This window comes from Ranitomeya imitator, chromosome 4 (assembly GCF_032444005.1).
Source record: "Ranitomeya imitator isolate aRanImi1 chromosome 4, aRanImi1.pri, whole genome shotgun sequence".
NCBI classification, from domain to species: domain Eukaryota; kingdom Metazoa; phylum Chordata; class Amphibia; order Anura; family Dendrobatidae; genus Ranitomeya; species Ranitomeya imitator.
In genome coordinates, this window is record NC_091285.1 from 508,727,186 (window position 1) to 508,939,113 (window position 211,928).

General features: G+C 45.6%; 3 protein-coding genes and 1 long non-coding RNA gene across 6 annotated transcripts in view; 2 read left to right on the top strand and 2 right to left on the bottom strand.

Moving 5' to 3' along the window:
- Positions 1 to 14,620: 14,620 nt before the first annotated feature.
- LOC138676595 (uncharacterized) lies at positions 14,621 to 20,156 on the bottom strand. Its single transcript, XR_011320798.1, has 2 exons — positions 20,061 to 20,156; positions 14,621 to 15,799 (listed from the first exon to the last, which is right to left on the bottom strand). It is a non-coding gene; the product is annotated as an uncharacterized lncRNA (long non-coding RNA).
- Positions 20,157 to 20,216: 60 nt separating this feature from the next.
- Positions 20,217 to 26,511, top strand: BLOC1S6 (biogenesis of lysosomal organelles complex 1 subunit 6). Its single transcript, XM_069766058.1, has 5 exons — positions 20,217 to 20,536; positions 23,007 to 23,151; positions 24,148 to 24,235; positions 25,205 to 25,291; positions 26,130 to 26,511. The coding sequence occupies exons 1-5, from the start codon at positions 20,482 to 20,484 to the stop codon at positions 26,247 to 26,249; spliced, it is 495 nt and encodes a 164-aa protein (XP_069622159.1). The 5' UTR covers positions 20,217 to 20,481; the 3' UTR covers positions 26,250 to 26,511.
- Positions 26,512 to 80,887: 54,376 nt separating this feature from the next.
- Positions 80,888 to 193,187, top strand: SQOR (sulfide quinone oxidoreductase). 3 transcript variants are annotated; one of them, XM_069766059.1, is made up of 10 exons: positions 80,888 to 80,967; positions 153,707 to 153,956; positions 154,048 to 154,218; positions 160,723 to 160,776; positions 169,992 to 170,186; positions 171,150 to 171,359; positions 172,365 to 172,548; positions 188,775 to 188,842; positions 189,284 to 189,462; positions 192,883 to 193,187. In XM_069766059.1, the coding sequence occupies exons 2-10, from the start codon at positions 153,723 to 153,725 to the stop codon at positions 192,938 to 192,940; spliced, it is 1,353 nt and encodes a 450-aa protein (XP_069622160.1). In that variant the 5' UTR covers positions 80,888 to 80,967; positions 153,707 to 153,722; the 3' UTR covers positions 192,941 to 193,187. The 3 variants fall into 3 exon arrangements, with proteins under 3 accessions (XP_069622160.1, XP_069622163.1, XP_069622161.1); XM_069766060.1 differs by lacking the exon at positions 80,888 to 80,967 and adding an exon at positions 93,803 to 94,075; XM_069766062.1 differs by lacking the exon at positions 154,048 to 154,218.
- Positions 193,188 to 207,799: 14,612 nt separating this feature from the next.
- The window catches only part of LOC138676597 (nicotinamide riboside kinase 2-like), a 25,059-nt gene continuing 20,930 nt past the window's right edge, over positions 207,800 to 211,928 (bottom strand). Inside the window, exon 8 of the mRNA XM_069766063.1 lies at positions 207,800 to 207,986. Within this exon, the coding sequence (XP_069622164.1) occupies positions 207,981 to 207,986 (6 nt within the window). The 3' untranslated portion in view covers positions 207,800 to 207,980. The remainder of the gene's footprint in view (positions 207,987 to 211,928) is intronic.

Genomic DNA, 211,928 nt, shown 5'->3' on the forward strand with positions numbered 1-211,928 from the left:
ATGTGCTCCTTCAAGGTATAAATTATTAAAACCAGCAGAATATATGGGCTCCTGCCAGGTCCTGACTGCAGCCCATACAGTCTAGTCAGCTCACTGGTGAAGACACTAGACTGTATGGGCTCCTGTCAGGTATATAGTATGGTAGATACAGACTGTACGGGCTCCTGTCAGGTATATATTATTGTAGATATAGACTGTACGGGCTCCTGTCAGGTATATACTATGGTAGATACAGACTGTACGGGCTCCTGTCAGGTATATATTATTGTAGATATAGACTGTACGGGCTCCTGTCAGGTATATATTATTGTAGATATAGACTGTACGGGCTCCTGTCAGGTATATATTATTGTAGATACAGACTGTACGGACTCCTGTCAGGTATATATTATTGTAGATATAGACTGTACGGACTCCTGTCAGGTATATATTATTGTAGATACAGACTGTACGGACTCCTGTCAGGTATATATTATTGTAGATATAGACTGTACGGACTCCTGTCAGGTATGTATTATTGTAGATACAGACTGTACGGACTCCTGTCAGGTATATATTATTGTAGATATAGACTGTACGGGCTCCTGTCAGGTATATACTATGGTAGATACAGACTGTACGGGCTCCTGTCAGGTATATATTATTGTAGATATAGACTGTACGGGCTCCTGTCAGGTATATATTATTGTAGATATAGACTGTACGGGCTCCTGTCAGGTATATAGTATGGTAGATACAGACTGTACGGGCTCCTGTCAGGTATATATTATTGTAGATATAGACTGTACGGGCTCCTGTCAGGTATATACTATGGTAGATACAGACTGTACGGGCTCCTGTCAGGTATATATTATTGTAGATACAGACTACGGGCTCCTGTCAGGTATATATTATTGTAGATATAGACTGTACGGACTCCTGTCAGGTGTATATTATTGTAGATATAGACTGTACGGGCTCCTGTCAGGTATATATTATTGTAGATATAGACTGTACGGGCTCCTGTCAGGTATATAGTATGGTAGATACAGACTGTACGGGCTCCTGTCAGGTATATATTATTGTAGATATAGACTGTACGGGCTCCTGTCAGGTATATACTATGGTAGATACAGACTGTACGGGCTCCTGTCAGGTATATATTATTGTAGATATAGACTGTACGGGCTCCTGTCAGGTATATATTATTGTAGATACAGACTGTACGGACTCCTGTCAGGTATATATTATTGTAGATATAGACTGTACGGACTCCTGTCAGGTATGTATTATTGTAGATACAGACTGTACGGACTCCTGTCAGGTATATATTATTGTAGATATAGACTGTACGGGCTCCTGTCAGGTATATACTATGGTAGATACAGACTGTACGGGCTCCTGTCAGGTATATATTATTGTAGATATAGACTGTACGGGCTCCTGTCAGGTATATATTATTGTAGATACAGACTGTACGGACTCCTGTCAGGTATATATTATTGTAGATATAGACTGTACGGACTCCTGTCAGGTATGTATTATTGTAGATACAGACTGTACGGACTCCTGTCAGGTATATATTATTGTAGATATAGACTGTACGGGCTCCTGTCAGGTATATACTATGGTAGATACAGACTGTACGGGCTCCTGTCAGGTATATATTATTGTAGATATAGACTGTACGGGCTCCTGTCAGGTATATATTATTGTAGATATAGACTGTACGGGCTCCTGTCAGGTATATAGTATGGTAGATACAGACTGTACGGGCTCCTGTCAGGTATATATTATTGTAGATATAGACTGTACGGGCTCCTGTCAGGTATATACTATGGTAGATACAGACTGTACGGGCTCCTGTCAGGTATATATTATTGTAGATACAGACTACGGGCTCCTGTCAGGTATATATTATTGTAGATATAGACTGTACGGACTCCTGTCAGGTGTATATTATTGTAGATATAGACTGTACGGGCTCCTGTCAGGTATATATTATTGTAGATATAGACTGTACGGGCTCCTGTCAGGTATATAGTATGGTAGATACAGACTGTACGGGCTCCTGTCAGGTATATATTATTGTAGATATAGACTGTACGGGCTCCTGTCAGGTATATACTATGGTAGATACAGACTGTACGGGCTCCTGTCAGGTATATATTATTGTAGATATAGACTGTACGGGCTCCTGTCAGGTATATATTATTGTAGATACAGACTGTACGGACTCCTGTCAGGTATATATTATTGTAGATATAGACTGTACGGACTCCTGTCAGGTATGTATTATTGTAGATACAGACTGTACGGACTCCTGTCAGGTATATATTATTGTAGATATAGACTGTACGGGCTCCTGTCAGGTATATACTATGGTAGATACAGACTGTACGGGCTCCTGTCAGGTATATATTATTGTAGATATAGACTGTACGGGCTCCTGTCAGGTATATATTATTGTAGATATAGACTGTACGGGCTCCTGTCAGGTATATAGTATGGTAGATACAGACTGTACGGGCTCCTGTCAGGTATATATTATTGTAGATATAGACTGTACGGGCTCCTGTCAGGTATATACTATGGTAGATACAGACTGTACGGGCTCCTGTCAGGTATATATTATTGTAGATACAGACTACGGGCTCCTGTCAGGTATATATTATTGTAGATATAGACTGTACGGACTCCTGTCAGGTGTATATTATTGTAGATATAGACTGTACGGGCTCCTGTCAGGTATATATTATTGTAGATATAGACTGTACGGGCTCCTGTCAGGTATATAGTATGGTAGATACAGACTGTACGGGCTCCTGTCAGGTATATATTATTGTAGATATAGACTGTACGGGCTCCTGTCAGGTATATACTATGGTAGATACAGACTGTACGGGCTCCTGTCAGGTATATATTATTGTAGATATAGACTGTACGGGCTCCTGTCAGGTATATATTATTGTAGATACAGACTGTACGGACTCCTGTCAGGTATATATTATTGTAGATATAGACTGTACGGACTCCTGTCAGGTATGTATTATTGTAGATACAGACTGTACGGACTCCTGTCAGGTATATATTATTGTAGATATAGACTGTACGGGCTCCTGTCAGGTATATACTATGGTAGATGCAGACTGTACGGGCTCCTGTCAGGTATATATTATTGTAGATATAGACTGTACGGGCTCCTGTCAGGTATATATTATTGTAGATATAGACTGTACGGGCTCCTGTCAGGTATATAGTATGGTAGATACAGACTGTACGGGCTCCTGTCAGGTATATATTATTGTAGATATAGACTGTACGGGCTCCTGTCAGGTATATACTATGGTAGATACAGACTGTACGGGCTCCTGTCAGGTATATATTATTGTAGATACAGACTACGGGCTCCTGTCAGGTATATATTATTGTAGATATAGACTGTACGGACTCCTGTCAGGTGTATATTATTGTAGATATAGACTGTACGGGCTCCTGTCAGGTATATATTATTGTAGATATAGACTGTATGGGCTCCTGTCAGGTATATATAATTGTAGATATAGACTGTACGGGCTCCTGTCAGGTATATATTATTGTAGATATAGACTGTACGGGCTCCTGTCAGGTATATATTATTGTAGATATAGACTGTACGGGCTCCTGTCAGGTATGTATTATTGTAGATATCGACTGTACGGGCTCCTGTCAGGTATATATTATTGTAGATATGGACTGTACGGACTCCTGTCAGGTATATATTATTGTAGATACAGACTGTACGGACTCCTGTCAGGTATGTATTATTGTAGATATAGACTGTACGGACTCCTGTCAGGTATGTATTATTGTAGATATAGACTGTACGGGCTCCTGTCAGGTATGTATTATTGTAGATATCGACTGTACGGGCTCCTGTCAGGTATATATTATTGTAGATATAGACTGTACGGGCTCCTGTCAGGTATATATTATTGTAGATATAGACTGTACGGGCTCCTGTCAGGTATGTATTATTGTAAATATAGACTGTACGGGCTCCTGTCAGGTATGTATTATTGTAGATATCGACTGTACGGGCTCCTGTCAGGTATATATTATTGTAGATATGGACTGTACGGACTCCTGTCAGGTATATATTATTGTAGATACAGACTGTACGGACTCCTGTCAGGTATGTATTATTGTAGATATAGACTGTACGGGCTCCTGTCAGGTATATACTATGGTAGATACAGACTGTACGGGCTCCTGTCAGGTATATATTATTGTAGATATGGACTGTACGGACTCCTGTCAGGTATATATTATTGTAGATACAGACTGTACGGACTCCTGTCAGGTATATATTATTGTAGATATAGACTGTACGGGCTCCTGTCAGGTATATACTATGGTAGATACAGACTGTACGGGCTCCTGTCAGGTATATATTATTGTAGATATAGACTGTACGGGCTCCTGTCAGGTATATATTATTGTAGATATAGACTGTACGGGCTCCTGTCAGGTATATAGTATGGTAGATACAGACTGTACGGGCTCCTGTCAGGTATATATTATTGTAGATATAGACTGTACGGGCTCCTGTCAGGTATATATTATTGTAGATACAGACTACGGGCTCCTGTCAGGTATATATTATTGTAGATATAGACTGTACGGACTCCTGTCAGGTGTATATTATTGTAGATATAGACTGTACGGGCTCCTGTCAGGTATATATTATTGTAGATATAGACTGTATGGGCTCCTGTCAGGTATATATAATTGTAGATATAGACTGTACGGGCTCCTGTCAGGTATATATTATTGTAGATATAGACTGTACGGGCTCCTGTCAGGTATATATTATTGTAGATATAGACTGTACGGGCTCCTGTCAGGTATGTATTATTGTAGATATCGACTGTACGGGCTCCTGTCAGGTATATATTATTGTAGATATGGACTGTACGGACTCCTGTCAGGTATATATTATTGTAGATACAGACTGTACGGACTCCTGTCAGGTATGTATTATTGTAGATATAGACTGTACGGACTCCTGTCAGGTATGTATTATTGTAGATATAGACTGTACGGGCTCCTGTCAGGTATGTATTATTGTAGATATCGACTGTACGGGCTCCTGTCAGGTATATATTATTGTAGATATAGACTGTACGGGCTCCTGTCAGGTATATATTATTGTAGATATAGACTGTACGGGCTCCTGTCAGGTATGTATTATTGTAAATATAGACTGTACGGGCTCCTGTCAGGTATGTATTATTGTAGATATCGACTGTACGGGCTCCTGTCAGGTATATATTATTGTAGATATGGACTGTACGGACTCCTGTCAGGTATATATTATTGTAGATACAGACTGTACGGACTCCTGTCAGGTATGTATTATTGTAGATATAGACTGTACGGGCTCCTGTCAGGTATGTATTATTGTAGATATCGACTGTACGGGCTCCTGTCAGGTGTATATTATTGTAGATATAGACTGTACGGGCTCCTGTCAGGTGTATATTATTGTAGATATAGACTGTACGGGCTCCTGTCAGGTATGTATTATTGTAGATATAGACTGTACGGGCTCCTGTCAGGTATGTATTATTGTAGATCTCGACTGTACGGGCTCCTGTCAGGTATATATTATTGTAGATATGGACTGTACGGACTCCTGTCAGGTATATATTATTGTAGATACAGACTGTACGGACTCCTGTCAGGTATGTATTATTGTAGATATAGACTGTACGGGCTCCTGTCAGGTATGTATTATTGTAGATATCGACTGTACGGGCTCCTGTCAGGTGTATATTATTGTAGATATAGACTGTACGGGCTCCTGTCAGGTGTATATTATTGTAGATATAGACTGTACGGGCTCCTGTCAGGTGTATAGTATTGTAGATATAGACTGTACGGGCTCCTGTCAGGTATATATTATTGTAGATATAGACTGTACGGACTCCTGTCAGGTATATATTATTGTAGATATAGACTGTACGGGCTCCTGTCAGGTGTATAGTATTGTAGATATAGACTGTACGGGCTCCTGTCAGGTATGTATTATTGTAGATATAGACTGTACGGACTCCTGTCAGGTATGTATTATTGTAGCTATAGACTGTACGGGCTCCTGTCAGGTATATATTATTGTAGATATGGACTGTACGGGCTCCTGTCAGGTATATATTATTGTAGATACAGACTGTATGGGCTCCTGTCAGGTATATAGTATGGTAGATACAGACTGTACGGGCTCCTGTCAGGTATATATTATTGTAGATACAGACTGTACGGACTCCTGTCAGGTATATATTATTGTAGATATAGACTGTACGGGCTCCTGTCACGTGTATATTATTGATGTCAGAATGTATGGGCCCCTGTCAGGTATATATTAGTGATGGTATCAGAATGTATGGGCCCATCAGGTATATATTAATGATGGTATCAGAATGTATGGGCCCATCAGGTATATATTAATGATGGTATCAGAATGTATGGGCTCCTGTCAGGTATATATTAGTGATGGTATCAGAATGTATGGGCTCCTGTCAGGTATATATATTATTGATGGTATCAGAATGTATGGGCCCCTGTCAGGTATATATTATTATTGATATCAGAATGTACGGGCCCCTGTCAGGTATATGTTATTGATGATATCAGAATGTATGGGCCCCTATCAGGTATATATTATTGATATCAGAATGTATGGGCTCCTGTCAGGTATATATTAGTGATGATATCAGAATGTATGGGCCCCTGTCAGGTATATATTAGTGATGGTATCAGAATGTATGGGCTCCTGTCAGGTATATATTAATGATGGTATCAGAATGTATGGGCTCCTGTCAGGTATATATTACTGATGGTATCAGAATGTACGGGCCCCTGTCAGGTATATGTTACTGATGATATCAGAATGTATGGGCCCCTATCAGGTATATATTATTGATATCAGAATGTATGGGCTCCTGTCAGGTATATATTAGTGATGATATCAGAATGTATGGGCCCCTGTCAGGTATATATTACTGATGATATCAGAATGTATGGGCCCCTGTCAGGTATATATTAGTGATGGTATCAGAATGTATGGGCTCCTGTCAGGTATATATTAATGATGGTATCAGAATGTATGGGCTCCTGTCAGGTATATATTACTGATGATATCAGAATGTATGGGCCCCTGTCAGGTATATATTACTGATGATATCAGAATGTACGGGCTCCTGTCAGGTATATATTACTGATGATATCAGAATGTATGGGCCCCTATCAGGTATATATTATTGATATCAGAATGTACGGGCTCCTGTCAGGTATATATTAGTGATGATATCAGAATGTATGGGCTCCTGTCAGGTATATATTAGTGATGATATCAGAATGTATGGGCCCCTGTCAGGTATATATTACTGATGATATCAGAATGTATGGGCCCCTGTCAGGTATATATTAGTGATGGTATCAGAATGTATGGGCCCCTGTCAGGTATATATTACTGATGATATCAGAATGTACGGGCTCCTGTCAGGTATATATTACTGATGATATCAGAATGTACGGGCTCCTGTCAGGTATATATTACTGATGATATCAGAATGTATGGGCCCCTATCAGGTATATATTATTGATATCAGAATGTACGGGCTCCTGTCAGGTATATATTAGTGATGATATCAGAATGTATGGGCTCCTGTCAGGTATATATTAGTGATGATATCAGAATGTATGGGCCCCTGTCAGGTATATATTACTGATGATATCAGAATGTATGGGCCCCTGTCAGGTATATATTAGTGATGGTATCAGAATGTATGGGCTCCTGTCAGGTATATATTACTGATGATATCAGAATGTATGGGCTCCTGTCAGGTATATATTATTGATGGTATCAGAATGTATGGGCCCCTGTCAGGTATATATTACTGATGATATCAGAATGTATGGGCCCCTGTCAGGTATATATTACTGATGATATCAGAATGTACGGGCCCCTGTCAGGTATATGTTATTGATGATATCAGAATGTATAGGCCCCTATCAGGTATATATTATTGATATCAGAATGTATGGGCTCCTGTCAGGTATATATTACTGATGATATCAGAATGTATGGGCCCCTGTCAGGTATATATTACTGATGATATCAGAATGTACGGGCCCCTGTCAGGTATATGTTATTGATGATATCAGAATGTATAGGCCCCTATCAGGTATATATTATTGATATCAGAATGTATGGGCCCCTGTCAGGTATATATTAGTGATGATATCAGAATGTATGGGCCCCTGTCAGGTATATATTACTGATGATATCAGAATGTACGGGCCCCTGTCAGGTATATATTAATGATGGTATCAGAATGTATGGGCCCCTGTCAGGTATATATTAATGATGGTATCAGAATGTACGGGCTCCTGTCAGGTATATATTACTGATGATATCAGAATGTACGGGCCCCTGTCAGGTATATATTAATGATGGTATCAGAATGTATGGGCCCCTGTCAGGTATATATTAATGATGGTATCAGAATGTACGGGCTCCTGTCAGGTATATATTAATGATGATATCAGAATGTACGGGCCCCTGTCAGGTATATATTAATGATGGTATCAGAATGTATGGGCCCCTGTCAGGTATATATTACTGATGGTATCAGAATGTATGGGCCCCTGTCAGGTATATATTACTGATATCAGAATGTATGGGCCCCTATCAGGTATATATTATTGATGTCAGAATGTACGGGCCCCTGTCAGGTATATATTAATGATGGTATCAGAATGTATGGGCCCCTGTCAGGTATATATTAGTGATGATATCAGAATGTATGGGCCCCTGTCAGGTATATATTAGTGATGATATCAGAATGTATGGGCCCCTGTCAGGTATATATTAGTGATGGTATCAGAATGTATGGGCTCCTGTCAGGTATATATTAATGATGGTATCAGAATGTATGGGCTCCTGTCAGGTATATATTACTGATGATATCAGAATGTATGGGCCCCTGTCAGGTATATATTACTGATGATATCAGAATGTACGGGCTCCTGTCAGGTATATATTACTGATGATATCAGAATGTACGGGCTCCTGTCAGGTATATATTACTGATGATATCAGAATGTATGGGCCCCTATCAGGTATATATTATTGATATCAGAATGTACGGGCTCCTGTCAGGTATATATTAGTGATGATATCAGAATGTATGGGCTCCTGTCAGGTATATATTAGTGATGATATCAGAATGTATGGGCCCCTGTCAGGTATATATTACTGATGATATCAGAATGTATGGGCCCCTGTCAGGTATATATTAGTGATGGTATCAGAATGTATGGGCTCCTGTCAGGTATATATTACTGATGATATCAGAATGTATGGGCTCCTGTCAGGTATATATTATTGATGGTATCAGAATGTATGGGCCCCTGTCAGGTATATATTACTGATGATATCAGAATGTATGGGCCCCTGTCAGGTATATATTACTGATGATATCAGAATGTACGGGCCCCTGTCAGGTATATGTTATTGATGATATCAGAATGTATAGGCCCCTATCAGGTATATATTATTGATATCAGAATGTATGGGCTCCTGTCAGGTATATATTAGTGATGATATCAGAATGTATGGGCCCCTGTCAGGTATATATTACTGATGATATCAGAATGTACGGGCCCCTGTCAGGTATATATTAATGATGGTATCAGAATGTATGGGCCCCTGTCAGGTATATATTAATGATGGTATCAGAATGTACGGGCTCCTGTCAGGTATATATTACTGATGATATCAGAATGTACGGGCCCCTGTCAGGTATATATTAATGATGGTATCAGAATGTATGGGCCCCTGTCAGGTATATATTAATGATGGTATCAGAATGTACGGGCTCCTGTCAGGTATATATTAATGATGATATCAGAATGTACGGGCCCCTGTCAGGTATATATTAATGATGGTATCAGAATGTATGGGCCCCTGTCAGGTATATATTACTGATATCAGAATGTACGGGCCCCTGTCAGGTATATATTACTGATGATATCAGAATGTACGGGCCCCTGTCAGGTATATATTAGTGATGATATCAGAATGTACGGGCCCCTGTCAGGTATATATTAGTGATGATATCAGAATGTATGGGCCCCTGTCAGGTATATATTAGTGATGATATCAGAATGTATGGGCCCCTGTCAGGTATATATTACTGATGATATCAGAATGTATGGGCCCCTGTCAGGTATATATGCTGCGATTGTTCTCGTATGCCGATTCGGCATGAAAAAATAATCACAGATGTGATCTGCCCCATAGATTAACACTGGTCCGAGTGCCATGCGATGTTTTCTCACATAGCGCTCGTCCGTATTCTACGCTAGTGTGACCCCGGCCTTAAACTTATGAAGAGACACAGACCACCTGCAGCTCAGCCTTCATCAATATTTAAATTACAAGTTTTTCACCATCCAAAAAATGCTATTTTTTACCTAGTTCCATAGGTTTCTTAAAGGGAACCTGTCACCAGGTTTTCCCCATATATTGTACCACCAGAACCTATATGCCCTTATACACACCCTTCTACAGTGCTGTACCGTACATACCGTATATACTCGAGCATAAGCTGAGATTTTCAGCCCACTTTTTTGGGCTGAAAGTGACCCTCTCGGCTTATACTCAAGTCATTGTCGGCGGGGGAGGGGGAGCGGCGGCTGTCACATACTCACCTGCTCCCGGCGCGGTCCCTGCATGTCCGATGGTCTCCGGGCAGCTCTTCCTTTGTTCAACGGTCACGTGGAACCGCTCATTAATGAATATGGATGCATATTCATTACTTTAATGAGCTGTCCGTGACAGCTGAACATAGGAAGACGCTGCCGACTCCCGGAGACCATCTGACAGTGAGAAGCTGCCAGGGACCGCGTCGGGGGCAGGTGAGTATGACTGGGGAAGGTGAGCATTGCGCGATATTCACCTCTCCCCTTTCCACCGCTGCGGGCCGCTCTGTCCTCTGGCTGTGACTGTTTAGGTCAGAGGGCACGATGACGTAGTTAGTGTGCGCGCTGCCCTCTGCCTGAACAGTCAGTGCAGAGGATGGAAGACAGAGCAGCGCGCAGCAGTGGAAAGTGCCGGGGGCCTGAGCGAAGAGAGGCGAGTATGTGTTTTTTTTTTTATTTTATTCGCAGCAACAGCAAATGGGGCATAATGTGTGGAGCATCTCATGGGGCATAATGTGTGGAGCATCTCATGGGGCATAATCTATGGAGTAAAATCTATGGAACATCTTATGGGGCCATCAACCTTTATGCAGCATTGTATGGGGCAAAAGTTTCTATGAAGCATCTTATGGGGCCATTATTAACATTTGTGCAGCATTATATGGGGCATATTTTAATATGGAGCATCTTATGGGGCCATCATAAACTTTATGGAGCATTATATGGGGCTCCTCATTCAATATGGATATTCAAAAACACTTAACCTACTGATGTCTCAATTAATTTTACTTTTATTGGTATCTATTTTTATTTTTGACATTTACCAGTAGCTGCTGCATTTTCCACCCTAAGGCTTATACTCGAGTCATTAAGTTTTCCCAGTTTTTTGTGGCAAAACTAGGGGGGGAGGGTGGTCAGCTTCTACTCGAGTATATACGGTATGTCCCTAAGCCAATGTGCATAATGTAAATAACTTCTTATACTCACCTACGGGGCGGTCCGGTGTTATGTTTGGCGCTGGTCTTCATCCGGCACAGTCCTTCCCGTGGATGATGTGTTCTACATCATCCACACAACCTCCCTCATCACGCTTCTGTGCAGGAACACTTCTCTGCCGAGCACAAAGCAAAGTACTGCAACGGGCAGAAAGAAGTGCGATGCACAGGAGCACGATGGAAGACACCGTGTGGATGACATAGGACGCGTCATCGACTCAAAGAAAGAAGGACGGTGATAGAAGAGGAGAAGGCCCCGGATTAAGACTAGCAAAGCCCATTGTATGGGGCTAGGCAAGTCTTAAGGGCATACAGATAGTGGTTGTGCTTTATAAAATGCTGTATATAAGGGTATACAGGCAGTGGGCCTACTATATATACACAGCATTCTAGAATGCTGTATATAAAGGCATATAGATAGTGGTCGTACTTTATGTGGGGGGGGGGGGGGGCGGCGCAGAAACAATGTTTGAATACCCTGTAGTAAGTGAACGGCTACAGTGCAAGAAAATAAAGGGTACTTAGTTAACACTTTTTTGGGGGCCTGAGAAAGGAGTCAGAAAAGAGCATCGGGGCGGACGCGCTGCTGTGAATGTCAGTGTCTATATCTAGCACGTCATAATTTTCATAACCAGCAGAGGGAAAGCTGACAGCTGATGTTAATATTCTGGAAAGGAGCCAATAACCATAAAGGTTCCCAGGCTATTAATATCAGCTCACAGCTGTTTGCTTAGCCTTTACTGGCTATTTTACAGTGGGACACAAAATATTGACATGGGGTCCCCCTATAAAAGCTGTAGGCTGATATTAATAGTCTGTGAAGAGGCCATGGATATTGGCAGCCCCAGAGGCTAAAAACCATCAGCTCTCAGCCATCCCAGAAATGGCGCATCTTATAGATCTGCCAATTCTGGTACTTAGCCTCGCTCTTCCCACTTGCCCTGTAGCAGTGGGGCTCAGATTTGTGGGGTTGATGTCACCATTTTATTGTCAAGTAACATCAAGCCCACAGGTAAGTAATGGAGAGGCATCTATCAGACACCTCTCCATAAGTAAGCTGGCCTACTGTCACCTTACAATACAAAAGGTGACATTAACCCCTTATTACCCCATATGCCACCGCTACAGGGCAGTGAGAACAGAGGCTGAGTGCCAGAATTGGCGCATCTTACAGATGCACCTTTTCTGGGGTGGCAATAACCATGGTCCCTCTCTAGGCTATAATATCTGTCCTCAGTCACTGACTTTCCCTCAGAAAATTGTGTGGGAGCCCACGCCAGTTTTTTCAGTGAAAACATTTTTATTAAATGCATACAGGTCCCAAATTTTACACACACACATACTACTAACCGTATTAGTCACTGACCTATATAAATCTAACCGTTCTGCAATGGTTTACTGTATGTAAACCATGTCTCCTATCCTGCAATGATTTGACAGAAGCCGACAAATTAACTATTTGTAAATATTATAAGCTGTCAGTGTGATTTTACTGTACACTGCACCTGAATTGCAAGCCTTTAAAAGGACACCATTGCGTATTTCTCGCAAGTCAAACTGATGGCCCGTGTGGTATGAGTTTTTCTTGCATAAACAGACTTTCATTGGGGATTCTCGGCTGATATACGGTGCAAATCGCAGCATAGTGCAATTTCACTCGCACATATAATACGGCCGTGAAAAAAAAAAAAAGTGATGGGAGCTGCCCAACAGATTAACATTGGTCCGAGTGCTATGCAATTTTTTTTTCTCGCATAGCACTCGTCCGTATTCCTCTCTAGTGTGACTCCGGCCTTAAAGGGAAAATCATTCAAAATTTGAAAATTTCAATTTTTTAAAATTTCTGATATTTTTACAAAATAAAGCAAAACATTAACCCAAGTTTATCATTAGCCCAAGTTTACCATTATCATAAAGTCTAATATGTCAGGAAAAAAAACAACCTCAAAATCAATGGAATATGTTGAAGCATTCCAGAGTTATTACTACATAAAGTGACACTGGTCAGATTTTAAAAAATTGGCCCCGTCACTGAGGGGTTAAATGCTTGTACAAGTGAACATTGTTTCAAAAGTGGTTTACCTGTCTAAGACTGGTTTCACACCAGCGTTCGGCAGCCTTCTTCCTCCGTTAAGCCCCACCCACTGCTACACCTCTTTCAGCTCCGCCTACGTCTGCATGCATCCCCCATCATTAACATTGGGTACACAGGCACGTGTCGTTTTGACGATGCACTGAACTGCGTCGAACGCAACATGTTGCATTTTGTTGCGGTCGGTGCAGCATTAAAACAACGCATGCAGAGGCATCCGCTTGGCCTGCGTACCCAATGTTAAAGATAGGGTATGCAGGACGCATGCAGATGCAGGACGCATGCAGACGTAGGCGGAACTGAAGGAAGAGGTGCGGCATTGGGCGGGGCTTAACGGAGGAAGAAGGCTGCCATCCGCAGCCCTGCCGAATGCTGGTGTTAAACCAGCCCAAGGCTGTTATTATAACACCTTACGTCTTGCGCTAGGTTCACATTGCGTTAGTGCAATCCGTTAAGCGCATAGCGCTAGCGGATTGCGCTAACGCAATGTTTCTAGAGGGTCGGCGTTCACCCTCCCCGCTAGCGCAGATCCCTGATCTGCGGTAGCGAGGAACGGGCCTCAAAAGAACGGCACATCGCTAGCGCGTGCCGAAAATGGCATGCGCTAGTGATGCGCTTCAGCTAAAAGTAACATTGCTGTCCATGGGTGCGCTAATGGACCCGTTGCACGGCGTTAATTTCGACATTTTCGCCGTGCAACGCAGTCCGTTAGCGTTAACCCATTAACGCAATGTGAACCTAGCTTTACACATACATCATGGGCTTGTCCTGCCCTACGCATGAAATGAAAGACAAATACAATGTGGAGACTTAATCAGAGCAATGTTTTATTTACATTCAGAACTGGTTTAAGAGGTAAACAATTACCATTTCTCACAGAAATCTCAGACTTTTACTTATAGAAATACTGGATAAATATCATTTTAACAATAGATATAGAAATATTTCTAATTTTATAAAACTGCCTTTTTTTGCATAGAAAAACTTTATGCCTTTCCTTGTTTCATTTTATGCCTTTGCTTGTTTCATTTTATGCATTTCTAAAGTATTGTAAAAATGTAATATGCTGTTGGTGCATGCGGGCAGGACTGTCGGTAGGGTATGCGGCTCTGAAGCCCCCCCCCCCTCAGGCCTGCCTCCGGTGTCTGAGATTTCGGTGTCCCGGACCTGAGATCATAATACCGGCCTTGAATTGTGAAGGACACGGCAGCCGATCCTGAGAAACATCCAAGGTGGGAATGCCCCATCATGTCGAAGAGAGTCTGCTAGATCCAGGCCTAGCAGACCAGTACTGGTGGGTTCATGGATGCCAGGAGGGAGCTGGCCTAAAGGAAGGTCTCATCTTTTCCTGGCGGGTCAGGAAGTTGTCCCGTCGTTTTTTTTTTTTTGGACAGAACATTTCCAAAACAACCAAATTTGAACAGATCTCTTGGGAGGCAGACTTTAGTCCTCTGTTGCAGAAGCGAAGTACTCTTAAACTGATAGGCGCAGAGTAGGACGCACTAGAAAGTTGGCGTGCATGATTGTTCAGGGCGCTGGCGGTGTGGACCGGCCACCAGAGAAGGCCTAGACCAAAGCCTGGATATTTTAAGAGCAAGGTCACTGGAGCCTCTGGAAAATGTGGAGGCTGCATGAATAGGAAGGTTTCCTCAGGAGACGTCCACATTGCTCAGGGGAAAACTAGGACATATTTGTCCTGTGTTTTTTTTTTTTTAAAGTAGCCCCCTTACTGCCTCGTAGGATATACCAGTCCTTAAGATCACAAATCCTTTTTCGCAGAGCGATGATGAAGACGGGCATGGAATAACCTGGACGCAGAGAGGCGAGAGGGTAGGGCGATTCGTGGCATGAACGGTCCTCCGGGGAACCCCAAACACTCTTGATGTGTTAGGGCCTTGCCTCGTAGACCACAGATGATATGGTAGTGACAATTCTAGGTGGGAGATTAGAGTGACAATTCCACTGTCGCCCTCAAAAGCCATATCTGGGAAGAAAAAAAAAAATTAAAAAGAAAAATCGTTAATAAAAAAACCTCCCAAAACCTAAGGCCTAAACTGGGCTGGGCGGTCCAGACCCATGTCTTCCTCCTACTGACATTAAGTTAAAACAGATTAGCTTCGTGCTAGTTGGTGGTGTACCCTCCTCTACAGGAAATACCTAAATTTTTTTTTTTGCATAGCATAAGCAGCATACACCCATTTTTTTTTTGTGTACCCCAATGAAGCATTAGCTCCCCCACATCAACCAGAAGGCCACACAGCATAACCTCACTCCTCCAGTCAGAAACCTCCACCTCACATTAACCAGCGGACCCCACAGGATAAACCAAAAGGCCACCAGACATTCCCTCCCACAAGCGTAAATCCCCATATGACGCCCCCTGCCCCCAACCATAAATCCCATCAGACACCCCCCCAATCGGATGCCACCCCAGCTTAACCCCTCAGCATAAACCCCCATCGGACGTCCACCCCTCCTCCAAGCATTACTCCCATCGCACACCACGCCCACCCAATAATAAACCCCCACCGGACGGCCAAACCCCCACAGATGTGGACCCCCCCATCCAGCACACACCCCCATCAGATGCGGACACCCCACCTAGCACAAACCCCCCCCATCGGACGTCCACCCCCGACCCAGCCTAAACTCTTATCGGACGTCCACTCCACCCAGCCTAAGCCCTCATCAGCCCCCCAAACCCAACCCATAAGCAGGTCGCCCCCCAATAAAGGGGATCCCTCCGTAAGCGACAGGTCGCCTCCCCACGTCCCACCACAGGCAGGTCGCCTCCCCACGTCCCACCACAGGCAGGTCGCCTCCCCACGTCCCACCACAGGCAGGTCGCCTCCCCACGTCCCACCACAGGCAGGTCGCCTCCCCACGTCCCACCACAGGCAGGTCGCCTCCCCACGTCCCACCACAGGCAGGTCGCCTCCCCACGTCCCACCACAGGCAGGTCGCCTCCCCACGTCCCACCACAGGCAGGTCGCCTCCCCACGTCCCACCACAGGCAGGTCGCCTCCCCACGTCCCACCACAGGCAGGTCGCCTCCCCACGTCCCACCACAGGCAGGTCGCCTCCCCACGTCCCACCACAGGCAGGTCGCCTCCCCACGTCCCACCACAGGCAGGTCGCCTCCCCACGTCCCACCACAGGGGTCCCCCAATAGCCTGCAGCAGGTCTCCCCCCACATCCCACAAGCAGATAGCCCTCAAATCCCACAACAGGGGTCCCCCACTAAAAGGGGTCCACCCCGTAAGTAGGTCACCTCCAAACCCCACCACAGGGGTCCCCCCCAACAGCCAGCAGGTGCCCCCCAAAATCCACCACAGGGGTCCCCCACAATAGTCAGTAGCAGCAGGTGCCCCCCAAAATCCCACCACAGGGGTCCCACCACAATAGCCAGCAGCAGCAGGTGCCCCCCACAACAGCCAGCAGCAGTAGGTGCCCCCCCAAATCTCACCACAGGGGTCCCCCCACAACATTCCACCACAGGGGTCCCCCCACAACATCCAGCAGCAGCGGTGCCCCCCCAAAAAGCCCACGACGGGGGTCCCCCACAACAGCCAGCAGCAGCGGTGCCCCCCCAAGAGCCCACCACGGGGATCCCCCACAACAGCAGCGGTGCCCCCCCCACAAAGCCTACCACAGAGGTCCCCCACAGCAGCAGCGGTGCCCCCCCCACAAAGCCCACCACAGGGGTCCCCCACAGCAGCAGCAGTGCCCCCCCCACAAAGCCCACCACGGGGGTCCCCCACAGCAGCAGCGGTGCCCCCCCACAAAGCCCACCACGGGGGTCCCCCACAGCAGCGGTGCCCCCCCCACAAAGCCCACCACAGGGGTCCCCCACAGCAGCAGAGGTGGCCCCCCCACAACAGCCGGCCGGCAGCAGCGGTGCCCCCCCCCACAAAGGCCACCACAAGGGTCCCCCACAGCAGCAGCGGTGCCCCCTTCCCACAAAGCCCACCACGGGGGTCCCCCGCAACAGCCGGCAGCAGCGGTGCCCCCCCCCACAAAGCCCACCACAGGGGTCCCCCACAGCAGCAGCAGTGCCCCCCCCACAAAGCCCACCACGGGGGTCCCCCACAGCAGCAGCGGTGCCCCCCCACAAAGCCCACCACGGGGGTCCCCCACAGCAGCGGTGCCCCCCCCACAAAGCCCACCACAGGGGTCCCCCACAGCAGCAGAGGTGGCCCCCCCACAACAGCCGGCCGGCAGCAGCGGTGCCCCCCCCCCACAAAGGCCACCACAAGGGTCCCCCACAGCAGCAGCGGTGCCCCCTTCCCACAAAGCCCACCACGGGGGTCCCCCACAGCAGCAGCGGTGCCCCCCCCCACAAAGCCCACCACGGGGGTCCCCCACAGCAGCAGAGGTGGCCCCCCCACAACAGCCGGCCGGCAGCAGCGGTGCCCGACCCCCCCCCCCCCCACAAAGCCCACCACAGGAGTCACCCAAAGCAGCAGCGGTGCCCCCCCCCACAAAGCCCACCACGGGGGCCCCCACAGCAGCAGCGGTGCCCCCCCCCCCCCACAAAGCCCACCACGGGGGTCCCCCACAGCAGCAGCGGTGCCCCCCCCCCACAAAGCCCACCACGGGGGTCCCCCACAGCAGCAGCGGTGCCCCCCCCCCACAAAGCCCACCACGGGGGTCCCCCACAGCAGCAGCGGTGCCCCCCCCCCCACAAAGCCCACCACAGGAGTCCCCCACAGCAGCAGAGGTGGCCCCCCCAACAACAGCCGGCCGGCAGCAGCGATGCCCCCCCCCACAAAGCCCACCACAGGGGTCCCCCACAGCAGCAGCGGTGCCCCCCCCCTACAAAGCCCACCACGGGGGTCCCCCACAGCAGCAGCGGTGCCCCCCCACCACGGGGGTCCCCCACAGCAGCAGCGGTGCCCCCCTACAAAGTCCACAACGGGGGTCCCCCATGGTGGTCCCCCACAGCAGCAGCGGTGCCCCCCCACAAAGCCTACCACGGGGGTCCCCCACAGCAGCAGAGGTGGCCCCCCCAACAACAGCCGGCCGGCAGCAGCGATGCCCCCCCCCACAAAGCCCACCACAGGGGTCCCCCACAGCAGCAGCGGTGCCCCCCCCCCTACAAAGCCCACCACGGGGGTCCCCCACAGCAGCAGCGGTGCCCCCCCACCACGGGGGTCCCCCACAGCAGCAGCGGTGCCCCCCTACAAAGTCCACAACGGGGGTCCCCCATGGTGGTCCCCCACAGCAGCAGCGGTGCCCCCCCACAAAGCCTACCACGGGGGTCCCCCACAGCAGCAGCGGTGCCCCCCACCACCACGGGGGTCCCCCACAGCAGCAGCGGCGCCCCCCCCCACCACGGGGGTCCCCCACAGCAGCAGCGGCGCCCCCCACCACCACGGGGGTCCCCCACAGCAGCAGCGGCGCCCCCCACCACCACGGGGGTCCCCCACAGCAGCAGCGGCGCCCCCCACCACCACGGGGGTCCCCCACAGCAGCAGCGGCGCCCCCCACCACCACGGGGGTCCCCCACAGCAGCAGCGGCGCCCCCCACCACCACGGGGGTCCCCCACAGCAGCAGCGGCGCCCCCCACCACCACGGGGGTCCCCCACAGCAGCAGCGGCGCCCCCCACCACCACGGGGGTCCCCCACAGCAGCAGCGGCGCCCCCCACCACCACGGGGGTCCCCCACAGCAGCAGCGGCGCCCCCCACCACCACGGGGGTCCCCCACAGCAGCAGCGGCGCCCCCCACCACCACGGGGGTCCCCCACAGCAGCAGCGGCGCCCCCCACCACCACGGGGGTCCCCCACAGCAGCAGCGGCGCCCCCCACCACCACGGGGGTCCCCCACAGCAGCAGCGGCGCCCCCCACCACCACGGGGGTCCCCCACAGCAGCAGCGGCGCCCCCCACCACCACGGGGGTCCCCCACAGCAGCAGCGGCGCCCCCCACCACCACGAGGGTCCCCCACAGCAGCAGCGGTGCCCCCCACCACCACGGGGGTCCCCCACAACAGCCGGCAGCAGCGGTGCCCCCCCACAAAGCCCACCACAGGGGTCCCCCACAGCAGCAGCGGTGCCCCCCCACAAAGCCCACCACGGGGGTTCCCCACAGCAGCAGCGGTGCCCCCCCCCCCACAAAGCCCACCACGGGGGTCCCCCACAGCAGCAGCGGTGCCCCCCCACACAGACAAGCAGGTCGCCCACCACAAAGCCTCCCCCCAATAGCGAGCAGCAAGTAGCATTTTTTCACCCTGAAACCACTAACCTCCATGTGCCATGGCGTCCACAAGCTAGAATCATGCTGCTTTGCTTTGCCGCCTTCATGATGTGACTGAAAACACGCCCCTTCCCAATAGGACACGCCCCCCGGAATGACGTCACACCTGGAAGGAGCCCATACACTCTAGCATTTACCGTGACGGATGGCTCTGAGTAGTTGCCTGAGACTTGTAGTGCCGTGAGAGCCGGGCAGCCTGGTCCTCTCACATTCTATGCAGCAGTAGAGCGCTCTACTGGTGGATGCGTGTTATAGTTTGTGTTTTTTTTCTTTCAAGCTTTATTGAAAGCAGCTTTTCAAGAGCAATAACCTTAGTAGTAAGTAAACGCGCTATTTCCGGGTCCTGGGATCACGTGTCGCAGGGTGAGCAGCTGTATGTGTCCTCCCCGAGGCTGCAGGGCTGGATTCCATGGAGGAAGGAGGGAAGAGCGACGAGGAGGCGCTAGAGGGCAGCACAGCAGCAGGTAGGAGTGAGGGCTCGGCTCCTGTGCACACTACATGGCTGGGCTGAGAACCGCAGGTCACACACATCGTGCCTTATCCAGGCATCAGCTGCCCCATTGTCAGGACATCGAAACCTCAGAGGACCTCCATCATTGCCTGACACCTGCGCAATGTAAAGGCATAATGGGAGTTACAGTTTTGCAAAAGCTGTAGAACCAGAGGCTGGAAACCATTGCAGTAGGTGATTGCCAGGTATACCATGGGGCCCGCCCCCGCTGCCCCGTGGCGATGGGGACCGACCCGCACTTCCCCGTGGCGATGGGGACCGACCCGCGCTTCCCCGTGGCGATGGGGACCGACCCGCGCTTCCCCGTGGCGATGGGGACCGACCCGCGCTTCCCCGTGGCGATGGGGACCGACCCGCGCTTCCCCGTGGCGATGGGGACCGACCCGCGCTTCCCCGTGGCGATGGGGACCGACCCGCGCTTCCCCGTGGCGATGGGGACCGACCCGCGCTTCCCCGTGGCGATGGGGACCGACCCGCGCTTCCCCGTGGCGATGGGGACCGACCCGCGCTTCCCCGTGGCGATGGGGACCGACCCGCGCTTCCCCGTGGCGATGGGGACCGACCCGCGCTTCCCCGTGGCGATGGGGACCGACCCCCGCTTCCCCGTGGCGATGGGGACCGACCCCTACTGCCCCCTGTTATGGAGACCGACCCCGCTGCTCCCTTGAAGGGGACCGACCCCGCTGCTCCTGTGATGGGGCCCACCCCCCTTTCCCCCCCCCTCCCCTTGATGGGGACCGGCCCCCGCTGCCTCTCGTGATGGAGCCCCCCTCCGTAATGGGGCCCACCCCCCACTACTATGCGAGCTGGCACACTGTAATGACGTGGATATGTCTGCACTGCTGTCACATGGATGAGCGGTGTATGATACACTGTGCTGTGTTTTCTCACACAATCGACCTTTTGTGACTATGGAAGAGGATTCATTTCACTGCAGTAGGGAATCGGTGCACAATTGAAGTCTGTTAAAGCAGATCTGTCCACAGATTTCTTAACCAAACTTTATAGTTCTGGGTTCAAACCCCACCAAGGACAACATCTGCAAGGAGTTTGTATGTTCTCTCCATGTTTGCGTGGGTTTCCTCCAGGTTCTCCGGTTTCCTCTCACATTCCAAAGACATACTGATAGGGAATTTAGATTGTGAGCTCCATTGGGGACAGCAATGATAATGTATGCAAATTGTAAAGCGCTGCGGAATATGTTAGCGCTATATAAAAATAAAGATGATTATTATTATATAGTTCTTTTAGACCTGATGAGCCTAGTGTCATTAATTGTATAATCCGAATATCACATAATGAAATGGCTCAAGAGTCTTCAGTGTATTAATTTGCGAAGCTGTCAATTGGGCTAAATATTCATAAATTTGAACCCCCAGAAAGGATTATGCAGCCATTCTGACACATTGCCAACATAAGTACACCAGCCACATCAGATCCAAGAGGTCTGTTTAATAATGTGCGTAGTGTGTATTGCACAATTTGTAGATCAATCTGATTTAAAGATTGGAAAAACTCATAAACTGCTGTAGTCCCTCAAGTAAGATGATAAAGTGATACTCTTCCCCCCAACCCCCCCAGTAATGATGGCGTTGAGTCTGGACACTGCTATGTCACCTGAGTGGCCATTAATGGCCTGCAGCGCTGACTCCTCCCCCAAATATCCAAGGGTTGTGTGACGCGGCCTAGTAGTGGCTGCCGCTGTCCCGTCACACAGTAATCTCATACTGGGAGGGAGGATAAGATGTTTTTTCTTTTACTTTAGGTCCCTAAACTTCCATGTGACAGCTGCTAGACCAACCCCGCTTGTTATCCCAGAGCCCTCGCAGCATCACCAAGGTCTACACAAACTTATTCTACAGGGGTCTCAACACACAGACCAAAGTGATGTCTGCAGAAGTGATCCATGCTTTCTGTAATAATATCTCGGTTTTCGTTTTTTGGCTTCCCAAACTCACAACCTGAAAATCAGTGTAAAAGGAAACAATTATATTACTAAATATCAGTGCAGCTATAGACAGGACTGTGCAGCATATGATCCCTTCAATGCACCTCACCCACAGCTAGGGGGCGCCTCACAGTTTGAGAAGCTCTCGTTTAATACTAATAATGGAGCCTCTTAGAATTACCGTAATATGTTTATTTAGTAGAGTTTCACTTTAAATAAATTATTTTTTATTAAGTTCTAAATGAGAATCTCCAATAAAAGCTTCTTCTACAGTTCTGCTAATAGTGGTTAGATTTATGTTCCTTTCTTACTGCTGGTCACTGTTTTTCCTCATTTTGTGGTACATAATAGAAAATAACAGTACACATCTGAGCAATATTCCCATTTATCAGTGCGGTCTGGTGTGTGGTATTGGTGCATGGTGTGCACCACAGGATTGATGGCCGCTGATGTGCTCTTGTCTCAATTCCTGCAGGAGAAAGTCCTGAGGTTGTTGATGAAGGATTACCAGACGATCTGTCTTCTCTGGACTCGAGCGCTGTGGAGCAGCTAAGCGAAGGGCTCATCTCCCACTACTTGCCCAATCTTCAGAACTCAAAGCTTGCCTTACAGGAACTCACGTATGTAGGACGGAGTCTGCGGTAGTCGTCTTAGGGGGGGAAGAACTACAGACTAGTTCACTTTTGAATGTAGTGGTCTGCAGCCCAATAATGCAGATCGCCTTAGGCCTGTCTAGGACTTCTGCTGGTAACCACTCACAGGAGAAGTCACTTGGCTGCATGAGTCTACCTACAAGGCCGGGTTCACGCGACCATTTTCTCCACCTCCGAGAAAAAGGCTTCTATTATTCTGGTTAGACTTTGAAGGTGGCATCAGTTTTTCTCAGACTTGCTGATGAATTAAAAAAGTTCTTCATCCTCTCCTTTCTGGCAGTTCGTGAAAATCAGATCAAACTCGGATGTAATGGTTTTCACGCACCCATAGACTTGCATTGCCGCTTTGGATCTGACACGTATCCGATTTAATTTTTTCTCAGGCCACTGAGTTTGGAGGAAAAACTTGGATATGTGCACAGCCCCATAGAACATCTTGGGTACGAGTGCAATCTGTGAAAACCACAGCTAGCACTCATCCGAGATAATCGGTCATGTGCACGAGCCCTAAGGGAGATGTTCATTGCTCTACTTGTCATATGCAGCTTTTTCACAAACTGCACAAATAAGAGGAAGGTGGAAGAGTTTCTGCATATAGGTTGCCAGCAGAAGTGTTAGCCATCAAATAGGTTATGGACTTATTCCTGCCATAAATTTAGGTGTCCAGAGTTGGATTATTATCCACAGGTTAGATAAATTATTGATCGGTGGGGGTCCGTCTGCTGAGACCCGCACTGATAGGCAGAACAGTTCAATTTTTTTTGCTGTTAGGATGGAGAGGCAGTGCGCATATGGGGCTGCCGAGCGCTGCACTTGGCTTTTTATAGCTGCCCCATAGACAATTATTGGGTAATTAACACATCATCACTGAAACCAACCTTATGTAAAGTTTAGAATTGGCTCTGAATCTTACAATATTCCATGATTTCAGTATTTAACAATGATTTATATATTTTATTTCAGCCAAAATCAAGTGGTTTTATTGGACACCCTGGAGCAAGAAATTTCCAAATTTCGAGAATGTAATTCAATTCTTGATATCAATACTTTGGTAAGTTTCATCACAGCACATGTAGGAATGTAGATACTGTCTGAGATACGGTCCAGCAATACCCTGCACAGAGGTTTTCTTCTGATTTTAAAGACCAGTAAGTCCTCTTTTTTTTTTTTTTTCCATTTCATGTAGATTTCAGTGTAAAAGCAAAGTCTGTAGCTATTTTATTGTGGTCAGAACCACAGAACCCAAGATGGAAACCTGTGGAATACATGGTAGATATGTCATACAGGTCAACTTGTCATACCACCCATAAGAACAGCCTTGATGGTAGTGTGAACAGGACCTAAAGAATTTATTACTGCAGTTGGTCTCGCATGGATACCTCACGCATTACATACATCTTTTTTGCATGTTTTATCCAGGGTGCAGGCCTGGCCCTTCATTGTTGGCGGTACCGTAATTTGGGGTGTCTGGCCTGTAGGTGCACATGTGGTATTGGCGTCCCACCTGATTTAATAGTAGGGGTGTTGGTAATAGGTTGTTTTAGGGACAGAGGTGCATCTCGCGTGGTGGTGTGACTGGCCCTATTATCCTATACAAACCTGTGTGCAGTCTGAATACTAGGCAGCCTCACCTCAGATGTCTGTGGGTTAGTAAGTGGGTATTCTATTAGTATTTTGCACCTGTGCTGCCCCCAACTTTTATCGTGGGGGCTGCTGCATCCTGTTGTAATACAAGTATGGCTGCTGTTTTCTTCTGTGACGTCTTTTATTGATTTTTGTCCTTTTTTTTTTCAGTGAATTGTGAATCTATTTTCACTGATTACAGATTTTACCCATTAATTGAGAGTGAAAGATCAGTCCAGGAGGAGATTTCTCTGAGAAGATATATTATGCAAAGTTTCTTATTTTCATGTGTACTATTGATTTATGAAACAAAATGAAAACATGGTTACTCTTTAACCTGTTCCATGTTCTCAGTGTTTGCCGGAATAAGTTTAGTTTTCCTATATGTTTTGCTTAGTTTTCAGAAGCAAAGTATTACCACAACAAGTTGGTGAATATTAGGAAAGAAATGATTTTGCTGCATGAAAAGACCTCCAAATTAAAAGTAAGTCTTACATTGTAAAAATTTCTTTCCTAAAATCTATATAACCAAATCCCCCATTAGCGTTTTCATAAACCCAAGTTCTGGGCAGAAGAACCAAGGCATCCTTGTTCCTGGTACACTCGATGCATCGGCCTGCCAATAATAAATTGTAGACGTTCTTAAATGTTTTGTAATAGGAATTATTTTGGACCACCTTCGAAAAGGGGTTGTCTAACCCCAGATATCACTCTTTCTTAATTTGGGTGAACCGATTTTAGGGAACCCACAAGTTGGCAAATATTTCCACTGCAGTTATCTGCTTGGGGAATGTAATATTACTCGGTGGCCTATTAGATACATAAACGGCTGAAGTCCGCCAGTGCCGGAGCTCATTTTACAGATTGGCTTCTCATTTTGGCTCATGAAGAGGTGTCCTAAATGGAGCATATGGAAAAGGGTTGTCATCCTGCACAACCACCTTATAGGCAACCTGTCACGTTGTGCATGCCGAGAGGAGCTAAGCAGAATGATTTATAGGTTTGTCGGAAAAGATTCAGTGTAACTTAATTTATTCATTGAAATCTCTGGAGTTTGAAGGAATATGAGTCCAGTGGGTGGTCCTACTTAGTGATTGACAGCTGTCTGTGCAGGCACAGTCCTACAGGGAAGACTGTCAATCACTGAATAGGACCACCCACTAGACTAATCGAGGATTTCAGTAAATGAAATGTTTATTGAAGCTTTACCCACAAAACTGTCTATGAATGTGATCATCTCCTCCTGCTCTATAACATCCTGCTTGCAGCTTAGACGCCATTTTCAGGGTCATGATGCTGATGATGATCATACTTTATTACAGAAGCGAGCTCTGAAGCTCCAGCAGAAAAAGCAGGAGGAAAACCTAAAACAAGAACAGCAGAGAGAACGGGAACTGGAAAGAGAGAAACAGTTAACTGCTAAACCAGCAAAAAGGACATAACATATAGGATATGCTTCAGTGTGTTCATCCACATCTCTTCAACTTCAGGAGACTCCACCGACTCTCCAGGAGTAGGAAAAGTTCTTCTATTATGCTACGTCGCTTTTACAGATGAAGAGTAGAAGATTTTAGATTTTTTTTTGTTTTCTTTTACCGTGTCATTTTTTTCCTTGCTTACCTAGGCTGCACGGCATAGAGGCCAGGTAGATTGTCCTCTATCATAGGACTACAATCTGTATTATAAAGTTCTTTAAGAAAAGTCTATTTTTGCAGTTGCATGTTCTTCAGAATATAATTTTCCACAAGGTATAAGCAAGTTTTACGAGACTGTCTGCATGTGCCTGTGCTCATGTCTTTTCTGAGCCATAGACTACTTTTCAGATATCTGCTTATCACCTTGTCATTTGCAGCTTTATACTGAGGTGAAATCATGTCGTGGTACATAGTACACAGTTACATAAAGGAATGAAAATGTCTCACAAAAAACATGCTTCACATCTTATTTATGCAACTAAGTTGAAGCCTCCTGGCCAGGGGCGTAATTGCAGCGGTCGCCATTGCGACCGGGCCCGTCTGGTCAGGGGCCCGGAAGGTCCGAGGCACCCGACATCATGTTGCAGTGCAGGAGATTTCTCCCTCACGGCAACAGTCCGAGGCGTATCTAGGGGGAGGGGTCAGCCAGGGCATGTGAGAGAAAGGAAGCAGCTCCGATCAGCACGGTGAGACTGAGACAGCTTCTCCTGAGCTCTGCAGCCTCGGGACAGAAGGCAGGGGGGAGGTGCGGGACAGGCAGAGCTTCTGTAAGCAGGAGATACTGAGGAGCTGCACATTTATATCAGCCTCCCCTTTGTGTGTGTGATCTGTAGTGTGTACGTGTATGTGTGTGATCTGTAGTGTGTGTGTGTGATCTGTAGTGTGTGTGATCTGTAGTGTGTGTGATCTGTAGTGTGTGTGTGTGTGATCTGTAGTGTGTGTGTGTGATCTGTAGTGTGTGTGTGTGATCTGTAGTGTGTGTGTGTGATCTGTAGTGTGTGTGTGTGATCTGTAGTGTGTGTGTGTGATCTGTAGTGTGTGTGTGTGATCTGTAGTGTGTGTGTGTGATCTGTAGTGTGTGTGTGTGATCTGTAGTGTGTGTGTGTGTGATCTGTAGTGTGTGTGTGTGTGATCTGTAGTGTGTGTGTGTGTGTGTGTGATCTGTAGTGTGTGTGATCTGTAGTGTGTGTGATCTGTAGTGTGTGTGTGTGTGTGATCTGTAGTGTGTGTGTGTGTGATCTGTAGTGTGTGTGTGTGGCAGGGGAGTAACTACCACGGTCGCAGTGGTCGCCGTTGCAACTGGGCCTGGCAGGTCAGGGGCCCGGCAGGTCAAAGGCACCCGACTCCCCACGCCGCCGCATTGAACTATACTGGCATCTATGACGCCGATACAGTTCAAAGCATTCCCCTCTGCCTCTGACACTGTGGGTGCGTGATGACATCACTTCATCGTGCAGCGGCTCTCTGCAGGACCCAGGCAGTGCAGCATCTGCACAGGTGATGGCGGCCACCATATTGGCAGAGCCTGTGGTGGCTGCTGGGTCCGAGGAACATTCGGCTCCGGATCTGGCGGGGGGCACGTGGACCGATCCGCCTAGGAGGGGCATGCCACAGCCGCTCAGCCATGTGGAGGATCCAGGGATGAACATGGAGGTGTACGGGATCGGCACCAGTGAGGTGTGTCTGCTGCCCGGGTGTCGCCGTCTTCGGCCCCCAGCATCCCCGGCCTCCTGTGACACCAGCCCCGTTTCCTCCATGCTCTCCCGTGCCTCATGTCCTTGTAGAACCCCAGGTTCAGGTCATTGTGCTCCTCCAGGTCCCGTATGCTCCTTGTCACTCCTCCCCATGCATTCCCAGCCCCTTGTCCCCATGTGACCCGTCTGCCCTTCTCTCAAGTCTCCCCTGTCCCCTTTCTCACCGTGTGTTCCCCATCTACCCTGTCCTCGTAATCCCTGTGCCCCCTTCTTCCCTGCTCCCAAGTCTCCCCCTGTCCCCTTGCAACTCCGTCTACTTGCGTCCCTATCTACTCTGCCCTCGGAGTCCCCTTGTGTCCTCTTGTGCCTGTCTCCCTTGCCCCCTAGTCCCCGTGTGTCCCCTTGTGCCCTTCTCCTCTTCTTCCTGGTCCCCATAAGTCCCCTTGTCCTTGTGTCCCTTGTTCCCGTGTGTAGCCTTGTGTCAGTCTCCCTTGCCCACTAGTCCCTGTTTGTCCCCGTGTGCCTGTCTCCTTTGTCCCCTTGCGCTTGAGTCCCTTGTCCCTGTGTGTCCCCTTGTGTCAGTCTCCCTTGTGCCCTTCTCCCCTGCCTCCTAGCCCGCATGTGTCCCCTTGTGCCTGTTTTCGTTGCTCCCTAGCCCCCGTGTCACCATTGTGCCTATCTCCCTTAGCCCCCTTGTGTCCTTCTCCCCTGCCCCATATTCACCATTTGCCCGTGTCTTTCTCACTGCACCTGTATGGAGGGGCTGCATTATATTCTATGGGGGTTACATTATATTGTATGGTGGGGCTGCATTATACTTTTGTGGGGTGGCTGCATTAAACTCTGTGGGGTGGCTGCATTATACTATATGTGGGCTGCGTTATACTGTATCGAGGACTATGGGGAATACATTATACTATATGAAATACTATGGGGTGCATTATAGTATGAGAAATGAATTGTACGACTTGGATGACGATGGCGGTGCATTATACTATATGGAGCACTATGAGGAGTGTATTATACTATATGGAGGACTGAGCAGTGTATTTTAATATATGGAGCACTATGAGGAGTGTAATACTATATGGAGGACTGAGGAGTGTATTATACTATATGAAGGACTATGAGGGGTGCATTATACTATATGGAGCACTATGAGCAGTGTAGTATACTATATGGAGGACTGAGGAGTGTAGTTTACTATATGGAGGACTGAGCAGTGTATTACACTATATGGAGCACTATGAGGAGTGTATTTTAATATATGGAGGACTATGAGGAGTGTATAATACTATATGGAGGACTATGGGGAGTGTATTATACTATTGTACTATATGGAGGACTAAGGAGAGTATTATACTATATGTATGACTATGGAGAGTGTATTATACTATATGGATGACTATGAACTTTGCAGTATATTATATAGAGGACTATGGGGGTGCATTATACTTCTTATATGGATCCCCATGACTTCTATGTAAGCCCCTGATGAGTATAATGGTTTATTTTCTTTTATAAATTACATAACAAGGGCAGTACGGGGGACCGATATATACCAGGATGGGGCACAGGATAGTTACGCCACTGAGGTCACACTATACAACTTTTTTTTTTTTAAATTCGTTTATTTATTAATCACAATAAAATACAGTATAAACGTTTGTCTTTGTGATTGACTTGCACGGTTACATTCGCAAGATAGAAAAAAGACATTAGAGCATACATATGTATCAATCATTTGTATTTATATGGAATAAGACATATACGTGAAATCATGGAACTGTCAGTATGCAGAGTTCCTAAACTATAATCAAACCAAACTAAACTAAACTAGACTAAACTAAGCCTTCAAAGCTATTACTACGCCGCCTTTTAGCAGTAACATTACACTTTCCATTGCGCAACATCTGCAGAACAAGAGATCATATAGACTGTATCTTTATCAATCAGTTAATTCACAAAGTGAGATGGGAGGCATTCCACCCGTCCCAGATTTTATTGAATTTGCCCGGGCAACCCCTATTCTGGTAGAGTGTGCGTTCATATGAGACAGTTGTGTTCACCAGCTCAACCCAGGACCTAAGTGTAGGGGGTGACCTTCCCATCCATCGTAACGCCAACATCTTTCGTGCCAAAAATAGTACCTCTCGTAAAAAAATCCCAACATAATGTTCCCAAACCTCCGCATCCCAAACTCCAAACAGACAGACCAGGGGTTCAAGAGGGACCGGGACTGACAAAAGTGAGGTCAATAACGACGTTACCTCTCTCCAATATTGAAAAATAATTGGGCACTGCCATATCATGTGTATGAAGTCAGCATCCGATGAGTGGCAACGCAGGCACTCCGACGTCGAGTATCGACCCATCCGAAAAAGTCTCACTGGGGTCAAATATGACTGATGGATTATATATAATTGGGTCATCTTGTTATTAATTGACGGGGATACTTTAAGGGGAGAGTCAAGAACGTCCTCCCACGCTTCACTCTGCATATCGGGGATAAGTCCCTCCCACTTGCCCCTAACCAAGTCTATAGCCGAGTTCGCTCCCATTGACAACAGATATGTGTATAAGGATGAAATAAGACCCTGAGGTCCCTGTGATTTAAGAATGCCTATCAGTGGCAAAGATGAGATGTTGCGGTTTGCTCCCACATTTCTGGTATATGACTGAATAGCTGTTCTAAGTTGTAAATAACGGAAAAATTGAGATCTTGGAAAGGCATATTTAGCTTGCAGCTGTTCGAAAGACATAAAGACCCCTTGATCATATAAATCCCCCACCGAAAGAACCCCGTAAGAGATCCAAAAACCTGCAGATGGGTGATCCATCAGCATGGGGAAATAACCATTGTCCCATAAAGGCATTTCAGCAACAATATCCTCAAATCCAATAGCTTTTTTAATCTGCCTCCAGGTTGATCGTGCCAGTCGGAGCATGGGTAGCATGCGGGGAGCGCTTATTTTCCCCGACTCCAAAAGGCCTAATGGACATTTAGCGCTAACGGAACTAACCAGATGACTCTCAGAATTAGGGAGGTTATTGTGAGGCATCCATTTACTCAGTGCCCTCGCCTGTCCCGCCAAATAATATAAAAAAAAATCAGGCAATGCCGCTCCTCCCCCCTGCTTAGATCTCTGCAGAGTAGTTAATTTAAGCTTAGGCCTACTTTTTCCCCATATGAATGAAGCAACCTGAGAGTTTAAATTGGTAAAGAAAAACTTCGGTACAGTTACTGCGCTGTGTTGAAGACAATAGTTAAATTTAGGGAGCAATATCATTTTAATGAGGTTAATACGACCTGCTACAGACAATGGAATCTTGCTCCAAGATGTAAATTTCAGTTTAGCGTAATCCAGCAGAGGAAAAATATTGAGGTGTAAGTCTGACCCACTATATTTAGACATATATATACCTAAGTACTTAAAGTTAGATACTATAGGCAATGAGGAAAGGGCACTGAGATTAGACGCTGGGGTCTGAGAGAGAGGCAATAAAGCAGATTTATCCCAGTTAATATATAGGCCTGAGAACCCACTAAATCTATCTATGGTGGCAATCACCCTCGGTAACGTCTCTTCCGTGTTATCCATGAATACTATCATGTCATCGGCGTATAAACCAATGGTATCAGTGCGATCCGCTATTTTTATACCCTCAATACCGGGGGAGGATCGAAGACGTATTGCCAATGCCTCTATTGCTAGAGCAAATAGGGCTGGGGAAAGGGGACACCCTTGACGGGTTCCCCTATATAGTAGAAAAGGCTCAGAGATGGAACCATTTACTATTATGCGGGCCTTTGGTTTCATGTATAATATATTAATCCAATTCAGGAATTTGGCTCCAAAACCATATTTCTGTAGGCAAGCGGACAAGAAGGGCCATTCAAGAGAGTCAAACGCCTTAGCTGCGTCCAACGACGCCAACGCCCAGTTATTATCAGGTAGTAAAGAACTGTATTGGATTATCGATTGAACCCGCCTGATATTTATAGAGGTACTCTTACCAGGCATAAAGCCAGTTTGATCCGGGTGTATAATGTCCAGTATAATAGAGTTCAGCCTAGTGGCTAAAATTTTAGTAAAAATCTTATAGTCTACGTTTACTAACGATATGGGGCGATAGGACCCGCACTCCAATGGATCCTTCCCCTCTTTTCTGAGTACAATAATATGTGCCTCATAAAAAGTATCGGGCAGGCATCCCCCTCTCCATATCTCTCTGAATACTTGTAATAAAAGTGGAGCTAGTGCTTCTCGGTATTTCCTATACAATTCGACCGGGAAGCCATCCGGCCCAGGGGCCTTCCCAGAGGCCATATCCGTTATAGCTTGCTCTATTTCCTCTAGGGTAAATTCAGCGTCCATAAAAGCCTGCTGTGTGGAATTCAGTGTAGGGAATTCTATATCGGATAAATATTCTAAACAATCTGAAACACTGAAATCACTCTTGGACTCATATAACCCCTTATAATAATTATAAAAGCACTGAAGTATTTCCTCGGTGGTGGTGTTCAACGAGCCGCCTGGCGAACGAATTTGTATTACCATATTAGACGTATTGTGTTGACGTACCAGGAAAGCCAAAAATTTCCCCGCCTGATTTCCCATTTCAAAATATGATTGTCGCGTAAAAAACAGCTTACGTTTGGATTTAGTGTCCAGGTGCTGGGCATATAATCTTTGCAGGGTTAACCACTCAACCTTATTGTTATTAGTCTGACTGGCTGTATATGCGGTCTCAGCATCTTTCAAGCGTTGCTCAATCTCATCGTCGTCTCTCGATGTCACCCTTTTAACATAAGAAATCGTAGAGGACAAACAGCCCCTTAGGTACGCCTTAAGGGCGTCCCAGAATAAATTAATATCCTGAGGTTCTGGGTGAGATCGAGTATAACAATTCAACTGATCAACTGTTCTATCATTTGAGTCTATTAGTTTAAGCCAAAAGGGGTTTAACTTCCATATTCTACCATTAGTCAGTTTCCCAAATGTAAGCGTGAGAACAACTGGACTGTGGTCTGAGATTCCTCTATTGCCATGCTCTATACCGCTTACCCATTGCACCAAACCGCCAGACCCAAAAATATAGTCTATACGGGACAGGGAACTCTTAGTAGATGAGTGGCAGGTGTATCCTTTTTCCCCAGGGTGATGTATCCTCCATAGATCCACCCAGCCACTATTTTCTATGAACAGTGCCAGCTGAGTCGGGGGCAATGAAGACGGCAAGGACTGAGGCTCCCCAGATGACCCATCTCCCAGTCTCAACCTATCTAGACAGCTATCCATGACCAGATTAAAGTCACCCATACAGATGACATGTGCGTCTGGATAATTTAACGCAAAACTCATTGCCATTCTAAGTATTGAAATATTAGCTGGAGGGGGGTTGTAAATGCACAATATAACATATTCACGAGAATTAATTAATGCATGAACAAAAACAAAACGTCCCTCTGTGTCCCGCCGAGTCGTCCTGGCCTCCCACCGAACATCTCTATGTATCAACAATGATACTCCTCTCGAGTAGCTGGTGTGGAACGCATGAACATGCCACTGTACCCAGGGTTTCTGTACACTTCTGGCTGTATCTCTAGTTAAATGTGTTTCTACCAAGGCCACAATATGAGGATGATACCGCCTGATCTGGGAGAACACCTTAATTTTCTTCCGGGGTGATTTAATACCCCGTATGTTCCAGGTCATACATATCAATTTAGACTCCATATTCATTCCTTGACCTATGGTGTACAATGGTGGTCGAAATAGATCTACAGACTATGCACAAATAATTATAACAGCTCCTAAGGCGGCTTTTACCTAAATGCTTATTAATGCTAGTTAAACTTGACAAAAAAAAGAGAAAACTTAACAAGAACTGAACAATCTCGGAGCATTGTTTATCGCTCCCATCATCAAATAAACCTGGGGATACCCCCGCTGACTCCAGCGTCCGGTATTGTTGGTATTTGAACGCTCCCAGAGAGAGCCCCAATTTCAAAATTTAAAAGAAGCATTAGTTGGTCGGAAACTTATCAGGGTTCTGTTGCATTAGACCTCCCACGGGATCGCAGCCAGTCCTCTGCCTCCGATGGGTCAGTGAAGAACAAGGAGGAACCATTGCAGACCACCCGGAGACGTGCTGGATAGATCATGGAGTAGATGATACTCCTGTCTCTGAGTTGTTTTTTGACATCCATAAATTTTGCCCGCTGTTTCTGAAGTCCAACGGAGAAGTCTGGGAAAATCGAGATTGTAGCGCTATTAAACTTGATGGGACTCTTTTGTCGTGCCAGTCGCAGAATAGCATCTCTGTCCTTGCAATTAAGAATGCGTGCCAGGAACGGTCTGGGTGGGGCTCCAGGAGGAAGGGATCTTGTAGGGACTCTGTGGGCTCTCTCCACCGAGAATAATGGGGAGAATATATCTCCCAAGGAGGATTTGAGCCAATCTTCCAGGAATTTTTCAGGTTGTTGGCCTTCTGAGTGCTCCGGCAGACCAATAATGCGAATATTGTTTCGACGCATCCTGTTTTCCAAATCGTCTGCCTTTTGTTTCCAGGCATTTATAGACCCGGCAACTTTCGCTAGTTTGGCCTCCATAGGTTTGATAGTGTCCTCCACCTGAGATACCCTTGTTTCAACTTCTGTTATGCGTCCCTTCATGGTTTGCATGTCTTGCCTTAGGCGCCCCACTTCCGTATGTACATCCTCTATTTTTTCGGAAAGAGACGTCCTAGTTAGAGATATGGCTTGCATTAATTGTTCAGATGCTTGCTTAAGAGTCAAATCATCTTGCTCGCTCTCATCAACACTATCAGAGAGACGGTTTTTCCCACGCTGAACTTGTGAGGAACTATTTCTAAGAGATCTTGCACCATCTGAAGTGTCACTTCTAGCGAATTCCTTTAGTTTATCAGCTGCAGTTGTGTTCTTTGGACGATGCATGGTTAATAATTGTGTGGCCCAACAAGGTGATTAAATTAGGTCCGTAGATTTATCACACGATCACACCAGGGCTGTGTATGAACTCGGCTGGGCACCCCTATAGTCAGGAGGTATATTGGTGTATAGTCAGGAGGCACAGGCTGCCAATATGGCGGAGACCCCTGTTACAGGGAAAGCTCTTTGTAGCGATGGCAGCAGGGGGGAGGCCCAGTAAAAGTGCAGCCGGCCAGGACGTGGTTAATAGGGGAGCGTGGGGCTCAATCTTCCAGAGCACTCACCACGATTCCCCGTAATATGTGCAGAGCAAGTTAAGTGCTCACCTCCCAGTCACGCTGCGGTGATAATGAGCCGCACCGCGCCTCCTACTGCAGGAGCGCGCGCCTCGGTGATGGCTGCCGCCCGCACAGCCGCCGCCGCCAATGTGAGTCTCTTTGTCTCTCCGCCTGGCCCGGATCCCGCAGCTCTCACCTGCGGGTTTAAGGTACCGTCCGGTGACCAAGGGGGGCTTCAGCCGCAGCCACAGACAGCCTCGCGCCGCCTGCCCGCAGGCTGTCTTCCTAGAAAGATGGCCGCCGCTACACGTGGAGCTCACCGCTCCGCAAGATAAGTCCTCTCCTCCGGTTTCCTCCAGTCACAGCTATGGTCTTTTCCAGGGGGTCGGCAGCCTCCAGGCTCCCAGAGACCCCAGCAGAAGCAATTGAGTGCTTAAAAAGGGGGTCCTTTATGCAGGATATATGCAGGATTTTTAGGAGCTCTCACTGTATGCGTCCTTCCTCGCTCAGTCCATAGCCACGCCCCCACACTATACAACTTTGCAATAAAGCTATAGTGTGCGAAATGAATAGGGAAAATCTGAATTTGGGTGGAAAATATTTTTGCATGGTTGGGGGGGCCCCATTTGAAAGTTCGCATCGGGGCCCATAACTTTCTAGTTACGGAACTGCTCCTGGCAATTACCTTCTCTGGTGATATCAAGAACACAAACGTAGCTTCATGTGTGATTTGTGCCCAGTACAGAAGCGCATTGTGGTGGCTACAGGGACACGTTTTGCTCCAATTGAATACTAGGCGGCACACTTTTCCTACAAACTTACCCCTGGGTGCAGTAGCGATATCCTTCTGTGTATACCAACATTCCTTCTGTATGTTTTGAAAAGTTTATGTGAAATACAGGATTGTAGCTTTCCCAATTTCTGAAAGGGGTTGGCTAGTTGCACCATATTGATGACCTGTTATTGTAAGATAAGTACCGTAATTATTATGAGATCCGGCATCACAACATATCGGCCATTATTGCTCTGGCATCGACCACTATACATTGCATGGAGCTACACTTTGCTGCTTTAATCCATCTACAATCTGCCAGAGCCTATAACAACTGTGGTGGATATCAGGAGTCAGACCCCACCAATCTGATACGGATGACCTATCCTGTTAGGTCGAGTAATGTGTTGTTACCGAGCAACCCCTTTTAAATGTAGTAGTAAAATTGTTAGTTTGCCCAGGATAGATTTAGAATATTTATTTTTCTTTTTATTGTGAAGCAAACAACAAATAGGACAAAATAACTGACAACTTCAGTGTGTATAACTTTTCACCCCCCTAAAGTCAGTACTTTGTAGAGCCTTCTTTTGCAGCAATTACAGCTGCAAGACTCTTTGGATAAGTCTTTATGAGCTTTCCACATCCTGCCACAGGGATTTTTGCCGATTCCTCAAGGCATAACTGTTCCAGCTCTCTCAACGTAGATGATTTCCTCTGGCGAACGGCAATCTTCACCAGTGACCACAGATTCTCAATTGGATTGGACTTTGACTAGGCCTCTCCACAACATTTACACGTTTCCTCTTGCATCCCTCGAGTGTGGCTTTAGCAGTATGTTTTGGGTCATTGTATTGTTGGAAGGTGAACCTCGGTCACAGTCTCAAATCACTGACAGACTGAAACAGTTTGCTCAAGAATATCCCTGTATTTCACACCATCCATCTTCCCCTCAACTCAGACCATTTTCCCTGTCCCTGCTGCTGAAAAACATCACTACAGCATGATGCTGCCACCACCATGTTTCACTGTTGGAATGGTGCTCTTGGGGTGATAAGCTATGTTGGTTTGACGTCAGATATAGCGTTTACTTTGGTGGCCAAAAAGCTTAATTGCATCTTCCTCCATACTTTTGGGAAGTCTCCCACGTCTTTTGACAAACTCAAAATGGGCCTTACAATTTTTGTGTGTAAGTAAAGGCTTTTTTCTGCCCACTCTTCCAAAATTCCACCTCTGTGGAGTGTATGGCTTATTGTGGCTGTGAGGATAGATACTCCCAATCTCTGCTTGGAAACTCTGCAGCTCCTCCAGAGCTACCTTTGGTCACTTTGCTGCCTCTCTGATTAATGCCCTCCTTGCCGTAGCTGAGAGTTTTGGTGGGCGTCCCTGACTTGGCAGATTAGTTGTGGTACCCTGTCCTTTCCATTTGATGATAATGGATTTGATGGTGCTCCAGGAAATCATCAGAGATTGGATTTTTTTTTTTTTTTTTTTTTTTAGAACCCAACTCTGACTTGTCTTTTTCAACAACTTTGTCCCTGACTTGTTTGGAGATCTCCTTGGTCTTCATGGTGTTGTTAGGTTAGTGGTGCCTCTTAATGGTGTTGCAGCCTCTGTGGCCTTTCAGAAAAGGTAAAGTGTATACACTGACAGACCATGTGACACTCAGGTTGCACACAGATGGACTTCCTTTCACTAAGCATGTGAAGGTAATTGCTTGCACCAAAAATTTGTAGGGGCTTCATTGCAAAAGGGTGAATTTTGCACCAAAAATTTGTAGGGGCTTCATTGCAAAAGGGTGAATTTTGCACCAAAAATTTGTAGGGGCTTCATTGCAAAAGGGTGAATACATTTGCACATGTCAACTTTCAGTTATTTGATCCCATAAATTTAATCCCATATTTTTCTCTCTTCACTAACTTACTCTAGTGCTGATGCATCACGCATGAATCTGATTACACAAATATTTAAACACTGGTTGTAATGTAACAAAATAGGTAACAAGCCAGGGGAGGGTGGGGGTGAATGATTTTGCAAGTCACGGTAGTTCTGTTTTTTTTAGTATCGCTAAATACAAAGAGCATGAACAAATATTATGTGCAATCAGTCAAGAGTGGTGCACTGAAAAAGAAATGGTGCCCGAAGAAAAATATATAGCACTACAGACAAGAAATGGTAATCTTTGGCACTCAAAAAAATTCATAAGTTCATCTCCTATTCTGTTTAATGTACAGCCGATATAGGAAAATATAGACATCAATCCATCCAACATTGCGGCATGTCTGCCTTTATCAAGGAGGTCTATAAATATATGGATACATAAATAAAAATAAAATAAATGATAATGCATGTAAACAAACTAACCATACATGATTCTTGTATCATATACAAATCAAAAGATGGCTCTATCGTGACCACGGGTCACACAAATTAATCAAAAAGTGATAATCAAAACTGGCTGCAGGTATAGAATTATAACAGTGAGAGTATATTACTATATATATATTAAAGGGAACCTGTCACCCCCAAAAATCGTATATGAGCTAAGCATTCTGTATTGCTGTAGATACAGTGGGGCAAAAAAGTATTTAGTCAGCAATAGTGCAAGTTCCACCACTTAAAAAGATGAGAGGCGTCTGTAATTTACATCATAGGTAGACCTCAACTATGGGAGACAAACTGAGAAAAAAAAATCCAGAAAATCACATTGTCTGTGTTTTTAACATTTTATTTGCATATTATGGTGGAAAATAAGTATTTGGTCAGAAACAAACAATCAAGATTTCTGGCTCTCACAGACCTGTAACTTCTTCTTTAAGAGTCTCCTCTTTCCTCCACTCATTACCTGTAGTAATGGCACCTGTTTAAACTTGTTATCAGTATAAAAAGACACCTGTGCACACCCTCAAACAGTCTGACTCCAAACTCCACTATGGTGAAGACCAAAGAGCTGTCAAAGGACACCAGAAACAAAATTGTAGCCCTGCACCAGGCTGGGAAGACTGAATCTGCAATAGCCAACCAGCTTGGAGTGAAGAAATCAACAGTGGGAGCAATAATTAGAAAATGGAAGACATACAAGACCACTGATAATCTCCCTCGATCTGGGGCTCCACGCAAAATCCCACCCCGTGGGGTCAGAATGATCAGAAGAACGGTGAGCAAAAATCCCAGAACCACGCGGGGGGACCTAGTGAATGAACTGCAGAGAGCTGGGACCAATGTAACAAGGCCTACCATAAGTAACACACTACGCCACCATGGACTCAGATCCTGCAGTGCCAGACGTGTCCCACTGCTTAAGCCAGTACATGTCCGGGCCCGTCTGAAGTTTGCTAGAGAGCATTTGGATGATCCAGAGGAGTTTTGGGAGAATGTCCTATGGTCTGATGAAACCAAACTGGAACTGTTTGGTAGAAACACAACTTGTCGTGTTTGGAGGAAAAAGAATACTGAGTTGCATCCATCAAACACCATACCTACTGTAAAGCATGGTGGTGGAAACATCATGCTTTGGGGCTGTTTCTCTGCAAAGGGGCCAGGACGACTGATCCGGGTACATGAAAGAATTAATGGGGCCATGTATCGTGAGATTTTGAGTGCAAACCTCCTTCCATCAGCAAGGGCATTGAAGATGAAACGTGGCTGGGTCTTTCAAAAATGACAATGATCCAAAGCACACCGCCAGGGCAACGAAGGAGTGGCTTCGTAAGAAGCATTTCAAGGTCCTGGAGTGGCCTAGCCAGTCTCCAGATCTCAACCCTATAGAAAACATTTGGAGGGAGTTGAAAGTCCGTGTTGCCAAGCTAAAAGCCAAAAACATCACTGCTCTAGAGGAGATCTGCTTGGAGGAATGGGCCAACATACCAACAACAGTGTGTGGCAACCTTGTGAAGACTTACAGAAAATGTTTGACCTCTGTCATTGCCAACAAAGGATATATTACAAAGTATTGAGATTAAATTTTGTTTCTGACCAAATACTTATTTTCCACCATAATATGCAAATAAAATGTTAAAAAAAAAAACCAGACAATGTGATTTTCTGGATTTTTTTTCTCAGTTTGTCTCCCATAGTTGAGGTCTACTTATGATGTAAATTACAGACGCCTCTCATCTTTTTAAGTGGTGGAACTTGCACTATTGCTGACTGACTAAATACTTTTTTGCCCCACTGTAATCCCCTGATGTATCGTGAAATGTAAGAAAAACAGATTAAATTATACTCACTGTTACGTACGCTGCGCATACTTACCCGGCTTCTCCCGTCCCTCGGCGCACTCGCGATCCTGTCCAGTGCCGCTCTGCTTCCTCCTTCGCCGGCTCACGGCGTCCGGTCCCTCTGCGCATGCGCGGTCGCGTCTCCTCCATCGCAGAGCCTTCTGGGAGGTCGCGACCCGGTGGCTCCGCCCCAACATGGCGGCGCCCATCGGCTATTTCTTCCCGGCGTCTCCCTAGGTAAGACGCCTTTGCTTTGTAGGTGCACTGTCTGCCGTCAGTGTCCCTATGCCCTAGGCTCCCCTGCACCAGTGTCTTCTCTCAGCCCAGTCTTTACTTTGTCTTAGTGTCCTGCCAGCCCGTGTTCCTGCTGTGTCTTGCCTGTCCGTGTTCCTGCTGTGTCCTGCCTGTCCGTGTTCCTGCTGTATCCTGCCAGTCCGTGTTCCTGCTGTGTCCTGCCTGTCCGTGTTCCTGCTGTATCCTGCCAGTCCGTGTTCCTGCTGTATCCTGCCAGTCCGTGTTCCTGTTGTATACTGCCAGTCCGTGTTCCTGCTGTATCCTGCCAGTCCGTGTTCCTGCTGTATCCTGCCAGTCCGTGTTCCTGCTGTATCCTGCCAGTCCGTGTTCCTGCTGTATCCTGCTAGTCCGTGTTCCTGCTGTGTTCTGCCAGCCCGTGTTCCTGCTGAGTCCTTCCGGTCCGTGTTCCTGCTGAGTCCTGCCAGTCCGTGTTCCTGCTGTGTTCTGCCGTTCCGTGTTCCAGTCATTTTGTTCCAAGTCTTGTTTTCCTATTATTCCCTGCCATCCTTATAGCCTTTGGTTTCCTTCTTTATCTTGGGTCGCCCCTTTGGCTCTAGCTGTTGTGTCTCCATTCCCCCGAGGTCCTGCTCCGGGGGCTCTAGAGTCACGACCCAGAGGGTCCACTCTCGGATTTCTGCCCGAGTACTTACACTCACCCAGGGGCGGTCCCGCTGCGGTCCGCATCTGGCGCCTCCTATCTTCATACAATGACGTCCTCTTCTTATAGTCACGCTGCGGCTCCGGCGCGGGCATAGTTTATCTGCCCTGTTGAGGGCAGAACAAAGTACTGCAGTGCGCAGGCGCCGGGAAAGGTCAGAGAGTCCCTGCGCACTGCTGCATAGGCAGCATCAATAGTAAAAATAGAGAGCGAGAGAGAATTTCCCTGACTGGAAATTCTTCCACAAAAGATGGCATCTGTCGCTGGATTCCTACTTTTGACAGTCAGCGACAGATCCTGCGTCCATAGGCTTCCATTATAGCCAATCACGGACAGCACAGGATCCGTCGCTGAGCGATTTTCCGACTTACACAAAAAACGTTTCTATGTGCATTGTCTCCGCCTGACGGACAGCAATTTTACGACGGATCCAGCGCACGACAGATGAAACGGAAGGCCATCCGTCACATCTGCTAATACAAGTCTATGAGAAAAAACGGATCCAGCAGAAACATTTGCTGGATCCATTTTTTTCACAAAACGACGCATTGTGATGGAAAAAGAAAAACGGAAGTGTGAAAGAGGCCTAAGCCGACTGCCATAGCTCCAAACCTTCACAAGGGAAAATGTGAATATCACCAGCGACTCCCTGAAGCAGACTGGGATCTATGAACACCCAGGTCCAGGTTTGTCAATTAGAGTCGGAGGAAGGTTGCCACTGGGTCCAAAACTCAGAAGGATTAAGAAGGCTTCTGCAATGCCAAACACAGACCTTTTGCAGCCAGATGCAGAGCGACTGTAGTGTCTGTCACACCCATGAAACCTATATACAGTATGAGCCTCACATAGTCTCCTATATACAACAAAAGACCCACATAGAATCCCTACAGAGCGTGAGCTCCAACATAGCCCCCTATATAAAGTATGAGCCTCCATATAACCTCTCTACCTACAATATGAGCCCTCACATAGCCTTCTATACACCGTATGAGCCACCACATAGTCTACATTCAGTATGAGCCCTGCATAGCCTTGTACATTCAGTATGAGCTCCCACATAGCCTCCATGCATACAGTGTGAGCTTAAGGTAGCCTTCTATATACAGTGTGAGTCCCACATAGCCTCCTATATACAGTATGAGCCCCCATAAAGCCTCTTACATTCAGTGTGAGCCCCCTCATAGCCTTCTGTATACAGTATGAGCCCTCTAATAGCCTCATACATAGTGTTTGCCCACCATAGCCTCCTATATACAGTGAAAGCTCCACACAGCCTCCTATATACAGTACGAGCCACTGTCACGGATTTGTCAGAGGCTGCAGGCGGTCGCACTGACTCTGACTGCAGAAGGTCTCAGAAGGTTGCTTCTTCCCGATCCTTCTGACTCTAGGTCCCAGTGGCAACCTTCCTTCTACTCTAATGGACACCTTTCTGCTGGAAGTTGCCAGTGATATTACCAGCTTTTTCCAAATGGCATTTTATTTAGATCAGATATGTTTCTATCTTTTTTATGTTTTTTTTTTTTAAGTCCTAAAAACAAACTTGTGGGAAAACACATGAAAGAAACGCCACACTTTTGACTTGTCAAAAAAATCACCTAAAGTGAACTGTCACACAATAAAAAAGCCTGATGTTTGTAGTTCACTTAATATTTACCTGTTGTCTTTTAGGCGACAGATGAAAAATTGCAGAAAAAAAGATACACAAAAACCTTGCTGGTTGCTGTGTGCTATGCTGATAGAACACTGGCACAGCGTGGGTTACAAGTAGAGATGAGCGAACATCGTCGACTTCCTCCTTATTCGGCAAGCTATAGCGCTTACAGAAGAACCTGCATCGGGAACCCGGATACCTGGAGCGTTTCTGATGATCAGCTGTTCAGCGCTGCAGCTTCATGTGTCGCGGATGTGTGACAGTCACAACAAACAGGCTCTCCATGCATGTGTTGTGACTGTCACACAGGTGCGACACATGCAGCTGCGGCGCTGAACAGCTGATCATCGGGAATGATCCAGGAAGCCGGTTTCCTGATGCAGGCTCTTCGGTAAGCGCTATAGCTTGCTGAATAAGGAGGAAGCCGACGATGTTCGCTAATCTCTAGTTACAAGCACCCAGGACAAGTTGGAAAATTGCTAAATTTTCAACATTTTTGCCAAATTTCCATTCTTTTCAAACATAAATGCAAGTCATATCAAAGAAATTTTACCACTGTCATGAAGTACAATATGTCACGAGAAAACAATGTCAGAATAATTGGGACCCGTTGAAGTGTTCCAGAGTTATAGTTGTGTTTTTATCTCATTTTTTTCTGCTTCTTGCTGAAATCAAATTTAAAAAAATATAAAACATTATACAATATTACATTTGTTTGCTTTTTATTTTCTTATTGCATTTTTTACATAGCAATGTAATTACCCTAGCTGTATCTAATCCTATCCTAAGTCGCTGCCTTAGGGTATGTGCACAGGTCCGGATTTCTTGCAGAAATTTCCTGAAGAAAACCGGAAATTTTCTGCAAGAAATCCGCATTTTTTTTTTTGCGTTTTTTTCGCGTTTTTCTTAGCATTTTGCAAGCGAAATTAGCTTGCAGAATGCTAAAGTTTTCCAAGCGATCTGTAGCATCGCTTGGAAAACTGACTGACAGGTTGGTCACACTTGTCAAACATAGTGTTTGACAAATGTGACCAACTTTTTACTATAGATGCTGCCTATGCCGCATCTATAGTAAAAAATAGAATGTTTAAAAATAATTAAAAAATTAAAAAAATGGTTCTACTCACCCTGCAGACAGCCGATCTCCTCAGCAGCGTCCATTCCTATAGATGTGTGTGTGCAGGACCTTCGATGACGTCGCGGTCACGTGAGCGGTCACGTGACCAATCACAGGACCGCGACGTCATCGTAGGTCCTTCACACAGACCATCTATAGGAACAGAAGCGGCAGCATGCAGCGCAGAGAGGCGGGAAGACACCGGGGCCATCAGAGGGTAAGTATATGACTATTTTTTATTTTAATTCTTTTTTTTTTTTTACTAATTATATGGTGCCCAGTCCTTGGAGGAGAGTCTCCTCTCCTCCACCCTGGGTACCAACCGCACATAATCTGCTTACTTCCCGCATGGTGTGCACAGCCCCATGCGGAAAGTAAGCAGATCAATGCACTCCTAGGTTTGCGGAATCCCCGCAATTCCGCATTTTTAATGAACATGTTGCTTTTTTTTCCGCAATGCGATTTTTTTCGCGAAACAAAAGCAACATTTGCACTAGAAATGCGGAATACACTGTAAATAATAGGAGGCATATGTAAGCGTTTTTTTTGCGTTTTTATCACTTTTTTATAGCGAAAAAAACGCGAAAAATCCTGAACGTGTGCACATGGCCTTAAGGTACCGTCACACTAAGCGACGCTGCAGCGATACCAACAACGATGTCGATCGCTGCAGCGTCGCTGTTTGGTCGCTGGAGATCTGTCACACAGACAGCTCTCCAGCGACCAACGATCCTGAAGTCCCCGGGTAACCAGGGTAAACCGGGTTACTAAGCGCAGGGCCGCGCTTAGTAACCCGATGTTTACCCTGGTTACCGTTGTAAATGTAAAAAAACAAACACTACATACTTACATTCCCGGTGTCTGGTCAGGTCCCTCGCCTTCAGCTTCCAGCACTGACTGAGCGCCGGCCGTAAAGTACAGCGGTCTGCTTTACAGCTGGCCGGCGCTCTCCAGTCAGTGCGGGAAGCTGAAGGCGAGGGACATGACCAGACACCGGGAATGTAAGTTTGTAGTGTTTGTTTTTTTACATTTACAACGGTAACCAGGGTAAACATCGGGTTACTAAGCGCGGCCCTGCGCTTAGTAACCCGATGTTTACCCTGGTTACCAGTGACGACATCGCTGACTCGGCGTCACACACGCCGATTCAGCGATGTCAGCGGGAGATCCAGCGACAAAATAAAGTGCTGGACTTTCCCCAGCGACCAATGATCTCCCAGCAGGGGCCTGATCGTTGGTCGCTGTCACACATAACGATTTAGTTAACGATATCGTTGCTACGTCACAAAAAGCAACGATATCGTTAACGATATCGTTATGTGTGACGGTACCCTTAGAAGAACACAACAGCCAATGGCAAACTCATCTCCAGTACCTCACTATACATAGGCAGAGACTGAGACAACCGGAAATTAGTACCTAATCAATGAACACTGGTTATATTCACTGCACATAACACTGGTCAACACAAAAAAAATAAAAAGTAATATGTCTGTTTTATGGAGTTAGATGTGCTGATTCCAAAAAAATGCTTAGTTTTGCTCTATGACATAAAGTTTCTGAGAAGTATTTTTGTTATTACGTTATTTCTGCATTTTCAATGTACAGTGGGGCAAAAAAGTATTTAGTCAGTCAGCAATAGTGCAAGTTCCACCACTTAAAAAGATGAGAGGCGTCTGTAATTTACATCATAGGTAGACCTCAACTATGGGAGACAAACTGAGAAAAAAAAATCCAGAAAATCACATTGTCTGTTTTTTTAACATTTTATTTGCATATTATGGTGGAAAATAAGTATTTGGTCAGAAACAAAATTTCATCTCAATACTTTGTAATATATCCTTTGTTGGCAATGACAGAGGTCAAACGTTTTCTGTAAGTCTAAACAAGGTTGCCACACACTGTTGTTGGTATGTTGGCCCATTCCTCCATGCAGATCTCCTCTAGAGCAGTGATGTTTTTGGCTTTTCGCTTGGCAACACGGACTTTCAACTCCCTCCAAAGGTTTTCTATAGGGTTGAGATCTGGAGACTGGCTAGGCCACTCCAGGACCTTGAAATGCTTCTTACGAAGCCACTCCTTCGTTGCCCTGGCGGTGTGCTTTGGATCATTGTCATGTTGAAAGACCCAGCCACGTTTCATCTTCAATGCCCTTGCTGATGGAAGGAGGTTTGCACTCAAAATCTCACGATACATGGCCCCATTCATTCTTTCATGTACCCGGATCAGTCGTCCTGGCCCCTTTGCAGAGAAACAGCCCCAAAGCATGATGTTTCCACCACCATGCTTTACAGTAGGTATGGTGTTTGATGGATGCAACTCAGTATTCTTTTTCCTCCAAACACGACAAGTTGTGTTTCTACCAAACAGTTCCAGTTTGGTTTCATCAGACCATAGGACATTCTCCCAAAACTCCTCTGGATCATCCAAATGCTCTCTAGCAAACTTCAGACGGGCCCGGACATGTACTGGCTTAAGTATTAAAACAAACGCAATGCACCAATAAATATCCAACAAATTATATTTAATATATATGTATGTAATTAATAGACCCCTACTGGTGCACTGTGAAAGAAAGAATTAGTGACTGAACACTGAGATCAGAGAACCAACCACAACTGCAACTCGGACAGCCAGAAAAGTGCACCCACACAGCAAGATCAATTAACAAATAGCCTTTATTAATAGTGGCAAATGACACATAAAAATTTAGTATGCGAGTATAACAGGACACTTTAAAAAAATATAATATTCAAATCAAAATTGGATATAAATAGGTAACCCCAGAGAGTAAATATTAATAGATATACACTTCATGTATTGAGGGCCAGAAAAAAATAAATTATATTTTATATAGTAGAAAAATAATAATCAATTGATATAAAGAATAATATATATATATATATATATATATATATATATATATATATATATATATATATATATATATAAATTATGGCAATAAAACCAGAAGAAAGTGCACAAAAGAATGATAATGAACAAGTGAAAAGAATATAAAAAGAAAAATATACAAAATGAGTGACAAAAATATATGTGCTACCGCACAAAAATCACACATATGAGGAGTAAGGAGAATTATACTAAAGTGCAAGAGTGCTAAGCAGAGCCACTGTATTAGGGTATCTGTAGGGCAAACAATGTGCAAGCAATATCAAAGAAAGTGCAAAGTGCTAAAAAACGAGAATACAGGAGTAGATATTACTCTACAATATACCGCACAGTAAATCTCAAATATGCGGAGTAGAGTTAATTACGCTGTAGTTAAAGAGTGCTAAGCAAAGCCACTAAGCAGAGTATCTATAAGACATATAATGTGCAAGCAGCAAAAGAAAGTGCAATGTGCTGCAGACTGGCCATCCAACACAAGGGTTAATATCACTCCACAATTTACCTTATAAGGGGGGGTCACCAAAAGTCCCGCTATCGCGCACCCCATGTCTTATAGATATTCTGCATCTGCGTAGCATCAATTCCTCTCAATGGAATAGGATACTGCAAGGGCTCCAAGAAAAAACCACAGCGCCTAGCAAAATCCAAGTCCATCAAATTCAGGGCAGCGCCTGAATCCACAAATGCCATAACAGAATAGGATGACAAAGAGCAAATCAGAGTAACGGACAAAAGAAATTTCGACTGTACCGTACCAATGGTAGCAGACCTAGCGAAACGCTTAGTGCGCTTAGGACAATCGGAGATAGCATGAGTGGAATCACCACAGTAAAAACACAGCCCATTCCGACGTCTGTGTTCTTGCCGTTCAGCTCTGGTCAAAGTCCTATCACATTGCATAGGCTCAGGTCTATGCTCAGATAATACCGCCAAATGGTGCACAGCTTTACGCTCACGCAAGCGTCGATCGATCTGAATGGCCAAAGACATAGACTCATTCAGACCAGCAGGCATGGGAAATCCCACCATGACATCCTTAAGGGCTTCAGAGAGACCCTTTCTGAAAATTGCTGCCAGGGCACATTCATTCCACTGAGTGAGTACAGACCACTTCCTAAACTTCTGACAATATATTTCTACCTCATCCTGACCCTGACACAGAGCCAGCAAGATTTTCTCTGCCTGATCCACTGAATTAGGTTCATCATAAAGCAATCCGAGCGCCAGAAAAAACGATCCAGGAGAGAACTAGACCAATACTGGAACATTGACAGGTGGCATGGAGCAATGATCTAAGTGGAGTTAAATAGAGCAGCCAGCTAACGAATTAACCTCGTCATCTGTGGAAGGAAACTCAGAAGCCGCAGCTCCAATCACAACCACCAGAGGAAGCCCATGGACAGAACCAGCCAAAGTACCATTTATGACCACAGGAGGGAGCTTGACAACAGAATTCACAACAATAGTCATCGCATTTTTTTTTAGTTTTGTCACCACCATTGAACTGAACATACTCTACTGTTTATCTGATTTAAAGGGCCACTGTCACCCCCTCCAGCCGTTATAAACTAAAAGAGCCACCTTGTGCAGCAGTAATGCTGCATTCTAACAAGGTGGCTCTTTTAGTTTTAGGTTCAAGTATACCCCAAATAAAGCGTTTTTATACTTAGCCACAATTCCTGTCTCTAGCCAGGGAGGCAGGTCCTCACTCCCCAGCTTTAACCGCTCCTCTACCGTCACTCCAATCTTCCTGCGCTTTCGGCGCCGCCCCCTCAGCGCTGTGTACGTTTCAAAACCGGCGCCTGCACAGTGTACTGCTGTGCTGCGCAGACGCAGTAAGCTCTGGCCATCTGACGTCCCAGCCAGGCTTGCAGACTGCGCCTGCGCGGGCATTGCGGCCAGCCACCTTTGGAATCCCCGCCCCGCACTGTTATGCATTAATCCTGCACTGTTTTACTATTGATGCTGCATATGCAGCATCAATAATAATGTTAAAAATAATAAAAATAATGATATACTCACACTCTGATGTCCCGATCTCCTCGGGGCTGCACGCGGCGGTCCGGTTCCAAAGATGCTGTGTGAGAAGGACCTTCGTGACGTCACAGTCATGTGACCGTGACGTCACCGCAGGTCCTGCTCGCATAGCAACCCTGCGACCGGACGGCCGCGTGCAGCGCTGAGACTTCAGAGGGTGAGTATATCATTATTTTTTATTTTAATTCTTTTTTTTTTACACAAATATGGTTCCCAGGGCCTGGTGTAGAGTCTCCTCTCCTTCACCCCGGGTACCATCTGCACATTATCCGCATTACTTCCCGCATGGTGGGCACAGCCCCATGCGGGAAGTAAGCAGATCAATGCATTCCTATGGGTGCAGAATCGCTGTGATTCTGCACAAAGAAGTGACATGCTGCGGATTGTAAACCGCTGCGTTCCCGCGTGGTTTTTCCCACAGCATGTGCACAGCGGTTTGCGGTTTCCACAGGGTTTACATGTTACTGTAAACGCAATGGAAACTGCAGCGGACCCGCAAAGTGTGAACATGGCCTAACACAATTTTTCACAGTTGATGGGCCAATGGTGTACTGTAACGATGTGAATGGCCTCTTTGAAGAACTGAATCAAGAGTATTTTGTTGCAGATTGGCGACTGTTTATTTACTCATCCCAGAGAAGTTTGAAAGCAGTGTTGCTTCACAATGGAAATATGAAACAATCAATCCCTATTGCTCATTCATGTCATCTAAAGGAAAGTTATGAAAATCTGCCAGTTGTTTGGATGCTATACAATATAAGCATCATCAGTGGAATATCTGTGATTTGAAAGTGATTGGTCTGATAATGGGAATGCAAGGCGTTTTCACAAAATATTGCTGCTGCTTGTATTTATGGGACTGTAGAAATACATTAGAGCATTGTTTGTCGTGATTGGTGACAAAGAAACGTCTATGCTCCAGGTAGAGACAATGTTCAGCATAATTTTTTAGTTGCTCCAACATAAATCTTTCTTCCTCCACTATATATAAAGTTGGGATTGATTAAACACTTTGTGAAAGCCATGGCTGTCACGCTCGCGCGCTGACTGGTGGGCGTGAGCTTGGGGGGCTTGTGGCCCCACTGTGCCACGAACCAGACTACCCTGGAAGAGGCGTGACTATGACAGCTGCCTTGGTCTTCACTGGAGCCTCTGATGGTGAGGTCAGGCTTGTGCGGCAGGTAGCTGCCAGGTGCTACTCCAGGGTGGTGTCTGGCTGTGGCTGCTGATCCTACTTGGAGAACAGGAACACTAGGACAGGTGCGGGCATCAGGCAGGACTAGCAAATGAGCACGGATGAAACTCAGACGAGTAGGCTGGCATGGCTGGGACACAGGGCTGGCAGAGACACAGGGCTGGCAGGAATGGTAGAGACACAGGGCTGGCAGGAACAGCAGACACAGGGCTGGCAGGCACAGCAGAGACACAGGGCTGGCAGGCACGGCAGAGACACAGGGCTGGTTGCTGTGTATGAAGGAACATGTAGGGACCTGTGCACACAGGATGTGCAGGTACATATATGTAGTATGAAGGAACAGGTAAAGACCTGTTCACACTGGAGGTGCAGGTACGGATACAGTGGGGCAAAAAAGTATTTAGTCAGTCAGCAATAGTGCAAGTTCCACCACTTAAAAAGATGAGAGGCGTCTGTAATTTACATCATAGGTAGACCTCAACTATGGGAGACAAACTGAGAAAAAAAAATCCAGAAAATCACATTGTCTGTTTTTTTATCATTTTATTTGCATATTATGGTGGAAAATAAGTATTTGGTCAGAAACAAACAATCAAGATTTCTAGCTCTCACAGACCTGTAACAACTTCTTTAAGAGTCTCCTCTTTCCTCCACTCATTACCTGTAGTAATGGCACCTGTTTAAACTTGTTATCAGTATAAAAAGACACCTGTGCACACCCTCAAACAGTCTGACTCCAAACTCCACTATGGTGAAGACCAAAGAGCTGTCAAAGGACAACAGAAACAAAATTGTAGCCCTGCACCAGGCTGGGAAGACTGAATCTGCAATAGCCAACCAGCTTGGAGTGAAGAAATCGACAGTGGGAGCAATAATTAGAAAATGGAAGACATACAAGACCACTGATAATCTCCCTCGATCTGGGGCTCCACGCAAAATCCCACCCCGTGGGGTCAGAATGATCACAAGAACGGTGAGCAAAAATCCCAGAACCACGCGGGGGGACCTAGTGAATGAACTGCAGAGAGCTGGGACCAATGTAACAAGGCCTACCATAAGTAACACACTACGCCACCATGGACTCAGATCCTGCAGTGCCAGATGTGTCCCACTGCTTAAGCCAGTACATGTCCGGGCCCGTCTGAAATTTGCTAGAGAGCATTTGGATGATCCAGAGGAGTTTTGGGAGAATGTCCTATGGTCTGATGAAACCAAACTGGAACTGTTTGGTAGAAACACAACTTGTCGTGTTTGGAGGAAAAAGAATACTGAGTTGCATCCATCAAACACCATACCTACTGTAAAGCATGGTGGTGGAAACATCATGCTTTGGGGCTGTTTCTCTGCAAAGGGGCCAGGACGACTGATCCAGGTACATGAAAGAATGAATGGGGCCATGTGTCGTGAGATTTTGAGTGCAAACCTCCTTCCATCAGCAAGGGCATTGAAGATGAAACGTGGCTGGGTCTTTCAACATGACAATGATCCAAAGCACACCACCAGGGCAACGAAGGAGTGGCTTCGTAAGAAGCATTTCAAGGTCCTGGAGTGGCCTAGCCAGTCTCCAGATCTCAACCCTATAGAAAACCTTTGGAGGGAGTTGAAAATCCGTGTTGCCAAGCGAAAAGCCAAAAACATCACTGCTCTAGAGGAGATCTGCATGGAGGAATGGGCCAACATACCAACAACAGTGTGTGGCAACCTTGTGAAGACTTACAGAAAACGTTTGACCTCTGTCATTGCCAACAAAGGATATATTACAAAGTATTAAGATGAAATTTTGTTTCTGACCAAATACTTATTTTCCACCATAATATGCAAATAAAATGTTAAAAAAACAGACAATGTGATTTTCTGGATTTTTTTTTCTCAGTTTGTCTCCCATAGTTGAGGTCTACCTATGATGTAAATTACAGACGCCTCTCATCTTTTTAAGTGGTGGAACTTGCACTATTGCTGACTGACTAAATACTTTTTTGCCCCACTGTATGTAGTATGAAGGAACAGGTAGGGACCTGTTCACACTGGAGCTGCAGGTACGGATATGTAGTATGAAAGAACAGGTAGGGTCCTGTTCACACAGGAGGTGCAGGTACAGAAACAAGCTAGAAGGAAAGGAGAATGAAGGAACAGGTTTGGACCTGTTAACACAGAAAGAGAACCGCAAGGCTGCGGATAGGAACGGTAGAACAGCAAGAGATAGCACAGCAACAGAAGCTAAGCAGAGCGGAACCGCAAGGAATGCGGAGAGGAGCTGCAGCAAGAGATTTCTGCAGCAGCAGATTAAAACTAGCAGATCCGCAGGAGTGTGGAGCAGTGGTAAAGCTGCAAGAGAGTGGAGCACAGGCAAAGCCACAAGAGCCGTAAGAGTGCGGAGCATAAGCAAACCGAGGACACAGGGAAAGACACAGCAGGAAAAGAAGCCACAGACAAGGAGACAGAGGTAGGACAAAGTTCAGACAAGGTAATGAAACAAGACCAGGTACAAGAACAAAGACACGGACCAGGATATTCTGCCTCCTGGAGAGCGGACAGACCAAAACAAGGCAAAGCAAGGACACAGACACTGAGACCAGGATATACAGCCTCCTGGAAGGCAGATCAAGAAGAACAAGGCAAATCTAAGGAGTAGAGCCTCCAGAGAAGGAGAAACACAGAGCAAGGCCTGGCAGATCAGAAGCAAAACACTAACTGAGTTAACACATTGCACAGGCCTAGTCCACTGGGTGGAGCTGCACTAAATACTGGAGGCCTCTTGGTAATTGGTCAGGAACAGATTAGACAGGTGCACCTGATTCCTATAAGAACCAGAGAGTTCAGGCGCTGCCCCCCTATGCACACAGCCAGGAAGCATGCAGAGAGCAGAGGCACAGAATATGGAGCTGGCAAGAAACAAACCACAACATGACCTGGAGCAGTGGGTAAGATAGTGTGAGAGATGAGAGGCCATGCCGTGATGCCAGCTGAGTTGATGCAATGGCAAAGACAAATTCACAAGGGTTCCAGTTCCAGTACATTTCACAGAAATTCTCCAGCATTTCACCAGCAAAACTGAAGGAAGGGGTATTTGTTGGTCTTCAGATCAGAGAGCTTATGAGAGATGATGTGTTTGAAGGAACTGCAAATGATATGGAATTGAGATCTTGGAAAAGCTTCAAGTGGATCTGTAAAAACTTCTTTGGAAAACAACAATCTCTAGAACAGTGTTCCCCAACTCCGGTCCTCAAGAACCATCAATAGGTCATGTTTTCAGGATTTCCTTAGTATTGCGCAGGTGATTGAATGCTTGCCTGTCCAGGTGATGCAATTATCACCTGTGCAATACTAAGGAAATCCTGAAAACATGATCTGTTGATGGCTCTTGAGGACCGGAGTTTGGGAACACTGCTCTAGAATATGTTGAAGGTGTCGAGGAACTGCTAAACGCATACCAGTGTCTTGGATGTCGCATGTCTCTGAAAATGCACTTTTTGATTTCATATTTAGATTTCTTCCCTCAAAATCTTGGGGATGTAGGCGATAAACAAGGCAAGCGGTTTCACCAGGACATTATCGTAATAGAACACCACTACCAGGGTTTTTGGAATGACTCAATGATGGCAGATTACTGTTGGATGTTATATAGGGACTACCCTGAAAAATCGTATCAATGACAGTCTAATGTCAAGTACTTTTAATTTCTGCTCATATTTTGGCTTCTATTTTGCATGTGAAATTATTTTGGTTCAATAAAAACGGTTTTGTAAGGTGAAGCATTTTTTCTGATATGTAGATTACTGTTTTCTTAATGTTGCCAGTATATTTCCTATACCTTATAATGATGCTGCTCCATGGAAACTATACGTGCTACAGAAAAACTATATACATTTTGAAAATCAGGACAAAAAGATGAATCAGAAAACTACAATCACTTGCAATGATTACAAAAAAATATTTTTTGTAGACCTGTGTAATTAGCTGCTCATTTTCTGTCATCTTGGTCACTGCTTATACATAGCACTGAAGTCCAAATGAGTTTGTCATAGACTTCTGCACTTTGCAAAGGCAGCAATCAAAACAAACATTATTATACTTAAATACTTAGCTTTTTTAAAATTATATGTGAGATAATACTGAAGTGATGGAAAATGGAAAAGATAAAGTGTAAATCAACTAACTAAAAACAGTGGAACAGATTTAATTTTATTACAACCTTTATATCAAACTGATAGAGTCCAATACTTACACTGCAGAATATACCCAGGGATCTTATTGGTCAGTTATTGATCACATGACCAGTGCCATCCAGGTGCCCATGCGCTCAGTTGACAGTTGAAGAAAGTGACAGTTGGAGTTGACGGGAGGTGAAGAAGCTGTCTGTGGACTAAAAACAATAATATGGAGAAAGAAGGCTGAAAGGAGGAAGACAGTGAGGAAAATAAGACACTTGGACTCATCGGCAGATGATAAGTCTTCAAACGAAAAACCAAAAAAAAGGGGAAGAAAGAATAAAAAAACAGACTTAGGATGGAAGATGTCTCCTATCCCACAGATGGAGCGACTGGATGAGAACGTTATTGCCCAGAGTGAAGGACTGAAGAAGAGAAGACACTTGGACTCATCGGTTGATGACATGCCTTCAATCAAAAAGCCCAAAAGAATGGGAAAAAAAGAGGAGGAAACCAAAGTCAGGAAGGAAGCCTGCTTACATCCGGGATTTTACGCCCAGTGACAGCCATTCAGAGAATTTAGTGGCTTTCATTGGGGTGCCGGTTCCCATCATTCACAGCAGGGAGCCAGCTCTTTGTGTTGGATCGTTCGCGAACGACACATCACTAATTCCAACGATGTTGGCACTGAATCTCTTGGTAAATATGAAGCGTTCTTACTTTATTTTGGACATTGGAGGACTTCAGTAGGGGTTGACCAGTAGTGGACAACCCCTTAAATGACTTTCTCTGCAGAAAACGGTCCAAGAATTGCCAAATTTGTGCAAATGCTATTATGTTGCAATCTCCTCTGCTCCCCTCTTACCTCCCCTTCCCACAATCACATACAAGTCTTCTGCCGAGCATCCCCTCCCCCCCACTCTAGAACTCTCTACCCCAGCATATCAGTCTCTCACCTACTGTGGAAACCTTCAAAAGGAACCTGAAGACCCACCTCTTCCGACCAGCCTACAACCTGCAGTAACCAACGATCCACCATACCGCTGCACGACCAGCGCTGCCCTCCCCTACTGTATCCTCACCCACCCCTGTAGACTGTGAGCCCTCGGGGGCAGGGACCTCGCTCCTCCTGTACCAGTCGGTGACTCGTATTGGTCAGGATTATTGTACCTGTTATTATTATTCTTCTCACATGTAAAGCGCCATGGAGTAAATGGCGCTATAATAATAATCCTAGTGATACTTGTACAGGATTGTCCTTCTCTTAGGAGGTTATTTCATGAGCATTGTGGTTGCTTCTCAGCACCATACGCCGTACATGTAGAAATCCTTGTGTTTGCCTTGTGTGTACCTGGTGTAGCGGAGGTGCCATGTCTGTGGTATCTCCATACGGAGCTCTTCTATTACATGGCTCCTGTAATGTAGAGTACATTCCCCATATTGCTGAATTCTCCTCAGTTGTCCTTGTTCCCATTTCCTGACGGCAGTGGTAGATCAGTGACATGGAGCTCCTGTCCCTTGATGTGTAATTCTCATTTATCAAAACTGTTCAGTACATTGTCATTGTTGCCCATAGCAACCAACCAGAGCTCAGCTTTCATTTCTCAAACTGCTTTGGTAAAATGACAGCTGATTTCTGATTGGTTGTTATGGGCAAAGCAGACAGTCCTACTGTAAAGTTTGTCACAAAACGTGAAACATTTCCAGATGCCACAAAGGTGAATGAGAATCCTGAAGTCTCATGCACACATTACTTATTTGTGACTTGCAGATTTGATGCAGATTTAAATCTTCAGCATGTCAAGTCTTTCAGCATTTTTCCTGCAGATTTCACCCCTACTAATGAGTCGGGAAAATCTGCAAGTAAAAATGCAACAAAAATGCGCTTTATTGCCACAGTGTTTTTCCTGCCAAGAGATGCAGACATTTCTGCACCAAATACCTATTGTGTGCACAGACCCTTAGGCTCCTTTCACACATCAGTTTTTTGCCACCAGTCACAATCCGTTGGCTCTACGGATCCATCGATTGTGAAAAACTGATGCGACGGATTCGTTTTTTCAACGGATCCGACTAGCGGATCTGGCTAATTGGATAGGAGCATGCTCAGTTAAAAAAAAAACGGAATCCGTCACCGGATTCCGTCATTTGACGGATCCGGCACCCATAGGCTTCCATTCAAGCAAATGACGGACGTCAACCGATCGGTTGCTCTCCGATTTCTCAACGTACACAAAAAACGTTACTTTGTCCATTGTCTCCGGCCGCCGGACAAACAATTTTCAACGGATACGGCGAATGTTGGATGAAACGTGAGGCCATCCGTCGCTAACACAAGTCTATGAGACAAAAAAAAAAACGGATCCGGCGGCATCAGTCGCCGGATTCGTGTTTTTCAACATTCAACGGATTGCGACTGATAGCAAAAAACTCATGTGTGAAAGGGGCCTAATGTGATCAGCATCAGCCGCTCTCCCCTACTATGTTACTGATCACTTATAGAAACTAAATGAAAGCTGCGCTGATTGGCTGCTATGGCAGCAGAGACAGGATTTCTTTTTGACAAATCTTTAAACACTTCTTTATCTGCATGGGAGGACGTACAGAGTGACAAGGAGGCTGAGGATCTATAGGTGAGGAGGCCATCTTACAGGTCACATGGCATCAAAGACTGACTTCCTGTCAACACAGTAGTACATGTACTGGAATAGTTGTCAGACTGGAGATCACATGACCCAATTCCCTGTAATGAAGGGGGATGTGTAGATGTAACCATGGTGGGATGTAATAATAAAGCTCCTCTGGACGACCCACAAATTATACATTTCTGGGCACTCCACTCATTACTCTGCACTGGAGTGTAAGCAGCTTGCACAAGATGATGGGGTGGGGAGCAGACTGTCATACACAGCCAGACTGCCCAGACAGAAGATAAAGCATGACCATACTTACTATCTCCGCGGCTGTATACACATAGATCAACCAGCACTTTTGTATACAGAAGAGATTAGGAAGCACTGACAATGCTGCCTCCCCTAGGTCCAGGAAATGTGATCACTAGGAGTAGGGGAACAGGAGCTGATTGGCTGCAGGAGATCAAGTCAGCTCTGCCATGCAGGCGGTAGGCAGAAATTCTGTAACTGGGGCTAATATTCCCGCCTCAATGTCCCCCAAAGGTTTTGTATGGCCTTATGGGGGGCATAGTGTGGAAAACATATGAAACAATAAATGAAAAAAGTGAAAATAAAGTAGAAAAAAAATGTATAAACAAAAAAACTAAACTAAAAAAGGAGGCCCACTGAAAAAAAAATGTTCAATATCTAAAAATCATTTCTATGAAAAGGGGAATGCAATTTAAAAATGTTTAACTGGTCCTTTCTGGGGAAAAACTGACAAATAGACAAATATTTCCCATTTATATTTACACCCCCTCCCCCCATATCAACAAGAAAAAAGGAAAATAAAAATACGGATTTTTGTGTACTCACCGTAAAATCCTTTTTTCCGAGCCAATCATTGGGGGACACAGGATCATGGATGTTATGCTTCCACTAGGAGGACACTAAGTTAACACAAAGATTAGCTCCTCCCCTGCAGTATACACCCTCCTGCTGGCTCTAAGTGAACCAGTTCGCTAACAAAGCAGTAGGAGCTTAACATTTAACAAGAATGAACTATGTCAAAACCAAGTCAACACAGAAAAATCAAAGCCAATAGGCTAACAGGGTGGGTGCTGTGTCCCCAATGATTGGCTCGCAGAAAAGGATTTTACGGTGAGTAGACAAAAATCCCTATTTCTCCTACGCCTCATTGAGGGACACAGGACCATGGGACATCCTAAAGCAGTCCTTGGGTGGGAAACAATCCACTGCAATTGCTCCATGTACCCACAGGTTACAGATGCGGCACTGCCGCCTGCAAAATTCATCTGTCGACGGACGCATCTGCCGAGGCCTGAGAATGGACATGGTAATGTTTCGTAAATGCATGCAGGCTGGACCAAGTCACAGCTCTGCAGACTTGTGCTGCCGATGCTTGGTGCCGGATGGCCCAAGACGGCCTTCTCGGTGCGATGTACTGATGCCGGGCAAAGTGAAGGCAAGACAATTTCCTCATTGAGGTGGAAAGATGAGACAACTTTCGGTAGAAAAGATGGGGGATGTTCTCAAAACCACCTTATCTTGATGAAAAATGAGGAAAGGAACTTGGCAAGACAAAGCCGCCAGTTCTGAGACTCGTCGGATGGACGTGACCGCAACCAGGAAGGCAACTTTCCATGACAGAAGACAGGGAAACGTCCTGCAGAGGTTCAAAAGGAGCCTCCTGCAAGACTCCGAGGACCAAATTAAGGTCCCATGGTTCCAACGGCATCTTATAAGGCGGCACCACATGGGAGAGTCCCTGAATGAACGTCTTCACCTGTAATCTGTTGGCAATTTTACGTTGGAACAGGACTGACAAGGCTGAAATCTGCCCTTTGAGAGAACTAAGGGCGAGACCTAAGTCCAAACCCGACTGAAGGAATTCGAGGATGGAAGGAATGGAAAATTAAGAGGAGAGCGTCCTCGGTCCTTGCACCATGAGAAGGTCTTCCAAATGCGATGATATATACGCATAGACGTAGGCTTTCTAGCACTGATCATGGTAGAAATGACTTTATGAGAGAAGCCTGCCTGTGTCAGCACCCAGGACTCAACGGCCATGCCGTCAAACACAGGGCCTCGGAGTTCTGGTGGTAAATGGGGCCCTGGGATAACAGGTCTGTGTGATTTGGTAATCGCCAGGGGACATCGGTGACTAGTTGGACTAGTTCGGCGTACCAGGCCCTGCGCAGCCAATCTGGCGCTATCAGGATTATTGGTATCCCCTCGGCTCTGATCTTCTTGATGACTCTTGGCAGCAAGGGAAGCGGAGGAAATATGTACGGAAGCTGGAACTGATGCCACAAGTGAACGAGTGCATCTGCCCCGATGGCTGCCGGATCATGGGACCGAGCTATGAAGTTGGGAACCTTTGAATTTAGCCGTGAGGCCATCACATCCACATCCGGGGTTCCCCAACGACAGATCTGGTGGAAGATCTCCGGATGGAGAGACCACTCTCCAGAGTCAAGACCTTGACGGCTGAGGAAATCTGCCTCCCAATTTTCCACTCCCGGGATGTGAACCGCTGATATCATTGAGCGGTTTTCCTCTCCCCAACGAAGAATGTGGCCTACCTCGGTCATGGCTGCCTTGCTGCGTGTTCCCCCCTGCCGGTTGATGTATGCCACTGCCGTGGCATTGTCTGACTGAATCCTGATGGGATGACCCGTCAAGAAGGGGTGGAATTGAAGAAGAGCCAACTTGATTGGCCGCATTTCCAGGATGTTGATGGGCAGGCGAGCTTCATAAAGAGACCAGCGGCCCTGAGCAGTGTGATGGTGGAACACTGCTCCCCAGCCCAAAGACTGGCATCTGTTGTCACAACTAGCCAATGTACTGGGAGAAAGGACTTGCCTTGATTCAGGGAGGACTTCAAAGTCCACCACCTGAGAGACTGTCTGACTCGCTGGGGAAGGAGGAAATGACAATCGAGAGATAGCGGGTTCCTGTCCCACACAGCCAGGAGAGCATGTTGTAAGGGGCGGAGGTGTAGTTGAGCGAATGGGACCACCTCCATAGCTGCTACCATCCTGCCGAGGACTCTCATACTGAAACGTAGAGAGTGAGAAAGAGGTTGGGAGAGCTTCTGAGCTTCCCGCTGCAAGACTGAGATCTTTTCCGGGGGAAGAAGTACTAACCCCTGGGATGAGTCCAGTATCATTCCTAGAAAGGAAATTCGCTGACCCGATACTGGGTAAGATTTTTTGCCGTTTATCTTCCAACCCAGGCAAGAAAGAGTTTTGTGATGTTCACGGCCTCCTTGCAGGTGCGGAAAGAGGGGCCTTTGATGAGGATATCGTCTAGATACGGTAACACCACCACACTTCGGGCATGAAGGATGGCCACGGCGGCCGCCATGACCTTGGTGAATACCCTGGGAGCGGTGGCGAGGACGAAGGGCAGAGAAGCAAATTGAAAGTGATCTTCCTGAACTGCAAAGCGAAGGGACCTTTGGTGAGAAGGTAAAATGGGAATGTGGAGGTACGTGTCCTGGATGTCTATGGATGCCAGGAACTCGCCTTTTTCCATGGAGGCGATGATAGAACGAAGCTATTCCATCCGGGACCGTCACACCCTGACAAACTTGTTCAGCAGTTTTAGGTCCAGTATGGACCGTACTGTACCGTCCTTCTTTGGAACAATGAACAGGTTTGAATAAAAACCTTTCGCTTTGAGGAACCGGGATAATAACCCTGTCCTCATTTAGAGAGCTTATCTCCTGGAAGAACCCTGATGCCTTTGCCCTGGGAGGAGAAGACAGGAAAAAGCGATTTGGTGGAAGAGAGGAATATTCTATCTTGTATCTGGAGGACACTAGATCGCAGAGGACCGAGAGCCATGCGTCACTGAAGAAAAGCAGGCGGCCGCCTACTTTGAGGGTGTCCTCCGGATACTGCAGGGAGTCATTGTGTGGGAGACCTGCCCGTCTGGACCCTCGGGACCCTGACTGCCTAGGCCTGCCTCTCCAAGAAGGGGAAGGTTTGTAAGAGGTCTGAGGACCTCTATCCCTACGTTGTGCCCGGCCAGGTCCAGAAGATGTGGAAGTAGAGGACCAATTTGAGTTGAAGCGGGAAAAAAAAAAAAATCGGGACCGAGCCTGCTGCTGCTGGTTCTGAAAGGGCCTCTCTTGTGGAAGAAATTTACTCTTCCCTCCAGTGGCGTTGGAAATTAATTGATTGAGCTTTTCGCCAAAAAGGCGACTGCTCTGATATGGAAGAGAAGTCAATGACTTTTTGGAAGCCAAATCCGCACGCCAGTCCCTGAGCCATAAGGACCTCCGGATGGTGATGGCGTTTGCTGCTGCTTGCGAAGCACAGTTAGCAGCGTCCAGGGACGCGGTAACTACAAAATCTCCAGCTCTGGCTGAGTAGCGAGGTCTACTATCTCGGGAGGGAGATCAGTATCCAGCACCACTGCAGACAAGACCTCAGCCCAGTGGGTCATAGCCTTAGCCACCCACGTAGCAGCAAAAGATTGGAAGAGTGCGGCTGCTGAGGCTTCAAAGGCTGAACGCGCCATATTGTCGATCTGACGATCGGTTGGGTTATTAATAGAGGCGCCCTCCGAAGAGGATAAAATAGATTTAGTAGCCAGGCGTGATACCGGAGAATCTACCGAGGAAGATTGAGACCAATCTTTTCTCAGATCCTGGGCAAAGAGATATTATGATTCCATGGGCTTCTGCCCTGTGAATCGTTTATCGGGACGGATCCTGTGAGATTCAACGATTTCCTTAAATTCAGGATGAGTAGTGAATACCTTGTGAGCTCGCTTGGTCCTCTTAAAGGACACGGCATGATCCGTTTGAGATAAAGGTTCCTCCTCAAATTCAAAGCCTTTGTCACGATTCCCCTGACCGCTGTCACCAATTGGTCAGGATTCACACCGTGACCGTCACCCCTACGTCACGGATTGAGGTGACTTTAGGCCAACAGACGGCTATCACATGTGCAGGGGGGGCTTATCTTAGTTATCCCTCCACTCCACGATGTGATGAGAAAACACACACAAGGCTATTGACCTCTTAGTTTACAGCAGGGGCTTATTCTAGGTATCCCACTGCTTTCAATATACCACAAACTGCAGGGATTTATGTATATCCCGCTTACAGTTCCACTTAACACTTGCAGCTCTCTGGCGCCCCCTTACTCTCAGGTCAGATTAGGTACTGCACCCTGGGTAAGTAGTTGCCAGAAAGGCTGCCTGCTATGTACTGGCTATTGGGCGCGCTGCAGCGACGCGATAACTACTCCCACTCAGGCAGAAACAATAATTATTAACGCCGCAGCCGCTACAACATAACCCAAAAGTCTGCACACTTCTCGCTGACACCAGCTTCGATTAAACGGGTCCGAAGCTAACCCAACACAGTAGCGTAATTCTCTTCAAGAGACTTAGGGTACGGTTTAGAACAGGAGAATGAACTAACATATAATAGTATATCCCATTAAAAAATTAGGCAGTGCTTTATCAAAAATATTTTATAAAGATGTTACAAATGAGACAATTGCAAATATGTACAAGGGTAATTATAACATAAAGGGAATAAATGAGAAAAGATAACACTCACATGTTCAAAACATTGCAGGCAACCAGGCTAGTGGAGTTTTCCATATGTCCCAGCTCATTAGGACGTGCTGCTGGCTTCAGGAGAAGACAAGAAGTCCAGAAGAAGAAATCAAGCAGAGAGACTGAGCTGGGGATGTGTGCAGACAGTTATAACTTCAAGGCTGTGACATCACAGAAAGGCTGGCTTATCCAGACCCTCCTCTCTCTACCTTCTGAGCAAACTTTAAACTATTTTCTCTGATTTCTATAACTTCACTACAAAACATGTCAGAGTCCTAACAAACTCATAATTCATCTCGGATTAACGTGAGCATTCTAATGAGATCAAATATGTCCTATCTGGGATACATATTTACAGAGAAAACCCTACTTCTTTACCAGACGGAGTTAGAAGCCCGAGTTTCAAGGGATGGGTACCTACACCGAGTGGGAATATGAATATATATTTTCGTATGTCTAGCTTAAATCGTTTGCCTAACATCTAACCAAAACCAAACAAAGAATCTTTCATGAATCTTGGGGCCATTTTTCCTGTTCTAGCTGGTGGAAGATTCTAACCTGGTCGTAAATACCGTTCGGCCATAAAACTCCCCCACACTCTCAGAGAAGGAAAGCCAGGAATTGGCAGCTACAAACTGTTACTCCAAGAAGGGGGGCTTAGCCCACGCAGGCTAGCAAGAGAACTACTTATGATATTTCATACCATATCGTGACACCTCCCCCTTTTGGTGTGCGCTAGGGAGGTAGGACCCGACGGTATGCCTCCATGGGCACCTCAGTAGGTTCACCCTGGCGGGAGAGTCCATCTGCATTCCCATGCTCCCTGCCCGTTTTGTGTTCAATGGTGAAGTCAAACTGCTGAAGGGCAAGGCTCCAGCGTAGCAACCTGCCGTTGGTTCCACACATGGCGTTTAGCCAGCGCAGAGGGTCATGGTCGGTCACCACAGTGAAGGGGTGACCGTACAAGTAGGGCTGCAAGCGCTGCAGGGCCCAGACTATGGCCAGGCACTCCTTCTCGATGGTGGAGTAGGCCACTTCCCTCGGCAAAAGTTTCCGGCTCAGGTATAACACGGGGTGCTCTTGGTCCTCCGAGTCAACCTGGCTGAGTACAGCACCAAGGCCAAACTCGCTGGCGTCGGTCTGCACCAAGAACGGTCGACTGCTGTCGACTGCTTTCAACACAGGGGCGTTGCACAGTGCGGTTTTCAACGCCTGGAAGGCCCCCTCACAGCCATCTGTCCAGTTGACAATGTGAGGTAGCTTCTTCCTGGTGAGGTCCGTCAAAGGTTTTGCCAGGCTACTATAGTGCTTTACGAAGCGCCTATAGTACCCTGCAGTGCCCAAGAAGGACATCACTTGTTTCTTGGTCACGGGAGTGGGCCAGTTTACGATCACTCCCACTTTGTCAGGCTCTGGCTTCAGGATGTTCCCGCCTACCCGGTGCCCCAGGTAGTGAACCTCCCTCATGCCCATCTGACACTTTCCCGGCTTGATAGTCAGTCCTGCTTGGTGAATTCGCCTGAGCACCTCCTCGAGATGCTGCAGGCGTTCCTCCCAGGAGAGACTGAAGATGGCAATGTCATCCAAGTACGCCACGGCGTACTTCTCCAGTCCCTGAAGCAGGAGGTTGACCATCCGCTGGAAAGTGGCAGGGGCATTCTTCATGCCGAAGGGCATGACCGTGGACTCGTACAGTCCAAAGGGTGTGATAAAGGCGGACTTCTCCTGCGCCTCGGGGCTCAGGGGAATCTGCCAGTATCCTCGACTCAGATCCATTATTGTTAGGTAATTTGCGCCAGCTAACTTCTCAAGCAGCTCCTCGATGCGCGGCATTGGGTGCGCATCCGAGGCTGTGATGGCGTTGAGCCCCCTGTAGTCCACGCAGAACCGGGTGGTCTGGTCCTTCTTTGGCACGAGAACTACAGGTGAGGCCCACGCACTCTTTGACCGTCGAATCACCCCCAGCTGTAACATCTCATTGATCTCTTGGCGCATAATCTGCTGCACCTGGTCAGAGATTCGATAGGGTGTTCGCCGTAGTGGGGCGTGATTCCCGGTGTCCACCTCGTGGACTGCTAACTCAGTCCTCCCAGGTCGGTTGGAGAACACGACCCGGAAGGGTTCCAGTGTGGTTTGCAACTGCACCCGCTGGGGTTCAGTTAACAAGGCGCTTACCTCCATATCCTCGATGGACCCATTGGCCTTGGCTTGGGCCAGCAAGTCCAGGAGGGTGTCTTCCTCACCGTCTTCGGGCAAGCTGCAGACCGGTAGGACGAAAGGTTCACGTTCGTGATGAGCATTCATCATGTTGACGTGAAAGGCCTTTCGCCTACCCCGAGCGTGGTCAAGCGTGACCACGTAAGTGACCGGGTTGAGCTGTTGGTGGACGACGTACGGGCCCTCCCAGGCTGCCTGAAGCTTATCCGTTGGTACGGGGACCAGCACCCACACCTTTTGACCCATGTGGTAGGTCCGCTCCCGGGCGTTCTGGTCGTACCAGTGCTTCTGATCAGCCTGAGCCTGCGTCATGTTGTCATGCACCAACTGCGTCAAGGTCTGCATCTTGTCACGGAAGCGCATGACATACTCCACTATGGACACTTCAGAAGGGTTCGGCTCCTCTTCCCAGGATTCTCTTACCAACCCAAGGGGTCCCCGGACTTGCCTGCCGTACAGGAGCTCGAAGGGGGAGAACCCCGTCGAGGCCTGCGGAACCTCTCGGTAAGCGAACAGCAGGTGTGGGAGGTACCGGTCCCAGTCGCTCCCTTGGGTCTCAACCAGCATGCGTAGCATCTGTTTGAGGGTACCATTGAAGCGTTCACACAAGCCATTGGTCTGTGGGTGATACGCACTCGATACCAGGTGCTTCACCTGCATTCTCTTACAGAGAGCCTCCATTAGGCGAGACATAAATTGGGTCCCTTGATCAGTAAGCATTTCCCTGGGAAATCCTACACGTGAAAAAATAGCCAACAGGGCATCCGCCACCTTATCTGCCCTAGTTGACGACAGAGCTACTGCCTCTGGGTACCGGGTAGCGTAGTCTACCACAGTAAGGATGTATTGCTTTCCAGAGCTGCTGGGGACGGCCAGCGGGCCCACAATGTCCACCGCGATCCTCTGGAAAGGCTCCTCTATCACTGGCAAAGGGATCAGGGGAGCCTTAAGAGCAGGCCCCGCCTTCCCCACTCTTTAACAAGTGATACAGGAGCGGCAGTAGTTTGACACATCTGTCCCCATCTTAGGCCAATAGAAGTGTTGAGACAGCCGGGCCTTAGTTTTGCTGATCCCCAAGTGTCCAGCTAGCGGGATCTCATGGGCAATCCGCAACAACTCACCCCGGAATTGCTGCGGGACGACCAGCTGTCTTTCCCTCAACCACTCCTTTTGTGATTCTCCGGGTACTGTCTCCCGGTACAACCTTCCTCGTTCCCAGAACACCTTCTCCTTATCAGTCTCAGAGAAGAGCGTCCCGGCAAGTTGTCTCAAACTCTCTAGGCTCGCATCTGTGTGCAGAACGGCCTGAAACTCCTGGCTAGGGGAAGCCAAAAGCGACGTCAGGGCCCCTTCCCCACGGGAACCCTCTTGGACCTGCTCTGGGTCCACCTCTGGTTCAGTCACAGTAATGACTGAGGAGGGTCCGGAAGCTAGTTATCTGCGTTCCGGGCACTCTGACTGCGGGTGACAGGAGCTACGTAGGCTGTCTCCCCGGGGGTTTCTACAGACCCATCAGCCGGCGCTGCTATGGGCTCTACCTCCCCATCCACCCCCAACACTCCAGGGGCAGTGCTAATTATGGGCCAGTTACCTTCCTCGGTGGCACTGGTCACCTTCATGGCGTCACCTTGCTCACGGTTCCCATGCATCTCCCCATTTCCTGTAGCACCGACACTTGCCCCTGTTAGGGGTTCCTCAGCCGTCTCACTCCGCAGAGCGACGTGGCTGGGCACACCTGTACCTATGGACACATTAACCTTCACAGAAAAATCATTATCAGGTTCAGCTGGCACAGGTACAACATTTTCACCATCAAGCCTAGGGAAAAAATGGTTATTAGATGCATCATTACAAGATAAAGCATGGTCAGGTAACACATGCGATTTCCCATCATCACCATCATCATCATCAGGGTTAACGTTACCCTCATTAGTAGATTGGGGAGGGGTGTCAGGGACGTAGTGTGCAACCAACCTCCCCAAATCAGTCCCCAACAAAACATCAGTGGGCAAATTATCAGACAGCCCCACTTCCTTCACCCCGCTCCCAGCACCCCAATCAATAAAAACCCGGGCCATCGATAAGGGACAGCTGATGCCCCCAATCCCAGTGACAGTTAGGGTTTTCCCCGGAATGATTTCTTCAGGGGCCGCCAGTTCGGGTCGGATGAGGGTTCGTTCAGCCCCGGTGTCTTTGAGGCCTGTAGCAACATGGCCTCCCACAGTGACGTGCTGTACATTGTCACACACCCTCCCAACCACACCACCCACCAAAAGAACTGCTGCATTAGGCCCTGGGGCCTTGGCTGGGGTGTTCTTCTGCTTGGTTGGGCAGGAGGGACTGATATGACCAGTCTGGCAGGTGAAACACGTGCGAGGTTCGGTGGTAGGTCTGGTGCTGTTGGCTACGGGGACAGGACCTCTGGTGTGCTGGCTGGCAGGGGTACCAGCGTTGGTTGCAGGCTTACCCCCTCTCCAGCTGGTGGTGACTGGCTTCCGCACTTACGATCTACGGTTGGCCTCATAGGCATCGGCAATCTGCGCTGCTTTCGTCACGTCTTTGGGTTCTCTGTCCATCACGAACTGTCGCACCTCAGCTGGGCAAAGATGTAAGAACTGGTCTTTGATCATCAGGTCTCGCAGCTGTGCAAAGGTGTTCACTGACAGTCCTTGGGTCCACTGGTCAAAGTGGGTCCCCAGTCCATGCACCACATCAGTGTAACTGTCGTGTGGGCCACGTTGAAGGGTCCGGAACTTTCTACGGTACACCTCGGGTGTAAGCTGGTACTTGGCTATCAGAGCCTGCTTGATGGCCTCATAGTCACCATCTTGTTCTTGAGGGAGGGCAGCAAACGCCTCCAGAGCTTTGCCTCTCAGCCCTGGTGTCAGGTATCGGGCCCATTCTTCTGTAGGCAGCCGGTACTGTCTGCAGGCTTTCTCAAAGGCCCGCAGAAAAGTGTCCAAGTCTCCGTCCTTCTCCATAACAGGAAAGTGATCGGGCCGGGGCTTACGTATCTGAGCGCTGCTGGGCTCACGTCTCTGGGCGGTGGAGGGCATCCCCCCCTGCCGGAGCATCTCCAGTTCATGTTCTCGCTGGGCTTGGCGCTCGGCTCTCTCAGCCTCTCGCTGGGCCTCTCGTTCGGCTCGGGCCTCCTGCCGATACTGCTGAATCAGCCGTAGGCGTCCCTCATGGTCATCAGTGGGGAGTTCTTCCAAGGCCGCCTGCAGGTGGGGGTCCAATTCGCCCGGATTGCTAACAGGGCCAGCATTCAGTGGTTGGACCTCTGCTGCAGCACCATGTTCGCTTGTGCTGGCTGCTGCGGCCTCTGAGCTCTGAGATTGGTCTCGAGCGGCTTCCCATTGCACCAGAACTGCGACCAGTTGGGCTTTGTTTTTGCCCGCAAAGTCAATGTGCTGTGACTTGCATAAGGCGACAAGGGTGTCTCTGGTCTGCTGCTCATAGAAGGTTTCTCCCAGCACAACCATGGTTGCCAAATAAAAGATAGGATAGAAAAACGAAGAGAAAGGGAGGGGATAATTACCCGTAGGCAATTGTCTCAAGACTAATAAAACACTGAGTTCGTTCTCCAAACTTATTTGCGCAGAGTCCTCGCAAGAACTTTCTGCAAGTTTTTAGTGAGAGGAATGATTACTCAAACCAAATCACTAATGCTCTAAGATATCCCACCGCTGCCACCAATTGTCACGATTCCCCTGACCGCTGTCACCAATTGGTCAGGATTCACACCGTGACCGTCACCCCTACGTCACGGATTGAGGTGACTTTAGGCCAACAGACGGCTATCACATGTGCAGGGGGGGCTTATCTTAGTTATCCCTCCACTCCATGATGTGATGAGAAAACACACACAAGGCTATTGACCTCTTAGTTTACAGCAGGGGCTTATTCTAGGTATCCCACTGCTTTCAATATACCACAAACTGCAGGGATTTATGTATATCCCGCTTACAGTTCCACTTAACACTTGCAGCTCTCTGGCGCCCCCTTACTCTCAGGTCAGATTAGGTACTGCACCCTGGGTAAGTAGTCGCCAGAAAGGCTGCCTGCTATGTACTGGCTATTGGGCGCGCTGCAGCAACGCGATAACTACTCCCACTCAGGCAGGAATAATAATTATTAACGCCGCAGCCGCTACAACATAACCCAAAAGTCTGCACACTTCTCGCTGCCACCAGCTTCAATTAAACGGGTCCGAAGCTAACCCAACACAGTAGCGTAATTCTCTTCAAGAGACTTAGGGTACGGTTTAGAAGAGGAGAATGAACTAACATATAATAGTATATCCCATTAAAAAATTAGGCAGTGCTTTATCAAAAATATTTTATAAAGATGTTACAAATGAGACAATTGCAAATATGTACAAGGGTAATTATAACATAAAGGGAATAAATGAGAAAAGATAACACTCACATGTTCAAAACATTGCAGGCAACCAGGCTAGTGGAGTTTTCCATATGTCCCAGCTCATTAGGACGTGCTGCTGGCTTCAGGAGAAGACAAGAAGTCCAGAAGAAGAAATCAAGCAGAGAGACTGAGCTGGGGATGTGTGCAGACAGTTATAACTTCAAGGCTGTGACATCACAGAAAGGCTGGCTTATCCAGACCCTCCTCTCTCTACCTTCTGAGCCACCCTAAGGTGGCTAGCATATATGTATCGCTTGCTCACCGAGCCCCACTCCATACAGCCAACCAATTCAAGCCCTGTGCTGATGAGGGCCTAAAGCCCGAAACACGTGTCCACAGGTAGGAATTGGTTGGCTGTGTAAATTTAGAAACTAATCCGCAGCATTGCAAGCTTGGCGGTTCCAAGTGCTGTGGATTAGACAGGGGTGGAAAGAGATGATTTGCATAGCTCCGCCTACTGCAAAGGATTCTGGGTAAACCTGCTATTCTTTGTATTATGCTGCTTGCAAGTACTTTCCGTTTCAGGAAAGCATCCACTATGTATTTCCTTTAAGTAGAGGGCTTTTCGGTCTCTTTCGTCCCGCTACATTTAGCCCAACTTGGGTCTCTCCCTAAGGTGGCTAGCATATATGTATCACTTGCTCACCGAGCCCCACTCCATACAGCCAACCAATTCCAGCCCTGTGCTGATGAGGGCCTAAAGCCCGAAACACGTGTCCACAGGTAGGAATTGGTTGGCTGTGTAAATTTAGAAACTAATCCGCAGCATTGCACGTTTGGCAGTTCCAAGCGCTGTGGATTAGACAGGGGTGGAAGGAGATGATTTGCATAGCTCCGCCTACTGCAAAGGATTCTGGGTAAACCTGCTATTCTTTGTATTATGCTGCTTGCAAGTACTTTCCGTTTCAGGAAAGCATCCACTATGTATTACCTTCTGAGCAAACTTTAAACTATTTTCTCTGATTTCTATAACTTCACTACAAAACATGTCAGAGTCCTAACAAACTCATAATTCATCTCGGATTAACGTGAGCATTCTAATGAGATCAAATATGTCCTATCTGGGATACATATTTACAGAGAAAACCCTACTTCTTTACCAGACGGAGTTAGAAGCCCGAGTTTCAAGGGATGGGTACCTACACCGAGTGGGAATACGAATATATATTTTCGTATGTCTAGCTTAAATCGTTTGCCTAATATCTAACCAAAACCAAACAAAGAATCTTTCATGAATCTTGGAGCCATTTTTCCTGTTCTAGCTGGTGGAAGATTCTAACCTGGTCGTAAATACCGTTCGGCCATAAAACTCCCCCACACTCTCTGAGAAGGAAAGCCAGGAATTGGCAGCTACAAACTGTTACTCCAAGAAGGGGGGCTTAACCCACGCAGGCTAGCAAGAGAACTACTTATGATATTTCATACCATATCGTGACAGCCTTATTCACTGACTCAGAGAGTCGAGAGTCTCCTGATCGTGATGAAATTCCTGATCTAGGGACGTGTCAGAATCGTCCTCTGAAACAGGTGCTCTGCTAGCCCAAATGGAAGGGGAGCGAGAAATGGAGCTCTCAGAACCCGAATCCCGGTGATGGTCTGGGGATATGGCATGAGTCCTTTTTCTGGAAGGGCGAGAGCCCCTTGGCAAGGTACGACCCCTAGAGTACGAGGGGGTTTTGAGGATCAGAAGCGTCGTCCATAAGAGTGCCCTGGTTAGAGGTGGGGTCTTGGAACAATTCTAATGCTTTTACCAGGGATGCCATAGACCGGTAACGGAGGTAGCCCACTCAGGGGGATCAGGCTCACTAGGTTCGGTATCAGCAACAGGTGGTTCCTGAACAGTCACTGGTTCACAAGCTGTGCACAATGCAGTATTGTGACCCCGGGGTAATGAGACCTTACAAGAGATACATGCAGCGAAAAATACAGTGTGGGTTTTCCCAGACTTTTTGTGAGGCCTTGATTGAGACATAATAGCGTTGAGGAGAGCGCTTAGGCCGGGTTCACACTGCGTTAGCAGCAGCCCGTTCAGCACATATGCTAACGGGCTGCTGTAATTAAAGTGCTGACGTTTGCATCGCGCTAGTGCAGATAGACCGTCTGCTAGCTCTATCTGCGCTAGCAGTGATGGACCCGGAAACACTGCAGCCAGCGTCTCAGGGTCCATCACTCAATGACGGCACGTCCCTAGCGCACGCCCATTGTGGGCGTGCGCTAGCAATGCGTCCGACATTGCTTTCAATGGCGGCGTTAACGGACTACGTTACACCATGCTATGTCACGGTGTAACGTAGTCCGTTTAACGGACCACCATAATGCAGTGTGAACCTAGCCTTACTAGCAGGGGAAGGGTTAAGCTACAGTTAGGGCCAGAAATATTTGGACAGTGACACAATTTTCGCGAGTTAGGCTCTGCATGCCACCACATTGGATTTGAAATGAAACCTCTACAACAGAATTCAAGTGCAGATTGTAACGTTTAATTTGAAGGGTTGAACAAAAATATCTGATAGAAAATGTAGGAATTGTACACATTTCTTTAAAAACACTCCACATTTTAGGAGGTCAAAAGTAATTGGACAAATAAACATAACCCAAACAAAATATTTTTATTTTCAATATTTTGTTGCAAATCCTTTGGAGGCAATCACTGCCTTAAGTCTGGAACCCATGGACATCACCAAACGCTGGGTTTCCTCCTTCTTAATGCTTTGCCAGGCCTTTACAGCCGCAGCCTTCAGGTCTTGCTTGTTTGTGGGTCTTTCCGTCTTAAGTCTGGATTTGAGCAAGTGAAATGCATGCTCAATTGGGTTTAGATCTGGAGATTGACTTGGCCATTGCAGAATGTTCCACTTTTTGGCACTCATGAACTCCTGGGTAGCTTTGGCTGTATGCTTGGGGTCATTGTCCATCTGTACTATGAAGCGCCGTCCACTCAACTTTGCAGCATTTGGCTGAATCTGGGCTGAAAGTATATCCCGGTACACTTCAGAATTCATCCGGCTACTCTTGTCTGCTCTTATGTCATCAATAAACACAAGTGACCCAGTGCCATTGAAAGCCATGCATGCCCATGCCATCACGTTGCCTCCACCATGTTTTACAGAGGATGTGGCGTGCCTTGGATCATGTGCCGTTCCCTTTCTTCTCCAAACTTTTTTCTTCCCATCATTCTGGTACAGGTTGATCTTTATCTCATCTGTCCATAGAATACTTTTCCAGAACTGAGCTGGCTTCTTGAGGTGTTTTTCTGCAAATTTAACTCTGGCCTGTCTATTTTTGGTATTGATGAATGGTTTGCATCTAGATGTGAACCCTTTGTATTTACTGTCATGGAGTCTTCTCTTTACTGTTGACTTAGAGACAGATACACCTACTTCACTGAGAGTGTTCTGGACTTCAGTTGATGTTGTGAACGGGTTCTTCTTCACCAAATTAAGTATGCGGCGATCATCCACCACTGTTGTCATCCGTGGACGCCCAGGCCTTTTTGAGTTCCCAAGCTCACCAGTCAATTCCTTTTTTCTAAGAATGTACCCAACTGTTGATTTTGCTACTCCAAGCATGTCTGCTATCTCTCTGATGGATTTTTTCTTTTTTTTCAGCCTCAGGATGTTCTGCTTCACCTCAATTGAGAGTTCCTTTGACCGCATGTTGTCTGCTCACAGCAACAGCTTCCAAATGCAAAACCACACACCTGGAATCCACCCCTGACCTTTTAACTACTTCATTGATTACAGGTTAACGAGGGAGACGCCTTCAGAGTTAATTGCAGCCCTTAGAGTCCATTGTCCAATTACTTTTGGTCCCTTGAAAAAGAGGACGCTATGCATTACAGAGCTATGATTCCTAAACCCTTTCTCCGATTTGGATGTGGAAACTATCATATTGCAGCTGGGAGTGTGCACTTTCAGCCCATATTATATATATAATTGTATTTCTGAACATGTTTTTGTAAACAGCTAAAATAACAAAACTTGTGTCACTGTCCAAATATTTCTGGCCCTAACTGTATGTGTCTGCAGCTTACCCAGATCCTGTCTTGAGTCCCCAGGGGAGGTCCACAATGTATGGTCCTGAATCGAGCACCGCTGATAAGGAAAGCTGGAGCAGCACTGCAGCATCAGCGCTGTGGATGTCCCAAGATTGCCGCCGAGATTTTTGAGAGCACTTCGAGAAGCGAACAAGAAGTGCTAGAAAAGGTGGGCGGTGATAATTGCGGTGAGCGTGGCCAAGAATTCCGGCCTGTATGCAGGAAAAAGCCGGGGACTACATTTTTAAAGCTTGGGGTTGTGGCCTGCGGCGTCGGGACCGCTATTAGCGCCATCCTGAGCGGCGCTCCGTTATAGAAAACACCACCCTGCTGACCACCCACGGACCCGGGCTTTATGCCCTAGAGGTGCGGACCTTCTATAACCCGGGAACCTCGCAGTGTACTCACGGTAGATACAGTGTGCCGGTGCTCAATCCACCGTTGCCATAGTCACGGAGGGGGTGGAGAGCTTCTGCCACCTTGCGTCATCCGCTATATCAGTGGTGATGCAGTGGGGGACTGCACAGACGCCATACATATGTCCGGCTATGCACCTGGAGCGCCTCCAGACACAGGGCCACGAGTTTTCGGTACTGGGCCTCTCTGATTCGGTTCTGAGGCTGTCACGGTGGCTAGACCCGGTCCGTGACCCTGCTAAGGGGCGTCCAATAAAAGGTGACGGGAGTCTGTCAAGGTTTCGTGACACCACCTGTGGTGTTCGGTCAGGGGGACCGACGCTGCTGTGGGGTCCGCTGGGTTGATGGAATGGCAGCTGGATGGTATACCTTCCCACAGGTGAAGTATGTCCCCAGGGCTTCCCAGTAAGGTAGATGGTGATGGTGTGAGGTGCAGGCAATAATGAGGACACAAGGTTGCAGTCTCTTTACCTCTTTACTGAAGAATTCAGGATCCGCAATCCAGAGCACGTTTAACAGGGCTATCAGAGACCGGCCGGTCCGATGGGCACTTCCAGAGTTCCCTTTGCAGGTGGAAATCATTGCCTACCACTAGCGCCTGTGTGTTGTAGTGCTACCCTGCTGAGCATTCGGAATAGTCCTCACAACTGCTGTTCTCGTTCGTTCGATCTAATTCTCTCTCGCTTGTTCCAGATGTTACTAGTTTCTCGTCCCCCAGTATGTTATGTCTAGGACGCACCCGTATGACGGGAAGGCTCGGAGCTCTTCCGGGACCCTAGAGACGCCCTTCTCCACGCGTTGCCCCCTATGTCTTCGTAGGAAATTTAAGGTAGACAGCCAACCTATAATTAACTGTCCTGCGGAGTTCGAAGTAAGGCCTAGAGTCAGTTACTCCCGCGGTGTTCCGGCCACGCGCCTCAGTAGGATGTTGCCTCGGTCTCACGGCACGACTCCTACTGGTTCTCCTTTGTGCTTGATCTCGTTTCTGCACTGTGTGCAGGCGCGGTTCCGTTCCGTTCTGCTCTGTTCGCTAGGCACCTGCCAGGTTCCCACGCCTGACAGGGACCCCCCTGTGTCTTCTCCCTGCAACACCCCCTGCCACGGGATGTTGCCTGAATCCAACCCAGTCAGCTTCTGACTAACTTCCTATCCAACCCCTAGTTTTACCAGTGTGAGGAGTGGTCCAATAAATAAAGCCTTTTTCTCCCCCTAGTGGCCGGAGTGTGAAGTGTAATGTGTGCTTGGTGATACCTGGTCAGTAGAATTCCTTCAGTGCCATCAGACTTACCATCACTCCCCTTAGTGGCAGAGTGTCATACTGCAACGACCAGATCTCTGGGGCGCTGCACACCTGGCTCCAGTAGTTTACAGAGTAGTTGATGTGGTAGTCTTGTTTGAAGAGATGGGTTTTTAACCCCTTTCTGACATTAGACGTACTATCCCGTCGAGGTGGGGTGGGCCCGTATGCCTACCGACGGGATAGTATGTCATATGCGATCGGCCACGCTCCCCCCAGCTGACATCCGGCAATATGTGCCAGGAGCGGTCACGGACCGCTCCCGGCACATTAACCCGCGGCACACCGCGATCAAACATGATCGCGGTGTGCCGGCGGTGCAGGGAAGCATCGCGCAGGGAGGGGGCTCCCTGCGGGCTTCCCTGAGACCCCCGCAGCAACGCGATGTGATCGCGTTGCTGCGAGGGTCTCCTTACCTCCCTCTCTGCAGCAGGCCCGGATCCAAGATGGCCGCGGCATCCGGGTCCTGCAGGGAGGGAGTTGGCTTACCAAGTGCCTGCTCAGAGCAGGGCTTGGTAAGCCTGCATAGCTCTCAGACAGATCGGTGATCTGACAGAGTGCTGTGCAAACTGTCAGATCACTGATCTGTGATGTCCCCCCCCCCCCCCCCCCGGGGCAAAGTAAAAAAGTAAAAAAAAAATTTTCTAAATGTGTAAAAAAAATAAAAAAAATAATTCCTAAATAATGAAAAAATATATATATATATTATTCCCATAAATACATTTCTTTATCTAAAAAAAATAAAAATAAAACATATTTAGTATCGCCGCGTCCGTAACGGCCCGACCTATAAAACTGGCCCACTAGTTAACCCCTTCAGTAAACACCGTAAGAAAAAAAAAAAACGAAGCAAAAAACGCTTTATTATCATACCGCCGAACAAAAAGTGGAATAACACGCGATCAAAAAGACAGATATAAATAACCATGTACTGCTGAAAACGTCTACTTACATTCCCGGTGTCTGGTCATGTCCCTCGCCGTCAGCTTCCCGCACTGACTGGTGAGCGCCGGCCAGCCGTAAAGCAAAGCACAGCTGTGACGTCACCGCTGTACTTTCCAGCCGGCGCTCAGTCAGTGCTGGAAGCTGAAGGCGAGGGAAATGACCAGACACCGGGAATGTAAGTATGTAGTGTTTGTTTTTTTACATTTACAACGGTAACCAGGGTAAACATCGGGTTACTAAGCGCGGCCCTGCGCTTAGTAACCCGATGTCTACCCTGGTTACCCGGGGACGTCGGGATCGTTGGTCGCTGGAGAGCTGTCTGTGTGACAGCTCTCCAGCGACCAAACAGCGACGCTGCAGCGATCGACATCGTTGTGGTCGGTATCGCTGCAGCGTCGCTTAGTGTGACGGTACTTTAGGGTTGAGGCTAAATTTAGGGTTAGGGTTGGGGCTAAAGTTAGGGTTAGGGTTTAGATTACATTTACAGTTGGGAATAGGGTTGGGATTAGGATTAGGGGTGTGTCAGGGTTAGAGGTGTGGTTAGGGTTACTGTTGGGATTAGGGTTAGGGGTGTGTTTGGATTAGGGTTTCAGTTATAATTGGGGGGTTTCCACTGTTTAGGCACATCAGGGGCTCTCTAAACGCGACATGGCGTCCGATCTCAATTCCAGCCAATTCTGCGTTGAAAAAGTAAAACAGTGCTCCTTCCCTTCCGAGCTCTCCCGTGTGCCCAAACAGGGGTTTACCCCAACATATGGGGTATCAGCGTACTCAGGACAAATAGGACAACAACTTTTGGGGTCCAATTTCTCCTGTTACCCTTGGGAAAATACAAAACTGGGGGCTAAAAAATAATTTTTGTGGGAAAAAAGATTTTTTATTTTTACGGCTCTGCGTTATAAACTGTAGTGAAACACTTGGGGGTTCAAGGTTCTCACAACACATCTAGATAAGTTCCTTGGGTGGTCTAGTTTCCAATATGGGGTTCACTTGTGGGGGGGTTTCTACTTTTTAGGTACATTAGGGGTTCTGCAAACGCAATGTGACGCCTGCAGACCATTCCATCTAAGTCTGCATTCCAAATGGCGCTCCTTCCCTTCCGAGCCCTCCCATGCGCCCAAACGGTGGTTCCCCCCACACACATGGGGTATCAACGTACTCAGGACAAATTGGACAACAACTTTTGGGGTCGAATTTCTCCTCTTACCCTCGGGAAAATACAAAACTGGGGGCTAAAAAATAATTTTTTGGGGAAAGTTTTTTTTTTTTATTTTCACAGCTCTGTGTTACAAACTGTAGTGAAACACTTGGGGGTTCAAAGCTCTCAAAACACATCTAGATAAGTTCCTTAGGGGGTCTACTTTCCAAAATGGTGTCACTTGTGGGGGGTTTCAATGTTTAGGCACATCAGTGGCTCTCCAAACGCAACATGGCGTCCCATCTCAATTCCTGTCAATTTTGCATTGAAAAGTCAAACGGCGCTCCTTCCCTTCCGAGCTCTTCCATGCGCCCAAACAGTGGTTTACCCCCACATATGGGGTATCAGCGTACTCAGGACAAATTGTACAACAACTTTTGGGGTCCAAATTCTTCTCTTACCCTTGGGAAAATAAAAAATTGGGGGCGAAAAGATAATTTTTGTGAAAAAATATGATTTTTTATTTTTACGGTTCTGCATTATAAACTTCTGTGAAGCACTTGGTGGGTGAAAGTGCTCACCACACCTCTAGATAAGTTCCTTAGGGGGTCTACTTTCCAAAATGGTGTCACTTGTGGGGGGTTTCAATGTTTAGGCACATCAGGGGCTCTCCTTTCTTTCAACTTTCTTTTTATTAATGAAAATGTATAATACAGGAAGGGAAAAATATACAGATTACACAAATCCATTGTACGACAAATCAGGGGCTCTCCTAACGCAACATGGTATCCCATCTCGATTCCAGTCAATTTTGCATTGAAAAGTCAAATGGCGCTCCTTCGCTTCCAAGCTCTGTCATGCGCCCAAACAGTGGTTTACCCCCACATATGGGGTATCGGTGTACTCAGGACAAATTGTACAACAACTTTTGGGGTCCATTTTGTCCTATTACCCTTGGGAAAATAAAACAAATTGGAGCTGTAGTAATTTTTTTGTGAAAAAAAGTTAAATGTTCATTTTTAGTTAAACATTCCAAAAATTCCTGTGAAGCACCAGAAGGGTTAATAAACTTTTTGAATATGGTTTTGAGCACCTTGAGGGGTGCAGTTTTTAGAATGGTGTCACACTTGGGTATTTTCTATCATATAGACACCTCAAAATTACTTCAAATGAGATGTAGTCCCTAAAAAAAAATGGTGTTGTAAAAATGAGAAATTGCTGGTCAACTTTTAACCCTTAACTCCCTAACAAAAAAAACTTTTGGTTCCAAAATTGTGCTGATGTAAAGTAGACATGTGGGAAATGTTACTTATTAAGTATTTTGTGTGACATATCTCTGTGATTTAATTGCATAAAAATTCAAAGTTGAAAAATTGCGAAATTTTCAAAATTTTCGCCAAATTTCCATTTTTTCACAAATAAACGCAGGTACTATCAAAGAATTTTTACCACTATCATGAAGTACAATATGTCATGAGAAAACCATGTCAGAATCACTGGGATCCGTTGATGCGTTCCAGAGTTATAACCTCATAAAGGGACAGTGGTCAGAATTGTAAAAATTGGCCTGGTCATTAACGTGCAAACCACCCTTGGGGGTAAGGGGGTTAAAGCGCGCTTGAATAGGTCGGGGCTAGGTATCAGTCTGATTGTCTGGGGAAGTGCATTCCAGAGAGCTTGCGCAGCTTGAGAGAAGTCTTGGAGACAGAGGTGCGAGGTTCGGTCAAGTCCGTCTTTCTGTCTGTCTATCACGGAAATCCCAAGTCGCTGATTAGTCGCGGCCAAACAGCCACAACCAATCAGCGACGGGTACAGTCTGGCAGCGAAATGGCCGCTCCATACTCCCCTCCAGTCAGCGCTCACACAGGGTTAATAGCAGCGTTAACAGACCGTGTTATGCCGTGCTGTAACGCACTCCGTTAACGCTGCTACTAACCCTTTGTGACCAACTTTTTACTATTGATGCTGCCTATGCAGCATCAATAGTAAAAAGATCTAATGTTAAAAATAATTAAAACAAATTAAGAATCATTATATTCTCACCTTTCGGCTCCTTTCCCGCTCCTCACGAAGCTCCGGTCTATGCATTGCGGTCTCGCGAGATGATGACGTAGCGGTCTTGCGAGACCGCTACGTCATCATCTCGCGAGACCGCAATGCATTCTTGAGACCGGAGTGTCGCGAGGAGCATCGCTGAATGCCTGGGCTGTATCCGGGGGCCGTCTGAGGGTGAGAATATAATGATGTTTTATATTAATTCTTTTTTAACAGTGATATGGTGCCCACATTGCTATATACTACGTGGGCTGTGCAATATACTACGTGGCTGTGCAACATAGTATATTGCACAGCCACGTAGTATGTGCCTGTGTAATATATTACGTGGCTGTGCTATATACTACGTGGCCGGGCCGCGAACAATCAGCGACAGGCGCAGTCCGGCTGCAAATTGGCCTGGGATTTGAACCTTGCTTCGCTAATTGGTCGCGCCCAGCCAGCCGAATCCTGTGTATTGATTGTATTATTCTAAAATCTTCATAAATAAACTACATACATATTCTAGAATATCCGATGCGTTAGAATCGGGCCACCATCTAGTATTAAATAATTAGTAAATCAGCTAGAATTGAGTTGTTAAAATGAGATCCTCAAAATCTAATCCAATGTTGTAAATTACAAGGACTCTGTTGCTTCGCTCTGTTAGGCTGCGTGTCCACGATTAGGATGGCCGGCGGTATCGTCGGAGCGGCTTTGCCGCTCTGTGCTAAGCCCCGCCCCCTTCTGGGACGCGATGATGCCGGATGTGTTCACAGCACACATCCGGCATCATCGCACCCATCGCATAGGGCCCCGTGCTATATCTTGCGGCGACGCAGCGTCGCCGCAAGATATACGGACATGCTGCGATCTGAAAAGACGCGCAGCATGTCTGGAGTCGCAGGGCCGCCGCGTGCGTGTTACCACGCATAGTGGAGACGGGATTTCATTAAATCCCCTCCACTATGCTGTAACATCTGGACGCTGCGTGTCTGACGCTGCGGCTCTATGCAGCGTCAGACACGCAGCGTTTCCTGCACGTGGAAACATACCCTAATGTTTCTCCCTGTGAAGCTCCACTCACTCTTTGAAAAACTCGATTCCAGTCACCTCAGCCCCAAACTGTCATGACTGGAGGCTACAGGGAGGTCCTCAAAAAATCCACTCCGATCTACATGCTTGATTAATGAATCAGCTAGAATGGAGTTGCTAAAATGAAGTCCTCAAAAAACCCACTCCGATCCAATGTTGCAAATTACGAGGACTCTGTTGATGCGCTGTTACGTTTTTCCCTGTGAGGCTCCGTCCACTCTTCCAATGTCGATGCTGCGGCTAGGACTGGTAATACAGCAAAAGGAAAATTCAGGCAAAAATCAACAATCCGTGCTATGTGTAATTATGTATATTATAAAAAGCAGTAATAAAATGCAAGTTTGATTAACCATGAAAAAATTTTTTATTTGAGGGACCTCACTGTAGAAACTGAACTGTCTAGAATGGAGAAGCTGCAGAGATCATCAAAAAATCAACTCCGATCCAGTCACCTCACCAGTGAACCGACTACAGTGGAGAGGATGGAATGAGGACCACAGAACATCCACTCCGATCTAGTCACTTCAGTAGTGAATCCGCTACAAATGGAGAGGATGGAATGAGGCCTCAAAAAATCCACTCCGATCTAGACGGCTCACTAGTGAATCCGCTACAATGGAGTTGAGTGTTTGAGAACCACAAAAAATCAACTCCGAACTAGACGCAACCCAACTTTGAACCTTAGCTGCTCCACGCTGCTCCCTGCTGGGAGGCTCCGCCCATTCCGGTGACATCATTACCTCAAAAATCAACTCCATTCTAACCGCACGCTCCCCTGCCCTCTGTGTATTATGTACAGCGTTTATAGCCCCGCCCAGCACCGCAGCCAATCACTGCAGGTAACAGGAGGAGCTTGAGGCAGACGTTTTGACTTGTGGGCGGAGCTCCAATGTGGCTCACTGCCCTCCGCACTGCCAGCCTGTGTGCACCGCAGAGCCCTGAGGTAAGTCTCTGCTGGCCGCACTCGCGGACCTCCGCTGCACAGCATGTGTCCATAGGCTATTCACAGGCATATTGCATCTATATGGGGGGTGACGTCCCTGCAGCGGTGCCCCCTGAAGAGTTGTCAGACATTTGTATTCTGTGCCAGTCACTAGAGCTGTGAGTGTGACAGGGGCATGTCTCTGCAGGGGGATTAGCTAGTCTGTAGTGGTTGGCATGCTGGTAGTTGTAGTGGTTGGAATGCTGGTAGTTGTAGTGGTTGGATGCTGGTAGTTGTAGTGGTTGGAATGCTGGTAGTTGTAGTGGTTGGAATGCTGGTAGTTGTAGTGGTTGGAATGCTGGTAGTTGTAGTGGTTGGAATGCTGGTAGTTGTAGTGGTTGGAATGCTGGTAGTTGTAGTGGTTGGAATGCTGGTAGTTGTAGTGGTTGGAATGCTGGTAGTTGTAGTGGTTGGAATGCTGGTAGTTGTAGTGGTTGGAATGCTGGTAGTTGTAGTGGTTGGAATGCTGGTAGTTGTAGTGGTTGGAATGCTGGTAGTTGTAGTGGTTGGAATGCTGGTAGTTGTAGTGGTTGGAATGCTGGTAGTTGTAGTGGTTGGATGCTGGTAGTTGTAGTGGTTGGATGCTGGTAGTTGTAGTGGTTGGAATGCTGGTAGTTGTAGTGGTTGGAATGCTGGTAGTTGTAGTGGTTGGAATGCTGGTAGTTGTAGTGGTTGGCTGGAATGCTGGTAGTTGTAGTGGTTGGCTGGAATGCTGGTAGTTGTAGTGGTTGGAATGCTGGTAGTTGTAGTGGTTGGCTGGAATGCTGGTAGTTGTAGTGGTTGGCTGGAATGCTGGTAGTTGTAGTGGTTGGTTGGAATGCTGGTAGTTGTAGTTCCCCAATACCAGGTAAGTTCTAACTGCTCAGACTGTCATACAGCAATGAAAGCCTAATGATGAGATGTAGGAGCCCAGTGATCGTCCTCTGCTATGTCCCCTCGCTCTGGCATAGTACAGACGTGTCTGCCAGTCAGTGGTGGCAGCGGTAATTCTAGGGGCATGACCACACTGGTGAGATGTGCAGCAGATTTGTGTATTGTACCTGATTTATGAAACCACATGCTGCAGAGAGTAAAGTGACGGGTGCTGCCAACCTGATGCCCGGAGGTGGCAAATTCCGGTGATATTCTCTGTGGATTTGACCCTGTGCCATACAAGGACACGTTACCACAATGCGCTTCCGGTCAGTTTATGATTCTGCAGATTTTCTGCACCTATTAAGTAAAATATATTACTTGCATTTAAAAAAAAAAATGCAAATGTAAAAATAACTCACAATGGGAACGTAGGCTAAAAAATTATCTGCATTATATCCAGAGCAGGGACATCTGCGCGGTGAGGTCCAGATATTGTGGAATTTCTGCTGGTTTTTGTAGTCCTTCTCATAGGGGAGAGCCACAGCAGAGCCGATGACATGGGCAATAGACACTGTTTTTTTTTTTTTTTGTATTTACGAGCCACAGGCTCCATCTGCCGCTGACTGACAGCTTTCCCTTTTCTCCCAGTAAGAGGTGCCGCCGCTCATGGATATGAGGATCCCTGAATCACAGAGCTCGACCCCTGCTGCATGTGATATAATCTACATTATATGGAGAACTAAATCCCACCCCAGTATAACCTGGTGGTTGTCACCAAGTCTTTACGGACCGTGATGTGCGGACTGGCTGCAGGTCTCCCGCCGTGAACTCCACAGTCTCATTGTGTCTCTGTGTCCGTGGCCAGTCTGCATCATGGTCTGTATGTACTCGGCCCATGTTTCACGGATCTCTGGTGAGGCCTGAGCTTGCCTCATGACCACATACTTACACGAATTACGTTCCTCTAACTATAAAGCTATTACAGCAATATCCCAGTGGCGCAATAAGTCCTCGTACATTAAACTTCCTCATTGAGCTAAGAAGACCCCCATGTACAACCTAATGTAAGACGACACAGCGTACCCCGGGATCTAGGGCTTGTGTCACACTGGAGTATTTTCTCTTTTTCCAATCACACTCTGATCAAACTATTTTCTCACATGAGGAGAAGATGGAAAAGAATGACATTTCTCCATCTTCTACATTCTATTCGTCTGTGATAATTGGACTGCACTCAGCTGTCATCTGAGTGAGGTCTGATTTTTTTATTTTTATTTTTTTCCCATGGATTCATTAACTTGCATGGCTGAGTGCGATCTGAATATCGAATGCAAATCATGCATGCTGCAATTTTTTTTCCTTAGACTAAATTTGGACATGTGCACAGCCCATAGGATAATGTTGGCCTGAGTGTGATCCGGTGTTTTGTCAAATCGCACTGGGGCAGAAAAATAAAAAGTTTGAAAAGGAGAATGGACAGCACGTCCAAAAATCATACATTATCTAAAGCCACCAGGAAAAAATATATATAACTGAACATGAGGATCTTAGCTTAATATTCTGATCAGACTGTGTGAAGCCCACTGCCACGTCATGGTGAACCTCTTAGGCTATGTGCACACGTTGCGGATTCGTGTGCAGATTTTTCCTCACCGTTTTTAAAAAATCCGCAGGTAAAATGCACTGTATTTTACCTGCGGATTACCTGCAGATTTCCTGCGTTTTTTTTTTTTTGTGCGGATTCCACCTGCGTTTTTACACCTGCGGATTCCTATTGAGGAGCAGGTGTAAAACGCTGCGGAATCCGTGCAAAGAATTGACATGCTGCGGAATATACAACGCAGCTTTTCCTCTCGGTATTTTCCGCACCATAGGCACTGCGGATTTGGTTTTCCATAGGTTTACATGGTACTGTAAACCTGATGGAAAACTGCTGCGAATCCTCAAGACAAATCCGCAACGTGTGCACATATCCTTAGGGTATCCCTATCGCCCTAATGGAGCGGAGCCGTGCGCTGACCACCGCCACAGCAGCAATGCATCGGCAGGATGGACCGCCTGGTGCCTCATAGCGCCCATGCTGCAAGACTGAGTCCCCATGACCCCAGACCTCAAAGCAGGAATGCAGGAGACTGCAAAGAAAGGGATCTAGCCCGTTTCTGCTCTCATTGGAGAGCTTGAGAAAGGTGAGATTCAATGTTCCTTTTTCATCATATTGCAGAAAATAAAGCTGTCTGCACGAGCCCTTAACGATGTCATTTCTTGCTTCCGATACAATCAGCAGTTGTGAAGTTTAGCATGGATCTTGGCGTGTATGAGACTGACTAACTCACTGGCTGACCTCTAAGTGATCTTCTAGTGAGAAAAACGATCATTGCAGTGATTTGCGCTTAGGTCCGCTTTATGAACTTATCAGCAGATTTTGCCGCTATAAGATGCTGCCACCACCTTTCAAGGCTTATCTACAGCATTCTATAATGCTATACAGTCATGGCCAAAAGTTTTGAGAATGACACCAAAATTATATTTTCACATGATCTGCTGCCCTCTGGTTTTTATTTATTTTTATACCAATAGGTTATATTGACAGTTAGAATGAGTTAATGCAACAAGTCAATATTTGCAGTGTTGACCCTTCTTCTTCAAGACCTCTGCAATTCTCCCTGGCATGTTATCAATCAACTTCTGGACCAAATCCTGATTGATAGCTGTCCATTCTTGCATAATCAATGCTTGCATTTTGCCAGAATTTGTTGGTTTTTGTTTGTCCACCCGTCTCTTGATGATTGACCACAAGTTCTCAATGGGATTAAGATCTGGGGAGTTTCCAGGCCATGGACCCAAAATCTCTATGTTTTGTTCCATGAGCCATTTAGTTAACACCTTTGCTCTATGGCAAGGTGCTCCATCATGCTGGAAAAGGCATTGTTGGGCGCCAAACTGCTCTTGGACGGTTGGGAGAAGTTGCTCTTGGAGGACATTCTGGTACCATTCTTTATTCATGGCTGTGTTTTTAGGCAAGACTGTGAGTGAGCCGATTCCCTTGGCTGAGAAGCAACCCCACACATGAATGGTTTCAGGATGCTTTACAGTTGGCATGAGACAAGACTGGTGGGAGCACTCACCTCTTCTTCTCTGAATAAGCTGTTTTCCAGATGTCCTAAACAATTGAAAATGGAATTCATCAGAGAAAATGACTTTGCCCCAGTCCTCAGCAGTCCACTCCCTGTACCTTTTGCAGAATATCAGTCGGTCCCTGATGTTTTTTCTGGAGAGAAGTGGCTTCTTTGCTGCCCTCCTTGAAACCAGGCCTTGCTCAAAGAGTCTCCGCCTCACAGTGCGTGCAGAAGCACTCACACCAGCCTGCTGCCATTCCTGAGCAAGCTCGGCACTGCTGGTAGTCCGATCCCGCAGCTGAAATAGTTTTAAGATATGGTCCTGGCGCTTTCTGGTCTTTCTTGGGCACCCTGGAGCCTTTTTGACAACAATGGAAGCTCTCTCCTTGAAGTTCTTGATGATGCGATAGATTGTTGACTGAGGTGCAATCTTTGTAGCTGCGATACTCTTCCCTGTTAGGCCATTTTTGTGCAGTGCAATGATGGCTGCACGTGTTTCTTTAGAGATAACCATGGTTAACTGAAGAGAAACAATGATACCAAGCGCCAGCCTCCTTTTAAAGTGTCCAGTGATGTCATTCTTACTTAATCATGGCCCTGCCCTCATCAACACCCACACCTGTGTTAATGGATCAATCACTAAAACGATGTTAGCTGCTCCTTTTAAGGCAGGACTGCAATGATGTTGAAATGTGTTTTGGGGGTTAAAGTTCATTTTTGGGCAAATATTGACTTTGCAAGTACAGTAATTGCTGTTAAGCTGATCACTCTGACATTCAGGAGAATATGCAAATTGCCATTAGAAAAAATGAAGCAGCAGACTTTGGAAAAATTAATATTTGTCTCATTCTCAAAACTTTTGGCCATGACTGTAGATAAGCCTCTGGTCCAACCTGCAAGTGAAGAAAAATGAGTTATATTATACTCACCTGGGGGGGATATCCGGTCCGATGGGTGTCGCAGGTCCAGGTCCTCCCATCTTCATACGATGTCGTCCTGTTCTTTGCTTCTTGCCGCGGCTCCTGCGCAGGTGTACTGATTTGCCCTGTTAAAGGGAACCTGTCACCCCGAAAATCGCGGGTGAGGTAAGCCCACCGGCATCAGGGGCTTATCTGCAGCATTCTGTAATGCTGTAGATAAGCCCCCGATATTACCTGAAAAAGGAGAAAAAGACGTTATATTATACTCACCCAGGGGCGGTCCCGCTGCTGGTCAGGTCGGATGGGCGTCTCCGGTCCGCTGCGGCGCCTCCCATCATCATTACAAGACGTCCTCTTCTGATCTTCAGCCACGGCTCCGGCGCAGGCGTACTTTGGTCTGCCCTGTTGAGGGCAGACAAAGTACTGCAGTGCGCAGGCGCTGGGCCTCTGACCTTTCCGGCGCCTGCGCACTGCAGTACTATCCTCTGCCCTCAAGAGGGCAGAGCAAAGTACGCCTGCGCCGGAGCCGTGGCTGAAGATCAGAAGAGGACGTCTTGTAATGAAGATGGGAGGCGCTGCAGCGGACCGGAGACGCCCATCCGACCTGACCAGCAGCGGGACCGCCCCTGGGTGAGTATAATCTAACGTCTTTTTCTCCTTTTTCAGGTAACATCGGGGGCTTATCTACAGCATTACAGAATGCTGCAGATAAGCCCCTGATGCTGGTGGGCTTACCTCACCCGCGATTTTCGGGGTGACAGGTTCCCTTTAAGGGCAGAGTAAAGTACTGCAGTGCACAGGCGCTGGGCCTCTCTGACCTTTCCCGGCGCCTGCGCACTGCAGTACTTTACTCTGCCCTCAGCAGGGCAGAGAAGTATACCTGCGCAGGAGCGCCGATGCCGGGGAGCGATGAACAAGCAGGAGGGCAACATCACAAGAAGATGGGAGGACCCGGACCTGCAACACCCATCAGACCGGACTGCACAGGACCTCTTCCCCCGGGTGAGTATAATATAACTCATTTTTCTTCACTTGCAGATCGGACCGGGGGCTTATCTACAGCATTATAGAATGCTGTAGATAAGCCCTGAAAGGCAGTGGCCGCACCTTATAGCGGCAAAATCTGCTGACAGGATCCCTTTAATATCTTTTACTAATTTCTGGTGGATGTGAGACTATATAGAAGCCAGAAAATTAAACACGCTGCTGTGACCATCATTTTTTAAATCTGACAAGTTCTGAACAAAAGTTGCCATTTTTGAAGAAACTTGATTTGGGTCTTTTTAAGCCAAACACTGTAAACTGCCTAATAAATGCATTCCATAGTGTACCATAAATAAATCTCCACATATGTCTAACTTTGTACAGTCAGCAGTTGTAAACTATGAGCAGACTGCAGTTGTCAGACTTGTTCTTCCTTTATGAGTCTGTTCCAGACTTGGAGCAGATAATGGTGTCATACTCTGAGCTGTTGCTCATATGTCCGGTCAGACTAGGTGGAGATTCTTGCATCAGACTTAAGTTAGTTAATATTCCCATACTTCAGATTTGTTGCAAAAATGATGCAGCTATAAAAAGTCCATATATCGCAGTGGGATTTGTAAGAATCACATGCACTTTCTGTTGAAACAATTGCATTCAGGTCTAAGGAAGTGACTTTTCAGAAAATGTCTGCAGTGATTCTCCCGCACAAGTTATAATTAGCATAAAATGAGGCCATCTTATGACCTGTACTAGTCCCAGCTACTAGTGGATGTTATCCAGGCTGCAATATGTTACCTATACATAGATATCACATTTCACAGGATGGTCACTGCCAACATGATGTACTTCATTTCTATTTAAAGTACTACTCCTGTTCCTTTTATTAAAGAAGCATTCCTACTCCTCCTCCCATCAGATTTCTTATGCTCTTAATATATTGCAGTCATCATATTATATATCACTGTGCACATACAATTGCTCATTTTGCCCTTCTATCCAGCTAATTATTCTGTTTCCTTAAGTTCATTATTGGTTATGACATCACTTGATTAAAAGCTGACTAAGGCTACATTCACACTAGCTTCGTACGATGCACGTCACAATGCGTTGTTTTGGAGAAATAACGCATCCTGCAAAGTTGTCTGCAGGATGCGTTTTTTCCCCATAGACTAACATTAGCGATGCATTGCCACACGACGCAACCGTCGTGCGACGGTTGCGTCGTGTTGTAGCAGACCATCGGAACAAAAAAAAACGTTGCCTGCAACGTTTTTTTGGGCGTTGTGTCTTCCATTTCCGACCGCGCATGCGCGGCCGGAACTCCACCCCCTCCTCCCCGCAACTCACAATGGGGCAGCGGATGCGTTGTAATAATGCATCCGCTGCCCCCGTTGTGCTGCGTTGTCACAGGATGCGTCGGTACGTCGGCCTGACGCACTGCGACGGACCGACGCTAGTGTGAAAGTAGCCTAAGCTCTATGTAGAAACAGGAGGTCAATTCTGTCTGCACAAGTCATGTGTCACTGCAAAAGTCTATGGTGGGGGGGAGGATGAGCAGATGGTGAGAAGTTGAAGAGGGGAATGATAAATGCAGGAATAAGAGACTTCCTGTTTCTACGCAGAAAAAACAGACTAATCAACTGGGTAGAAAAGCAAAATGAGCAATTGTAAGTACACATTGCTATATAATTGGAGGATAACAAATTTGATGGGAGGAGTGCTTCTTTAAAAGAGCTATCCACTACTAGGACAACCCCTTCTCGGTCTAAATGTTTCCTCCCCGATAAAATAAAAAAGCTTATACTCTCCTGCCATGCTGGCGCATTCATCACTCGCTCTCCCCGGGGCTCCCTTATAGTTATGACACGTGAGCCTGGCCATCAGTCAGTGCTGGCGTCACTGTCCCTGCATTCATACAAATTGAACATGAAGAGGACGTGAGAGAGCAGCCGTAGCCCGGATTTCCTCTTCATGTTCAATTCGTACGATGGCGGGCACTATGACGCCTGTGCTGATTGTTGGCCAGGCTCACATGTCATAACAACCACACGAGAGCCCTGGGAACGCAAATGCTGACACCGCCGTATGGGCGCTGGCACAGGAGGAGAGTATTAGCTTTTTTATTTTATCGCGCCCAAACTTTTATAGATCAAGAAGGGGTTGTCCTAATAGTGGACAACCCCGTTAATTTCATTATCTGTTCGCTATTATAATGTATGTTCAGTGCTCATATACTTACTTGCGTAACACTTACCAGTCTCTGTTTTGTCGTTTTCATTACCAGTCCTCATCTGGACCGCTTGACTGCAGCTGTAACAAGTCGGCGCACGGCAACTTTTTCTGTGTGTCCAAAAGTAATTTTGTCAATGTAAGACGCAGAATCAGGCCCCCCATAGACTTATATTAAAGCACCACGCCAGCAGTTTCTTTTTCACCGCTGGGGTGGTGCTTTAAGCGTAAGTCCCCTGCCCCAGTCATATACTCACCCTCTGGTGTCTTCACTGTTTTTTGGTGCTGGTCTGATCCCACAGCACCATCTTGTGAGCGCAGCTTCTCAGTGGCCGGTCTCAGAAGCTACATCACAAGCTCTCAATGCAAGTCTATGAGGGCCAGAATGATGCTTCCATAGACTTACATTGATTAGAGAACTCCAACTCACCCCATGAAACAATGGAGCAGCCGGCAGGTCACAAACTGCAGGAGACGGATCGGAGCAGCGGTGAAAACGTGAAGGAAGGTGAGTATCACAGGGGGCAGGGAACTTGTATTTTAAGCACCACTCCAGCGATGAAATAAAAGAAAAATGCTGGAGTGGTGCACTAAGTGCTCGCTCACACTGGTGTAGATTCTCTCATGTGAGAGAATCGGACAGATTATGCTAATGACACACCTCAAACTCTGTAAGAGTTTCATCCAAGTGTGATCTGATTGTCTTGCATGAGAGATGTGCAGCACAGGTGTGGAGAAGATGGAAAACTTAATTTCTGCATCTTCTCTATTGTCTCTGTTCAAGATAATCCGACTGCACTCAGATAACATCCCAGTGCAGTTGGATGTTTCACACGCACCCATAAACCTGTATGGATGCACATAATCCAAATATTGGAGTCACTCGCAGCATGCTACAATTGCAGGTGAAAATAATCGCAGATCTGCACTGCCCCATAGTACTGCTCACTGATAGAATATTGGATAGCTTCATCCATGTTATATTCCAGTGTAAGTGAACCCTAAGGCTCAAGTAGAATGGTCCACTGCGGATTTTTCCGATGCGGATTTGATAAATCTGCAGGGCAAAAACGCTGCTTTTTTGCTGCAGGTTTATCGCGGATTTACAGCAGTTTTTCTGCGGATTTCACTGCGGTTTTACAACTGTAGGAGCAGCTGTAATACCGCTGCGGAATCCGCAGAAAGAAGTGACATGCTGCGGAATGTAAACCGCTGCGTTTCCGCGCGGTTTTTTCCGCAGCATGTGCACAGCGTTTTTTGTTTCCCATAGGTTTACATTGTAATGTAAGCTCATGGTAAACTGCTGCGGATCCGCAGCGTTTTGCGCATCGTATGCACATGCCCTAATAGGGTGATCTGGGATTTTAACAATGATTACCTATTCTTAGGATAGGTCATCAATATCTGATCAATGGGGGTGTGAGACCTGGTGTGCTCACCGATCATCTGCTCCTGGTGCTGGCGGCGAAAGTGCTACAGTAGCCGCAGCGGAGTACTGCACATCCTCCCTTATTTTTAATCAATAGGTGGGTGGATGTGAAGTACTCGGCCTTGACCTGTATACCATCAATGGAGCTCCTCAGTATCCAGTCTATGCAGATCCCCAGCTGAATGCTTCCACCCAGCACCAGCTGATTTGCGGGGTGCTGAGTGTCGTACCCCCACAGATCAGATATTGATGGTCTAACCATCAGTGGAAAAGTCCCAGACAACCCTTTTAAGTGAAGAAGCAACGTATGGTGGTGAGATCTTGTAAGAAAGATTTGCGGTCATATGCGAGAGATGACTGGAGTGGGTTTGGAAAAACAGTGACCGGTTGGTATTTTAATGCACATACATACATACATTAGTAACAGCAAATGGATAGGAAAATAAAAACAAAAAACAGAATGGTACTTTAAGCTAGAGCAAAAGAAAATAGTGGATTTTGTCTGAATCCGTCACACAAACAGGTTGCAACCTGTAGTAGAAGCATATATACAGGTCCTTCTCAAAAAATTAGCATATAGTGTTAAATTTCATTATTTACCATAATGTAATGATTACAATTAAACTTTCATATATTATAGATTCATTATCCACCAACTGAAATTTGTCAGGTCTTTTATTGTTTTAATACTGATGATTTTGGCATACAACTCCTGATAACCCAAAAAACCTGTCTCAATAAATTAGCATATTTCACCCATCCAATCAAATAAAAGTGTTTTTTAATAACAAACAAAAAAACCAACAAATAATAATGTTCAGTTATGCACTCAATACTTGGTCGGGAATCCTTTGGCAGAAATGACTGCTTCAATGCGGCGTGGCATGGAGGCAATCAGCCTGTGACACTGCTGAGATGTATGGAGGCCCAGGATGCTTCAATAGCGGCCTTAAGCTCATCCAGAGTGTTGGGTCTTGCGTCTCTCAACTTTCTCTTCACAATATCCCACAGATTCTCTATGGGGTTCAGGTCAGGAGAGTTGGCAGGCCAATTGAGCACAGTAATACCATGGTCAGTAAACCATTTACCAGTGGTTTTGGCACTGTGAGCAGGTGCCAGGTCGTGCTGAAAAATGAAATCTTCATCTCCATAAAGCATTTCAGCCGATGGAAGCATGAAGTGCTCCAAAATCTCCTGATAGCTAGCTGCATTGACCCTGCCCTTGATGAAACACAGTGGACCAACACCAGCAGCTGACATGGCACCCCACACCATCACTGACTGTGGGTACTTGACACTGGACTTCAGGCATTTTGGCATTTCCTTCTCCCCAGTCTTCCTCCAGACTCTGGCACCTTGATTTCCGAATGACATGCAAAATTTGCTTTCATCAGAAAAAAGTACTTGGGACCACTTGGCAACAGTCCAGTGCTGCTTCTCTGTAGCTCAAAAGTGGCTTTACCTGGGGAATGCGGCACCTGTAGCCCATTTCCTGCACACGCCTGTGCACGGTGGCTCTGGATGTTTCCACACCAGACTCAGTCCACTGCTTCCTCAGGTTCCCCAAGGTCTGGAATCGGTCCTTCTCCACAATCTTCCTCAGGGTCCGGTCTCCTCTTCTCGTTGTACAGCGTTTTCTGCCACATTGTTTCCTTCCAACAGACTTACCATTGAGGTGCCTTGATACAGCACTCTGGGAACAGCCTATTTGTTGAGAAATTTCTTTCTGGGTCTTACCCTCTTGCTTGAGGGTGTCAATGATGGCCTTCTTGACATCTGTCAGGTCGCTAGTCTTACCCATGATGGGGGTTTTGAGTAATGAACCAGGCAGGGAGTTTATAAAAGCCTCAGGTATCTTTTGCATGTGTTTAGAGTTAATTAGTTGATTCAGAAGATTAGGGTAATAGGTCGTTTAGAGAACCTTTTCTTGATATGCTAATTTATTGAGACAGGTTTTTTGGGTTATCAGGAGTTGTATGCCAAAATCATCAGTATTAAAACAATAAAAGACCTGACAAATTTCAGTTGGTGGATAATGAATCTATAATATATGAAAGTTTAATTGTAATCATTACATTATGGTAAATAATGAAATTTAACACTATATGCTAATTTTTTGAGAAGGACCTGTACTACTAGATGGAGGCCTGATGCTATCGCATTGGGAGGGCGGTAATGTCACGATGGGGCCATGTGCTCACCCTCCTAACCACTCTCTTTCCCCATGTGCTCGCTTCTCCCATCTGTGCTCTCTTCTTTGACCAGTCTACCTCATGTGGTATGCGCTCCTCCTGTACAAAGATGGCGGCAGTCAGTGAATCATTCGGCTGATCCCGGAGGTGGCATGTTCGCGACGGTGTTCCGCTGGTGGTACCGCACAAGAGGCTGTGTACGGCGTATATAGTGTGAGTGTGGTGCAACGGTGTTCCGCTGGTGGTACCGCACAAGAGGCTACATACGGCGTATACAGAGTGTGTGTGTGGTGCGTACGGTGTATACAGTGTGTGTGGTGCGACAGTGTTCTGGTGGTGGTATCACGCTAGAGGCTGGTACCACCAGCAGTTTCCATATTGAGACACCCATCACTTGGGTGTCCTAGTATGGCGGTCAGTGAACTTCCGCCGCTTAGAATTCTGGGATCCAGACACATTTGCACGGAACAGGATGTGAAAACATTACAAGATAAGTATATATTAAGATTTTTTTATTTATTCATTTTTCTATTCATATTAAAGGAAACTTGTCACCTGATTTATACTTCCCAAACCACGGACAGCATGAATCAGAGCCTGGCATTACTATTGTAGCCAGGGAAAACCTAGATTGCAGAGCAGTCTCCCCGCACCATTCTAGGGGAGTGAGTGTGTGTGTACATAGCCATAGATGTGTCAGTGAAGTTCTTCCCTGGAATGTCGGGGCGTTTCAGAGAATAAGTCACCTGGCTGCTGCTGCCTGTGGTGTGGGCTGCATGAATCCAGTGACAGATTCCCTTGATATCTGGCCTAATCCCATAGATGTAATGCCTACAACATTTATGGAAGTTCAGCAAGAATATATTAATGTTTGGACATTTCAGCAAGAAGCATTTGTCACTGTCGGAGCTGTCACCGCGGCAGTTCACGGCGACCTTGACCTTGATGCAGATGTCATGCCTACTATGTTCTCTGAGGAGTGAACTCTGCATACCTCTGCACGCTACTCTAATTTTGGCTATAAGCCGAAGCCTGTACAGACTTCTGACGGATGCTTGAGGAAAAGTGTCTAGTCATTGTGAGCTGGCTTTAGCTCGCTGTGCAGAAAATTTAGCTACAACCCTATACCATAACACTGGAGAGAAATACACCCAAATTACCAAGAATCCCTTAATGACCGCCAATACAACTTTCTAAGGCGCATGCACATGGTTCCTAGCAATAACTATACAGGGAGCAAGTGGGGAAAGCCTTATGGGCGAGCACGCCTGAGGTCACTGGATCGGAGGTCGTCAGCTCTGCGCAGAAGATCCCTGAATGCAGCGCCACCGAAGGGAGGAAGAAGTACGTATTCCTGAGGGAGTGCAGGGTGCGGGATTCCGGGGGCCACAACTGACATGCATGGGCGGGGGTAGTATTGTAATGAGACATGTCTGCAGACATGGGGATGATCTGCAGCTTAATAGTGTTACTAATGCAGAGCTAGTGTCAGTCCGTGTGGGGCACAGTGACTGAACCTGCACCAGCGTCGCCCCCGTGACTGAAACTTGAACGCTGCTGGGGAAAATATATTTTCATTTTATCCCTGCATCATTCGGCAGGTTAATATTGCTATTAACCTACAGATTAACCCAATATCTGCAAGTTAATAGCGTTTTCTGGTGACAGGTTCACTTTAAGGGCTCATGCAAATGACCTCACCACTTGCACGCTTGACCCGCTTTCGTCCTACCTCATCCCTAACCTCGCCACAGTCTTCATCCCAACCCTAACACACCTCTTCAACCTTTCACTTACTAATGGAGTCTTCCCCCTCATCCTTCAAGCATGCCTCGATCACACTCATCCTCAAAAAGCCTTCCCTCGACCCATCCTCTGTATCTAGCTATCGCCTGATATCTCTTCTCCCTTATGCCTCAAAACTACTGGAACAGCATGTCCATCTTGAACTGTCCTCCCACCTCTCCTCCTGCTCCCTCTTTGACCCGTTACAATCTGGCTTCCAACCGCATCACTCAACTGAAACTGCCCTAACTAATGTCACCAATTACCTACTAACTGCCAAGCGCTAGCGACACTACTCTGTCCTCCTTCTCCTGGACCTGACTTCTGCGTTCGACACTGTGGACCATTCCCTCCTGCTACAGACCCTCTCATCCCTTGGCATCACAGACTTGGCCCTATCCAGCATCTCATCATATCTAACAGACCGAACATTCAGTGTCTCCCACTCCTACACCACCTCCTCACCTCGCCCCTTGTCTGTCGGTGTTCCCCAAGGCTCAGTTCTGGGACCCCTACGCTTCTCCATCTACACCTTTGGCCTGGGACAGCTCATATAATCCCACGGTTTGCAGTATCATCTCTATGCTGATGACACGCAGATCAACCTATCTGGACCTGACCTCACCTCCTTACTCACCAAAATCCCACATTGGACAAAATAGAATTCATCATCTTTCCCCCATCACATTCTACCTCTCCACCAGACCTATCCATCAATGTCAATGGCTGCTCACTTTCCCCAGTCCCACACGCTCGTTGCCTCGGGGTGATCCTCGACTCTGCCCTCTCTTTCAAACCACATATCCAAGCCCTTGCCTCCTACTACTGACTGAAACTCAAAAATACAGATGCATCTCACAAAATTAGAATAGCATCAAAAAGTTAATTTTATTTCAGTTCTTCAATACAAAAAATGAAACTCGTATATAGTTATTACAGACTGATCTATTTCAAGTGTTTATTTCTGTTAATTTGATGATTATGGCTTACAGCCAATGAAAACTCAAGTCATTATCTCAGTAAATTAGAATACTTTATAACACCAGCTTGACATGATTTTAAAATCTGAAATGTTGGTAATTCAGTAAATGCACTCAATACTTGTTTGGGGTTCCTTATGCATCTATTATTATTTATAATTATAGCGCCATTTATTCCATGGCGCTTTACATGTGAGGAGGGGTATACATAATAAAAACGGGTACAATAATCTTGAACAATACAAGTCGCAGCTGGTACAGGAGGAGAGAGGACCCTGCCCTCTAGGGCTCACAGTCTACAAGGGATGGGTGAGGATACAGTAGGAGAGGGCAGAGCCGGTTGAGCAGCGGTTTGGTCGATCGGTGGTTACTGCAGGTTGTAGGCATGCCGGAAGAGGTAGGTCTTCAGGTTCTTTTTGAAGGTTTCGATGGTAGGTGAGAGTCTGATATGTTATGGTAGAGAGTTCCAGAGTAGGGGTGATGCGTGAGAAAAATCTTGTATGCGATTGTGGGAAGAGGGGAGTAGAGAAGGAGATCTTGTGAGGATCGGAGGTTGCGTGCAGGAACGTACCGGGAGACGAGGTCACAGATGTATGGAGACAGGTTGTGGATGGCTTTGTATGTCATGGTTAGGGTTTTGTACTGGAGTCTCTGGGTAATGGGGAGCCGGTGAAGGGATTGACAGAGGGGAGAGGCCGGGGAATAGCGGTGTAATAATTATAGGGGATAACTCTGGAGACTCTTTGCGTGGAACAAGACAAGTAAAGGACACGACACAGTTTTATAAGTGGTAAAGTCTATATTATCACACGGTGATTTAAACAGGTGCAGAGAGAAACTCAAGTCCACAACACTTGGTGTAAATATTAAACGCAGCTTAGCAGTCAATAGGGAACGTCAGAGGAAAATGCAATCAAGCAGAAAGTCTATGAAGCACAGTTATTCTTGAGAATACTTGACACGAATAAGTCCTAGTTTAGTCCAAACACAGATAGCTATGCTTATAAGGCAGTTCAAATAATATCTTAGCTCAACCAGGGAGGCCTAGGTAATAGTCTCAGGTTTTTGCAAAGCAGCAACAGCTTACATGTCCAATAAATGCAGATGGAAGTAAACACAAGTAGCAGATGAAGGAGGATTACTGGAAACCGTTGTATGCAGCAGGAACTCAGAGCAGAGTAGCAGGATAACCACACAGGTTCACAGGAGCAGGTACAAAGCTAGGAAGCCACCAGAGTCAGAAGCTGGATGCAAGGCAGAATACTCTAGCACAGACTGAAGGCTGGGGTGGAGTTATATAGCAGGAAGACAGTGCACATGAGACCAAAGACGCCATCTTGGAAAAGGGCAGTAATGCACAAAAGGTAATCAAAAAAATGTTCAGAGTCCTGACAAGCGGGGGGACAGGTGGATTAGTCGGGCAGCTGAGTTTAGAATAGATTGGAGGGGTGAGAGAGTGTTAGAGGGGAGGCCACAGAGCAGGAGGTTACAGTAGTCGAGGCGGGAGATAATGAGGGCATGGAAATAGGGTTTTTGAAGATTCTTGGTTTAGGAATGTACGGATCCGTGAAATATTTTTGAGTTGAAGGGAGCAGGAAGTGGAAAGGGCTTGGATATGCAGTTTGAAGGAGAGATCAGTGTCAAGGATTACCCCGAGACAGCGAGCTTGTGGGACTGGGAAGAGTGGGCAGCCATTTACTGTAATGGATAGGTTCGTTGGGGGGGTGGGGTCGCGTTAGATGGGGGAAAGTCAATGAATTCTGTTTTGTCCATGTTAAGTTTTAGAAATCTAGCGGAGAAGGATGAAATAGTGGACAGACATTGAGGGATTCTGGTTAGTAGGGAGGTGATATCTGGTCCAGAGATGTAGATCTGCGTGTCATCAGCATAGAGATGATACTGAAAACCGTCAGATTCTATGAGCTGTCCCAGGCCAAAAGTGTAAATGGAGAAGAGCAGGGGCCCTAGAGCTGAACCTTGTGGGACTCCGACAGATAGGGGGCGAGGTGAGGAGGTGGTGTGTGAATGGGAGACGCTGAATGTTTGGTCAGTTAGGTATGATGAGATCCAGGATGGGGCCAAGTCTGTGATGCCAAGGGATGAGAGGGTCTGTAGTAATAGGGAATGGTCCACTGTGTCAAAGGCAGAGGACAGGTCCAGGATGAGGAGAACAGAGTAGTGTCGCTTGCTCTTGGCGGTTAAGAGGTCATTGGTGACCTTAGTTAGGGCAGTTTCAGTGGAATGGTGTGACCGGAAGCCTGATTGCAGCCGTCGAAAAGGGAGCAGGAAGATAGATGGGAGGACAGTTCAAGATGGACGTGTTGTTCCAGTAGTTTTGAGGCATAAGGGAGAAGTGATATAGGGCGATAGCTAGATACAGAGGATGGGTTAAGAGAGGGCTTTTAGAGGATAGGTGTGATTGAGGCATGTTTAAAGCTTTAGGGGAAAACACCAGTTGTTAGTGATAGGTTGAAGAGATGGGTTAGAGTTGGGATGAAGACTGTGGCGAGGTTTGGGATGAAGTGGGAAGGGATCGGGTCAAGTGCACAGGTGGTGAGATGCGATCTTGAGAGTAGAATTACTGCATCTATGCGGCGTGGCATGGAGGTGATCAGCCTGTGGCACTGCTGAGGTGTTATGGAAGCCCAGGTGGCTTTTATAGCAGCCTTCAGCTTGTCTAATTGTCAGAAACTCCCATCCAAGCAGGGCCATATTTGCCACTAGGCACGCGAGGGCACGTGCCTAGGGCGGCGACATTGCGGGGGGCGGCACCTGAGCAAGGTGTTGTTTGGTTCTTTTTTTGTTTTTTTTTTTAATAAGTCCCGGCCGGGTCAAAAACGCGACCGACGGCGCCGCCTCCGAGTCCTCCCCACCTCCGAGTCCCCCCACCTCCAAGTCTCCCCACCTCCAAGTCTCCGAGTCCCCCCGCCTCTGAGTCCCACCCACCCTCCTTGAAGACGATACTCACCTGCTCCAGCGATGCCTGGTCTCAGCGTCTGTAGCGCGTCCTGAGTGAGCGGTCACGTGGTACCGATAATTAAGGTCATGAATATGCGCATATTCATGACCTTAATTAGCGGTACCACATGACCGCTCACTCAGGAAGAAGGCGCTGCGTCGGGACAGAGCCGGAGCCAGAGGGATGTCGGCGCGGCGTGTGGGACAGACAGCTGACAGGTGAGTATGAGGGACGGGGGGCGGGGGGAGGATGGTAAGCCACCCGCGCCATGCAAGATGGCTCGGGAGAAGGGGAGGGGGTGGAGAGATGAGCCATGCAGAGGGAGGGATAGGGAGGGGGGGGGTAATTATGAGCCATCAGCCATGCATAGGGAGGGAGGGAGGGGGGGGGTAATTATGAGCCATCAGCCATGCATAGGGAGGGAGGGGGGGAATTATGAGACATCAGCCATGCATAGGGAGGGAGGGCGGGGGAATTATGAGCCATCAGCCATGCATACGGGGGGGGGGAATTATGAGCCATCAGCCATGCATACGGGGGAGGGGGGGAATTATGAGCCATCAGCCATGCATACAGGGGGGGGGGAATTATGAGCCATAAGCCATGCATACAGGGGGGGGGATTATGAGCCATCAGCCATGCATACAGGTGGGGGGAATTATGAGCCATCAGCCATGCATACAGGGGGGGGGGGAATTATGAGCCATGCATACAGGAGGAGGGGGGGATATGAGCCATGGCCATTATACAATATGGAGCATCATGTGTGGCCATTATAAAGTATGGAGCATCATGTGAGGTCATTATACAGTATTGAGCATCATGTGCGGTCATTATACAGTATGGAGCATCATGTGCGGTCATTATACAGTATGGAGCATCATGTGCGGTCATTATACAGTATTGAGCATCATGTGAGGTCATTATACAGTATTGAGCATCATGTGAGGTCATTATACAGTATGGAGCATCATGTGAGGTCATTATACAGTATGGAGCATCATGTGAGGTCATTATACAGTATGGAGCATCATGTGAGGTCATTATACAGTATGGAGCATCATGTGAGGCCATTATACAGTATGGAGCATCATGTGCGGCCATTATACAGTATGGAGCATCATGTGCGGCCATTATACAGTATTGAGCATCATGTGCGGCCATTATACAGTATGGAGCATCATGTGCGGCCATTATACAGTATTGAGCATCATGTGTGGCCATTATACAGTATGGAGCATCATGTAGGGCCATTATACAGTATGTGGAGCACTGCGTAGCCATTATACAGTATGGAGCACTGTGTGGCCATATTTTTTTGGTTTTAATTATTGTATATGAAACCGTGTGATCAGCAGTGCTAAATGGGTGTGGTTGGGACTTGGATATGGGTGTGATTAGTTGTGAAATGGGTGTGGTCAGAGGCGTGGCCTAAAATTTGCCGCGGCACACTACGTGCGCCGCAACCTTTACTCCTTTTTCCCTTCTTCAAAAGTTGGGAGGTATGGTACCGCATTTCCCAGATCACAGCAAGTGCCACAAATCCCATAGGGAATGAATGAAACCAAACGCAGTGTTGCCGTAAGTGATCCTTACGTGGCAGATGCAGAAAAACTGCCCGGATCTGCTGCAAAAGGCGACTTTCACAACAGCGATTTCTTGCCAAAGTCACTGCGGATAGTGTCATACTCACCAATGGGGGAGGCAGCACTAAGAGTGCCTAGGGCAGCAGAAACTCTAAATACGGCCCTGCATCCAAGATCATAATTCATAATGTACTGTGATCTGCCATGATTGCAAAGTGCAAAATTCCATTTCAGCAGGGAAGGACATACAATTGGTGCAATTTGTGCAGACACACAGGGGCTCAAGAGGTAAAGGGGCGACTACCATCTCCAAAACCGGTGGAAATGTGCATTATGATGAGTTATTGGGACCCTCCTCTGTCTGTCTTCTCCTAAGTTCTTAGTGGCTCCATTTCATTTGTGGGACTCCAGATAATTTGTGTCATTTCTTGTACCAGTGGTTTGTTTTCTTTCCCTTTCACACTGTGCCTTTGATCCCTGTTATACAGATCAGTTAGGCATAATAACCCCCATTTACTAATAATAGGGTATTTCAAAGTGGAGCTGGTATCTGATAAAAATTAGTTTAATTTGTTAGATTGGAAAAGGCACTAATTTACTATCTATACAGAATGATAAATGCAGGTCATTGATGAATGAATAAGCTTGTGCGTCCCATGGCAGGTCCCATAAAAGGGGTCCAGCATACACCCCTGCTGATTGTCAGTACTCAGGTTTTATGGGAGTCATATGACCTGCCTGTTTTATGGATGTGAACGTGCAGGAAATCACTGCTGACAAACAGGAGGAGGGCAATATACAGCCTGAGGATCTGCCAGAGTCATGTTACATGGGACTTGTATGAACATCATATCCTTGCATGACTTGCAAAGAAACATTCTGTTCCTACTCTGCATGCACACAATGTACTGCGATCACAATGTTTTTGCCACAATTTCTTTACAATCTCGGCAAACAGTGCGTTTTTTTTTTTGTCATGCAGAAAAAATTCCTACACACGCCAACTACAATGCGTCAATGCATCCTTAGGAGAGTTTTTTTTTTTTCCCCCATTAGTGAAATAGAAGTACCGTAATTACTTGAAATTTGAATAAAAGTCTTTATGCAGGAAGACTATAATGGCAGCACAGAACTTCTTTACTGCTGTGTGCCCACGTTGCGGTTTTTTTTTTTTGCGTTTCTGCCACGTTTTGTGCCGCAGCAGAAACGCATAAAAAAATGTTTAAAAACCGCAATATTATGGGATTCCGCAGTTGCTGTGCTCATGCTGTGGAATCACATAGCGGTAAAATCCGCAGCATGTTCATTATTTCATTAATCATTGCGATTCCGCAGCCATAGAATTGCATTGAAACGCTCACTTTACGCATGTGGCTATGCCCACATGCGTAAAGTGAGCGCTTCATGTGCGGATGTTACCTGGGTCTGGAGAAGAGGAGACTCTCCTGCAGGTCCTGGGTATAATATTCCTGTAAAAAAAAACTGTTAAAATAAAAAATAGGGATATACTTACCTTCTGATGGCCCCCGGAGTCCTCCCGCCTCTCAGCGGTGCATGTGGTGGCTTCCGTTCCCAGGGATGCATTGCGCGATGGACCTGGGATTACATCGTGGTCACGTGACCGCGACGTCACAAAGGTCCTTTGCGCAAAGCATCCCTGGAAATGGAACGTACCGGGAGCGCTGCTGAGGAGATCGGGGGCCGTCGGAAGGTGAGAATAACCATATTTTTTTGTATTATTTTTAACATTCTATCTTTTACTATTTATGCTGCATAGGCAGCATCAATAGTAAAAAGTTGGTCACACTTGTCAAGACATTTCCGCAGCATTTCTGCAATGTGAGCACATAGACTACATGTTCTGGGGTAAAACTTGGAAAAACACGTTGTCAAGACAGCAGGGCAGGTTTTAGACTAAGTGGGTCCCTGGGCAAAAGGAGGTCCTTAATTGTTAATAAAAAAAGAAACAAAACACCTCCGCACTGCTGTAATCTTTTAGACCCTGATACCTCTAACCCTTCTTTGCTGTGTTAGCCGTAATAATTTTTCCCCATGTACATCCTGGGTGCTGCATCCAAAAAAAGAGATCCACAACAGTATGAAAAAAGAGTAAAAAAGTGGAGCGCACTCACCGGAGTAGAAGTGTCATACTTTTATTCGGACATACAATGTTGCAGCAGGGACCCGTTGAAGTGTGCACGAAACGGCCGTCATCCGTTTGTTTCCACATCCCTCCCTGCTGCAACATTGTATGTCCGAATAAAAGTATGACACTTCTACTCCGGTGAGTGCGCTCCACTTTTTTACTCTTTTTTTTTTTTCCTTAATTGTTAATATTGCACCATCACACAGAATTTTTTCAGTTGCATCTATATTCACTGAGTTCAGGCTGTTAAACTAGTGCAATCGACAATCCTGAATTGGTTGGGCACTTATTTCCTGGCCTCTTTTCACAGGTTGACAAAGAATGATGGGCACAGAACGATCTCTAGTAGATCAATCTGTCCCCATACAGTATCATGTTATCAGCAGCAGATCTGCAGTTTACTGCCCATACATTCTAATGTCTTCAGTTCACTAATATATACCACCAGGAGCCCATACATTCTAATGTCTTCAGTTCACTAATATATACCACCAGGATTCCATACATTCTAATGTCTTCACTAATATATACCAGGAGCCCATACATTCTAATATCTTCAATAATATACCACCAGGAGCCCACACATTCTAATGTCTTCACTAATATATACCACCCGAGCCCATGCATTCTAATGTCTTCACTAATTAGACCACCAGGAGCCCATACATTCTGATGTCTTCACTAATATATACCACCAGGAGCCCATACATTCTAATGTCTTCACCAATATATACCACCAGGAGCCCATACATTCTGATGTCTTCACCAATATATACCTCCAGGAGCCCATACATTCTGATGTCTTCACTAATATATACCACCAGGAGCCCATACATTCTGATGTCTTCACTAATGTATACCACCAGGAGCCCATACATTCTGATGTCTTCACTAATGTATACCACCAGGAGCCCATACATTCTGATGTCTTCACTAATGTATACCACCAGGAGCCCATACATTCTGATGTCTTCACCAATATATACCACCAGGAGCCCATACATTCTGATGTCTTCACTAATATATACCACCAGGAGCCCATACATTCTGATGTCTTCACTAATATATACCACCAGGAGCCCATACATTCTGATGTCTTCACTAATGTATACCACCAGGAGCCCATACATTCTGATCTCTTCACTAATGTATACCACCAGGAGCCCATACATTCTGATGTCTTCACTAATATATACCACCAGGAGCCCATACATTCTGATGCCTTCACTATTTAGACCACCAGGAGCCCATACATTCTGATGTCTTCACTAATATCACCAGGAGCACATACATTCTAGGCTCAACCACACACGGATAGATACAAAATACATACACTAACAATAAAATATGTACCACTAGTCTATCTCCTCTTCAGTTCTTCTGACCTCCGCAGACTACAAGACCTGTAGTGACATCATGGTCACATAACCGTGATGTCACCAAAGGTCCTGAAGCAGTCTCCACATCGGAAGTTACTGATAATGCAATTTCCCAGTTTTCCTCTCCTAATGCCAGCCCTACCAGAAGATCCAGCATTTGTCTGGTCAGGCCGGGCTTATTCACCCAATCGTATTCACAATCCGTATCACAAGGTTCCTGACTACAATGCTTTGCTGGGATACTTTTGTACATGCACAGTCTACAGTCATGGCCAGAAGTTTTGAATGACACAAAAAATTATATTTTCACATGATCTGCTGCCCTCTGGTTTTTATTAGTGTTTGTCTGATGTTTATATCACATACAGAAATATAATTGCAATCATATTATGAGTACCAATAGGTTATATTGACAGTTAGAATGAGTTAATGCAGCAAGTCAATATCTGCAGTGTTCACCCTTCTTCTTCAAGACCTCTGCAATTCTCCCTGGCATGCTCTCAATCAACTTCTGGACCAAATCCTGACTGATGGCAGTCCATTCTTGCATAATCAATGCTTGCATTTTGCCAGAATTTGTTGGTTTTTGTTTGTCCGCCCGTCTCTTGATGATTGACCACAAGTTCTCAATGGGATTAAGATCTGGGGAGTTTCCAGGCCATGGACCCAAAATCTCTGTTTTGTTCCATGAGCCATTTAGTTATCACCTTTGCTTTATGGCAAGGTGCTCCATCATGCTGGAAAAGGCATTGTTGGGCGCCAAACTGCTCTTGGACGGTTGGGAGAAGTTGCTCTTGGAGGACATTCTGGTACCATTCTTTATTCATGGCTGTGTTTTTAGGCAAGACTGTGAGTGAGCCGATTCCCTTGGCTGAGAAGCAACCCCACACATGAATGGTTTCAGGATGCTTTACAGTTGGCATGAGACATGACTGGTGGTAGCGCTCACCTCTTCTTCTCCGAATAAGCTGTTTTCCAGATGTCCCAAACAATCGAAAAGGGGATTCATCAGAGAAAATGACTTTGCCCCAGTCCTCAGCAGTCCACTCCCTGTACCTTTTGCAGAATATCAGTCGGTCCCTGATGTTTTTTCTGGAGAGAAGTGGCTTCTTTGCTGCCCTCCTTGAAACCAGGCCTTGCTCAAAGAGTCTCCGCCTCACAGTGTGTGCAGAAGCACTCACACCAGCCTGCTGCCATTCCTGAGCAAGCTCAGCACTGCTGGTAGTCCGATCCCGCAGCTGAAACCGTTTTAAGATACGGTCCTGGCGCTTGCTGGTCTTTCTTGGGCGCCCTGGAGCAGGGTGGATTTGATTTAAATCTAACTGATTTAAATCACGATTTAAATCACGATTTAAATCACTAGTCAGTAAGGCTTGATTTAAATCAGTGATTTAAATCAAAGTTTCTACCTAAACTAGTTCTTGCTACTTTAACATGCAAGTAGATGAAGATTTTTAGAATCACTTTTTATATTACTTTTTTCTCCCCAGTTTAATGGGTTAATCATTTATATTTGGACACCACTGTTCTGTTGTACTTAGGAAGGAGAAAAATAATCCTGACCTTAATAACAATTTAAATAGATTTATTCAACTGAAACAATAACAATATTCCCAAACTGGGTCTCTTTTACGGCCTGCTGCCATTATAAGGAAAGAATGTAATAAACCTCAGATCGTACGCACAAACAGATCCAGACTTGTCTGTCTGTGGCTATGCTGCAGTATTGTGCTCAAAGTTTCACTTTCATTTTCTTGTCTGCTTGCCCTTCCTCCTCCTCACACTTAGATTCACATTCTTCTTGTGTTGTGCAGATCTATTCCACTCCAAACAATCAGAAACATATCGTCTAACTTCTTGGACTTGGCACTGAAGGGGTTGATTCTGTATTCATAGGTTTGTAGAACAATAGGATTAAGGTCTTTTTTCTCAACTCTGTTCATGTTGTAACATTTTTTTTTTTTAAATTCGTTTATTAATTACAGGACAGATCATACACACATTTGCTTGTATACATCATTATCCATTAGTTAGTTACAGAAAATTACCATACATAGCCGTGTATAAAATATTATAAAGATAATAAACTGTGTATGTTAATCAGTAACATCTTATTTGAACCTTAACTACATTAACTTCTAATAAAGCTTCTAAAACTAACATAACATAGTGCCTCTTGCAGGAGAGTTCTAAATAGACTCCGCCCTGTGAGTAAATAGTGTCCGCATAATCATACACCCTTTTTATGCTTATACTGAGTTATTTTGATCTAAACAGTATGGCCGGATGAGTTCCATCTTCCCCATATCTTTTCAAATTTGGCTGGACAACCCCTGTTGTGATATAGCGTCCGCTCATATGGAATAATTGAGTTCACTAAGTCAATCCATGCCCTAAGAGATGGACAGGAACCTCCCATCCAACGCATTGCTAACACCTTTCGTGCCATAAATAGCGATTCTCTCAGAAAGATTCCCGTGTGGTGATCCCATGTCTCTGCCTCCCATACCCCAAACAGGCATACCAGTGGCTCAAGTGGAACAGGGATCGACACCAAGGATGTCAATAGTACCGTTACCTCTTTCCAAAATTGAAAAACAACAGGACATTTCCAGATCATATGAATGAAATCTGCGTCACTGGAATGACACCTCAAGCAGTCTGATGAATGAAGATGGCCCATTTTAAATAGACGAGTCGGGGTCAAATAGGATTGATATATAATATACAGTTGGGTCATCCTATTATTGATTGATGGGGAGACCCTAGTCGGGGATTCCAAGATTTCATCCCATTCTTCTCCTAGTGTATCTGGAAGTAGCCTCCCCCATTTTCCCTTAATTAAATCTAAGGTGGATTCTTCGCCTATGGATAACATATAGGTATATAAAGAGGAGATGAGTCCCTGAGGCCCTTGTGATTTGAGAATTCCTATTAATGGTAAAGTTGAAATAGTTCTACCTGCACCCGCATGCCGTACATATGATTGGAAAGCAGATCTTAATTGTAAATAACGGAAAAATTGAGATCTCGGTATATTGTGAGTATTTTGTAATTGTTCAAAAGAAACAAAAATTCCTTGGCTATGTATATCACTCACTGTGAGGACACCATACGATATCCAAAATTCAGTAGATGGATGGCCTAATAATCCCGGGAAATAGCTATTGTTCCACAATGGCATTTCGGCTGCTATATCAACAGATTTTGTAACTTTTTTAATTTGCCTCCATATCGAACGGGCCAATCGGAGCAAAGGAAGCAAACGAGGGACAGTAATTTTCTCCATTTCCAAAAAGCCCAGCGGGCAATCAATCTGAGCTGAATGTAATACATGGCTTTCAGAGTTGGGAAGAGACTCCCCGGGCATCCACTTATTTATCATTTTTGCCTGCCCAGCAAGGTAGTACAGATAGAAGTCCGGCAAGGCAGCCCCACCCCCCTGTTTGGGTCTCTGTAGAATGGATAATTTAAGTCTAGGCCTAGCTTTCCCCCATATGAAGGATGTGGTAAGGGAATTCAGGGTTGCAAAGAAAGATTTAGGTATTAAAACGGCACTATGTTGAAGACAATAGCTCAATTTTGGGAGTAATATCATTTTGATCAGGTTAATACGACCAGCCACAGATAGCGGGAGCTTGTCCCAGGTAGCAAATTTAGATTTAACCACGTCCAATAGTGGATATATATTGAGATGCAAATCTTGGTGACTGTATTGAGACATATGTATTCCAAGGTATTTAAAATTGGAGACAATGGGCAGCAGCGAGAGGGTTTCAAGGCATGGCATTGGGGTATGGGAGAGAGGCATCAAAGCAGATTTATCCCAATTTATATATAGACCAGAAAATGTACTAAATTTATCAATCATCGTTATTACTTTTGGCAATGTATCTTCTGTCTGGTCCATAAACACCACCATATCGTCTGCATAAAGACCAATAATGTCCACCCGGTCAGCAATATGTATCCCTTTAATGTCTACAGAGGACCTCATCCGTATTGCCAGGGCTTCTATAGCCAAGGCAAATAGAGCTGGGGAGAGAGGGCATCCCTGGCGAGTTCCCCTATGTAAGGAAAATGGTGCAGATACAGAACCGTTTACCACCATACGTGCCCCAGGTTTCGCATATAGTGTACCTATCCCTCTTAGAAATTTATTCCCAAACCCATATTTCCGTAAGCATGCAGTTAAAAAGGACCACTCAAGGGAATCAAAAGCCTTAGCTGCATCCAACGAAGCTAATGCCCACTTATTGTCTGGCTCTAATGAACTATATTGAATGACCGATTGCACTCTTCTAATATTAATAGAGGTATTTTTCCCGGGCATAAAGCCAGTTTGATCTGGGTGTATGAGATCTAATATGATCGCATTCAATCTAGTAGCCAGAATTTTAGTGAAAATTTTGTAGTCCACATTCACTAAAGAAATTGGTCTATATGATCCACAATCCAGAGGATCCTTCCCCTCCTTCCTAAGCACGATAATATTAGCATCATAAAACGATTCGGGTACCGATTCTCCCTCCCATACTCCCCTTAGTACCTTCAGCAATATAGGTGCTAATTTATCACGATATTTTCTATAAAATTCAATGGGAAATCCATCAGGTCCCGGGGCCTTCCCGGTGGCCATATCTGCTATAGCATGTTCTACCTCTTCCAGAGTAAATTCAGCCTCCATAAGAGCTCGTTGGGATGGACTCAGCGAGGGGAATGTTATATCCGATAGATAATCCAGGCATTCATCGACATCTAAACCACTCTTAGACTTATACAACGAAGTATAATAATCATAAAAGCCCTGAAGTATTCCATCAGTAGAGGACACCAATGAGCCATCGGACACCCGGATCTGCAATATTGTGTTGGAGGTGCTATGCTGGCGCACCAAGAAGGCCAGGAGTGTGCTGGCTTGATTCCCTAGCTCAAAGTAGGACTGACGTGTAAAAAATAATTTGCGCTTTGACTTAGCATCTGTATGTTGGGTATACAATCTCTGGGAAGTAAGCCACTCAATTCTATTACTGCTGGACTGATTAGCTATATAAGTGGCCTCTGAGTCTTTTAATCTTTGCTCTATCTCCTCGTCCTCCCTCGCCGTCACTCTCTTAATATAGGAAATGGTAGAAGACAAGCATCCCCTCAAGTATGCCTTCAGGGTATCCCAAAATAGACCAAGGTTTTGGATTTCCGAATGTGTCAGCACAAAGCTATTCAACTGATCAACCGTCCTATCACTAGAGTCTATCAATTTTAACCAAAAGGGATTTAATTTCCAGGACCTGTTACTATTATCGGATTGCCCATATTTAAGTTTAAGAATGATCGGGCTATGATCTGAGATCCCCCGGTTACCATGTTCGATGCTATCCACCCATAGCGCCAAGCCACCCGACCCAAATATATAGTCTATTCGAGACAAAGACTGCCTAGTAGACGAGTGGCAGGTGTACCCCTTAACTTCTGGATGGTTTATTCTCCATAAATCTAGCCACCCACTCCCTTCCATAAATAGTGCTAATTGTGAGGGGTGCTGAGGCACAACTTCCCCTGAGTCCACATCGTCCAATCTCAATCTATCCATGGACTGATTCATTATTAAATTAAAGTCTCCCATACAAATAACATTGGCTTCCGGATATTTTAAGGAGAAGCCCAGAGCCATACGTAGGATTGACATGTTAGCGGGAGGGGGGTTATAGATACACAACAATACATACTCTCGTGAGTTAATAAATGCATGCACAAAGACGAAACGACCCTCCGGATCACGTCTCGCCTCTTTAGCCTCCCATCTGACCTCTTTGTGTATCAGCAGGGAGACCCCTCTTGAATAGCTAGTGTGGAATGCGTGTAGGGACCACTGTACCCATGGCTTTTGTATACATCGAGCCGTGTCTCTTGTCAGATGTGTCTCTATCAGAGCTACGACTTGAGGGTGATATCTTTTAATCTGCGAAAACACCTTAATTTTCTTTCGAGGAGTTTTTATACCTCGTATGTTCCAGGTCATACATATAAGTTCAGCCCCCATATTTACTCTTAAAGGGAGCATTGATATATATCATTATCATTCGGGTGCAGTCTAACGGCACCGCACAGAGCAAAGAATTAGCATTAGAGGCAGCCATGCTTAATAAACATCCAAAACTAGTATATAAAACCAAACTAAACAAAACTTGAACAGTAGGGGAGCATATTTCCATACTCCCACAGTCAAATTGAATAGGGGATACCCTCACTGGACTCAGTGTCCGGTATTGTTAATATTTTCCGCATCCAGGCAGAAAGCTCTATCTATGTTGCCATTAATCAGGGAGCTCAAGTTAGGAGTCTTCCGCATTCGACCCCCCGCGAGACCGCAACCACTCAGTCGCCTCCGCTGGATCCGTGAAGAATAAGGAGGAGCCCTTATAAACGATGCGAAGCCGGGCCGGATAAAGCATGGAGTAAACGATGTTCTTATCTCTAAGTTGTTTCTTGATATCCATAAATCGTGCTCGCTGCTTTTGAAGTTCCATAGAAAAATCTGGAAAAATCGATATGGTAGCATTATCGAATTTGATGAGGCCCTTCTGCCGTGCTAAGCGGAGGATGATATCTCTGTCTCTACAATTAAGGAGACGTGCCAGGAAAGGCCGCGGCGGGGCTCCAGGAGGAAGAGGCCTGGTCGGGACCCTATGGGCCCTTTCCACCGCGAATGTCGAGGAGAATCCATCTCCCAGTGATGACTTGAGCCATTCCTCCAGAAACTGTTCAGGCTGCTGACCCTCCGACCGCTCCGGGAGACCTATAATTCGGATATTATTGCGGCGCAGTCTATTTTCCAAGTCGTCTGCCTTTTGCTTCCAGGCATTTACGGATCCGGCAGCTTTGGTCAGTTTAGCCTCCATAGGGGCGATAGTGTCTTCAATATGAGACACCCTCGTTTCAACCTCCGTGATGCGCCCTCTCATAGTTTGCATGTCATGACGCAGGCGTCCCACCTCAGTATGCACATCTTCTATTTTCTCCGTAAGAGCTGATCTAGTGAGGGAGATAGCCTGCATCAACTGCTCTGATGCCTGTTTAAGAGTCAGTTCATCCTCTCCTCCCTCCTCATTGCTGTCGGAGGGGCGTCCTTTACGTTGAGACGGTGTAGGATTATTTCTAAGATTGCGCACATTATCATGAGGATCATCTTTGGCATATTTTTTTTTAATTTTTCAGCAGCCGATGCTCCTCTAGGGTGCTGCATGATGGATATTCACAAGGGGATTTCACAAAGCGACCCAAGGAGTAATTATGGACAAGCTGTATTCCGATTTTGAGACTTGTATTATGGAGCCCGAGGTTATAAGACAGGAGTCCACTGGGCAGGCAGTTTAGGGTATCCGGTATATAGAGATAGCCGCTGTAACACTCAAGCCGTGCAATTCCACAGTTATCGTAAGGGGAGCAGCTGAAAAGGGGTTAATCCCTGTAATGTTATGGCGTTAGCAGGGAAAATGTCCACCCGACAGGGGGGCGCAGGTCCCACTTTCTCAGGGCACACACTGCACCACCCCTACTTCTTCAGGCGCACACTCACCGCCCAGCGCCGCTAATAAGATTAGAAGCGCACTTCCCTAACTGTCAGGGTGTGCGCTGATATGATGGCCGCTACCCCCGGCATGTACCGCCACTTGCATCAGTCCTCACGGCTTACCAGTAGTATCCACCGCCACCGCCTCCAAGATGAGGGGGACCCGGCTCCAGCAGAGAGCAGCACCGCGTTCTTTCCTGCTCCCTCTTGCAGGTCCCTCGTCGCGCCCACCAGTGCGGTCAGTCACCGCTGCCTCCGAGATAGTGGGGGGTCCAGCTCCGGCAATGAACAGCGCGGTGTCTTGTGCTCCCTAGCGCGCGCTCCCAAGATGGCCGCCGCTGCACATGGGGCTCTCCTGCCTGTTTTAGCTTCTGCAGCTCCCGGCTCCGCAAATCTCCACAGCGGTCTCCCAGAAGGTCCACCAGACTCTCCGGTGCATGGGGTCCCGATCCGGGCTAGTACCGCTCGGTCACGCACAATATTTATAGCAAAATCAGCTCAGGATGTATGGAGCTCTCCTAGGATGCCTCCTTCTTCTTCAGCTACATAGCCACGCCCCATGTTGTAACATTTTTGCCGTGAAGAAGAGGCTGGGACCTCTGCGGAGTCAAATTCAGTTTTTGGTTTTTTTTTTGTTTTTTTTTTAAACATTGATTTTTATCCACCCTGCCCTGGAGCCATTTTGACAACAATGGAAGCTCTCTCCTTGAAGTTCTTGATGATGCAATAGATTGTTGACTGAGGTGCAATCTTTGTAGCTGCGATACTCTTCCCTGTTAGGCCATTTTTGTGCAGTGCAATGATGGCTGCACGTGTTTCTTTAGAGATAACCATGGTTACCTGAAGAGAAACAATGATACCAAGCACCAGCCTCCTTTTAAAGTGTCCAGTGATGTCATTCTTACTTAATCATGACTGATTGATCGCCAGCCCTGTCCTCATCAACACCCACACCTGTGTTAATGGATCAATTACTAAAACGATGTTAGCTGCTCCTTTTAAGGCTATGTTCACACATTGTGGTTTTTACCGCGGAACCGCGGCGATTTTGCAGCTGCGGGTCCGCAGCAGTTTCCATAGCGTTTACAGTAACATGTAAACCCTATGGAAACCGCAAACTGCTGTGCACATGCTGCGGGAAAAACCGCGCGGGAACGCAGCGTTTACAACTCGCAGCATGTCACTTCTTTGTGCAGAATCGCAGCGATTCTGCACCCATAGAAATGCATTGATCCGCTTACTTCCCGCATGGGGCTGTGCCCACCATGCGGGAAGTAAGCGGATAATGTGCGGGTGGTACCCGGGGTGGAGGAGAGGAGACTCTCCTCCAGGCCCCGGGAACCATATTTGAGTAAAAAAAAAAAAAAAAAAGAATTAAAATAAAAAATCATGATATACTCACCTCTGAAGTCTCAGCGCTGCACGCGGCCGTCCGGTCTCAGGTTTGCTATGCGACCAGGACCTGCGGTGATGTCGCGGTCACATGACCGTGACGTCACGAAGGTCCTTCTCGCACAGCATCTTTGGAATCGGACTGCCGCCTGCAGCGCCGAGGAGATCGGGACGTCAGAGGGTGAGTATATAATTATTTTTTTATTTTTAACATTACTATTGATGCTGCATATGCAGCATCAATAGTAGGGGTAAAATCCCGCAGCGGAACCCGCAGGACAAACCGCGGTAAATCTGCAGGGATAACCGCAGCGGGTTTGCCCTGCAGATTTATCAAATCCGCTGCGGGAGAACCCGCAGGGACAGGACGCTATGTGTGAACATAGCCTAAGGCAGGACTGCAATGATGTTGAAATGTGTTTTGGGGGTTAAAGTTCATTTTCTGGGCAAATATTGACTTTGCAAGTACAGTAATTGCTGTTAAGCTGATCACTCTGACATTCAGGAGTATATGCAAATTGCCATTAGAAAAAATGAAGCAGTAGACTTTGGAAAAATTAATATTTGTCTCATTCTCAAAACTTTTGGCCATGACTGTATATGAATCTAGTAAGGCCAAGTTTACACGACTGTACTTTCAGTTTAAGTATGGTTCATGAAAAAATTGACCGCACTCACACCAATATTATACAACGGAGCTGTTCACATGACCTTTTTGTTTTGTTATATCGAATTTGCAGCTGAAAAAAATTACGGCATGCATTAGTTTCTTTTGTGTGTCGGATGAGACTCGACCATTCAAGTCTATGGATGCTCAAAAAATAAATTGCAGTCCATATGGAGCTGTAAGATATCAAGCAGGATGCAGTGACGGACGGGAGGCAGAGCAAGGGTTAACAGGTTTATTTACAGGGGAGATACTCCACACAGGGAGGTAAAGAGTTAACGGTATTAAAGGGACTCTGTCACCTGAATTTGGCGGGACTGGTTTTGGGTCATATGGGCGGAGTTTTTGGGTGTTTGATTCACCCTTTCCTTACCCGTTGGCTGCATGCTGGCTGCAATATTGGATTGAAGTTCATTCTCTGTCCTCCGTAGTACATGCCTGCACAAGGTACAATCTTGCCTTGTGCAGGCGTGTACTATGGAGGACAGAGAATGAACTTAAATCCAATATTGCAGCCAGCATGCAGCCAGCGGGTAAGGAAAGGGTGAATCAAACACCCAAAAACTCCGCCCATATGACCCAAAACCAGTCCCGCCAAATTCAGGTGACAGGTTCCCTTTAAAGGCATGGTAAAATGCAGCAGTTCAAACACAACAATTAGGAACTAAGGGGACAACGATGTCGATCGCTGCAGCGTCGCTGTTTGGTCGCTGGAGAGCTGTCACACAGACAGCTCTCCAGCGACCAACGATCCCGAGGTCCCCGGTAACCAGGGTAAACATTGGGTTACTAAGCGCAGGGCCGTGCTTAGTAACCCGATGTTTACCCTGGTTACCAGCGTAAACGTTAAAAAAACAAACACTACATACTTACCTTCAGCTGTCTGTCCTCCGGCGCTCTGCTTTCCTCTGCACTGTCAGCGCCGGTCAGCCGGAAAGCAGAGCGGTGACGTCACCGCTGTGCTTTCCGGCTGGCCGGCGCTGACACAGGATGCAGGAGGAGTGCAGAGAAGCAGAGCGCCGGGGACAGACACGGAAGGTAAGTATGTAGTGTTTGTTTTTTTTAACGTTTACACTGGTAACCAGGGTAAACATCGGGTTACTAAGCGCGGCCCTGCGCTTAGTAACCCGATGTTTACCCTGGTTACCAGTGAAGACATCGCTGGATCGGCGTCACACATGCCGATCCAGCGATGTCAGCGGGAAGTCCAGCGACGAAATAAAGTTCTGGACTTTCCTCAGCGACCAACGATCTCCCAGCAGGGGCCTGATCGTTGGTCGCTGTCGCACATAACGATTTCCTTAACGATATCGTTGCTACGTCACAAAAAGCAACGATATCGTTATCGATATCGTTGTGTGACGGTACCTTAAGAGTATATGGAAGTTCTCACATGCAGCTCCTGCTGGTCACTAAATAGCAACGGCGGGCGCAGCGCCTCCTCCTGGAGGGTACTGTAGTCGCTGATTCAGTCTTCTGGCGGGATTGGTCGGTCTCCGGCACTTTCCACTGGGCCTAGTCCATATACTAATGTGGCTATTAAAGGCACTGGCCACAGTCCAGTGCGAGCCCAACGTGGCTCATTAACTATCTGAAATGGGGTAGTCAGATAACAGATGGTCAGGACAACTATTCTCTTTCCCCCGTCAGGGTGCAAATCTCAGTCCTGTGTGTCATCTCTTGGGGGCAGCGAGTGTGCGGTACTCACGGTCACGTCGTGTCCAGCACCTGGTACTCTCTGGCTATCACTAGGCACACACCGCACGTTCTGCTCTCCCTGGTCCCCGCTAATGGCGGCAGGCGACACCGGTCTCTTTGGTGCTGATGCTCCCGACCGGAGCACTTCTTTCTATGTGTGCTGCGGCGCTCGGCTCCGCTCTGTGTGCACGGCTCTGCACACCTCTGTCTCGCACGTCTCTGCTCCACTCTGCACGGCTCTGCAGGGCTACCTCGCTCGGGAGTGCTGCTGGGCACACTCGGCTCTGCAGGTGACGGGGTCCCTCTGTGCGGCCTGCTACAGCGCCAGTACTCTCCAAGGACAAGGGAGTCCGAGCGCGCTGCTCTGGCCTGCAACTCACCTCTTGCGCGTTCTTTCTCTTCACTAGCTGCACTCGCTTTTCTGGCTCTCCCCACCTCTCTGGGTCTGCAGGAAGGTCCCTCCCACTCAGGCTTCCCTCAGGCTGCAGGGGAAGGTCCGCCTCCTCAAAGCTGTCCCCCAGGAACAGAGGATGCAGCTTTTCTAGTTCCGGACCCGGCATGCAGGTACCCAAGATCCGGTCTGTCTTCCTACAGAGCCACCATACAGCATTCCATTTTTACTGATACATTGCAATTCTTTAACAAAGGAAACTGTAGTTGTTCTTTTACATTTTTAATAACTACTGCGATATAAAAACGGATTGCATATGCATGACAAATGAGTAAAAAAACACTGATATTATTATATGTCATTAAAAATACAGTGGCATGTAAAAGTTTGGGCACCCCGGGTCAAAATTACTGTTATTGTAAGTTGAAGATGAAATGATTTCTACAAGGGCTAAAGTTAGAGATTACACATTTACTTTGTATTTTAGGCAGAAAATGCCATTTTTTTTAAATTTTAAAATTTTCAAAAAAGGAAAATGGGCTGATGGAAAGGTATAGGCACCCGAATGGTTAGTATCTCGTACCACCCCCTTTCGAAAGTATGACAGCTTGTAAATGCTTTTTGTAGCCAGTCGCAAGTCTTTCCTTTCTTGTTTGAGATATTTTCTTACATTCTTCCTTGGAAGATTCTTCCAGTTCTGTGAGATTCCTGGGTCGTCTTGCATGCACTGCTATTTTGAGGTCTAGCCACAGATTTTTATATAGGGGCTGCGCGGACACCAAGGTTACCGCTACTTCACTGCAGTAAATCTATTCTTTACATCATGTGCCGTCTTTGCGGTTAGGTATTTTGTATACCACCACTGATTCATTATTCTGTACTATCGCTGTGATCAATCTACAAGCACATTGCACTGTATACAGCAGTTTACTCATGTATTACAATAGTTAATCTAGCACTTTTCTCTTGTGCCTCCATCATGGTTAAATATTTACCATCTTTGGTCCCATAAGGTGCACTGCCTTTTTGAATTAGTGTATGCACATTGCACTTTTCTTCAACCAGTATACCGTACTCTATGCACTGTCACTTTCATAATAATAATATAATTTATTTATATAGAACCAACATATTCCACAGCACTTTACATTATAGAGGGGATTTGTACATACAATAGACATTATAGCATAACCATAAACAAAGATCAAAATGGATACCAAGAGGAGTGAGGGCCCTGCTCGCAAGCTTACAAACTATGAGGAAAAGGGGAGACACGAGAGGTGGATGGTAACAGAACATGATGCGAGGAACCTGATTTTGGTTTAAGTTTTTTGAATGGGCCACAGAGGGATAGTTAGGTTAATACGTTGAGGTGGTAGGCCAGTCTGAACAAATGTGTTTTTTAGGGCACGCTTAAAACTGTGGGGATTAATCGTTTTACCCTGGGTAGTGCATTCCAAAGAATTGGCGCAGCATGTGAAAAGTCTTGGAGATGGGAGTTGGAGGTTCTGATTAATGAGGATGTTAACCTGAGGTCATTAGCAGAACGGAGGGCACGGGTAGGGTGGTAGACAGAGACCAGGGAGGAGATGTAGGGTGGTGCTGAGCCATGGAGAGCTTTGTGAATAAGGGTAATGGTTTTGTACTGGATTCTGGAGTGGATGGGTAACCAGTATAATGACTGGTACAAGGTACAGGCACCGGTATAATGATTGGTGAGTAATATGATCCTCGCTGCAGCATTCAGGACAGATTGGAGAGGGGAGAGTTTGGTAAGGGGGAGGCCGATTTTCATTATTGTTCATATGCACTGTCACTTTTATTTATATCATTGATCATATTTGTGGGATCTACAGGTCCTTCTCAAAAAATTAGCATATAGTGTTAAATTTCATTATTTACCATAATGTAATGATTACAATTAAACTTTCATATATTATAGATTCATTATCCACCAACTGAAATTTGTCAAGTCTTTTATTGTTTTAATACTGATGATTTTGGCATACAACTCCTGATAACCCAAAAAACCTGTCTCAATAAATTAGCATATTTCACCCATCCAATCAAATAAAAGTGTTTTTTAATAACAAACAAAAAAACCATCAAATAATAATGTTCAGTTATGCACTCAATACTTGGTCGGGAATCCTTTGGCAGAAATGACTGCTTCAATGCGGCGTGGCATGGAGGCAATCAGCCTGTGACACTGCTGAGATGTTATGGAGGCCCAGGATGCTTCAATAGCGGCCTTAAGCTCATCCAGAGTGTTGGGTCTTGCGTCTCTCAACTTTCTCTTCACAATATCCCACAGATTCTCTATGGGGTTCAGGTCAGGAGAGTTGGCAGGCCAATTGAGCACAGTAATACCATGGTCAGTAAACCATTTACCAGTGGTTTTGGCACTGTGAGCAGGTGCCAGGTCGTGCTGAAAAATGAAATCTTCATCTCCATAAAGCATTTCAGCCGAAGGAAGCATGAAGTGCTCCAAAATCTCCTGATAGCTAGCTGCATTGACCCTGCCCTTGATGAAACACAGTGGACCAACACCAGCAGCTGACATGGCACCCCACACCATCACTGACTGTGGGTACTTGACACTGGACTTCAGGCATTTTGGCATTTTCTTCTCCCCAGTCTTCCTCCAGACTCTGGCACATTGATTTCCGAATGACATGCAAAATTTGCTTTCATCAGAAAAAAGTACTTGGGACCACTTAGCAACAGTCCAGTGCTGCTTCTCTGTAGCTCAAAAGTGGCTTTACCTGGGGAATGCGGCACCTGTAGCCCATTTCCTGCACACGCCTGTGCACGGTGGCTCTGGATGTTTCCACACCAGACTCAGTCCACTGCTTCCTCAGGTTCCCCAAGGTCTGGAATCGGTCCTTCTCCACAATCTTCCTCAGGGTCCGGTCTCCTCTTCTCGTTGTACAGCGTTTTCTGCCACATTGTTTCCTTCCAACAGACTTACCATTGAGGTGCCTTGATACAGCACTCTGGGAACAGCCTATTTGTTGAGAAATTTCTTTCTGGGTCTTACCCTCTTGCTTGAGGGTGTCAATGATGGCCTTCTTGACATCTGTCAGGTCGCTAGTCTTACCCATGATGGGGGTTTTGAGTAATGAACCAGGCAGGGAGTTTATAAAAGCCTCAGGTATCTTTTGCATGTGTTTAGAGTTAATTAGTTGATTCAGAAGATTAGGGTAATAGGTCGTTTAGAGAACCTTTTCTTGATATGCTAATTTATTGAGACAGGTTTTTTGGGTTATCAGGAGTTGTATGCCAAAATCATCAGTATTAAAACAATAAAAAACCTGACAAATTTCAGTTGGTGGATAATGAATCTATAATATATGAAAGTTTAATTGTAATCATTACATTATGGTAAATAATGAAATTTAACACTATATGCTAATTTTTTGAGAAGGACCTGTATACTAATGCACTTTATTCTTTGCAATGTTTACATAGATTAACTGTTACAGCAATACATACTTTCTTGTTGAATATCTGTGCATATATTTTGCACTCCATATGGTAACTTCGGCTCCACAATTTGGTGTCTAGCAGTCCTTTTTGATCAATCCTCTATATGTAATATGTGTTTAAATAAAGAGTGAATTCTTTGGATTATACTCTGGTGATGGTTAATTCCCCTGATCGTAGTGTTAGCTATATACATGAGTTTTTGTCCTCAATTACTTGGCGCCCGTGTCACATGACCACGGGTCACCGATGAGTTGACATGACAACCTGGGGTTTGCGGGAGACCCCTGGGGTTGTCAGTGCCGGATTGCTATGAGTCCCGCCCAGCGGGCAGCGCTCATAGCAAGTGAGCATTTCTGCTACACACAGGTCATCGCCTGTGTGTAGTAGAGGCGATCAAACAACTGCAGCTTCTAGACTCTCAAAGAGACCCGCAGCTATTAACCAGTTAAATGCCGCTGTCAAACGCTGACATTTAACATGCACTTCCGGCAGTCGTACCGGAAATCCGCCCACTGGTGACTCCCGTCACGTTTTCGCGGGTCACCGATGGGTTAGCATGACAACCAGAGGTCTCCTTTAGACCTCTATGGTTGTCACTGCCAGATTGCTGTGAGCACCACCCAGCACAACTCAGCAATTCTACTACATAGAGGCAATCTGATCATCGCCTCTACGTAGCAGAGCCGATCGAATTGTGCCAGCTTCTGATCTCCTAGAGACTATTGAAGCATGGCAAAAATTAAAAAAAAGAGTTAAAATCACTCCCTTTTGCCCCATACAAAATCAAACACATATTCATTATCGCTGCGTTTAGAATCGCCTGATCGATAAAAAAAAAAGGATTAACCTGATCGCTAAATGGCGTAGCAAGAAAAGTCAAAATGCCAGAATTACATTTTTTTGGTCGCCGTGACCTTGCATTAAAATGCAATAACGGGCAATCAAAAGATCTGTCCCAAAATGGTATCATTAAAAACGTCAGCTTGGCACGCCAAAAATAAGCCCTCACCCAACCTGAAATCACAAAAAAATGGAGACGCTACGGGTATAGGAAACACAATTGGCACAATTTTTGTTTTTTAAACAAAGTTTGGAATTTTTTTCACCACTTAGATAAGAGAACCTAGACATGTTTGGTGTCTATGAACTCGTAATATAAAGGCACAGATGATTGGCCTCGGGGAGACCAAAACATCCAACACTGCGGAGACACCATCACGTGTTTCTCAACGCAGTGATTCCAGAACACTGCCCCCATCCCTTATGGGAAATATGCAGATGCATGTAAAGAAGCTGCGGAGACACCATCACGTGTTTCTCGATGCAAGCAGTGTGTTATCTGTGCCTTTATAGCCTTTTTACTAGGCACTGCTCCTAATAGCCAGATTCCTACTCCACACTGATGAGGGGCAAAAACCCCGAAACAGCTGTCTGTGGATGGATACCATGCTTGGCATAGGTGGCTTTCCTTCATAGGATGCTGCCCTTCCCGTGGTTGTTCCTTCCCGGGGAAAGGCCTGGCTATTCACTGCTTGCGTCGAGAAACACGTGATGGTGTCTCCGCAGCTTCTTTACATGCATATGAACTCGTAATGACCTGGAGAATCATAATGGCAGGTCAGTTTTAGCATTTATTGAACCTAGTAAAAAAGCAGAACAAAAAACCAATGTGGGATTGCATTGTAAAACCAATGGTGTCGTTCAAAAGTACAACTCGTCCCACAAAAAAACAAGCCCTCACATGGCCATTTTGACCAAAAAATAAAAAAGTTATGGCTCTGGGAAGAAGGGGAACAAAAAATGAAAATGCAAAACCAAAAATGCCTCTGGTTGTTAAGGGGATAAACACATATTTTCACTGATGTTCGGATCGGGGGACTGTGAGGGCCATTGTAAAACCTTCAACTTGCACCTTTTCAGGTAGTCTATTGTGCACAATAACAGTAATTTTGACCAGAGATGCCCAAACCTTTACATGCCACTGTACCTATCTTTATTAAAAAAAAATAATTTTAGAAATAAAATTTGTCATCATGGATCACACATTTGCAGGATCCTAAAATGCTGATACGTACTTAAAGGGGAACTATACTTTCAAGTAACTTTTCAGAGTCCGCTGTCCTGTTACATGATTATTAATTTTATCTGGCCATTACATGACTTTTATTCTGCATTCCACCAGTTTTGCCCTCTACAGGCTCTATATCTTGATTTGCAATTGACTCTGATCAAGTGGGTTAAGACTAGCAGCTTTGCTCTCTAATATGCACAGCACCGCACATAGGTAGGAATTCCTGCTCTTCATCCCTTTGTTAGAGCCCACTTAGGAGCAGCACAGAAGGCATTGTACTGTTGTACTTAACAGGATAGTTCAGCACAATCTTCATGTCTCCCTCCCTGTTTATTTTTCTCACTCTGCTCCCCTCTTCTCCTCCTCTACAAAGAGTACACTAGGAGCTGTAATCTCACTATTTATCTTGTCTTGAGCAAAATGGAATTTAGTTTTTTTTCCGCATGGAAAATAAGTTCAGGAGGCAGTGGTTGGGAAGAAGTGTCTGTAAAGGTACTGTCACACTAAGCGACGCTGCAGCGATATAGACAACGATGTCGATCGCTGCAGCGTCGCTGTTTGGTCGCTGGAGAGCTGTCACACAGACGGCTCTCCAGCGACCAACGATCCTGGACATTTTGTGACGTAGCAACGATCTCATTAACGAAATCATTGTGTGACCGCGACCAATGATCAGGCCCCTGCTGGGAGATCGTTGGTCGCTGGGGAAAGATCAGAACTTTATTTCGTCGCTGAATCGGCGTGTGTGACGCCGATTCAGCGATTATCCAACAAATGTGTTAGACCGCACCCAATACTGACACTGTCTCCATTGACATCAGGGCGCTCGTCCACACCAGGGGGTCCGTCGCAGCAAGAGAGTCCACAATCGAAGTATAAAAAGGACAGCGCCACACCAGGAAGTGACAGACAGTAACCTTCTTTATTCTGCCTCCTGTGGCGACGTTTCGGTCCATGGACCTTTTTCAAGCACAGTGCAATCCCAATTCAACCACCATTTTATACCATTAGACACACCCACATGGTTAACCCACAACCAATGGGAGTGCCCTGACATCGTAGAAAAAACAACAATATTACAAACATTCTACAAAACAATAAAAACAGTATACAATGCGAAACAACCCGTAACCAACCTCCCCATACACAGGAAAATCCCCCTTGATCGCTCTCCATATCATTAAACACTCCATAGATCACATATAAACACTCCCGGCTACATTGATGTAAACATACCACCCCATCCAATAGAAGACATGCATCGGTGGTTGCCATGACTCCATAGGTGTGCCCAGGGTAAGCTCTGCTCAATTAGAAAACAGCGCCGGCCACATGTGACCGCACCGTACCTGACATGCAGCGCCCATCCCCGCACAGACTCATGGGCCCCCGCCACCATTGCGCATGTCCTAACGGCAGATCCGCCCACCAATATCCCACTCCAGGGCTTCTGTGTGCATCAACGGAGCCCACTTATGAGCGCTATATTCCCAACGCCCAGTACTGCGCAGGTCCGGGTAACCTCCCCCACTGCGCATGACCGTACATGGCAGCCGCACAGCATAGTCTCCAATAGGCACTTCAGTGCGCATGTCCGCGGCGTAACCGCTATAGTCCAGCTGTATATATAAAAAAAAAAAAATTCTCTCCATGTCTCTTCAGGATATAGTAGTGCACATATCATAGCGCGTCCATGTAAGGTCCATAATCCATGTGCAATTGCAGAGGAGTAACGCCACCAGGACCATATGTAAATGCCGACCATAAATGTCAAATGGATAGAGTAGGCATGTTGCCGGATATACTAATAAACAAGGTACTCAAAGGCATCCTCTTAATGCTTGGACCCTGTAGGGTCCATAGAGAGGTCATAGAGAGTTTACATTTGAACAGGGGACAATTAGTACCAGGGATTCCCAGCCCGTCTCCCATACTGGTACTAGCCCAGCCTCAAGTTGCTTAACATTTGCAATCTGCCGAGGGCAGGCACATTCAGCCTAGAGTGGCCATTTGCACATATTCACAATAGCATACCTCTTATCAGGGCTGCCACCAGAAATTTCGGGGCCCCATACTGGCAAAATTTTCGGGGCCCCCTTGAAACTCCGCCCAGGCTCCACCCCAGCCCCGCCTCCAGGCTCCACCCCACGAACTGTCCACAGTCCCACCGCTCTCTCTTGGAAAATCTCCACTTCTCACCTATCACACATTAACAGTTCCCATCACCAGATCACACATATAGCCGGCAGCTTTTGTTTTGGCCAAAAGATTTTTTAAGCCGCCACCATAACACGGTAGACATTTTTGGCCGGGCCCTACTCTACTGTAACCTACTAAATATTTGTTAAAATATGCAATACAATTTAGGTATATTTTTATTTATTTTTCAATTTTTAAAATGACCTATAATACTACATACAAGGAACAAATACCACAGCACTATGACCAGATGACATATTACCACCACAGTGATCGAATAATATAAAATACAAGGAACAAATACCGCTACACCATGACCAGACCGCATATTACCACAAATGACTGAATACTACAATACTGATCAGTAATAAAAAAAAAAAAACCCACAATACTATCACCAGCAGTGCCATTATGCACAGGAGATCTGTAATTAGTAAGCAGTGTCTGTGTACAGGTAATACAGTGATCACTGGTGACATTACACACAGGAGCTCTGTATATAATGTATAGTTAATACAGTGATCACTGGTGACATTGTACACAGGACCTCTGTATATAGTATACAGTGTATAGTGTCAGTGTATAGGTAACACTGACTCACCAGTGACGTCTCTAGGTGAAGTCCTTCATCTTTCATCCAGCACAGACCGCCATCACTTCATCCAGCCAGGACTCGTCTCTGCAGGAAATAAAACAGTTATCTCGAGTTCCGCTTGTAGAACACATTACTTAATTTTCCCAACTTCTACATTACACCACATGAAGAAGGCAACATAGTATCACTCTACACAGTAACATTACCGCTCCCCCATTTAAAACAGTATACTCAAAAAATAAAATAAATACATCACTGCAATAATAATATCCCTTAATTAGCCCTTATGGTAATATTCGCCATCCTAGCCCCCGTGTGTCTCATTCCAGGCTCCAGCCATATGTTCTCCCATCCTGCCCTCATGAGTATCCATTCTGCCCCATATGATCTCCCCATCCTGCCCCATCTGTCTCCATCGTATCCATCCTGCCCCATCTGTCTCCAATCTTGCCCCATCTGTCTCCATTCTGCCCCATCTGTTTCCAATCCTGCTCCATCTGTGTCCAGCACTCTGCCCCATCTGTGTCCAGCACTCTGCCCCATCTGTGTCCAGCACTCTGCCCCATCTGTGTCCAGCACTCTGCCCCATCTGTGTCCAGCACTCTGCCCCATCTGTGTCCAGCACTCTGCCCCATCTGTGTCCAGCACTCTGCCCCATCTGTGTCCAGCACTCTGCCCCATCTGTGTCCAGCACTCTGCCCCATCTGTGTCCAGCACTCTGCCCCATCTGTGTCCAGCACTCTGCCCCATCTGTGTCCAGCACTCTGCCCCATCTGTGTCCAGCTTTCTGCCCCCCCCCGTGTCCAGCTTTCTGCCCCCCCCCCCGTGTCCAGCTTTCTGCCCCCCCCCGTGTCCAGCTTTCTGCCCCCCCCCGTGTCCAGCTTTCTGCCCCCCCCCCCCCCCCGTGTCCAGCTTTACTGCCCTGGAGCCCCCCCTTCCCCCCGGATCGCTGCTCTCAATAAAAAAAAAAAAGTTCTGCTTACCTGCCACGCTCCTGCTCTCTCCACGCAGCTGCACCGTGCATTCGCCGGCGACTGACAATGACGTCAGACGCCGGCGACCTGCACGCTGCGGCTGTTAACTATTGACGTGCGGGCGCGGGCCCGCACGTCAATAGCATTAAACAGCTGTAGCGCCGGCCGCCGCTAAGGGCCCGGTTCAGCCTGCGGCTGCCGATGCGGGCCCCCTCTGCTCACCGGGCCCCATACGCCAGTCACGGCTGTAATGCCCTGATGGCGGCCCTGCCTCTTGTCATAGAGAGGTGTGGGCATACCCGCTACCACATATAGTATGGGGAGATGGAGAAATGCAGTTATGGGAAATATTGAATCACATATCGCATACAATAGTAAAAACAGTGGTTAAAAACAATACACCTATGAGGAACCACAATTAACCCAAAGGATTCTAGAGAAAAATACTCTGCTGGTACTCAATATTCATGCCCCTCGGAGATAACGTATCGAGTTCAAATATCCATTTTAACTCTCTTTTTCAAGAGAGAAACCCGATCCCCACCACGTCTGAGCACAGGAACATCATCTATAATTCTATATCTAAGCTGATTGACCGAGTGTCCCATATCATGGAAGTGCCTAGGTACCGGAAGTTACAGTGGTGCTTGCCGGCTCCGATATGGCTCCAGAGTGTGTGCGGTTCGCCCTGGCGCTGCTGGAGTTCATCCTTGGGAGGAATTTTTTTCTCTTTGGGGATGAGTTCTATTTGCAGCATTGCGGGACAGCCATGGGGTCCATGTGGCCCCTACGTATGCTAATATCTATATGGCTGTCCTGGAGGGTGAACATGTGTACAGCTCGCCACTGCGGGGCCGGGTTAGGGGCTGGTGGCGCTACATCGACGATATTTTCCTGATATGGGATGGTGATCGAAATGAACTTGAACAGTTCCATTGCTATTTGAATAGTATATACCCTGGGTTGGGCTTCACTATGGACTGTTCACAGTCCAAGATGCAATTTCTGGACACTTGTGTCTATAAGTCTGATGGTCTCCTACATACCGATTTATTTGTTAAAAAAAAAGGACAGGAATAATTTATTGCACTTCTCCAGTGAACATCCACGCCGTATGGTGGAGTCCCTGCCGTGAAGCCAGTTACTTCGGGTGAGAAGAATTGTTTCAAATGATACTCTAGTGGATAAAAGACTGGATGAGATGTGCCTCATATGCCCACACCTCTCTATGATAAGAGGTATGCTATTGTGAATATGTGCAAATGGCCACTCTAGGCTGAATGTGCCTGCCCTCGGCAGATTGCAAATGCTAAGCAACTTGAGGCTGGGCTAGTACCAGTATGGGAGATGGGCTGGGAATCCCTGGTACTAATTGTCCCCTGTTCAAATGTAAACTCTCTATGACCCTTTGGGGTGAGTTAGTGTTTTTTGTTAGAATAGGAGTTTAATTAAATATTTTGTATGCACTATACCTATGGTCAATTGTAATAGGCTTCGCTGTCCATATGGTGACCCATAGCGCTGTATATGTGAGGACTATGCACATTATGCGATCGGAACAGGTCTCTCTTTTCTAATCTATCATTACAGGGTCCAAGGATTAAGAGGATGCCTTTGAGTACCTTGTTTGTTAGTATATCCGGCAACATGCCTACTCTATCCATTTGACATTTATGGTCGGCATTTACATATGGTCCTGGTGGCGTTACTCCTCTGCAATTGCACATGGATTATGGACCTTACATGGACGCGCTATGATATGTGCACTACTATATCCTGAAGAGACATGGAGAGAATTTTTTTTTTTAATATACAGCTGGACTATAGCGGTTACGCCGCGGACATGCGCACTGAAGTGCCTATTGGAGACTATGCTGTGCGGCTGCCATGTACGGTCATGCGCAGTGGGGGAGGTTACCCGGACCTGCGCAGTACTGGGCGTTGGGAATATAGCGCTCATAAGTGGGCTCCGTTGATGCACACAGAAGCCCTGGAGTGGGATGTTGGTGGGCGGATCTGCCATTAGGACATGCGCAATGGTGGCGGGGGCCCGTGAGTCTGTGCGGGGATGGGCGCTGCATGTCAGGTACGGTGCGGTCACATGTGGCCGGCGCTGTTTTCTGATTGAGCAGAGCTTACCCTGGGCACACCTATGGAGCCATGGCAACCACCGATGCATGTCTTCTATTGGATGGGGTGGTATGTTTACATCTATGTAGCCGGGAGTGTTTATATGTGATCTATGGAGTGTTTAATGATATGGGGAGCGATCAAGGGGGATTTTCCTGTGTATGGGGAGGTTGGTTACGGGTTGTTTCGCATTGTATACTGTTTTTATTGTTTTGTAGAATGTTTGTAATATTGTTGTTTTTTCTACGATGTCAGGGCACTCCCATTGGTTGTGGGTTAACCATGTGGGTGTGTCTAATGGTATAAAATGGTGGTTGAATTGGGATTGTACTGTGCTTGAAAAAGGTCCACGGACCGAAACGTCGCCGCAGGAGGCAGAATAAAGAAGGTTACTGTCTCACTTCCTGGTGTGGCGCTGTCCTTTTTATACTTCGATTGCCGATTCAGCGATGTCTTCACTGGTAACCAGGGTAAACATCGGGTCACTAAGCGCAGAGCCGCGCTTAGTAACCCGATGTTTACCCTGGTTACCGTTGTAAATGTAAAAAAAAAAAAAAAAACCAGTACATACTTACATTCCGGTGTCTGGTCACGTCCCTCGCCTTCAGCTTCCCGCACTGACTGAGCGCTGGCCGTAAAGCACAGCGGTGACGTCACTGCTGTGCTGTGCTTTACGGCCGGCCGGCGCTCACCAGTCAGTGCGGGAAGCTGAAGGCGAGGGACATGACCAGACACCGGAATGTAAGTATGTACTGTTTTTTTTTTTTTTTTTTTTTTTACATTTACAACGGTAACCAGGGTAAACATTGGGTTACTAAGCGCGGCCCTGCACTTAGTAACCCGATGTTTACCCTGGTTACCAGTGAAGACATCGCTGAATCGGCGTCGCACACGCCGATTCAGTGATATCAGCGACGAAATAAAGTTCTGATCTTTCCCCAGCGACCAACGATCTCCCAGCAGGAGCCTGATTGTTGGTCGCTGTCACACATAACGATTTTGTTAACGATATCGTTGCTACGTCACAAAAAGCAACGATATCGTTATGTGTGACGGTACCATAAGGCTACGTTCACATTTGCGGTGTTGGGCGCAGCGTCGGCGACGCAACCAACAACGCATGTACACAGCGCAGCGTTTTGCGACGCATGCGTTGTCATAAGATCGTACAGAGCAGGAATTTCGGCGCAGGGAAAACGCTACAAGTAGCGTCCTCTGCGCCCTATCTGTGCGTCAATATGACGCATGCGTCGTAAAACGCAATACAACGCATACCGGCGCATGTCCATGGGCCCCCCATGTTAAAGATAGGGGCGCATGACGCATGCTTTGACGACGCTGCGCCCAACACCGCAAATGTGAACGTAGACATAAGTGTGTAAAGAAGCACACTTTTCTGATAAGTTATACTACAAGGTTTCTTGTATTCACTTTGACTGTTGATTAATTCAAACTTTGTTAAAAGTACAGTTCACACTTAACGTTGTTAATTATCTTTTATTAGGTATAATTTATTATGCTGTATAATAATTATTGTTTCGAGGAGTAACTGTCAGATACAGGTCACCTAATCCATCCTTCCTGTACTTAGCTGCATTGTACACCGTTCCCAGTCCACTTCTAACACCTATTCTAGATGCTAACTGCCTCACAGAATACATGGATGTAGTACATGGTTGCATAGGATGGATGCATAGGGGTTAAAATGGATAGGGAGCTGTGTACAGCATAGATAAGTACAGGAAAAAGGGATTAGGTGACCTAAGGCTGACATTTGTGCCTTTAAAACAGTACCTGGATGTATGATTATACTTTACAAATTAATGTAAAAGATAATTAACATGGTTAAAAATTAGCAGTTTAAAGTACTACAATTGTAATTCATCATATAATTGAGTTAACCCCTTCCCAAACTGGGACATAGAACATACCCAATACGCCATGGTTGGGCAGTACTTCCCGACCTATCATGTACTGGATTCGTAATGTTATCTGTGCACGCACGATAGCAGCCGGCTGTTCAGCTGATATCACAGCGGACGCCCGGCTCTGACTACTAGGAGCGGTGCCCACACCGTTCCTGGCAGTTTAACTTTTAATGTGACATCCGCAAAACCTAAAATACTATATAAATCTTGTATCACTGTAATCTCACCGACCCGAAGAATAAAGTCATCTAATCACTTATACCGCATGAGGAATGGTTTATAAAAATCAAAACAATTCTTCACATGCTGTAGATTTTTTTTTTTTCTTCATTCTGCCTCACAAAGATCACAGTAAGGCTCAGCGCACATTTATCCTGCTCACTGCGCTGAGCACTTACACCGGAGTTTACGTGTAAATCTCTGAAATATGTGATTCAGACTAAATCCCCCAGCAGAATATTCCTTACAATGAGTCAGATGAAGGCCTATGATGTGGCTGTGTCAATCTTTTTAGGCGTGCATAAAAGCATGGTACGCTTGGTATGGTTTTGTGCATTTCTGAAAAGATGGACAACACTGAATAGAGCCAAGATGATGTCCAGAGAAACTCTGCTGCCTCATTATAGTGAGTGGCTCCATTGGAGTTTCATCTGAATTGCATCACTCTGAGATTTAGATGGAAACCTGATATAAGTGATCAGCATAGAGCGCTGAATGTAAAATGTTGTCAGCAAATCTTTTAAATCCATCCGCAAAAAAAGCAAGTACCACTCTGTTCCGTCATCTGTGAACTGGAAGTTAGAGCTTCCACGTTACTGGTAGTACAAAGACTCTGGAAAAGCGAAATTGGTCCTCTCCCCCAAAAGAAATTCAGCAAATTCTGCGCTCCCAAGACCAAATGCCCCCCCCCCCCTTCTGAGCTCCATTGTGCCTAAATCACATTTAGCATCCACATGTTTGACATTTCTGTAGGGATGAGAGCCTGCCTAATTTACAGGTGCGTGTCTCCAGAAGCATGAGCTGAGCACTACCATGTACTGGGCAATACAATGTACTAGTTACTACAATGTACTGGGCACTATAGTGGCAGTTTTGTTTTCCAAAAACAAGCAGCAGTGAATGTTTCTGAGTAAAAATTGCACCCGTATAGTCAAAATCATCACTATACCTTATATAAATTCTCAAAGTGGTATAATTTCTAAAATGGGGCAACTTCAGGGCGGATTCTGCTCTTCTAGCCCTTAGGGGCTCTGTATATGAAGTCCGCAAATTATTCTAGGAAAATCTGCAATTGATTATGCAAATAGCACTCTGTCCCTCTCAAGTCTCGCCGTACAGCTAAGGCTTCTTTCACACTTCTGTCTTGAGACGGTCGTCATAATGCGTCAGCGTGACACATCTACGGACGTTCTAAAAAGATTGGCAAACGGATGTAACGCATCCAGTAAAGTGACGAATCCGTCGAATTCAGTAGTAGCTGAATTTTAATGCATAAAATTCGAGATAGAGAGATATTCCAGGCATGCTCAGAATGAAAAAACGGGATACATCGCTGGATTCCTGTGTGTGACAATCAGCGACGGATCCTGCGTCCATAGGCTTCCATTATAGCCAACGATGGATCGATTTTCCGACGCGCAAAAAAAAAGTTCTTCTGAATGTTTTTTCCGCCCGACGGACCGCTATTTTCCGACGGATCCAGTGCACAACGGATGGCCATCCGTCACAATGCATTACTAATACAAGTCTATGGGAAAAAGCAGAAAAATTTGCAGGATCCTGTTTTTTCAAAAATTGACGGATTTCAACGGGAAAAAGACGGAAGTGTGAAAGAGGCCTAAGCAGTACTGTACAGCCACATGTGAGGTATTTATACATTCAGTAGAACTTGTGTAACAAAATTTGGTGCCTTTTTTACCCTTTTCCCTTTGTGAAAATGTAAAATCTGGGGCTTAAACAAAAATTTTGTGGTAAAAATGTCATTGTTTCTTCACTGCCCAATAGTATAGCATCGCATAGCACTTGGCCAAGTGTTACTCTATGGGGCAGCACACATCTGTGATTATTTTTTCATGCCAAATCGACATTATTATTATTTATTATTATTGCGTCATTTATTCCATGGCGCTTTACATGTGAAGAGGGGTATACATAATAAAAACAGGTACAATAATCTTGAACAATACAAGTCACAACTGGTACAGGAGGAGAGGTCCCTGCCCGCGAGGGCTCACAATCTACAAGGGATGGGTGTGGATACAGTAGGTAAGGATAGAGCTGGTCGATCGGTGATTACTGCAGGTTGTAGGCTTGCCGGAAGAGGTAGGTATTCAGGTTCTTTTTGAAGGTTTTGATGGTAGGTGAGAGTCTGATATGTTGTGGTAGAGAGTTCCAGAGTAGGGATGATGCGCGAGAGAAATCTTGTATGTGATTGTGGGAAGAGGAGATAAGAGGGGAGTAGAGAAGGAGATCTTGTGAGGATCGGAGGTTTCGTGCAGGAAAGTACCGGGAGACGAGGTCACAGATGTATGGAGGAGACAGGTTGTGGATGGCTTTGTATGTCATGGTTAGGCTTTTGTACTGGAGTCTCTGGGTAATGGAGAGCCAGTGAAGGGATTGAGAGAGGGGAGAGGCCGGGGAATAGTGGGGGGGGACCAGGGCTGTGGAGGTGGAGTCGGAGTTAGTTTTGGTTGGAGTCGGTAGAAATGTACCGACTCCAGCTTTAAAAAAAAAAATGTATTAATATTTCATAATTGAACTTTCATATGAATTTTATAAATTATCTTCAAATATATATGTTCTATCAAACTATGAACAACAGTGATAAGCAGTTCTGCTGGAGATAGACATTTCTTACTTCTTGTGTGTCACTATTCTCCACTGCCCTTACCTAATCTTATACTTGGTTAACCTCATGCTGCCCAAGCCCCCTACTTAAAATGTATGAAACTGAAAGTGAAAATGTGTTGCAAATTCTTAGTAGTAAAGCTCTTCCTCTAGACTAGATGTTTGGTGTGCGTCTTCCAAGCATCTCACAGCTGCTACTCAGAAGAAGAAGACTGTAAGAAGTATTATGCTTTCAACAAATTTTGCATCAGTTAACACATGAGGAATAACAGTATTACTGATCACTATATCAGTTGTACGACCTGGCAATAATTTTGTACAATTGTTTTTAGGAAAAACAATTGTCATTTGGATTGTGAATGCACAATTAAAAACCTGAGAATGCCAAAGAAGCGTCACATTAAATCAGCTGTATTTGAACATTTCACCATCACTCAAGATAGAAAACATTATGTATGTCAGTGTATGACAAATGATCCAGACGAAAACAAATGCTGTGAAGCCAAGATCAGTGCATATTCAGGCAAAGATAAAAATGCTCCTACCAGAGCTTCTAATCTAAAGAGACATTTACAGCGCTTTCATCCAGAAGTACTGAAAGCAGTGGATGAGAAAGACTGCATCCAAACCAATGAACCAGTGCCCAGCTCTTCCAGCCAAACAAAGGAGCAGAGAACTTTGCAGCCATCAGTTGCAAGATATTTTGTCAGTGACAAAGTTACTGTGACAATGACAGTAGATACATTTAAAAACCAGATCATAGAGCTTGTTGTAAAGGATAGTGTGCCTATTTCATTATTTTCACGACCAGCTTTTATGTGTCTGAATGGGGAAATGGTCCGCAAGCTTGGTGTTTCTCTGGAGAGAGAGAGAGTATTAGAAAATTAGTAATCGAAGAAGCTTTTAAACAAAAGGAAGAACTTAAAAAAAACTCAAGGGATGCTTTCTGTTTCTTAAAATGGATGCCTGCACACGTCGCAGAGTGAACTATTTTGCCATCAATGTCCGATTTGTTTGTGACAAAAATGAAATAGTTACCAAGACATTGGCAGTAAAAGACACCAAAGCTCATCACACCAGTGAGTTTCTCCAGGTCTTGGTGGAAAAGTTTCTGCAAGACTATGAACTTAAAAAAGAGCAAGTTCTTTCTGTCGTAACTGACAATGCTTCAAATATGATAAGTACTATTAAGCTAATGAATGAGAGTAAAGATGGTGACCAGCAGCTAGAAGAACATTCTGGGTCCACAGACACAGAAATGTTTGAAATAGAGGAACACAGTATTGTAACTGAGGAGCAAACTGAAGTTGCTTCAGATGAACAGCAACATGATAGTTTAGATGATCTTGTGTCAATACGTTCTTTCATTCATCACATGCGCTGTGTTGTGCATACGCTACAGCTGGCTATAAGAGACAGTCTGCAAGAAGGACATGCTGCTGCACTGATTGGCAAGCTGAGAAAATTGGCTACTGTTGCCAGAACCCCTAAAGTTGACTCAATTTTGAAGAGACGTGCTGGAAAAGGGGCAATTATTGATCAAGCCACACGATGGGGCAGTACTTACTTAATGATTCAGCGCTTGGTTGAACTGAAAACCTTTCTTGTAGACATGGCTAACCCTCAACTGACGCTAAATGAAAGTCAGTGGAATCAGGTGCCTGAGCTGGAAAAATTGCTAGAGCACCCATTTACAGTGACTAAAAAATTACAAGCAGAGGACATAACTCCAGGTATTTTCTTAAAGGAGTGGAAGAACCTGATGTTTCGCCTGTCCCAAAGAGGAGGGTTAATTGCAAGTGGCATTGCTACATCAATGAAACGGAGAGAGGAGCTACTATTACAAAATAACATTCTTTTGGCAGCTGTTTATGTAGACCCAATGCATCAGATTCTTCTAGATGATCAACAGCTAACTAAAGGAAAATAAGCTCTGTTTGAAATAGCAGCAAGGATGAAAGGGTTGCAGAACAGTCAGGAGGAACAAGAAGAATTTGGTCGTCCTGCCACATCTTCACCCTCATCAACTGATGAATTTAATCTCGAAAAATATTTGGATCACAAGGACCGTGCAAAGCGTTCTTGCATAGAAGAGTCATCCCCATCAAAGAACACAGCCAGTACATTTCAGCAGAATTTTTCATGTGCACTAAAAGAAATTGAGAAATTTGACCGTTCATCAAAAATAAGTGCAACAAGCGATTCCGCTGTATCCTGACATTGTCAGTGATGTTTCCCAAGTGGTTACTGCTTTGCCACCAATCCAAGTTAGTGTAGAAAGGTGGTTCTCTGCTCTCAAAATAATTAGATCAGATTTGAGGGCATCCATGAAGTAGGATCTGACAGAGGCAATACTTTTTCTGAGGACAAATTTATAGATTTCTTCTTACTAACTGCATAACAGTGTTTATTGCATATTTACTTATAAAAGTTATTTGCTATATTCTAATTGTATTCTAATAGTTTTTGCTCTAAGTGGTCTCATTACTTATATGATGGTGAGAAACTGAATAAGCACAATGTTAATATTTGACAACAGTAAATTTATTGTTACGAATTGGCCATTTATGAAGGAGTCGGAACCTGATAAAATCCAGGAGTTGGAGTCGCAACTGTGGCTTACTGACTCCACAGCCCGGGGGACAGGTGGATTAGTTGGGCAGCAGAGTTTAGAATAGATTGGAAGGGTGCGAGAGTGTTAGAGGGGAGGCCACAGAGCAGGAGGTTACAGTAGTTGAGGCGGGAGATGATGAGGGCATGGACTAGGGTTTTTGCAGATTTTTGGTTTTGGAATGTACGGATCCGTGAAATATTTTTGAGTTGAAGGCGGCAGGAAGTGGAAAGGGCTTGGATATGCGGTTTGAATGAGAGATCAGTGTCCAGGATTACCTCGAGACAGCGAGCTTGTGGGACTGGGGAGAGTGGGCAGCTGTTTACTGTAATGGATAGGTTCGTTGGGGAGGGGGGTCACGTGAGATGGGGGAAAGACAATGAATTCTGTTTTGTCCATGTTAAGTTTTAGAAATCTAGCGGAGAAGGATGAAATAGCGGATAGACATTGAGGGATTCTGTTTGGTAGGGTTGTGATATCTGGTCCAGAGATGTAGATCTGTGTGTCATCAGCAAGAACATGCTGCGATTGGCCCCGGGGCTCTGCTCACTCGCACCCATATAAGTCTGAGTGCGAGTGACACAACGTACAACACTTGGATATCACCCGAGTGCGGTGCTATGTACGCTGACACCAGCAGTAGAGATGTGTGAGGATCGGAGCACAGTACAACCACCTGATGAAGATGGTGTTATACTATCGAAACGCGGTGTGGAGATAAAGTGATAATAAAGGTTTGTTAACCAGATTGCTGTCCCTACAATTTGCTGTAGGACAGATTGCTGTCCCTTATCTCAGCGCTCCACGGACCGCTACAATTTTTTCTCTTTCATTAGGACGCTAATTTGGCAGCTGCTCTGAAAAGGCGAAAGCAGAGCCCAATGTAGCGACAACATGCTGGTGGTCAAGTACAAGGACAGGAGGGATGTCATTTTCTTGACCACCATACATTGTTATGGCAGCACTGTATAAGGTACCTCTACACAGGTCCACAAACCACACTGTGTACTGGGGTACGACAAGAACATTGGTGGAGTTGATCTCTCTGATCAAGCCCTCCAGCCGTACAGTCCCATGAGAAAAGCCAAGGGGTGGAACAAGAAGCTGGTCGTGCACACATCGTATAGATGGCAATGTACAACGCCTTTGTACTATCATGATGTGCAGGCCAGACTGGGACATTCCTTCAGTTCCAGGAAGTAGTGATCAAGGCCCTAATATTTAGCAGTCAGGAAGTACCCGTGTTATACCAGGCCAACATTTCCCCGGTAAGATACCTCAAACTGCAAAGAGAGGAAGGACGCAAAAAAGTGCAAAGTGTGTTACAGAAGGGGGATACGAAAGAACACTATTATTTATTTAGCACCATTGATTCCATGGTGCTGTACATGAGAAGGGTTTACATCAAAATACAAATATCACTTACAGTAAACAAACTAACAATGACAGACTGGTACAGAGGGAAGAGGACCCTGCCCTTGCGGGCTTACATTCTACAGGATTATGGGGAAGGAGACAGTAGGTTGAGGGTTGCAGTAGCTCCGATGGTGTTGAGGTGGCCGTGTGGTCATTACAGGTTGTAAGCTTTCTTGAAGAGGTGGGTTTTCAGGTTTCTATTGAAGGATCCAAATGTGGATAACCGGATGTGTTGAGGCACAGAATTCCAGAGGATGGGGGGTGCTCTGGAGAAGTCTTGGAGGCCATTGGGTGAGGAGCGAATAAGCTTGGAGGAGAGAAGGAGGTCTTGGGAGGACCAGAGATTACATGAGGGAAGATATTGAGAGATTCGTTCAGAAATATACGGAGGAGAAAGGTTATGGATGGCTTAGGCTACTTTCACATTTGCGTCGACTGATACCGACGCATGCGTCATGCGCTTCTATCTTTTAACATGGGGGGTGCATGCGTTGTAATGTGTTTTACGACGCATGCGTCATTTTGACACACAAGACAGGGCGCAGACGATGCTACTTGTAGCGTTTTCCCTGTGCCGAATTTCCTGATCTTTACTATCTTATGACAACGCATGCGTCACAAAACGCTGCGTTGTGTATATGCGTTGTGGGTTGCGTCGCCGACGCAGCGCCCAACAACGCAAATGTGAATGTAGCCTTAGTAGGTCCGTGTAAGGCTACTTTCACACATCAGTTTTTTTGCCATGACCTTCCCTGACGAAGCCTTGCTTGTTGGGGTGATATGCGTGGGACATAGTCCTTCTCACCAGGATCTACATTTAGGAGGATTACTGTTGTGAATTCTGTGGTCACAAGTGGTACTGCAGCTTCTGAGCTTCCTCCCTCAGGTGTTCTGGTGAGCTCGTTAACTGCTTCATTACTTAACTCCGCCTGATGCTGCTATCCTTGCTCCTTGTCAATGTTTCAGTGTTGGATCTGAGCTTCTCCTGATTGTTCCTGTGACCTGCTGCTCTGTATAGCTAAGTGCTTTTTGCTTTTTTGTTGCTTTTTTTCTGTCCAGCTTGTCTTTTGTTTTGCTGGAAGCTCTGAGACGCAAAGGGTGTACCGCCGTGCCGTTAGTTCGGCACGGTGGGTTTTTTTTTGCCCCCTTTGCGTGGTTTTGCTTTAGGGTTTTTTGTAGACTGCAAAGTTCGCTATTTCATCTAATCTATTTCATCCCTACGTTTTGTCTTTTCATCTTACTCACAGTCATTATGTGGGGGGCTGCCTTTTCCTTTGGGGAATTTCTCTGGGGCAAGTCAGGCCTATTTTTCTATCTTCAGGCTAGCTAGTTTCTTAGGCTGTGCCGAGTTGCCTAGGTAGTTGTTAGGCGCAATCCACAGCCGCTTTTAGTTGTGTTTAGGATCGAATCAGGTGTGCAGTCTACAGAGTTTCCACGTCTCAGAGCTCGTTCTTGTATTTTTGGGTATTTGTCAGATCACTGTGTGCGCTCTGATCGCTAAGCACACTGTGTTTCTGGATTGCCTTCATAACACCTGTCATTAGCAAACATAACAGTACAAGGAGCCAAACTAATGATTCTCAATAGAGGGAAAGAAAAAGTTCTGACATCATTTTTTTTTTTTTTCTGCTCTGTGTTCACTTTTTTTTTTCCCCTAGACATTTGGGTGATTCTGGACACAGGTGTGGACATGGATATTCAGGGTCTGTGCTCTTCAATGGATAATCTCGTTATAAATGTACAAAAAATTCAAGATACTATTGATCAGAAATCTGTTAGAACCAAGAATTCCTATTCCTGATTTGTTTTTTGGAGATAGAACTAAGTTTCTAAGTTTCAAAAATAATTGTAAGCTATTTCTGGCCTTGAAACCTCATTCTTCTGGTAATCCTATTCAACAGGTTTTGATTATTATTTCTTTTTTGTGCGGCGACCCTCAAGACTGGGCATTTTCTCTTGCGCCAGGAGACCCTGCATTGAGTAGTGTCGATGCGTTTTTCCTGGCGCTCGGATTGCTGTACGATGAGCCTAATTCAGTGGATCAGGCTGAGAAAAATTTGCTGGCTTTGTGCCAGGGTCAGGATGATATAGAAGTATATTGTCAGAAATTTAGGAAATGGTCAGTACTCACTCAGTGGAATGAATCTGCGCTGGCAGCTTTGTTCAGAAAGGGTCTCTCTGAGGCTCTTAAGGATGTCATGGTGGGATTTCCTATGCCTGCTGGTTTGAATGAGTCTTTGTCTTTGGCCATTCAGATCGGTCGACGCTTGCGCGAGCGTAAATCTGTGCACCATTTGGCGGTACTGCCTGAGGTTAAACCTGAGCCTATGCAGTGCGATAGGAGTATGACTAGAGTTGAACGGCAGGAATACAGACGTCTGAATGGTCTGTGTTTCTACTGTGGTGATTCCACTCATGCTATTTCTGATTGTCCTAAGCGCACTAAGCGGTCCGCTAGGTCTGCCGTCATTGGTACTGTACAGTCCAAATTTCTTCTGTCCATTACCTTGATATGCTCTTTGTCGTCGTTTTCTGTCATGGCGTTTGTGGATTCGGGCGCTGCCCTGAATCTGATGGATTTAGATTATGCTAAACGTTGTGGGTTTTTCTTGGAGCCTTTGCGGTGTCCTATTCCATTGAGAGGAATTGATGCTACACCTTTGGCCAAGAATAAACCTCAATACTGGGCCCAGCTGACCATGTGCATGGCTCCTGCACATCAGGAAGTTATTCGCTTTCTGGTGTTGCATAATCTGCATGATGTGGTCGTGTTGGGGTTGCCATGGCTACAAACCCATAATCCAGTATTGGATTGGAATTCCATGTCGGTATCCAGCTGGGGTTGTCAGGGGGTACATGGTGATGTTCCATTTTTGTCGATTTCGTCATCCACCCCTTCTGAGGTCCCAGAGTTCTTGTCTGATTATCAGGATGTATTTGAAGAGCCCAAGTCCGATGCTCTACCTCCGCATAGGGATTGTGATTGTGCTATCAATTTGATTCCTGGTAGTAAATTCCCTAAAGGTCGATTATTTAATTTATCCGTGCCCGAACACGCCGCTATGCGCAGTTATGTGAAGGAATCCCTGGAGAAGGGACATATTCGCCCATCGTCATCACCACTGGGAGCAGAGTTTTTCTTTGTAGCCAAGAAGGATGGTTCGCTGAGACCGTGTATTGATTACCGCCTTCTTAATAAGATCACTGTTAAATTTCAGTATCCCTTGCCATTGTTATCTGACTTGTTTGCTCGGATTAAGGGGGCTAGTTGGTTCACTAAGATAGATCTTCGTGGTGCGTATAATCTGGTGAGAATCAGGCAAGGAGATGAATAGAAAACTGCATTCAATACGCCCGAGGGTCATTTTGAGTATCTAGTGATGCCGTTCGGACTTGCCAATGCTCCATCTGTGTTTCAGTCTTTTATGCATGACATCTTCCGTGAGTATCTGGATAAATTCCTGATTGTTTACTTGGATGACATTTTGATCTTCTCAGATGATTGGGAGTCTCATGTGAAGCAGGTCAGAATGGTTTTTCAGGTCCTGCGTGCTAACTCTTTGTTTGTGAAGGGATCAAAGTGTCTCTTCGGTGTGCAGAAAGTTTCATTTTTGGGGTTCATCTTTACCCCTTCTACTATCGAGATGGATCCAGTTAAGGTCCAAGCCATCCAGGATTGGATTCAGCCGACATCTCTGAAAAGTCTGCAAAAGTTCCTGGGCTTTGCTAATTTTTATCGTCGCTTCAGCTGTAATTTTTCTAGCATTGCCAAACCATTGACCGATTTGACCAAGAAGGGTGCTGATTTGGTTAATTGGTCTTCTGCTGCTGTGGAAGCTTTTCAGGAGTTGAAGCGTCGTTTTTGTTCTGCCCCTGTGTTGTGTCAGCCAGATGTTTCTCTTCCGTTCCAGGTCGAGGTTGATGCTTCTGAGATTGGAGCAGGGGCGGTTTTGTCACAGAGAGGTTCTGATTGCTCAGTGATGAAACCATGTGCTTTCTTTTCCAGGAAGTTTTCGCCCGCTGAGCGTAATTATGATGTGGGCAATCGAGAGTTGCTGGCCATGAAGTGGGCATTCGAGGAGTGGCGTCATTGGCTTGAAGGAGCTAAGCATCGCGTGGTGGTATTGACTGATCATAAGAACTTGACTTATCTCGAGTCTGCCAAGCGCTTGAATCCTAGACAGGCCCGTTGGTCGTTATTTTTTGCCCGCTTCGACTTTGTGATTTCGTACCTTCCGGGCTCTAAAAATGTGAAGGCGGATGCTCTGTCTAGGAGTTTTGTGCCCGACTCTCCGGGGTTATCTGAGCCAGCGGGTATCCTCAAGGAAGGAGTCATTGTGTCTGCCATCTCCCCTGATTTGCGGCGGGTGCTGCAAAAATTTCAGGCGAATAAACCTGATCGTTGTCCAGCAGAGAAACTGTTCGTCCCTGATAGGTGGACTAATAAACTTATCTCTGAACTTCATTGTTCGGTGTTGGCTGGTCATCCTGGAATCTTTGGTACCAGAGAGTTAGTGGCTAGATCCTTCTGGTGGCCATCTCTGTCACGGGATGTACGTACTTTTGTGCAGTCCTGTGGGATTTGTGCTAGGGCTAAGCCCTGCTGTTCTCGTGCCAGTGGGTTGCTTTTGCCCTTGCCGGTCCCAAAGAGGCCTTGGACACATATTTCGATGGATTTCATTTCTGACCTTCCCGTTTCTCAAAAGATGTCAGTCATTTGGGTGGTCTGTGATCGCTTTTCTAAAATGGTCCATCTGGTGCCCTTGGCTAAATTGCCTTCCTCCTCTGATTTGGTACCTTTGTTCTTTCAGCATGTGGTTCGGTTGCATGGCATTCCTGAGAATATTGTTTCTGACAGAGGTTCCCAGTTTGTTTCAAGGTTTTGGCGAGCTTTTTGTGGTAGGATGGGCATTGACCTATCCTTTTCCTCGGCTTTCCATCCTCAGACTAATGGCCAGACCGAACGAACCAATCAGACCTTGGAAACATATCTGAGATGTTTTGTTTCTGCAGACCAGGATGATTGGGTGTCCTTTTTGCCGTTGGCTGAGTTCGCCCTTAATAATCGGGCCAGCTCGGCTACCTTGGTTTCTCCATTTTTTTTTGCAATTCTGGGTTCCATCCTCGTTTCTCTTCAGGACAGGTTGAGTCTTCGGACTGTCCTGGTGTGGATTCTGTGGTGGATAGGTTGCAGCAGATCTGGACTCAGGTAGTGGACAATTTGATCTTGTCCCAGGAGAAAGCTCAACTTTTCGCTAATCGCAGACGCCGTGTGGGTCCCCGACTTCGTGTTGGGGATCTGGTTTGGTTATCTTCTCGTCATATTCCTATGAAGGTTTCCTCTCCTAAATTTAAACCTCGTTTTATTGGTCCGTATAGGATTTCTGAGGTTCTCAATCCTGTGTCTTTTCGTTTGACCCTCCCAGACTCCTTTTCCATACATAATGTATTCCATAGGTCGTTGTTGCGGAGATACGTGGCACCTATGGTTCCATCTGTTGAGCCTCCTGCCCCGGTTTTGGTGGAGGGGGAATTGGAGTATATTGTGGAGAAGATTTTGGATTCTCGTTTTTCTAGACGGAAACTCCAGTATCTGGTTAAATGGAAGGGTTATGCTCAGGAAGATAATTCCTGGGTTTTTGCCTCTGATGTTCATGCTTCCGATCTTGTTCGTGCCTTTCATGCGGCTCATCCTGGTCGGCCTGGGGGCTCTGGTGAGGGTTCGGTGACCCCTCCTCAAGGGGGGGGTACTGTTGTGAATTCTGTGGCTGAATTCACTCCTGTGGTCACAAGTGGTACTGCAGCTTCTGAGCTTCCTCCCTCAGGTGTTCTGGTGAGCTCGTTAACTGCTTCATTACTTAACTCCGCCTGATGCTGCTATCCTTGCTCCTTGTCAATGTTTCAGTGTTGGATCTGAGCTTCTCCTGATTGTTCCTGTGACCTGCTGCTCTGTATAGCTAAGTGCTTTTTGCTTTTTTGTTGCTTTTTTTCTGTCCAGCTTGTCTTTTGTTTTGCTGGAAGCTCTGAGACGCAAAGGGTGTACCGCCGTGCCGTTAGTTCGGCACGGTGGGGTTTTTTTTGCCCCCTTTGCGTGGTTTTGCTTTAGGGTTTTTTGTAGACTGCAAAGTTCGCTTTACTGTCCTCGCTCTGTCCTAGAATATCGGGCCCCACTTTGCTGAATCTATTTCATCCCTACGTTTTGTCTTTTCATCTTACTCACAGTCATTATATGTGGGGGGCTGCCTTTTCCTTTGGGGAATTTCTCTGGGGCAAGTCAGGCCTATTTTTCTATCTTCAGGCTAGCTAGTTTCTTAGGCTGTGCCGAGTTGCCTAGGTAGTTGTTAGGCGCAATCCACAGCCGCTTTTAGTTGTGTTTAGGATAGGATCAGGTGTGCAGTCTACAGAGTTTCCACGTCTCAGAGCTCGTTCTTGTATTTTTGGGTATTTGTCAGATCACTGTGTGCGCTCTGATCGCTAAGCACACTGTGTTTCTGGATTGCCTTCATAACACCTGTCATTAGCAAACATAACAGATTACCTCCTTTTTATATGTACCATATCGTGGTAATTTAACCCTTGTTTACCTCTAAACCTTATGACTGTGGTTTTCTCTCATGGTGGTTGCTTTGGGCAGGAATTCACGTTTCCTTTCCCCTGATGGGGTTTTGCTCATGACTACATGTTACACGTTACCCATGTTTTTTTCTTTTTAGGGCTTTATATTGCCTCATGAGCCAGTATGCTTAGTATAGGATATTGGTGAAACAACCTTGTGCACCAAATTATGTACATAATTCCTGAGTGATATATGGTCTTTGTTTTTTGGATTTTAATTGTGTTTTAATCTGTCTGTGGTGTCACAAACATATCGAACGTTGATAGCAAAATAATTCACTCTGTGACGTGTGCAGGCATCCATTTTAAGAAATACAAAGAGTCTCTTGAGAGTCTTTTTAAGATCTTCCTTTTGGTTCAGGGCTTCTTCAATCACTAATGTTCTAATACTTTATCTTTCCAGAGAAACACCAAGTTTGTGATCCATTCCTCCATTAAGAGCTGTTAAAGCTGGTCGTGCAAATAATGATAATGGTACACAGTCCTTCACAACAAGGTCGATGAGCTGTCTTTGTTACAGTACTTTGTCACTTACAAAATATCTTGTAGCTAACGTTTGAGACGCTCTTTCCTACTCATTTGCCTGGTGGGAAGTGCTGTTCTTTGGTTTCTTGGTGCTGCTGTGATCTTTTTCAGTCACAGCTTTGTAAACTGGGTGGCAGCGTTGTATATGTCTTTTTAGATTGGAAGCCCTTGAAGGAGCATTTTTACCACTGCCTGAGTATGCACTGATTTTGGCTTCACAGCATTTGTTTTCATCAGTTCATTATGGCCCCATAAGATGCTCCATACAAAATAGGCCCCATATAATGTTCCATACAGTTCATTATGGCCCCATAAGATGCTCCATATACAAATATGCCCATAAGATGCTCCATATACAAATATGCCCCATATAATGCTCCATGCAGTTCTTTATGGCCCCATATATGCTCCATATAATGCTCCATGCAGTTCTTTATGGCCCCATGTAATGCTCCATATAATGCTCCATGCAGTTCATTATGACCCCATAGATGCCCCATATAATGCTCCATGCAGTTATGGCCCCATAGATGCTCCATATAATGCTCCATGCAGTTCTTTATGGCCTCATATAATACCCCATATAATGCTCCATGCAGTTATGGCCCCATAGATGCTCCATATAATGTTCCATGCAGTTCTTTATGGCCCCATATAATGCTCCATATAATGCTCCATGCAGTTATGGCCCCATAGATGCTCCATATAATGCTCCATGCAGTTCTTTATGGCCCCATATAATGCTCCATGCAGTTATGGTCCCATAAATGCCCATATAATGCTCCATGCAGTTCTTTATGGCCCCATATAATGCTCCATATAATGCTCCATCCAGTTATGGCCCCATATAATGCCCCATATAATCCTACATGCAGTTCTTTATGGCCCCATAAAATGCTCCATGAATGCCCCATATAATGCTCCATGCAGTTATGGCCCCATAGATGCTCCATGCAGTTCTTTATGGCCCCATATAATGCTTCATGCAGTTATGGCCCCATAGATGCCTCCTATAATGCTCCATGCAGTTATTTATGGCCCCATGTAATGCTCCATATAATGCTCCATGCAGTTCATTATGACCCCATAGATGCCCCATATAATGCTCCATGCAGTTATGGCCCCATATAATGCCCCATATAATGCTCCATGCAGTTCTTTATGGCCCCATATAATGCTCCATGCAGTTCTTTATGGCCCCATAGAATGCTCCATATAATGCTCCATGCAGTTATGGCCCCATATAATGCTCCATGCAGTTCTTTATGGCCCAATATAATGATCCATGCAGTTATGGCCCCATAGGTGCCCCATATAAAGCTCCGTGCAGTTCTTTATGGCCCCATATAATGCTCCATATAATGCTCCATCCAGTTATGGCCCCATATAATGCCCCATATAATGCTATATGCAGTTCTTTATGGCCCCATAAAATGCTCCATAAATGCCCCATATAATGCTCCATGCAGTTATGGCCCCATAGATGCTCCATGCAGTTCTTTATGGCCCCATATAATGCTTCATGCAGTTATGGCCCCATAGATGCCTCCTATAATGCTCCATGCAGTTCTTTATGGCCCCGTATAATGCTCCATGCAGTTATGGCCCCATATAATGCCCCATATAATGCTCCATGCAGTTCTTTATGGCCCCATATAATGCTCCATGCAGTTATTGCCCCATAGATGCTCCATATAATGCTCCATGCAGTTCTTTATGGCACAATATAATGCTCCATGCAGTTATGGCCCCATAGATGCCCCATATAATGCTCCATGCAGTTCTTTATGGCCCCATAGAATGCTCCATATAATGCTCCATGCAGTTTTGGCCCCATATAATGCTCCATGCAGTTCTTTATGGCCCAATATAATGCTCCATGCAGTTATGGCCCCATAGATGCCCAATATAATGCTCCATGCAGTTATGGCCCCATAGATGCCCCATATAATGCTCCATGCAGTTCTTTATGGCCCCATAGACGCTCCATATAGCCACATTTAATGTTGCTGCTGCTGCACAAAAAAAAAATAAAATAAAATGACATACTCGCCACTCGTCGCTGCCCGCTGCTCCTCAGCGTCCCGTCTCTCCGCACTGACTGTTCAGGCAGAGGGCGGCGTGCACACTAATACGTCATCGCGCCCTCTAACCTCAACAGGCAGTGCAGACGACGCGGAAGACGAGGCGGCGGTGGAACGCGGAAAAGTGAATATGACATACTCACCTTTTCCTGACGCGGTCCCCACATGTCCCACGTCTCCGGGAGCGGCAGCTTCTTCCTGTAGCGAGCGGTCACGTGGCACCGCTCATTACAGTAATGAATATGCGGCTCCACCTGTTATGACCTGGTGGTTAGGAGCACCCGAAATGACCAGATAATTAAACCTCATACAGGACGAGCTCTGGGATGTGGGAGCTCTGCTGACCGCAAGCCCTTAACTATCACACACACTAGAAATAGCCGTGGAGCGCTCCTGACCAGACCTAGGCGCCTCGTCACAGCCTAAGAACTATCTAGCCCTAGAGATAGAAAATAAATCCTACCTTGCCTCAGAGAAATTCCCCAAAGGTAAAGGAAGCCCCCCACATATATTGACTGTGAGTAAAGATGAAAGTCACAAACGCAGAAATGAAACATGTTTCAGCAAAAGGGAGGCCAGACTTACTAAATAGACAGAGGATAGGAAAGGTAACTTTGCGATCAGCACAAAAACCTACAAAGACCACGCAGAGTGTGCAAAAAAAGACCAGAGGCCACTCTGCATCCCAGAGCTTCCAGCTAGCAAGACAAAATCATGAAAACCAGCTAGACAAGAAAACAGAACAAAATAAGACTATAAGGAACTTAGCTTCTGCAGGAGAAGGCAGGTCACCAGAGAGATCCAGGAGCGAACTGAACGAATGCAAAAACATTGACAGCTGGCATGGAGTAACGATCTGAGAGGAGTTAAATAGAGCAGCCAACCAAAGGATAAACCACATCACCTGTGTAAGGAACCTCAGAAGCAGCAGATTCACTCAAAGCCACCAGAGGGAGCCCATAGACAGAACTCGCCGAAGTACCATTCACGACCACAGGAGGGAGTTCGACAACAGAATTCACAACATCCACCCCTACGGGAGTGAAGTCCATATTCATTACTTTAATGAGCGGTACCAGTGACAGCTGAACAGGGGAAGAAGCTGCAGGCGCCCGAAGACCATGGAACATGCAGTGACCACGTCAGGAGAGCTGGGAGCAGGTGAGTATTTGATAGGTGTCGCTCCCCCTCAGCCCCCGACTCCGCCCCCCCCCCCCTTTTCTGCCTTCCATAACTCGAGTATAAGCCGAGCGGGGCACTTTCAGCCCATTTTTTTGGGCTGAAAATCTTTTTTTTGGTGCTCACAGCAGGCCAGCATCAGTAACCATAGAGGTCTCAAGGACTTCTATGGTTACCATTCTGAAGCATCCCTGACCCCCGATCATGTGACGGGGATCAGCGATGCGTTCATTTCCGGCCGGAAGCGCCGGTTAAATGCCACTGTCAGCGTTTGATAGCGGCATTTAACTAGTTAATAGCGGCGGGTGAATCGCGATTTCACCCGCCACTATTGCGGGCACATGTCAGCTGTTCAAAACAGCTGACATGTCCCGGCTTTGATACGGGCTCACCGCCGGAGCCCACATCAAAGCGGGGGTTCTGACCTCGGACGTACTATCCCGTCCTAGGTCAGAAAGGGGTTAATAGATGTTATACCTTGGGAGTGCCATTGGTAGAAGACTGGGTGAGAGTGTCCATCCTGAATGTGGGGTTACCAATAAGTGAAAGAAGAAGAGACGTCCAGGGAGAGAGCTGGAAGTGTTGATGTAATTTCTGCCATGCCCTCCATGTAAGACATTAGAAGTGGGTTACCTCACACCTCAGTCGGCAATTCAGTATAAGGGAGATGTAGGAGGGCAGTGAGAGCAAGTCCTGGGGTAAGACAGCATTCCAGGTCATATTGGGCATAATAAGACATTCCTCTCAGCCAGTCCATTTTTCCTCATTTTTACATGTCATTATATCACTTTTGTTATTTTGGCAATTTAACATCACATGTGATACAAAGCTCATTAAAGGGTTATTGCTAATAATTCAAGTTATCACCTATTCACAAGCCAATATTTCCCAATGTGTTGAACTGTCTGTCATTAATCACAAATCACACATGACTCACTTGCCATAGACTTCAATGCAAGTTTCACTGATGGTTTGCATCGCACTGAACATGTCACCAAGTAGCCAAAGCCTTTAGGGAATAATTACTGGATGGAAATGAGTAAGTGCTACAAAAAATGGCCCTTTACCTAGAAAGAACAGTGTGAAGTGACCGACAGCCATAGGAACCACACCTTGTGTACATACCGTCTTTTCGCCTGTGAATAGCTTACGTGCAGGAGATGTCTGCCAGCCCGTGTTCTTATTACGCTTGTATGCAAGGAAAAGTTCCCCACATACACCTGCTTCATTGGATCTGTGACTTACCCCACTGTTTGAGCATACACCATGGCTTCCATGGAACAGATGGGTTTACTGGACTCATGGCGTATTGTATTAATTGTATGGATGCCCTGTAGCTGCTGGCCCTCAGTACTGCTAAAGCAACGATGAAAGCTAGCATTCCCAGAAGAGCTACTGTAGATCTGAAGCCTCTGTCAATCCAGATCTAGTTCCTGCTCAGCACCGCCTCCTGCTTGACTGACAGCTCCTCTGCCTGAAGTCATAGAGGCTATTGGTCAAGCAGGAGGCAGTGGCACTGGGTGGGAAATGGAGCTGGAGCGACAGAGGCTTCAAATCTACAAATAGTTCTTAAGCCTCATTTACAGATCAATTCAAACGCTGATTTCTCAGTAGTGGAGGAAGGGACTGACCATGTAAAGGTATTGCTGGACTTTGAAAGAGATACATGTGCATATAAATAGTTTTGGGGTGAAATCCTGCTGACAGATTCCCTTTAAAAGACAAACCCTGTTTATTTTTTAGGACCACACTTTGCAGAGTTAACAATTTTTATTCAGTCGCCATGACAGCACAACGAGAGAGGGGATCCGCCCTTCAGGGACAGGAAACCTACAGACATAAAAAGGGCGGCACCTCTCTCCCACGTCAGTTTGGTTTCCTGTCCCTGACAGCGGAACCTCTTGCAGACAGGCCCTGACAAGAGGGTCGAAATAAGAAAATTCCCCACTCCTGGCGGCCCGGTACAGGTAGCGGGGGTCCCCTACCTCGGCCCGTCCAGGAGGCAGGAAGCACCACACGGCAGGGGCACTGCGCGGTGTAGGTGTCAGCAGGAGGAAGCAGCCTCTGACTTAAGGCTAGCTTCTCGGGTGTCCGCAGCGCAGAGGTACCTATGAAGAGGTGCTTGGCTACTTGGGGTCCCGGGAGTCACGCTGGTCCGAGCGGGGACGCGGCATTGGTCCGGAGAGGGGTCTGCTGGCGTCCTGGTCCGCGTGTCGGCTTGGCGCCGCCGCCGCGTCCTGAAGGGGGCGGGTCCGGATGACGCGGCGAGCGGCGCGGCCGGATGACGCGGCTGGGCATGCGCGGTAGCGTCATCTCCGGCTAATGGCGGCGCCCAGCTGCGGGAACGGTCGGGGCTTTAGGGAAGGGTAGCGCAGCACAGCGGCGGACGATTATTGACCACCTGGGATTCCCTGCTGGCCCCCATCCGGGGGCGGTACCTTGGGGGTATTTAATGCGGCAAGCTGAGTTGATCAGAGTTCCTCACCCATTCCATAATGGAGTCGCCAGAAGGAACTATCAGCCCGCAGCAGCAGCAGGAGCCGCAGCAGCAGCCAGATAAGCCTCGTAGAAGCTCCCAGCGTCGGTCTAGTGGCAGTAGCCGCGCTGGTGGAGCTAAGGAGGCACGGATCTCTGTTCCAAAATCCTCAGCCCGTAAAGATTTGCCGGCTTCGAAGGATCCCCCATCTACGGTACCACTCATTACTGGACGGGGTAAGTGAGCTTCGTGAAAGTCCACTTAGTGATGGTTGTGTTCCCCTTGTCTTTTTCCTCTATCAGGGGAGGAAAAGTTTGTCCAAAGCCAAACATAGGCAGTGTGCCGAATGTGCAGAGCCACTTCCAGATGGACATTTGAGGAAGTTATGTAAAATGTGTATTCAACGTTTACTGGAGGAGGAGGCGCCTGATCTAACCTCTACAATAAGAGAGATGGTGAGACAGGAAATTAAAGGTGCAGAGAGATCCCGATCCCGGGGGACAGAAGCTAAAAGGTCATCCCCTTTATCTAAGGTAGATTCGGATTCGGGTGAGCTGAGCTCAGGGTCTCTTCCGTCCACTTCCTCCTCTGAGGATCAGGAGTCTGCTCGAGCCTGTTTGTCCCTAGAAAGGGTTAACCATCTGGTCAAAGCAGTAAACAACACAATGGGGATAGAAGATACCCAATCGGAATGTTCCATTCAGGATGTTATGTTCAGGGGTATTGAGCGGAAATCCCGGAGAGCCTTTCCAGTGATTGACAAGATCAAATCGCTAATCTCAAAAGAATGGAAGAAACCGGAAAGGAAGGGGTCGCTTCCGCCAGCCTTTAAAAGACGGTATCCCTTTGAAGAAACGGCTTCGTCCTCATGGGATAAAGTCCCGAAGTTGGATGCAGCAGTCGCTAAGGCATGCAAAAAGTCGTCTCTCCCCTTCGACGACTTGGGAAATTTGAAAGACCCATTAGATAGGAAAGCCGACATTTTCCTTAAAGGGGCTTGGGAAACTTCAGCGGGGTCTCTGAGGCCAGCCATTGCAGCCACTTGTACCGCTCGATCCTTGATGGTTTGGTTAGGTCACCTCGAAGATCAACTCAGAGATAAAGTCCCTAGGTCGGAGATATTGTCCTCTATGTCCACAATCCAGGATGCCGCAGCCTTCCTCTCAGATGCTTCAGCAGATTCGGTCAGGTTAGCCGCCAGGTCCTCGGCATTATCCAATGCAGCCAGGAGAGCACTATGGATAAAATGCTGGCCAGGGGACTTACAGGCTAGAACAAAATTATGTAGCATTCCTTGTGAAGGGGCTCACTTGTTCGGACCGGTCCTAGACGAGCTATTGGAAAAAGCAGGGGATAGTAAAAAACGCTTTCCCTTCCTTGGAAGACCCTTCTACAGACGGGACTATAATAGAGGATGGTCCAACCGCAGAAGGCCGTATAGAGACTCCAACAGAGAATCTACTAGATATGACAACAGCAGGAGAAGGGGTAGAGGTTTTATGTTTAACCCTTCACGAGAAGTTAAGAAACCACAATGACTGGCGGACCAGGTGGGGGGTAGGCTTTTGGCCTTCTACCCAGCCTGGGTACAGATTACAAACAACCCATGGATTCTAGGCATTGTGGAGAAAGGCCTAACCTTAGACTTCCACCATACTCCTCGGGACAAATTTATGTTAACACCTGTTCGTTCCTCCTCTACAGAGCAGTTGGCACTAGAGTCTGAGGTCCGGGAACTCCAACAGAAGAATGTTCTGGTCAGAGTCCCTGCAGGCGAAGAAGGTAGGGGGTTTTATTCCCCTCTGTTCCTGGTCAAAAAACCTGATGGTTCTTATCGCACCATTATTAATTTAAAAGGCCTGAATAATTTTCTGTTCATACCCTCCTTCAAAATGGAGTCGGTCAAGACGGCAATAAAGCTACTCTTTCACCACTGTTTTATGGTTGTCTTAGATCTCAAAGACGCCTATTATCATGTACCAATTCACATTGATCATCAGAGATTTCTTAGGGTGGCGGTCTCACTAGCTGGCACAGTAGAACACTTCCAATATCAGGCACTTCCGTTCGGAGTCGCAGTTGCACCCAGGGTGTTCACAAAAATCATGGTGGAGGTTATGGCACACTTGCATGAACAGGATATATTAATAGTCCCGTACCTGGATGATTTGCTAATTGTGGGTCATTCTGAGTCGCATTGCTCAGACCAACTACAGAAAGTTATGGATGCGTTACACAAATTGGGCTGGATGATCAATATCAAAAAATCACGGCTTCAACCCCTTAAAATACAAGAATTCCTAGGATATATTATTGACTCTAGTCAGCAGGAATGTCGCCTGCCGGACACAAAAGTTGCTAAGATTAAGCATTTGGTCACCAGGGCAATAAATAATCCCTTAATATCAGTCAGGTGTGCGATGTCAATCTTGGGCTCTCTTACGTCCTGCATCCCGGCAGTTCTCTGGGCACAGTTCCACACGAGGGCTTTACAGTGGGACGTGTTACACAATTCCTGTCGCCTAAATGCTCACCTCGACAGTAAATTCACACTTTCTGCGGAGACTGTACATTCACTTGATTGGTGGACTCACACTTCGAATTTACACAGGGGGGTCCCTTGGATAAATCACATATCTAGGGTGCTGACTACGGACGCTAGCCCCAAAGGGTGGGGGGCTCACTTAGGGGAGGATTGGGTTCAGGGACTATGGTCTCTGTCTGAACAGGACTCTTCCTCCAACATGAAAGAACTATTGGCAGTAAAACATGCCTTAAATAGATTCCTTGTACCCCTACAGGGTCGACACGTCAGGCTTTTGTCAGACAATCGGGTAACTGTGGCCTACATTAATCATCAAGGTGGCACGCGATCCAGTACATTGATGGAGGTCGCAAATCATATCTTTCAGGTGGCCGAAGTACATCTTCTCTCCCTGACGGCACTTCATATAAAAGGAAGTATCAACACCAAAGCCGACTATCTAAGCCGCAACATGCTCAGACAGGGGGAGTGGTCGTTAAATCCAGCCATTTTCAGTCAGATCATCCAGTTATGGGGTTGTCCGGAGATAGACCTTTTTGCCAACAGAGGGAACAAAAAATTACATCTATTCTGCTCCCTAAATCCAAAAGACAACCCATACGCTGTGGACGCTCTGCTGATATCTTGGCACTTCAGGCTCGCGTATGCTTTTCCCCCTCTAAATCTGATTCCCCTAGTCCTGAGGAAGATTCGGGAGGACAAGGCCCGGGTAATCTTGGTAGCTCCATTTTGGCCCAAGAGAGCTTGGTTTCCTTGGCTGAGAAAAATGTCTGTCTGCCAACCATGGGTTCTTCCAGAGCTACCAGATCTGCTCTCCCAGGGACCAATCCTCCATCCTCAAGTAGCCAACTTACACCTAGCGGCATGGAACTTGAGAGGTCCTTACTGAGGGGGAAAGGATTCTCTCAGAATCTGGTTAATACTCTCCTTAAAAGTAGAAAACCATCCACAACGGGCATTTATGTGAGAGTATGGAGAAAATTTTTATCTTTTTCAGGGGCTCAAATTGACCAAGAACCATGTATTAACCAGGTTCTTGAATTTTTACAAAAAGGCCTGGAAATGGGCTTGGCCACAAGTACTCTTAGAGTTCAGGTGTCAGCACTGGGAGCGTTATATAATCTTAATTTAGCCAGTAATCACTGGATTGCTAGATTCTTTAAAGCAGTCACCAGGTCTAGACCAATTATTAAGCAAAGGTTAGTCCCATGGGACCTGAATTTGGTACTCTCAGCCCTGACGCAAGCCCCATTCGAGCCCATTGATACTATTCCTGAGAAGATCCTGTCAATCAAAACAGCCCTGCTAGTTGCTCTCACATCTGCTAGGAGGGTTAGTGATCTGCAGGCACTCTCCAGACATCCACCATACATGCAAGTTAGGGAGGATAGGGTCATATTGAAACCCGATCCCCTATATCTGCCTAAAGTTGCGTCTAAATTTCACAGGGTTCAGGAGGTAGTCCTTCCCTCCTTTTGCTCCAATCCTACTAACGATAAAGAACGTAAATTCCATTGCTTAGATGTGAGGAGATGCCTCCTTAGATATATTACAGTTTCAAATTCCTGGAAAAAAGATAACTCTTTATTTGTAGCCTATCAAGGGGTAAGAAAAGGTCTTAGAGTATCTAAAAACACTCTAGCCAGATGGATTAGGGAGGCAATCTCTCTCGCTTATACCGCAGGTGGCAACGAAGTTCCAGATGGTATAAAGGCACACTCCACGCGAGCCATGGCATCTTCCTGGGCGGAGAGGTCAGAAGTGTCAATCGAAGACATATGTAAGGCGGCCACATGGTCTTCCCCTTCTACCTTTCTTAGACATTACAGATTAGATCTGGGTAGTTCCTCAGACCTTACGTTTGGGAGAAGAGTGCTAGAGGCTATTATCCCCCCCTAAAATCTTTCGTCTCTGAAAGTCTCTCGTTGTGCTGTCATGGCGACTGAATAAATACGTACGCTACTCACCTGGTAGCAGTGTTTTTTCAGGAGCCATGACAGCACCCTTAGATTCCCTACCCTATGTTTTGAATAATTCAACAACCTGTTAATCTTGAGTTAAAGTTTATGTTCACTTGCATAATAAAAAATATTTATGTGTATACTGCATCTGTGTTACTAACCAAGGTGGTCCTCTCATGCTCTGGAAACAACTGACGTGGGAGAGAGGTGCCGCCCTTTTTATGTCTGTAGGTTTCCTGTCCCTGAAGGGCGGATCCCCTCTCTCGTTGTGCTGTCATGGCTCCTGAAAAAACACTGCTACCAGGTGAGTAGCGTACGTATATCAAGGTGAGAACAGTATCTTTAAAGCTAATAAATAAGTAATGTAAAAACAATTTGTATCAATTAAGGAAATTTCCATGGGCTGTGAACAAAAAAAAAAAGCCAGATATTCTAATAAAGCCAATTAAAAAGTGTTAAAATAAACTGTCCCACGGTCGAGATGTAAGCCACCAATACAGCCCTCGACTTTCTCTAGCAGTCCTGTAGAGAATGAATGGAGCAGGGGTCGAGCACTTCCACTTTGTTCATACAGGGTACATAAGTGCCTCATTCTGGCAATTGGTGTGACAGTGATCGAATCCCCACGGACCTAGTATGTTTCACCTGTTCTGTGAAAAGTGACAACTTGTTGTTACCAGAATACCACTTTAAGTATTGTAATAATAATAGTAATAATGACGACATTTGTGTATGGTGCATGTTCACATTAGTGATTGTTAATTCTTTGTTTTGTAGATAACTATACTTGGAGATGGCTTTCTTTGGAGTGGTAGCCTCTGGTGCCCATGTCCAGCAGTGTGCTCACTTACTCAGATCTGGAATGCAGAGTAGCTCCTGTCGTAGCCTACACATGACCACCAGATATGCTGCCAAGGAGTACTATGATGTAGTTGTCGTTGGAGGAGGTGCTGGCGGGATCACCATGAGTGCTCGTATGAAGAGAAAAGTTGGAGCTGGAAAAGTTGCTGTCATTGAACCAAGTGAGGTATTGGAACTCTGTGCTAATTCAGTACAGGCTTTTATTTCTGCCATGAAGCAGAATGATGTGCACAATTACTCAGTTTTACCTTGTTTAGGTTCACTACTATCAGCCCATATGGACGCTTGTTGGTGGTGGAGCAAAGCAGCTGGCCAGCTCGGCAAGATCTACTTCAAGCTTAATCCCAACTGGTGTCAAATGGATCAAATCAGAAGTCAAAGGGTTCGATCCTGACAAAAACTGTATCCGTATCGATGACGGAAAAGAGGTGAATATAATGTTCTGAACAAAGAATGAATTTACCACCTTTGTGGACATTTTTTTTTTTAAATTTAAATGCATGTATTTTGGGCCAAAAATTATTTCCGCAATTAGGGTTCATGAAAACAGTTTCACCATTTGGCTTTTACATACTTTTTGTTTCCTGCACATTCAACTTTAATCTAGGTTGTGGTTATAAATCAGCTGAAAGGTGCTCAGAAAAAGACAGATAAAGGACAGTTACAAACTCTTCATAGCAAACTGACCGACGGCGTCTCAGTTAACTCAGGGAATAGCCTGGAGACTTATTCTTCCCTCCACATTTGATCCCATCACAGAAGAAGTTTCCAGGCTCCTCTCTTCTTCTTGTCCGACTACATGCACTATTGACCCCATTCACTCACATCTCCTCCAGTCTTTCTACAGTCGTCACTACTCACCTAACTACAATCTTTAATCTCTCCCTCCTCTGGCATTTTCCCCTCCTCCTTCAAACACTCTATCATTACTCCATTATTAAAAAAAAAACCTTTTGATCCATCCTGCACAAATAACTACAGACCAGTCTCCAATCTCCCCTTCATCTCTAAACTCTTGGTGCGCCTGGTCTACTCCCGCCTTACTCGTTACCTCTCCACTCATTCCCTCCTAGATCCTTCACAGTCCGGCTTCCGCCCCCTACATTCAACAGAAACTGCACTCATCAAGGTGACTAATGACCTTCTGACAGCAAAATGTAATGGTGACCACTTTCTGCTCATTCTTCTCGACCTCTGCAGCTTTTGACACTGTTGACCACCATCTCCTACTCTCTTTGCTCCAGTCAATAGGCATAAAGGACGCTGCCCTCTCGTGGTTCTCTTCCTATCTTTCTGACCGCTACTTCAGTGTTCTGTTTGCTGGCTCTACTTCGTCTCCTCTTCCTCTCACTGTTGGGGTCCCTCAGGGCTCAGTCCTTGACCCCCTTCTCGTCTCTCTCTACACAGCCTCCATTGGAAAGACCATCAGATTTGGCGTTCAGTACCATCTGTATGCTGATAACACACAACTATACACGTCACCCCCTGACCTTACCCCCGCTGTACTACAGAACACCAGTGGCTGTCTGTCTGCAGTCTCCAACATCATGTCCGCTCTCTATCTGAAACTCAACCTCTCCAAAACTGAACTTCTTCTGCTCCCGTTGTCTACTAACCTCCCTAAATCTGACATCTCCCTCTCCATAGGTGTCACCAAAATAATGCCACGGCAGCAGGTGCGCTGTCTGGGTGTTCTGTTTGACACAAATCTTTTCTTCTCCTGCCATATACAATCTCTTGCCTGTTCTTGCCGCTTACACCTAAAGAACATCTCTAGAATCCACCCATTTCTCACCATGGAAGCAACAAAAACCCTCACTGTCGCCCTGATCCACTCCCGCCTGGACTACTGCAATGCTCTATTAGTTGGCCTCCCCCTCACTTGACTTTCCCCTCTCCGGTCCATTCTTAATGCAGCAGCCAGGGTTGTCCATCTGGCTAATCGGTACCAGGACGCGTCCGCTCATTACCAATCATTGCACTGGCTGCCCATTCATTATAGGATTCAATTCCAGCTGCTTGTTCTCACCTACAAAGCTTTCCACAGTGCGGCACCCCCGTCATCTCCTCCCTCATTTCTGTTTATCAGCTTATCTGCTCGTTACGTTCTGCAAGCTACTTTCGACTAACCTCTGCACTAATCCGTACCTCCTGCTCCAAGACTTCTCCCGCGTTGCGCCAATCCTCTGGAATGTTCTACCCCAAGAAATTAGAACTATCCACAGCTTGCACAGTTGTAGGCGCTTCCTCAAAACACATTTGTTCAGAGCGGCCTATCACGTTCCCTAATCAAAGTCATTTTATGTGTTTGTGTGTGTGGCCCATTCACTATCTGAGAATAACCCTCCATCAAACTCCACCTCACCCAACCCCACCATAAATACTGGCTGGTGACAGCTCATGCAGCCTTTATCCCCCACTCCCTCAAGATGGCTAGACCATCATGGTAAATACGCACCTGTACTTTGTGTCTCCCTCCACCTCATTGTAGATTGTTAAACTCTCACGAGCAGGGTCGTCTTCTTACTTTAATTATTGTATTTCACGTTGTTACTTATGACTGTTGTGTATGAACTGTTAAACTGTAAAGTGCTGCAGAATATATTGGCGCTATATAAAAATTATTATTATTATTAATAATCTGCAGCCAGCAATAGACAGTAAAATACAGAGGGTACAGAAGGCAAATGATGCAAAATTTTTACTGAAATCAAAGTTGTAAAAATTATTTTTAGCCCAAAATAAGTGTATAAAAGTTTAAAAAAAAACAATAGTTGTCCCCCAAAGGTGGACAACCCTTGAACATTACCAAAACTGTGTGAATGAATTTTGTTAATACTGGAGAGGAAGAAACCTTGTAAAACTGGTGATATACATTAATTTCCTTAGTTGTATGAGTGTAACGAGTCATTGTGTTGGTCAGACAAGTCCCTGCTCATTTATAGTAGCTCATTCTGCCTGGTGACATAGTAAAAGAAAGGGCTGCAACAAAATATTTACTTATGTCCGGATAGCTAGTACTTCACTGACCTACTGACATTTATGTCCTAATAGGAGTGTGGCCTAATTTTCTGGTGATTGGGTTAAAGCAGGGGTCCCCAACCTGTGGTTTGCAGGCCTCACAGCTTTCTCCCAGGTTGGATGGGATAATTGGAACCATCATAAGCTGGGGAATGGGATAATGCTGCCACTTAGTGAGGTTCAATGATGAGATGTGTGCTTGATGTGAGAATACCAAATGTGGGTAAAGTGGGAACCCATAGCTATAAGTATACTGCCTACAAGGGAGGGGTGTACAATGTCTTGAAATGTCTGGTATGGGGAATCTTTGGCTAGGGGGCTCTGTTCGTCAATATGATGGGGTGCTTTGTTGATGTATCTTGAAACCATCTACTGTATCAGAGCTAAATGTGACTCGAAAGGTTGTGGACCACAGGATTAGTGGTAAGCCATTATTCGTTGCAGTGTCTGATAACAGATCTTTTTACCAAAACTTTGTTACATTATAATTGGCAAATACTGTATTGTATGTTTCTTCCCATTCTACACATACATGGACATACAAAGTCTACACACCCCTGACAAAGTACCATTTTTTTGGCCATGTAAAAAAATCATACTAAGAAAAATAATTTCAGAATTTTTTTCCACCTTAATGTTGCCCATAATGTATACAGATCCATTGATAAATAAACTGAAATCATTTTGAGGGGGGTAATTAAAAATAATAATGAACACCCTCCTATAATTGAGGATTGGGTTGTGTTCAGAATTGGCCAATTACATTTAAACTCATGTTAGATAGTGGTCAGTGTGCAGCTGCCATCATTTACAGTGATTTTGATTAACCTTCTATGAAGTTTAGCTGTTCTAGTAGGATTTTCCTGACCGTTCCTTAGTTGCATTGTACAGCAAAAGCCATGATCCGTAAACAGCTTACAACAGAGCAAAGGGATCTCATTGTTAAGATTTAAAAAAAACATCCCTTAACCTGAACTGCACTGCTAACTACAGACTATCTTCATCTCTTATCTCCTGGAATGCTTGCTCCAACTCTCGTCTAATCCGTTATCTCTCAGATGACGCTCTTCTTGACTCTTTTCCGCTCTTTACACTTTACTGAAACTGCCCTCACTAAGGTCTCTAATATCCATTAACAGCTAAATCTAATGGTCACTACTCCATGCTGATTCTCCTGGATCTCTCTGCTGCATTCGATACTGTGGATCACCAGCTCCTCCTCACTATGCTCCGCTCCATCGGCCTCAAGGACACAGCCCTCTCCTGGTTCTCCTCCTATCTCTCTGACTGCTCCTCCACTGTATCTTTTGCCAGCTCTTACTCCTCTCCTCATCCCCTTACTATCAGGGTTCCAGTACCATCTTTATGCTGATGACACGCAATTATACACTTCTTCCCCTGACATCATCCCCACCCTAATAAAAAATACCAAGGATTGTTTGTCCGCTGTCTCTTAACATCATGTCCTCCCTCTATCTGAAAGTGACCTTCATGTGTTTCTCCCCCCTACTATCCTAACTCTACCTAACATTGAAGTTACCTTGGAGGGTTCAACCATAACTCCCAAGAAGCATGGGAACCGCAGCTGTCTGACCGGCTGTAATGAATTTACCGCTGATAAGAAGCCATATTTACCGCGCCGACATGCACCTGACATTGTGGCAAACACTGGATGTTCGGGCTCCACAATCAAATGAGTGGGTTCTGGGTTCTATTCTAGTACCAGAACCTGAACTTTTTGTTTAACTGTTCGGCCACACTCAGAGTCTGACATCAGACCTATGGTAGGATGTAATTTTCATATCTGTATACAACAAGGGTCTTTGGATTGAACACAAAAGTAATTGTGCCAAGAAGCGTTGCAGAAGGACATTATTCACAGGCAGAGTGTGTAACAGGAATAACTTGTTTGTACTGACACTTTAAAATTCCCAAAGACAAATGCGTGATACTCTAAAGGTAGTGGCGCGATCACCATCAAAATATTGTATCTAGCTATCTCTTTTTTTTTTTTTAAAGATACCCTATTATTACTCTCCTTTTATTTTTGTTCTGACTGCTAAATGCCTGTTGTAGTCTTATGTCGCCTTGGCTACCTACCTATGCAGGCTTGTCTGACTGTTCAGCTGGCCGCTATCTCTCCCGACTCTCCCATACACAGGAATACTTGCTATGCTGATCTCTGGCAGCAGCTTATCTCAGGGAGAACAAAAGGATCGGCACTCCGAAATCAAACATGCCAACAATCAAACCTCCCAACAATCAATTGTTTGGGCTTCCCCTTAAAGGTACCGTCACACTCAGCAACTTTGCAACGAGAACGACAACGATCCGTGACGTTGCAGCGTCCTGGATAGCGATCTCGTTGTGTTTGACACGCAGCAGCGATCAGGATCCCGCTGTGCCATCGCTGGTCGGAGCTAGAAGTCCAGAACTTTATTTGGTCATCAGGTCGGCGTGTATCGTCATGTTTGACATCAAAAGCAACGATGCCAGCAATGTTTTACATGGAGCTAACAACCAGCGGGAACGAGAAGTGAGTCGCCGTTACGTCACTGGATCGCTCCTGCATCGTTCTGGTGTTGCTGTGTTTGACGTCTCTACAGCGACCTAAACAGCGACGCTCCAGTGATCGGCTCGTTGTCTATATCGCTGCAGCGTCGCTGAGTGTGACGGTACCTTTACACATTAGAGTGGTGCCCGTACCCGTCGTTATGGGCAGGTTCGACCACATTTGTGTAATATGAATTGAGGACTTTGTGCCACATTTACACATGCTGATCATTGGACCTGGAAATTTTCTATGGTCGTCCTGCTAGATAGGCTGCCAATCGCCCAATAAACAAGCCCCTGTTCTATGGCACTTGCTGGATCAGGGAGTTCTGCAAATACATTTAACATACATTGACTGTAGTGTTAAAGGAGTGATTGCAGGTTTTAAAATGATGGATTATCTTTAGGATTTGCCTTTACTTTCTTGGACCCCCAGTAAAACTGAGCATGAAGGGGACACAATACAGGTGTAGTGTTGCGTTCCCTTCTGTATTCTCTCTGCATAGTGGTTCCCCAGCCACAGAAGTGCAGTGTGGCCCCATTCTAGTTGATAGGGCTGGCGGCAGGCCCTTGCACAACCAGGGAACTGCAGGGGGAGACACTAGAGCACTATCCTCCGTTCTGAGGATTGGTGAGGATGCCAGGAGTCCAATAGACACAGATGGCATATGTGACAGAGCCATATACAGTGTAGTTAAACTGTAACTGTATGTATATATTTTTTTAAACTTTTATCTTTATTTATTGCATTATAAAGAGAGGAGGTGCCAAGATGGAAAAACAATCGCTGAGAAACTAAATAAAATTCTTAACTTATTACTGGAATCCTGAAAGCAGTCCAAGACAATGGCACACCATGTACATTAAGTAACAGGATATGAAATTACATAGCTATAAACCAGAACAAAGAGAAAAATAGAAGCACGAGGAAAAGATGGAGGAGGAAGCAATGGGGAAGGGTGTCCAAAGGTGGGGCCCAAAAAAGTGCAGGCTCAATTTTCCCCAATAAGAGACAGCTAGTCAGCAGACGAGGTAAACTCCAGGAATTATCAATCGTAGAAGTGAGCTCCTCCATTAACATCACCTCATTCATTTTAGAAAATCAGAGGGAGATTGTCAGAGCTTTTGTATGTAGATTATATTAATATGTCAGCTACAAAATAGGGTTTAAATAAACTTGATGGCACTCGTAAAGTTCATACATTTCAGAATATCATTGATTACTTAGTGATGAAATGGTACATCTTATTAACACAAGTAGACTGGTCTTTGTGATATGGCCACAGTTTATTACAGGTAGTTGGCATTGCCAGCTTTCAATGATTCGTTTTCTAATTTTCTGCTTTCCTTCTTTACAGATCAGCTATAAATATTTGATTATTGCTCTTGGTCTCAAATTGCAGTATGAAAAGGTAAAGTATTATATTTATTGCATATGAATGTAAATGCAGAAGTCACAAATAAATGATAAGCTGATATACTGTGAATTGTAATAGATAGATAGTACTGCCCATAGGGACAAAGAAATGTAAAAATGGTGTTAACATACTATCCAGATTTACTAGCAGTAATGTAGGGACAGATTTTTGTACTTTTTGAAAAAAATCTAAACACCTGTAAGGTTACCGTCACACTGAACAATTTAACAACGATATCGATAGCGATCCGTGACGTTGCAGTGTCCTGGATAGCGATATCGTTGTGTTTGACACGCAGCAGCGATCTGGATCCTGCTGTGCCATCGTTGGTCAGAGCAGAAAGTCCAGAACTTTATTTCTTCGCTGATCTCCCGCTGACATCGCTGAATCGGCGTGTGTGACGCCGATTCAGCAATGTCTTCACTGGTAACCAGGGTAAACATCGGGTTACTAAGCGCAGGGCCGCGCTTAGTAACCCGATGTTTACCCTGGTTACCAGTGTAAATGTAAAAAAAAAAAAAACACTACATACTTACATTCCGGTGTCTGTGGCGTCCCCCGGCATTCTGCTTCCCTGCACTCCTCCTGCATCCTGTGTCAGCGCCGGCCGGCCGTAAAGCAGATTACAGCGGTGACGTCACCGCTCTGCTTTACGGCCAGCACTTACACAGTGCAGGGAAGCAGAACGCCGGGGGACAGACACCGGAATGTAAGTATGTAGTGTTTTTTTTTTTTTACATTTACACTGGTAACCAGGGTAAACATCTGGTTACTAAGCGTGGCCCTGCTCTTAGTAACCCGATGTTTACCCTGGTTACCCGGGGACTTCGGCATCATTGGTCGCTGGAGAGCTGTCTGTGTGACAGCTCTCCAGCGACCACACAGCGACGCTGCAGCGATCGGCATCGTTGTCTAGATCGCTGCAGCGTCGCTTAATGTGACGGTACCTTAATACACCTACCTCTTAACGGCATACCATGTCCAACCCTTTTTTGTTTTACATAAATTGTCTATATATTCTCACACCCATGTAATCAACCCCAGATGAATACATTGTATTCATCTAGCTTGTCATGCATTTCTCTCATAAGATCAAATTTCTAACTTCCATTACAAAATCTTCAGTTTTACTTAAATTAGTTGATGTAAAAATGAATACACCCCTCAAAAACTACTACATCTAGTATTTTTTATGACCTCCATGATTTTTATGAATCATAGTAACATAGTAACATAGTAACATAGTTAGTAAGGCCGAAAAAAGACATTTGTCCATCCAGTTCAGCCTATATTCCATCATAATAAATACCCAGATCTACGTCCTTCTACAGAACCTAATAATTGTATGATACAATATTGTTCTGCTCCAGGAAGACATCCAGGCCTCTCTTGAACCCCTCGACTGAGTTCGCCATCACCACCTCCTCAGGCAAGCAATTCCAGATTCTCACTGCCCTAACAGTAAAGAATCCTCTTCTATGTTGGTGGAAAAACCTTCTCTCTTCCAGACGCAAAGAATGCCCCCTTGTGCCCGTCACCTTCCTTGGTATAAACAGATCCTCAGCGAGATATTTGTATTGTCCCCTTATATACTTATACATGGTTATTAGATCGCCCCTCAGTCGTCTTTTTTCTAGACTAAATAATCCTAATTTCGCTAATCTATCTGGGTATTGTAGTTCTCCCATCCCCTTTATTAATTTTGTTGCCCTCCTTTGTACTCTCTCTAGTTCCATTATATCCTTCCTGAGCACCGGTGCCCAAAACTGGACACAGTACTCCATGTGCGGTCTAACTAGGGATTTGTACAGAGGCAGTATAATGCTCTCATCATGTGTATCCAGACCTCTTTTAATGCACCCCATGATCCTGTTTGCCTTGGCAGCTGCTGCCTGGCACTGGCTGCTCCAGGTAAGTTTATCATTAACTAGGATCCCCAAGTCCTTCTCCCTGTCAGATTTACCCAGTGGTTTCCCGTTCAGTGTGTAATGGTGATATTGATTCCCTCTTCCCATGTGTATAACCTTACATTTATCATTGTTAAACCTCATCTGCCACCTTTCAGCCCAAGTTTCCAACTTATCCAGATCCATCTGTAGCAGAATACTATCTTCTCTTGTATTAACTGCTTTACATAGTTTTGTATCATCTGCAAATATCGATATTTTACTGTGTAAACCTTCTACCAGATCATTAATGAATATGTTGAAGAGAACAGGTCCCAATACCGACCCCTGCGGTACCCCACTGGTCACAGCGACCCAGTTAGAGACTATACCATTTATAACCACCCTCTGCTTTCTATCACTAAGCCAGTTACTAACCCATTTACACACATTTTCCCCCAGACCAAGCATTCTCATTTTGTGTACCAACCTCTTGTGCGGCACGGTATCAAACGCTTTGGAAAAATCGAGATATACCACGTCCAATGACTCACCGTGGTCCAGTCTATAGCTTACCTCTTCATAAAAACTGATTAGATTGGTTTGACAGGAGCGATTTCTCATAAACCCATGCTGATATGGAGTTAAACAGTTATTCTCATTGAGATAATCCAGAATAACATCCCTCAGAAACCCTTCAAATATTTTACCAACAATAGAGGTTAGACTTACTGGCCTATAATTTCCAGGTTCACTTTTAGAGCCCTTTTTGAATATTGGCACCACATTTGCTATGCGCCAGTCCTGCGGAACAGACCCTGTCGCTATAGAGTCACTAAAAATAAGAAATAATGGTTTATCTATTACATTACTTAGTTCTCTTAGTACTCGTGGGTGTATGCCATCCGGACCCGGAGATTTATCTATTTTAATCTTATTTAGCCGGTTTCGCACCTCTTCTTGGGTTAGATTGGTGACCCTTAATATAGGGTTTTCATTGTTTCTTGGGATTTCACCTAGCATTTCATTTTCCACCGTGAATACCGTGGAGAAGAAGGTGTTTAATATGTTAGCTTTATCCTCGTCATCTACAACCATTCTTTCCTCACTATTTTTTAAGGGGCCTACATTTTCAGTTTTTATTCTTTTACTATTGATATAGTTGAAGAACAGTTTGGGATTAGTTTTACTCTCCTTAGCAATGTGCTTCTCTGTTTCCTTTTTGGCAGCTTTAATTAGTTTTTTAGATAAAGTATTTTTCTCCCTATAGTTTTTTAGAGCTTCAATGGTGCCATCCTGCTTTAGTAGTGCAAATGCTTTCTTTTTACTGTTAATTGCCTGTCTTACTTCTTTGTTTAGCCACATTGGGTTTTTCCTATTTCTAGTCCTTTTATTCCCACAAGGTATAAACCGCTTACACTGCCTATTTAGGATGTTCTTAAACATTTCCCATTTATTATCTGTATTCTCATTTCTGAGGATATTGTCCCAGTCTACCAGATTAAGGGCATCTCTAAGCTGTTCAAACTTTGCCTTCCTAAAGTTCAATGTTTTTGTGACTCCCTGACAAGTCCCCCTAGTGAAAGACAGGTGAAACTGCACAATATTGTGGTCGCTATTTCCTAAATGCCCAACCACCTGCAGATTTGTTATTCTGTCAGGTCTATTAGATAGTATTAGGTCTAAAAGTGCTGCTCCTCTGGTTGGATTCTGCACCAATTGTGAAAGATAATTTTTCTTGGTTATTAGCAGAAACCTGTTGCCTTTATGGGTTTCACAGGTTTCTGTTTCCCAGTTAATATCCGGGTAGTTAAAGTCCCCCATAACCAGGACCTCATTATGGGTTGCAGCTTCATCTATCTGCTTTAGAAGTAGACTTTCCATGCTTTCTGTTATATTTGGGGGTTTGTAACAGACCCCAATGAGAATTTTGTTACCATTTTTCCCTCCATGAATTTCAACCCATATGGACTCGACATCCTCATTCCCTTCGCTAATATCCTCCCTTAAAGTGGACTTTAGACAAGACTTTACATAGAGACAAACCCCTCCTCCTCTCCGATTTTTACGATCCTTTCTAAACAGACTGTAACCCTGTAAGTTAACTGCCCAGTCATAGCTTTCATCTAACCATGTCTCGGTTATTCCCACTATGTCAAAGTTACCTGTAGATATTTCTGCTTCTAGTTCTTCCATCTTGTTTGTCAGGCTTCTGGCGTTTGCGAGCATGCAGTTTAGAGGATTTTGTTTTGTTCCAATCTCCTCACTGTGAATTGTTTTAGAAATGTTCTTACCTCCCTTCTGAGTATGTTTTCCTGGGTCGTCTTTGTTCGAGTCTAATGTTTTTCTTCCCGTCCCCTCTTCTTCTAGTTTAACGCCCTCCTGATGAGTGTAGCGAGTCTTCTGGCGAATGTGTGTTTCCCAGGTTTGTTGAGGTGTAGTCCGTCTCTGGCGAGGAGTCCATCATACCAGTAATTCACACCGTGGTCCAGGAATCCAAATCCTTGTTGTCTGCACCATCGTCTTAGCCAGTTGTTTGCATCAAGGATCCTGTTCCATCTCCTGGTGCCATGCCCGTCTACTGGAAGGATAGAAGAAAAAACTACCTGTGCATCCAGTTCCTTTACTTTCTTCCCCAACTCTTCAAAGTCCTTGCAGATTGTCGGTAGGTCCTTCCTTGCCGTGTCATTGGTGCCAACATGTATCAGAAGAAATGGGTGGAAAGAAATCGTACTAACTCGGTCCTTCCTTGCCGTGTCATTGGTGCCAACATGTATCAGAAGAAATGGGTGGAAAGAAATCGTACTAACTCATCTAGGCATGGAATGAATAAGATGGCGACATATATTGCAATATCTATTTTCATTGAAGAACGACCTCTTTTAGAGCCTGGATGCTGGATGGAGAGTGATGCTCAACTTGTCTCTTCAGAATTCTTCATAGGTCTTTGGTTGGGTTTAGATCAGGAGACATACTTGGCCACTGTTCACCCTGTTCTCTTAGGAAATGCAACAGTGACCTGCGTGAGATGTGAATTTTGGATCACTGTATTTATAGAAATAGAGGGCACTACATCAATATATAATGATAAGGGTCAGGGATCAACCTTATGCATATAAAATGATATAAAGAAACAAGACAGGAAAGAATATGCATAACAGGGATCAACCTGAACAAAATATCTTTATTACAAATCTCTAGATACAAAAACAGCATAGGAAAACACATTGATTAAAAACACTTAAAGGGAATCTGTCACCTACTTTTTCGTATATAAGCTTCGGCCACCGCCATTAGGGGCTTATCTACAGCATTCTGTAATGCTGTAGATAAGCCCCCGATGTAACCTGAAAGATAAGAAAAACGAGTTATATTATACTCACCCAAGTGCGGTCTGGGTCCGATGGGCATCGCGGTCCAGGTCTGGCGCCTCCCATCTTCATGCGATGATGTCTTCTTCCTTGCTTCTGTCGCGGCTCCGGCACAGGCATACTTTATCTGCCCTGTTGAGGGAAGAGCAAAGTACTGCAGTGCGAAGGTGCCGGGAAAGGTCAGAGAGGCCCAGCGCCTGCGCACTGCAGTACTTTGCTCAGCCCTCAACAGGGCAAATCAGTACACCTGCGCCGGAGCCGCAGCATGAAGACAGGAAGAGGACGTCATTGCTTGAAGATGGGAGGCGCCAGACCCGGACCGTGACTCCCATCGGACCGAACCGCCCCTCAAGTGAGTATAATATAACTTATTTTTCTCATCTTTCAGGTTACATCGGGGGCTTTTCTACAGCATTATAGAATGCTGTAGATAAGCCCCTGATGCTGGTGGCCGCAGCTTATATACGAAAAAGTAGGTGACCGATTCCCTTTAAAAAGCCAAACGGCTGGAGACCAAAAGACAGACCAAATATTATTATTATTTATTGTTATAGCGCCATTTATTCCATGGCGCTTTACATGTGAGGGGTATACATAATAAAAACAAGTACAATAATCTTAAACAATACAAGTCACAACTGGTACAGGAGGAGTGAGGACCCTGCCCGCGAAGGCTCACAATCTACAAGATGATCCTCCCCAGGACAAAAGCACAATTTTGCAATTCCAATAAATTCAAGCAATACAAATACAGGCTGGATAAGAAAGTGCCAGTCATGATTCCAATATAAAAAAAAGTATCTTAACAACTCTATGTATAGATATAATTCAAGAATTGGTGTGCCGCCAGCTTGGTCTGAATAGAATAAATGCAGCCTTTACTAAAGACACAAGATGAAAACTGGTTACTTGTCAATGCAACAATCACCAAAATACATAGGACCAGCAAGGTAGCATAAAAATAGGAACCACTATGTTATACTGTAGATACCAAAGTTTGTTTACCCAATAAGGTCACCCACTGGTACAGGCCTAATGGATCTAAACAGCCATGGGATTATGGAGCGATAAAGTGCTAAGTGCAGCCCAGGGGGAATTCATGAATAGTGTCTTCATCAGGGGTGATATGGGTGTTTGGGATCATTATCATGGAAAACTGCACGTCTACCAAGGGCATGGTGTAATAGTAGCATCTCTATCAATATAGAGCAGTGCATCTGTAAATTTATGATACTCTCAATGAAATGGAGCTCCCTGTCACCAGCAGCACTCATGTAACCCCACAAAAGGACACTGACACCACTATGTTTCACTGTAGGTATCCTACATTTTTCTTTGTACTTCTTACAGTTTTAAAGCCTTGTACTCTACATCTAAGGCCGGAGTCACACTACCATATAGTACGGACGAGTGCTATGCTATGAAAAAAAAAATCGCATAGCACTTGGACCAATGTTAGTCTATGGGGCAGCTCCCTTCATCCGTTTTTTTTTTCTCGGCCGTATTATACATGCGAGAGAAATCGCAGCATGCTGCAATTTGCACCGTATATCGGCCGATACCCGCCAATGAACGTCTATGGGTTCGAGAAATACTCGCAAACCACACGGACCATCAGTGTGACTTGCGAGAAATACTCACCGGCGTCCTTTAGAAAAGCCAGCAATTTAGTGCGCTGTAATATAAAATCACACTGGCAGGTTAAAATAGAATAGATGAAATAAATGTATACACATAGTATAGGTAGATGGATAGATAGATACTAGATGGTGGCTTCCTTCCTCGACGACATTCATGCATGCTATTCCTTTGCAGTGTATGCCGTATTGTGTCATAGGAAACACTCACCCTGGTCAATTTTCTTCAACAAAGAGTCATCGTAATATTCTAAGCAGGGGTAGGATTCAGATTTTCCACAACAGCTTCCTTAGCATGAGGGATCTCTGCAGTGTAGTGCGCTGTGCAAAATTATTTGTACTTTAAGACCACATTCACACATTCAGTGTTTGGTCAGTTTTTTACCTCAGTATTTGTAAGCCAAACCCAGGAATGGGTGATAAATACAGAAGTTTGGACGTGTTTCTATTATACATTTCCTCTGATTGTTCCACTCCTGGGTTTGGCTTACAGATACTGATGTAAAATACCGACCAAATACTGAACGTGTGATCGTGGCCTAAGACTGTGCCCACAATGAGTTTTTTATCAACTTTTTAACACTGCGTATTTTCACTACATCAAAAACTAAAATAAAAATAACATACTCGCCTCCCTTTCCAGCAATGTCTGATCTGAGTCTCCTGAAGCTTGTGACATTGTGTGCACAGAGAGCTCTTGTTGACCTGTCTAAAAAGGTTGTTAAATGACCAATGATCGGTTTGTATACAGCCAATTGTTGGTTGTTGAATGACTGCAGGCGACAGGTGTATATCGTACTTGGGATTTGACGATTTTTCTTGTGCTGTAGAACTTTCCTTTCTTGTGTAGTTATTACATTATCTGTCCACTAGGTGGTACTGTTCGCTGTTTTTGTCTTTTACATTTTCTTATTTATTTCTTGTACTCGCCATGGCTAGGGCCACACCAGCGTATAGTCTCTCATCCAAGAGAGTCGGGCCGATGGTGCAAATCAGAGTTTGATCACAGTGTGATCCAATTTTCTCAGATGAAGAGAAGATGGCAAAATAAATGTATCCGTTTTGTCAGTGCGTAGTAATGAGACTGCACTCAGATGTCATCTGGGTTCTATGTTTTCCAAGAACTTATTGACTTGCATTGGCGAGTGCTATCTGAATATTGGATCAAACTCCAGCATGCTGCAATTTTTTTTTTTTCTCCATACAGGGTCTGTCCGAGGAAAGAATCGGACATCTGCGTGGCCCCATAGACTAACAATGGTCCATGTGTGATCTGATGTTTGTCCGATCGCACTTGGGCCAATCATGTGGTCATCTGCACGAGCCCTTTTATAGGAAAATTTAATTCCACAGCATGTTATCATATCTTACTAATCTTTTATAGTTGTCTTGTGATATTCATTGCCGCTTTTTTGCTCCAAATTCTTCAAAATGGGGCATGCACTCTATGAATTTTGCGCAATATTAAAAAAATGGATTATATGTTTGTCTTCTACCATTTTTGCTTCCTGTTAGTTCAATGGCTCTTTCCTGTTAAATAAAATCACAATGGGGACAGAGGGAGTCCTAGAGTGCATTGGCAACAAATTTCACATATTTTTGAAAAGTCACAAATGATGAATAAGTTGAAAACCTCTGGAAATCATAAACTCCGTCAACTATGGAGAACTTAAACACAAAATAGATTTTAAAAAAAGGTGCTAAATGGAGGGAAAAATGGGCAAAAATCTAGACAAATATGGGCACAAATGCAATTATGAATTGGGTCCTATTTGACTGAAAAAGCCATTTGCCACAAATGACTCCAGCAGAGGCAGGCGCAGGATTGGTGGAAGGCGCTTACCGGAGGTGTACACCGCTCGTCCGGTCTTCCTGATTCATGAAGAGACCTGCACCTCTCTGTGAATCAGGAACGTCTGACTCCAGACGTGATGCATCGGGCATTGAGGTTTTTTTACTGAGTTTTTGAACAGAAACTCCCAAGATTTTCAAGAGTTGTGAGTTTCTGAGGAAGATTTGGGAGAGTTTCTGCTCAAAAAAATCAGCAAAAAGACTCCAAGTTTTTGAACAGCTTTGTAGTATTGAGGAGGATTTGAAGAGGTTCCCTTCAGTTTCTGCTTGAAAAACTGTGTGCACATAGCCTTATTGTGTCAGCGGTACTTTTTTTTTTTCTAGTTTTGCTGGTAGGCACTGAGGGCAGGCATGGGATAGATAGAATTCGGGCTATCCAGACCACCCACCGGTAAATCTGCCTTCTGTCTGTTTTGCATTTTCTCTTTTGGACTGACTTTGCCATCTCTTATTTTATTGCATAGGTGAAAGGACTTCCAGAAGGATTTAACTATCCCAAAATTGGTTCCAACTACTCAGTGAAAACTGTTGAGAAAACCTGGAAAGCTCTGCAAGATTTTAAAAAGGGGAACGCCATATTCACCTTCCCCAACACCCCAGTGAAATGTGCAGGCGCCCCACAGAAGATCATGTATTTAGCAGAGGAGTATCTGCGAAAGGTAAGCGCAGCACACTCCATTTCTGTCACATTACAATCATTATTACTAATCATATCTGCCTCCTAGTCTATATACGGTGGGTGAGGCCCAACATGGTAGTAAGGGTCCCGTAAAATAATAATGTCTGACATATTGACTGTTCATTAGTCCAGTTCTTGTGTTCATTACAGCCTGTTAGACCTTTTTTTATGCATCACTTGGCTAAAACTTTCCGCTTACTTTATTATTATTATTATTATTATTAACAGCTAATCATGAGAGTATTGTTCTTCTTCCTATTGAAACTGATTGTTTGGGTGTCTTTCAATTGTCTTTTACCACCTCTGTCTCCAGCAAGATACATGGGTCTCCTAAGAAGAAAAACAGAATTTTAGTGACACTGTGAGTCCAGTTCCAAAATAAAATCTCTCAATAGGTGGGAAACTGTCTTGATCCCTGGAAATGGAGTCAAAACACAAATGATTTGCCCTGGTCAGTGACAAGTGCATTTGTAAGGATGTGTCTGCCAGAAAGGTGTATTAGGCTACATTCCCACTGCGTATTTTTGAAAAATGCAAGTAACCTATTTTACTGCAACTTAAAGAAAAAAAAAAAAAAAACGACCCAAAAGCTCATGGTGGGAATGTAGCCTAAGGATATGTCCACATATTGCAGAAAATGAGTTACAAATCTGCAAACAGAATCCGCATGTTACATGTGGATTTCCCCTACACCATGTACTGAGCATTGAATAGGATAAAATCTGCAATAAAAATCCACACCATGCTTTCATTTTTGTGCAGATTATTTTTCGGCAACATATATGACTTATTTTGACAAACCCATCTACTTATATTGTACTTTAAGTTGCTGCTCACTGCAATTCTACGACAAATCCACGACATATGAATTAATTGATACCTTTATGTAGGCAAATGATTTCTCCTAAATACCGTAGGTTTCTTTTCTGTTTTGCTCAAGTAGACAGGAAAGCGATCTGATGCCAACGTCATCTTTAACACTCCTTTGGGAGTCATCTTTGGAGTGAAGAAATATGCAGACGCCTTGTTACAGATCATCAAGGAACGAGATATTCAGGTCAACTTTAAGCACAACCTCATTGAGGTGCGGGCAGACAAACAAGAAGCCATATTTGAGAACATGGATAACCCAGGGGAGACCAAAGTGTTCCAGGTAAATAAGAAAAATGACAGGGAACTTTTAAGGTCACCTGACTGTTCCCAACCACTACTATGGTGCAGATTTTGTTATCTGATGTAGGGTCTTATGTAATATACTGATGCATTAATCTACACGCTGCACATGCTAATGAGGCGGGACTAGTCCGGAGGTGCATTTTGTCCTCTAGACTAGTCATCTTTAGGATCTTCTGATCACACCTCTCTGAGTCTCATTGACAGACTCCATAATGGTGCTACCATGACCATAATGTCAATCATGTCCAGGGAGGCGTGATTATAAGATCCCTGGCAGGACTAGTCTGGGGGAAGATCACACCCCACTGGCCTAGTCATGCTTCATTTGCATATGTCAGGCTAGAGATCAAAAGTTCATTCCCCAAACAATGCAGCATTAGTACATTACTTAAATTACCTTATCGGATCATTGAAATCGGCACTCATACCATTATGGTAGTACCGGGCACTGACCTGTTTCCTTTAATGATAATTATACTATATATTAAAAAACATTGAAAATGCAAACTATAATTCTTACAAAATAAAGATCCCTTCTTCACTAAACTGGAATATCAGTGGTCACCTTGGTCTAGGTTTGTGAACCCATGGCACGTTATTTCCCTTTTGGTGCCTCTTGTACAGTTCAGAAATGAGACATGTGCGGTATTTCCAAGGTCACGGCCCAGTAGCATTGGTATAAGCAGTGCCAAAGGGTCTTTAGAAATAATTTCCTCATTATGGGAACTTCCAAGTTCCGAGGTCTCCTTCCCATCTTCAGTCGGGATTCTCTTTTGATAATACATTCTTGAACGTAACCCAGTCACGCTCCTTTTTATTACACACCTCACTTCTGGAGGACTTGATTATTGATTTTTATTCCTCAAGTCCAATTACAAAATATTTAAGATGGTGCCAAGAATATTTTTTTCTTTTTGCCAATGATAGATTTACCTTTTATTCCATGCATGAAACACGATGAGACTGACTTGTATTCTTGCAGTATGAAATGCTTCACGTGACTCCTCCGATGGGACCACCAGATGTGCTTGTGAACAGTGCCGTGGGAGATGCAGCTGGCTGGGTGGATGTAGACAAGGACACCCTGCAGCATAAGAAGTACCCCAATGTTTTTGGAATTGGAGATTGTACAAATCTTCCAACATCAAAAACAGCAGCTGCTTTAGGTAAGAAAATTCTGTATTCTGAGTGTACTAATTAGCTATCCTTCTTTGGGCCATGTAATCGAGCAATGAACATTTAGGTATCCTCCAAGTATATCTCCTCTACTGCTCAAATGTTCCATTTTCTGTGCCACTGGATGCAGAACTCTGGTCTCCCCTTTACACGGAGGAGGCTCATTTTACTTAGTAAATGTTCATCAGTTACTGATCTTTTACTTTACTATCGTACTGCTCTTGCTCCATAAACAGTTTATATACGAGAAAAAAAAGTAATGTGTTCATCCTAATTCCACAAAACACATTAGAATAGAATGGACTGATCCTGCCTATTGTGGCATCATCAACTGACCATCCTCTGTTTATCAGACGCCTTCTGGCTGATGTCAGGCACTTCTGTCTCAACATGCCTGATACTTGTGATCATCTTGGAAATAAAACCGCAGATAGTTATTTTAGGTTTTGTCTTAATGGCCACAGTGTGAATGTGCACCTACATATTGCACTTACACCAACAGTTCTGCTGGCCCAGTTTTTTGGTTCTCCATTCATTGGGGGACACAGACCGTGGGTGTATGCTGCTGCCAATAGGAGGCTGACACTAAGTGATACAAAAAAGTTAGCTCCTCCCCTGCAGTATACACCCTCCTGCTGGCTCTCAGCTAACCAGTTCGGTGCAAAAGCAGTAGGAGATCAATAACAATATATGAGCGTATAGCATGTCATATTCTAAAAAACAATCATAAGCTAATAACAGGGTGGGAGCTGTGTCCCCCAATGAATGGCTCGGAGAAAAGGATTTTACGGTGAGTACACAAAAATCCCTATTTCTCCTTCGCCTCATTGGGGGGACACAGACCCTGGGACGTCCCAAAGCAGTCCCTGGGTGGGGACAACAATAGATCAGGCCCTGTGTAACCGCTACTTACAAGTGCGCCACCACGGCCTGTAGAGTCCGCCTGCCCAGACTCACATCTGTGGAAGTGTGGGAATTATAGTGCTTCAAGAATGCATGCGGACTGGACGAATCCGCAAGCTTGCAGGCGTGCCTTGCTGACGCCTGGTGCCTAGAACCCTTGATAGACAGGGAGATAGGCTGACATCTAGCACGGAAGGACTCCTGGATGGTGAAAAGAATTCACCATGTTATCATGGTCGATGAAACGTCTAAACCCTTCCTGAAAATGTCAGGAAGCCTTCCTCTACCATCAGGAAGCCCAAATAAAACGTCCAACCTTCAGAAGGACGCCGTCCTCAAGACGTACCTACTCAGAGCACTCACTTCGTCCAGAATATGGGGGATCTTATTCCATTTTGTGGACTGGAGCCAAAAGAGATGAGGGAAGAACTATGCCCTCATAACAGTGGTAATACAGTACCACCTTGGTAACAAGGGATGGAGATGGCCTGAGGACAACCTTGCCTCGAAGGTAATAAGGGAAAAAAGTCTGAAAGAGCAGAGAAGCTAGCTCCGAAGACTCGTCAGAGTGAGAATATCGCAGAGGAGAACGGGACAACTTTCCCTGATAGTAAAGTCTGCCCTAATGAAAAAGGAGCCTACTGTAAGGCTCCTAGGAATAATAAGGTCCCAATGATCTAACGGTATGCGATAGGGAAGAATTACGTGTGAAAACTCCCTGTGAGAAAGTCCCTACTTGCAGTTGTGCTGCGATAAGGAGAGAAGATACTAGCTCCGCAAACAAAAAACGGACGTGGTCAGTGCGGATCTCTGAGGATCACTGGGGCCCCTTTCTGCTTCCGAAAGGCTCTCGGAAGCAGTGGAAGGGGAGTTATGGAAACTGGTACCTTGGCAGAACCAGAGAATGGAGAGCGATGGCTCTTGGATCTCGAGGCCGAACCACGAACTCGAGTACATTGGCCTTCAGTCTGGATGTCATCCCACCTACAACTGGAGAGCTCCAGTAAGGACAGATCTGATGGAAGACTTCGGGGTGAAGTTCCCACTGACTTGAGGCGGAACCCTGACGGCTGAATTTGTTTGCCTTTCAGAGTTCTACTTCTGGGATATATACTGCCGAGATCACCGAATAATAGACTTCGGCACATCAGAGAAAGTGTGGTACCTGGGTCATGGCGCCTGACTGTGGGTACCTGCTAGATGACTGACGTAAGGCCCCGCCGTGGCATTATCCAATTGAATTCGGATAGGGAGACCCGCCAGAAGGCAGTGGACCTGCTGTAAGACTACCGTTCGGATCTCCAGAACAATGATGGGGAGAAGAAGACTGGCATTGGTAGTTACTAATAGAAAGGCCCTGGATGAAGAAGGAGCTCGGAGACTATTGTCTGAAAGTCTGTTTGACTTGCTGAAAACGAGCGGAGCGAAGGAAACCGCTTCCATTGTCGTCACCATTTTTCCTCAGAACTCTCTTAGCAAATCGAATGAAATGAGGGGTTGAGCAATCAAGTCCTCAGAACTCTCCTTGCGCGAGCTCCCTGTTGAAGGGCCATGACCTTGTCTCGAGGAAGAATTATCATCCTTCTAGAAGTGTGCAGGATCATCCTCAAAAAGGATATCTGCTGGGCTGGAAATGAGGAGAACTTGTCTAAGTGTAGCTGCCAGCCCAGGAGAGAAGGTATCGCAAGAGATCTAGACGACTCAGCGTAGTCCTGGAAGGGCGGCTAGACAGACCAAACAGGGCAGGACGAGCACGCCTCTAGAATGCAAGAGAAACATGACATCCGCCATGACCCGAGTGAACACTCTGGGTGCGGAAGCAAGGCCGAAGGACAAGGTTGTGACTTGAAAATGCTGTTGACGAATGGAAAGGCGAAGGAATTTTTGCAGAGGGCAAGCAACCCGAATGTCGATGGATGCCGGAAACTGCACCTATTTCTGTTGAAGTAATGGCTGAGCGGAGGAACTCCATCCAAAGAAGAAGGACCATGTCAAAGGTTGTTAGAAGTTTGAGGTCCAGGGTCGATCTTACTTTTCGTTCCCCTGTTTGGAATCAAGATCCCTTAGATCTAGACTGTGCTGGACAATCCTTATACAATCCTTTGTCAGTCTCCCGCTCAAAGGATTTGATTGGCCAGTTGTTGCTGGTGTGAATCAAGGTAGTTAAGGTCTCCCAGCCAGGAGACCATTGCTCTAGCAATTCATGCGGCCGCTAGGGAGGATAGAGCGCTGGACCCGAAGCCGCAAGACGGAACAAACCAGATTTGCTATCTGACAGTCCGTGGTATTTTTAATTGATGACCCATCAGGTAGGGATACTGGTAGGTATACCACAGGAGATTCTACCTGGTTAATCTGCCCCATGGCAGAATGTGCGGCTGCATCCAGCAGGTCATAGTCTCTTGCCATCTCCTCTTTTCACGGTGCAGAGATAAAAATTAGGAACCCTCGATCCATCAACCTCTTAACAGGGAAGTGGAGAGGAATTGTCCGCCTTCTTGCATCATCCACTAAATAGTGGTGATGCAGAGCGGGGAGCTCGTACGCCAAAAAGGGAGCCTCTATATGTCCACAGAGTTCAGGTCTCCAGGTGGACAGGACAGGTTGTCTGGCGTTAGGCCTGGATGTAGAAGAGGAAACATGTAGACGACACTCCGTGTGCTCGTCTGTTGATGGTGTGGGGAGATCAGTGCCCTTTAAAGGACCCGTCGCCCTTAAAAAACAGGCCAGGCATGGCATCCCACGTAGAGGCTTCTGTCCAGTGAATCGCTTATCCGAATTGAATGGCAAATGCTCTCAAGGGAGTTTAGTCTCTGAAGCTCTGGCAAGCTCAGGCAATATCCAATCCATATTCAGAGCCTTGTTGTCATCAAATCATTGGTGAGGGAGCAGGAAACGAAAAACTTCCGTTTTCTAGATGCCTGTATGTTTCTAGACGCCTGCACGTTTCTAGAATACTTGCGGCCCCTGCTAGCCGACGGCTCCCATGTAGGATAGGGACCATGTATATTGGTCCTGCGAGCACTTCAAACACAGAGGGTACACAGAGGGATTCAATCTCTTGGTCAGAGAACCATGGATTGGTCAGTGAAGAAGTCCACTGAGGGGAATTAGAGGATAAAGCTGGGGTCGGCGGCGGAGGGCTCCTCGGACTGATCAAGCACCTTTAAGACCAGGGAATACTGGTCATGCACCTTTAAGACCAGGGAATGCTGGTCATGCGCCTTTAAGACCAGGGAATACTGGTCATGCACCTTTAAGACCAGGGAATACTGGTCATGCACCTTTAAGACTGGGAATACTGGCCATATGCCTTTAAGACCAGGGAATACTGATGTAGAGTCGATGTGCCCCTTTAATGCAAAAATACTGTCACCCCAGTGTGAGCTGGCCGGGTGAACCAAGATGGCCACCGGGAGCTGCAGAGTTGATAAAATCTCGCAGAGAGCGAGAAGCGCCAATTTGGGGGGCGGAGCCACAGACACGATGTTGAATAGGCCTAAGCCGGGGCCTAAATTTCTGTAGCCGGCGGACGTCACCAGTGGGTCGTTCCAGGCAAGACTTCCAGGATGCGGCCTACAAATCGGCCGAAGCCAGGGACTAAATTTTTGCAGCCATCCAGAGCGTTACCTCAGAGATGTGGGCCACAGGGAAGTGGCTGAGGCTGCCTGTCAGCATGTGAATATCCCACTGAAGATGGATCCACTCACCATTGGTGCGCGTCCCGGCATGGAGCCGCCGCGGATGGGGGTTTCAGCGCTGTTCTGTGCAGCGTGGGCGGTGCAGGGATAAACCTCAATCCACCATTCCTTCGTTAGGGAGGTGGAGAGGAACCGTCTGCCTCCTTGTGCCATCCGCTTTCACAGTGGTGGGACAGTGGGGGCTGCTCGGACGCCATAGAGAGGGGCCTCTGTACAGCCACGGAGTTCAGTCCGGGTGGACAGGGCCAGTTGTCCGGCATTAGGCCTGGCTCCAGGAGAGGATACATGGAGGCGACACTCCATGTGGTCGCCTGCTGCTGGTGTGGGGAGATCGGGACCATGAAAGGAACCGTCGCCCCTGAAGCGAGCTCAGGCATGGCTTCCCACGTCGCAGGAGAGGGTACGAGGAGGAATACTCGCCGTGCTCGCCTGTTGATGGTTCGGGGGAGATCGGAACCTTGAAAGGATCCGTCGCCCCCTTCACTCCGTTAATTAAAAAATAAAAATTTACAGAAAAGTAAACAATAAAATAAAAACGTTGGGGTCTGAAACAGACCCATGTGCCTCCTACAGACACTAAGCAAGAACTGGTTAGCTGAGAGCCAGCAGGAGGGTGTATACTGCAGGGGAGGAGCTAACTTTTTTTGTATCACTTAGTGTCAGCCTCCTATTGGCAGCAGCATACACCCACGGTCTGTGTCCCCCAATGAGGCGAAGGAGAAATAAGCCACAGTCAGAGGGTCTGGCAGCGACTCGCTAATATCTGACAATGCTTGTAGATTAAGACAGGAATAACCCGTTAATAGTACAATATAAATTAAGCTTGTCCTAGAAAAAATGCCCTTGTATTGCTTACAGAACAATTAATCATCCGTCACATTAGCAAAAGCTTTACATGTTATGTAACTTATGAATGTTTTGGCTTGTCATCAGCTGCATTGCTTTTTATTTGCAATCAGTTAATTATATCAAATTAAATAGCTTTTGTACTTGTCCTAACTACTTCACAAGCATCATGTGATTTCTTCGAAGAGGAGGATGAGCCCTGGAGTGAGCCAGCTGTTCTGTGGCTGCGGCAGCCCGCCACTTCTACAGTACCCCGCTTATCTGCTGCGCCCTGCATGCACATTACATGACTGATAAGACTTTGTTATACGTGGACTTTCTACAAATAGTGGAGAGTTTATAAATGGATGTTTTTAGCACATTAATATATTAAATATTGAATTTGGCATTTCAGACAAAACTTTGTTTCATTAGTTTTTTTCTCCTGTTACTACACATGTATTAATACGTATGTAGGTTACAAAGCAGATCCTATGTGATGCATTAATGCCACATTGGATCACAGATTTAGCTAGTATGTACGGTATCTATATCTGTTCCCTGTACATTGGGTGTTTTTGTATTTATTGGTGGTTATTTGTGAAGGTCATGCAAGGTGACTGAGTGTTGACCTCCGTTAGCCCCGACACCGAGCTTCTTTCTTGGATGATAAAGTGCACAGGTCGTACTGTTCTCCTTTTACAGTTTATTAGTTCTGGGTTAGCAGAAACCACAATTTCCTAACATAATGTACGGTAATTCCTATAAGAGACGTGCTACATTACCCCAATGTTTTCAGATACATTTCCTAAACCGTCTCCAGACCGCTGACCGCTTCTGATGACAATAAATGGTTTCACCGTGAGCATAAAAGCTAAATATATTATGCTGTAATATTTAATGAGCACAAGACAAGGGAACATGCCACCTGCAACATGATAGCGGACTCTAAATGGTTAATCCAAAGGCATAGCGTATCAGCAATGTACTGTAATAGCTATTCCAGGTCTTAAAGGGGTTGTGAAGAATTAGAGAAACATGGCTGCTTTCATCCATCCAGCTCCACACCTGTCCACCTTTTGTGTGTATCATAGCGACTCAGCCCCAGTCACGTCAATGGAGCTGAGCTACAGTGTAAGGCTGGGGTCACATTAGAGAGAAAAATGGACGAGGGATTACACACAGACAATGCGTGTGACTTGTGAGAAATACGCACCGGTGTTCTATAGAAAAGTATATACATCTATATATGTATGTATGTCATTGATATAGATAGAGATGTATATATACTAGATGGTGGCCCGATTCTAACGCATCGGGTATTCTAGAATATGCATGTCCACGTAGTATATTGCCCAGCCACATAGTATATTGCACAGCGACGTAGTATATTGCCCAGTCACGTAGTATATTGCCCAGCCACGTAGTATATTGCCCAGTGATGTAGTATATTGCCCAGTCACGTAGTATATTGCCCAGCGACGTAGTATATTGCCCAGTCACGTAGTATATTGCCCAGTCACGCCCAGTCATTGCCCAGTCAATGCTTGATAAAGACCTCCGGGTCGAAACGTCGCTGTTACATGGCTCAATAAAGTTTGCACGTTGGAATACTACATCCGGATGGAGCGCTGGTCTTTTGTTTCTCTTTGGAGTAGTATATTGCCCAGTCACGTAGTATATTGCACAGTCTGGTCACAAAAGCATCAGATGGGCACAAATGTGCCAAAGGGGGGATGAGAAAAACAGCCACATTGATGCCAACTGCTGCTGTAGTCACAGATCAGTTCTCCTAGAGCCTAACATGTAGGACCATCAGGAGATGAGATCCTCGTGAGATGGCACACTGTACCCTGCCCACCGCACCTTGCCCATCGTACCCTGCACACCGTACCCTGCACACAGCACATTGCCCACCGTACCCTGCACACCGTACCTTGCCCACCGTACACCATACCCTGCACACAGCACCTTGCCCACCATACCCTGCACACCGCACCTCGCCCACCGTACCCTGCACACAGCACCTTGCCCACCGTACCTTTCCCACCATGCCCTGCACACGAACTTTGCCCATCATACCCTGCACACCGTACCCTGCCCTCGCCCATCAGCCACTTGGACCTCCTGGAGTCTGTGCCTCGCTGTGTTTCCAGCCTCAGCTCAGACACTGGGTCGCAGCAGAGACCTGCAGTACAGATACAGAACCTCAGTGTCTTCTGCAGGGAGAAGGGAAGACACCCGCTCACCATGACGAACACCTGATCCACGTCCGGATAGGTGAGCGGGTTTTGGGGTCTCAGCCGCACGTTACATGGCAGCTTCACCTGCAGGCTGCTCAGCGTGTGCACGATGAGGGTCCACTGCTTCAGGAGCTTATTCCGGGACTCCGCTGCCCAGTTACCTCAGTGCCAGCCGCCAGAGACCAACATAAACGGCCGTGACAGCTTCCGGTCCCAGGGTTGGTATGAGTGCAGGACCTGTGATGACGTCGCTCTCACATGACCGTGACGTCATGGCAGGTCCTTCTCGCATACCATCCTTGGCACCGGAACCTGCTGCTTGCATGGAGTGGTTACCGGAGCGTCGCGAGGAGCGGGAAAGGCAGCGGAAGGTGAGCATATAACGATTTTTAATTTTTTTTTCATTATTTTTAAAATTAGATCTTTTTGCTATTGATGCTGCATAGGCAGCATCTATAGTAAAAATGTTGTCACACAGGGTTAATAGCAGCATTAATGGAGTGTGTTACACCGCGGACCATTAGCGCTGCCATTAACCCCGTGTGAGCACTGACTGGAGGGGATTATGGAGCGGGCACTGACAGCGGGGAGGAAAGAGCAGCCATTTTGGCGCCGGACTGTGCCCATCGCTGATTGGTCGCGGCAAAACAGCCACGACCAATCAGCGAGTTGGATTTCCGTGACAGACAGAGGCCGGGACCAATGAATATCCGTGACAGGCAGAAAGACAGACAGAAAGACTGAAGTACCCCTTAGACAATGATATAGTATATATATATAGATATATTATATAGGTATAATATATAAAATATATACGGTGTGTGTGTGTATGTGTGTGTATATATGTATATGTATATGTATATGTATATATATATATATATATATATATATATATATATATATATATATATATATATATATATATATATATATATATATATATATATATATATATATATAATTACAGAGCTAGTTAGTCTGCAAGATGCGCCTATACTTGCACTTAGCCACTCTCTTCCCACTCCCCTGTAGTGGTGGGATATGGGGTAATAAGGGGATAGTGTCACCTTGCTATTGTAAGGTGACATTAAGTCTGGTTAATAATGGAGAGATGTCAATAAGACACCTATCCATTATTTATCCAATATTAGAAAAGGGTTGAAAATACACCCACACATTAAGAATAAAGTAATTTAATGAAATAAACACATGGGGTCTTATTATCTTTATTGTACGTTCAATCCAACTGAAGACCCTCGTTCTCCTGAAAAAAAAGGAAAATAAAAAAGCAACAATATCCCATACCTGTCCGCCGTACAGTCATATCCCACTATGTAAATCCAGCTGAAGGGGTTAAATACAGTTACATCCAGGAGCGCTGCTATTTCAGCCGCTCCCGGCTGTAAGAGACTGGGAAATGAATGAAATGAAGGTAATGTAGCTTCGGGGACTTGCAGTGCCGTCACTGAAGCTGCGCCCCCTGGTGGCATAAACTCATTTGAACTGTTGCGTGATGGCACTGCAAGTCCCCGAAGCTCCGTTACTTTCATTTTATTTATTCCCCAGTCTCTTACAGCCCGGAGTGGCTGCATTAGCAGGCTCCTGATTGTAACTGTATTTAACCCCTTCATATGGATTTACATAGTGGGACATGACTGTACGGCGGACAGGTATGGGATATTATTGCTTTTTTATTTTGCTTTTTTTTTTTTCAGGAGATTGAGGGTCTTCAGTTGGATTGAACGTAGAATAAAGATAATACAACCCCATGTGTTTATTTCATTAAAATACTTAATTTTTTTTTCGGTTCTCCCTGGAAATAAGCCACAGTCAGGGTCTGGCAGCGACTCGCTCTGCTCTCCACGTACAGAACCGCTGAGAATTATTATAAGCAGTAAATTAGTAAATTGCAAAATTACTTTTATTAATAACTGGCTAATATCAGACAATGCTTGTAGATTAAGACAGGAATAACCCGTTAATAGTACAATATAAATTAAGTTTGTCCTAGAAAAAATGCCCTTGTATTGCTTACAGAACAATTAATCATCCGTCACATTAGCAAAAGCTTTACATGTTATGTAACTAATGAGTGTTTTGGCTTGTCATCAGCTTCATTGCTTTTTGTTTGCTATCACTTAATTATCTCAAATTAAATAGCTTTTGTACTTGTCCTAACTACTTCACAAGCATCATGTGATTTCTTCGAAGAGGAGGATGAGCCCAGGAGTGAGCCAGCTGTTCTGTGGCTGTGGCAGCCCGCCACTTCTACAGTAAGGCTAGGTTCACACTAGCGTTGCGCCGCCCTGCGTCGGCGACGCAACGCGCGACGCACGTAAAAACGCGCGCAAACGCGCGCAAAAACGCGCGCGTTTTGCGACGCATGCGTCGTTTTTGACGAAAATCGGACGCACAGAAAATGCTACAATGTAGCGTTTTCTTGCGTCCGACGCTAGCGTCGGAAACGACGCACGTGGCGAAAAACGCCACCAAAACAACGCACGCGTCCCCTATGTTAAACATAGGGGCGCGTCGCTGCTGCGTCGCCGGCGCAACAGCGACGCACATTGGCGGAACGCCAATGTGAACGTAGCCTAACTTCTAAACTTTTGGTCTGTACTGTATGTTTTCACGAATATTTCATCCCATGGATCCATTCTATGTCCATTTTCCAATCCGGCGAGAAAATCTCGCCGTGTGGATGCCATACGGATGACACACGGATACTTTTTGGAGAAAAAAATCGCATCCTCGCATTGAATACGGATCACTGTTCAGGAACTTTTCTGCGTATCTCAGCCATAAAAAAACAGACCATATTTTTATATGTTCTGACCCTGGCCTAACATATAACCCGTGGACAGGAGTATCCATATTTCTTTTAAAGAAAGCTGCAGTGTATTCCTAATCTTCTAATCATATGCAATACTCTTTTAACCCCTTCCCGACCTTTGACGCCACGTAGGCGTCATGAAAGTCGGTGCCATTCCGACCCATGACGCCTATGCGGCGTCATGGAAAGATCGCGTCCCTGCAGATCGGGTGAAAGGGTTAACTCCCATTTCACCCGATCTGCAGGGACAGGGGGAGTGGTAGTTTAGCCCAGGGGGGGTGGCTTCACCCCCTCGTGGCTACGATCGCTCTGATTGGCTGTTGAAAGTGAAACTGCCAATCAGAGCGATTTGTAATATTTCACCCATTTTAACGGGTGAAATATTACAATCCAGCCATGGCCGATGCTGAAATGTCATCGGCCATGGCTGGAAATACTAGTGTGCCCCCACCCCACCCCTCCGATCGCCCCCCCAGCCCTCCGATCTGGCCGGTACACTGCCCCGGCTCCCCTCCGTCCAGTGCTCCGCTCCCCCCCGTGCTCTTGTCCGCTCCCCCCGTGCTCCAATCACCCCCCCGTGCTCCAATCACCCCCCCTGCACTCCGATCCACCCCCCCCCCCGGTGCTCCGTTCCACCCCCCCGTGCTCCATTCCAGCCCCCCCGGGCTCCGTTCCATGCCCCCCGTGCTCCGTTCCACCCCTCCCGCACTCCGATTCCCCCCCCCCCGTGCTCCGATCCCCCCCCCCCCCCGTGGCCCCCCCCCACCCCATCATACTTACCGATCCAGCCGGGGTCCCGTCCGTCTTCTCCCTGGGCGCCGCCATCTTCCAAAATGGCGGGCGCATGCGCAGTGCGCCCGCCGAATCTGCCAGCCGGCAGATTCGTTCCAAAGTGCATTTTGATCACTGAGATAGATTATATCTCAGTGATCAAAATAAAAAAATAATAAATTACCCCCCCCCCTTTGTCACCCCCATAGGTAGGGACAATAAAAAAAATAAAGAAATTTTTTTTTTCCACTAATGTTAGAATAGGGTTAGGGGTAGGGGTAGGGGTAGGGTTAGGGGTAGGGTTAGGGGTAGGGCTAGGGTTAGGGCTAGGGTTAGGGGTAGGGTTAGGGTTAGGGGTAGGGTTAGGGCTAGGGTTAGGGTTTCGGTATGTGCACACGTATTCTGGTCCTCTGCGGATTTTTCCGCTGCGGATTTGATAAATCCGCAGTGCTAAACCGCTGCGGATTTATGGCGGATTTACCGCGCTTTTTCTGCGCATTTCACTGCGGTTTTACAACTGCGATTTTCTATTTGAGCAGTTGTAAAACCGCTGCGGAATCCGCACAAAGAAGTGACATGCTGCGGAATGTAAACCGCTGCGTTTCCGTGCAGTTTTTCCGCAGCATGGGCACAGCGATTTTTGTTTCCCGTAGGTTTACATTGAACTGTAAACTCATGGGAAACTGCTGCGGATCCGCAGCGTTTTCCGCAGCGTGTGCACATACCTTTAGAATTAGGCTATGTGCACACGGTGCGGATTTGGCTGCGGATCCGCAGCAGTGTTCCATCAGGTTTACAGTACCATGTAAACATAAGGAAACCAAATCCGCTGTGCCCATGGTGCAGAAAATACCACGCGGAAACGCTGCGTTGTATTTTCCGCAGCATGTCAATTCTTTGTGCGGATTCCGCAGCGTTTTACACCTGTTCCTCAATAGGAATCCGCAGGTGAAATCCGCACAAAAAACACTGGAAATCCGCGGAAAATCCGCAGGTAAAACGCAGTGCCTTTTACCCGCGGATTTTTCAAAAATGGTGCGAAAATATCTCACACGAATCCGCAACGTGGGCACATAGCCTTAGGGTTAGGGTTGGAATTAGGGTTGTGGTTAGGGTTAGGGGTGTGTTGGGGTTAGGGTTGTGGTTAGGGGTGTGTTGCGGTTAGGGTTGTGTTTAGGGTTATGGCTACAGTTGGGATTAGGGTTAGGGGTGTGTTGGGGTTAGTGTTGGAGGTAGAATTGAGGGGTTACCACTGTTTAGGCACATCAGGGGTCTCCAAACGCAACATGGCGCCACCATTGATTCCAGCCAATCTCGTATTCAAAAAGTCAAATGGTGCTCCCTCACTTCCGAGCCCTGACGTGTGCCCAAACAGTGGTTTACCCCCACATATGGGGTACCAGCATACTCAGGACAAACTGCGCAACAATTACTGGGGTCCAATTTCTCCTGTTACCCTTGTGAATCAAAAAAAATGCTTGCTAAAACATAATTTTTGAGGAAAGAAAAATGATTTTTTATTTTCACGGCTCTGCGTTGTAAACGTCTGTGAAGCACTTGGGGGTTCAAAGTGCTCACCACATATCTAGATAAGTTCCTTGGGGGGTCTAATTTCTAAAATGGGGTCACTTGTGGGGGTTTCTACTGTTTAGGCACACCAGGGGCTCTGCAAACGCAACGTGACACCCGCAGACCATTCCATCAAAGTCTGCATTTCAAAAGTCACTACTTCCCTTCTGAGCCCCGACGTGTGCCCAAACAGTGGTTTACCCCCACTCATGGGGTATCAGCGTACTCAGGAGAAACTGGACAACAACTTTTGGGGTCCAGTTTCTTCTGTAACCCTTGGGAAAATAAAAAATTCTGGGCTAAATAATTATTTTTGAGGAAAGAAAACGTATTTATTATTTTCACGGCTCTGCATTATAAACTTCTATGAAGCACTTGGGGGTTCAAAGTGCTCACCACACATCTAGATAAGTTCCTTTGGGGGTCTAGTTTCCAAAATGGGGTCACTTGTGGGGGGTTTCTACTGTTAAGCCACATCAGGGGCTCTGCAAACGCAACGTGACGCCCACAGAGCATTCCATCAAAGTCTGCATTTCAAAACGTCACTACTTCACTTCCGAGCCCCGGCATGTGCCCAAACAGTGATTTACCCCCACATATGGGGTATCACCGTACTCAGGAGAAACTGGACAACAACTTTTGGGGTCAAATTTCTCCTGTTACCCTTGGGAAAATAAAAAATTGCAGGCTAAAAGATCATTTTTGAGAAAATAATTTTTTTTTTTTTTTCATGGCTCTGCGTTATAAACTTCTGTGAAGCACTTGGGGGTTCAAAGTCCTCACCACACATCTAGATTAGTTCCTTTGGGGGTCTAGTTTCCAAAATGGTGTCATTTCTGGGGGATCTCCAATGTTTAGGCACACAGGGGCTCTCCAAACGTGACATGGTGTCCGCTAATGATTGGAGCTAATTTTCCATTTAAAAAGCCAAATGGCGTGCCATCCCTTCCGAGCCCTGCCGTGCGCCCAAACAGTGGTTTACCCCCACATATTGGGTATCTGCGTACTCAGGACAAACAGGACAACAATATTTGGGGTCCAATTTCTCCTATTATCCTTGGCAAAATAGGAAATTCCAGGCTAAAAAATCATTTTTGAGGAAAGAAAAATTATTTTTTATTTTCATGGCTCTGCGTTATAAACTTCTGTGAAGCACCTGGGGGTTTAAAGTGCTCAATATGCATCTAGATAAGTTCCTTGGGGGGTCTAGTTTCCAAAATGGGGTCACTTGTGGGGGAGCTCCAATGTTTAGGCACACAGGGGCTCTCCAAACGCGACATGGTGTCCGCTAACAATTGGAGCTAATTTTCCATTCAAAAAGTCAAATGGCGCGCCTTCCCTTCCGAGCCCTGCCGAGTGCCCAAACAGTGGTTTACCCCCACATATGAGGTATCGACGTACTCGGGAGAAATTGCTCAACAAATTTTATGATCCATTTTACCCTACTGCCCATGTGAAAATGAAAAAATTGAGGCGAAAAGAATTTTTTTGTGAAAAAAAAGTACTTTTTCATTTTTACAGATCAATTTGTGAAGCACCTGAGGGTTTAAAGTGCTCACTAGGCATCTAAATAAGTTCCTTGGGGGGTCTAGTTTCCAAAATGGGGTCACTTGTGGGGGAGCGCCAATGTTTAGGCACACAGGAGCTCTCCAAACGCGACATGGTGTCCGCTAACGATGGAAATAATTTTTCATTCAAAAAGTCAAATGGCGCTCCTTCCCTTCCGAGCCTTACCATATGCCCAAACAGTGGTTTACCCCCACATGTGAGGTATTGGTGTACTCAGGAGAAATTGCCCAACACATTTTAGGATCCATTTTATCCTGTTGCCCATATGAAAATGAAAAAATTGAGGCTAAAAGAATTTTTTTGTGAAAAAAAAGTACTTTTTCATTTTTACGGATTAATTTGTGAAGCACCTGGGGGTTCAAAGTGCTCACTATGCATCTAGATAAGTTCCTTGGGGCGTCTAGTTTCCAAAATGGGGTCACTTGTGGGGGAGCTCCAATTTTTAGGCACACGGGGGCTCTCCAAACGTGACATGGTGTCCGCTAAAGAGTGGAGCCAATTTTTGATTCAAAAAGTCAAATGGCGCTCCTTCCCTTCCAAGCCCTGCCGTGCGCCCAAACAGTGGTTTACCCCCACATATGAGGTATCAGCGTACTCAGGACAAATTGGACAACAACTTTCGTGGTTCAGTTTCTCCTTTTACCATTGGGAAAATAAAAAAATTGTTGCTAAAAGATAATTTTTGTGACTAAAAAGTTAAATGTTCATTTTTTCCTTCCATGTTGCTTCTGCTGCTGTGAAGCACCTGAAGGGTTAATAAACTTCTTGAATGTGGTTTTGAGTACCTTGAGGGGTGCAGTTTTTAGAATGGTGTCACTTTTGGGTATTTTCAGCCATATAGACCCCTCAAACTGACTTCAAATGTGAGGTGGTCCCTAAAAAAAATGGTTTTGTAAATTTCGTTGTAAAAATGACAAATCGCTGGTCAAATTTTAACCCTTATAACTTCCTAACAAAAAAAAATTTTGTTTCCAAAATTGTGCTGATGTAAAGTAAACATGTGGGAAATGTTATTTATTAACTATTTTGTGTCACATATCTCTCTGGTTTAACAGAATAAAAATTCAAAATGTGAAAATTGCGAAATTTTCAAAATTTTCGCCAAATTTCCGTTTTTATCACAAATAAACGCAGAATTTATTGACCTAAATTTACCACTAACATGAAGCCCAATATGCCACGAAAAAACAATCCCAGAACCGCTAGGATCCGTTGAAGCGTTCCTGAGTTATTACCTCATAAAGGGACACTGGTCAGAATTGCAAAAAACGGCAAGGTCTTTAAGGTCAAAATAGGCTGGGTCATGAAGGGGTTAAAGATTTTGCCCAATGAAAGTAATTCATCACCTATCCAGATAGATGATTAGTGGGGGTCCAACCACTGAGACCCACAGCTATTGGCAGAACAGATAATTTCTATCTTTACAATGGAGCATTTTCCAGCGCTGCGCTCTTGTATTTGGGCATCCAGTCTACCGGCCCATTTTGTAGTGGGAATAGAAATTCCCTGTTCTCTCCATCAGTGTGGGTCTTAGTGGTTGGACCCCAATGATCAATAAGTTATCACCGGAAAATCGTTTACGTTTGCCTGAACTTTTAAATGTGGACTTGACTATATAACAATTAAAGGACGCCGCTGAATTTACCGAGAGAAAGAAGAACTATGTAGATGACATACTGCTTTGAAAGTAGACAGGCCTACAGGAACATGGTACACCAGAACCGCTCTCATAAATCCCTGTGTATTGTGCAGACAATGAATTTGCAGGTCTAACAAACCATTTTTTTTTTTTCCATTCCTAGCGGCCCAGTCGGCTGTTCTGGATAAAACCATTTCTTTGGTGATGAAAGGCAAAGATTCATCTGCCAAGGTCTGTAATGATTCATATAGTTACTTTACAGCTTGTAATACAAATTTATCTCCTTTAGCTAAATATTACTGTTTGAGTACCCCATAAACATGCATACCTCAGAGAATAGAAGGATCGAGCATGTTAAACAAGTTCCATCCTTTTGCTTGGATTTGCCATTTGCTCTCACGCCTCCCATGCATGGTAGATGGTTGACCAGTCCTCCCACAATGGGCAGTTTCAGCAACGCTAATCTACTGTGCATGGTCAATCTTATAATCAAGTGATAGCATTGTTTTCCTATCATTGTATTCAATGTCTTGTATGGAACAAGTCTCATAGGACCTCCCAGTTACAAAGTTATCAGAAGTCCATTGTTTTTAGATCAGTGGAGTCACATTACATAATAAACTCATTTAGAGAGATTTCTACCAAAGTGAGTAATGTCTCCATTGCTTGCAGTATGATGGATATACTTCATGTCCATTGGTAACTGGCTACCGAAAAGTGATCTTGGCAGAATTTGACTACAATGCTCAACCCTTGGAGACTTTTCCTATTGATCAGGGTAAAGAGAGAAGAACCATGTACCATATGAAGGCTGACATGATGCCATTCCTGTACTGGAATCTGCTGCTCAAGTAAGTGATTGCCTTAGCTTTTAATTACAGAACACATATCTCTTAAATGAGCATAAATAACTGTGTGTGTGTGACTGAATCTATATGCATACATACATGCATACATACATGCATACATGCATGCATACATACATACATACATACATACATACATACATACATGCATTCGGCATTTTATAGCTGGTAGTGATTTTGTCAAGGAACCCATTAAGAGTGTAAAAGGGGCAAGCATTATAGGCTATTTGTAACAAAAGGATGAACACAATAATGTAAATGCAAAATAAGCCCTGTTATGACTAATGAAACTAATAGTTTACTGTAAAGTACATTGGCACACTGCTAATCATAGAATATGTTCTGTACAGACAATAAAGGGAACCTGTCACCAGGTTTTCACAATATAAAGTACCAGCTTTAAGACTTACATGCAGCTTACTAGACTGCTGTAAAATAAGTCCTCAGTCCCCTTTGCATACCACAAAAATACCATTTATTATACCCCTAGACCACGTATGTCAAACTCTTGTCCGCATAGTGAGTGTATTTGACCCGAAACACTGGGTGGGTCCAAAGTACATATGGCCCGGCATTGCACTTTCAACTGTATCAGCTACGCAGATGTCGAGAATGGAGCAGCTGGAGAACAGACAGAGGGTTTTTTTTTATGTGGGGCCTATTATACTGTATGGAGCAAGTCCATTATACTGTATGGAGCACCATGTGGGGCCAATATACTGTATGGAGCACTATTCGGGGACCATTATACAGTATGGAGGGCTATGTGGTGATTAACAGTTGGAGAATGATACTGTGATGGGGGTCACCATTCTTTTGCGGGTGGATTGAGGGAGAATGGGTACAGTAGAGTCATCGTACCGTGCGTGTGGAATGTAATGTCCGCAGGATTTCACTGTGGTGTTGGTATACTGTATTTGAGGACACTTTTGTTTGCATTTTACCTTATCTGTATTATTCAATGATTTTTTATCCCTTATTATATATTTAAATTAGGCAATTGAGCCATATGCTTTTTTACTGTTTTTAACATTATATTATTCCAATATTTTATTCTAAGATCTATTAATTAAAGTACTTTGTTTGTGGGACAATACCTTTTTTTCTTGTAGACATTTTTTAAATAAATATCAAGGTTGGCCCGTGACTTTGTACAAGCTTTTCATTTTGGCCCTGTGTTTGAGTTTGACATCCCTGCCCTAGACATTGTGGTCTGGTCTGATGGTCTTGATCTGGCGCTTCCTCTCAATCACTGTCCTACTTCCCTGCTTTACGCGCCCTACATCATCCGCTGAACAGAGGCCAAATGGAGTCCAGAGTAACCCTGCTGCCTCATTATATTGAATTGATCTTTCGGAGGTTTCATCTGTCACGTCACTTGAAAATTTAGATGGAAACCCCAAAGTGCTAAGCGTAGAGTGTCGGATAAATGTGATCCTTAATGTCATGTAAAATGTTCTCAATAAAAGCTTCTACTAAATCCACAAAAAAAAGCAAGACCCACTCAGGTCCGTCATCTGTTAATGGAAATATAGGGGGTTTCCTTGTTACTGGTAGCACAAAGGCTCTGGAAAAGCTAAATGGCTCCTCACTAGTGATGAACGAATATACTCGTTACTCGAGATTTCTCGAGCACGCTCGGGGGTCCTCCGAGTATTTTTTTAGTGCTCTGAGATTTAGTTTTTCTTGCCGCAGCTGAATTATTTAAATCTGTTAGCCAGCCTAAGTACATGTGGGGGTTGCCTGGTTGCCAGGGAATCCCCACATGTAATCAAGCTGGCTAAGAGATGTAAATCATTCAGCTGCGGCGATGAAAACTAAATCTCCGAACACTAAAAAATACTCGAGTAGCGAGTATATTCGCTCATCACTACTCCTCACACACCAAAAGAAATTCGGCAAATTCTGTGCTCCCAAATCCAAGTGTTCCCCTCCCTTCTGAGCCCCAGTGTGTCTAAACCATATTTAACTCCCACGTTTGGCATTTCTGTAGTGATGAGCCCGCCTAATTTACGGGTGCATGTGTCAAGAAGCATGAGCTGGGCATAATGTACTGATAACTACAGTGTACTGGTCGCTGCAGTGGCAGTTTGCAATTTTCACTCCACTGCTGCCTGTTTCTGGAAAACACCCAAAATCGTCACTGCATCTGTAGATAAATTCCCAAAGGGGTATAATTTCCAATAAGGGGTCACTTTAGGGGGGATTCTGCTTTTCTAGCACTTGGGGGCTCTGTATATGATGTCCACAAACTATTCCAGGAAAATGTTTCGCTAAAAGCAAATAGCGCTCTGTCCCTCTTGAGTCTTGCAGTGTGGCTAAGTAGTACTCTACAGCCATATATAGGCTATTTCTACATTCTGCAGAAACTGGGGGACAAATTTTGGAGCCATTTCTACATAGCTCCAAATTTTATATTTTCATACTGGGAAATAACACACAATCTTGGTGGTAAAAATGTAGTTCTTTTTTCTTCACAGCCCAATGGTATAAAATCCTGGACACACCTGTTGTCAATATGCTCACTGCGCCCCTAGATGGATTCATTGAGAGGTGTAGTTTGTAAAATGGGGTCACTTGGAAACTGAAAGAGACAAGACAAAACCAAATTTAATAGATGGAGGTTTATTTAGCGCAAGTGCTCTCAGGATGAGATTAAGCGATTGACTCCGTTCTTGCAAGCAGACTGGTACCAGATGAACGATCTACTGGGTTCTTTGGAGAAACTGAAGGTCCAAACTTCTTGATTGCTATGACTGTACGTCGAACAGGGGGTGCTATTCGGTTCAGGGGCTTGAGTTGAATGGAGTGGGAATGAGGGATGTTTTGAAGACAGTTATTCTCTATGGGGATATAACTGTGCTATCCCTTTGTGCAAATGTTATGGAAACTAAGAAATTCAATAAAAGATTTGTTAAAAAAAAAGGGGGTCACTTATGGGGGGATTCTGCTGTTCTGGCACCTCAGAGGCTCTGCCAATGTGACATGGCACCTTCAAACCAGTGCAGCAAAATCTGAACTCCAATATGGCGCCTCTTCCCTGGAGCTTTTCACGGTGCCTCGAAAGTCGTTTTCCCCTACATATGTATCAGCATAGTCAGGAGAAAATGTTGTGCAATTTCTCCTGTTATTCTTGTGAAAATGCAAAATTTGGGGCTTAAATACATTTTTGTGTGAAAAATGTTTTTTGTTTTTTTTTTAGTTTTCACAGCTCAATGTTATAAACTTCTGTGAAGCACCTGGAGGTTCAAGGTGCTAATACACATCTAGATAAGTTTCCAGGGGAGTCTAGCTTCCAATGGTGACACTTGTGGGGGTTTTCCACTGTTTAGGCACATCAGGGGCTCACCAAATGTGACATGTCATCCGCTAATTTTTTAAATTTAATTTTCCTTTTCTCTACAGGGGATATTGGGGCGGTCCAGCTCCTTTAAGAAAAATAATGCACCTTGGCTTTAAGTAGAGATGGATTACAAAATACACAGCCACCGCTCTTGCCGCACCAGCTCACATTACCACGTCCAGTACGAGAAGTAATGTAAGGCTGTGTTTACACCGACCTGCACAGGAAGATTGTTTTACTACTATGACCATGCAAAACCTCATATTTCCGATCAAATTAGCAGATTGTTTTTTCTACAGCTTTTATTCCTCTTCTCGAACAATTATGTATTTTGTCATGAATTTAACAAATAAAATCTTTAAAATCAGTGTTGCCAAATATTCAGTCACTCAAGGTTCTCTATTTGGAAATGACCAGTCACCACTAAGACTTTTTTTTCTCAAAGTCTGACCAGACATCACCGGGGCATTTGAGGCCATCTTTAGCTTTCCCCACATGTTCCAGTTTGATTGTACATATGATACCTTCTTACACAACACAAGTTTACCAGGTCAATTATGTAAGATGGGTTATGTGAGCCATTTATACGAGCCATGCAATAAAGATGGGTGGTGTGTGTATATACAGGGTGGAGCGCGGTAATTTGCTTTTTTGCACTGCATGCTGTGGCGGCACTGTCGGTCGAAGAGAGGGGAGAGTGGGTGTGGCTTACAGTGGCTGATGGGAGATTTGTATTCCTCTGCCTTTCAGTTGCCATCATACAGTGGACACGTGAGGAGAGGTCATTTTGTGTTGAAGCGTATTTTTCAAATGCCCACTCGATCATTGCAGTGCAGCGTGCTTTTCGTTTACAATTCGCTGTTCCTCCACGCGGACGTGTTCCTGGACGGCAATCAATTGTAAATTGGGTGAATGCATTCAGAACAGCAGGGAATGTGTCATGTGTACGAAGGGGACCTGAGAGAAGGATTACAACACCACAAAACATCGAGAGAGTTAGAGCAGCAGTACTGCAATCTCCGAAACGCTCTGCTCGGAAGCAATCATTTGCTCTTGGCATTTCAAGACGTTCTCTCCACCGGATTCTTCATGATGAACTGAATTTTCACCCGTATAAAATGTGCGTGGTCCAACATTTGTCAGCATGGGACTATTTGACACAGCGGACCTCTTGTGAAGACATGTTAGCAACGATACCCCGTGACGCAATTGTGTTTTTTTCTGATGAGGCACCTTTTCACCTCAGTGGGTGTGTAAACAAACAAAATATGCGTTACTGGAGTGAAACAAACCCCAGAGAAGTTCACGAGAGACCTCTGCATTCGGACCGCGTCACTGTGTGGTGCGCCATATCACGAGTAGGCATCATTGGTCCTTACTTTTTTCAGGATAATGGTCGTGCCATAACTGTGAACTCCGAACGGTACTTGTCTATGATACAGGATTATTTTCAGCCGGCTCTTGAGGCAATGGAACTAGAGGATACATGGTTCCAACAGGATGGTGCCACTGCACACACAGCGAGGGTTACCATGAATTGTTTGAGGCAAATGTTTCCTGGACGGCTTATCTCTTTGAGGGGAGATGTGAACTGGCCAGCACGCTCACCAGATTTAGCCCCATGCGATTTTTTTCCTTTGGGGTTACCTGAAGTCTAAGGTGTATATCAACGTCCCAACACCTTGGAAGACCTAAGGAACAATATTGAAGCTGAAATTGGCAGAATACCAGTGGACATGCTTATTAGAGTTCATGAAAACTTCAGAAAACGTATGCAGCAGTGTGTGGATAGCGAAGGTCGACATTTGCCAGATACACTATTTAAAACCGTGTAATTTAAAAATTCCATTACTGTTCAGTATAATTAAAATATAAAATAAATTTTTCTAATGATCATAATTTTTTTATTTCATTCCCAAATCAGCAAATTACCGCGCTCCACCCTGTATAATGTACACACTCTTAACATATCACATAACCATGTGTGTATGATATATACAGTGGGGCAAAAAAGTATTTAGTCAGTCAACAATCTTGATTGTTTGTTTCTGACAAAATACTTATTTTCCACCATAATATGCAAATAAAATGTTAAAAAAACAGACAATGTGATTTACTGGATTTTTTTTTCTCAGTTTGTCTCCCATAGTTGAGGTCTACCTATGATGTAAATTACAGACGCCTCTCATCTTTTTAAGTGGTGGAACTTGCACTATTGCTGACTGACTAAATACTTTTTTGCCCCACTGTATGTGCCATTTTCAACCATTAACAATACATGTTCTTCTGTAAAAGAAGAATGACAACTAGCAAATTTAGTTTTTCTATGAAATAAGCAGATTGCCTCCTTTAAAGGAGCACTCCCACTAACATTTTTATTGTTTAAACTAGATGGTGGCCCGATTCTTAACGCATCGGGTATTCTAGAATATGCATCTCCACGTAGTATATTGCCCAGTCACATAGTATATTGCACAGCCATGTAGTATATTGGCCAGTGACATAAAATTAAAAAAATAAACATATGCTCACCTTAGTCCTGGCTCCTGTATACGATGCACGTGGCAGCTTCCGGTGCCAGGGTTGGTATGACTATGAGCGCAGGACCTGTGATGAAGTCACGGTCACATGACCGTGACGTCATGGCAGGTCCTTCTCGCACAGGCACGCAGGACCTGTGATGAAGTCGCGGTCACATGACCTTGACGTCATGGCAGGTCCTTCTCCCATAGCGTCCTTAGCACTGGAACCTGCCAGCGGACAGGATGCGACGTCGGAGGGTTTATTATTTGTAACATTAGATCGTTTTACTAATGATGCTGCATACACAGCATCAATAGTAAAACTTGGTCACACAGGGTTAATAGCTGCATAACCGGAGTGCGTTACACCGCGCTCCAGTAACGCTTGCATTAACCCTGTGTGAGGGATGACTGGAGGGGAGTAATGGAGCTGGCACTGACTGCGGGGAGGAAAGAACGGCCATATTGCCGCCAGACTGTGGCCGTCGCTGATTGGTCGTGGGCGTTTTGCCACGAACAATCAGCAACTTGGATTCCATGACAGAGGCCACGACCAATGAATATCTGTGACAGAAAGACAGACGAAAGTGACCCTTAGACAATTATATAGTAGATGTGTACAGGCATGTAATGTAGTGGAAGTGTATTAATGTAGTCACCAACCGCCGCTCTCTCAGGTGTCCAGCTCCGTTCTTCTCTGCTTTTCAGTGACGTCACTGCAAATGAGACCAGTTGTCTCATTCTACACTATGCATGAGCCGGAAGGCGCTGTTACGAGTCTACAGCGCTTCATTCTGACATGTTCTGACACTACATACACTGACATTGTAAGGGCTCGTGCAGTTTAAGGCTACTTTCACACTTGCGTTTTTTTCAATACGTCACAATGCGTCGTTTATGGGAAAAAACGCATCCTGCAAAGTTGTCTGCAGGATGCGTTTTTGCCCCATAGACTAACATTAGCGATGCATTGACACACGTTGCAACAGTCGTGCGACGGTTGTGGCGGACCGCCGGGAGCAAAAAACGTTACATGTTTTGCTGCCGACGGTCCGCCATTTCCGACCGCACATGCGCGGCTCGAACTCCGCCCCCACCTCCTCGCACCTCACAATGGGGCAGAGGATGCGCTGGAAAAATGCATCCGCTGCCCGGCGCATTCACTGCTAGCGTCGGTACATCGGCCCGACGCTAATGTGAAAGTATTTCCACAAGAACCGACATATCATAGACATCCACTAGTATCCAATAATGGAAAAATGTCCAAATAATTTCTGGACCGCAGGACAACTCCTAATAACAATAGAACCTATAACGAACATCGGAGTGTAACGCCCCAAAGAATATATAACACTGTACATAATAGTGAAAAATATATAAATATATAGAATTTTATTGGTGAATACAGAACACAATAAAAACACAGTAGAATGATGGAAAATTGGTGACGACAAGGTAAACAACCATGGCGGTACCATAAATCAATTTTGAGCAATCCAATAAAAGTATAGATCAGGGAAGTGTCAGACCTCACTATGAAGGTCCGACCCACACATCATATAGACAAGTGTCCATCTAGCAGAGCACAGGGAGACACCAGCGTTACCACCAATAAGCAGAAAAAGTGCAACAGACTGCCAGGAGACCCATGTACTACCGCCCCAAAGTAAAGTGCCAAGTGCTTGAGATCTATACTATATAAGGTGCTTACCCATATGGGAAATGGTACCCGCCGGGTTGACAGCCCCGACGTACGTTTCGCTGTAGTTTGCTTCCTCGTGAGGCTATGGTTACTGATCCCGGCTAACTGAGCGCCACCCTGTGGTTGGCACTCATAGCAAGCCTGTTATTAAGCTACATAGCAACGATCTGATGATCGCTGCTATATAGCAGAGCCGATCGAGTGGTGCCAGCTTCTATCCTCCCATGGAGGCTATTGAAGCATGGCAAAAGTAAAAAAAAAAAAAAAAATGAAAAAGAGTTTAAATCACCCCCTTTCGCCCCATTCAAAATAAATCAATACAAAAATCACACAAAACTCCAAAAATGGGCCAGACAAGAGTATTGGCACCCCCAGCCTAATACTTGGTTGCACAACCTTTAGCCAGAATAACTGTGACCAACCGCTTCCGGTAACCATCAATGAGTTTCTTACAATGCTCTGCTGGAATTTTAGACCATTCTTCTTTGGCAAACTGCTCCAGATCCCTGATATTTGAAGGGTGCCTTCTCCAAACTGCCATTTTTAGATCTCTCCATAGGTGTTCTATGGGATTCGGGTCTGGACTCATTGCTGGCCACCTTAGAAGTCTCCAGTGCTTTCTCTCAAACCATTTTCTAGTGCTTTTTGAAGTGTGTTTTGGGTCATTGTCCTGCTGGAAGACCCATGACCTCTGAGGGAGACCCAGCTTTCTCACACTGGGCCCTACATTATGCTGCAAAATTTGTTGGTAGTCTTCAGACTTCATAATGCCATGCACACGGTCAAGCAGTCCAGTGCCAGATGAAGCAAAGCAACCCCCAAAACATCAGGGAACCTCCGCCATCTTTGACTGTAGGGACCGTGTTCTTTTCTTTGAATGCCTCTTTTTTTCTCCTGTAAACTCTTATGTTGATGCCTTTGCCCAAAAAGCTCTACTTTTGTCTCATCTGACCATAGAACATTCTTCCAAAACATTTTAGGCTTTTTCAGGTAAGTTTTGGCAAACTCCAGCCTGGCTTTTTTATGTCTCTGGGTAAAAAGTGGGGTCTTCCTGGGTCTCCTACCATACAGTCCCTTTTCATTCAGACGCCGACGGATAGTACGGGTCGACACTGTTGTACCCTCGGACTGCAGGGCAGCTTGAACTTGTTTGGATGTTAGTCTAGGTTCTTTATCCAACATCCGCACAATCTTGCGTTGAAATCTGTCAATTTTTCTTTTCCATCCACATCTAGGGAGGTTAGCCACAGTGCCAAGGGCTTTAAACTTCTTGATGACACTGCGCACGGTAGACACAGGAACATTCAGGTCTTTGGAGATGGACTTGTAGCCTTGAGATTGCTCATGCTTCCTCACAATTTGGTTTCTCAACTTTAATCCATGTCAACTGGCTGCAAGTGTGATTTAGTTATTGTCAACACCTGTTAGGTGCCACAGGTAAGTTACAGGTGCTGTTAATTACACAAATTAGGGAAGCATCACATGATTTTTCGAATGGTGCCAATACTTTTGTCCACCCCCTTTTTTATGTTTGGTGTGGAATTATATCCAATTTGGCTTTAGGACAATTCTTTTTGTGTTTTTTCATTTAAGACAAATTAAATGAAGATAATACCAAAGAATTTGTGATTGCATTCATTTTCAGGAAGAAACTGAGTATTATCTGACAGAATTGCAGGGGTGTTAATACTTTTGGCCATGACTGTATAAGGATTGGAATATAGGTTAAAGTAAAACTGTCATGCCGCACTGCTCTGATGATCTGTTACAGAGAAGCCATGTAGCCTTGCATAAACGAATTACTTAATTCAGTAATGTATTGTTCAAACCTATGTTCATTCCTACCTTATGAGTCCAGTGGGCTGTCCTACCCAGGGACTGACAGCTATCTGTGAGATCATGAATAGAGAAAGCTGTCAATCACAGAGGACTATTGCCCACCGGACTGTCAACAGTCAGACCACCAGCCAAAATGTCAGTCACCATGTAGGGCCCTCTGGATTCCCAAGCTATTAACAAAAACTAGGAATTAGTCCTACCGGTAATGGTATTTCCAGGAGTCCATCACAACAGCACCACCAGGAGGTTGTCCTTCATATCCTTGATAGGGACAGGAACACAGAAGAGGTTAAATAGCCCCTCCCCACCACCACCCTTCTGTGATTTTCCAAAGTACCACACCAGGATGGATACAACGCAATTTTATTGAACTTCCTCTCTATACATGTTCACACATCAGACAGGAATTCAAGGGAGGGTAAATAATAATGGGTGCTGTCATGATAGACTCCTGGAAAACCATTACCGGTAGGACTAATTCCTAGTTTCCAGGTCGTCCCTCCTGACAGCACCACCAGGAGAAATACCAAATAACTCCTATTCAAGGTGGGATTACAGCTTGGAGGACTTTCCTCCCAAAGACAGTCTGTTGATTTTGACAATGTCCAGCTTGTAGTGTTTGCAAAAGGTATTTGAGTTAGACCAAGTTGCCGCCCGGCAAATTTGGTCCATGGATGCACCTGCCCTCTCTGCCCGTGAAGCAGATATTGCTCTTAGTGAGTGAGCCTTTAGGTTTTCTGGAGGAGATTCAGCGGCTGAAATATACGCAGCACAAATGGTAGCTTTAATCCATCTGGCTATAGTAGCCTTTGATGCTTTTTTCCCTCTATTCTTCCCGGACATCTGGGTAAAGAGGTTTGAGTCAATTCTCCAACTGTCTGTAAGTTTTAGATATTGCAATACTGTTCTTTTAACATCCAGGGAATGGAGAGAATGTTCTTTGTCATTGTTGTAGTTCTGGCAGAACGTAGGCAATATAATTTTCTGGTTTCTGTGAAAGTCTGTCACTACTTTCCAATTTTAGAATAATGAAATCTTCATGTATTTTTAAGTATGGGTCTGTTATGGACAGGGCTTGGATCTCACCTATTCACCTTGCTGACGTTATTGCGACTAGGAAGACTGTTTTGAACGTTACAGACTTTAGGTCTGCTTGATCTAGCGGTTCGTATGGAGCTTTCCGTAATTAGTTTAGTACTAAGCTGAGATTCCAGGGGGGTACTGAACTACGTATTGCTGGCCTGATACGTTGCATAGCTTTGATGAACCTCACTACCCAGGGGTGATCAGCTAGTGGATAGTCATAAAAGGCGCTTAAAGCTGAAATTTGTACCTTTAGCGTACTAGGCCCTAAACCCATATCGAAGCCTGCTTGAAGGAAATTTAAGATCTGAGGAATATCTGGTTCTTGGAAGACTGATATTGGAGTTTTGCTCTGTGTGCAAAATTTCTTCCAGATTTTTAGGTATATAGCAGAGGTCACTAGCTTCCTGCTTTTTTGCATGGTTGAAATAACCAAATCTGATAGACCTTTTGATCTCCTTTTCAAGATCCACGCTGAAAGTTGTAGCATATCTAGATCTTGATGGACCAGCGGTCCTTGCGTCAGAAGGTCCCACCTTAGTGGTAGTAGAACTGGCTCTTCCAACACCATCCACTTCAGCAGGGGAAACCAGCTCCTCTTGGGCCAATATGGCACTATTAGGATTACTGCTGCCAGACTTTCCTGAATTTTTCTCAGTACTTTGGGAATTGAAGCGAGTGGAGGGAATGCATTCCCTCATGTTCCTTCAGCCAGTGCCACTTGTAAATGGTTCCTGGTTGGATTCACATCTCTTTGGATTTCCCTGTTATCCTGACCAGTTCAGCAAAGCTAAGTTTTTGCTTGCGCTTTTCTGTTCACAGATTGTGGACTTATCCGTTCAGTGCTTTCTATGTTTGTCCAGCGTTATCAGTATGAATTAATTCTGTCTTGCTGGAAGCTCTGGGAAGCAGATTTACCCTCCACACCTTTAGTCAGGTGTGGAGATTTTTGTAAACTCTGCGTGGATTTTTGTAGTGTTTTATACTGACCGCACAGTATTCCATCCTGTCCTATCTATCAAGCTAGACTGGCCTCCTGTGCTCATCCTGGTTTCATTCTGTGTATGTCTTTTTCCTCTCCATTCAGTCATTATTTGTGGGGGGCTAATCTATCCTTTGGGGATTATCTCTGAGGCAAGATAGTTTTCCTGCTTCTGTCTTTAGGGGTAGTTAGCTTTTAGGCTGTGACGAGATGCCTAGGGAGAGTTAGGAGCATTCCACAGCTACTTCTAGTGTTGTGTTGAGCTTAGGGACTGCGGTCAGTACAGTTACCACTTCCTTCAGAGCTCGTTCCATGTTGCTCCTAGACCACCGCATCATAACAGTACAAGTGGCCAAAAATGAATTAAATGCATCTCAAAAGAAGGAAAAGAAAGTTCTGAACCATTTTTTTTTCTGTGCTCTGGTTTGTCTTTTCTTTCCTCTTGATATCTGGGTGGTTCAGGATATATGCTCACCTTCAACCTACTGTCTCCTCCCCCATAATCCTGTAGAATGTAAGCCCGCAAGGGCAGGGTCCTCGCCCCTCTGTATCAGTCAGTCATTGTTAGTTTGTTTACTGTATGTGATATTTGTAACTTGTATGTAACCCCTTCTCATGTACAGCACCATGGAATCAATGGTGCTATATAAATAAATAATAATAATAAGCAAGTTCCATGTCCCAGTGTTGAGCGAAGGCGTCCTTCGCTGAACAAAGACTTTTCCGTTTAGAGACCACTCCGAGGGTTGCACCTTTTCTCTGCTGAAAAAGTCTATCTGGTTCTCTGAACCTTTTAGATGTACTGCCGTGATGGACTTCACAGTGCATTCCGCCCAAGACAACATTGATTCTGCTAGTCTCTGGAGGTGACGGTGCTTCGGACCTCCCTGATGAAGAAAGGATACCGTAGTCGAGTTGTCTGAGAAGATTCTGATGTGACACCCCTGCATCTCCTCTTGGCACCTTTTTATTGCTTCCCAAACCGCTCTGAGTTCCCTGTAATTGGAGGAACTGTTGCGTACAGATGTGGGCCATGTTCCCTGAAGGTAACATCCTTCTATATGGGCTCCCCAGCCGCTTAAGCTTGCATTGGGGGTTATATTTACGCATGGAGAACACTCTCCAAGGGCTCCCTTTTTTGAGGTTTTCTATGTTGACCCACCATGAGAGGGACTGCTTTACCTCGCTGGGTAACAACATTTTGTTGTCTAATGAATTTTTCTTTCCATACCGAAAGGACTTCCCGTTGAAGAGTTCTGGAGTGAAACTGGCTCCATTGTACGCTGGGAATACATGAGGTCATCAGACCTAGAATCCTCATGGCTTTCCTGATGGAAATGTATTTGCATTTTCTTAATGCTTGAAATTCTTGTTTGATTGTTCGTTGTTTTTGGTCTGGTAGGAAGGAGTATTCCCGTTCGGAATCTAGTAGTACTCCCAGGAATATTTTCTCTTTCTGGTTTGAGAATTGACTTTTTTGAATTTATTATCCACTCTAGACTCTTCAGGAGTGATATGGTCATTTTTAATGATTCTTCCATCTGGACAGACCGTCCAGGTATGGAGCGATGAGAACTTTTTTTTCTCTTAGGTAAGCCATGACCTCTGTCATGAGTTTTGTGAATATTCTTGGGGCGAAAGCGAGACCGAATGGTAGACACTAGAACTGGAAATTAAGTATTTTCTTGTGGCTCTTTATTGCAAATCTGAGGAATCTTTGGTGTGAGGGATGGATAGGCACATGATAGTATGCGTGTTTGAGATCTAGCGTGCACATTACTGAGTTCTTTTTTATTAAAGATATGATTGATCGGAGAGACTATCTTGAAGAGTTTGTAAGCCACCCATTGATTTATTGGTCTCAAGTTTATTATTGTTCGGTATTCTCCACTTGTTTTTTTTTTATGGAGAACAGGCTGGAGTAATTTCCATGAAATCGCTGATGATGGGGTACCGGTACTATGACCTGCAGCTCTAAGAGCTCCTGTATGTCTGTTAACAGTCTTTGATGAACTGCTGACGACTCAGTACGCAGTACCTTTTGGGGGGGGGGGGGGGGGGTAGGTGAGTGAATGCTATCCTGTACCCCTGGGCGACTGTAGAATCCACTGATTCAGAGTGATATTCTGCCATCCCTCTAGGAAGTACTGTAGTCTTCCTCCTATATTGGTGGCGTCATTGTCTGCTGGGTCCTGACGATTGGTCTCGAAAGGAACCTCTTCCCCTGCCACCTTTATGGTAGCTCCATCTGACTGACTTCCCTTTGTAGTCCTGCCTAGGGTCGGAGCGACTTTTCCGAAAGAATGGTGTCTTCTTTGGCTTCTCTCATCTAGGACTGGACCGAATACATGAGAACGGAATTGAAGTTTGTTTTTCGATTGAGTATCTCCCGTCCAAGATCTTAGCCACAGGGCCCGTCTTGCCGCATTTGACAGTGTTATTTCTGGCTGCAAAAGGCACTGACTCCGCTGAAGCATCCGCCATGAAATCAGTCGCCATTTTTAGTATTGAGAGAGACTTCAGAATTTCTTCCCTGGGAGTCCTGTCTTTAATGTGACCTTCCAGTTCGTCTATCCAGAGACTCATGGATCTTGCTACAGAGGTGGCCGCTATGTTTGTTTCATAATGGCAGCTGACTACTCCCAGGCTTTTTAAAAAAGATCTTCTGATCTCTTATCCATCGGGTCTATTAAGCCAGATGAGTCATCAAAAGTAATAGATGTTTTCCTTGAAACTTTTGCTACCGGAATGTCGATCTTTGATACAGATTCCCAGACTTTAGTCTCTTCTGGATTAAAGGGAAGATGGTACTTGAAGTCCCTCTGGACTGCTAGCTTCTTTCCCACATCTTCCCATTCTTCCAGTATCATAGCTGTTATGTGGTTGTTTACTGGAAATACTCTTCCTGCGGGTTCTCAGGCCACTGAACATCTCGTCCTGAACCGATAGTGGTTCAGTGGAGTCCTCTACCTTCATGGTACTTCTAATCGCTTTTAGGAGAACATCCGTGTTTTTGGACGAAAACCGGTATCTTTTGCGTTCCTCTGGAACCATTACCGTGGAATTGTCCTCCTCACCCTAGTCCGGGTCGGAATATCCTGATACCTCTCCTTCCTCCGCACTCAAGTCCACATCCCATTTGGGTCTCTTAGGACGAGGGGATTGGGGTGGAACCATTGTTGAGATGGTAGCCTGGACTTCACGGTACATAACGGACATCTGGTAGCCTTCTTTTTAGTTGTATAAAGGCACGGATGATTGACCTCGTGGAGACCAAAACATCCAACACCGCGGAGACACCATCACGTGTTTCTCAACGCAGTGATCCAGAACACTGCCCCCAAATATGCAAATGCATGTAGAGGAGCTGCGGAGACACCATCACATGTTTCTCAACGCAGGCAGTGAATAGCCAGGCCTTTCCCCGGGAAGGAACAACCAAGGGAAGGGCAGCATCCAATAAAGGAAAACCACCTATGCCAAGCATGGTATCCATCCACAGACAGCTGTTTCGGGGTTTTTGCCCCTCATCAGTGTGGAGTAGGAAACTGGCTATCAGGAGCAGTGCCTAGTAGAAAGTCTATAAAGGCACGGATGATTGACCTCGTGGAGACCAAAACATCCAACACCGCGGAGACACCATCACGTGTTTCTCAACGCAGTGATCCAGAACACTGCCCCCAAATATGCAAATGCATGTAGAGGAGCTGCGGGGGGGGCAGTGTTCTGGATCACTGCGTTGAGAAACACGTGAAGGTGTCTCCGCTGTGTTGGATGTTTTGGTCTTCACGAGGTCAATCATCCGTGCCTTTATAGACTTTCTACTAGGCACTGCTCCTGATAGCCAGTTTCCTACTCCACACTGATGAGGGGCAAAAACCCCGAAACAGCTGTCTGTGGATGGATACCATGCTTGGCATAGGTGGTTTTCCTTTATTGGATGCTGCCCTTCCCTTGGTTGTTCCTTCCCGGGGAAAGGCCTGGCTATTCACTGCCTGCGTTGAGAAACATGTGATGGTGTCTCCGCAGTTCCTCTACATTCTTTTTAGTTGTAGCAGACCTTTTGGGGATGTCCTTGTACTAAAATGTAAAAGGCCCAGTCGCTTATGGATCTAAAGTCCCGCTAGGTCCTTTCCCCACCATATTTACTCACATGGTCTGTGGGCAGCTCTAGGGACTGGACGTCTGGACAATTTGCACCCTCCATCTTACCAAGTCAGGTGTGCCGTCAGCTGTCGTCATTAAATAGTCAGTCTTACCCGACATCAAAACATCCGATTCGTCCTCCTTCTGAGCTCAGCTGCTGGTATTCACGGTGATTGGAGGTCCCCGGCTGCACTGCGCATGCGTCATCTGGCTGAACAACCTGGGATCCCTTGATGTCGGCGCCATCATGACCCGGACTCATCTCTCTCGCCGGCGTGCCCGGCTGATACCGGAAACCGCCAGCGCTGCAAACTCCGGGAATCCAGCCACAACCCACCCCCGGAAGTAGTCACGGCGCGCCCCCCTCTGACGCGAAGCGCCGGAAGTTCCGGATATGCCACCGGAAGTTCGGGGAGACGGCGCCAGCTCCCCGAGGGGCCAGAGAGCAGCGCTGAACATCGCTGCCTCAGAGCCATGTCTGAAGGGATGAGGCAACAGACAGGAGCAGACAGCTCTACCTGATCGCGTGAGGGACCTTTGTCGGTGTCCTGCGATCTCAGGAGTCCCTTCAAGGAGACACCCGCGGTCCAGAACCCCCTCCAGGAGGAGAAGACCGCCCCGGGAGCACCAGCTCGACCAGACTGATTGGCATCAGGTAAATCCATTTCTTCTGGAGGACACTCTCCTGCGTCTGTCCCTGATAGGGACAGGAAAAACACTGAAGGGTAGTGGTGGGGAGGGGCTAATTAACCTCTTCTGTGTTCCTGTCCCTATCAAGGATATGAAGGATAACCTCCTGGTGGTGCTGTCAGGAGGGACGACGTGGAAAATGGATTTTAATGAATAATTACAAGTTAAAACCTCTTTAAAAGGGAATCTGTCAGCAGGATTTCACCCCTAAACCATTTACATGTGCATGTTGCTCTTTAAAGACGAAGTCCAGCCATACAGTTACATGGCCAGTCCGTTCCTCCATTACTGAGAAATCAGCATTTGAATTGATATACAAATGAGGCTGAAGAGCTACTGTAGATCTGAAGCTCCTGTCACTCCAGCTCTATTCTCCGCCCAGTGGCACCTCCTATTGCCTGACTGACCACTCCTTTGCCTGAAGTCACACAGCACACAGGCTGCCAATCAAGCAGGGGGAGGTTGGTTGGTCAAGGAGTAGAGTTGGAGTGACAAAGGCTTCAGATCTACAAATAGTTCATCCTCATTTGTGTTTCAATTCAAACGCTGATTTCTCAGTAATGGAGGAACAGACTGGGCATGTAAAAGTGTAGCTGGACTTGCATTTGAGAGTGCAGCAAATAGTTTGGGGTGTAAAATCCTAACAGATTCCCTCTTTGCAAACTTGACTCGGGTGTGATCTCCTACTCAGCCTTTCCTGATCTAGAACACGTTGTTTGCTGTAAAGAAGCATGTTTAACATGGCTGGTTCCCGAAAAGAAATACACAAACATCTTCTAGCAATAAAGATACTTGAAAAAGCCACATATGTGTTTGTATTTTAGACATGCATGTTAAAAGGGATTACTCTAAGCTTGGGACAAAAAACTGCACTCACTATGAACACAAGCTGCCGAACCATGACAGCATGTTATCTTTACACTGTTCTAATTTCTGGGCGGTCACAAGACCCCATACATGCCATCTGCAGACACGCAGTCAGGTGCCGACTAGGCTTGTTCAGTAGTGATGAGCGAATGTGCTCAGATGAAGTGTTATCGGAGAATGCTTGTGTGCTGACCGAGTGACTTTGGTGTGCTCCAATACTATGTTCGAGTCCGTGCATGTCTCGCGGCTGTTAGGCAATTCCTGCATGTGTTGCAGCTGTCGAACAGCCGCGAGACATGCAGACGCGGAGACTAACATATTTCGAGCACACCAAAGACACTCGGTTAGCACACAAGCATGCTCAGATAATGCCTTATCCCAGCATGTTCACTCATCACTATTGCTCAGCTCCTCTGAATAGAATTGAGAAAAGCCAGTTGAGACTAGTCAGCATGTGACCGCAAGTATGCAAATCTATGACAACTAGACTCACCTTAACATTTTGACAGCATGCACACTGCGACTGCAGACTTTTGTCCCAAGTCCAATCAACTCCTTTAAAAGCATCTAATCAGTATGTACTTTCTGAACAAATCTAGTACATTAGCTTTACAACTAATGTGTTTCATGTAGCTTATTTTGGTCAGGAGACCGTGACCTTCTGGCCACGTTCACACCAGGCGTTTTCTTAAAGACATTTTAAAGTAAAGAAGTCCATTTACAAACCAGAGGATTTTGCCCCGTGTAAAAGAGGCCTTACAAAGGCCAACGATTCACAGGTTTCTGTTACTTGTTTTAATCTTAGCACATTAACCCTCCAGTCAAAACTGAATATTTGACTAAACATAGGACAAGTATAACATCATGACTCAGTTCCTTTCTTTCCAGAACTCCAGTCTCTGCAGACAGATGGCGGCATTGGAAGGGCGCCAGGTACATTGGCTATACAGTGTCCCATGTACAGTCACATTTTAGCTGTGACTGCAGATCGCTTTAAAACATCTTAATTAGATCACAAAATCAATACTTTATTTTTACATTTATAAATCAGGTTTTTCTCTATATAGATGCTAGGAAGTGCAGCTTCTCTGAAGCAATGGAAACCCATATCTTGGTTTTTATATACATTTACAAGTTAGGACGCAATGTTGGATTAGAAGAAATAGTTTATTGGAGTGGAGTGCTTTTGGCTTGAGGTAAAGTTATAAAATTATTGACAATAAAAACTTTAAAAAAAAAAAACTCTAGACGAAGCGAGTGAAATACAGGTGGTATAAGTTATAATCCGAAAGGCATTTCCAGGCAGTAAGGCCACTTGTGTTTTGCAACTTAATTCTGCAAACAAAGAGATAAACAAGGATTACATTATCTAGTAATAATGCTGTAGAGTAAATACAGTGTAAAAAGGATGTCTCTGTGATTATCGTATGAGCACAAAATGACTGTTCAAACCAAGCTTGGCAAGGCCGATCAGTTCAGTGAACCTTCAATCTATGCCCTTTTCAGACTTCTGTAAACTCAGATCTGTCAATCATGAAAGAAGAGGGCCATGACAGATCCAGAACGATGTGGAAGAGTCATTGATCTGTTTGGTCAAGCCAAGAATGCGCCTCTGCTTGGTCAAATAATAATAGTATTTATATTGTACCAACATATCCTGCAGCACTTTTCAAAAAAAGAAATAACTGAGGCTAGAGAGATATAGATAGATAGATAGATAGATATATCACACATATACAGTTAAGTCCATATATATTTGGACAAAGACATTTTTCTAATTTTGGTTATAGACATTACCACAATGAATTTTAAACAAAACAATTCAGATGCAGTTGAAGTTCAGACTTTCAGCTTTCATTTGAGGGTATCCACATTAAAATTGGATGAAGGGTTTAGGAGTTTCAGCTCCTTAACATGTGCCACCCTGTTTTTAAAGGGACCAAAAGTAATTGGAGTAAAAGGCTGTTTCATGGACAGGTGTGGGCAATCCCTTCGTTATGTCATTCTCAATTAAGCAGATAAAAGGCCTGGAGTTGATTTGAGGTGTGGTGCTTACATTTGGAAGGTTTTTCTGTGAAGTAAACATGCGGTCAAAGGAGCTCTCCATGCAGGTGAAACAAACCATCCTTAAGCTGCGAAAACAGAAAAAACCCATCCAAGAAATTGCTACAATATTAGGAGTGGCAAAATCTACAGTTTGGTACATCCTGAGAAAGAAAGAAAGCTCTGGTTAAACTCATCAATGCAAAAAAACCTTGGCGTCCACAGAAGACAACAGTGGTGGATGATCGCAGAATAATCTCCATGGTGAAGAGAAACCCCTTCACAACAGCCAACCAAGTGAACAACGCTATCCAGGAGGTAGGCGTATCAATATCCAAATCTACCATAAAGAGAAGACTACATGAAAGTAATTACAGAGGGTTCACTGCACGGTGCAAGCCACTCATAAGCATCAAGAATAAAAAGGCTAGACTGGACTTTGTAAAAACATCTAAAAAAGCCAGCACAGTTCTGGAAGAACATTCTTTGGACAGATGAAACCAAGATAAACCTCTACCAGAATGATGGAAAGAGAAAAGTATGGCGAAGGCATGGTACAGCTCATGATCCAGAGCATACCACATCATCTGTAAAACACGGCGGAGGCAGAGTAATGGCTTGGGCATGCATGGCTGCCTGTGGCACTGGGTCACTAGTGTTTATTGATGATGTGACACAGGAATGAATTCTGAGGTATTCAGACACATACTGTGTGCTCAGATCCAGCCAAATGCAGCCAAACTGATTGGTCGTCGTTTCATACTACAGATAGACAATGACCCAAAACATATAGACAATGACCCAAAACATAAAGCCAAAGCAACCCAGGAGTTTATTAAAGCAAAGAAGTGGAATATTCTTGAATGGCCAAGTCAGTCACCTGATCTCAACCCAATTGAGCATGCATTTCACTTGTTAAAGACTAAACTTCAGACAGAAAGGCCCACAGACAAACAGCAACTGAAAACCACCACAGTGAAGGCCTGGCAGAGCATCAAAAAGGAGGAAACAGCGGCTGGTGATGTCCATGAGTTCAAGACTTCAGGCAGTCATTGCCAACAAAGGGTTTTCAACCAAGTACTAGAAATGAACATTATTTAAAATTATTTAATCTGTCCAATTACTTTTGGTCCCTTTAAAAACAGGGTGGCACATGTTAAAAACCAGGAACCAGGAAAACCAGGGATTCAAGCTTGAGGAGGCTAATTTGCATATTCCAGGTGCCTTCTGGGAAAGCGAAGAGTCTCCCTAAGCTAGAAGATCGTTGGGTACAGCCGGGACCAGCTGCTTGGAAAGAATCACCAAACCAGGGATTCAAGCTTGAGGAGGCTAATTTGCATATTCCAGGTAACACCTGGGAAACACACATTCGCCAGAAGACTCGCTACACTCATCAGGAGGGCGTTAAACTAGAAGAAGAGGGGACGGGAAGAAAAACATTAGACTTGAACAAAGAAGACCCAGGAAAACATACTCAGAAGGGAGGTAAGAACATTTCTAAAACAATCCACAGCGAGGAGATTGGAACAAAACAAAATCCTCTAAACTGCATGCTTGCAAACGCCAGAAGCCTGACAAACAAGATGGAAGAACTAGAAGCAGAAATATCTACAGGTAACTTTGACATAGTGGGAATAACAGAGACATGGTTAGATGAAAGCTATGACTGGGCAGTTAACTTACAGGGTTACAGTCTGTTTAGAAAGGATCGTAAAAATCGGAGAGGAGGAGGGGTTTGTCTCTATGTAAAGTCTTGTCTAAAGTCCACTTTAAAGGGACTCTGTCACCTGAATTTGGCGGGACTGGTTTTGGGTCATATGGGCGGAGTTTTCGGGTGTTTGATTCACCCTTTCCTTACCCGCTGGCTGCATGCTGGCTGCAATATTGGATTGAAGTTCATTCTCTGTCCTCCGTAGTACATGCCTGTGCAAAGCAATCTTGCCTTGTGCAGGCGTGTACTATGGAGGACAGAGAATGAACTTCAATCCAATATTGCAGCCAGCATGCAGCCAGCGGGTAAGGAAAGGGTGAATCAAACACCCAAAAACTCCGCCCATATGACCCAAAACCAGTCCTGCCAAATTCAGGTGACAGGTTCCCTTTAAGGGAGGATATTAGCGAAGGAAATGAGGATGTCGAGTCCATATGGGTCGAAATTCATGGAGGGAAAAATGGTAACAAAATTCTCATTGGGGTCTGTTACAAACCCCCAAATATAACAGAAACCATGGAAAGTCTACTTCTAAAGCAGATAGATGAAGCTGCAACCCATAATGAGGTCCTGGTTATGGGGGACTTTAACTACCCGGATATTAACTGGGAAACAGAAACCTGTGAAACCCATAAAGGCAACAGGTTTCTGCTAATAACCAAGAAAAATTATCTTTCACAATTGGTGCAGAATCCAACCAGAGGAGCAGCACTTTTAGACCTAATACTATCTAATAGACCTGACAGAATAACAAATCTGCAGGTGGTCGGGCATCTAGGAAATAGCGACCACAATATTGTACAGTTTCACCTGTCTTTCACTAGGGGGACTTGTCAGGGAGTCACAAAAACACTGAACTTTAGGAAGGCAAAGTTTGACCAGCTTAGAGATGCCCTTAATCTGGTAGACTGGGACAATATCCTCAGAAATAAGAATACAGATAATAGGGAAATGTTTAAGAACATCCTAAATAGGCAGAGTAAGCGGTTTATACCTTGTGGGAATAAAAGGACTAGAAATAGGAAAAACCCAATGTGGCTAAACAAAGAAGTAAGACAGGCAATTAACAGTAAAAAGAAAGCATTTGCACTACTAAAGCAGGATGGCACCATTGAAGCTCTAAAAAACTATAGGGAGAAAAATACTTTATCTAAAAAACTAATTAAAGCTGCCAAAAAGGAAACAGAGAAGCACATTGCTAAGGAGAGTAAAACTAATCCCAAACTGTTCTTCAACTATATCAATAGTAAAAGAATAAAAACTGAAAATGTAGGCCCCTTAAAAAATAGTGAGGAAAGAATGGTTGTAGATGACGAGGAAAAAGCTAACATATTAAACACCTTCTTCTCCACGGTATTCACGGTGGAAAATGAAATGCTAGGTGAAATCCCAAGAAACAATGAAAACCCTATATTAAGGGTCACCAATCTAACCCAAGAAGAGGTGCGAAACCGGCTAAAAAAGATTAAAATAGATAAATCTCCGGGTCCGGATGGCATACACCCACGAGTACTAAGAGAACT

What these genes read in the sequence shown, in the direction of transcription:
- BLOC1S6 (XM_069766058.1), top strand. Translation starts at nt 20,482, where the DNA reads ATGGAGGAAGGAGGGAAGAGCGACGAGGAGGCGCTAGAGGGCAGCACA. An exon ending in CTTGCCTTACAGGAACTCAC is followed by an intron (nt 23,152 to 24,147) that starts GTATGTAGGACG and finishes ATTTTATTTCAG; the next exon opens with CCAAAATCAAGTGGTTTTAT. An exon ending in AAAAGACCTCCAAATTAAAA is followed by an intron (nt 25,292 to 26,129) that starts GTAAGTCTTACA and finishes ACTTTATTACAG; the next exon opens with AAGCGAGCTCTGAAGCTCCA.
- SQOR (XM_069766059.1), top strand. Translation starts at nt 153,723, where the DNA reads ATGGCTTTCTTTGGAGTGGTAGCCTCTGGTGCCCATGTCCAGCAGTGT. An exon ending in GTATCGATGACGGAAAAGAG is followed by an intron (nt 154,219 to 160,722) that starts GTGAATATAATG and finishes CCTTCTTTACAG; the next exon opens with ATCAGCTATAAATATTTGAT. An exon ending in TACTGGAATCTGCTGCTCAA is followed by an intron (nt 189,463 to 192,882) that starts GTAAGTGATTGC and finishes TTTTCTCTACAG; the next exon opens with GGGATATTGGGGCGGTCCAG.